Here is a 243,793-nt window from a genome sequence, read left to right as displayed (position 1 = left end):
AAGTAAAATTACCTATCAAACCATTGCTCAAATTTTGAACTTTCACAGTATAATTTCTTTGAAGTTCCAAATGAAAACCACATACTTGGCAACCTTTGTCAGCAACGAACATCAGACATGTTCGCAACCAGTGACTACAAGCAATGAGGTTTTTTGTGAATGGCAGCACTGTAGAGCTTCAACGGCTTTCCTTCGAGCCGTCAACGAACGAACAATTCATTCGAGCTAGCAACGCGTTGTGAACGGTTGTGGTGAAAATTATAGAATTATTTATACGGTTTAATAAATAAAGTCGGCTTGCAGCAAACTTGTGTTAAATAAACCCATGTAAATAATTTTTAATCGAATTTTTTTTTATGTAAATTGAACCAATTTCAGTTTGAATTCAATTCAATTAGCTTTAGATTTTCCACATGTGAAGGGTTGTTGTGTTATTCTTAACAATTTTTGATTTACTTCAATCTATTGAAAATTGTCAAGTACGCCTTGTATCCTTTGTGTGCTTATATGTAAATATAAAGGTGTTGTAACGAGTGGGAGTGTGTATTTGTCTATGCACAGATGGATGCAGTGATGCTGCCATTTGCCGGTGTTTGACGTTGCACGAATAACGAAACCGCCCTTTTTAACTCCCATGTCGCCCAGTTCACAGACGGAAGTTTTTCATAAAGGATATTTTGTATTTTAATTACGATTTCGAACTGCGACAAGTTGATTAAATTTTGTTTTCATAATTATAATTTAAACATTTTAAAGAATAACTGGAATTGGTTCGTTTGAATTTTTGTTTTGTTTGTTTCTTTTTTTTAAACCAATATTCGGTGTAACATGTGAATACTCGTAAAAGTATTAGTTATTTTTGGCACCTTTGTCCTGAAATTTGTTTCAATAGCGTAGAAACATTTCTGCGCAAATGCGTACATATAAACAAGGGGGTAAAGGTAAAACGTGTGTAAAAGGTATAGAATGAGAAGGGTATAATCAGATATTTTCTGTGTCTTGTGTTATTTGTTTTAGTGCAAAATAGTTATCCAAGTATATAAAATAAAACTATAGTAATTGGAAAAAAGTGCAGTAAACAAACTCAAATCCAAATAACAATTTAACACTTCGTGTGTGTGTAATACAAACTACGAAAAAGGATTCAGCCGGCGTACAAAAAGGTATCGGAAAGTGCAAAACAAACGTTTGCAACAAAAGAAACAACAAAGTACATCGCGAGCAAATCAGACTGAAAAGTGTAAGTTATAGTTGTAGAAAAACCGAAAGTTAATTAAAATAAGTAATTTTTTAAAGAAGAAGAGATATAAAAATGTATGAATAATTTGCACTGCTCTGCAGTTAACGCAGATATTCCAAAGTATTTGACAAAAAAATTAAATGTTTGTCTGTGGCTGCAATCCTCTTTTTAACTCTACTTGTGTGTGATCGCAAATATTGTTATTGGTCGCTCACAAAAACATTTGCAGTGAATTACCCCTGCAACCACCGCATTCACCGCACTCATACGTACATATGTATTTATGTATGCTCATAAGTCGCATATTCTCTTCTGATTTTCTTTCCGAGTCGGCTTGTTGATTTTTTGTTTTACTTTTGTTTTTGGTTTAATTTTGCCAACAGCTCAATACATACATACGTTTGTATGCCAGTTTGCATTTTTCAACCGGCTTCCTCACCTTGGCATTGGTGGTGGATTAGCAATTCCGACTGGCTTCTGCTTGTTTGGCTAGTTGTTTAAAGCGTTGCCACCTAGATTATCTGGAATTCTGTATGTTGAAAAAGGGCTTACTGTAGAAAATATGTTATCCAAATGACTCCCAACCAAACGGAGTTTTACTTACAAGCAATATTTACAATATTTTTCACATGCATAAAAGGGGATAAAAAGAAATGAGTGCAACTGTTTCTTAAAAGCTATTTAAGTTGTAATTGTTTGTCAATTGAAGTCTGAAAAGTGCTTCGCCTCCTATAAATTGGCGCTATTGATGGAATGTATGTATGTTTGTATACGGCGAGATGTGACAACTTGATCTACGGTTGGTTCCAGTGCGCGCCGAGCTGTCATATTCAGTTGTCTAACTGCATTCTGTTTACCTACCTGAGGTGTTTTTTTTTTAATAGTTTGTAATCAATTTGCACTTTGCGGTTTCTTGTTTTATTTGCTGGTGATTGTGTGTTGAACCTGTTTTTCATTACATTACTTTTGCGTTGATTTCTTGTTTTCCAATATGCTTTTCCATATTGTCTTCTCAGTGCGTCGATTTTCTTTTAATTAGTCTTGCACAGTTGTTTTTATCGACGCTCCAATTGCAGTGACAATTGACTATTACAGGCTCAGTCACAACTCCAACGGCACGCACAAGCTTACAACTTATTTGTGTGTTTGTTAATTTGATAGCAAACATATTTTAATCAACTGGAATCAATCCAATAAATATACATGCAGGTACTGATTTCTTATAAAAAAAGAAAAAACAAATTATAAATCCTCATGGAATAAAGGCACAACTTACAATATGGTCCTACGAGTAGCACTAATTGATAGAAAGATAATCAATAGATTATCAATTTATTTAAAAGTATTTTTTATTGTAGTATAGCGATGGCGAAAGATAATAAGACCCGTGTTAATGAGTGATTTTTTCTTTGACACATTAGAAGCAATATTAAAATTATTGAAATGAAAATGTAAGAAAAATTTTTTTCTTTTAGAAAATCTACTTTTTACATATTTCAAAGCAAAATCTAGGGGAAAAGTGCTTCTGAGTAGAAACGAAAATTTTTGCGAAAAAAGTTGTTTTTGTTGTGCCACAAAACGTGAACAAAAGAAAGCGTTAAGTTTGTTCATGTCCCAAAAGATAAAATTAAAAGAAAATATTGGGTAAAAGCATGCAGCACTGCATTGAAACCGGGCGAAACAGTTTGCGTGCATCACTTTTCGGCAAAGTATTTCGAGATCGTGCCAGATCTGAAGAGGGCGAAGTTGTCTAGTGATGCTCTTCCGATGCCTGTGGAAATTTTGCATTACTGGAATGAGCCCGAGACGGCCCATCTTTTGGCTGACGTTTCTACGCAAACAGAGTAAATCCTTTTTTTATTTAAAAAGTGTAGTTTTACAATATTTAAACGAATTTTGATTTAGATCATGTACTGATTGTCGTGTACTTCTACCGAAAAAAAAACTGGATAAATTCAAATCCAACGTCAGCCAAATACTTTCTGAGGGCCAGATAAAAAACTTGGAAGACCCAACCAAAGCAATTCATTGGGCTTGGGACGATATAGTACAAGCAATATCCTAAATTCGTACATGGATTAACATACATCGGTCTTCTGAGAATGGGAAAAATATGTTTTTTATGATAAACTTATTTAAGACATAATTTGTTAAAGCTCTTGTGAAGCGTACCGAAATGTTCTAGAAATTGTTAAAATCGAAAAATTAAGTTGAAAATACTAACTTAAGTTGTATTTCTTCGCTTGCCAAACTAAAGGGTTTTCCAATAAGAGGTGTTATTTTGATATTCAAACAAAAATGCTATTTTTTAATATATATGATCGGATGTTTATTTCATTATAAAGAGGAAGGTATGTCGTTAATAGTGGAAAATAACATCAGGCAAATGACCTCCACGACCACGCTTACAGGACAATATCCTTTTCATGAAATTTTCCACAACTGAATTGCAGAGTGGCTGCCCTATGCCCTCGACAGCCTCACGAATTCCATTTTTGAGTTCTTGAATCGACACTGGGCTGTTGGCGTAGACCTTTTCTTTCACGTGGCTCCAAAGAAAAAAAGTGACAAGGTGTTAAATCACAAGATTTTGGTGGCCAATTGTGAACACCTCTTCGAGAGAGACAACACCGTCCGGAAACTTTTCCCGTAAAAGATCAATGGTTTCGTTGCTTGTGTGGCACGCAGCGCCGTCTTGTTGAAAATAAACGTTGTCCAGATCGATACCATCGAATTCTGGCCATAAAAAATCGTTATTCCTGTTATTTGAAAACCCTTTAAATCTCGTACATCGACAAATATCGATGCGTACTTTACACTATTCCATTTCATGAAGCCATTTTGCAGTAAATTTTTGCAATTTTGGACAATTATCTTTCCAATGGTAGTTTCATTTTATATTTCATCTCCTGAATCGTCCTTACATGGTTAGCGAAACGTTTATTTTTAAACGCGCCGAAAAAAAAATCGTCGAAATCGCTGCTTTATCACCATTTGCCGATAATGATTTTTTCAAGCGAAAAGCCACAAAATTTCTGAAATATCTGTAATTCGCGCAAATTCCTAACACTATATGGACCACCCTGTATTATAAAAATGTTAAAAATTAGAAAAATTCGTTATTTTGGCCTTTCATTCATTAATTTGGAAACATTTAAAGAGTTGATGTGTGCCAGACCTGAAATATATACTGGGCTAGCAATTTCTCAAAAAGGTCTGTTTTTAAATCTTGCTTTCCAGTTCGGGATGTGTGAACAGCCACATGCATTGTCTGGCAAAATTTGTCACATTTCATCTGCACGACTGCTTTACGTGCTTGAGCGATTAAATTAACATAATTTGACCATTCATAGTAGGCCTCTTGGACAGATAAACGATTTATATATACTTTCGCTATCCCAGAATATGATCGCTTTGGTTTAGATGCCGCTTTTTCTACTTTGAATATCTTAGGCGGTTTGTCTGCTATTTTATTATTATTTTCCCCAACTCTGGAGATTTCTTCTACCGTAAAAGAAATTTTTCCTATGCGTTTTTTGCTAACCTGAATTTTTTCGGATATTTGACATAAATTTTCTTCTGCATTTTATCCGATCACTACCATTGTTGTTGTTGTGGTTGTTGTGACATCATAACGGTTCCCCATAAATGCTGAAGTGGCGGCATTGGCCGGACATACATCCAGGTCGTACGGTTGTATTGGGTGGTTTTTTAACAGCTTGGGAACTTAATTACACAAAACAGAAATATTGTGGTAATGTTTTTTTTATTATAATTTTCCATAGCATTTATTTTTCGAATATGACATCCGGCATATGTCCATCCCGGCTACGAGTTCCATGGTTTTTTCAATCGGTCCAATAAATAGATTTTTAAGCGCACTGTATGTTGCGCTATCTATCTGGAACCAAATGTCGTCTATGTTTAGTTGATCAATTTTGGAAAAAAAAATTAAGTCAGCATGACTCGATTGCGCTCGCCATTCACCGTAACGCCAGCTCCCTCCTCATTTCGAAAGAAATAAGAACCTATGATGCCGCTAGTGCTCTATTAACTTCGCGAAAATACTTTTTTTTTAATAAATTTCTACATTTTGAAAGCGTTGTTTTGGCGTTAACCGATTCATGAACATAACAAAAATCTCAACACAGTTCGCCATTCGCGCCTGTCCAACCATAGGTATCGATATCGACATTTCTCATGCAGCTAAAAAACAACCTCTATAATGGAGTGTCGGTGGAACGAATTTTCGGTTTCTGCGCGCTTAGTGAGTTTAATATTTTATAAACAAAATAAAAAATCTTTAATATCCATACTTTCTCTTAAAGTCTAAGAGATGATGAGTCATCGCTAAGTACCTAAGGCGGCCAGTGTAGCCGCTCGTATAAAACACAGATATAATTTTAATGTATTTATAAAATTTTCTTATAATTTACCATTCTTAAAATTTCCTCTTCAGCTTTATTCTTTGCTCCACTTTAGCGTATTCGCATATAAAGTATATACATTTGCTTGTATTTACCGGCATTCCGGTGTTTTACTTCTCTCTTGACTCATCGTCATCATCCCTCCTGACTTGTTTGTCCACCTTCGCAATTGTCTGCTTTTGTGTATCTGTTAAATTCGCTCTTTCGCATTGTATTCTGTAAGTTGCTGCTGCTACTCAACGTCAAATTACTACCAGGACCTTTTGTGTGAATTTAGGGCGTGTGCTTTATGGCTTCCCGGTGTTTGTCGACAAGAACTCTTACTAAGTGCTCGTGCAGCAGAGAGTGGCTGCTGCATACTTTCCAATTTACTCCACGTTCTATTTTCCACATTTGAGTGGGGCGAATGCAGTAGGTATGAAGAATAAAAAAAGAGTAATTCGTATTGTCGTCGCTGAGTGATATGCGGTCCCTGTGCATCATTGATGATTTTGTTACGCCAGTGTAGATTTCCTCAAAGCGCCTGTTGGAGGATGTTGATTGCACACACAAACTTACATACATATGTATGTAAAGGTGAAGACTGATATTGAGAGAAAAACAGCAAACTGAAGTAGAAGCACAATAGTTCATACTTGAATAGAATTTGGTATCTCAAAACTTCACAGTAGGGCATTCACAATTAAGTGCAAACAACCCGGCATCAGGGCAACACAAAAGCATTAACCAATGAGACTGAATTTATAGAATAAATGAATGAATGAAATGTTATATGACTAATATTGTATAGCAGAACAGTTGCTGCATAGCAGTGTTTTTAAGCTTTAAGCAATAAATTTCAATAATGCCGAACAATAGTCCCTAGATAACCAGATACGAGTACATTTCGGTTTGAATCATCTAATGCTAACTGCAACGAACGCAAGCAAACATATTTTCACTGAAATAAACCGATTCACACTGCGTACGTTTATTTATCTGTGTGATAAAAATCCACCCCTGATCAAATGGGGTAAATAATAAATATTTGATAAGCAAAAGTCGATTCTGAATTAGCAACATATGCTCAAATTTTGCGCAAATACATACATATATAGGTATGTACGCATGTGCCTGCCTATCGACATATCCATATATTTATCTACACTAATATTATAAAGAGGAAAACTTTGTTTGTTTGGTTGTAATGAATAGGCTCAAAAACTACTGGACCGATTTTAAAAATTCTTTCACCATTCGAAAGCTACATCATCCACGAGTAACATGGATTATATTTTATTTTGGAAATAGGGCTCGAGATATAGGTCAAAACGTGGACCCGGGTAACCTTCGGATGTGTATGTACAATATGGGTATCAAATGGAAGCTGTTAGTGAATTCTTTAGTCCAGAGTATTTTTCATGCCACTCCGTGACTAGGGTCTCGAGATAGAGACCAAAACGTGGACCCTAGAATGTGTTTGTACAATATGGATATCAAATTGAAGCTGTTGGTGAATGCTTTAGTACAGAGTATTTTTCATGCCGCTCCGTGACTGGGGTCTCGAGATATAGGTGAAAACGTGGACCCGGGTAACCTTTGGTTGTGTATGTACAATATGGGTATCAAATGAAAGCTGTTGATAAGTGCTTTAATACGGGGTAATTTTCATACCTATTGATGACTAGGGTCTCGAAATATATGCCAAAACGTGGACCCGCCGTGTCTTTGAACCGAATTAAACCAAACTTACACACATTGTTAAGGGGGTATTGAAGATGGTTTCCGTATAGTTTGGATACGTATTGGTAGATAGGGTCTCGAGATATAGGCCAAAACGTGGACCCGGGTAACCTTCGGATGTGTTTATACAATATGGGTATCAAATGGAAGCTGCTGGTGAATGCTTTAGTTCAGAGTATTTCCATCCGCTCCGTGACTAGGGTCTCGAGATAGAGACCAAAACGTGGACCCTAGAATGTGTTTGTACAATATGGATATCAAATGAAAGCTGTTGATAAGTGCTTTAATACGGGGTAATTTTCATACCTATTGATGACTAGGGTCTCGAAATATATGCCAAAACGTGGACCCGCCGTGTCTTTGAACCGAATTAAACCAAACTTACACACATTGTTAAGTAAGTATTGAAAATGGGTTTCGTAAAGTTTGGTTGTAATTCGGAGCACTGGCAACGGGTACAGCGTTCTTTTGAACCAGACATAATGTCGCTTACTTTTTTAACGCTTGGGGCGGAACTGAACTGTCAAATTGACAGTGTGAGTTACAATGTGTCAATATTTCTTTCTGATTTGGATGCCATAAGGAAAAAACGTAAGTGCAACATGTAAAAATTGTTTGTGAATTTTTTTGGAGTGGATTTTGGAACAGTGAATAATTTCTTACGAAATTTGAGAATTTAATGTGAAATCCGAATGAAATTATGCGTTCGTGGAAAAAAATTTTTTTTTCGTTTTTTTTTTTGAAAAATATAAATGGATAATGGTTAAAAAAGCTCCAATGCTTAATAAAACATATAAATTGAAACGAAAAATTCATGGATGATCAGGAAAAAGGACGATTGTTTCTTAGTTATTCATATGCGTTGATTTGAAATTTAAAAACAATCTTCTTTTTTCCTCATTTTCAATTTATATTTTATATTTACTCAAAAACAAATAGAAAAACAAAAAATATTGTTTATGCCAAAGCGCTTGAATAAAGAATAAAGAAATAAATAATATGAAAACCATATCTTTTCTGTTCTAAACCATATCTATTCTATTTTAGTGTGCCCAGCGAAGGGGGCCGGGTTTGCTAGTCATATATAAAGGGCTTTTAAATAGGGACGTACGCTTGAAGGATAACATTATTTCATCTAATTTTCGTTTAAATGGAAAATAGAAAACAAAAAACTATGGGAGGTAAAGTTCAAGAGATAATTTCAAAATATTTGTTTGGGAAAAAAGAAATCCATTATTTTTGCGTTAACTTTTTGCGCAAATGGTTTAAAACTGTGTTATGGCCGATCTTTAGCTCCTGGGCGATACCACGACTACTAACACACCGGTCAACTTCGATTATTTCTATGATTTTATCGACTCTTCATCATCCAGAATCACCAGAAACACCATTCACAATTTCTGCGACCTGGCTTGCATTTTCGTTTTTCTCAAAGAAAAACTGTAAAATGTACCGCATTTTCTCTTCGTTGACTTGCATTGTTAACACCCTGTAACTCACAACTGAATGGAACGAATTAAAAACAGCGAAATAATTTTTTTAGTGTGAGATGCCACCTTGACAGCGAGCTTTAAATTGTTTGATCGCTATTTTATGAGATATCGATTACTTCAGCCATTTACCGATAAAATAATGGTTTTCTTTTTCCCCATAAGGTAAAAGAAAATCTACATCTGATACGTTTGAAATGGTATTAAATTCAAATATCACTCGAGAAACTGGAGCAAAAGAAAAGTAAAATTTAAAGGTTTAAAAGCGAAACCGGGAAGTTTCTTTTGTACTCGTTGAATTCTAATAGCATGGGCATACAAATTTTATTCCAATTAACAGAGACGTGCTCTTTTGAGTAATTAAATAACACTTTACGTAAGTAGCGATTTTTTAAATCTTACCAAATCTAAGTAAAAGGCTAACGATACTCGTTACGCTATTGGAAGGACATAACCAAAATGGTTTACAAACTAAGTTAGTTAGTCTTACTAAGTAGAAAATTTAAGTATCGCACATTTCGGAGAATATGGTACAATAATCTTAATTCTACAACATATTTGTTTTTATTATTATATATTAGATTTACGCTTGTTTTTTAAAAGGTACTTCAGAGGAAAATACTACTAAATTAAAAATCTCTGCTATAAATCTTACAAGGTAATATGGTTTGAAAACTACTTTTATTAAAAATAAACCTTTTAAGAAAGAAAAGAGTCCAATATGGTAAACGAGAAAAGAGGGAAAAATGAAAAAGAACGAAAGAGTCGAGTGAAAGATTTCGCGTTGAGGTTTAAAATTATTCTTGTGATATAACGACGTCAAAACATCAGATTTTTATCATAATGAAATTCACTAGGAAATTATTAATATTGCTACCAAATTTCAGACTCAGGTTGTAATAATCGTTCCACCCGAAAAGTTCGAATCAATATAATCACTAATTATTATGCTACTGAGTCGGCGAACCGATCGAAATACCAGAGATTGTGTGCCGTACTGTAATTGCTTCCATTTAAAATGATCCAATTTAGTCGATTCTACGCCATTTACGAAAATTCGGAATCTCTCAATCAACATGTGGCAAATTTTGCATAACAATCTTAGCCTACAGCTGCTTTCTTAAGATCCAGTCTTTGATTGGAGTCGGAAAAAGTTACATTTTGACCCTATCGAGACACCCTGTATTATATATAATATATCATGTACTAAATGCATATGGATGGGTATTCGTAGGTCCATTTGACTTTGTGTGGATACACCAATAGCTTTGTTTGAACATTTTTTGTGCTTGGAGTGCAAAATTATACATTTCGCAAATTGGAAACATGGTGGACGATCACTAAAAGTTCTGATTCGAGAAACCAGTTTGATAGTTTTTTGAGGCTTCTTCTTGATTCTAAACTATCTAATAAATTGCCCTTTTCGATTAGCCAATGATGATAGATCACATGGTTTGACCAACCGAAGCAAAATTGTGAGGGTAAATAAGGCTGCCACGTCATTGGGGATTTGGCAGCAGAACTATAACCGCTCATTTCACACATATTTTTGCGCTCGTCCAATCAGACGTTGTTTAGACGGCAACGAAGTAATATCTACATATGAGGGTGCCTGCGTTAATTTATTCTTCAGCAAATCAGCTGATTCCTTCAAATTCGTTGAGAGCCGGTTAACGGTTTGATGTTGACTACACCTTCTGAATTGTTTTCATTATTAAGGATGATAGAGTACCAGGTTTGCTCATCCGAAGTAAAGTTGTGAGAGTAACTTCGGCTGCCACGTCACCGTGAACTCGGCAGGAGAATTCTCCGTCCAATCAGTCGTTGCTCAGACTGCAACGAAGTAGCATGTCTGCTTTGATTTTTTCTCTATATCACCAGCACAATCTCAGTTTTTTCGTAAACTAACCGCTGTAATGACCCCACTTACCTCAGCCAATCAAGTGAGTCCTTTAAAATCACTGAGAGCCAGCTAACGGTGTGATGTTAATCTTTGCAATCTGTACATCGTGGCTGACAGTTTCTGCTGGAACAATTTTTACCATCGATCGAACGCATCTGGTTACAGTTTATGCAAATCAGAAAATTTAATTTAGAGTTTGTTATTCATCGATCAGTCGGGGGCAGCAGAAGGACATACTGCGAAATAAATGGGACCATTATATTCAAAACATTTTTCCAGTTAAATTCGCACTAGGGGATCGGAAACACACTCGCAGCGTGAATAACAGATGTAAAATTTAACATCATGGGGTCAATGTGAGTACTCATAAAACTCAATTTTATGCTACTCAGCTACAAAGATTGGCATTAACTGTAAACTAACCATAAAACCCGCGAAATAAAAAATAAAAAATTATCGTTAGACTTATTAACATGACTAGGAGGAAGCATATAATAATTTCTAAGAGATGCTCATATAATTTAACTTAAAATATGTACATATGTGAGTATCAACCAGTTTTATGAGTTCATTTGCCCACTGCCAAATAACAGCAAAGTTATCGAGCTCACTCGTCATCATTCCATTGGCAGAGTGGACGGGTTACCTTTTCTTTCATTTCATGCTAATAGAAATTACTTCACGATTTGCTTCCGTTTAATTGGCCGGATGTGCTGTTAGCACCCGCCGCCGCCGCCAGGTAGTCAACGCGGCTATTGACGTCTCAAGTCGAAGCGCTCGCCGCTACAAAACACCCGCAAGCCGCATATGTTGATATTTACGCGTAAACCTTTACTTCTATATGTATTTTTATATCCATATATTTTTTGTATTACAATTTTACGTACGTGAAGTATTTTACATACATACATACATACCTATGTGCCGGAGGGTGTGGAGTACAACTTCATCACCAAATGCCACAAAGCGCGGTGTGAGGTCAATGCACGTAGCAAGTGCTCTCATGCAATTTTGTGTTGTTTTATCGCTTTTTGTTTGACGAAAATATTTGTTTTGTAACGATTTGTAAATTCTACTCTTTCTAAGCAGCATTCCGTCAGCTGGGGCACTTAAACGACTTGTCAGCGCTTCCCTACTCACAACCAAAGATATGTACACGTATGTGTGCCTATTCATGCCAAAGGATTAGCCCACATGCAGATTTGTAAACACTCATAAGCTTACATATGTATGTAAATATATATATTTACAGACATATATTTACATGCATACAGTGGCGGTTAAAATAGTACTAGCGCAACGTATTGCTAATTATTGACTATTTATTTTTTCATAGAATGTTTTATTTTTAATTTTTATGTTTTTTTTTGTTTTGTATTATTTATTTTTTTAATTGTTTTAATTTCTATTAGTTTTATTTTATTTTATTTTATTTTTTTTTTATAAAAATATAGGCCATACTACAACCAAATCATATAACTCACAGTTTCGAACTTTGTACAAAAGTTGAAAAAATTTCTCAAATTTTCATCAAAATATCGAATATTTTTGTCAGATTTTTTGAAAAATTCTGAGTATTCAGTTTGGTAGTTCATTCCATTTTAGTATGATAAAGGGTGATTTTTTAGCTATTATCTTTTCAAACAGTTGGCTTAAACAGCTGACACACGTTTCGTGTTTTGTTTCACTGTCAAACATCTTCAGTTTGGTCGTCTTACAAACGAACAACGTTTGCAATTCATTGAATTTTATTATAAAAATGCGTGCTCTGTTAAGAAAGTTTAAAGTCGAAAAATTGTGTTTAGCGACGAAGCTCATTTTTGGATCAATGGGTACGTAAATAAGCAGAATTGTCGATTTTGAAGTGAAGATCAGCCAGAAGAATTGCAAGAGCTACCAATCTATCCAGAAAAGCTCACAGTTTGGTGCGGTTTATGGGCTGGAGGTATCATTGGACCGTACTTCTTCAAAGATGCTGCGAATCGTAACGTAACTATGAATGGTGAGCGCTACGGTGAAATGTTATCCAACTTTTTTTGCCCAGAATGCAAGAACTTGACTTGCATGACATGTGGTTTCAGCAAGACGGTGCCACATGCCACACAGCACGCGTAACAATGGACTTCTTGAGAGGCGAGTTCGGTGAACATTTTATTTCACGTTCGGGACCTGTCAATTGGCCACCCAGATCGGGCGATATAGCACCTTTAGACTATTTTTTGTGGGGCTATGTTAAAGCTCATGTCTATTCAGACAAGCCTGCTTCAATTAACGCATTGAAAGACAACATTAAAGCTTTTATATGTGAGATACTGGCCGAAACATTGGAAAGAGTATGCCAAAATTGGACTAAGCGGATGGACCATTTGAAGCGCAGTCGCGGTCAACATTTGTATGAAATAATCTTCAAACATTAAATTATATGGACTGTACTATCGATTTAAATATTAATTTCATGCATATTTCTGAATTTCACGTGTGTTTTTTTGAAAAACTTTCCCAAAGCTCTTAAAAAATCACCCTTTATTGTGCAAAGCCGCTTTAAGCTTTGATTTTTTGTAGTTTTTGATAATTATTTTCGTGACGGTTTTATGCATTTTCTTCCATTCAAGGAATGCTCGATTGTCTTTTTTTTAATACATTTTGTGATAAATTAAAAACAAAAACATGATTTTAGTGATGGAAATCTTCATTTTTACCTTAATGCGCTCCATTGTTTGTCTGTTTACTGCAGCTGTCTAGTTTATAAGTGCGATTTATGGTTGGCGCAAGAAGCCATTTGGAAAAAATCTTACAAATCTTCCGATAGGGTGATAAATTTTGCACAAAGCAGAAATATTTTTGGAATGTTTTTTTATTATAATCTAGTATATCATTTCATGGCATTTATTTTTTTAATATGCATATGTCCACTACGGCTTACAGTCACATGGCTCACTCGGGCAGTCTCGTTTTTACTACTTTTTTCAATAAGTTTGGCCGTATGGTGGCTTGAATATTGCAATAAATCGATTGTTATGCGCGCTGTTTGGCAAGTTGCGTTGTCTTGTTGGAACTAAATGTTGCCGATGTTTACCTGATTAATTTTTATTTCCAATAGCGCCATTCACCGTAACGGCAGCTCCTTCCTCGTTCTGAAAAAAATAAGTGCAGTTCTGTATGAACTTTGCGAACAGATTAATTTTTGTAAGAGTAAATTTCCATAATTTAGAAACGTTGGAATTTTTAGCGACTTCAAATTTTCAGAAAAAAACTAAAAGATCGTAATTTTGATGCATATAATTTTTTTTTTGTAACTCTACACGAAGTTTACACCCTAAGCTATATAGTATTTTTTTGTAAAAAAACCAAAAAACAAAAAAGGAAACAAAAATAAAAAATAAATACCCAAAACTTGTCAATATGTGGCACTGCTATTATATTTACCATCACTGTATATATATGTACATGTGTACATATATTTATAAAAATACACATGCATATGCAATTACATCTGTGAGAATGTGTTTAAAATGATTGCCCTTGAAATTGTTTTCTTATTGCTCCAACGGCGCTCCACACCACTTCGACGCCTAAAACTCGTAAATCCATGCCATCGTCACTCGCTTCCCTTTGCTTGCTCTCCACCCCCACTTTCCTGATCTCGCTTTTACCGATTTTTAAAATTTCTTTGCCCCAGACATTCTGTGCATTTAAATTTTTCTGCTACGTCTGCAGCATCCAGCAATGAGCTGCTCATCGGAGAGCGGTCTGTTGTCTTGGGGGAGGGGTGTTGTTGGGTTTGCACACATTGTATCCCACATCTTACATCTTGTATCTGGCAATATCTGTTGCCAGCGCTACCATTTGCAGCTTCATTTGTTCCCCACATTGCAGACATTGTCGTCGCTGTTTATTGGTTTGCTTTCTTTGTTTCGTTTCGCGTTTCGCGGAGTTTCGTTGTGGTGTTGCAGCACACAAAAGTTGACATTGGTTTTGGGTTTTGGTTCTCTCGCTCATGCTGTGCGCCCAGTAGGTTGTCCTTTTACATCGGCACGCTGGTTGTTGGTGCTTATATGCGTATGAATGTATTTTATGCTGACGCCTGCCTCCGCCATACTTGACTGTGTGTGCGTGTGTGTGCATGTTAATGCGACTGCGTGTGAAGGGCCCGTGACAGCCGTTTGCCGGTTGTCAACGTCTGTTCGCTGGTTGCCGAGTTGCCGGCTGCTGTTGCTGTTGCTGTTACTGCTGCTTTTGATGTTGTATGGAGTACAACAATCAGCACAACTGAACCAATACAGCGCAGTAGTCGCAGTTACTTTTCGCCATTTTCAGTGCGCTTTTCCAACTTAATTTGCAATGTATTTTATGTGCCTATGCACACGCGTGCATGTGTGTGTATGTATGCACGTACTTATATATTTGGGTTTTACGTATTGCATTTCTAGTTTGTTTTCTCCACGGCTGCAACGTGTGTCTCGCATGTGTCATTCATTTCGCTGACTCCATCCCCTCATTTTATTTATTGCACATATTGTATTTGTTTATGGCATGGCCGATTGTCGACTTTCCACTGACGTTCCTGTCTCACTGACTGGCCGACCGGGCGGGTCGCTGCTTAGTCACTCGGTCGTTTGATCCTGCAGCTTGGTATCGATGTCGTTCCTGAGTCATAGCGCATACATACATACATGCATACATACCTACATATATGTAATATGCATTCATTGCTGTTTCGTCGCATATTTCATCCGCTTATTTTTTGTGATTTTGTTGTTGTTATTTTTGTTGCTATGCTAAGGTTGAGGGCGTGTGATATTGTTCTGCGATTTAATGGACTGCATACATTCCCACATTTTGCCTTGTTAACCTCGCGTTTGTGCCTTCCTGTTCTCAAATGCATACAAATATACATATCAAATATACATTCAAACATAATTGAATAAGCGTGCATACAATTCTGTGTTCCGTTTCCTCAATTTGTCCTGATTTTGCTGTCCAAACACACCCTTCATTAAATATTTATGTGTTTGTATGTTTAGTGATCGAGTTTAATGGAAAATCAATAATACAGAGGTGTTGCTCCGGTAAGACTTTATATACATACATATATAAATACGTACGTAATTACATACATGCACTAAGTTACAAAAAAAAGTGTAAGTTAACTTATACAAAACCTCAAAGTAAGGGATGTCCTATACTATGAGAAATGTCAAAGAAATTTATTTTTGCCCTCTTATAGTAGATAAAAAAATATTATATATTATTTAGATTTGAGCTAAGCTTTTCAAAATAAATGTGTATACAAATTTTTTGCATTGACTTGTTAGCTGTACTAGGTTGTTCCATAAGCTTTTCGCTTCGATAAAAGAGGGTGTTGGTACTAGTCTATATTTTTTTGTTACGTTGGTGCACTGCATATATGAACGTATGTGAAGTTTCAATCCAATCTGTCATTTAATTCTTTGCTTCAAGCCATTTAGTATCGACGTGTCACAGTATTTTCTACAATGGAAAAAATCAAGTAACGTGCAGTGATTGAATTTTTATTTTTGGAAGGTTTAACAACAATGGAAATTTATGAACGAATGTTGAAAGTGGAAAAGAACTTCAGTTAAAAGATGGGTTGCTGAATTTAAACGCTGAATTTTCGCATTAGTTTTTTGGGATGCGAAATGAATTTTGTTTGTGGATTACTTATATATATATATTGGGCCGGGTCGATTTGTGGGGAGGCAAAAAAATCATATTCTAGGGATCAAAATAAGAAACTTTGCCGAAGGAACCATACCTCTAAAACGAATTCTGATGTCCACCAATTTGGGTCGAACTTTTGGTGTCTTTTGTGGGGAGGCAAAAACATCGCCCATTGCTCTGTGAAAATCATATTCTAGGGATCAAAATAAGAAAACTTTGCCGAAGGAACCATACCTCTAAAACGAATTCTGATGTCCCCCAATTTGGATCCCCCCAGCGGTGCAGGGGTTAGAATATGCCCGAGGTAAGGTATGCCTGTCGTAAAAGGCGACTAAAATCTAGGTTTACCAGTGCCTGAGTAGTATGGGTGCTCAACTGGCAGTGTCTTCGGGTACGATGTCTTACCGGAGACCTTAACTTGGTACCACGGGGAACAGGAGCCCTCCGAGTTCGCTCTGACCTGTTCTATGGGAACGGCCCTTCGGGGAGGTTTTCGTGGTGGCTGTGGTTGAGACCTAAAGCGCGGGTAGAGCTTTGGCTCGATATAGAGTTGCAATTAACCGGGTGCCGGGACCCATAGAACGGCAGAGGTATGGATAGGCCTCGAGCCCTACCAAAGTGGTTAGTGTGTCCATGCCACACTGCCAATTGGTATCCTTAAATACTTCGGCCCTTTTGGGGCGCTGATCAACGCATTGTATTGATCCGTGTGCCTTTGGGTACCGTGGGTTGGGGCTGTCGCCAGCAGGCACTCACGTATAGAAACACTGGACGCTGTCCCCCAATTTGGGACGAACTTTTTAGTTTCTTTTCTCATGTAAAGGCCAAAAATGGTGATATTTTGAAATGATTGTATGGGGGGTTCCCCCAGGGGAGCTCCAGGGGGTGTGCCACTGGCCGTCCAAAGTTAGTGCGGGTCGGTCATACATTTGAGCTCGATTAGAGCACTCTAAATGGGTCAAGGTGGGATTTTTCGTTCGAGCTCCTCCTACTATTTGTGGTGAGCGTCTTGATGTTGTTCCACAAATGGAGGGACCTACAGTTTCAAGCCGACTCCGAACGGCAGATATTTTTATGAGGAGCTTCATAACAGCTGTGGAGGCGTATTTTGCAGCCTTTCCAGACTCTCACTTCAGGGATGGAATTCATAAATTGGAATCTCGTTGGAACAAGTGTATTGATGTTCAGGGGGACTATGCAGAATAATAAAGTGCATTTCAAACCATAAAATTGTGTTTTTCTTATCGAACTGCAAAACTTATTGAGCAACCTAATATTTACATAGTATAAAAATAATATAATATCTTTTTTTGTTTGTTTTTTAATTTATTTGTATACCACAAAATTTTAATTTGTTTGTACAATAAATTAAATATTCTACAAGTAAATACAGGGCTGGCGATGGAGAGCTGCAAATATTTACGCAAAATAAAAATAATGCAAAAATTTAATATATTTCTTCATTCAATTTTAAACTTAAAACATAAATCACATTTTCTTCATTGGTATTTTGAATGAATATATAAAAAATTATAATAAAAGATAAAGCATTTGTCGAAATCGTAGCACCTCTATATTTTACCCACTTTTGACTAATTTTCTTTTGCTTGCTTAATGTTCATTAATTTTTGTTTTTATAAAAATTATAGCTTATCTTCTTCTTTATATATAAAAATGAATGTTTGTCTGTATGTCCTCAATGAACTCAACAACTACTGGACCGATTAATATAAAAATTGGTATATACATATATTTATTATTCCACGGAGAAGGCTTGTAGAATATGCTCATTGATGCCACTCGCTACCAGGTAGCGCTGCAGAGTAGCAACTTCTGCCCCGTTCAACCGATTGTCATAAAAATTAGTATGTCCATGTAATTTTACACAGAGGAAACGAATATGACGAATTTGATTGAAGACATATGTTTGACAATCGCTAACAAGGCACTGCACACTGGGCCAGAAGACCCTTTTTTCTTAGGGAAAGGCCATAAAACCGATTAAAACCACGTTTATTATAGTTTTTTAACTCTATGAATGGGAATCTGAAGTCAAAATTAAAAAATTCAAAATAGCGGATCCAAAATGGCGGACATGAATTTTAAAAAATCCGTATTTTTGCTTCAAACTCAGAATCTAGGGGTTTAAAACAATGCACATTACGAATATAATGTCAACTTTGAGAAATTCAAAATGGCGGATCCAAAATGGCGGACATAAAATTTAAAAAATCAGTATTTTTGTTTCAAACTCAGAATCTAGGGGCTTAGAACAAAGAAAATACGTCTAGAATTAGCTGTACTCATACACCCAGGATACACCGCGAGGAAGATTCTAGTACGATTTAGTATCCCAATTTTTTTTTTGTAATTTTTGTAATTTTTAATTTTTTTTTGTAATTTTTAATTTTTTTTGTTGTAATTTTTGTAATTTTTAATTTTTTTAAATTTGACTTAATTTTTGAATCTGATTTATCAATATAATCCAGAGACATTCTACCAGTGCTTGTTTTAACTTTTTGTGGAATGAAATGAAGTGTCATAAATTCTGAATCAAGCCAAACTTTATTCTTTAGAATAAATCTGTCCGTCTTTCTACTTGCTGCATTATATTTATTTACTTTTATATTTTGATTTTAAAGTTTGTAATGCTTTCTGTATCTGTTGCAACGTATTTTCATTTATATCTGTTAAACTTTTATTATGTTTATCCAATATGTATTTAATTGGATCTGCATCTGGTGATTTTAAAATTAAATCAAGAATCTCTTTTTTGTGATTTTCATTTTAATGAGAAAAAAACAAAGCAATTAAAACAGCGTTTTAAAATGCTCTACTCTGGCGGATTTTTCAATTTTGCTCTTGCTCAAGTCAAATTAGGACTCCAAGCTATGACTCTAACTGCGCAACAATCAGAGTCAGAATCATAGTAGAAAAATAATTGCGTCGTAGTTTTACACAGGAGCTCATAGTCACTAAAATAAAATGCGCAGTAGACCAAAAACAGAGATTGAACTTCGTTCGCTCTCGCTCAAAATATAACATCGCGAAATGACTTCGTAGTACTGCAAATAGTCGCTCCGCAGTTTTCGTGTACAAAATAAAAACGGGGGTGGGGGAGCACACTGACCGAACGATCTGCTGAGAGTCTCTCACTCTCTGAGGTACTGGACAGTTCTGGATCTTTCTGGACAAAGTTCAATCTCTGTTTTTGGTCTACTGCGTATTTTATTTTAGTGACTATGAGCTCCTGTGTAAAACTACGACGCAATTATTTTTTTACTATGACTCTGACTGTTGCGCAGTTGCCTGATTCAAAGCGACCTGCAAACAACCTTTTCGATCGTGATTTGCAACGAGAAACACACTATGATTCTGACGAACTGGGGACATTCGTTAGAACAAATCTTCCGCAGTTGATTTCAAAACAACGCATTGCGTTTGACAGAATTATGCGTGCAAACCATACGATCACAAAATAATATTGCACTGGCTATTGCATCATCTGGAATTGCGGCAACTGTTTTGGATGGTGGCCGAACAGCGCATTTAGCATTGAAACTGCCGTTGAATTTGCAAAACACTGAGGCACCAACATGCAGCCTCAGCAAAAACTCTGGAATGAGAAAAGTACTCCAAACGTGTCAAATTATCATATGGGACGAATGTACAATGTCTCACAAGAAAGCATTGGAAGCGCTTGACCGTTCACTGCGCGATTTGAGAGGAAACAGACGGATCTTCGGTGGCGCACTAATTTTGTTGTCTGGTGATTTTCGACAAACACTGCCCATTATACCACGTTCAACACCCGCTGATAAGCTTAATGCATGTCTTAAATCATCAGTTTATGGCGTCATTTACAGAAATTTACTTTGAAAACTAACATGCGTGTACAACTACAACGGGATGCTTCGGCTGGAAATTTTGCAAAACAATTATTGGATACCGGAAATGGGCGAATGGAAATTGATGAATCTACACAATGTATCACCCTGCCAGCAAACTTCTGTAAGATCACAGAAAGCATCGACGAATTGGTGCAAAAAGTTTTCCCAAACATTGCACAAAAATAACAAAAACTATCAGTGGCTCAGTACGCGTGCTATAATAGCAGCCAAAAACATCGATGTCAATATCATCAACTTCACCATTCAGCATGAAATACCCAGTGAAACGACAACATATAAGTCCATCGATACTGTGGAGAATCCAGACGAGGTTGTCAACTATCCAACTGAATTCTTGAATTCGCTTGATTTGCCAGGCATGCCGCCGCACGTTCTTACATTGAAAATTGGCGTACCCATCATTCTTCTTCGAAACATAAATACTCCAGCACTTTGCAACGGAACCAGACTCTCAGTCAAGAAAATGATGAACAATGTTATCGAGGCAACAATATTGACTGGAAAATTCAAAGGTGAAGACGTACTGTTGCCACGTATCCCAATGATCCCGCCAGGTATGCCATTCGAATTCAAACGTTTACAGTTCCCGGTGCGACTCGCTTTCGCAATGACTATTAACAAAGCACAAGGGCAATCGTTACAAGTGTGTGGATTGTTGGAAAACCTTCTGATCTATTCGTTTACGCACCAGATGATAAAACAAGAAATATTGTGTATCCCACAGCACTTCAATAAACATCGATAAATAAACATACGGATGCTCACCATTCTGCAGGCCAATTTAACAAATCTTATATTCAATTAAGCATAAAAAATGAACTCTTACTCCAACTTTCACCGATATGAACTCATTTTATGTAAATATTCCACAAAATTTGAACAGCCCACAAGTGAAAAAGTGATTGCAGCATAAATGCTTAAGCTTAAGGTCATGCTATCAATCTGTAAAGTTTAAAAACTCATTTCCATTTATTGCCGATTTTGCGCTGGTGGCAAAGAGACACTCATTTTTATTTTTTGATACTTTTGCATACATACATAAACAACGTACGTACATTAAACCACAGTCAAAATGTGAACATCGCTTATCCTCTACATAAATGCACCGCATTGCACATGAAGGGGTTAATAGCCTGCAACCGGATTGTGCATATCTACAGTTTAAAAATATACTTACTTACACTTGCAATGCGCCGCTTGTTTTGCCGGCTGCACCAACTCAGTCTGACTGCAATCATGGAATGCCATATCAGACCCTGCACTTGGCAGTGCATAATGGAACAAAAATAAGTAATAACATGGCTGAAAAGTGCGTGAGTGAATATTCTATTCTAAAATGATATAAACTGTGATGTCTTGAAATAAAAAGAGGAAAGAATATATAAATTTACCACTTCACTGTTTGCGGGAAATAATAAAAACGCTGATAACTTACGAAGCGAAGTGCGAACGATATGGTTTATGAGCGAGTTCGACAGGAAGAGCGGGCGTGACGACTGAAATACAAAATCTGAACTCAACGCTAGATTTGAATAAGCCTGGCGCTGTATAAATATTGAAAATGCAACTTTTAACTCTGATAGCACTTTGGCTATGCAATATTTTGTGTGGGGAAACTTTAAAAGGCAAAAACGAATTTCAAAAGAAAGGCATATAAATCTTTTCAATAGAATTTTTTTTCTTTTCAACCACAAATGCAGCCGCAGCCTGCTTATCAAGTTGAAAAGTATTTTACAGACATGCATCGCACTAACTTTCATGAATATAATGGGTGTTTTTTTAGAGGTAGCAATTTTTTTAAGTACAAGGTGAAGTCCAAAATAAACAAGACTTTTGTCATAAAAATGTTTTTGATGGCGCCATCTTTTTAATGAGTTAGTGCGTTGGAAGTTACATCCCTAGCTGACTTCCAATGAAAACTTGGTGACGTTCGGTCCAGTGGAAGCGAAGTTATTGCGTCTAAAGTGTCAGTATGTTTGTGTCATCGGTACAAAAATGAGCTTCGAACAAAGAGCTAATATCAAATTTTGTTTTAAAAATCGGTAAAACGTTTACCTAAACATTTGAATTGACGAAGAAAGTTTATGGCGATGATTGTCTATCTCGAGCCAGAGTTCATGAGTGGTTTACACGTTTCAGAGATGATTGTAAGGACATAAATGCCAATGAACACACGGGCGCCTAAAATCAGGAACCAGCCAAAACTCAATCGAAATTGTGCGCAAATTTATTAAAAATTAACCAAAATCATCGTTGAAATTCATGGAATCGGAGTTGAAGAGAGAAAATACAACTTCCTTTGCAAACATTGTTTCCAACATGAACCTGAAACTAAACGTCAAAATGCCGAATGGAACGCCCCAGACAAGCCACCACCCAAAAAATCGCGTTTGGAGAAGTCAAAAATCAAGGCGATACTCATTTATTTTTACGATTCCAGGGGAATTGTCCACAAGGAGTTCGTGCCAACGAGCCAAACCGTCAATTCAATTCTCTACTTGGCCTTTTGAAGCGTTTGTTGCATGGCATTCATCGAATTCGCCCTGAATACCGCTAAGGAGGGAGCTGGCGCTTATTGCATGATAGTGCACCATCTCATCAATCCACTTTTGTGACTGATTTTTTAACTAGAAATCGCATTTTAACCATCAATCACTCACCGTATTCGCCTGATATGGCTCCCTATGACTTTTATCTATACGGAAAATTATATTTGGCCATGAAAGGAAAATGTTTTGCGTCCGTAGAGGCCATCCAAAAGACTTGTACTGACATCCTGTAGGACATTCCAATCAATGACCTGAAACACTCTTTCGAAAAGCTTTTAGATCGCGCAAAACAGTGTATCGAGGCCAGAGGGGACTATTTTGAATAAATAAACTCGAAATTATCAAAACACAGCTCCTGTCGTTTCTATTTTAGCTCAGTCTTGTTTATTTTGGACTTCACCTTGTATATTGTAAATTAAAAAAAATGTTTGAAATTATCCATATTTTGGTGCGTACAGTCTTTATTAGCTGTTTATGTGAATTTCCCGCATATTTGTGGTGTGGTGTTTTTATACGTTTGCATTTAATTGGTGCGACTTATGGGTCTCACTACTGTCTCTAGAACTTCGATATGCGCAGTAGAATTCACTCGAAATCTGTGAGTAAGGAAGTGTGGTGGGCCGACATGCCCTTTGTTGCTCACAACACCGAAAACTATAACAGTGGCAGGAAGCTTTGTGTGCATGACAACAAACCTATGTAGGATTAGAACATAGCCATGTGTCATATCTGCTGTTGGTCTTTTGGTCTTGGTCAAACTTTTTTTCGTCAGAAAAAAATTATAACATCTCAGGTCAGAAAAAACCAAACGCTTCAGGGTGTTTAATTTTGCTTAGAAGGCATTTTGATGGGATAACTCAATGTTGTCGGGTTTGCACCGACATAAACTTTCTTCTGCATATAACGTAAGATTCCTACCGAATCTATTCATGGATAATTCGATGGATAAGATTCTCAGAAAAAGTAAGCTCTCTCGCGAGAATCATCTTTGATTTTGGAGGGTCATGATCACTTGCACTTGTTAAATAAATTGTGCAGATCGGGCAGTGTCAATATGTTCCTCGTGTCTTTTACGTTTTGCAACAGACTTTGTATCGCCGGCTGATGCTTCCAATTCACGGCGGATCTTATTAACGAAGGGACGAGCGTACTTAAGAAAAATTTAGATTTCTAAATCGGTGGGATTTTCACATGTCGTAAAGATAACTGCATGCCTCTTCATTTCTTAAGTCAAGTTGTAGTCGTCCATGTCTTCTTTCCGAAAAATAGAAAAAGAGAAATAATGGTTTCGTTAAGGTATAGCCTCATATATGCATGTCCTACATATGCAAGATGGCGCAAAATTAATCATCCAATTTGGTTTTTGAACTTCTTGCTTACTAAATCAAAAAATAAACAAAAAATTGTTTTTGGGATGGAAATCTTTATTTTTGCTCCACCTTTTATATTTAAAATTTAATAACTTAAAACTGCATACCAAAAATTTTTGGTATTGGGATGAATAGCTTGTGGAATTGTTCTAAGACATTTTATAAAAAATTCTCTACACTTTAGTAAAAAAATAATGAACGTTCAAAAAAAAAAAAAAAGAAAAATAGTCAAAACTGGTCAAAATGTTGATGTGAGTTTCACTACTGTACAAAGGACCCTCGTTTGAAAGTGCATCCATATTTACTATAAATACCAGCACCACTTCGACTACCTCAATTCGAGGACAAAGGAAACGCCTAATAGTGAACAATTGTAAGTTCCCGTAAGTCTGCAACCTCACATTAGCAATTTCAAAGTTATTGGTTGTTGTTGTAGCAGCATGAACATTCACCATACATATTTGCGGAATGCTGTTGTAGTGACAGTCTTTGGCCGGATATAAATTCGGATCGTTCCGGTAACATAGGTCTTACTGTCGTGGGAACGAAATTTATTGATATTCCTTTTCCCGTCTACACAAACAAATGTTTGCAGTCTTAGCCATCGTTTTCCCATTGCTTCTCTGCTCATTGCGTTGCGCTTGAAAATACTTTCCAGATACTTGAAAAAATTGGCAAGAGTAACGAGTGAATGTTGTTATAATAAGCAGTTCGTTGGTGGGCAATTTGGTTCCAATTTGTATTTGAAAAGGCAATCCACCTATTTTTATACCCCTTACGATCGAGGAGATCGCTTCAGCAAAAAGGGTTGTTAGAATCGTAGTGAGCAATTATTAAAAAGCGAATTGATTAGGGCAGTTTTAAACAAGTCGTATTGTTGAGGTTAATGGAAAAACGCCATATATCTAACTAGATTTGTTGAACTGAACGGAGAGGTTCGCACAAAAAAATATGACTATTAGTTCTCAATGATGGATTTTGAACCCAACTTCAACATTCACCTACGCGACATTCATAAGTGGCTGGGAATTCCATATCCTTGTGTGCGAAGACGAGATTTGGATATTTTTATTTTTTGTTTGGTTTTTTGGGTGGATGAGTTGGGTTCAAAATGCCCTCGCAATTACATCGACCGTCGTCTACTGCGTCAAGTGGTGTGGTCACTAAAACAATCCCTCTTCTCCTTCTGGGGAGACACCTTTCGCAGAACTACTTTCTGTATTACTTCAGGGGGGCCCAGAACGGCATCCATAAAGGAGAAATTTTATTAACCCACGTCTGGGTCCACCATATTTGTAGCCAGCTTTCATACTATAGGCTCGTCTTCTTGTGTCTTTATCTGTGCGGCAATCGCCTTCCTTCTCTTTCTGACGTGTTTTCAGCGTCATCGCTCGGCGCTTCGCAGTATATGCACTTGGGGTCGCTAATTTTGCCCATGCGGTATAGATATCTCAGGAAGTATCCGTGCCCCGAGAGGAAGTGGGTTAAGAAGTAGTTCACTTCCCCAAAGTTCCTTTGGACCCATTTGACTGTTAATGGAATCAGTTTCGCCGTCCATCTGCCACTCGGTTCAGTGTTCCATCGGCTTTGCCACCGGTGCACGGTTTGGCATATCCGTTCGTTCCCGGACCATAAGATCGACGGGTACCTCCCCGCTGATCGCAAAGACTACAGCGCCAGAGATAGATTTGGATATTGGAACGGAGTTTAGTGTCTTGGCTTTATGAAGAAATATTCCAGACCACTCTCTAAGCAAAGTTGGTTCGTATGATGCTCATGACTACCTCGAAGGTCTTTTTATTGTAGATCAACGACCAAAGACCAGTTGGACTAAACTGTAGAAGATAGCATTCACTTCGGCATGCACGAAGAACTACAGGAATACTAATCGCTGGATTCGGAATATCACGTTTCGATTTCTGTAAGACACTTAGAGGTGAGAGAGAGAGAGTGAGACAGAGTCTATTGCCACTTCGAGTGACGTTTGGTCTGGCACATTGTTATGGCTTAAGACTAACTTTTATGGATCTATTCTGTAATATGTATTGTATTTGTAAAATACATATATGTATGCGTGAACTTTCCTCTTATTTCAAAACTTATACTGTGGTATCAAAATGCACTGGTAGTAATAGTCAAAGAACGTTTAAAAAGAAAAAAATACTTGCCTAGGAAATTTCACCACATAACGCCTTTACTGGCGTTTACTGGCATTGATTTGGATTAGATCTTATTGAGTTTTTATGGGCCAGGATTTTTTCCCCTTATCTTTATACGTCCTTTGTAGTTGCAGCTATAGAATAGATTTCGGGTAGTTCGAGTAGGGTCGAGCCTAAAATTTGTATGGTTAGATTGCAGTGGATGCCGTCGAGCTCAGGTTGTATTTACTTATAGGTCTAGGTCAATGATCTTGTGAAACCTTAGCTTCAATAGCTAAGCCTCTTGCTGAACCAACTGGTATATCTGAAGAATTCCTTCAGGTCTTTTAGATCAGTAACTCTGTCCTGATTTGGAACATCTAAGAAATCTTTCTCATATAATATAACATAGGCCGAAATGTGCTTCCATACAAAGCTGGATTGTCAGAGATAAGATAAGTAATTGCTTTTGTCTTCTGGTCATACCTGCAGCTTTTGCGACATCTTCGTGCATATCTTAGGTGCGTATCTCGTTGTTGTTGCTTGTCGTAACAGCGCTTCACATACATTTTTGGGGAATGCTGCTGGAGTGACAGTTCTTGGCCAGATTTAAATCCTGGTCGTTCACGGTTCTGCTTCCTGGTCGCAACGCAGAATCGACTGTCGGGGTAATTATATACGAGTATCTGTGTTCGTTTTCGGCTCGATTTGTGCCAGAATTGCCTTGAGATTCGACAAGTTGGTTTTTTGGTTCCATCCTTCACTAGCGAAAACAAAAACTTTAATTGTTTGTCCAACGCTGTTCTCGTTTGTTGTTCCGTTGTGAAACGAGTTGGAACCCTAGCCGTGAGCTGGTGCGTTGTCGTGATGAAAAAGGGCAATCACTCGACTTCCTCGATTCAAACGAATGCCAAACACAAAGAAATACACCTAACTGGCTGAAACTTGGTAGGCCCTCTTCCAAGAGATTCTACTAGTTAAACATTCCTCAATACATTCCAGTAGTGCCATCTCTCGAACTTTGTACGGACTTTTCAAACGTCCCTCGTATTTGCCATTCTGCATTTTATTTATAGATATAATTTTTAAAATATACTTCTAAACCCATTCATTTTGTTATTCGGCCACATCATCGCTCTTCGTACCCATCGAACAGTTGTGCTTAGGGTATAAGACATTCCTTTCTTTTACTCTTTATTAGACATCATAACTCACTAACAGCAACAGCAGCAGTTTGGGGAGTTTCTGGATTTACGGTAAATGGTTTGCACAACCGTGGTGTTGGTTGCGCTGCGCTTCGATTGCTTGGCTATTTGATCGTTTCGATGGAAAAATGGTGTGTCGATGGTTATGAAAAATAGCCCACCAGGCGCCTGAATGCGCAAATCTTGCACACATACATACATACACATACAATAATAACTATGATTTGCAAATGGCTGATAAATAAATTTATCCACGCTTTCGACTTGATGGCAGCGGCGACGCTCATTGCAAAGCACCGCTAAATTGGCAAATCGGGAGAGAATGTAAATCGTGTCGATTGCATTTATTTTGACCTTATTGTCACGCTCGAGCATCGTTAAATTATATACGGTAAATTTATGTACATACATACATATCTAGAATACAATTTAGTATTGCCAAGAGGGTAGCCACACATACACAGGCCTTTGGTGCGAATTCCACACGAGTGCCGGCACAGAAAACGCAGCGAGTGAACAGCATTCCATCCTGCGGCAATTAAAGCATTAAGGCATTCATTCGAGCAATCAAATTGCTTATTGAAATTGGACTTTTAAATTATAAACAAAGTGCTTAATTGGTTTGGCGCATACACGCACGTACAAAAATATTTACGTGTTGTGCTTCTTTTGCATACATCTTTGATTTACGCTTGGCGCTCCAACTAATAAATACAATACATATGCACATTTGTGTGTATGTTAAGTGTTCAGCTAATTTTGACTGCTGTGGGGTGTCTCCAATCGATGCATCTCCATGGTCCAAACATGCTGAACGCTTGCCATTTGCTGTTGATCGGCCTGCACCTCATTCTCAAATGAAATAAACTGACGTAGCGTCCACGACAGTCGGTTCTACGTTACTGGAACGAATCGCATTCATATCTAGTCAAGGACTTTCGCTTCAGCAGCATTCCCTCAACATTTATGGTGAATGTTTTATGCTAGAAAAAGTATAACTAATAAATTAATATTAGTTTGAGGAAAAAGAAATTCATTATCTTCTTGGTAGATGGCTGTAGTGATCGATATCTCGTAAAGCAATGATCAAACAAATTAAAGTTTGTGCCTGCTATTAAGGTGACATTTCACACTAAAAAAATGCTTCTGCTGGTTTTGTTTGCTAAATTCAGTTGTGAGTTACAGGGTGTTAACAATGGAAGTCAGCAATGAGAAAATTCGGAACATTTTAAAGGATTGCTTTGAAAAGGGCGAGAATGCAACGCGGCCGCTGAAATTATGAATGGTGCTGATACTATAACAGTTAATTACGTGCAATGTTGGTTTTGTCGATTGCGTTCCGATTTGATGTTAATGAAGACGTGGAAAATGTCGATAAAATCACGGAAATAATCGATGTTGACCGGCGTGTCGTAGCATTGCCTAGGAGCTAGAAATCGATCATAAAATAGTTTTACGCAAAAACAATATATTTATTTAATTTCAAAGGGGAAATTGACTGTTCCTCTTTTTTTAGAAATGATTAACTTTTCGGCCTCCGCCAGATCTTTACGTATTAAATATCCGTTCTACTTGAACATTTGAACAGGTTCAGATATGGAATGCGATTTCACATCATCTAGACTATGTTTTTCTGACCAATTAAACTGTGTATTGTAATTTAACTTTTTGGTAATTTACTTCAGAATAATAAATATAAAAGGAAGAGCCGAATCGTACCTTTTCGAAGATGCCGCAGAAACTGCAACTATGAGCAGCAGGAAAACTCAATTACTTATCTTCAACAAACAACATCATACAACATCAACATACATGAATTCGTTATCATTTTCAAATCAATTGCCATTTGATTGTAAAATTGATTTCTTGCCTACAAATATTGTGTCTCTATTCGTTCATGAGCTCCTACACATCGAACTCTCGGTCTATCATAGGCGTATAAGTAGTTAGTGGCCCATTTACATTCTGCCTTCTCAACACATTCTGTCTTTTATCTTTCTTTCATTCAACTAAATATTCAAGAAGTTTTCTCAGCGTATTTTGGATAACATGAAAATTTGAATGACAAGAGCTGCAACGATCATCAACACACTTTCATCATTGACAACTCGCCATAGAAAATCTTGATTAAAGCCTCCACATTTAACGGTTGACCAACATTTTTTCTGTTCTTCTTCTTTCGCTTCTTTTATATTCAAATTGATAAAATATGTATTACAACAAAAAAGAACAACAACTCTAAAACTCATTCTGGTGGATTCTTTCTAAAAATTATGCTCTTGTTTTGAATGCCGTCAAATTTCTTTGATTGATGGAATTAAATTTGCATAAGTTTCTACTTAAGATTTAATTGGTACCGGCGCGCAAAATATTTGGCTTAGTGGCGCACATTTAACAAAGTGTGTGTAAATTGAATTGTAAAATGGCTGTTAATGAGTTTAAGTAAGCGGTGTGAAGGAATGAAATGTTGAAATTATAAATTGAAAGTTTTTAGGCGAGTTAGAAAATGAAAATATCAGTAATTTGCGTGATTACGTAGCGCAATTATACAATAAAAAGTGTTGTTGTTTGTACTTTGTGAGGTAGGCTTGTTTTGAAACTCCCTTAGCTGAATTATGTATGGTGGAGGTGGGAAAAAGGAAGTGGGAAAACGAAGGCCTTTTAGCAAAAAGTACCAAATTTGGCTCACTTTCTTCATGCTAATAATATTGGTGCATAATCATAGTCAAGTTAAATCAGACTCTAAATAAGTTAGAGCTTATTTTACTTGAAAGTGCGCTTTATGTTAATTATAGTCGAGTTAGAGTCGGCTTTTCGCTTAGTCAGTCTTGAGAAAGCTGTCTAATGTTAGTCTGACTACAAAGTTAGTCACTGCAGCTGCTATGAAACCTGGATAATTAAACGAAATCTCAATTTCTGTGTGTCTTCAAAGTGCTTAAATTGTGATTTTAATCAAAGAACTTTAGTGAATATGCACTATTTTAAAGAAATTTAGAAGTACTTCGATATTATAAATGATTTACGATTATTAGGAATGCCGAAATCATATAAAAAACAATTTAATTCGTACGATTTAGAGGAAGAAGACTTCAATAAGAAGAAAGCTTTGTCTTTAATACTTCTTCTAGCATCTAACATTCTACTTCCATTTGTTAAATAATCTAAAGATTTAGAAGTGATTTTTGATAATCGATTTTCATTTAATAGTCACATTAATTTCACCTTACCAAAGTCTATTCTGTCTTAGGCCCTCTTTATACCACGAAATTGCTTTTTTCTGTATTCGTTCGCTCTATGTCAGGTTCGAATACGCCGCGTTTAAAAAAAGGTGTCTCTGCAATTTATACTATGATCCGTAATATTTTCTGATCTGACCACATCTTACAATCACGTTTTCTATTGATCAGCTTGAGTCTTTAGAAAGTCTCGTTTGTTTTCAATTTTGTTAAGGTTGACATTGATTGACCATTTCTGCTTTGAAGTATTAATTTTCTTACAGCTCCCAGAATTCTTCGCAACGCTCTTTCTTTGTATTTAAATAAGTTCAATGCAAATTATGCTCGTTATGCCTCTATTGAAGGTCCTCTTAAGCAAATTCAGCTCGTTTGCTAGCAACCTAGCGCAACAAGTAAATAATTTCAAGTAAACAATGACCTGGGCAATCGCCAAATTGTACGAGGGGTGCCTTTTATATTTCGGGATTAGAGAACAAAAACAAATTTTAATCATCGAAAATCACTTTATTGTTTTTCAAAATGTTCTCCATGAAGATCTATACACTTTTGCATGCGTTTGAACCAATTGTCGAAGCACTTTTGCCACTCTGAATGAGGTACCTCCAAAACATGCATTCTGAATGCCGCAACCGCTTATTCAGGTGTCGAAAAACGTTGACCTCTCAGTTTGTTTTTTACGTACGGGAATAAAAAGAAGTCATTCGGTGCCAAGTCAGGACTATACGGCGGATGTCCCATTAATTCGATGTTTTGGGTGTTCAAAAATGCAGTTGTTTGAGCCGATGTGTGAGAGCTCGCATTGTCCTGGAAGACAACTGGCAAACAAATGGTTGTGTACCACTCAAAATTTACTGTTCTGCGTTGTTCTAGTGGTACGGTTGCGACATGTCCAGTTTTTCCGAAAAAACAGGCGACCATTTGCTTGGAAGTGCTTCGTGCGCGAATAACTTTTGTTGGATTTGGCTCATCTTGAAACACCCATACAGTCGACTGCTGTTTACTTTCGGGCTCATACGCATAAATCCATGATTCATCACCTGTCACGATGTCATAGACGTGTTTCGAAGCCCCGCAATCGTATTTTTTGAGTATTTCCTTCGACCAATCGGCACGAGCCTTTTTTTGAGCGATTGACAAATTGCGTGGGATCCAACGCGAACAAATCTTTTTGACAGTCAAATGTTTATGCAATATTGAATGTATGCTGGTCCCACTAATGCCTAAGATTGTCTCAATCTCACGATAGGTCACATGACGATCTTGCAATATCAGTTCGCGCACAGCATCAATGGTTTTCGGAACAACAACTGATTTTGGACGACCTTCACGAAATTCGTCTTGGAGTGAACTACGACCACGATTGAATTCACCATACCATCGATACACACTGGTCCTTGATGGAGCTTCATTGCCAAAAAATGAATTAAGTTCATCCATGCAATGTTGCTGAGTTAATCCACGTCGAAAGTTGTAAAAAATAATCGCACGAAAATGTTCACGATTTAATTCCATTTTTGGACCGAGATGAATCTTTTAAGTTACTGTAAACAACACAAATAGCGCTGGTATTTCAAAACGTTCTGAGTACGTAAAAGCCAAAAAATGTCAAACTTTCCGATACAGCTGTCAGTTGCCAGATTGCAACACGAGGGTTGCCAAATCCCGACATATAAAAGGCACCCCCCGTAAAAGACTTTTTTTCTAAAATTATAGAAGTTCGCGTATATAGGCTCTTGAGTAAAGCAAGGCACTAAGCAGACTAATATATTATATTTTTAAAATTAAAGCCGGTTTTATTTTTTTAGTATTACTCTCACTAAAGTGCGCTCTGGCTCAGTGCAAGGATTATGCGCCATTTGGGGTTTAAGTGCGAGTTTTTTCAGTGCTGTGTTGGAACTGATCTTAACCCTACAAATGTAAATGTTTAAACTTAGTTTAACTGGAACACAGAGTTCAATTTGCGCTGAAAAACTGGCCCTAAAAGATAGGGATGTGAATCCCGGAATTCTGGGTATTTCGGGATCCCTACCCTTTTTGAATTTCGGAAGTCGTAAGACTAGTCGATACAAATTCTAGGATTGTTGAGTTCAATTTCTTTTACATGAAATACAATTAGTAAAATTTTCAGCGCAAAAATCTCCCTTTTTAAGCATTAAACGTTTGAAAAAAAATGTATTTTTATTAAACAGTCGATCTTGTATTTGTTAGAGAGTTGTGTGTTTAGATTGCGAAAAATACAACAAAAATCAACGACACGCACAACAGTTACTCTGAAGGACAAATTGCAAAGCGCTTTTATCAGCAGTTCGCAAATGTTTTTCAATAAAACGTCGTATGATATGTAAGTAGTTTTGATTAAGGATATTCATAATTTTTAGCGATGTTGGAGGCTTTTACCTCCAGAGAGTATTCCAGTTTCTATAAACAATCCAGCCAACAAGTGTTGAAGCGGAACGGTGTTTCTCATCTGCTGATTTTATATGCAATAAATTTAAATCACACTTTGATCAAAATAAACCATAATTCTCATAAAGAAATTTGCTAACATATTTTATATGCAACAAACTCAATACTTTCATTAATTTCGGGTAAAGAACGTCAATTTATAGTTATACTCGTATGTAAGTGCCACACTCTTGATAAACTGGGTGCTTTTAAATGGAATAAAATGCTCAATATCTCAGCAAAAAAAAAAACAAAAATGTGAAAAATCAACTAGAATTTCGAATCATTTGCAGATTACACTTCGTTATACTTACATTAAATGGGCTATTTAACTGCACACCAATATTTTTCTAAAATCTCTGAATTAAAAGTAGCAAATTTTGTTGTTTTTGTTTGAAATTTGTTAAAGTTTAATGGATTTCGTACAAAGTTGGGAACCTGGAGTTATGTAGTTTTATTGTAGAATTTATTATAATTATTAATGCTTATTGTTGTAGAAAAATAAAATAAAAATTAAATCCTAAAAATTTTTTTTAATTAGCAATTCGTCACGCTTCTATTATTTTGAACTTAGTTGTAAATGCATTCAATTGTTGTTATTAAGAAGTACCTATATGTACAAAAACTATATTATAAAATACTGAAGACTTAAGTTTGTAGGTTTCCATGCTTTTTTTCTGGCTAATAACTAAGATTTCTTTGTTATAATATCTCGATTTAAAATACCGTGAATATTTATTGAATTCCAAATATATACTTCTGCATGTGGTACACTTTTTTAAACAAATTTCGAAACCTTCGGGATAATTCTCGGTTCGCGGAATTGAAAAATAAGATCTCGAACATCTCTGTATCAGTAAAATCTCGAAAAATGACATTCCTACTAAATATGCACTATTTTTTCATTATCTGCAGGTAGGGAATTCGTATAATGAGTGGAAATTGGCTTTTATTACACCAATTTTTGAAAGTGGAGACAAGAATGTTGTGGGTAATAATAGACCTATTTCCAAGCTTTCGACTACGTTTCAGTTGTTTGAATGCATTGTCAAAGATAAGATGTTTTGCGGGATAAAAAGCTTAATTTCTCACAATAAGCACGGCTTTATTCAGGACGATACTGCTTATATGGATTTCTCTGAGACTCGTGACAGAGTTTCGCATTCAGTCCAAGTGAAGAAAATAGCGTGACTTGGCTTCCGTTCCATATTTCTTCGTTAGTTGGATTCCTATCTCTTGACTCGTAGGTATGTGGTCGTCATAGATAATTATCACCTGGAGTCCCCCAAGAAATTATTTTTTTGCGTCACATTCTCCAAGTCTTTTTCTCCTTTAAAAACATCTTATTTTATCACTAATTGTCATCTGAGATCGGACTAATTGTCGACTTTGGACTTAGGACAAAGTTCACTTTTACTAGTCATATTAATTGTATGATTTCTTAAATCTTATGCTTGTAAAGCACAAGAGTACAGCATTACAAGCATTCACCAAACACGAAAATGTCAAAGCACTTCTTTTGGAATGTAATATCACCCTCTTATCACCCCAACGCAGTGCATACTTTTTCAGTTACATAGATTTTTAAGTGTGCGATCTACAGTCGTGTAAATATCTATCTACAATGGCTAAAATTAATATAGTAATTTTATCATAAAGTTTACAAATCACAACTCAAGCCTGCCAGAGGCGCTAGAGCAATTGACTAGGCACCATTTACTGCTCAATCGCAACAAAACAGTCTCAAAAGGTTATGCACTAAATTCATGGCGTGGAGAAAATTTCATTTCTGCAACCTTTCATCCATCATATCTGAGCCAAAAGCCAATCACTTGGCAAACTACTACGCCTAACTGTGACTTGTGAATAGTTGTATACGAGATATATGAAGGTGTGTGTGTTTGTGTTGTATAGTGTGAATGCCTTCACATTTACCCATTGGAGCTGCATCACACGAAATACTCCTGGCAATATTATATGAATGCGTGTATATGTATTTATATGTGTGTATGTATGTATTATATGAGACTATATTATTTTCAATACTGCTGCTTGCACATTTTCCTTTTGCTTCTTCTGCTTTGACACAGTTAAAAAATATAATAAATAACTGCAATGACAACACAAGCAACAACATCGTGATTCCAACTCAACTCCAATGGCAGCCGCAACGCAAATGCAATAATGCCAGCAACGCCGACGAGAAACAGCAGCATCAGCAAGCAAAAGCAATCGCCGCAACCGTACGAATATTGGTGATGTGAATGATGAAAGTACGAGTTCGTCGTCAAGTCAGGCATGTTGAGAAAAATACTTTCTTTCTGACATTAATGCGTGCACCGCGCCATGTCGGGCCGAGCGAGCGAGTTGAGCCAGCAATGGCAAGAGGCCGCTAACGGCACAGCGTACATACCTATATGCATACATATGTATGTATGTGAATATTTGTGTACAAAACGTGTGGCCTCATAAAAAGTTAGAAAAAATAGCAATAGCAGCAGTGGCATGCAACAACCAGCGGCCAACAACGAGATCAAATAAATGGTGCTGCAGCCGCAGAGCAGAGCTAAAGACCGTTGCAATGCGCTGAAAAATCGTATTTGTCAATTGAAAGGTAAGCTAGCTCGCTGATAGTCGTCCATAGAAACTGGAAAATGTGGAAAATGTGCGGTTCGAGTACGCATGCGCTCACTGGAGAATAGCTGGCGACTGCTCATTTATGTGTCGTGTGCCAAACTGGCTATGCTTGTGTGTAATTAAAAGCAGCAGTCAACCAGCTCACCTAGCAACCTGCCAACATACCGATCAACCAAACAACTAACCATCCTACCAACAAAGCAAACAGCCATGCAGCCAGCCAGCACGGTCCGTAATTCTACCAGTTAGTCAGCGCTCAATCAGTTAGTAGAGCAGCAACCGCGGCTAAGCATGTGTTGCGCTTGCTGTTAGTGTTGCTGTCTAATTTCTGCTATCATTTCTTCAAATGCCATTAGATATGTCAAACGGCTGCAATAATTTACATTGACACCTCGCAATGGAAGGTCGCATCATTGAAACACTTGCTTTAGATCCACGTGCTGCTGCTGCGGTAGTTACAAGGTAGGGTTGCTGCCAAAGATCTCAATTATAGACATGGCTTGTCTGCTGCCGATAAAGATGATTGCATCCCACGTTTTTGCTGATTTTCTGTACCTCAAACTTTGTGCGAATTCTCCTCTATGCAGTTGTGAGCTCGTATGGGCCTGCATATGTATGTATGTGTGGATCCACGAACACACATGCGCATGCGCAGCTTCGAATGCGCCTTCAATTCACAATCGACTCACTAACAACTGGTTCACATGCTCGCATTTTAGCGGGAATTATGCGCGTTTTTGCGCTAGATGTGCGACTTTTAATTATGTCTGCTGTTTTAATTAAAGGTATTTGACACTTATTTTTGTAATCAGCGTTGCTGATGGTTTAAAAGTTGCTACGAGGCTAATAAATGATTTTTGAGGCATTTAACTGATATTGAGTTTGTATGTTTGCGTATAATAACCAGACAAAAGGCGCGCAGTTCGACATCCACTGCATTTATTAGCTATCTAGAATGTTTTTTAACAACAATCTGCCTTAGGTGGTGGCATAAAATTGTTGATGCCCCATTTCATGGGTTGACATCAAGTCCTAAAAAAAAGAAGAAATTCCAGAATACGTTTATACTACTCTACTACTATTATTTAATGATTTTGATGTTCGAACGCATCAATACATAAGAGTACAAAGCCTGGTATGTATGTACCAAGGATAATAGATTACTAGGTTTGGCTATCAGCTATGGTAAAAAACCAAATTGAGTGAGCAACTTCGGATGCCACATCACCGGGGATACGACAGCAGAATTCTGCCAGCTCACTTCACACGCATTCACATACAGGCCAATGAGTCAATATAAAGTACCTTCTCCTCGCTTCCGCAGGTACGACAGAAGTCATTTGAGGGCAAACCTATACGTTTCTCATATGTACAACACTGCCCAGTGATAAGATCAACCACCGTACTAATGGAGGGCCGGTTTAGATTGTTGAGGATTAGTTCTGTGTTCATTCCTTTTAGGTCAGATCTGTATAGTTACCTCACAATTGGGCTCCATGACCCACTTAATGGTCGATTGTGTTATGTAGATCGAATTGAGCTTGCTTTAGGATAAAGGGTTGCCCACGTACTGGGGAGAATTAAATGGTTTAAGATCAGTTCCCCTCCTAGTCAGGTCACTCTCGATGGAATTTTCAGGAATGCCCAGGAACCTACACAACGTTCGTAGGGCACCGCTTAGCACGCTCATTTCGAATAGTTCTACGTTCGACTGGCTCTTTGAAAGAGGTATGCACTGTAGAGGTTTCGTGGCAGCTTGACTGACAGAGTAGATAGTGATCGGTTGTGTTGAGACGCACGAGCCCTTGTCCCACAACGCAGTCTCCTATTCTAGCTATTAACTCAGCTTGAAATCCGCTGCTGTAGTCAGGTAGCCCTAAACTTATAATATGTTCAGCTGCAGCACTTCTGAGTGGATGCCACTCCTGACCCTATTATTTAGTCTTGAGCCGTCAGTGAAGATAGCTCTTCGTCTATCTTATCCAACGTTGAGCACAAGAAACATGCTGTTTCCACGGGTTGGGTCCAGAGTGAGAAGAGTGTTAGGTGAGTAGGTTTAGAAGGGTATGTGGGGTTCCTTCACATGCCGAATACACTATATGTTGAGTATGCTGGATCGATTCTGGATAGGTAGGAGTTAAACCTACTACAATATCCAGAACGTAATTGAGTCAGTTTAACGCGGACTCACGATGCAGCTGAAGATCTTCGTCTGCGATAGGTGATGGTTGGACTCCGATGATGGCATTCGGGAGTCGGAAGACCCCCGATGAATATCGTCAATGTATGCTTGTAAACTGTACGATCCAGTAGTTGTAGCCGTGTTGGATTCCGGATCTTGTCAGTACAGTCACAGAGATGTATGCTGACTTCCCTGGCAAGTGCCTGCGGGGGTAGTAGAATTTTACTTCGGTACCAAGTATGATTTAGGGGCCTTGAAAGCAGTCATTTTTTATCTGTTTGTGAATATCACCATTTGGGTTTTTGTGTCATTGGCATTCAGTAAACTCTACCATTCCCGCTCCGTTGACATTCACATTCCTTCTCGCCTCTAAATTTCAATATCATTTTTCCAATTCATGAAGATTATGTTTCTGGAAATAAGGTAAGCCTGTAAGAGATTTTGTATTTGTCTACTAATTTTTACGTTCTTTAATAATCACAGACAGATAAATATCGCATAGATTCGCGAACATTTAAATGCCAATTCAAAAACAGCTTTAACAATGGAACACACAATCTATGTTTTCTTCACTAAATGTGTGCTTAATCGTTTCTGACACAGTGCTGTGGATCGTATGTCGGTAATCTGCCTTACTAACTGCACTCTTATACTCGTATGTAAATATAAGTTCATTTCCATTTTATTAAAATGATTCAAGATTTATAACTTTAACGAAAAAGTTGTTTTGAAAGAGTTTCGAAAGTGAATACTCAACTTTCTAGCTTCAAGCTAGAAACAATATCCTTCCTTTGACAACAACTGGCTGAGCATATCTTAATCCATGACAGTTGACTTACAATTGTTGTACGTATAATCATAGTATAATTTTCACCAGATAAAGGAGATGCGTTATTTTTTTCATGTTGGTTCGATTTCAGCAACACAATTCAATTGAATTTAAGTGATGTCACATAACGAGCTAAATGGCTTCCAATCAACCCACTCCACTGCACTAGTATCCAATGGCACTATGCGCAATTACTTGAATACTCTTAACGATTATTTGCAGCGCTAACGACCATCATTGACTTTAACAGCAACAATTGTAACAACACGAATTCGCAGTTGTTGTTTTGTGTTGCTTCAGAGTCGCGACGACTTCATTTGTCCAACATAGCAGAGACGAAGCATGGCTTTAAAGAAGCGAAAAGTAACATCTTTTTTGCATTAACTGAAAACAACTGAATAATTTCTGCACATTGCCGCTTTTCCAAGCACGAGTGACAACACAAAAGTGGCGAAAATGAAAGGTGATTTGAAAACAAAATTCACCTGTCAACATAGTATGCGAATTTCGAGAAAATTGCGCAAAATAAAGAAGAAAATAAAACAATAGTTACCAATAGAAATATTGCAAAAAGTTGACATTAAAAATGCTTGATATTGCAAAAAGCAGCAACAGAGCTAGTAAACATGTGTACGGACACTATGGCATTATGTGGCATCGTTTCTTTGTTGTCGTTTACTTTTGATCAGCTCAATTTAGATTGGCGCTGTCGACGCCTAATACCACTGAAGACCGCGCAAGCGCTTCGGGGCTGTCAGACAGCTCATTTAGCTACTGTTGTTTCTCGGTTGTTTTCTTTTTTCTTTTATTTTAGAGACAGGCGTCTCAAATTACGGCATAAACAACCGTTCAACGGACGTGCAGTAATTGATCAAATTAAAATGCAGATAGGTATGTAGAATGCATGTGTGCTCGTATATATGTGCGTACAACTCAAATAAATGACAAAGCCTTGTGTTGGCGGCGTCGAGCAGAAAAACGGTATAGTGCAAGAGGACTTGTCAAGCGCACAAAAAGTGGCATAGATCTGATAAACTAAGTAGGATTTGATATAAAATTAACTTTTCTCAATTGGTTGCCTTTACATACAGCTTCGGTCAACTAATTAGCAACACTGTGGTGATGCATTGCCTCCACATGCACGTGTTTTAGTTATCACTCTAAATTCCCCAACTACCTCTCCTAATAAATTCTGTATGGGTAGCTGCTAATTAAATTCAATATATTTTATAAAGATGTTTTAATTTTGCACAATTTTTGCAATAACACACTGGCGCAGTCATTTATATCATCAGGGGGGTTAAAGTTAAAGTTTTATTCAAAGTTTAAATTGTGTAAAAGCCCATCAAAATCTCAGCTAGAACAAATATAGTCCTCGTCTTCAGAAAACTTTAACTTTAAAAATTTAATCGCGCAATTTTTTGTATAAAATATTTAACCCTTTGCTTCTACCTGTATGAGTCTTATTTTTCTCTTTTTTTTACAAGATATTATATTAAAGTTCTTTTAAATTCAGATCAAAGATCAAAAGTCCGAAGATGAACAACTTCTATGAATGAAAGAAATAATTTGAACCTCAATCTACTATCAAAACAAAAAAATGCTATTTTACATCCACGAATGGATATTAACGTTTGAAAATTATTTTTTCCCCTTAACACCAATCCAAAGTGTAAAAAATATATTCTTCCCTGAACACCAACTCGAAAAAAAGGTGTTGAACTTTCTTCTAAAACTTGGTAGAAAAGAAGTTCGGCTGATGGTCGGTGTTATTCAAGACATAACCCATGGGGTCAGCATATGACCACCATTCGTATCATTGAGGACCTCATTTGCCTGTCTTGTTTAGAAGAGCGTATACCACTAAGCATTTTTTCTGTGAGCGTTGGGCCTTTACTAGAGCAAGGATACGAAGTTTGGGTTTCGATGTCATGAGAATGAGTAATATTCACTCTATCAAACTGGAGGATGTTTCCAGATTTTCCAAAGAATCTGGACAATTCTCACAGGACTCTCTCTCTGTCTTTTTTTTTTTTTTTTTTTTTTTTGTCGGGACAACTAGCAAGTGCAGCACTCAGACATTAATTGAGCCCATTGTACTACACTTGGATTCCCTTTTAATTTTCTTTAAATCTACCCGATCTCCGAAGAAATCTGAGTAGATCTTGTGGTGCCAAGGAGCCAAGATGGTCGCTTCTTAACACATCAGTGCCAAAGACCTCAAACCTGATTCGGGCGAAGGCGGGGCAGACACACAGGAAGTGGTCCGCCGTCTCATCCTCCTCTTCACAAGCTGGGCAGAGTACACTGTCTGAGATGCCCAACCTTTCCATGTGCTTTGCCCACAGAAAGTGGCCCGTCATTAGTCCAACCAGCCGTCTGCACTCCCCTCTGCCTAATGACAGAAGGGTTTGCGACAGTCGATCGGACATGACAGGTAACATCAGTTTTGTCCATCTGTAGCCTCTCTCAGCCTGCCAAGCTCGCTTGTGGGTAGTAGTTACCCATTTGCTAACTCTGGCCGTGATGGCCGCAGAGGGGAGTGGCAAAGCGGGCTCTGGGCCAAAGAAGTTGGCTTCAGATCCCATCTTAGCTAAGGAGTCAGAGGTCTCGTTACCCGCGATACCCACGTGTCCCGGGACTCATGTTAGCATCAGGCTGTTATGTCTGCCGACATAGTTCGGCCTGGATTTACAGGACTTCACTACCCCTGATGTGGTTTGAGGGCTGTCTAAGGCCATAAGCGCTGCTTGGCTGTCGCTGCAGACACATATAGATCTCTCTCTCTATCACTTCTCTCCTTTCCTTCTTGACCATCTACCCATTTACTTTTCAAAGCATTGAAGTACAATGGGCTTTTTTAGACCGGTGTTTTAGGAGTTACCATTCTCTGAGTGCAATTTCAATCCTTCTATTGTTCCACAATATAATTTAATGGAGGCTACCTTAATGGGACGATCAAATATTAAGTGAAGTAAAAAGTTCTCGCCTTTTTTCGCTTTATTTCAACGAGGAAATTAAAATAGTTTAGAGTTATCCGATTTAGTTCAAGTATGCGCACTTTTGGTCAATCGTTTTTGTTGATTTTGTATTCAATTTCCCAATTCTGTGATTTGAATTTTGGTAAGACACTTGACTAGTTCAGTTGCACAAGCTTCTCTTGAAGCGAATTATTCGCCACCAAAATATTTCGGTGGTGATTACTTGGTGCTCCGTCTGAACTATTTGGCAGTTGTGATATATTAGAACTTCAGGATTTCTCATGTTTCTGTTTCCTCGTTAAAGATATGTGTGACCTGATGTCTTAATGGAATACTACGTCCTTTCTATTCGCCAGTTGTAGACCTGTTCCAACCTGGACAACAAATCTGGATTACTTTTTTTTTAGCAATGAAGATAAAACATTTTTTAGGCTATCCTAGTGCAGTACCTATAATCGAGGTTCTTCTTGGACCAGCGTTATGCAAATGGTTCTGGTTAATTTTCAGTTCTGTGGCAATGCAGAAAGTGCTCGCATGTCAGTTAAACTTACAATTTCCATGATTTTGTTGACATTTTTGACGATTGGCTTACTAGAACGTGCGTGCAATATTCGATATGCTTAACACATTGAGTGCCATGTCACACGTTATTATACGAAATCTAATACTTTTTGCGGTGCTTACGTTGCGCGAATATTTTTCACATTAGACCTGATCCTCCGCTTCCATGCCATACTGCATGAATATTTTTTTTTATTTCCAGAGGAGGTCAATATTTTCAAACATTTTTAGTTTAATTTTTAATAGCGCTATGATGATTTTTACTGTTCTTGTTCCATCATATATTATCATGTTGTACAAAAACAGGAGCATTTTTAAAAATAGTTACAAAACCCAAAATAAATAATAAATCAGATTGGGATCGCTCAAAAATCATTATATACTACATCGCTTTCTGACAAAAAACCTGTTTGGGTTCTGGTGAAGATTTTCGTCAATCCGTATTTTTTTAAATTTTTTCACATCAAAATTGGATGGTTAATTATGCGGCACCTTGTATTTGGTTTTGACTCAGTGCGGCTACTTTATATTTAAGTACATAAACAAAATGCACATTTGTTTACTCTGAAGTATTTTAAATGAAATAATAACAGAAATACCTATCTTGTTAAAAGAATATGTTAGTCAATGTTCCGTTGCTGATTGCCGATGCTGATTTTTTCTTCTGGAATTATCACAAGGGTCATATATTTAAACGAAATATGAAATAAAGTAGGTGGCCGCGTAAGCCGAATGGGTTGGTGCGAGACTTCTTCTTCTTCTTAATTGGCGCGATAACCGCTAACCAAGCGCGCCAGCCGTTTCTTTCTCATGCTAACCGGCGCCAGTTAGACACACCAAGTGAAGCTAAGTCCTTCTCCTCTCTCTCTTTCTCTACTACCACCAGCTGGTACCGCATCAAATTCTTTCAGAACTGGACCGTTTGTATCCATTCGGACGACATGACCCAGCCAACGTAGCCGCTGGATTTTTATTCGTTGCGCTATGTCTATGTCGTCGTAAAGTTCATACAGCTCAACGTTCCATCGCCTGCGATATTCGCCGTTGCCAACGTGCAAGGGTCCAAAAATGTTGCGCAGAATCTCTCAAACACTCCAAGCGTCGCTTCATCGGATGTTGTCATCGTCCACGCGAAACTACAATATCATTCGGAATTCACAGAGAGAACGTAAGTTCGAATCTTGGTGAATCACCAAAATTAAGAAAAATTATTTTTCTAATAGCGTTCGCCCCTTGGCAGGCAATGGCAAACCTCAGAGAGTATTTCTGCCATGAAAAAGCTCCTCATAAAAATATCTGCCCTTCGGAATCGGCTTGAAACTGTAGGTCCCTCCATTTGTGGAACAACATCAAGACGCACGCCGCATTTTCAATAAAATACTTAGTCCAAGTATTGCAAAGATAAAGATTTTCATTATTCAAATTAATTTTTTTTATTTTTATTTTGTGAAAAAGTAATCCAAAAGCAAAATTGAATGATTAATTTTGCGCCACTTCCTAGTGTGGCCCGATGCATTGTGTACATCGTGAGACATGACTCACTAAAGTTATGTAGCGCAAAACATTTCGAACATTTTACTTCACCTAAACGTCCAGCCTTCGTGCCTTCACAGACTGGTGCACTCGTTTAGAAATACGATGATTCATCGTTGTTGAACTCATTTACATCTCACCTCTTGCCATCTTCATTTAAGTATTTAGAAGTACGTAACTCCACGATTGTTAATTGTTTATTCTTTTATCTTCCATACTTACTATTGTTATTTCAGTAAAGCCATTGTGGATAATCGCTTTGTTACTGTAAATATTATATGAGTGTTTTTGTAGAAAGAAAATCAGCAGTGATCTCCTGCTGCGGTCAGTTTCAAACTACGGAACTTAACTATCTTCGTATAAATTACTGCCATTACTGGCCCAAAACATACATACTCATATATATTAACATAAAAATATATGTAGGTATCTATTTTCTCTGCAAGATGAGTTTACTCGCCGGTGAGTAACCATTTAGGTGGGTAAATATGTATGTATGTATATTAAAAGATATTCAAGCACTGTTATTTCTTTCTGGTCTAACGCTTGTGGCTCACCATTTGGCTTCTTCTATCTATATTCATATGTATGTGTGTGCATACATATATACATACTACATCTTCTTTTAAGTTGTAATTGGGTAACAGAACGAACGAATGGAGAATAAATGAGGCAACATTGATGAAAAATCTAACCGCTTAGAAGCAACAACTTACATATTAAACCGCAAACCACAGTATTTCTATTCGTTAAGACTAGAATTGCAAATATAAGCGGTGTTTGTTGATCCCGAGACTGCGAGATATTTTTAAAGTAATCCCGATCTATCGGAACTCATTTCTTCAATTTCAGTTCAGTAAAAATTTAATGACCTTAAGTTTTTTGCTTTTTGAAATTATTAGTAAATAGCTTTTGAATAATATATATTTACTCCAGAAAAGCACGAATATACATACATGTTTTAAAGTAGGCACTACTTCATAGAAAGGGTCTAAGAAGATTTCTGTACACACATATACACATATGTTCATTAAAACAGGTACCCCCAATGTTCATACGGAAAATACAAGTTGTTTAAATTAATACCAACAGATATTTAATTGTCTGCGGTTTTTATTACATAGATTAATAAAACAAATATAAATAATAATTAAAGAAGGGGTGATTAAAAGAGATACGAAATGAAAATAGTTACGATACAAAAAGATCTTATTGATTTGATTAAAAACACTGTTCAAATTATCGAAGTTTAATCAGTAACCCCTGTGTCCTCCATGATTGTCAATGACTGTTTGCATTCGATTTTGCATAGAATTGATAATCTTGCGGCAGGGTACTGTGTGAATGGAATACTAAGGTTTTTCGATTTTTTGCCATAAATTCTTTTTACTTTTGAATGTTTCCTTCCCGAATTGCTTATTTAAATCTTCACAAAGGTTTTCAATGGGGGTTAGATCGGGTAACTTTAACATTATTTTGTGAAACCCATTCACGTACAAACATCAAGAAGTCCCACCGAAGTGACATACATTCTGTCAAAAAAGTACCGTAAATTGTTCAATAAAACTCAAAATAATTGTTAAATCATTAAAACGTATTTTGTCGCCTTCAAAATAGTCTCCATTTGAAGCAATACACATATGCCAATGATTAGTACAGTCATCAAAGCACCTTTTACAAGCGTTAGAAGAGATCTTCTTCAGCTTCTTTAGCGAATTTTCTTAAATGGCCTCTATCGAAAGCAAAGCGGGGTCCGCGAAGTAGCAACTTAAGTTTTGGGAAAAGGAAAAAGTCACAGAGGGCTAAATCCGGTGAATACGGTGGTTGTTCGAAGATATTTGTTGAGTTTTTGGTCAAAAAAGTGTTCACAATATGAGTCTTGTGAGACGGTGCGTTTCTTTCTACAAATTGGGCCGTTTCCTACGCACATTCTCTCTCAAATGTCGCATAACTTCCAAATAATATTCTTTATTTACCGAATGTACCGAATTTTTTGAAAAAAATTCAACTCTCTTGGAACGAGTCGAGCAGCCACGCGTCTCATGCCCAATTAATGGTGTAAAATGTTGCGAATTAATTCGTGCGACACGCTAAGGTCATGGGTAACCTTCCTCAAACTTAAATGATGGTTTTCCAGCAATATTTCATTGACTTCGTCGAGGTTTTCGTTGAAGACGTTGATGGGCTTCCAGATCGGAGCAAGTCTTCTGTAACTTCTCGGCCCTCTACAAAAGCCTTATACCACTCGTGGACCCGTGTTTTTGATAAAGTACACTCTCCTTAGGCTGTCTCCAACATTTTCAACGATTCGGCTCACGAAATCCCGTTAAAATCACAAAATTTAAGACAAATTATTTCTTCGATATTTTTATCTATAGTGAAAATCGTAGAGCACACCTACGGTTGACTGAACTAATTGAAAATCAAAAACAAGCTAATTGGCAGATCACGCTCAAACTCTTCGACACTATAGAGGACGGTTGAACCAACATTCCAGCAAAGAAAATTTAGACATATGTTTGTGTAACGCGCGTTGTTTAAATGAACAATCCCCGAAATTTTTTTGACAGAATGTATTCTCTTCAGCAAGGTAGTATCACTTCTTAAACTATGCCCTTGTAAGTAAATTTGTAAAATTGATTCGTTATGAGGCAAATAGGTCCTACTCCATACCAAGAGAATCATCCGCAAATCATTACGCCGCCATCATGCTTGACTCTTATTTTTTGAACTGTGGTGAGAACTCTTGTTCTTTAGGTCGTCTGACATTTTGTCCAGCACCATTTTCAAATAAATTTATTTTTATTTCATCATACCAAAGTATGCTATACATTTAGTTTACACCATGTCTTATGCTCATGAGCAAAACTTTTCCTCGCCTTTATATTTGATTCTTTCCTCAGAGGAACTGTACGCGCTATTTTGCCTGGTAGATTCATGTTGTACAATCGACGCCGTGCAGCGTCACAGCGAACGGCTCAAAGAAATCGATCATAATGGCCATAAATGTACAGGATCCGGCACTCGACCAACTTCAGACCGCTCGAGTAGCTGATACACTGGCAGGAATGAAATGACCAAGACATTTCATCCACAGGTGACATGGGTTCCTGGCCATTGCGGCATTGAGAATAAATGCAGGACCGGTGAATTAACGAGACTTAGCACTAAGTTGACTGATGAATACACAGACAATGACACCCAGACACCCCACCCACAGAATCGCCCTACAATTGTGGTCGACTGTCAATGCTAAACGCACAGAATCTTTGCTAAGCCCGAATAAGTACACAGATTTCTATTACAACGCGGCACTGCCTAATTAATAGGCAGACGCGTCCCGAGGATGAGCGTGCAGAGATTTGACTTCTGCAGAAGGAATCTAAGTGAGAAAGTGGAAGAGACGATTTGGCACCTTCTGCAGAATCAGGGATTTTCTAAAATTTTTGAAAAATTCTCACTAGTTTTAGGAGACATAAGAACGAGTTCCCCACGCGACATCACATAGCGCGCAAACACTACAGCCTAACCTAACCTAATCGAATCGGAGCAAGCAAGCTCGACGCTAGTGGCAACGCATTCAAAGTTGAGTCGTCCAACCGTGATCTACACTTGTTACACATAAAGTTGGCGACGAAAACACCCTTGAGATTCAATGTTGCATATACTCTTGAAGTGGCAATGTTGCCCACTCATTCTGCTTTTTGGATGTCCTAATACAATTTTATTAAATTATGTGTAGTATATTTGATTTCTGAGCAAACAAAGCATATCCGATCGTGGGAACGGATCTGATCAGTTTAGTTGCTTATTTTGGATTTTACAACTATTTGTATACGAATATGTCGCATGGTTTTGCACGTCATGGCCCTGTATTACTGAACTGGAATCTTAAAAAGCCTATAAATTGGAGCAACATTTTTGTGTAAATTTAAACCTTTTTAAAAAAATCGGCATATAGTGGTGCTCAAAAACATATTTAATAAGGCTTAATTTGAAACAATCGCTGTCGTACGACGTGGCTCCAATGGGTTCAAGTGAATGTTCTTTCAACAAAATTTTATTCCAAAACTTTTTCAATTTAAGAAAGGAAGAAATTAGTAAATTATCTCGGTACTCATACCAATTAATCCCGTCATTTTCGGTATTTGAAAAAAACACTCATTGAGATCACTAGTTGGGTTTAAAGTCAGCCAACAGCCAACGTGTTGCTCTAACTAGCTTTAGCTCGATATAGGTGCCGCTTTTGCTGCTGGGACTGCTCTTGTTGTTGGCGTTAGGATTGTTGGCAACTATTTGCTATTGTAAGCTGAGCTAGTGTTGCTGTTGTTATTACTTACTGCTCCTGCTGTTGGCGTGTTGCGGTTACTATACCATTTCGCGCTGGCGAGTTTATTATTTCGTACTTCCTTCAACGTCAAAAAGGCATCTCAATATAAGCGCAGTTATAGTTCTCGTTCTATTTTGTTATTATTTTTTATTATTTTTAGTTCTGTTACTTTGTATTGTTTTACTTCGCTTTGTTTAAAATGTATTTTTAGAAATACATACATACAACAACAACAACAGCCGCCACCGCAATTTCTTTAGGCTGTTGATGAGTTCTGATTTAAAGTGCCGGCAGTAGAACGGACATACCTACATATGTACATGCATACACACGCAGATGTGTATATATGTACATATAAAGCAAATTTATATGCACATAGTTGCAGTTAAATGCAATTCTAGTTGCATTTGCTTAGCCGTGTGCTGGCGCTAATAGTAAATATAATCATAATGGTCTAGCCTGGTATAGTGGATGGTGTGGATAAGTGCACTTACATATATTTCGTATGTAGTTGTTGGCATATCTTATTGCTACAGTTGCACGGTTTGCTTGCATCGTTGCTTGTCATAGCGTGCTGCTGCTTGGTTGCACGAATATAATTCAGTTGGCTGAGCTGGCTGGTTTATTGAAAACTGACTGTGCCGGGTGTGCGACATTGGCGCGTCAGTGCATAAATCCAAGCCGTCAAGTCTTGTCCGGTTTGTTTGTTGAATTTTCATTTAAGAAACGTCGAAAAGAGTCGCAGCAACGCGTTAGCTTGGTGAAACTGGTAGGTAACATTACTTAGTAGTGGTAAGCAAAATCGCACAGGAGTGATCAGTGAAACACGGAAATCTTATATTAAAAGATTATTTGTACAATTAGAGAAACACTTTTTTTTTGAAAAGTTTGAAGTTCTATTGTGCAGAAATGATTACACATTTGCATTGTCCAGTGTTGCTAACAAATTTCCGTTTTATTTCTGTGTAGCAGCTTGTGGATTGTAGATGCACCGGGTGCGGGTGCCTTTGGGCGGGAGATGGATACCAATGGACGGTTATCCTATAGTCTTCCAAGCGGAGATCCATGACATAGAAATAGATGGCGTAGAATGCCTACGAAGAGGTATTGCTTGAAAGCGTTTCTATAGTTTATCCAACAGCCTGGCAAGCCAAGGATAATAAATAGACAGACGAGTATTCAGACCACTTTGCAGGCAACTCTATTTGCACAATAGTCTCACTCAAGAACGTCTAAACTCGTTGAAGAATACTTACTGTCCGCAATAACCTTAGACTGAAAAACACCGTCTTGTTGGGCTGGGTACTAGATCATGAAGGTCATGATGGCAACGAACAGGGACATTGCCAAGCAAAATTAGGCGCTACATCAAAACTTCTAAAATCATTTTGTGGGCTTACCAAAACCTACTTAAAGGAAATTATCAACGACTGGGAAAGCATTGCATTCAAACGACACTGGATGGAAAGTCCAAGACAAAGGCAAGCCAAACAATTTAGCCTTCCTTGTAGAGAAGCGTCAGGTTAGGTTAGATACATATATCTGGCTTATCTGAATAGATCTCACATAGAGCACAAGCGTCTGTACTGCTTCCAGTGTAGTTGGATTCGTGTTAAACATAGTTCATGGTACAAATCTTGGAGAGTTTTAATAAGCAGTGTAGACTTTTATTAGCAATATCCTTCAGACATGAAAAGTATCCCGATTCTAGGCAGTTGTAATGAGTTCTACTTAGAGCAGGACAGTGGGGACAAAGGAGGTGTTCTAACGTACCTCTTTCTTCTCCGCATAAGTTACACGCATCGTTCTGGACCAATCCCATTTTAACTGCATGATATGGAGTGAGACAATGTCCCGTGAGTACTTCAACCAATATTTTACTTTCTTTCCTTGCGAGTGAAAAAGTTGAAAGTTCGTAACATTATTTTGGTAATCCTGTGGGAGGTCGAAGCTTCCCATATAGACTGTGTTTTCAAAGCTAGTTCCTCGTCTAGTTCCGTCTTCAAAACTGAGAGTAAGGGATATGTGCTCCACGTATTCATTCTAGTGCCTGGTTTAGCAAGCTCGTCAACTCTCCCAATTTCCTTTATTCACTTGTGCCCTGGTACACAGTAAATTGTGACCTGTTTACTCTCGCAGAGCTCATAGTCATTATGGCCATTATTGCTTTAATAGCAGCCTTACTATCGATGAAGATGTTTGTGCGAGTGGTGAGGAGAGTAATGCTGACTCACCTGCTTTGGTTACAGCATAGATCTTAGCTTGAAATATGCTACAGTGATTAGGAAGCCCGTACAACTTTTGGATATCAAACTGCGGGCAGAAGACAGCCGCTTCTAACTCTTTCCATCATTTTGGATACATCTGAAAACAAATTGTATGCGTGGTGCCAGCCATTCTGTTCTATTATAAAACTAGGCCTCCTGCCAAAGTTTAATCAATAAAAATAAATAATTGGCGCGTACACTTCTGTTAGGTGGTTGGCCGAGCTCCTCCTCCTATTTGTGGTGTGCGTCTTGATGTTGTTCCACAAATGGAGGGACCAACAGTTTCAAGCCGACTCCGAACGGCAGATATTTTTATGAGGAGCTTTTTCATGGCAGAAATACACTCGGAGGTTTGCCATTGCCTGCCGAGGGGCGACCGCTATTAGAAAAATGTTTTTATTAATTTTGCTTTCACCGAGATTTGAACCAACGACCTCTCTGTGAATTCCGAATGGGAATCACGCACCAACCCATTCGGCTACGGCGGCCGCCAAAAGTTTACTTGTGGAATAACGTAGTTCGACCTTTCGTTTATGTCCTGTATGCTAATGTAACCAGCTGTATAAGTTTCGAGCAGCTTAAGGACGTATGCCATCAATCACCGATTTTTGATGATAGTGAAGATAAACACTCTTTTTTATCAAAGGTATTCGAGCATTGATTCAATCATCTTTTGATGTCATCAAGTAATTTTATGAGGTGTACCGAGAGCTTGTTGCATTTAATTGTTCTGCTGAGTTTATGGTAATTATGATAACTCCCAGACACACAGCTCTTAACTCGTAAAATGTACACCGCATGTGTCAGTGGATTAGATTGTTGCTAAAACTAGTTTAATCAGTGGTTTAATCTGATGTGTGAAATACCTTTTGTCGCTATTGTTATTGTATTGTGTAACATAAAGCAATCATCATACATTTTTGTGCAACGCCGCTGATGGGATAGTGTTTGGCAGATATAAATCCAATCGTTCTGGTACTAAGGAATGTTTGCAATGATTTTTTGTTGTTTTTGACTATCCAAAACTTCTTAATCCACATATAGTAACATATGTTATAGTAGGAATCTGAAAGTGTTTGGTAAAGACAACTACAAGTTAGGCACTCATATGGTATGCCAATATAATTTAAGGGGTTAGTGCCAAAGTTTGTACTTTTTTCTAAATTTTACTTTTTATGTTAAAATTTACTTTAGTGATTTAAGCTTTCTACATATGAATATTGACATCAAATTATATTCCGTTGGCGCAACAATTTTAAGAAAAACACGATAGCAGCCTATGCGCCTCTATTCTGGTGGCTGAATTTTTCCTCCTTATATACTCAAGACAGCCTTATTTTACCCTCTTCTGGGGCGTGGAATACCACCGTTGACCCACAAGGGGATCATCCGTCGCCATTTTCATATGACCAAAGACCCTGGTGAAGTAGTACAACCTCGACTTTAAACATGTTAAAGGCGCTCAGAATAACATAGGAAAGAAGAAAGCTGGTCCTCATCCGCCTCCAACGACCATTTTCGCCCTCTGAGCTAACGCTAGACTTGCCGTTGGGCCCATCCATGCTTCTCTTTAGCTACAACTACACACTGCTGTCTGCTCTCGTAGAATACAATATCGCTCAACGCCCGTTGCATTGCACAGGGTGTGTCCGCGCTCCGTCCGTAAGTGCTTCTAGAAGGCAGAGAGTAGGATGCCTATATAATATGTCCTACGGGCGATTGAGGACAGGAAGAAGAGGAAGAATTGACATCAAATACTCATGCCATTATAAAAAACAAAAAAATTAGTTTTTTTGTAACGATAAATTCGACTGGTATGGCTGCCTGAAGTTACCAATATTAAGAAGCGATTGACATGATGTACCATATCAAGGTTGAAGGGTTCGAAAGAAGAAAAAAAGTGATTAGTAAAGAGTATACTTGTCGCTTTGTCATGAACTATCATGCCTAATATCCGAGAAAGAAAAGCATCAAAATGGCAGATTTGCAAATTTTGAAAGGTTTTTTTCTTAAATTAAAAAAAAGATTAAATATTATTTAATAATTATTACCGTAGTGCAGATTGTAAACATTTCAGCCTGATCGCGCCAATTCTGTTTCGAGAAAAACCCGTTTGAAGTTATAATGCAAGTTTTGAGTGTTTGAGGCGCTTACTTTGTTTCGCGTTTTCCAACCTGTACTCGATCTTTTTTTTATCAAAATAAGGTTTTCCGCTCCAATTTTAGAAATTTTTACTATAAGAATTTGTACATCTTCGAAAATCGATTTTTTAATTTTCTTTGGTATTAATTAATTATGTTTATTATTCAAAAGAATAAAAATAATAACAAAGGCCGTTAGGTGTTTGGCCGAGTTCCCTCTCCTTTTTGAGGCGTGCGTCTTGATGTTGTTCCGCAAACGGAATGACTTTATGGTTTTTTATGAGGAGCCTTTTATGGAAGAAATGCAATCAGAGGTTTACCATTGCCTGCCGAGGGGCGGCCGCTATTAGAAACAACTTTTTCTCTCATTTTACTGTTTCATGCATGAGGATTCGAACTCACGTAGTTCGAAACTACGGAGCATGAAATAAATGGTGACAATCTGAAGATTACTCTTACAGATAGTCTTAGCTCTAAAACTAAGAAGACATGAAGAAACAAGCAGTCGTTTGCCTTCAATTACTGAGTCAGTTGGCCTTTTGATTGAACAACACTCTGAAAAAATCTTAAGATTATTATATAGGGCATTATGTTGTAGCGAGTACAATTGGAAATGGTAGATTCCACGCATAGTATTATTTTTCAGTGGCCTATAATAAAATTTAGCTAGCATTGTTTCGACAGAACATTTTAACCCACTAACTTCTACCTGGTGGGTCTTTTTGACCCTCTTTCTAAAGAACTTGCATAAAAGTTAACTAAATAGAGCAGTTAGAAGGTTAAAATATTCCACAAGATATGAGCGGAAAATTTCACTAGTGGTCACTGAAGATAAAAACCTTCTACAGATTAAAATGAGCTAGGCAAGAAAGGTACTACTCTTCAACTGTTCAGTGATAGAGGCACCATTGGGTTATTTATGGATACGAGCAAATTAATAATTGAGAATAACATTACCCAAGAGGCCAATAGGGCATGAAGAGATTAAGGGGTTAGTCTACTTTGTCACTTTAAAATTTTTCAATTTTTTTTTTTTGCATAATTTGAAAGTATATATATCCAGAAATATTGTGTAAAAATTTTAAGAAAATCCGAGCACTCTAACTATTTTTTTTTTACCTGAACATCATTTCGTCTACCTGCGCGTATAGCGCGCATTAAAAACTTTAAACGCGTTTTTCTCAAAACAACGTTTTCAAAATCTAGCTCCACTGTATCTCAAAAACTAATCAACCGATTTTCATAAAATTTGGATCACCTATTCTAGACATAATTTGCACCAAATTGACGCTCGGGGGTTTTGAAATTTTAAATTTTTACTATATATTTTTTTTAAATATGCGAAAAAAAAAACCGTTCTATCAAAAATTTTCCATTTTTATCAGCCATTTTTTTTGTCTTCATTAAAACCTAATATCCGAGGGTCATTTTGTAGCCAGTATCTTACTGAATCTGAAACATTTTGATTTTTTTGTTTCAGACAAGCCGTTCTTGAGTTCTGATGGAGCTGCCTCACCAACCCATGTTTGAGACGTTACGCTTCACTGCTATTTTTTTACTAAAAATACTATAAAATTGAATAAAAAAAAATTTATTTCTGAATTTTTAGACTTTATTTAATAAATCAAACAAATTTTATATTACTATCATTTATAGTTTTCTCAAAAAAAAAATCACGAATATAGCCTTTTTTTCGAGTCTCCAAAGTAGACTGACCCTTTAAGACACAGGCCTAACAGCAGGTTACTATTGCCGCAAATAAACAAGAAAAAGACCAAGGAACTGCTTAGTCTCACAAAAGAGGATATTTCGAAGACCGTGGCTCGTATAACCGGTCATTGGCTATTTGGCAGGCATTCCTTGAGACTAGGAGTTTTTTCTCATGAATATTGTATAGGTTGTAGAGATGAGGAAGAGGAAGAAGCAGTTCAGCACTTCCTTCACTAAGGCTGGACCCTTAGCTAAAATCAGCGCAGGTGGTCTATGTAAATAATTTTTCAATTCTCTTACAGAACTGATTGGCGTGGTGATGGAGCCAATCCTGCCTTTCGTAAGAGCCACAAAATGGTTCCACGAAGAAAAATAAATGAGGTTCCCGTATCGCACAGTGGTATCACAACGGACCTGCAAGGTCTAAGTCCTCTTGAGACTAGCGTTTGCAAGAACTCTCTTTTGTAGGAAATTCTCAGCAGACTGGTGCTTGAAGCTTTAAGCTTTTGAGTTCGACGACAAGTCGTGGTCGCATAAAAAAATGATTGATTTAAAAAGAAAACTATATTTTGACCATACTGCATATCTAATTAAAACTTACTCGTATTTATCTGAACGCCACTGTATGCTTAGGTTCCGAATTCTATGCTATCTGTCCTAATGTCGTCAATGTCGTCGCTGACTAGTTGGTGTGCAACCTCGTAAAAATGATTGTTATTCTTCAGGGTTTTCTTTTTTTTTTAAATGGTGTGCACTACTCGCTACTTTTAAGGTCCTTTGCGTCATTCTACATGACCATGTTGTGTCATAAACAACAACAAGCGCACTGACGCTCCTCTAATTGTAACTTTGTTATCTACTTCTTATTAACTTGTTTTCTACTAATGTCCCTCGTATATTGGGTTTGCTTTAGATGGACTAATTTAATTGTTATAGTTTGCAATTGTGTGTCACATAAATTTCTGCTCATGCACTCATAACTTGCTCCACCCACCTGCCACTTGAAAAGTACGAACAATGGAAGTAGTATTGCCAGCTTTTTATTGCCACTATAAAATTGTGTGAATTAAAACCGCATTTTGTTGGAAAACCTTGAAGATGGGGATACGTGTAAGTATCTCTGGTCACATTACCGGCATCTTACCAAATTGGTCAGCCAAAGTGCATCGGCTGGCAAGCTTAAGCTTTAGCTTCAACTCTTCCATTTATGCATTTACGTAAGTATATACTTATGCACACATATACTCACATACGTATACGTATGTATGTATGTATTTATATATATGTGCTTATATTTTATGCAGGTATGTGTGTGTATCTATGTATATGGAACGACTAAAAAACAGCTAATAGCATCGTCTTCCATGCACACTTGCTTTCAGCAGTCGCAATAAGTATTTCTCGCATTCTCTTGCTTTCTGACAATGACAATTGTCTCTGTGTCTTAACTAATTAGTGTTACATTTTCTCTTTGTTTTATTTTACATTTTTCACTTTTTTATTTCTGCATTACAAATCATTTTTCGAGTTCTGTGTTGGTCTTTAATTATTGGCTACAGTTGCAGCAATGAGGAGCGCCTGTCGTTTGTTATGTTTTGTGATTAGAGGAGATACCATCGCTGTCAGATTTTTTTGTTTAATTGGCATATACACTCTGGCATATACCAACTTATGATATTACTTACAACAGCACATATTTCTAATAAATTTTTTACTACAATAGAATCTTCAAACAATTTGGTAAACTTAGATTCGATTTTCTGAGTTAAAGGCCTATATGTATATAATGAAATAATTTTTAAGTAATTTTTTTTCTTTAGTAGTAACATATAATATATTACTTCAGCACTAGTAGCTATAGATAAAGCGTAGAATAGGTTTTATCCCAACACCGGATTGTTCCGTAAGAGAGTCGAACTGGTATTTTCCTAACAACCTTGCTCTACTCCTAGCTAAGGCTGGACAATTTCGGAGGAACTTCAGTAGTATTCATGAAAAAATACTCCTAGCCTAAAAGAGTGCCTACCTAACAGCCAATGACCAGTGACACAAGCCACGACCTTCGAGATGTTCTCTGTTGTGAGGTTAAGCAATTTGTCACACCTCTGCTTATCTATTTGCGGCCAAATTAGGCTCATATAAGGCTGAACTTGAAGACGGTGCTAATATCATTTAGAGCTGCCAGGCATTCGTGAGCAACCTTTGATCTTAGTATTGCTGTCTCCATTGGCTATCTCCGCCTGGCTGTCCGAGAAGATATTAGTTGTATAGGGTTTTCCAAACAGAGATGTTATTTTGATATTCAAACAAAAATGCTATTTTTTAATATAAATGATCGGATGTTTATTTCATTATAAAGAGGAAGGTATGCCGTTAATAGTGGAAAACACATTTGGCAAATGACCACCACGACCCCGCTTACAGGACAATATCCTTTTCATGAAATTTTCCACAACTGAATTGCAAAGTGGCTGCCCTATGTCCTCGATAGCTTCACGAATTCCGTCTTTGAGGTCTTGAATCGACCCTGGTCCCACGGTCCGGAAACTTTTCCCGTAAAATATCAATGGTTTCGTTGCTTGTGTGTAACTTAGCATCGTCTTGTTGAAAATGAACGTTGTCGAGATCAATACCATCCAATTCCGACCATAAGAAATCATTAATAATCTCTCGATAGCGCAATCCATTCACCAATAACACCTATTATTGGAAAACCCTGTAGTTTTTGTTATGGCGTATGTGTTAAAGCACACAGTTACCTCCTTTATGGCAAGACTTCTGCCTGGTAGACGCTACAGGAGTCCGGAGGCTCGCACCCAATAATTCTAATCCTAATTCTTTTATAAAAACTTCGTAGCCTACTTTATTTTCTAGCTTGGATCCATCCGTGTAAAAGTTTATTTCCCTCTATGGTCTTTAAGTTTACCACTCTCTTCTTGACGGGATGTTAGTCTTGAAGAGCTTGTCGGAGGTGGGTTTAGGGAAAGAGTGGTAGATTTCTTGATTAAAACTACTTATGGTATGTAGTGTAGAAGCCATACTATAAAGACTAAGGGCTGAAGCGGCGCCATGTGTTTAGATTTAGAGCAGGAAACAGCTCGAGCGGTTTAATAGGGGTGGTCCTTAAAGCACCGGTAATGCATAAAAAACAGTTCTTTGGCCTTGTTCAGCTGTTTCATATGGTTTCGTATGGAAGACGGCTTTATTGTATCTAAAATTGTTTAATTCTTATTCCCTTTATCCTCAAACCAGTTTTGGATGAGATCGATCTACATCATGCAAGCCAGCCGTAGATGGGGTATAGAGCCAACCTCACTGAACACAATCTGGACCGACCTTTCACTAAAGCTATATGGTATATGTGGTATCATCACCTTACACTGTCTAAAACGTATGGTGTATGACCTCTATCGCAGTTGCAGAAACGAGGAGATCTAGAGCGTTGAACACTTCTTCTGCCGCTCTGTCTGAACTTGAGCCGAAATTAGTGATTTCACAATCAGAATCCAGGCCAAAGTGGACCTCCCTAAATGATCACGTAGAGTGGCAAACTCCGTAACTTAACCTAACCTGAAATTCCTTTCGTATTTAATTTGCTTTTAAATTTGCTAAAACATAATATGGAATAGATTTCAATTCGAGGACAGAACTTTTGAGCCAAAATTATCAATTCTTTTAATATTCTCCATAATTTCAATTTATATTTTGCATCCTCCATGAGTTGTATCACGAAAAAATTCCGTACCAGATAATTTACTTTTATTGGTTTTTTTTTTCGACGACAATTAGCTTTTGATTACAACGTCAGTGAGAATTTTTATTTAAAAGAAATTTTAGCCACGCTTCTTCTTAATCTCGGCGGATATGCTAAGTGGCGGAGAAACCAGACTCTTGTTGCGTGCCTTTAAAATCAATATTATGAGGATTCAGGACCTTTCGAGAGCACATCATATGATCCGCTTGTGAGACTGAACCAGAACCCGTCAACAAAGATGGCCAGGTAATTCGGTTGTCACTCTGGGAAATGTAAATCAAAAAGATTACCGTCTAAGACAGAATGGCTCTGCCGCCATAAAGACGTTTGCTGATATTTCGCTGGGCAGGTATAGGGTTATTCAAAACATCCGCTTGAACTTTTTGATATTTAGCTTTGCCGCACTACAAGAGTAAATTGATGGTCTTCCTAGCCTTACAGAGTCTACAATTCGTCGTTAAATTCATAAGTTTGGGACAACTGGATCGGTGGCCGTTGAAGCAATCCATATACGACAGAGGACACGCCAGATCGTTGGGGAAACAGTGTGCGAGAAACTCCAATAAAGTCAGCACAGAATAACTTTTTACTGCTAGACGTGGAAGGGAGTCATAACACTCTTTAATAAGTTTGGGTTTAAACGTTCAGTTTAAACCTTTAACGAGGTTTACGCTGGTACAAATTGTGTTTGCTAACAGCTTAGCTTCAAACTCGATGAATCATTTGTCCTCTGGGCTGGGGCGTTTGGCACCTTATTCAAATATGCCCACTCCAATTCGCCTATCCATCTTTGACCCGTCTGTGTACTACTCTGTGCATATCTGTAATATAATATAATAAAATAAATATGTAGGTATCGGTTCAAGTTTCCCGCTCGGTAGTTTGAACTTTGAACCTGCGGCCGAAGAAGATTTCCCTAACCACAAAGCCAGAACTCCTGCACCTTGTCAAGACATGGATCTTCCTAGTCGTTAATATATACCATGCGATTTTGCGATATATTCCACGCGCATGATGGTGACATATGAAATAAATCCAGAACAGTTGAAAATGAGTTGAAAGGAAATTACTTCAGAACCAGTAAAATCTCACTATTTATCATAAATCTTCCCGCAAAAGAGTGTTCAATATAGGGATTACAAGTCTCTTACGCTTCTATTAAATTCGACCTCGAAAATATCGAAAATCAACGCTTACCAAAAGACATTTTTCACACTTTTGAGTTTCCCTCAAACTGCGTGTACTGACAGTCCAACTGCATTTACAAGCTGCACTTTAAAGTAGTTTTATGATCTCACTATTTTACAAAAATCAATGAACTCCAATATTTGCCCGTGTCACTTTCTACTCCCAATCGTTTGCATCGCAGTTCCGCTGAAGCTTATCTGATCAACAAAGTATCTAAAACAAATGCATTGCAGCTTAGGTTCCCAAATGCTTTCGATTCATTGTAGACATCAAGATGTCTGTACGTATGCCTGGATGTGTGTAAATGAATGTGCTTAAGAAACAATGTGAATAGAACGCACAGTGACTAGGCATGGAAGTAATAATATACATGCGTGAATTCACTACTTCATTGTAATGCATTCATTTTAATTGCAAGTACATACATACATTTCTACAATTGTGCCGAAAATAATCGCAGCGCACTATATTGCAAGTTTTGACTATTTATTTAATTTCTTTTATATTGTAAAAATATACAATATATATAACTTAAAGTTTCAAATCGTGTACAGGGTGAGCCATCTTTTATGTTTGTATGTAAACGCTGAATAACTTTGCCAACTTATCGACTTGAACATACATGTTTTCGATACGTCAGTTCAGTACAATTTCAACCATGGATAGCTTTACACCGAAACAAAGCGCTGAAATAGTGGCGCTATACCTACATCGAAAATAGTCGTTCTATTGTTCTAACTCAACGCGCATATCGCAAAAATTATCGCGGCAAACAGGCACCGTCTGACAATACTATTCGTCGTTTGGTGTCGAACTTTTTTGAGCACCGTGCAATAGGAGATCGTCAACATGCCGTTCATCAACGACCAAGACGTTCCAATGAACTTGTTGGAGCAGTGAGAGAGAGCGTTGCTCAGGAGCCAACAGTGTCGTATCGTCGTCGCGCTCAGCATTTTGGCGTGAGTGAAACCACAATGCGGCGCATTTTAAAGGATGATTTAAATTTGTTTCTGTACAAATTGCAATTGACACAAAGAATATTGCCGACAGACTATTCACGTCGCTTGGAATACGGCCAATAAGTCGCTCGAATGGTTAACACTGAACCCAATTTTCGGAAGCAAATTTTAATGACTGACGAGGCACATTTTAACCTCTCTGGTAGCGTGTATAAACAAAATTGCCGCATTTGGGGAACTGAAAATCCACATGAGATCCATGAAACGCCATTGCATAAACGGAAATAACTGTTTGGGCCAGCATTTGCGCCAAAACCATCATTGGACCATATTTTTACCGAGAGAACGAAACGGTCGATGGAAACCGATATCGATGGATGGTGGCTCATTATGTCTGCCCGCAAATGCGTGAGAAAGGTTTAGACGGTTACTGGTTTCAACAAGACGGTGCGCCTTGCCAGTGTCAAAAAGAGAGGACATCAACTGGCCCTCAGATCACCTGACTTCTGAAAACAAATTTGAAATTTTGATGGATTTTTTTTGTAATATTTTACAAAGTTTAAACTATGTCTTTAATAAAAAAAAAACCAAATAAAAACAATTAAATAGTCAATACTTTGCCATATGTCACGCTGCTATTATTATGAACACAGGTGTATATATGTATGTATGTACACACATCAGTGTAATGCTCTTGCCAGCCTATCGCCAATTCGATAACCTCACGATAACTTTTCAAAGCGCTGACATGTTTGTATGTCTAGTCATACATATCGTGCTGTTGCTTATGACTTCTTGCTGTGGCTTCTGACTTCTCGCTGCTGTTTCTGTCTTCTCGCTGCTGCTCTCACTGCTGGTAGAGGAGGACTTGCAGGTATGGTAGTGTGCGTTGAAGATTACTTGCATATTCTTTATAGACAGTAACTTAATTGAATTATACGCTTGGCGTACATTTGAAGTTTACACGATCACCGATCACGTCGTTAATAGTTGCCCGCGTTGCGTATCACACACCTTAATACCTACCTACACACCTTCGTACTTTCGTACTTAGAAATTTATGCATTTGTCGGTGTGGTATTTGCTTTACATTTTATACGCTTTCCCTGCAATGGGTGCCAAAGTTTGTACATTTATACATACACATCCACAGTCACGGCAGCAATGTTAATGGATGGTGGTGGTGGCGGCGGTGTCTCGTTGATGCACTCACACCCGCACCACATATATTTAGAGCCGTAGAAATAGTCAGGACGCTTAAGTTATAAATGTTTTGCCATTAAAAATTATTTATTATTATCATTAATGAAAATTTTCGACAAAGTTTATTCACCGCGAATATTTTTTTTTATTTATCGCTATTTGTAATGCCACAAATATTGCATGGTCAGCTTGGAAAATATGTACGCTTGCTCTCACAATACAAAAATCTTGCAAGTGTGGTGCGGTGAGGTTGCTTTTATTATTTTTTTATTGCTTGAATCGCGTTTGAGATCGACTCTCTTGACTGAATTAAACCGTTTAATGTACTTAGATTTAAATCTTTTCTCGTAAAAATTGATTTTATTGTTTTCTTAAAGAAGTACTTAAACGCTAGTTTTTATAGCTTAAGAAGCTTAAGAAGTGCGGTTTGTATTTCTGGTCATTTGCTTTGCCAAGTGTGTGCAGTAATAATTACAATAATTTCTTCTTTTTTTTGTGTTGAGTTTGGGCGTGTTCCAAGTTATATTTGTTTTAGTTTTTGTTTTGTTGTTGTGCTATGAACTTTTGCTTTCGTTACGCATCTTTCCATATTGCAGTATTGCATGTTTCGTTTATTCTTCTACTTCATTTTGTTTTTTGATTTGATTTCTGCCGCTTTGTCTCGCCAATTTAACAGCCATTAACATTTATTATTCTTTGTCGCCTCACTTAGTATGCGAATCCACACCCAAATGGCATTACATTGGCCACTGACTTATAAGCAGGTATGTATGTAGATACATATTTGTATATGTATGTATGCATACACGTCATTCCTTATTGCTTTAGGTGCTACTGCACACACGTGCAAATTTCTGGTTCCTTTTTAATTTATTTTTGTTACCTGCGCTCACCTCTTGTTTTGTCAGTTTCATATGAAATCGTCGGCTTACTCTACGCTAATATTCATATATTTCATATATTATTATTATTGTACATATGAACAAGGATGAACTGTAGGAAGCCATGTCGCTCGGCCATTAAATTTAGCGTCTTCCATGCAAACAAATGCGCCGGAAATAAATCGCTTGTTTTCTTTTTTTTTTTTTTTGTTTTCATACAGTTGAATTTTGCTTCAGCTCAGCCAATCACAATTCAACTGTGCGTCTGTCCTATTAGTATTAAATTTAGGTGGTTCCACATAAGGTATTTCGCTGCTGATCACTAGAGTGTTATTAGTCTAAAATTTAGTCCTTCCTTCTGTCATTATGAGCATATAAAGATTTGTGGCATAATTTAGAAAACCTAAATGCGAATAGAAAACTTAAATCTGAATGTAAAATTGACTCTGACATGCTTAATTACAGTTTTACTAGCGTCTGCAAAAGCAGTTCAAAATTTTATTAGCCATTTTTATTTAAAAGCAGAGTTTCAATTTGATGGGGAATCGGAATCAGATGATTTGCTATCTGTCATGGGTATCAAGTCGAATGCCATTGGAGAGGATTGTAAATCTTTGAAATTTGTTAAACTTGTGCCACCATTTATGCTAGGTACTCTAACACACAAATTATTAATCGCTGCTTCCCAATTTCATATTCTCCAACTGAGTGTAGAAAGGCTGTCATTATTTCTGTAGCCAAAAATTGCAATGCTACTAGCTCTAGTGCCTATTCGTATATTCACTAATATTTCACCAGCCTTTTCAAAGTTTTGTGAGTCGCTGATGGCAAGGCAAATTTCATCATTTGTTAAGCAATATAATTTATTATCTACCACTGCCCTAAGCATAGCTACTCTACGGCTATAGTTTGACCTATGACTTCTTTGCCTTCTGGATTTCTCTGCGGTATTTTCTTCAGTAAATCATTACCTTTGTTGCTAAAAGTTTCAGCACTTTTTTGGATTTTCTGAAAAATCTATCAAGCTTCCTTTCAAGAAGAACTCAAAAGGAAGTGTTCAAAGCTGACTACGTCTTATTTTGTTGGCTCCGATGTGTCTTTGTTCCCCTTTGTTTAGTCTTTTCATGACTTACATATACATATATTCTCTGTGTGCAAATATTTCAGTGTCCATTGTTATGTTAATGATATTTAATTGTATTTGCCCAGTGGAATTGGTTTACCTGAGGGTTTTTGTTTCAAAATTATTAGCACCTGCCCGCAATTTCACAATGAGGCCGTGATAATTGTCTTGCCCTAAATGCGGCCAAGTCATATCTTCAAATAACAGTTTAGTAAAGAGTATTTCAAAACATGCGCCTGGATGTTGTTTCAAAATAAGAGGTGTAAAAATTTAGATTCTTTCAGCTTTCCGTATTGTTATTAAAAATACGGCTCCTCACAATTATATGTGAAAAATAACGTCATTTAAATGTACACCATTAGCATTTCTATAGGTAAAATCTGCCAAACAGTCGAATCATGAATATCTAATTGTTGAGAAAGCCGATATATCGATGTTGAAGGTTGCCCAGCAATACTTTTAACTACAGCAGCTATATTCTTAGCATAACGTCCAGTTGTTGGTCTGCCCGCCTATCTGCCTTTTTCTATCCACGAAAGAACCAGAACCCTCAACTTTTTTCACCTATCTTTGAAAATAATTTTTCGATATGTTCTTATAAATCGACCATTTTCACAATAGCATGGTAATGGTGATGGTTATACGGGTTAGGCTAAGGCCTTTATGCAATGCGACCAGAATGATCTATTGTGCGTCTCTAAGTGCTTAATTTTAATTATATTATTTAGTATTGGAAGGAATCGAACCAGCTCCTTAGGACAGAGCATTTGTAAGACTTCACCCTCTAGTAGGCGCGAGCTTGGGATTCTGTGTCCCCTGTGACCTAATGCTTCACAAATGGTGATTAAGTGTTCCATGGACTCCTCTTCATCATAGCAAAACCTGCATAAGCTAGTGCTTGATAGTCCTATTGTATTGAAGGGTTTCTTGCATTCAAATTGGCCTGTAATTTCTCCACAGAGTGATCTAAGGCCCTTTTTATCTAGGGTTAAAGCAGATTTTGTTCTGTTAGTATTGAAGTTCAGAGACTTTTTGGAGTGATTAAGGGCATTTGTGCCGCTTCCATATTCCCTAGTTTTTATTTGGATTTATTTTTGTTTTTGTTAAAGCCGAAAAATGGGGTTGGTCCATTAAAAAGCCCTTCCGCCCCTTCTTTGGCATAAAAGTCTGCCTTCTTGTTGCCTTCGTGCCACTCATGTCCATGGTACGTGATGAAGAGTCGCCAGTTTGTTGAATGCATTGTTGTGCTCTATAAGGATTTCTAAATTAAATGTAAAGATATTTAAGGCTCATAGGCTTCATAATAAGTTTCAATAATTTTAGCTCGTTTTCTATCGTGTAAAATTGTACATATGTCTTCTTGACAAATGTCAAATATGACTTAAAAACGGTACCGTCTAGAACTTAAAATGATAATACAGAACCCAAATATTTTCGGAACGAATTTTTTTGTATTAAATTCTAGTAGATCATTTAATAGCATTCATTTTTTGAATATCATATTCGGCATGTGTCCGCCGCGGCTACGAGTTCATACGAACAGTCAAATTTTTGATTTCTTTCTCCCTCAAAAATGCGGCGCAAACGATGGCCATTTGTTAATGTGAATCCTTGCGCGAGTTGCATTTTATACGCACGTGTTCCACGTGATCAAAGGACAAAGGCTAAAAAGTTGAGAACGGCGACGAATTGAAATTTTCGCGTCTTCTTCAACAATACGCTCTGTGAACATCGCGAACAGATTTATTATTATTTTTTTCTCCAAAGTAAATTTTCACAATTTGGAAGCGTTGTTCTGGCGTTAAACGATTGATGATGTCTTTTCCAACCTTATGAGCAGAAATGTCAACACATTTTGCTATTCTCAGCTGTCAAACCAAAGTTATCGATATCGATAGTTCTCATCCAGCTAAAAAAACAAACACCCGATACATGCATACTCATACACTTAAACTTACTATTATTATTTTCAAAATTGTTAGTTTTAAGTCTGCATTATATAAAAAATAATTGATTTGAATTTTGTTTTAAAATTGACTCACAAGTCTTGCAGATACAGCCTAATTTTTTTTAATAAATATTAATAAAATTATGATCATCTGCATATTGCGACTAGGTATGCATTAGTTGTGTTTTTAGTTGCCATTAATTGAGCAAGTGGTCTTGTTTATCCTGTTTAATGCATTCCGTAACTATTAATGTCAAGCTCTGTCCTTGCTTAGAGTAGAATTTCCTGATAGTAACTCTTTAGACTTTATTGCAGCTCTCGCTAAACTTGTTTATATGCACGTTGGTGTGTAAGTGGAGTAAAAGGCCAGCGAATCGTTGGTTTGCAGTGCATTATATGCACTGGAATAGAAGCATTCATTTAAACGTTTGAATTATCAAAATGCTGAAATTTAAAAATTTACACGCGCTTTTATATGAACACACCTTGAGTAATATTTATGTAATGCCACAGAGTTTTCTCCACGCATCGCTTAAATTTAAGCACTGAAATCCTCGCTTAAACTTACACAATTTGTGTAAACCACCTTTCATATAAATTTTGACAGCTGTTTTACGACTACCACAATTACAGTGGATCCTCCGCAAACCGCCTCCAGACGATTTCCTTAAAGGTAATTAGACAACAGGAGGCTCGGTTCGAGTTAAAATCCAACACTGATGGGGTAAATACTTTCGATGCTTCCTCCTCGAAAAAAAGGATAAGGTTATAGGTTTACATGGCTTACGAGACATTTAAGAGTTTAGATGAATACTTGTAATAAAGGGTGTTTTTTTAGAGGTTAGGTTTTCAAGTTGGCACTACTTTTTTCGTAGATGGTCTTTTTGACAGCTGTCACTTGATTTATGCTCAGTTTGGTTTGCCATTTCATAATGAATAGACTTACACCTGAACAACGTTTGCAAATCGTGCAAATTTATTACGAAAATAATGGTTCGGTTCGCACGACGCATCGAAGAAAATTTTGTTCAGCGATGAAGCTCACTTTTGGTTGAATGGGTATGTCAATAAGCAAAATTGTCGCATTTGGAGTGAACATAATCCACAAGACATTGCTGAGACGCCGTTACATCCTCAAAAAGTCACTGTTTGGTGTGCTCTATGGGCAGAGGGAATCATTGGTCCATATTTCTTTAAAAATGAAGCCGGCCATAATGTTACAGTCAATGGAGAGCGCTATAGAGCCATGATTAATGACTTTTTCGTGCCTGAATTGGACGATGCTGATGTGGACGACCTTTGGTTCCAACAAGACGGCGCTACATGCCATACAGCCAACGCAACAATCGATTTATTGAAGGAAACTTTTGGTGAGCGCATTATCTCGCGTCGTGGACCTGTGGCGTGGCCTCCAAGATCGTGCGATATAACACCGCTGGACTATTTCTTGTGGGGCTATGTGAAGTCGCTTGTCTACGCAGATAAGCCCGAGACGATTGACGTCTTGGAAGAGAATATTCGGCGCGTTATTGCTGACATACGGCCCCAATTGCTGCAAAAAGTGGTCGAAAATTGGGCCTCTCGGCTGGAATTTATTCGAGCCAGCCGCGGCGGCCACTTGCCCGAAATCATTTTTAAAACAGAATGGCAAACCCTTATCTTTATAATAAAGCTAAATTCTTGGCCATAACATTAAATTATATACGTTTTATTTCATCTTGAAATATTTTTGCAAAAGAAAATTTTTTTTTATTTTCACATCCAATAGTGAGGTATCGCACAAAGATTTTCCATTCTGATTTTTTTAGTAAACAGCGTATTTTTCTGAGAAAAAATGTATTCCAATTAGGTATAGAATTACCAAGTGCGGCCAAGTCTTCCTCTACTTAAACTTTCATTGGACTCATTCGTACTGTACAACTTAAGTGGAAGGTATTCAATCTATGTTGGGCATAAAATTATGAATGATTTAGTGACACTCGGGGTAAAATTTAATTTGATATAGCGAAATTTATTGGCTCACTGACCATAAACAATATCAGAAGAATGGTCACAATTTCTAGTATCGCATATTTATGGAAAACAGCAAATAGGAGGAGGAGGCGGAACTCGGTCAAACACACAAAAATTATAATAAATAAAATAATAAAAATTATAAGTTTGAAGTATTTCTGGTGTTACGGCATCGATTTACTCGCGAATATTAGTATTCAGAGAGACGAACATTTGAAGTTTATTAGTGCATAGTATACATTTTCTTTTAAATAGCTCCACCGGAAAATAAGCCATTACTGATGTATCGCGCAAGCGAGGAGGATAGTCGAAATGAGATGAGCCCTGTGCGGAGATGAACCACCGATGGAATATTTTCTCGAGTAAATTCATCGCCTTCTGGGCAGAACAGCTTGTTGTGCCATTCTGCCTAAAAAACTGGGTGATCATGGACTTATATAATTTGTTATTATTGTTGTAGCAGCAATAGAATACCCTGTATATATTTGTAAAGCTCTTCCCCATAGAGTTCATTGTTTCATCGCCTGGGATATAGATACGTGAATGCTTATCTGCAAAGTTCATATATCTTCCGTAGAACCTTACTCTCGAACGTTTCCGAAACTCACATAATATACTCGTACAAGTATTCTTACAGTGAAATTAAAAGCATATATGTACTGTTAGTTATTATCTTGAATGCACGCAGGAAATGTGGAATTCCCATCGACCCCACGGTGTCTCAATCCTTTTCTCGTTATATCATATTTAGAAAGAAGATGTGTTGAAGTTAGATATATTTTCCCCCGTAGCCGAATGGGTTGATGCTTGACTACCATTCGGATGTGTAGGAACTTCGGGCACGAAACATCAAATCTTTTTCTAATAGCAATTTAACCATGGATATTTACACGATAACACAACGCGTTAAAATTATTGAAACTTATTATGAAAATGGTAGATCTTTAAGAACAACATATCCAAAAATTCGTGATTCTTTTGGTGGAAATAATCGTCCGAATGGGTCGACAATTCAATGGATGGCAAAAAAAATTTAAGAAACTGGTTCTGTCGAGGATAGAAAAAGGCAGATAGGCGGGCAGACCAAGACGTTCTGTTCAGAATATTGCTGCTGTAGCTCAAAGTGTTGCTGAAAAACCTTTAACAACAAAATCGCGACTTTTTCAACAATTAGGCATTCATTAAATGACTGTTTGGCGGATTTTACCTGTTGACGTGCTAATGGTGTATATTTAAATGATGTAATTTTTCACATTTAATTATTAAGAGTCGTATTTTCAATAAGGATATTGCAACCTGAAGGCATCTAAAGTTGTACAAACCTTATTTTAAAACAACATCTAGGTGTGTCTTTTGAAAGAACTTTTAGTTAAAAGAATTTTTTTGACTGGTGTTTATGATAGAGGTTTTTGATGTACGCACTTGATAACTTGGCACCAATGCTTTCTGGGAATGATCTCTTGATATGCATAAAACTAATCTAAGTTGATTCGCACTTTAAACCGTATTCTCTTTGTCACGGTTCTGTCAGGATTTGTGAAAAAGTGTCTGATAACAGATCAGCTGATTCCATTTTTAGCCCTAATCTCTTGGTTACTGAATTTTTATTTTCGTAAGATACAAACTTTGCTCTTGCCACGGGAAATAAATCAATTGTTTTTTTTTGTTTTTTTTTTTTTTTCTTTTTCTTTTTTTTTAATTTTTTTTTTTAAATCAATAATGATAACAAAATGCATTATTATTACACTCATTTACATACAACGTAACTTAATTGTATTATTTTTCTGCTGAGCTTCATAACTGTAGCTTCAACTGCGCTTTAAGTCATGCCGACTGCATCCGGATTTCATTGTATGCAACTGTGATTATGATAAATTCTCACCTGACTCTTTTATTCATTACATGAATACATACATATGTATGTATGTACATTTGATTTCGATTTGTGCTTCATTTATTAATTTGCCATCAACGTGAAAATTCACTCCACCGCCTTTGACAATTAAATTATATTCGAATTGAAAGTATAAACGCATGGAGTGTAAGCGGAGTAGTTCAACGCGAATTTGTCGCGGCATCTGTGGCGTCACTGTCGCCTGGCTTCCTGTAGCATCGCCTTAGCTGCGGCCGGCCTTCATAGCCTAGCCAGGCGGCATAAAAAATTGATATGCGTATCTCCTGTGCGCACTGCCGCTGTGCTACCACGTTGCATGTTGCCTTTCTAAATTTAGCAGTACATTCTGCAAGCAAGCTGCACGTCAGTCAGCTCTCCATGTATTGCTCGACGTGTTGTTGTTTTATTTTTATATTTTATTGTGCAGTTTATGCGCCTATTTGTTTTATAAAAATGCAAAACGCATTCTGTGGAATAGCAGTGGCTGTTGCGCATCGCATATAAATTTGTAGGTATGTTTGTTAAATGCGAAGCAATTGCTTTAAAATGCGTAATTGACCAAATAAAGCCAAGCAAAGCAATGGCGAATGATGACTACGTCGCGAGGATCGAGGGATCGGTGTGAGCTTGGACGAATGCAATGGTTGCTTAGCTCAGTTGCCTGCCTCAAGTTGTCACTTGAAGACTCGTGCATGTCTACGACATATATTGTATAGCAACAGTAGAATTACGCTGGTTTTGTGTGCTCGCCAACGCCTTCCTCGTAACATTGATCATGACTGTCTCTTCATAGGCGCACCACACATTTGAACACTCGGGCACTTGCAATCGAGTATGCTAGTATTTATATTTATGTTTGAGCATTTTTATGGAATAGCTGGGATTATGATTGATGCATCTAAATATTCAAGCTATTATCTTTGGCAAAAATTGAGCAATTAATTAAGCCATACATTAGCAAACTAAGTACGTCAATGCGTTTACGTTCTTTTAAATTCTCCTAGTAATTACTTCTATTTTCTCGGTGTTTCTCATTGCAGGTACTTCAGCTAAATCCCGCATTTTCCAACACCTTGTAAGTTGCATTAAAGTCGTCATCATTGCTCCCCAACCAGTAAGCAGTACAATGAATGGCCAAAGCTATGAGCTGAACCATACGAACGGTGATATTATATCGCAAAATCAGCAAAAGGGCTGGTGGACAATTGGCCTGATTAATGGCGCACACAGGTATATGACGGCCGAAACTTTCGGTTTCAAGCTGAATGCGAATGGCGCCAGCCTGAAGAAGAAACAATTGTGGACATTGGAGCCATCGAATACCGGCGAAAGTAAGTAATTAGTATTTTAAGGAAAATCACTTTTATACCATGTTAGTCACTCACTTATGGTATACATACGGGAGTATGTGGAAAGAGAGAGACCATTGGTTGGTTTCGTTCAAAAATATCCTTTTTAATATGAAATTCGCGTCATTAGGACGCCAAAGTGCATGAAAGCTTTTATAGATTTTTTTTGCTAATTTTTTCTAGTTAAGTAAATGAATCTACAGCTATATTTGTATAGCAGCAAAACAAGTAATGCAAATAAATATTAATTTAATCCTTCGATATTCAGGGTGGTTCATATAGTGGTTATTTTTTAATCATATGTTATTTTAACAGTAACTCTCTTTCCCGCTGGAAATCTCGGCAGAAAGCCAGTACCGTATATCTGTGAAACCAAATGATTCGCTTTACGCTTGAAAAACTTTGGGGAAAAATTGCAAATTTATTACAAAAATCACTGTTTTGTAGCCTAAAACGTGCGTTTATTCAAAATAGGTTAAAATCATCTTTTCTGATGAAGCGCATTTTCACCTCGGCGGCTATGTTAGGCAAGTCTGGGGATCATAAAACGTGTACATGGTCACCGAGAAGCAAATGCATTCTCAGACAGTAACAGTTTGGTCCAAATTTTGGCGTTGTGGCATCGTTGGCTACGGTCAACGGCGAGTGCTACAGATTCGTGATAAACGATTTTTTATGGCCGGAAGTTGAAGACATGGACTTCAACGACCTTTGGCTCCAGCATGCTGATGTACCACTCCATACAGACCATGTCACAATCGATCTTTTTGCGAGCCAAGTTTTTAATCGTGTTATTAGCCAGTGCAGAGCTGTCAATTGGTCACCTTGGAGTTGCGATTAGACCCTGTTATTCGACTTTTTTTTGTGAGGCACCGTGATAGATCGATGTTATGTGAACAATATAACCGAATAATATAACGAAAAAATTTAATTGTTTAAAAAGAAATCACTTTATGCACCACCCTGTATGGAATATAATTGCATGGAATAAAAAGGAAATTTTTTGCACTTCGACTTTAAAATGGTTTGTGCCTCACAATACCTTATCCGAACTCAGTTACCTCAATTAACCAAAGATGGAGCGGGATTGGGCTGGATTGGGCTGAATGTGTATGGATTATAATACTTATAGGCCTTAGGGAGACTTAAGACATGCTTAAATCGCTTTAGACTCAATAAGGGCTCTGTAGGACCATAATGCGACAAATTTCTTCGTTAACATAACAGTCGAAATCAAATAACGCTTCATTACAAACCTATTTTCTATAAAACCTAAGTTTTGACAACACACAGCACTCACTTTTCACATTGAGACCGTTTCAGTAAATCCCGCTCCTAATCAATCCGATGTGGCGATTGAAATCCGCTGGAGGAAATGGCAATGGATCGGTCACACGCTGAGGAAGAGTCTCGACAACATCACCAAACAAGCTCTACGATGTGAAACCTTCCAACAGACAGGACGAAATGTAGGCAGACTGAAATGGGTGAGGTCTTTGAATAAGATTTGGAATGAACTTAGAGCCCTTGCACAATACCATGTTTGATGGCGAAGAGAAGCTGTCGACGCCTTATGCTCCAACAAGAAATTAGAGGGTCCTATATATATATATATAAATATTGCTACTCCTAGACTATTTTGTTTTACTTCCTTGTCAAAAAATTTAATGGTAAAAAATGCAACATTACAATTTAATGACGTTTTTAGTCGAAACATAGGGCGGATAAAAGTCAAATCGTCAACGATTGTCTATGTATATCCGAGGCTATTCTCCGTTTCTTAGGTAATCCTGTCTAACGGCAGGCTACCAATACTGCGTAACCCCAGTAAGGCCTATTGTAACACATTTACATAGCGAGCCGCTTACTGCAAGTACAGATCCACGGTTAAGACAGCATCTTACATGATGAATCAGACGTGAAAAAAGTTGTTTCTATCGAAGTTTACGTCTTCGACTTCTTTAGTTCACGGGAGATATTTCATTTCTCTCCTACCACCTGTATCTGGGAGATATTCCCCTATCCACCTCCTAAGAACGCACCCTCTAAGGATAACAGACTCCCCGAAGGTACTAGCTTGGAGGGGGCGTTTTAAACCACCCTCCACTTTCCCTACGTACCGCTTTCAGATTAGCATCTGCCTACTTCCCTGAAAGTGTAGATGATTGGAAAAAGGTCGAAGAGCTAAATGGGAGGTGGAAAGCCGGCGAAGGAGCTGAGATTTTTTCGAGGGAGGCACCGAAAAGTTGATCTCTCGCCTCACAAGCTACATCGAAAGGAATGTATGTATGTACACGAATGTAACTATTAATTTTGTGAAGTATTATACATTTTTTGAACGCTTCACAAATTGAGTGCGCTTAATTTCTGGACGTGCCTCGTCCCTTTGTGATGTAGTGAAACTTCAATACTTGACCTGTAAAAGTCTGCAAAGTCTAAAATAATAATAACCGGTAGGTGAACGGTGTGAGGTCTGCACTTATTCTCAGCACATGTTGTTGTTTTAGCTTAACATAAAAGTCGGGCATTGGCCATTAGTGTTAGTGCTATAAACAAGCTAATCGTGATAGACTGAAATCAATTTATCTGGCACCTGCTGTTACTGTAATTATTTTGCGAGTTCTCCTCATTTGTTTTGCAACTTTCACAAGAAATTGATTATTAAAGTGGTTTAATATCAGCTGATAACTAAAAAAAATTAAAAATCTTAAAAGCAAAAGCAATCCCAGGGTTACATTTTCATCGATTCCTCAGGCATATGGAAGTGAGCACGGCAGTTTCGCACCTGCCAATTGATGATCGCCACAATTTTCATAAATTGCAACAGTGTAAAGATATTTAATCGAATTTTTATGGAAGTTATATGCAGCATTGATGGACTCATATGCATGTGTGCGTATGTAAACAAATACTTAAATTTGTTTGTGTCGACGAATCTATGTTTATGCATATACCCCGTAGGGAATTCGCATATTTCCGAACTGATGCGATTCTTATGAATTTAAAACCCAAATTAGTTCACCATAACTCTTATTAGCTTCTTCTAAGTAAATTGTGAATTTTACAAGAGATGTCTTAGAAAGTATGAAAAGTTTCGAAAAAGTGTAAAATTTAACAAATCATTAACATAAGAAAACAAATAGATTAGGAACCCTGAAACCACCCGTCCTCGTAAAAAAGGGGTTGCTGCTGATACTATTTCTGTGTTCGCTATAGTAATGCACTAGTGATTTGTTTTAAGCGTAAAAATCCTTTCTTATCTGACGTCAAAAATGTCTACAAAAATGTTTGCGGGAAGTCATGCTTCGTTATTACCTTTTAAAGAACGTGTCGTATATTGATCAATATTTACGGTAATGACGCTCCTTCAAATGCACCTTCCAAAGTGGCAATTCCGACGTGATAAATATTCGAACATACTCAACACAACAATTATTGGATGAAAACGCATGTCGAACGCTCGATGATATGTCTAAAGAGTTGAATATTGACAGATCAATCGTCTGTAAACGTTTACATGCGATGGGAATGGTCCAGAAAGCAGGTATTTGGGTGCCACATCAATTGAAGGAGAGGAATATCGAGGGACGTTTGGTGACGTGTGAGATGCTTCTTGAACAGCAGAAAAGAAAAGGTTTTCTGCATCGCATCCTTACTGGCGATGAAAATACGTTTATTATGATAACCCTAAGCGTTGAAAATGTTGGAGCGTGCCAGGTGAACCAGGTCCATTGACAACGAAAAAAAATATTCATGCTTCAAAGGTTATGTTGTGCATCTGGCCCTTAAACCATCTGAAACCATCACAAAATCATCTCTTAAAGAAAAGCGGCCGGAATGGGACGGTAGACATGGCAAATTGATTTTGCTCCATGACAACGTCAGGCCACACGTTGGCAAAGCGGTCCGGAAATATTTAGAGGGACTAAATTGGGAAATCTTGCCCCACCCGCCGTATTCCCCAGACATTGCACCTTCGGATTACCATCTGATCAGATCAATGCAGTCAGCTCTTATTTTAGAGTGGTTCACTTCTTACGAGACCATCGCAAACTGGCTCAATGAATGGATGAAGTCAAAAGAACTCAAATTTTTCGTCAGAGAAATCGTATGCTGCCTGAAAGACGGAGTAAAGTTGTAGCTTCCAATGGCACATACTTCACATAATATAATGCTTATTTAATTGTTTAAATAATTCGTAACTTTGGCTAAAAAAGGACGGAAAGTTATTCAATATTAAGAGGAATTGGGTATCGTTAATGGCTAACTATTTATGTCGGGACTCCCAAGACATCGTACAATTTGAAGTCTTTACAAAATATGAAAATATGAATGAGTATTCTATCACTCTGCTCTATCTTTCATGTCATCCATGGGGTAGTTAACTGTCATCTTTTTTTAGAGCGAATTATCATGAATTAAGACTTAGAAGGAAATAAGTCAAAGGCTAAAGAATTTGAGAAGAAAGTCGAATATCTTCAAGCTGTAAAAATTGGAGCATTAATAGCATAATTAATTTTAACTCGTGCCAAACAAAAAAGTTCATTATTCCGAAGGCAGCGTTGAGGAATGTGAAAACTTATGCAATTTGGCAATCAATTATCCTCTTAATACTTGTAATATGAAAGATAAATGGGAGGAAGAGAAAAGTTGCCTTGCAGTTTAAAGATTTTAAGTTGATTAACTTGCATCAGGAACTATACGGTGGGATTAGGTTTCGAAAATTTAGAGCCTGTAGAGCGGAGCGAACAAATTCATTTTGGATGCGCTCACGTCTTTTAATATCGCAATCAAAGTAAGGTCTCCAAATGAGGACCGCACACGCAAGTTTGGATTGAACTAGAGACATATGCAACAGCTTCATTGACATACTTATATACATATGTCATTGGCGCGTACACCCTTTATTGGTTGTTTGGCAAGCAAATGTTTTTATGAGAACCTTTTTTTAAAAAATATACGCGAGAGGTTTTCTATTGCCGGCCGAGCGACGACCGCTACTAGAAGAAACCTTTACCATCATTTGGTGCTTCATGTCCGGCGTATATGGATCACCAAAATCAGAGCTAAACGGCATAGAAAGCTAGAATAACATAGTATTTTGGTGCAAGGAATGATACTTTTGATGTGATTTGAAAATCATTACTTTGATTCAAAAATAACACCCGAGTTGGAGACCTCATTCAAAGGAGAGCTGCCAACAGAATAGGAAGTGGGGGTAGCGGAACGAAAGTTTGAGAAAGAAACATGGAAAATTTTACTTATAGTGAGTTGTAGACAGTTCTTGTAACACCATAAAGTAACGTTGTTAATAATCTTAATGGAATCAGACGGGCTATGAATGGTAGAATAGATTTTTAAGTCTTTCGCATATAAAAGATACAAGTCATTTGTTAAGCATTCACAAATGTCATTCATGAATAATAATAAAAATTAAGGTGCCCAAAATACTACCTTGTAGAACACCAGATGAAGCTTTAAAAAAATATGGGGAAATATTATCCACAACGACTACACAGTTACGAAAAGAAAGACATACACGACTTTATTCAAGATAAAAATTTTTTATAAAAATCCAAACTAACTAGTTTGCCCACCAAACAAGAGTGACTAACTTTATCAAAAGCTTTAGTAGGTATACTTATAGACTGTGTTAACTTGCAGATGATCATTAGGGGCGTGCAAGCCTCAGACAAAAAACAATTGTGGCTGTGAATCTACTATTCATGAAATCACACTATTTGTTGGAAAAAAGTCATATTTAAAAGGGAAATTTATTTAGAAAAGCAACTACCGCCATATCTGCCGTCTTGGTCAACTCACGGGATCAATGCCCAAATGTGCGATAAGGGCGATTTTTTGCTTTTGCTTGTACTTTTCATCTTTTTGCTACTATCCCACCCTGAATACAGATTCAATATGATTGGGGTAATGGTTTGTAAGTGTTGAAATATAATTACTGATGAACCAGAAATGGGACTCATTAGTTCGAAGTTTCCTACAGGGTATGCGAATGTGTGTGTACGAATGCATGTCATTGTATGTGTCTGTATGCGTGCAAAGCTGCCTTTTTAGCGGAAATTGCATAAAGTAAGTTTTCTATCAGCTTTTTTCCTCCACCTGTTGAACGGTGGAAAAACGAGACCTCGGCGTGCCTTCTAAAACTTAGTGTTGCCAATCAGAAATATATATATATGTATATATAATTGGCGCGTACACTCTTTTCGGGTGTTTGGCCGAGCTCCTCCTCTTATTTGTGGTGTGCGTGTCTTGATGTTGTTCCACAAATGGAGGGACCTAGAGTTTCAAACCGACTCCGAACGCCAGATATTTTTATGAGGAGCTTTTTCATGGCAGAAATACACTCGGAGGTTTGCCATTGCCTGCCGAGGGGCGACCGCTATTAGAAAAATGTTTTTATTAATTTTGCTTTCACCGAGATTCGAACCAACGTTCTCTCTGTGAATTCCGAATGGTAATCACGCACCAACCCATTCGGCTACGGCGGCCGCCTATCAGGTGTTTTACCTGAGTAAAAAATCAGCTACGTGCCTTGTGCTCTGATACCGAATTTCAATGTTAAAATTACGATTCACTAAAAATGTCACGGACCTTTTGTTGACGTCCACCTTTTTGACCCAAGATTGAACCCTGAGTGCCCGATTTTCTTGCACGTTTGATATGTACAAAGAGAATTGCCATTGCGGGACACCTCAGAATTGCTCTATATAACACTCTTTAGCCCTGGTATTTTTGCCAAAAAGTTTACATTTTCAGCGCCGCGCTAATGTAACAAGGAGATTTCTTTCTTCGTCCGTTTGCCCTAATACATATGCATACACATACATACATATATATTGAAAGCTTACAACATTAAGCAACTCATGCAGTGACGCTTCTTGTTTGCCAGCACTCATTATTTCTACACTTGCAATGTCATTTTGCACTTGGTTGTCATGCAGCATGGCAAGTTTAGCGGAAAATAGACTAAGCGCCAACATAGAAACATCGGAGCATTTGTTGCAATTGCAGTTGACCGCTTTAGTTAGAGTGTTGACCGAGTTGATTGCTTGGCACTAAAAAATTGTTATTGTTGTTATATTAGACGGCTACTGTTCGTTCATTATTTATAACGTGACTGGGGAGAAAAAGGTGGCAGCCCATAACGGCAACCGTCAGACGTCCAACGCACCGTTTATTGTTTACCGAGTCGTGGCGAAATTGTGGCATGCCACATGGCCGTGGCAGTAGCACAAGAAACAGGTGAGCAGACATAGCACAACAATATGATGTGAAATTATTATTGCAGCTGTGTGCACTCTTATCACACTCCCATTTTTTTACACTACATTTTCAGATTTTTTTATTTCTCTCTACCGTTTAGTTGATGAAGTTTTGTTTATTGCGACCACTGATTTGTTTCGATTGCTTTGCATGGATTTTGTTATTGTTTCATTTGCAGCTATTTAAATATGTATGTGTACATATTTAAGTATGTTTGTATGTAAGCATTGTTAGTTTGAGCAATGCTTGCAAAAAATTAGTTTCCAATTATTAATGTCTGAATGTTGCAACGTTGAAATCGCTTAGAAATCGGGAAATGTTGCCGCATAAATCATTCTGCCACAGCTGCAGTTGCAATGCAAATACTGATACTGCTCCTATTTCTGCGGTTAGCAACAGCAGCAGCTGTAGCAGCAATCGACATAGCGCCGCGAAACGGTATACAATGTTTGTTGTAGCATTTCGAAGTGCTACTAACAAAACCTAACTGTTAACATTTGGCATTAAATTTAGCTAATCTGATTTCTTCGCTTCGAGCGTTGTTGCATTGCCTTTGCCACTCGTCGTTGTGTTGTTGTCAGATAAGCAATCAGTTGAGCTCACTGCATTGAATTACGAACATTGCACATTAAAATCGAACATGCCACAGTAGTTGGAGAGTTGTGGCAGAGTAGTCGTACTGCCACAAGAAACAACTTCAAACGCCGAATTTGTGATAAAGGCGTGCCATTGCTTTTGCTGGCTGATTTCGATGAAACGCCACGCTATTAACCTATCTGACCTATGTTTGTATGTACACATGTATACACTTACATACTTATATGGATGTTATACCAAAGCGTACGTCAATTTGTAAAAAATCAGAAAATCGATAACTAATCCAGACAGGTTTTTTCACAAAAAAATAAAAATAAAAAAGTAGTAAGCAAAAAAATTAAAATAAGAAAAAGTCCAAGTTCGGGTGAAAAGCAGGAGCATTGTATGTCCGTTGGATAAAAGGGGGCGTGTTTTTTCACCAATTTCGCCAATTTTGGAAAATAGATATTTAAAAAAAGCTTTATGCCATTCAGATATCATAATTCACTACCGTCCAGCGGGCAAGAGTATAAAAATCAGCGAAGGGAAATATCGAGTACTTTTGAGAATCGAGTACTACGGCGTAGATTATTTTAATATTTGGGTATTTTTAAAAGGAACCTTTTTTTTAAGCTGGTTTTGGAAGACTCCAATTAAAAAACGAATCAATTGAGCATTATTGACTGCAGAATTGGGTAAATGTACTAAACTCGTTTTAAAATAATGAAATATTGACTTCTTTTGAGTGCTGTAAGTCAGCGCTCAGGGCAAGTATAATACCTATTTGTGGCTTGGAACTGACATCTATAAATTAATATCATGCACTTACACTACATTTTCAATTTAATGACTAATACTGAGTAGTTTTGAGTACTTTTCAATACACTGTGTAGATACTTCTAAAAATCGGGCGCTGTCGATTTATTTGAGAACACTAATGAAAATAGCTTTATACGTAGTGGTGGTAATACAAAAGAATAAAGTCAGTGCTATTTAAAAATGAAAATACTTATACAATCACTGGTCGCCGAATCATGACTGATACTAAAAACTGAAAAAGTTCAATTCTAACCGCCATAAAAATTAAATTATAGTAGTTAGTTTTATTCAAATAGAGAATTATTATTATTTTTTTTTTTGTTGATTGAAAAGTGAAAGTGCAAATTTAAAACAAACTCAACAAATTTTCATTAAAAACTCACACTTTTTGCATTTAGTGTAATAAAGTATATACAAGTAGGTATAAGTTAAAAAATTTGCGTTGATTTTTGACTATTTTTGTTTGTTTTTTCGAGCTTTTTTGTGTGGAGAAAATGCACAAAACCACTATAAAAAAAAAGAATATCAAACATCGCTCATGTTTCATCACATTTCACTAATTCCACTTGTTAACTGTGCTAGTTTTGCTGGTTGGTAAAGGTTTTTAACATACCACTGGGCAAATCGAGTCCGTTTTCGTAAACCATGTTCCGTCATCATAAAATCTGTTCGGTTTCTTACTCTTGTCTAAATATTGATAACATATCCTTAGAAGTCACTGGCTATCAACCTTAACACCAATGCTTTTATAAAGTTGAATGTAAAACCTGCAAGCCTGTTTCCCAACTCGGTCGTGCCGTAGTCATTTCCTAATAAATGTTCGTATAGATGTACCGTTACGTACTCGGGCATCAACGGCCTTCTCTGTAGAAACAGGGTGCACTTTTTTTTGGGTTTTATAATTTGTTTTTTTGACGGCGTTGCGCATTTTTCCTTATAAAAGAGTAACGAATGTACGACATTATTTCATTTCGTGAGGGGAAAAAATTTTCAAAACTAAACTGACTTTTTTGGGCAACTTCAATTTGGAAATGGGTTCTGGTGGCAATGACAATGACAAGCTATACTTTTATAAAAAAAAAATAAACATTTCTAAAAAAAAAACAAAACAGGAAAAAAAGTAGGCAAAACTGGCTAAAGTATTGAGGTGCTATCGTTTTGCAACGGACTTTTCAATTTTTACACATCTTTGCGCATAGACATTTTCGGATTTTTCAAAAATTTATTGTATACCTTTTTGCCACCTTTTTCAAACACTTTGCCAAGAGACCCGTACAGTGGCATTTGTGTATTTGCTTAAGCGGATTAACCATTTGTCTATGAACTGCTTTGACTTTCGCATGTATTTCGCGGCAGTTGGCACACACGCTTTGAGTGAAATAAAAAAAATATACTTATAATACATATGGTATCTGTATGAAAACAACAAAAACAGTAGAAGCGGTCTTTAGTCAACTCCTGGTGGACTTGGCTACACTCTTGTGTGACAGACTGTTTTGCTGTTGCTGTTGGTTCCTTCCAATTTGAGGTTAACTTTCTTTAAATGACTCCAGTTTGCCATTCAACGATATGAAGCTCAATTGCTCTTTCAGAAATTCAGTTCAGAGTCTAGCAAAAATGTCTGCTTTCGTACACAGTTAACACATGGGCTGAAAAGTCCCGGGCCTAACAAAGAAACCACGTTTATTTTTGTTCAAAATTAGGTTTATTCCAGCGCCGCTTTAACATTTCAATACCACTTTTGCAGAAAGATATATCTTTTGCCTCAAACTAGGTCTCAGTTTCAGCGATAACCTCTTCATTCAAGCGAAATTTCTTACCGGCGAGCATTTTTGGAACAACTAGTATTATCTGTAGGCCAAATCTGGCGAATACAGTGGATGTGGGAGAAGGTCGAAATTCAATTCATGTAGTTTTGCCATTCAAGTCATTCACCAACACGTTCTTGTTTTTGGTCGACAGTGAGCAAACGTGGCACGCTATTTGAGCAGAGTTTTCTCATAGTCAAATGCGCATGCAATATAAAACCAACGCTTTTGATAGCTTTACGATGCCAGCTAACTCGCGCATCTTCACTTTTCGATCTTTCAAAACTATTTTGAGGATTTTTTTGATGTTCACTCGTGTTTTCTGTGTCTCATTTGGGCGTCCACTGCGTTGTGCATCATCGGTCTCTCTACGACCTCGTTTGAAGTCAGCAAACTATCGTTTTATTGTTGTTTCTGATGGAGCGGAGTCCCCATAGCACTTTTCAAGTCATTGCTTCGCTTTAACGGTATTTTTCCCCATCAAGAAGCAGTGTAAAATTAAAACACAAAATTTTTTTTGATCAATTGTTTTGAAAATAACAAAAGTAGCGTCACTTTTAGCACAGCAACTCACGAACTAATGAATAGAACATCATGAAATTTTAACAGGTTAGTACAAACTAAAAAAGATGTGAATGCAATAAAACTAGTGCCATTTATGTGTTAGGCCCGAGACTTTTCAGCCCATATATATATACAGGGTGGCTGATGAAAGCCGCTACCAAAAAAAAATTTAATAACTTTTTTTCTTTTTAACTTATCTGTTCCATTTTTGTTTTAATTTGCAGATTGATCTTTAAAATTTATTAAAATGGATAACTGGGACACGCAAACAAGAATTTGGATAGTCCGCCGCTATCACGCACTGGAGTCCGTAGTTTTGGTACAGAGAGAGTACAGGCGGATGTTTGGCGGCGATCCCCCGAGCAGATGGACCATAATGAGACTGGTGAATAATTTTGCTGAGCAAGGAACAGTCGCAAGAAGGCCTTATCATCGAAACCCACCAGTTCGGACGGAGGAAACGATCGCTGCTGTAGCTGCAGCTATACAAAGCAATCCAAGGGTTTCAACAAGAAGCTTATCTGCTCAACTTGGTGTCAGCCGACAGTCTTGCAAACAATAATGCACAAAGATTTAGACTTATTTCCCTACAAAATTCAAATGGTTAACAAACTGAATGCAGCAGACTTGCCGATTCGCTTGGAATTTTGCCAGAAGATCCTGCAAATGGTGGAAGAAGACCAAAACACGTTAAACTGCCTTTTCATGTCTGATGAGGCCCATTTCGATTTAAACGGCAATGTGAACAAACAAAATTGTCGAATATGGAGTACTTCTAACCCACAGATACTCCACGAGACGGAATTGCATCCTCTTCGCGTGACAGTGTGGTGTGCGGTTTCTTCACGCTGTATTGTCGGGCCTTATTTTTTTGAAGAAAATGGTCACACCGTTACGGTTACTGGAGACCGTTATTTGAAAATGCTGAAAGAATTTTTCTATCCAGAACTACGCCGAAAGAGAATTCCTTTCAACTCTGTGTGGTTTCAACAAGATGGGGCAACGTCTCACATAGCCCAGACTGTTATGACAGAGTTGCGACGAAAATTTCCCAATAAACTGATTTCAAGAAACTCCGAATTTCGTTGGCCCCCCAGGTCGCCTGACCTTACTGCACCTGACTTTTTCTTGTGGGGTTTATGTAAACAAGAAGTTTATAAAACAAAGCCAACAAATTTGGATGAACTAAAACAATCCATTCGGGCAACAATTGCGGCTATTCCTGTCGCAACTCTCAAAGCAGCAATGAACAACTTTTTACTAAGATGTCGCACTTGTGTCAACGAGCATGGGGGGCATTTAAATTCAATTATTTTTAAAACTAGTTAAGCTACATTTAATAAAATTTAATGACCTTCAACTTGAAAAAAAAATAAATGAATTCCATACACTAAAAAAAAAGTTATTTGAGTTTCTTAATGTAGCAAAATTCATCAGCCACCCTGTACATATATATATTCCCTTTATATATATACCACCCATCTTATGCCTTCTTTATATACCCTTTTCAACAACCACCTACAAATGTATGCGGACTTAAGAAAGTATTGATTTATAAAAGCTACCATATTCTACGAGTACTAACAACACTGCATATTTTCGTGGAAGCCTTGCGTCGCTTGCAATGATTTTAAAAAATTATTTGCAAAACTATGTGTATGTCGGTTTCTAGCATTGGTATATTTATAATGCGTGTAGGTAGGTATTCTCGATTTAGGCGGGTATTGCTTATGACCACAGAGTTTTCAAACTAATTGGCTGAATGCATATTTGCAATTTGAGCTTTTGCCATGTTCAAGTGTTGTTGAAATCTTTAAGAATTTGCCAATACTCAATATCAGTAATATTACTTACAGACTTTACTGAAAGCACCAAGCATAAACTTCTCTGTGAACTTTACCCACGTAAATATTGAATGTGCAAAAAAGAATTCAAGGGTACTTGTAGATACCCTGCAGGTAAAGTGAGTAATTAAGAAGCAGTGCGAAGCATATGGGAGCTTTCTCCAAGATTTTTGGTGAAATTTGAGAAAATGGCTCTGTACATTGTCATCAATATATATTATTGCGTTTGTAAAAAGTCAGTTGAATCCATTTCCAAAAACCCTCAATAAATTTCTCTACTTTTAATCCACATAATACAAATTTGCTCTTGATATTCATTCAAAGAAACTGGTCTATTTCTACTAAATTTAATTATGCGATTAGTTCGCACTCCTTCTCGTTTTCATATGCAACGCCCGTTATCATCCGCTGACAACTCCTTTTCAAAAGTTCGGTACTATGACGAAAGTGAATGTGAAGTTGAAATCTAATACACTCCGCATCTGATTTAGAGATCAACTCTCAATCAGTGGATCCATAATAAATAGTAGCGTAGCTCGCTGGGAAAAATTATTTAAAAATTCTAATTTTTTAAACACATTCAAATTTGTGAATTTATTATATAAATGATTATTAAATTTACAGCATCAAAATCCGTGGTCTATTAAAAGAAATATTTTCAGTTTTTCAAAATATTATCCTCAGAAGTAAGCACAATTTTGCATTTGCTTGAACCAATTTTCAAAGGAGTGTACGAGTAAACCTCTAAAAAAAATGATGATTCTTGAATCGTTGAAAAACGTTTATCTCGCATTTTATTTTTAAAGTTCGGCAGCGAAAAAAAATCATCAGATGTCAAATCAGGGCTGTAAGGCGGATGAATCGTTAGTTCGATCTCTTGAATGCTCAAAAACTCTCTTTTGTGAGTCGATACGTGAGAGCTGACATTTGCTTGGTAAAGGAAAATTCGACTTCGGTGGTTGATTATTCTTAATTCTCAAAAACTTCCATTTGCCCTGAAGTACTTTTTCCACGAACAGCTTTTATTGGATTAAGCTCGTTTTTGAGCACCAATACTGCCGATTGCTGTTTTGTTACCGCCTCATATACACAGATCTAAGATTCGTCACCTGTTACGATGTCATAAACGTACTTTGAACCACAGCGGTTAAATTTCTTCAACATGTGTGTTTTGACACAAATCGATACGAGTTTTTTAGAGCAATTGTCAAAATATGCGGTATCCAATGATAACAAAACTTTTTGACGACCAAAGATTCATGCAATTTTGAATGTGTGCTGATCCCACTAATGCCCAACGATGCCTCTACCCCCGATATGTCTCGTGACGGTCTACACGAAATTCATCTTGCAATCATCCAGGGCCACGTTGGAACTCGTTATACCAGCGTTTCACAGTGGCAAAGTGCGGTGCTTTAACGTCAGAAGTTGAAGTAAGTTTATCAATGCATCCTGCCTCGAAAATCCACGTCGAAAATCAAAACCAATCATCGCACGAATTAATTCACGAGTTAATTCCATATTTTGGTCTAAATGAATTTTTCAACTCACAATAAAAAGAACAAATAAAACTCGTAAGTGAAAACATATTATATAATATAATATATACATTAAGTTTATGCGAAAAAGGCAACCCTCGAATATCTCTGGCATATTGTGAAGCCTTTTTTAATGTGGTGCCTTTGAGACAGAAGACGATTTTTCGAGATGTTTTAAACAACCAAACATTTAAATTTGGGGGCTCACGCTGTCGTCGTCGTCATACGTTAGGACGGGCATAATGAGAGTCTTATAAAGTGTTCGTTTTGTTCGTCGAAAGAAGAGGACTTTACTACTCAATTGCCTACTTAGTCCAAAGTAGCACTTGTTGTCAACAGAGATTCCCCGGTGGATTTCAAAGCTGACACTATTCGAGGTGTTAATGCTGGTTCCTAGATAAAAGAAGTATCTTACAACCTCGATATCATAACTGTCAACAGTGACGTGGATGCCCATAAGCCAGTGCACAGACTGTTTTGACAGGAGATACTAAGTTTTGTTCTCCATCCACTTTGCTTCTTTATCCAGTTGGGATAAGGCAGAACTAACATCGAGGCAACCCTCGAATATCTTCTGGCCTTTTTTAATGTGGTGCCTTTGAGACAGAAGACGATTTATCTAGATATTTTAAACAACCGAACGTTTAAATTTTTTTTCGTGCGATCACACAACTCTTTTTCCAATCTGGTCGATCTGTTTTTGGTTAGCAAACTTTAGCCTCATTTCGTTATTTCTGGTACTTTTTCTCACCATTAAACAGCCCTCAAACCTGTTCCTAATAGTTCCGCCGGTTATTTGTAAATTGAATATCCTTCTACTCGAAATATTAGCTGACATTTTCTGTGGGGTTGCGATGTCTCGATTTTATCACCGCATGAACTCATTTCATTTTCTCAATATTTTTGTTGGATCATTTCATTAAACTACAAAAAAATAAATAAATAATTAGCACGTACACTTCTGTTAGGTTTCTGGTTCAGTTTCTCCTTCTTACTTGTGGCGTGCGTCTTGATGTTTTCCGCAAATGGAAGGACCTAGTTTTAAGCCAGCTCCGAACGGCAAATGCAGGTTTGCCATTGTCCGCCGGGGGGAGAGCTATTAGAAAACACTTTCACATTTTGCTGTTTCATGTACGAAGTTTCAAACCAACGCACCCCCGAGTGGTGGCCACGCACCCATTCGGCTACGGTGGATATTTCATTATTGCTGCTATTCTTCGTTTCTTTTTTCAGTTCTCCATTTTCTCGAAGAATTTGTATGACTGCTGCTATCCACTAGAATATTTTCTACGCCACGCATTTCGGTTGTGTGCACGAAAAACAAGTATCGTACTACCATACTATATGCTGTTGCGAATCGAATTATTATATTGGGTTGGCAATTAAGTAATTGCGAATGTTTTTTAGAAAATCAAAGACAATTTTTTCATGAAACTAAATATTTTTATTCTGTAATGTATTGTCCATTCTGATCAATGACCTTTTGCCATCTTTCAGGCAGCATCATAATCCCACGTTCATAAAACTTCTGGTTTAGCAAAAAACTCTATCAGTTATGATTTAACATCATCATCATTATTGAAATTTTTACTATTCAAGTAGTAAAGATCGAAACAAAAAGTAATCAGATGGTGCAAGGTCAGGACTATATGGTGGATGTGGCAAAGCATCCCAACCAAGCTCCAATAATTTTTGCCTAGTCGGCAAAGATGTGTGTGGCCTTGCATTGTCATGATGGAATACAATACTTTTTCGATTTGTCAATTCGGGCCGCTTTTCTTCAACTGCATTCTTTAATTCAGTTAGTTGTTCAATGATCGTTCTTTTGATGAATATCAGCTTTTGATGTTGTTTGAGTTGGTTCACCTGACCTGCTCCACGATCTTTTCCGATTATCAAGATTGTTGTAAGCAACCCATTTTTCATCGCCAGTTATCAGTCGTTCTTTAGCAATCACAGCTGTTAATGCGTTGCGTTAAATGCGTTTCTTTCAGTTTGTGAGGAACCCATGCATCGAGTTTTTGAACAAGTTGTTTTAAGTGAGTTTCAAGCTTTCTGCAATCTCAAGTATTGTACTCGTACTGTGAAGATCCGAATCGATTATTGCTTTGATTATGGCGTCATCAACTTCAACTGGTTGATCAAAGCGTTTTTCATCTTTGAGTGAAAAATCACCAGAACGAAATTTGGCAAACCAATTTGGACACTGCCGCTCTTTTAAGGCGTCGTCACCATAAACAGCACATAACTTTTTATGAGCTTGTCATGCGGTTTTCCCTTTGCGGAAATAAAAAAGAAAAAATATGACGAAAATGTTCCTTTTGATTTTTCATTTTTCAACGAACGCCAAACGAAAACTACGCAACCGATTAAAGAACTTTTTTTACTGATTGACAGCTAAATTGCCAACTATCAAATAACAAAATATGTTTTACATTTGTACTACGTCTGCAAACCTAAAAATTCAAATGAAGCTATCTATGAGTGAAATCCGTGACAATACTATATTTATTTTTAGATATGCGATAACTAATGTAATCTATAATTTTTATACTAGTAGACATCTGGGCGATTATTTTTTCTTTTATAAAATGGGTCTAGTGGGCCCGTGTTTAATAATTTGCTCTCACATCGATTTCAATTAATTTTGAGATAAGCACTTAAGGGGTAACAGCACTGTAGAAATTTAAAAAAATTGATTTTTTTTTTATAAGCTTAAAAAATTCTTTGAACCTTTTAAAATAGAGAACAAAAAGTTTTATACGTTACCGAAGTATATTTCATAAATATTTTAAGCTTTTAACCAAGCGTTAGTGACTGCTACCTAACGACTTCTCCAAATTTCCAAACTTTAAACGCGTTTTTCTCAAAACACGTTTTCTGAAATTGGCACGCAGCATAACTCAAACAATTTTAAATATTTTTAATCTGGTTTTTCACTACGTCTGTATAATAACCTTCTTAAGAGAAGAGCGTAGGGGATTTTCGATAGATTAATTTAAACGATTGTTATAATTATTTAAGTGCCGTTTTTTTAGTCCAAAATAGAGTTTTTTCTTTCAAATGCTTGCTAATTCCACAAAAATAAATATTTTTTAAATCTCCTACGTGTTTCTCTAGCTATTCTTATCTAGATTAAGAAAAAAAATGTTTCTTTGTTCCAGATTAAAATTTGCACCCTCTGTGCTGCGTGCCGCGGAGCTCCTTCAAGAGAAACCACATTACAAAAATGTCTCCAATGCCGCCATTTTGTAAAATTTTTCGATCAAACTTTGTAGTTTTGTATTTTAGTATATAAGTAATAACTTCCCAAATCAGAGTGATTGTTTCCCCTTTCCTTCTATACAAAAAAATTCTTTAAAAATCGTGTTTATTTTACGCGTGTATAGTGGTGTTACCCCTTAAGGTATTTTTTGGGAATATTTTTGCAAATATAATATTAAAAAAAAACTAACCAAACAAAACTAATTTAAATGGTGGCTTGTAAAAATACATGTAAAATCAAAAATTGTTTCAATTTTGCTCGAAGCGAATTTCACGTTCAAAAATGAGACAATGAAGTGAAGCAAAAGCAATAATCTCAAAATGTGTCGTTAATTATCGTTAATTACGGTAATGGAATTTACTGTATTAAATTTTAGGCAAAACTGCTAGTCAAATTAATTTTTCAATTTGTTTCTACTATTTCTTTTTCATTACCACATTTGTCGTTAAATTTAGCACCACATATTGCCTACAGGGTACATATTAAGCCATTGACCAGCAGTTGTGCTTAGCGAAACGGTCGATGGAAAATGTTGTTTTTCTTTTCGTTTTTGTTTTCAGTAGACGTTGTCAATTTCTTGGAAGATTTGCAATTGGTAGACGAACATTAAAATATTTTGCTTAACTGTTGTTTAAGCAACATAAATAAATGTGTGCATGAACGATATATTTTTGTTTTTACATACATACATACATATGCACATTTTCTGTTACGTTTTACAACAATTACATGAAGCTCTCAATGGTTTAGTTATTGCTGTGAAAGCAAAATATATATTTACTTAAAATAAGTATGAAAGTATAAGCACGTCCGTCTAAAAGTGTTATTCAAATTGCTTTGAGCACCAATGACCAGATTTTGTTTAGGAATAAAATATAATAAATGGTTGTAAGTAAATAAAAAAATAGTCAATTAACACGCTTGTAACGAAACATTCATGCACACATACAACCACACTAATTAAATTACCTTGCTTGTTGGCCGTTAGTAATTGATTTACCGACCGCTGTCTGTTGGGTATTTAAATACCCATAAAACAATGTTTACGCAAAAATTGAGGTATGAAATTAAAAAAAAAAAAACGTTTTCCAAAATTGCACGTGCTGTTGTAAGAGAAAGCATTGAGAAAATGAAAATGCAGCTTACAATGCGCTTACCATAAAGATAGAGTAGAGTCTTGGTTTGCGCAACTAATTAATGTTAGAGGTTAAATACTGGCAATTATCGGCACGATTTCTAGAAAAGACAAAATTAAAATATATATAGTTGGCATCGTCTATAGCCAAATACTAAAAAAACACCATTTTTAAAATTCTCAAAAGCTTTTAATTAAAACTGAGGTTGTACATATTAGTTTGAGGAAAAAGAAATCCATTATTTTCTCGGTAGACGACTGTAGTGATGGATATCTTGTAAAGCATCGATCAAAGAATTTAAAATTTATTCTCTCACACTAAAAAAATGCTTCTGCTGTTTTTGGTTTGTTCCATTCAGTTGTGAGTTACAGCCATGACCCAGCCAACGTAGCTGCTGTATTTTCTTCACTGCGCTATGTCTATATAATCGTAAAGCTCATACAGCTCATTGTTCCATCTTAGGCAGAATCTTTTTTTCAAATACTCCAATGGACGCCCATTGCTCACCACCTCAGTGAAACCCATTGGGGCTCACGCTGTCGTCGTCGTCATACGTTAGGACGGGCATGATGATAGTCTTATAAAGTGTTCGTTTTGTTCGTCGAGAGAAGAGGACTTTACTACTCAATTGCCTACTTAGTCCAAAGTAGCACTTGTTGACAAGAGAGATTCCCCGGTGGATTTCAAAGCTGACATTATTCGAGGTGTTAATGCTGGTTCCTAGATAAAAGAAGTATCTTACAACCTCGAAATCATAACTGTCAAAAGTGACATGGATGCCGATAAGCCAATGCGCCGACTGTTTGTTTGACGATGGTTTTGACAGGAGATACTAAGTTTTGTCTTCGTTCACCAATAGACCCATTCTCTATGCTTCTTTATCTAGTTTGGATAAGGCAAAACTAACAGTGGATAAGGCAAAACTAACAGTGCGGTTGTTAAAGCCGATGAAATTGCGTTAAGTTATAATAAAACTGAAAATAAAGTTCTAACAAAACCGCAGGTAAAAAGGCGTGATTTGACGATTCCAGAAAAAAAAATGGCGATTTTATTCTCCTTGTACACCACGGCATTTTGAAAATTTCTGAAAGACTTCTGATCTGCTTTGTCCATAATAAACAACTTGGCTTTGTGTTCTCCACGAGCTTTTAAATTTAATTTAAAAACTGAAAAGTTGCAATTAAAAAAATTATAGTCGGAGTACCACGTTATATGTCCAAAGCGTTTTTCGACTTATTGTTGATGTTATGGATATAGACTGTTGTTGTTGTTGTTGTAGCAGTTCTTCAAGCCGTGCCAGTACGCTGTAGTCACCGGCTGTCATCGTCTATCTCATCTAACGATGAGCTCAGGAAACATGCGGTTTCGACGGGTTAGGTCCTAAGGGAGTGGGTGAGTAGGTTTAAAGGGACATGTGGATAGGTGGTTAGTGTCGTGCGATATACCTGCCGGACATATGTTGAATATTTCGGGGTCGTTTATGCAGAAATAGAAGTTTGACCTACTACATTATCCGAAATGTAATGATCTACGTACCGGGCTTTTCCCGATTAAGGGGACTCCCCTAGTAAACTAACCCTATCTAGTGTGCTGACCCTTCATGGATATGACCATATGTAGTGGTTTTAACAATGAAACAATAAAATGAATGCAATCGAAGTTCCCGGGAAGAGTATTTCTACGATATTCTGCAGCAATTTGGCCGCCAAGATCGCCCGATGTAACGCGTTTGGCGCATTTTCTACCTGTCACTCGTTTGCTGATAGAACGTCAGAAATGAAAAACAAAATCAAAAATTCTAGAAAAACGTATTCCAATTTAATTTGCTATGCCTCGTTTAATAAAAGTAAAGACTCATTTGCATCTAATGAGCCAGTGCTAATTGATATCGTCATAAATTTTTTGGACAGCATAAAAGAAGAGCTGGCTGTCATTTCTGCATACTTATCTAAAAAAATCGCATCAAATGAGCAAAATATCGATAGAGGAATACGAGGTGATGAGATAAAACTTAAATGCGGTGCAGCTGCGATGCTGTGGTTTCCATTATTTGTGTTAATACTTAGATACTTTTGGTACTCAGTTTAAATAGGCCGCTATCACACGAATCATTTTTTTCCAAACGATTAAGGCAAACATGCCGTTGTGTACGCTTATTAACAATAAAATCAGCTGGCATTAAGCACACAGCGTAAGCAGCAATTTAAAAATTATGCATTTTTAAGTTACTTGTCATGTAATTTGACCACCCCGCATGCGGCTATAACTAAGCAACAGTGCCTTTAATATAGTACTTATAGTTTTTCCTGTAAATGTTTTTTGGTTTTTTACGCTTTCGGTTGAAATTGTTTTTATGCCAAAAAATTACAAATCATTACCATCAAAATACAATGATAAGTTTTGCATGTAATTACGTGCCTTTCCATTTCGCAATGAAATCGAATTTACAAGCATGGACAGACAGTGTTTCGCGTTGAGCTTCTGCTTTTTATCTCTCGTACCATTTAAGATGCATAATTAGTTAATTGTTAGGTGCTTTCTTTTTTTGGACCAAACGAAAAATCCACTAACGAAACATTTAATTTCCCCATTGTTAATGTTTTTTTATTTTGTTCCATAGCAAGTGTTGCAAATTCGCTGTTATTTCTCTTTCTACTTAATGATGAGACAGCTGTTTTTTTGGTGAAGTTAGCGTTTTTTAAAGTTTTTTGGTTTAGCTTTCTTTTGATTGATTTGTGCCAAATGGAACAGAGTGAGTGGATAAGCAGTGTTATTTGCACAATATTCGTATCTATACAAATGTACACCTGTGTTCGCAATAATAGCAGCGTGACAACGTTTTGACTATTACTTAATTTTTTTGTATGGAAATATGGTTTATACAAGTTGGCGTAAAATTAATGATTTTGTTTTTGAATTACTCAACTAAATAATAAAATAATAATTTTGAGTGATTTTTATTTTGACTTTTACTTAACGTCTTAACACTAAATTTGCGAAAACATTCAATGGTCAATTTCAATGAAATTATCACTTGAGACAGTAAATTGGATAAAGTTGGCAATTCATGTTATACTTTAATTCACGTATGACCAAAATCTGTGAAGCAATAAGCTGGCATTTTCCATGTTTGACAGCCATTTCGTATGTTTTTGTGACGCCTATATTGGCAGCATTTGTGATCATTTTAGTTTTCCAGACTGAATTTCCCTACTCTGCAAAAAAAATTCACCCAGAATCTTAGCGTCCTTCTTTCCGCTTTATTGTATAAATCAAGCAATGATTGTCGAGATTATCAAGTCGACAAATGTCGACATTTTCAATTTCTAGAATGCGATTTATAGCCTATTGAATTTGGTTATAATAAAAATTTCACATAAAAAAATTCTTATCAATCGTTTTAGGGCTGAAAATGCCTAACATAGTCAGTCACACAAAAAGTTATCAGAAAATAATGCGATTTTTTGGCTACTTGAAATTGGCACAATATTATACCAAAATTAAATGAACTGTAAAACTGTACGAGGGTTGCCTTTTATATATTGCGCCCAATAATGAACACACAACAAAATAGTAATGAAAATAAATTTTTTTTTCGCAATATTCTCTTTAGAAGCCAGTATACTTTTGCATTCATTTGAACCAATTTTTAACACATTTTTCCCACTCGGAAGTAGATATCACCAAAACGAGCTGTTTACAGCCTTCAGCAGCTTCTTAGGCGCTAAAAAACGTTCACCTCGCATTTTCTTTTTGATGTTCGGCAACGAAAAAAAAAATCATTAGATGTCAAATCAGGGTTGTAAGGCGGATGATCCATTAGTTCGATCTTTTGAGAACTCAAAAATTCTATTGTGTAAGTCAATACGTCAGGGCTCGTATTTTTTTTGTCGAAGGATGGTCCACCTTCAGTGGTTGGTTTTCCTTAATTCTCCGAAAACAACTGGCAAACAAATGGTTATGCACCACTCAGAATTGACTATTTTAAGTTTCTCTGGTGGTACAGTTGCGACATGACCAGATTTTCCGAAACGAATCCCATGCATAGATCCAAGATTTATCATCTGTTACGAAATCATAGTCGTGCTTTGAATAACCCATTTTTTGGGCCCCTATTGTCAAATTATGCTGGATCCAGCGACGACAATCCTTCTTGAAGACCAAATGTTCCTGCAATATTTAATGTATAATGACTCCACTAATACCGAATGATGTCAATCTCGCGATATGTCAAATTGCGATCTTGCGTTATCAAGTGACACAGCAACATCCATTGTTTCTCGCATGACAACCGTTTTTGGACGGCCTTCATGAAATTCATCCTACAAGTATCGACGGCCGCGTTGGAATTCGTTGTATCAGGGTTTCACAGTGGTTCAGTGTGGTGATTGAACGCCAAAAGTCGGGTTTTGTTGCAGTATGAACTATATTTTTATAAAAAAGAAGTTTGAAACTAAGTCAAAACTTTAACTAACTTAGGTTACAGAAAAACTTACTACAAAGATATTTATTCAAGCTTTAAAATCAGCTCATGCCGAATAAATAAGAGCAAAAATGTGTTCATATGTTTTTCTTCTCAGTTTCATTGAACTCCATAAATACTCCTAACGAAAAGTAGTCGTTACCTCCAGTAACTTAATCCTAACCCTAAACCTATTCTCCTACACTCTTTTGGCTAAAGAATATTTTAAACGCTAGATGGCACTTGCTATATTTTATACCGACGAACCATCCTCGTCGATTCAACTATGTTTTGTTTTTAGCCTCAGACTTTTTCTTATCTTTTTAATCCCTGTATCTCAGTAATCCCTGCGAACCAGTGCGAAATACTGCTCTGCCATACATACATACGAGTATGTCATGCAGTCGTATATTACGTTCAATACGCGGAATTTTTCCTGAGTCGCTGTACGTATTTAACCATAACTCAAAAAAATTATGGAAATCCCATTTTAGAACTTGTAGGTATTACCAATGAATCATGTTAGATTCGAAATGTAATTGTATCGATTGTACTTCACATTGAATTTCCTCAAGAATTGAAAGTGTTTTTTTTTTTCTTTTCGAAATCTTTTCACACTTGATGAAACCCCATTATATACTGGTACAGTTGTGGATAAAAAAGTCAAGGAGGTAGTAAGCTTACATTAAATAATTTTTTAAATAATCTGTTTGGGATTTGTCAACGTAATGTAGTAACAGCGGCGAGCGTTAGCGTATACTAAATTTTAAGAAAATTACCAAAAATGTCAAGAGCCCAACTTTGAGTATTCGGAAAAAATATACTATTCGAGAAATAAGAGAAGAGTTCGCCGTCGAATATTTCTTAATGAATTATGGGAAGTGAAATCCAATTTAGTAGGAAAAAACCTGACTTCCCTTTCAATCGTATTGCTCTCAATTTAATATGGGCCCTTATCACAGAGAGTCTGCCGTAACCCCAAAGTTGATGAAGCGGATAGGACCCTTGAGATACTCTCTCCGTGAAAAGTCAGACTAGAAGTTTCTTTAGCCACTAACGATCTGTTCTCATACATATCGTTTTTGATGACCCTTTGATCAAAATGATCGTCAGGTAAATGTTTGATTGTATTCAAAATTATTTGAGGAATATTAATAGGTCTATGGATAAGTTCGTGCGGTTTTACAACAGATGGCGTAACTTGATTATTATTCCATCGATCCACATTTCCAAACATTCATTGGAGAGCTACTGTCGTAAGGCACAAACGTCAGTATAAGTTTTTTATTTGAAGCGTAAACAACAATATTTTTACCACACTTGAAAATGTCGAATTTCGTGCCAAATAATGTGTTTTTGCGGGGAATTCTTTAATATGAAGAAAAAAGCAGCCGAAAGTCATCGTATCTTGGTGGAAGTTTATGGTGAGCGTGCTCTAGCTGAGCGAACGTGCCAGAAGTGGTTTGCACGCTTTAAAAGTGGTGATTTTGGCCGCGCCGCCAAAGTTCATGGATACCGAATTGGAGGAATTGCTCGATCAAGATCCGGCTCAAACGCAAGAAGAGGTTGCAAAAACTTTGGGAGTTGATCAATCAACCATTTCCAAACGTTTAAAAGCCATGGGAATGATCCGAAATTCAAATTTCGAAAAAAACCGCACGAACTTATTATTAGTGTTATAATTCACGAGTGCAGTCTCAAAGAGTCAATTAAGTAGTCTTTTGAAAATATTTATAATTTTATTATCTACTTTTCATAATGTGTGTTTTATTAACATAATTACTTTTTCTGAGTTCCATTGTAGGAGTAGCTAAAATTTTTTTTTTAATTTTGAAGTACATATGTGTTTTGAATTTGAAATTTGACGCTTCCAAAAGTAATGAACCCATCGGTCATAATTAAATGAAATTCTTTTTTTAACTACTTGAACTACTTAACTAAAATAAAAAGTTGCAACTCCTGTATACCAAGATACGAGGCTTTTGAATGTCGAATTTTACATGAAGCCGGAGACAGGGCTACATATTATCACTGGTTCTTTTCCTGGTCATTATTGATGAAATCCTGAAGTGATTAGATTGATAGTACAGTAAGAACGGTATTTTTGTGGTACCCTATTTCAATGAAGAAGATTTAGATTTTTTCGACGATATAATCAGCGCAGATCAGACATACAAAGCGAACTGAACGACCTTGTAAGGTACTCTAACATTGCTAGAAGCAAAACAAAATATTTGGCAATAAATGCGAATGACGCCTCCTTCAATATTGGAGAGAATAGCATTGACAAAGTGAGCGGCTTTCAATATATTGGAAGCTAATTCACGGCAGATGCGGGATGGAAAAGTGATGTTTTCACAAGGCGGCAGAAAGCAAGAAACACATTTGCTACTCTCCGGCCAGTCTGTTCTTTATGCTTGTTAAACATGGCAGAAACCGTTCAAAGCTGCAAGTGTTCGTAAACCGCAGCCTGAGGTACATCCTGCGCGTAGGTGGCCATACAATTGGATAACGAGCGCCAACTTACACCAGCCATGCCAACAAAAACCACTCGCGCAAGATATCAGAGAGCGCAAGTGGAGGTGGCTCGGCCATACACTACGCAAAGCAGGCACGAATATCAGCAGTCAAGCAATAGACTGGAATTTCCAGCGTCAGCGAAATCGAGGCAGACCTATGGCTCATGGCGCCGTTGCATCGAAAGTGAAATAACGTGGGAGCAAGTAAAAGCAAAAGAGGGCAACAGAATGGAGTGAAAAAATTTAGCTTGGCCTTCCACAGTGGAGCTCGAGGAACTATGATTATGATGATGACGTACATATACGAAGAAGTCGTTTTTTGACCAACAATCGTTTCTTCTGGCTCACAGTGCACCGTTAGCTGCAAAACTTTTAAACTAATTTATAGGTCCACTCCATATTTTTATTTTTATTTTTTTGAAACAATGAAAATACAATTTCAAAAAATATGGCAATCAGAGCAAACCCAAATTCTGAATAAACGCATACATTTCAAATATATATAATTTTAAAGTTATATTAAGAAGCATCGCTCAATGTAATGCGAAGTATAAAATTCGTAAAAAAACAACACGCTATTCAAAAACTTTTGCAAAAATGGGAGTAGTAAAAACTAGCATATTATTTTTCTACTTTTTCTAAAACTAACATAATATTTTTTTATTTTTTAAGTACCTTTTAACCTTTTGCTCTTCCTCGTGATTCGTATCTTTCAACGGCCCTATAGCCACAGCAACGGCAATGCGAATCCATCAATGCAACAGCGGCTGACCTTCCACCTCTCTTTCATTTATTCCCATTTGTTTATGTTGCTTTTATGGTTTTTGACTTGGACGCGGATTTCTTATTTGCTCCGTTCTTTGGACCATTCATATACATAGATGCACACATATGTTTATATGGCTTGTAAAAATGTATGCACATTAGGGATGACAATCTCGAAATTGCGGGAGTCCGGATCAGTGTACCTTTAACCGTCCGTTGGGTACCCGGGTTCTGATCAGGCTGGCTTTTTCGACTTTGGACGTGAATTCAACATAGGACGCTATCAATGTACGTCTCGTCTATTGGCACTTCGTTTAATATTTACAAACAATAAGGAAGATTGCAAAAAGCCCATAAAAGCGATATGACAAAACTTGGAAGCATTGACTTCATCCGTAGTTATTTCATAAGTACTTTGTTACTACGCACATTGAAAGGGGTAGCACTATAACTGTCTTCTGAAGCAATCCTAGGTAGTAAGCTGACCTAGGAGACGACGTGGAGCAGAAGGTCTCTCGAGCACTAAAAGTTTTCTGGCAGTTAAGAGAACCTTTGGGGTCTAAGACCGCCGATAGTACACTGGTTGTACATCACCCTGATTAGACGCATTATTACATAAGACTCTGCAGTCTGGTGGCAGGCTACAATGGTTAATTCCACAGTAAACCCCCCAACCAGGCTAGAGATAAGTGGCGATGCCCTCAATTCCATCTGGAATTTGCAATCTCTAAATCTTCAAATTTGATAGGAAGCGATGAAGACGGTCTCCAGGCTCAAGTTAAATGGAGCCTGGGGAAACGAGGAAAACACTGGCTACTGCCAGTATGCTACCAGTTGTCGGATCGGTGTACACTGTGCTCGATGCCAACGCATAATCGGGCGCCTCATGTTAACTTCGGTAGGAAGTATGATGTTTTGATCCCAAATAGATATCAATGGCTAAGTCGGGAGAACCTGATAACGGGATTTCAGCACACTTTCTACACCGAAAGATCCAAAACCAATGATGGTAGCGGATCTGGATAGTACTTAGACGAAGATACTAAGTACTCCTACCCTACAGGACACATGGCTGAGGTATTCTTAACGGAAGTCTACGTCATTTGAATGTAGCGTACTGCGTAATTAAGAAAAAGGGGAGGAGTAGTAGTATTGGAATTTGAAGTGACAGCCAAGCTGCACTGAGACCCCTTGCTAACCCACACTGCTTTTCGAAATTAGTCGGTGAATGTTGCTAGGTGCCAGGCGAAGGTTATGCAAGCGTACCACTAGGCCCTGAACCCTTTTAGGTTTCAATTCTGCATCAATTCAGCTATGGATTGACAACTTCATGAGGTCTACCCATAGAAGACGGTGGTCTGAATTGGACTCCTGGAGAGCAGACAAGTGCTATGTGAAAGAAGCAAATAAAAAATTAGTGACCTTTCTCTTAAAACTTAGTGCACAACACCTGTGGTCAGCATATGGCTACCAAGGAAATCATTGGCGATCCAATATGCCTATCCTGTCTTGAGAATGAGGACACAGCAGAGCATTTTCTTTGTAGCTGTCCGATGTTTTCTAGAATCAGACCTAGGCTATTGGGTTGCTATGTAGAGAGTATTGGTAAGGTTCATACACTTCCTCTTCCGGAATCTCTTAAGATTCATCAATGAATCCAAACAATTTGCGGAAGAATGACCTCAAACCAATTTTTCTGTCTTACCAGTAATTACAGAATAAAAGTAATAGAAGTTTGCTATAAATACGCAAAGTTTCATTGTTCTGGGAGAAAAGTTGCAAAAGTTACAGCATCATGAAATTCAAAATGGGTGAAATTTCACCCGAACGTCGGATAAGTGCTAAAATTGTCTGCAATCATAAATATGTGTTTTGTAAAATCTGTTTGTCTTAAATTTGATATGGCTTTATCTCATGATATTTTTCAATGTAGTGGCCAAATGGGTTGGTTCGTGAGCACAATTGGGAAGTGCACTTGTTCGAAACCCCGTTTGTGAAATAGCAATTGATAGACAACTTTTTTTCTAAAAGCGCTCACCCCTCGGCAGACAATGGCATACCTCCGAATGTATTTTTGCCATGGAAAAGCTCCTCATAAAAAAAGCCATCTGCTGTTCGTAGGCGGCGCAAAACTATAGGTCCCACATTTGCGGAAAACATCAAAACGCACACCACAAATAGGAAGAGGAGCTCGGCAAAACAACTAAAAGGGCTGTTAAATGGGAGTACTTTAAAAATATCCCCCAATTCCGGGATCAAAATTCCCTACTAATATCAGCATCTCTAATGTACATACCTACTTTCTGCTCTTTACGCGAATGACTTGCAAGCCTTATTATCCGCATATTCTCTTTCGATTTTCTCCCATATTTTGCAACGTTCAATTTGCTTAAGAGCCCAAAGGCCTTTCTATTGTCCGTGCAGCCAAAGTCCGTATTTGTTTCCTTACTTGCAGTAGAAGTAGTGGTTGTTGTTGTAGCTGTTTTTTGTTTTGTTGTTGTTGTTAAATTATCTTATCGCATTATACGTTCATTACTTTCATCGCAATTGCATTTTACGGCTTACGATTCTGTTCGGCGCATGTTTATCCACAGATGGGTGCTTGCAAGTGCAATAAACTATCCCTAGTTTGACTGTGGCCGTTGTAAATCCTGCATTAATTTATGTAAGTGGGAAAGCGTGTCAATTGCAAGTATCAGTCAATGTGCAACTCTCACATTAAAACGTGTGCCACATGTATACATACTTACATACTTGGAAGTATATATACTTACATATGTATGTGCATACATACACATTTACATTATCTCCGCCCGCACAGCAATCAAATGACGGCTGGGTTTCATTCCGAATTGGTACTTGACTTGTGGAGCAAATCTAAAAGGCATTCTTCTCCGTTTATCTCTCTTTTTTATTAATGGTTTGTTTATCCATAGGCCAATTAGCTGGTAAATAGTTTTATCTTTGATTTTATGTATTTGTGTATGTGCACTTATTCCGCTTAAATTGGCATTATTTAATTGAATGTTTAGCTTTTCTACTAAGTAGTTTATATTCGTGTGCTTTAATAGTTGCAATTTTATTCCGGCATAGTTTTGAAGCAATATTGTATTCAATAGTAAATAATAAATAACACTATAGAGCTCCTCACAAGTAAGCTACTTATATTTATGCTAGTGGTCCAATAAATCCCTAAAGATTTAAATACGGAGGAGTTTATTGAGAAAAAAAACACACTTTTTTCAACGTTTCTCTCATTTTTTGATGCCCCTCAAATAGCATTTCGCCTAAAATAGCTTAATCGATGACTTCTTACCTCATACCTGGAACTAGGAAATATATAGTTGCAGGGATCGAAATCTGGAGCATATTTTATATTATATTACTTAGAAATTCTGAGTCTAATTTTATAATTTTTGAATGGCGTATGGCGCAAATTACCACTCCAAAAAACTCGCTCGGATTGCAATTTAACAGCAGATTGAATTTTTTTAAGTTTAATTTATTATGCCAATACAAAATAAATTTCGAGAATTTGTCATTAACACAGCAAAAAAATTTAGTTAGGAACCTTCACAATAGTCTCCCTTTAATTCTACACAACGAATTCAATGTTGATCCCACGATTAAAAGCATCTTTGATAATCTTCCGAATTTGAACCGTCCAGCGCCGTAGCTACAGCTTACTTGATCTTTTGTGCGCAGCCATGATTGAGTTCCCTTGACGTGCTACTTCACCATCACCCTGGTTTTGACAAGTTGAAGATGCGCACAAAAAATGCGTGCCCGCAGTCTAAATTTCAGTGCTGATTGACCCACACTAAAAAAGCATCTTATGCTGCTGGTTACCGGAGGCCTAGTGACAAGCTTCATCCCAGTTTTTGTTGTTGTAGATCAAGCACTGCCAGTACGCTGTAGTCACTGATCGCCATCGTCTATCTCATCTAACGGTAGGCCCATAACATGCTGTTTCGATGGGTTGGGTCAAGAGAGAGAGCGGTATTGGTGAACCTGTTTAGGAGGGCATGTGAATAGATGGTTAGTATAGTGCGGGGTACCTTCGAATGCCGGACATGCACCTATTGAGTATAGAGGAGTCGATAGGAAGAAGTTTAACCTGCTACAATATCCAGAACGTAGATGTGCCAAGGTAACGCGGGTCTCACGAGGCAGCTGAAAGTCTTCATCTGCGATGGGTGGTGGTTGGACTCGGATGACCTTAACAAAAATTTCATCCATTCAGATATTCAGAAAGCAAGTTTGTGCCTAAGCACTGTTATACTCTTGGTTCTCTTTTTCTAAATATAAAAAAGTTTTTTTTTTTGTGCGGACAACTAGCAAGTGCAACACTCAGACACCATTAAGTTCATTGTACTGCACTCGGATTCTCTTTAATTTTCTTAAAATCTATCCCCATCTCTCCACAAGCGGGGCAGAGAACACTGTCTGAGATACCTACCTTTTCCATGTGATTCGCCTACAGAAAGTGGCCCGTCCTCAGTCCAACCAGCTGCCTGTAGTCCCTTCTGCTTAATGACAGGAGGATTTACGACAGTCTGTCGGACATGACAGGTAACATCAGTTTAGTCCATCTGCAGCCTCGCTCAGCCTGCCAAGCTCGCTTATGGGTTGTAGTAACCCATTTGCTAACCGTGGCTTTGATGGCTGCAGAAAGGGAAAGTGTCAGAACGGGCTCCGGGCCAAAGAAATTGGTCCCACATGTCTCGGGCCCCATGTTAGCATCAGGCTACTTTGTCTACCGACATAGTTCAGCCTGGATTTACAGGACTACTACCCCTGAAGTGGTTTATAAATTTGTTATATATAACTTTTTGGGAGAAATTTCCCGAAGGTTTTTTCATGTTTCTGCTGAAAGTAAATTTCATTTTCTAACTTATCGGCATCTGTCCCTCCGTTTCTTCTTCTTGCAGGTATTATATATCTACGATCTCATCTAAATAAATATCTATCGGTCGATACATTCGGCAATGTACTCTGCGAGAGTGATGAACGCGATGCCGGCAGCCGTTTCCAGATTAGCATCAGCGAGGATGGTACTGGCCGTTGGGCATTGAAGAACGAATCACGTGGCTACTTCCTTGGCGGCACACCCGACAAACTTGTCTGTACCGCAAAAACCCCCAGTTCCAGTGAGTTCTGGACAGTACACTTGGCTGCCAGGCCACAAGTGAATTTACGTTCAATTGGACGTAAACGTTTCGCTCATCTATCCGAATCGCAAGATGAGATACACGTCGATGCGAATATCCCATGGGGCGAAGATACTTTATTTACATTGGAATTTCGCGCAGATGAGGGCGGACGCTATGCTTTGCATACATGCAACAACAAGTGAGTAGTGTTACAATTACAAATACTTATTTAATGTTGCTGGTGGTAAACCCACAAAAAGCATGAACGACTCATGAATGCGGTGTTCGCTTGTATTTGCGGCTGTTGATATTTGTTTATTTCAATCCGGTTTACTAACAATTTCTTGATTTTTATTGATAGGTATTTGAATGCTAACGGCAAACTGCAGACTATTTGCACTGAAGATTGTCTTTTCAGCGCTGAATACCATGGCGGACACTTGGCGCTGCGTGACAAGTGAGTTGGACTCACATATGCAATTACGCTGATTGATGATAACTAATGAACTTCGATTTGTTAAATTTCATTTGATAGGCAAAGCCAGTATCTTTCACCAATTGGCTCTAAGGCTGTGCTAAAATCGCGTTCCTCTACTGTGACACGTGATGAACTATTCTCGTTGGAAGATTCCTTGCCGCAAGCATCATTCATAGCTGAGCTGAATTCGCGTTATGTGTCGGTGAAACAAGGGGTCGATGTGACCGCAAATCAGGATGAGGTGGGAGAGAATGAGACATTCCAATTGGAATTTGACTGGTCTGCCCACCGCTGGGCGTTGCGCACGACACAAGACCGTTACTGGTGTCTGTCAACTGGTGGTGGCATACAAGCCACTGGCAATAGACGTTGTGCTGATGCGCTCTTTGAACTGGTCTGGCATGGTGATGGCTCACTATCGTTCCGCGCGAACAATGGCAAATTTTTGGCTACCAAGCGTTCAGGACATTTATTTGCCACATCAGAGAGTATTGAGGAAATAACAAAATTCTACTTTTATTTAATAAATAGGTAAGTAGAGTGACTTACACAGGCAATTTTTTAAGCTGCTACAGCAGCATACTTAGCAATTAATTCATATTTATGCACTTGTTATCGGCATAACAAGGAGAGCGGCCACCAGCTGTTCTTGTAAATCAAAATAAATTACTGGTGTGGTGCGCCATCTATGCGCTATCAAATCAGTAAATATTATCAAACTGCATTATCGACACCAATTAGAATAGGGCTGCCATTTAGATAAAAATGAGTTTACAAAGAACGCCTCCACCAGGCGGTGGAAATACGTCACAAAATCGAGCCACTATAAATGAACTCACCAAAAAATTAGAAAAAATGGAAGAAATGTGTAAAAACCTTTCAAAAGAAATAATCGAGCTAAAAGCTGAAAATTCAAAACTTAAATCCGTCCAATCAAAGGATTTCCAAACGAGTGATATAACACACTTCTCAACTGATGAGGAAGAACTTACTCGCGAAACTGACTGGATTTTGAAGAAGAGACCAGCAAAGAAGAGAAAGGCAGAGTCATCTCCGGAACTTTCTAAAGCAAATGATGAAGACCTCCTGCCGTCTAAACCAACTAAAGGAAACACTCGCCCACCACCTATTATGGTATCTGGAGATTGTAATTACCAACAGTTATATACATTAACAAAAACTGAGTCGAAAGAAAATTTTACGATAAAACTCTTGAATAATGGAATATATAAAGTCAACACCTTTTCAATTGAAGACTATAGAAAATTATCAAAAACTTTTTCCACTAAAAATATTTCCTGGTACAGTTTTGAGAATAAACAAACGCGGCCAATTAAAGTCGTAGTTAAAAAACTACACCATTCCTGTGAAGCCAAAGCAATCATAGAAGATTTAAAAAAACAAGGTCTTAATGCACTAAGTGCTCACAATAAACTAAAATGGAAAACCAAGGAGCCTTTAGATATGTTTCTGTTAACATTCGACTCCATGGAAAATGTAAAAAAGATATACGAAATTAAAACTATTTTAAACTCAGTTGTCTCGATCGAACCTGTAAAATCATCAAATTTGATACCACAATGCAAACTATGTCAATCCTACGGTCATACACAAAACTATTGTGGTAAACAGCCAAGATGTGTTAAGTGTGCAGGAAAACATAAAAGCATTGACTGCAGTAAACCCGAAAAAGAAAAGCCAAAATGCTGCAACTGCGGAGAAGCCCATCCAGCCAGTTATAGAGGGTGTGTAGTACCAAAAGAACTACAAAAAATGCGCAGTCAAAAAGTTGGACAGGAAAAAAAAAAAGAACTTCCAGCTCCCTATACAACGAAATCCAACCAAATTAATGAAGAAAATTCTGAGAAATCAATGGCTTGCAATTATACATTAAAAAAACAGACTCCACAACAACTTACTTACGTACATGTTCTAAAACAAAACACTACTACTACTACTGCTTGCTCTGGCGATGCACTAGCACAGATACTACAGAAACTAAATGAGCAAATGGATTTCAATAAAGCACTGGAAATACGCTTATCTAAACTTGAGATATTCTTATCCGAATCTAACCATGTCTAAAACCCTAAAAATACTTTTATGGAACTCGAATGGACTACTAAAGCACAAAAATGAGTTGGAGATTGTACTCAATTCGGAAAATGTTGATGTCTGTATGATATCTGAAACGCATTTCACAACGCAATCATACATAAAAATTAAAAACTATGAAACCTATCATGTGATTCATCCAAGCAATTGTGCCCGAGGTGGTAGTGCAATAATAATAAAAAGCTGCATCAAGCACTTCGAAGAAGAAAAAGTTTCTGATGATGAGTTCCAAGTTACAGCCGTAACCATTAATGAAGATCAAAACCCCCTTTCGCTTATCGCACTATACAGCCCCCCAAGATACCAGATCAAATGTGAACAATATTATAAACTATTAAAAAGATATAAAAATAGATTCATCATGGGTGGAGACTTTAACGCTAAAAACGTATACTGGGGTTCAAGACTAACTACAACGAAAGGAAGAGAATTACATAAGGCAATGCAACTTGCTGGATGTGATGCGGTCACAACATGCAAACCAACGTACTGGCCAACTGATTCCAAAAAAATGCCTGACCTAATCGATTTCTTCATAGTTAACAAAATATCTCGAAACTTTCTAGAAATTGAAGATAGTGATTATCTAAACTCGGATCACTCACCAATATTTTTGTCTCTCAGCGAGCATATCATTTTTAAAGAACATATGGACAAATTGAGTAACCGATTCACAGATTGGCATTACTTCAAGAAAATTCTACAAAATTGCAAAAATAATGCAGCACAAATAGTTAATGAGGAACAATTAGATAGTGAAGTTCAAAATTTTACGTCCAACGTGCAACTTGCCTCATGGAAAAGTACTCCAGCTATTAAAAAAACCGCAGTCATTACTGAATACCCAAAGGACATCAGAGATCTTATTTCACTAAAGAGAAAACTTCGCAGTAAGTGGCATCAAACACGAGCACCAATAGATAAAACTAGGCTAAACAAAATGACCAAAGACCTCAGTCGGAAAATAAAGAAGTTTAAAAATGATGGGTTTTCTCGTTACTTGCATTCATTGTCCAACGATCGTCGTGTGGATTACTCTTTATGGAAATGCACAAAGTACTTAAAAAGGCCACAAATGCACTGTCCTCCACTCAAGATAAAAGAAGGAAAATGGGCTAATAACAATTCCCAGAAAGCAGAACTATATGCAGATTATCTAGCTGATATTTTTACACCTCATGAGGCAACATCCGAAAGCCTGTCTACATCCGTGCTCCAAGAGTTTGAAGAAATTCCACGAGTCACGAGCGCCGAACTAAAAAGAGAAATTAAAATGCTAAAAAATAAAAAATCTCCTGGTTTCGATATAATCACTGCAGAAATACTCAAGCAGCTTCCCCCTAAAAGCATCCAAATTCTCACTATGCATCTTTTAAGTTTCATTACGTTCCTATTCTCTGGAAAACTGCGGAGGTTATTATGCTCCAAAAACCAGGCAAACCTGGACACGAAGTTTCATCGTATAGACCTATATCACTCCTACCAGTGATCTCAAAGCTGTTTGAAAAGCTTTTGATTAAAAGACTCAATAAAATAATAGAACGAAAAAAAATAATTCCAACACATCAGTTTGGTTTTCGAAGTAAACATTCTACAATCGACCAGGCACACAGGATCACGCACGAAATAGAAAAAGCACTCGAAAATAAAAAAGTATGTTCTGGCGTATTCCTCGATGTGGCAAAGGCATTCGATAAAGTTTGTCACACAGGTTTGCTTTTTAAACTAAAATTAATACTTCCTAAGCAATATTACGAAATCTTGGAGTCGTACTTATCAGATCGCTATTTTCGAGTCAAGCAAGATGGTGCTTATTCAAGTCTTCGACAAATAAATGCAGGTGTACCTCAAGGCAGCGTTCTTGGGCCTCTGCTGTACCTTATCTTTACACATGACCTACCGTCTGATCCTAATTACGTCACAGCAACGTTTGCAGATGACACCGCCTTGATTGCAGTTGGAAAAACTGAAAACGAATCGACAGCCACATTACAAACCGCGTTAAATAAGATCTGCCAGTGGACTAATACATGGAAAATTAAACTGAACAAAACAAAATCTGTACACGTAGTTTTCACAAACACTAAAATACAACATATACCACTATACATAGATGATCAACAAGTCCCATACTCAAACTATGCGAAGTACCTAGGTATGACACTTGACTGCAAACTTCGATGGAAAGAGCATGTCAAGAAAAAGAGGCAAGAATTAGACATCAAACTCAAAAACATGCAATGGCTCATGGGTAGCAGATCAGCTCTCACGATAGAAAACAAGCTGTTAATTTACAAGCAGATACTAAGGCCAGTATGGAGTTATGGGGCGCAGCTATGGGGGTGCGCCAGTCAAAGTACGAAAAACGAAATCCAACACTTCCAAAATAAGGTCCTTAGGTGCATTGTCAAAGCACCATGGTACTGCAGAAGTTCCGACATTGAGCGCGACCTTAAAATAAACTCCGTTAACACTGAAATCGCAAAGATTGCAGTTGCCCACAAAGAAAGACTATTAAACCACATCAATGAAGAAGCACTTAATTTAATTGAAACCAACGGATTAATACGAAGGCTCAGACGCACTAAACCTAGCGATCTCATACCACCATAGAATTGCTTTATGTCATGTAGAGTGTAAATTGTGTAATGTTATCATAATTAAGTTGCTTGTTAGTCATTTGTAAATATTTATGAACTAGTTGCAATAATAAAAAAAAAAAAAAAAAAAAAAAAAAAAAAAAAAAAAACTTATAATTTTTAATATTTATTAATATTTTACATTTATTTTCAGACCCATTCTTGTACTTAAATGCGAACAGGGCTTTGTTGGTTATCGCACGCCTGGCAATCTCAAGCTGGAATGCAATAAAGCCACATATGAAACGATTTTGGTGGAGCGCGCCCAAAAAGGTTTGGTTCACTTGAAGGCACATAGTGGTAAATACTGGCGCATTGATGGCGAAGGCATCTCAGTTGATGCGGACGCGCCAGCTGATGGCTTCTATTTGGAGTTGCGAGAACCGACTAGAATTTGCATAAGGTAAGTGCGATCTATGCTTGCACATTTCTTGATGCAATATATTTTCAATGCAATCTTTTTTAATAATTATAGATCGCAAACTGGCAAATATTTGGGCGCCACGAAAAATGGCGCTTTCAAGTTGCTCGACGATGGCAGCGACTCGGCCACACAGTGGGAATTCTAAGCGGTATTAACGGCTTAATGGGCTGGGTGATTGCTTAATTCATAATCCTGTTAGTATGTAATTTATATGCATACATGCAAAAGTAAATGATAACAAAGAACACACATAACAAGTGTTTGCCAATAATGAACGTGGAAAAGTTTATGTTCACACACGCATAAATACACATACATATATTTAAGTGAACTGACAAAGTGAGTCAAAAAGGAAGAAAAAAGTAAAAGAAAAATTAAAATTAAAATAAAAATAAAATAAAAATCAATAAGAAATAAAATTGATGAATCAAAAGTGGTTAAGATAAATCATAATGAATTAATAAATTAAATACAAAACGCATGCAATTCTTAAATAAAATAAATAAAAAGCGATGAAACTAAATAAAATACAATACACTGCAATTGGCGATTTTAGAAAGCAAACACATGCATACCTAAATGATAAATATAGCATTAAAAGTAATTTGTATGAAAAATGGTAATATGGCCCTTTGAGGGGTACGCTTTTACATACTTGCATACCTACATATACCATATATTCACATCATCATATTTTTATACCGTAACGGAGATGAAAAGAATTATGAAAACCCTAAAATATAAATGCAACTAAACAAATTGCCAACAAAAAACAGGAAACGCACAATTTTTTACACACTTTTTATACAGCAACAAAGTCTAGCTTTTATACCAAGAAAAAAAAATCAACAAAAATTGTCAAATTTGCACTGCCTCGAGGGCAAGTGGAAGTGGTGCGGCGACATACATTCGGCTCAACATACCTATGCATAAAAACTCAGTTCCTCTACTGCTGTAGCTGTAGCTGTCAAACACACAATAACTCTTCAGCTTCAAAATAAAAGGTTTATATTTTATTAATTTTACTTATGCTAAACACATTCAAAATATTCATACCATCTGCCTCTTCAGACCATTTTTCTTTTCTAAATATCTCGTCATTTGTGATTTAATACTCAAACGAAAAAATTTTGAAAATACGTTGATTCACAAATAAGCGCGAATTGTCTGGCATTGGCATCATGACATTTGCAAATTTGCATGGCAGCACAACAGCTAGATGTATATATTTGACAACTGAACTTTAAAATGCCGCGAAGTCAAGCCACTCGCACTTAAATGTAAATTGCGCTGATATGACTTTTAGTATTTGCTCTCCCATTCGACGCACTCCTTTCGATTTGATTAAACAGACTTCGAAAATTTCCAAATCTAGCACTAAAGGAATATTGTGTACATTAAACGGCGGCATTGAAGAAATAGACTGCGATACAACAAAGCTAATGTTGTGGCTTATAAAAATCAAAACCAAAAAAACGGCTCATACTAACGGCCCATTAATCTGAGTTAAACCCATGCGCAATAAATTGTCAATAAAATAAGATTCGGTATAACTATTGCTTAAATTAAAATTCCCTAAGACTCATAATTGATTGTTCCCAATAACATGCTGAAGGGCTAACACATTGTTAACATGTGACTTGTACTTATATATACTCTCATTACTTAAAGGTGGTATATAGGAAACGCAAATATAAAGAAAACACTGCGATCCTCGAATTAACAAAAGTAGTTGGTGCATAATAGTACAGGTCTCCTGCAACTGAATAAGCGATGCCTGACGATTACAGCGAAGTGCAATCAGCTGCCCCCTCTGCTACATTCAATTTTAACAGCATCTCTTTTTTTGCGGAAAATTACGTAAAGGTTCGGATCGCAAAACGCAGCACCGAAAAAGTTTGAGTTAAGCCAAGTCTCAGTTACAACAAAAACGCCATATTCACCATATGAGCGCAGCAGTTGCACGTCGTCGGACTTACTTTTTAAGTCCAACGTTTTCATAATAAATTTGTATGTGCTTGTTAGGACTGGTACGTTCAACTAATTCTGAGGCGGTTGCGAAAAAAAAAAATGAAAACGAATAAATACGCTAACAAACCAATTTTAAGCTCAAGCCGTTTTTCAGAATTATATCCAGATTCGCCGCTTTTTTAACGAGCTTAGAGCTTAAAATATGCTTCGTAGTTCGTTATTCACACCCTATCTAACTCCGCGTGATTGATTTCGCTTACGCTTAATATTTTCACTCTCATCAGAAAACCAAGCAGAATCTGAGCGCAGCGCTGCAGTGTTTGATCGGTGAGAAGTAATAAGCTGCGATGGCAAATTATGGTTGATACATTACATATTTTCGTTACTAGTGCAAGTACCTATATCACTGCAAGCAATTGAAAGACCAGGTAACTCAGAGCTATTGCGAACAAAAGGTAATACAAGAAATGAATCATCTGGCACGACAGTTGACAGTTCTATGTTACTAAAACGACCTGGACCTGACCATACATGCATGGGGAATGTTTATGCTGCTACAACAATAACATGAATCATCTGATTTCACAAGAAACAATTTAATAAATATAATAACAAAAAAACCCCATCCCAGATGGTCTGCTTTCTTTATCTTGAATTAGTGCAATGAAAATCTGTTAAATCAAATCAATCCTCCAAATGAGTTTCACACTTTTAATATTTTTTATGTGTGAGTAGGTATGTATGTGTGTTCGAAATTTATCGTATGTCATCGAAAAGCTCTTTTTCGATTTCACTATTTTATAATCCACGCCTCAACGAATTGCCGCACACCCGCTTGTCTGTCTTATTGTAGTGTGCCGATTAATAAAAATGCCAATTTTGTGAGTCCTTCCGTTGCAAATATTTTTAGAAAACAAAAAACGAAATTCAAGGGAAATGAAATAAATATTATATATAAAAATTAAATGAAATACAGAGTTTGGCAATGAATTTTGAAGCGTTTGAACGTAAAATTGTTTAGATATATTATATATGTATGTATATTATTATTATTATACGCAAAAAATGTCGAAATTCCCAATTTTATTGAGCATGCGTGAATATTTTAAAAGCTTTTTAGCAATTTTAATCAGAAACTCCTCCAATATATGCGTACATATTCCTATTAAAAAATTACAATCTACATTTTATATATCGATTATAAGTAAGTTACATGTAATACATCCAAATGCATACATACAAACGAGTATTGAGGGTATACATACGTATGTATGTATGTAGTATGAAAGGCCAGCCTCGCATTGGCCGCAAAAATAGAAACAAGAAAAAATCTTAAATGAGCGTAAAGCGTAAAAAATATGCGTGAGAGAAAAAGAAAAACAAAAAACAAAGTATGTAGAGAAGGAACAAAATTGTATTATAACTTATAACTGTGGTCAACTGACCTTTATGTACTAGAATCGCAATCAGTTCAGCAGTTGAGTTCCATACGATTTGCAGAAAGCGCTTTCAAAAGGAAGTTTGCAATATTTTTATTTGTGTTTTTTTTACATTTAATATTTTTGTTGGATTATCATAAAATTTTAATTAATATTAGTCCGTTATGCATAAATAAATACCTTATTTAAATTACTGCGCAAATCCTATGATATGTAGACATTATTTTTTTTTTTTGTTTTTTTTTTTTGTAATTTTAAAATAGTGTTTCGTCTTATGTTCACATATTTTATTATAAATAAATTAAATCTTGTTTCTATTTTTTATAAATACATTATATTTTCATAGTCATAATCCAGATTTAAAAAATCGATGCTCTCTTTCCTATACTTAGTTGTGCATGTATGGTACAAGCTTAGTTGCCTATCCATGCCCATTTTGGTTTAAGCCTTTCCGTTATGAATCTCAGTATAATTTTTCAATTGAATAGTTTGTAGTTTCACTGCGTTGTTCATGTCACTCAATTAGATTTTAATATCTGAAATTACATATTTCAGCTCACCTTAATTTCACATTATTTATATCATTGTGTTTGCATTCGCGCAAAATGCTGTGGCAAAGGATGAAACCTAAAATCTATCAACAAATTTATTTATAATAAGAAAGCAGACGATGTGGTTATAAAATACTTAAGAATTAAAGAAAGAGCATATGTGAAACTAAACGCGATATCAATATCAATAAAGGACCCTTATTATATCATGTATTCATAATCTAAAATTATGGTTTTTTACATTTGTATAGGTAATATTAATAACAGTTAGAGAACGACCGAACATCGATTTTTAACGCCGAACCAAACTTCGGTCGATTTTTTAATTTTTTCGAGGGCCCAGTTGATAAGCAAGCCATGACTTTTGAAACAAAAGAGCTACATAAGTTTCAATCACATTACGTTCAGCAAATAACATAAATATATGTACAGCGTAAATGGCAAAACTTAGAAAATTTTAAATGCTTCTAAATAAGTTTATCGTTCTCGCAATACGTGTTGCGTAATTCGTTAGTTTTTTTGCGAAATTGAGAAAAGCGTACGTTGTTTTACGAAATGAGTTCCGCGTAAGAAGAACGATTTGAAGCAGTGTTCCTATGAACACACCCTAAGTTCCAAAAATTTCACATACATCTGCAGAAAAATATTTAAATAAGTCGAAGATGTTCATAAATAAATGGGGCCAACTTTATATATTCGTATAAAATTGGCCCGTACACCCTTTTGGATGTTTGGCCGAGCTCGTCCTCCTATTTGTGGCGTGCCTCAAGCCAACTCCGAACGGCAGATATTTTTCTTATGAAGAGCTTTTTCATGGCAGAAATGCACTCGGATGTTTGACATTGCCCCCCGAGGGAGCAATTCGAACCTACGCTCTCTCTCTGAATTCCGAATGGTAGTCACGCACCAACCCATTCGGCTACGGCGGTCCATGTTTATACTGAAGTTAAAAACGTTGACGACTTCCCCGGACGAGACCCGAAAAAACAAAACCTATCCAAAACAAGATCAGAATATCATTAAGTGTTTTGTGACAAAGTCGAGCGTGAAGCTGAATAAGTTTATAATGAAGAAGAACTCAAATTCCGAAGCAAATTTAAGGGGGGGTAAGGGATAAACGCTAAAAAAAAACACTTTTTTCATGAATTTATTGTAGCGAAACTATTCAAGTCAGTTTATTAAAAGTTGTTGCATATTATAAAGTAACATTTCAAGAATTTTTGATAAAATTTTCATGTAAAAATATTGCAAAATGAGCGAATGAGAGCACATTTCCGTACACGTCTTTTCAAAAATACATTTTGCAGTAGTCAGCATATCTCAGCGTAGAATCATCTTAAATCAAAAAAATCGAATAATTTAGTTAAAGTATGAGTTAAACTTCCCCCCAACGTTTATTTTAACGATTTATTTTTATTTTCAGCCATTTGGTAGTCGTTTGAAGTAAAAAGTGATTTTTGACGAAAAAATGCCGCCATTTTGTAGGTGTAAAACCACCTTAATATAAAAAAAAATGGCGAAAAAAAAACGTTGGAGGGAGGTTTTTTATATGTAAAATATGTGTGCAAAATTTCAAAAGGATCGGTTAAGTAGTTTTCAAATGCCAATGACTACGCACTTTAAAAAAAAGGTTCGAGAAAACCGCGTTTAAAGTTTGTAACGGACTACGCGCGCAACTGCTGCGTCTCGGCAGATGTTTGAGGCGGCTCGGCTTTATGCTCTATAACTTAAAAAGTTTTGCTCGGATTGACTTAAAAATTTAACACGGTATTTTTGAAATGTTTTACTACAATAACATGCAAAAACAAAAATCGATTTTTATCCCTTACCGCAGCTCTCATTTTCGATGTCAACGGTATGTCCAATGTTCATCATTCTCGATGGATTCACACGATCTAGTCTGAAGCGTTGTTTTCTTTAGAATATCATTACCGAAACAGTTTCCGAACATTTCCATGGTTTTCGCACCGTTGAATCCATTTTTAACGCAAAACTTAATATAAACTCGTTGTTGCTAATTTAAATTCTAACTGAAAAATTCGAAATCACGTGCAGAGGTAGATTTACTCGAGACGGCGCAACTTTTATCATAAATATATCAAGCACTGGCGATATAATTTTAATCACAGATGGGGCAACCTAAAAAACAAAACAAAAAAAAAACCAGAACTCAATTCAGTTGGTTGAAAGCAACACCTGGCGGTGATTCCGGAAACTTTTTGATCAAATTGGTATATTTAAAACGTACAAATTTACTTCAGTACAAAAAAGTTTAATTATTTATTCTTATGGCAAAATAATATACAAATTTCAGGTAATTTGCATTTAATTGTGAGTTGCCCTTATTGGCTATTCAAACCTCATCCAAAGAGTTAAATAGTTTTACTAATAAAAAGGAATATATAACATTAGATATGTAACATTAAATAAGCCCTGAACGATATGGGTTTACACATAAATGGGGCAATGATATTCAAACTTCATTGTGTGCTTTACAGTTAGCGCTGATCCAATTTTTACTGCATCGGACTAAGCGCATGCGTATAAACAGGCGTATTCTCACCCCAACCTCGCTTGATGATATGCGGAATCTGCTTTGGCACCATACTGCAAAATTGTGAATACTTTACAAATAGTTCTGTGATTGCTTATTAAATTGATCTTACGTAATACAGTCGATAATCGGGCAAACGGACACACATAGCGTGCAACCAGTGCAGTCATCGGTGACATGTGGTATATGCGTCTCGGCATCGAATTGTATGGCCTGGTAGCCGGAGTCATTGCATGTCATGTAACACTTGCCGCAATTTATGCACATATCCTACAGATAACAAAAAGGAGTTATAGGAATTTTTAATTAAAGCCTACTACGAGAGATATTTATAAACCTTACATCATCAATTAGCGCCACTTTTTGTTGTTTGTTGTCCAATTTTTTGTAAGCACCAATGCGATCCAAAGCGACACCTATTACGTCGTTCACTCTGAGTGCTGGTTTTGTTATGTCGTTCACACGTGTCACAGCAGATTCGGACTTAGCATTCCATAAGGGTCCATTCCGGACTCTTTCTTCATACAGTTTTTCCTCACGCTGTTTCTTGTAAGGTCCAAAGAAGCCTAAGGTCTGTAAAATTAAATTGAATCAATCAACATATATAACTCAATATCCAGTAAGACATTTAGTAGTACAACTCAACATATACCCCTTTACCTTGTTATTCTCATCAGTCAAGTGAGCCACTGGTTTACCCTTCTGGTGTTTTGGTGTTGGTGGTGATTGTCCGTCCCACAATTCGGCACTGTGTGGCGGTGGATTAGCCTTCAGATATAGCAAAGTTTTCAAACTTGTCGTATAGTCTTCGATCAATGTAAAGTCCTGATTTTGCACTGCTGAGCAAACCTGCACCACTGAGGCACCAGCCTGCAGGAACTGCAATGCGACTTCTCCTGAATCAACACCACCAATACCGAGTATAGGAAATCCAGGTAATTTGTTAGCGATTGAAGAAATTGCCTTCAACGCCATGGGACGTGTCGCATTTCCCGATACGCCACCATAAGTAGTACGTTTTTCTACGCCAATCGCTGGCCATGGCGTTGCGTCAGCTTTCAAACTCATCAATCCTTGTACAGTGTTGATGGCTGATACACCTGCGGCACCGCCACGCTGCGCCGCCGCGGCTATGTTCACGATATCCGTGATGTTCGGCGTCAATTTAATAAAGACTGGTATGGTTACAGTTTCACTGACCCATCTTGAAATTTGCTCTACCAGGTCTGGTATCTGACCACATGCCAAGCCCATACCAGACTCACCCATGCCATGTGGGCAAGACAGATTCAATTCGAGCGCATCGGAGCCACATTCCTCAGCCTTGGCAGCCATTTCTTTCCAGTCTTCCTCGATAGCTGCGCACATTATACTCGCAATGACAATCTGTTTGGGGAAGTCCCTCTTGAGTTCACGTATCGAACGGTACCAGTACTCGGCACGTTTTTCCGAAATTAATTCAATATTAAGAAAAGCGCCTTGCTGTGGTCCATAGTTATAGCCTGAAGTAGTGCCACGTACAATACGTGGCGATACATTGGTGACCAGATCCTTATCAAGCCCAAATGTTTTTGTGACTACAAAGCCCCATCCCTGCTCGAAAGCACGTCGGCACATAGCTGAACTGGTTGTAGGTGGAGCGGATGCCAAACCGAATGGGTTGGGGAATTTAAGTGTATGCTTTTCTTTCTTACCAGTTTCTTTGTTGGTGAGCTCATAGTCTAAATTAACTGAGAGGTCAACATTGTCTATGTCGGTAAAGAATAATGGCAACTCAGCTGGCGTCTCTAGCGGCAGGCCTTGCAATTGGCAGTGAATACTCCAAGCGGCAATTTTACCATCGTTGACTGATTCAACTGTTGTATTAGCTTGACCACCTAAGTCACCACCACAGAAGACTTGTGGTATGCTGGTTTGTAGAGTTTTTGGATCCACCTTGGGTAGATTCCAATGATCCAATTCGACTGGTTTAATGGCGTCTATGATTTCTGCGTCATTCAAAATGGAGCCAAAGGCCGATATAATATAATTTGCTTTCAGTGTTGTAGGTTGCTCTTTGTCTACAAATAGTTTGCCATCGTCATCAATTTCTGTGCGGAAGAACTGCATTGCACATATCTAAGGGTAAAAAAAAAACTATTCTTGACTGATGTTATTTGGTAGAATCGTTCACACTCACCTTTTTATCCTTAACGATTACTTTGCTGGGCGCTAGAAAAGGTAGAAATTCGCACCATTCTTCGCGCGCCAATTCCACCTCTTCGGGTACGGCGCGCATGCCGGTTGTGCCACGACGGAAGGTGACAAAGACGCGCTTGGCACCACAACGCCAAGCAGAAGTGGCGCAATCGAAGGCGGTATCACCAGCGCCCAAGACGATTACATTACCTTTTAGCTGCGGTAAGGCTTGGCTAGACTTACATGCGCACAAACCAGGTTTCGAACCAGCTGATACGCTCGGCAAGAAGTTTTTCGATGTATAAAATCCCATTGATTCGTCTAAGTCACGGAAGATCGGATCCACGTTTGGTTCTGGTAAACCGATGCCCAGGAATATGGCGTCATGTCCAGATGAGAGCAGGTGCTGAAATCAAAATGCACATTTTATAAATTATACTCATATTATATATATTCGACCAAACTCACATTAACGGTCAAATCCTTGGTGGACAGACTGCGATTCAACTCAAATTTCACACCCAAATCCTTAACTAATTGAATTTCGAAATTAACAACGTCGACAGGCAAACGATATTGTGGAATCTCGGATGAACTCAAACCGCCTAAATAAGAACGTTTCTCATAAATGGTAATATCCTTATAGCCCAAACGTCCCAGGAAGGTGGCACAAGAAAGTGAGGCGGGACCACCACCCAATAATGCGATTTTCTTTTTTGGTTGCGGCAATGGTTTCACATTGGGCGGCACTAATTGACGAACACCCATCTCCTTGAACATTTCGGTTGCAAATTGCTGCAAACCACCAATGTTGATAGGCCCTTCCTCGGACGCCTGCAAATTGCAACCACCAACGCATAGATCACTTGTTGGACATACCATGCCACAGGTCAAGCCAAGTGGATTGTCAGAGAAAATAGCCTTTGCAGCGCCATAGTAATTTTTATTGGCTATGCTAGTAATGAAGCTCTTGATGTCCAGTTGAGTGGGACATGATTTCTGACAAGGTGCATCGGCGCATTTCAAGCAACGTGCTGCCTCTTTGAGCGCACCACGCTCCGAAAGTGTGGTGTGTTTCACATCATCGAAGTTATTGAGTAGCTTTGAGCAGCCCTAAGAGAGTGGGAGAAAAGGTATTAAAATCAACACCCAAGCCATAAATGCGGAAAACATTTCGAAATACACTTACCGTTGGATTGCGATCGTTGTTACGTTTCCAATGCTTTTTATTAGCCTTCGTTTCAGCAGTTGGTACCGCCGAACACATTGTCTTGACTCGTGGATTCAAAAGCATTAGGCTCTAAAGGAGTTGTTGAGGAAGAGAATATCAGCATAGAATCCAAATACATATGCAATGGGCTTATTATGTAATACCAACCTCGATATCGGGTATCTCCTTGCTAAGTAATGTTGGTGGTGCCATTTCTTCGCTTTGAAAGTAAAATAAAAAAAGGTTAAATTTAGGTAAGTCAAGATTTCACTTCGGGTTTAAAAAAAGTTTTGTTGTGAACGATGCTGTAAGTGGTGAAAATGATTTTTTTTTCTAAATGCCAAAACGACCTTTTTTTCTTTTTAAATTTTACTTTATCCTATCAGTAATCATAAAAATGTTAAAAAAACCGAAGATATTTCATTTAAAAAACTCCATACCAAAATTTTCAGCGTAGACTGAATTTCGAAATTATTAAATTTTAGTGCAGATTTTTTTCAGTTTACTTCTTACTAAACTTAAGAAAGGAAAATAATCTCATCCAAGAACAAGGAGTCCGTGAGCGTGCAGCTCCCACTTGCCCAGCTATGCAATTATGATAACACTAAGTTTATTAAATTTGAGAAGTTCAGGATCAAGCTGGATAGTAAAGTAAGCTGGAATACACCTTCTTTTGAAGGGAAACTCTAAAAGTGTACCCTACACTGGTATACAGAGGTATCGAATATACCAGGACACATACGCGCTGTAATATATGCCCCAAAACAAATCGGTATGTGCCAATGATCAACTTAGACAGAAACTTCTAAAATGCGCGAATCGCCATTCTGAGCGACAGTCAGACGGTATTCAAGGCGTTGTCATCCTGTGAGGTTAAGCCCTCATTAGTCCTTGAGTGCACCGAGAAATTGAATTTACCAGCACAGAGATATAAATAACAGGAAACGAAGGAGAGAATGCATTGGCTAAAGAGGCTGTGCCCTCGTTTTAATAGTGGCTGAGTTCTTCCCTTCTATGGGACTACACACCATCAAGAAAACGCTTAGAAGGAAGAGCTAAGGCTAAGAAACGTGAGCTGGCTAAACGCGGAGAAGGATTTTTTGTAGGAGTTTAATTAAAAGAGGTTCAGGCAACTCATAACCCTCCCTGAAGACATACTAAGAATACTCACAGGTGCCTGCAGATTGCTTAGCCATCTGGCCAGGATTGGAATATGGTCCACTGACTACTGTAGCTTCTGCGACCAGTCCCCGGATACTCCAACACACTTTCTTTACGAAGATGATGATATGCGCGAAAAAGAATGCAATATCTCGCCGGATGCGGCCAGAAGAAAAGCACATCCGTTCAGCCCAATACAATTCAAAGCATCAATAAACCAAATTTCAATAAACCATTATGTTCAAAATCTTGGATCACTTGGCACGAAATCGCTTAAAAGCTACCCAGGAAAATGGTTTTCAAGGCCACGATTTCTGCATGAATACTTATCTACTGCATATGGGCTGGCGGGACGATAAAAAAATAATTATGAAACAAACGAAGGCTAACATATCTATATTTGCGAATTCTGATAGAAGCGGTGCAGAGCTTTCATGTTGGAATATTTGATACTTGAAGTTCAACGCTCGCCTTCTGTAGTAAAGCGAAGTCTTTAAGCATCCAATGATAAGAAAAATATAACTAAGGATCGCTTTTATAAGAGATGAAATCTTTTCACAATGGTAGAAAATATAAACCTTCAGAAAAGCAAGTGAGTATAGTACATCTAGAAAAGAAAAAAAGTCTGTCAAGCCACACACCAGAAATCGAATTAAGAGATCTTTGATCATGAAATGGAAAATTATGAAGAAACTATATGTTTTCAGTTAATAAATACAAATTTTGAAATTATAATTTCAAAGTGCTTAATTTAGATATACTCGTATGTCTACCTCGTAATGTTACTTGCTACCACCTGCAGTGGTATAGTACTTTTGGACGAATAAAAATTCAACCGCAAATCTGTGCTTTGTTATAAAGTCTGCGTCATAAGAGATAAAAATCCTAGATGCCATTCCGGGAAACTTCCATCTCTTTTGAGAACGAATTTTCCAAAGCAATCGCAGAGAGAACCAAATGGGAAGGCAATTGGATTAAAATAAAATAAATTTAGCATACACAGCTACTCGTTATGATAGGTAGTGGGATTCATTCAAATTATGCCGAATTAAACATAATATTTCGTCCTCATTTTAGCGAGTTTCGGCTGAGCAGGCTGCCCGCTTCCAGCTCGTAGTGCCTACTGTTACACCATCTCGAAGACAATTATTCAATGTAAGAGAATTCTGAAGGAGCTGGCTTCGCAATGGTATATTGCTAGTATAAATCCCTTTTCACAAATTATATATTAATGATATCCCTGAGAATTAAACCACAAATTACAAATACAAAGCGTAAGTATCTCACTAGTTTTTTGTAAGTAAACAGGTAAGTAAAGGTAAATAAGAGGAGGTAAATAGCACAAAGGATATAGAGCACTTGTCGGTCTTCCATAGCAATAAATATATATAAATATATATATATTGAGTATGGAAATAAGTTTCCGTCCATTCTTAGCTAAAGTTAGGAAGAGGCGGGTCAAAACATTTTCATCGCCGGCGCGTACGTATTTATTATTATTACGTACAAGCCTGTTACGTACGCAACACAATTTGTGACACAAATACTACATACACCTATACATATTTATGTTTGTGCCTTATCAACTTACAATCATACTTAATAAACATATCCGCTCGGTTGATAAAGCGTAGCTACTTATTTAGTTATTTTGTGCCGAATTTTTCGCTATCTCTTAGAGATTATGGAAATGGCACCAATAAATTCAATGTGCAACAACTGTCAAGTGTTAGGGGCTAAGTATTTATTATTTTTAATTACTTTACCGCCTGTTGGTCAAAATCATAATGGGAATGGTAAAATTACTCAATATCTCTTGCATACTCGGTAAATTATCAAAGTTCAAGCGGACAATTTATAACTTAGTCTCTTTTAACTGCATTTAGCATACTATAAATATTTAAAAGATTGCCAACATCAGTAGTTTAACTGCAGTACTTCCTTCACACGCTCTTTAATGACACATTCAAGGGTTGAGCAGTTCATATTATATATGCCCTTTTAGGTTTTAAAAAGGTTACAATCTAGTGTCATATATCTCTAAAAAGGAAAAACGTGATGCTCTGGCTTTAAATATGCTCCACGATTGCTGAAAAAAAGCTGGCTGGAATTGATACTTGAATTAATTCAGAATTTGAATAGAAAAAAATGTAGTACCTATGTTGGAGATGGGATCTGTGTTGTCAACTCAAGTACTCGAGTAACCAGAAAATAATGATATTTTAGGCGGAATCAACGAGTTCCATAAAGTAAAAGCAAGCTAATGAAATTAAGATCTTGTTGAGCTGCAGGTAATTTTTAAGCAACGTCTAAGGTACTCTATGTCACATTTTACTTTTACGCATTAGTATTCATATTTGTATTTCAGGCTCAGCTGGTCAAAGCCACCTCGGGAAGACTGAAATAGAGTTCTGTGAATAGGTGAAATATTTAAGGGTAACTCTGGATAAGAGACAAAACTGGAGTTCATACTGCACAACGATTACTAATAAACCTACCGGGGCTTTCTATGTATGACAAAGTCTTCTTAGTGAGGTGTGGAGTATCGTATATTAGTTCGAGACTGACTTATAACAAAATGATAAAGCCGGTTATTATATACGCACCACTGGCCGGATGTATAAGTTTTTAAAATACAATAAACCCGAAATAAAGTTTTCAAATAAAAAGTTAAATATTTCCTAGGTATGTAATTAGATGCTCTTCTCTGAATTACATCGTAGATTAATTGCGCCACATTTGTTAAAGGGGATGATTAACCTCTGACAGGAGAACCGGCACCCTCCCCCATTTAAAAAACATTTTATCTGGCACATATTTAATTTTGAAATGGGTAAAAATATGATTAAAATTTGTGTGCTTGTTTATTAGTCTCAATACATACAGGGTCTTTCAAGTTCAAGCTTCTTTTTTAGCACTATTTTATTTTGACAGCTGTCATATTACGATAGCACATTTTTTGACAGATGTTAGATGAGATGCTAGATGTAGAGCCCAAGCTATGTCTAAACATAATCGAAAATTTCACCAAAAAAATCGACATCTGTAAGCGAGCACGCGGGCAACATTTATAAATTGTACTGCACACATCAATAAACAGAAAATTAATTGCAATTCAAAATGTGTGTTTAATATGAGTTTAAAGACGAAACACAAACGTAAAACACCCAGAAATAATCGTGCTTTTGAATTGCACTCCCGATTGGACTTAAAATTTATTTATTCCGCTTATATTCAAACTATTTGCCCATTATTTCTGAAGATAGTGTCACCAATGATGATGTTGGGAAACTTAAGATCAGCGAATTTGTGCAATGGAATTCGGTCGATCGTTCAAAATTTGCAGATAACATTCAAGCAGCCATTTTGACGGGAAAGTCGGTAGGTGAACATTTTTATGTCACTTATTGCTTTGATTGTTACATATATATATAATTGGCGCGTACTCCCTTTTTGGGTGTTTGGCCGAGCTCCTCCTCCTATTTGTGGTGTGCGCCTTGATGTTGTTCCTCAAATGGAGGGACCTACAGTTTCAACCCGACTGCGAACGGCAAATATTTTTTATAAGGAGCTTTTTCATGGCAGAAATACACTCGGAGGTTTGCCATTGCCTGCGAGGGGCGACCTCTATTAGAAAAAACTTTTTCTTAATTTTGGTGTTTCACCGAGATTCTAACCAGTGTTATCTCTCTAAATCCGGAATGGACCGACGCAAAAACCCATTCGGCTACGGCGGCCGTCACATAGAGTTTTGAATTCAAGAGACCCCAGTTTTTCGTTCGTTTAGCTTTTTAATAGATGAGCATCGTTGGAGAGATGTTTTGGTTTTTTTAGATGCTTTTTTATGCGTTTTTGCGGTGCTACGGGAAAAATTTAACCGACAAATTATGTAGTGTAGGATATAGTTATGGTTGAATGCAACTTAAAATTAGGTTTTTTATAGTCTCTGAACCCTCCAGATTTTTATGTTACAAACAATTCCACAGAGACTAATCTATTCATATCTTGACTATTTGTTTAATGATTTCTTTATTTACATATGTCTATATGTAACTGGGAATATGGTGCTATATTACATCCTATATCATATCATCATACAGAAACATATAGTATGTACGAGTACATATCCAATGTGGCCCAAAATTAATCATTCATTATATCCAACTTTGTTTTTGAATAACTTTTTCATTAAATTAAAAAAAATATTTACGACACCATTTGTAAAAAATTCCCTATGGTGATGAATTGTGCGCAACCTTTTGTGTACGCAAACTAACAAAGGAATATTTTCAATTCAAAGATATTTTAAATTTTTTATTTATTTTGTGTATGCTTTAAATTTGCTGCACTCTTTAGCATAAGACCTGCAAAAAGTACACCCGGAATCGGTTATATTTTGCATTTACTCAAATTGTTCCATTTTGTTTCCTTTTACTTGTGTCTTCAGCAGTTGAGTTTTTCGTTTTATTCAAGTTGAATAATTTGCACGTATTTTGCTTGTGTAATTTGTTGGTTTGCAAACAAACAAGCGAAGCAATAACATTTTCAAATCACTTTGTCATTGAAACCACCGAATCGCAAGAAGAAAAAAATTTGCTATTTTAGTGGTATCACCTAGTATGGATACGCCTTGGTTTTAGGCAATGATGGCAGAATACAAGGTATAGCCATCCGAAACAAAATTGTGAGAATACCTCTGGCTGTTACGTAAAAGAGGACTCGGCAGCAGAATTATGTCCGCTCATTTCACACGTATTCACACCCTCGCCCAATCAGGTGTTGTTCAGATAGCAACGAAGTAACACGAGCGAAGGCTATTTTGATTAGCATCGTAAACAAACCACCGCCACAACCCCGCTTATGCCATCCAATCAGTTGATTCCCTCAAAATCTGTGAGAGCCGGATAACTGTCTGACGTTGGCCACACCTCTGCATCGTATTAAGTGTGTTGATTTTTTTGTATATCACCAATACAATATGAGATTTTACCACCTGTATATGTCGTAAACAAACCGCTGTCATAACCCCTGTTAAGGCCTGATTACGGTTGCTTCGTACAACTTCGCATAAATTTTAACTGTCAGATAAAAATCCGTTGAATGCATTTTGCATATGTCTGATTGCACGGAAATTAGCACAACTTACGAAAAATTAACGGTCTATAGAATTTAGATTTTGCTGAAAGTTTTGTTAAGTGACATTTCGAATGCGGTGATACCATTGGCAATATTTTTATAGATTTGCATGCAATTATGAATCATTACGGCGGCCGCCATAGCCGAATAAGTTGGTGTGTGACTACCATTTGGGGGTGCGTAGGTTCGAGTATCCGTACATGAAACAGCAAAATCAAAAAGTTTTTTCTAATGGCGGTCGCCTCTCCGAATGTGTTTCTTCCGTGAAAAAACTCCTCAGCACACTCGGCCAAACACCTAGCAGAAGTGCACGCTCCAATTATTTATTTATTTATTTTATTATATTAATTAATATAAGAAAATTGCAAGTATAATATGATTATTTTTTAAGAAACACCGATTTTTGTATATTTTGTTTGCGAAGGGGAATCAGCCTTAAGTTTTCTAAAGTTCTGCGAAGTTTGCATAATCAGACCTTTAGGCAGCAAATCAGCTGATTGCTTCAAATTCGCAGAGAGCCGATTAACGGGTTGACATTGGCCACATCTTTGTGTTCTGTAAATTACGGCCAACAAATGTACTTTATCATCCGTGGTACGGAGTGTTGTCAGTCAAACGAAGCCGCAAATTTAGGTTAGTAAATGATATAATTTTTCACAGAGCCTAATGCATTTGTTGTTTTTTTAAGATTATATTGTCTTCGGAAATTAAATGGTTTTATTATTTTTTGCAATAAAAACGGATAAGCTAAGAACAATAAAATCCGTATACGTATATGTTTATATGTAGGTATATGTACTTATAGATATACAGGGTGGCTGATGAAAGCCGCTACCAAAAAAAAATTGAATAACTTTTTTTCTTTTTAAGTTATCTGTTCCATTTTTGTTTTAATTTGCAGATTAATCTTTAAAATTTATTAAAATGGATAACTGGGACACGCAAACAAGAATTTGGATAGTCCGTAGTTTTGGTACAGAGAGAGTACAGGCGGATGTTTGGCGGCGATCCCCCGAGCAGATGGACCATAATGAGACTGGTGAATAATTTTGCTGAGCAAGGAACAGTCGCAAGAAGGCCTTATCATCGAAACCCACCAGTTCGGACGGAGGAAACGATCGCTGCTGTAGCTGCAGCTATACAAAGCAATCCAAGGGTTTCAACAAGAAGCTTATCTGCTCAACTTGGTGTCAGCCGACAGTCTTTGCAAACAATAATGCACAAAGATTTAGACTTATTTCCCTACAAAATTCAAATGGTTAACAAACTGAATGCAGCAGACTTGCCGATTCGCTTGGAATTTTGCCAGAAGATCCTGCAAATGGTGGAAGAAGACCAAAACATGTTAAACTGCCTTTTCATGTCTGATGAGGCCCATTTCGATTTAAACGGCAATGTGAACAAACAAAATTGTCGAATATGGAGTACTTCTAACCCACAGATACTCCACGAGACGGAATTGCATCCTCTTCGCGTGACAGTGTGGTGTGCGGTTTCTTCACGCTGTATTGTCGGGCCTTATTTTTTTTGAAGAAAATGGTCACGCCGTTACGGTTACTGGAGACCGTTATTTGAAAATGCTGAAAGAATTTTTCTATCCAGAACTACGCCGAAAGAGAATTCCTTTCAACTCTGTGTGGTTTTAACAAGATGGGGCAACGTCTCACATAGATCAGACTGTTATGACAGAGTTGCGACGAAAATTTCCCAATAAACTGATTTCAAGAAACTCCGAATTTCGTTGGCCCCCCAGGTCGCCTGACCTTACTGCACCTGACTTTTTCTTGTGGGGTTTATGTAAACAAGAAGTTTATAAAACAAAGCCAACAAATTTGGATGAACTAAAACAATCCATTCGGGCAACAATTGCGGCTATTCCTGTCGCAACTCTCAAAGCAGCAATGAACAACTTTTTACTAAGATGCCGCACTTGTGTTAACGAGCATGGGGGGCATTTAAATTCAATTATTTTTAAAACTATAATAATTAGTTAAGCTACATTTAATAAAATTTAATGACCTTCAACTTGAAAAAAAAATAAATGAATTCCATACACTAAAAAAAAAGTTATTTGAGTTTCTTAATGTAGCAAAATTCATCAGCCACCCTGTATTAACAAACTATATATTTATGTGCAGTACGTTTGAATATTGAATTATGAAATAAGTTATAAATGTATCGTATTCTACGAAGAAGTCCCTATATTTACGTGGAACACCCGCATACATCCCTAGAAATGTTTGCTAGCAAGTTTTTGATAAAAATATATTTAATTTATGCGTTAGCTCTATTGCTTATAACTATAGATTTATAAATTCCTTGGCACGCAGCGTACTCAGTTATTTCTGTTTTATTATTCTTTTCAGACTTGTGGATTATGCATATTTAGCTAGCTGCAGTTGGCAAATTTTATGCAAAAACAATCGAATGATAAAACGTTAAATTTGGTAATGCTCGTTAAAGGCTATATATAATACTTAACACTTCGCTCATTTGCTTCAAAGGTGTCATAATCCAAAAGAAAATTTTTTTAGATAAGTTTGATCACAAGCTCTCTTTATTGCTTTCTAAAAAAATCATGGTTATATCTATTAACAATGTCTCACTAGATGAAGTGTGGATTCACCCTTATTTAGGGAAGCATAGTAAATTGCCGTTTTTCTCAACATTTTCGTTTTTCGGATTATGACACTCTTGTGCATATATTCACATCTATGCAACATCCAACAGTAGCATATAAATCGGAATGAAATGCTTATTCTCCTTGATGTTTATCGCAGCATTCAAAGTCTCAATTGCTTTCAAGATGATTAAAGAAGTTTGAAGATGACTAAAGCTCTCATATAAATATTTATTTACATCTAATTATAATATCATTTCCAATATCAACATCTTCTCTTATAAATATTATAATATTAAGTACTCACAGTACAAGCTATTGTGATAAGTTAATTTTCTTAAGTACGCTCTTCAAATAGAACTATTTTTCATTTATTATTTGAATACACATAAAGTTATATTGAACCTAGTTAATGTGCACACAACACATACATACAAGTATATTTTCGTATACATATGTACATGCACAAATAGAACAAATATTTGCCACGCGCGTCAGAGTACAAAAACAAGTATCTATTTGAAAATTTATTGCTGGAGCGCCATTTATGCAGCCAATTTATTTTATTAATTAATGGATGTAGACATGAATGTACGTATGTAGGTATTTACTAAATGTACACATCACATACCAACAACAAATGCTATGTATTTAAAATCTCGAACACGAACGCGATCACAATGATTGGTACACGAAAATAGATCTTGTCACTGCAAACGTCTATGTTCAACTGATCGCAACGAAAGCCAGCTGTTCATATTAGAGGGCTAGCTACGCACCTGCTGCTTATCAGTAAAAAATGCTTCAGCAAAGCATACTCGTATAAAAATGAAAACAAATTCAAATAATACAGAGATAGACACTCAGCTGGGTGAATTGCCGGTGTTGTCAATATGTAATGTACTTGAGTAAGGTTGCCACCACATTTAATTTTATTAAGTATTTGACGGAAATACCAAACATTTCACACCCATATTATGTTATTTTATAAATTTTAAGAAAAATTTTTGCGCGAAGTTGCCACCTTATTTTACTTTATTAATTCTTTGACAACTCTCTTCATCACTTTTGGTTTAAAACTGCTTTTAATACCATTCATTTGATACGCATATTGTTATATTTTATTAATTTGAAGAAATATTTAGCGTAAGGTTGCCACCACATTTTTTAGTAATTATTTGACAACATATTAAAGCTAACTGAAATACCATTTATTTGATTCGCATATTGTTTCATTTTATTAAGTTTAAGAAATATTTTAGCGTAAGGTTGCCACCAAATTTTTGTTTTAATAATTATTTAACAACAGTGTTCGTGATTTTTGCATTAAAGCTGACTGAAGTGCCATTAATTTGATACCCATATTGTTGTATTTTATTAATTTTAACAAATATTTTTACGTGAGGTTCCTACCACTTTTTTGTTTCAATAATTATTTAGCAACTCTGCTCATCGTTTCTGTATTAAAGATGACTGAAATACCATACATTTAACACCCATGTTTCGGTGTTACATTAAATTTGTAAAGTGATTTGAGACGTCCTTCATCGAATTCAGAAGGCTTCCACTGCGGGTCAAAGTCGCCATTTTTGAACTTTGCAAACCATTTCCGTGCTGTAAACTCGCCTATCACACCTTTCTAATATACGTCGCAAATGTCCCGAACTGTTTCGGCAGCTTTTTGAGCTCGATAAAAATCAAAGAAGAGCAGGTGTCGAAAATGTTGATTTTTGCCACCTGGGTATTCCATTTCTAAGCCTCAAAACTAATAAAAAAATTAAATAACTCAAAAATACAATTCATTGGAGAGCAGAAAGAGTTCTATCGAATGAATACTTACCCTTTGCCAAACCGCAAACATTTCGTTGTAAAATAAAAGCAAATATAAAAACGCTATGAACTTATTCTCCAACCCAGTACTTCAATTTAGTCCAACACTACCGTGAGCAGCTGCAGAGGATATGCTCTCAGTTATTACAGCCAAATGCCCTATGAAAACATAGGTTATTGTGGCTATATCCATTCTGCAAAGCTCACAGAATTGTATTATCCAGTATTAAGAGAATATACATCTGATAAGACATAGAGGTATAATAATTTGTTCTGCCTCCGATATGTCAAGGTAGTATCATTTCGTTATTATAAATATTACGGTGTCCCAGTTCTAAACCACAGTAGCTCTGTGCCTTTGTTATAAGTCCATGACGTAGTCCCTGCACTGCTTCTCACGGTCAAAAACCACTAACTACCCAATAATTATGGCAAAACTAGTGGATTGAACTATTTGACAACCCTCCCAGATAGGAAAAAATTCTGACTACAGACACTAACTGGACCTAGTAATTGCCTAGGTTACGAATGTCTGCTAAATAGATTCCTACCCGCACCCTGTAGTTAATTTTGTAACAGTCCGAGAAGACAGATGCTCCGAAAAGACCCATAAGTAGTATCTCTTTGCACTCCTCTTTAGTGGCAAACAAAGTCATAATTAGTATCCGATTTACTTCGAGTATCCGAGACGTTGATGAGTATCTCGAAGACATTCATGCCCATACGCCTACTGTTTTCAACATTCTTTTAGTCTCTAAGCAGCCTGAAAGCATTTTCTTTAATAAATAAGCCTATCGGAGAAATAAGCCTATCAGAGCTACGTTCTCTACCAGACATGATATGAGCACCCCTGTCATTGCAGTGCAGATCGGCCGTTGCAGCCTGCTTATTATTACGGAGATATAGTTCGGTTCAACTGCTTCCAACACAACCAACGAACCCTAAAAAATAAGCTGGCAACGCACTACCTTGTATGCATATAAAGGGTGATCAGATGGGAGGTACTTTTTCCAATAGGGTTTTTTGACAGATCACATGTGACTACTGTCAAATTAAATACATAAAATTTTTTTTCAGTATTCATTGATATCTCATCATGGAAAGACTTACGCCTCAACAACATTTACAAACCGTACAATTGTATTACGAACATCGACGCTCAGACCAATTTATGGTGTACAACGATGAGTCTTATTTTTGGCTTAATGGCTCACATCAATAAGTGTAATTTCCATATTTGGGCTGAAGAACAACCCGAAGTCATTCAAAAATAGCCATTACATTCATTGAAAATACCTGTTTGGTGCGACCTATTGGCTAGAGGAATAATCGGCTCATATTTCTTCAAAGAAGAGACTGGCGCCAATGCAACAGTGAATTGCTAATGACCTTCTGTTGCCGGAAATTGAAGCACGTGGTTCAACCAAGACGGTGCTACTTGCCATGCAACCCGTGAAACAATGAATTTACGGCGTCATCGTTTCGGTAAGCAATTTATCTCTCGTCTCGGATCAGTGGATTGACCACCAAGATCGTGTGGTATCACACCTTTGCGCTTTTATTTGAGAGGGTAAGTAACTCTAAATGTTTTGTGGATAAACCAATCGAATCTGGTAATGAAAGCCATTACTAAAGTTATTCACGAGATAGCGACCGAAGTCATCCAGCGAATCATTCAAAATTGCTGTTTACGGATGGCCGAATCACAACGCAATTGCGCCCAACATTTGAAAGAGATTATGTTTAAAAAATAAATGTCATGAATGATTCTCCCCAAAAATAATAAAGATTCCCAATCAATTTGATACTCTAAATTGATCACCCTTTACAAAGAGGCTACCAAGCCTATTTTCCCCCCGTTAAGGGGGTAGTACGGTATTTTTTTTTTTCATTTTTTTTTTTTTTTTTTGAATTATTCTATAACATCTTAAGATTATTGTGTGAAAGTTTGAAGTGCATTAGAGTAAAATTGACAAAGACACAAAGGATTAAGTATCTACCTCTCCAACCGGATTTCACGCTTCACAAATCTTTAAACGCGTTTTTCTCACACTTGCCTTTTTTACGGTCGGTGTCCACTGTAGATTCATATCTACTGCACCGATTCTTTTCAAATTTGGTTTTTTTGTTTCTTTACTTTATTCACGAGGTAATGACGTCGAGTTTTTTTTTTTTTTAATTTTGTCATATTTTAAAACAACAAAGTTTTCAAGTTTTTTTTATGAAAAATCGGTGTTTTGACTTCAAAGCGCTTTAAAAAATTAAAAAAAAAAAAAAAAAAAAATCATCAACTCATTCAACTCATTTCTTCATAAAAATCAATGAAAATTTCACACAATATTCTTTAAATATGACTTTATAATGAAGTAATTTTAAAATTTTGAATAAATCAACTGTGTCGACAAAAAAAATTTCGAAAAATATGCTTGTTTTACACCGAATTAACCATACTACCCCCTTAAGCGTATTTAATCGCAACGTACATCCACAAATCATCCCTATAAATTCTAATTTAATGAAAATTATAGGAATGGTGTTTTCATTTGTTGTTTGATTATATTTTGAAAGTAATTAATGTGAATGCTGTTTTTACATATTTATATTATAATCTACTAATTATTTATAAGCATAATTAATTGCAAAATTATTCTTTTAAAATAACAACAATGCGAACAAAAAAGTCAGTAAAGCATGATTTCTGGCATAATTCCATTCACTTTGATTTGGAAAGGTTTTGCTAAGTTAGCTGGTACACAAACCAGTCGCCATGTGTAGTGTAACAGGGTGGTGTAAATAAAATAAATTCTAGCAGTTGGGGATTTCGCGACTAATCTTACATAAATTTAGATCTACGGCCATTTCTCTACATAAATAATATTACAATATTATTGAAATAGCTTTTTAATGTTTGATAGAGCCATAGAGACCAACGCAGAAAGCTGGCGACGAATAAATTATCAAAAGGGTAAACGAAAACACTAACCCGAAAAGGTCGTTAGATAGGATTTCTAGTGACACATTCTCTTCGGTATTTGCAGAGGTACTTGAAAAAAGTTTTTGTGTTCGCACCTGTTCTTACGGCCTTCATACTCCTTTGTGATATCTTGACTATCGACCAGCCAATATTGACTGGCCTTGACTATCACCCTATCAATAAATTGACATGAAGCTTCAATTTATTTTATTTATTGAAATCGGCCACTTCTAGTGTGTTTGTGCATCACACATAAGTAGTAGCGGTGACTTATTTGCCATCAATATCAAATATCCTTTAGGCATTCAGAGTTTCCTCAATCTACCGCACTGTCTCTGACGCTGCAGTCTTTGTGAGAAGGGAGATACCCGTCCCGGATGCATGGGACTCCCAAAAGAAACATGTCATCACTAGCGTCGCGGAACGGTGATGCCAAACTATGTTGCGGTGGCAAAGCTGATGGAATACTGAACTGAGTGGCAGATGGACGGCGAAACTTATTCTATCAATTGGCAAATGGGTCCAAAGGAACTTCGGGGAAGTTAACTGCTTCTTAATTCAGTTCCTCTCGGGCCACAGATACTTCCGGAGATAACTATTCCGCATGGAAAAGATAAGCGCTTCCAAGTGAATATCGTGCGAAACGTCGAGTGATGACGCTGAACACACGCTTTTTAGTTGTGACAGACATTATTTTCAACAAGACGGCGCTACGCGCCACACAAGGAACGAAGCCATTGATATTTTACGGGAAAAGTTTCCGAATCGTGTTATCTCTCGAAAAGGTGATCACAATTGGTCACCGAGATCTTGTGATTTAACACCTTGTGACTTTTTTCTTTGGGGCCACGTGAAAGAGAAGGTCTACGCTAACAGCCCAGGGTCTATTCAAGACCTCAGAGATGGAATTCGTGAGGCTATCGAGGACATAGGGCAGCCACTTTGCAATTCGGTTATGGAAAATTTCATGAAAAGGATATTATCCTGTAAGCGTGGTCGTGGTGGTCATTTGCCTGATGTTATTTTCCACTATTAACGGCATACCTTCCTCTTTATAATGGAATAAACATCCGATCATTTATATTAAAAAATAGCATTTTTCTTTGAATATCAATACAACACCTCTTAAAAAAACCCCTATACATCGAGAACGTACTACGAAAAAAAGATAGACCTCGACACAGTGCAACAAAGCGAAGGCGCAGAGAAAAAGACACAAGAAGGCGAGCCTATAGCATGACAGCTGGCTACAAATATGGTGGATCCAGTTGTGGGTGAACAGATTTGGTCCTTTATGGATGCGGTTCTTGGTCCTCTCGAAAGTAGTTCCGGCAAGGGCGTCCCCCAGGAGAGGAAGTGTTATTTTAGTGGCCACACCACTCGACGCAGTAGGCGACGGTCGCTGTAGGGATTTTGAACCCTACCTCACCCACCAAAAAAAAAATTTCAAATATCCGAATGAATTTATAACATACGTCTGCTCATATGAAACCATCTTCGAAAGCTGCTTAAATATGTAGGCAAACTAATTCAGGGCCAGCATAGACATGTATCTGCAGAAACAGAAATTGGAGCAGAATCGTGGACTAAATTCGTTCCCAAAATGCATGCGCAAGCCTATTATTACAAGACAAGATACTGTAGGGAATTGGGAAGGGCCGATACTTGTATGCCCTTTACCTCTACCAGGTTAGTGAAAAAGCGTGAATTCAATTGCCTGAGTCGCTTCTCTTTTTTTATCTTAATAACACTACTGGGCAGGAAAAAAATATTTTGTACAAGTTTTCCCCCAGATTTGAACATGTTAAACGCTTAGGTTGCTTAGGCTTTGGAGGCCCTTCTATCAACTACAATCATGTCAAAAATGATACATTACTGCCTTAATCTTCTTAATATGCTGGGGAACTTCAACACAATATTATTGGAAAGGGTTCCTGGACACGAAGGACACGAGGGAAACGAAATATCGGACCAACTAGCAAAAAAAGGGGTAAACATGCCCCTAATTTGTCCTGAACCTTTCTGTGGACTTACAAAGGGCCACATCAACAAAATTCTCAGGAGGTGGGAAGCGAAGAAGTTCTTTGAACACTGGCGAAAATCTATTGGTCAGCGACAAGCGACCAGACAGAGGAATTTCTGAGATATCACTTAAACAAAATTGGTCTCTCTGAGACCATCATCCGCCGATTCTGTGAAATGGACAATGAAAATTCAGAACACATTCTTTATAAATGACCAATAGTTGACCTCTCGGGTGATCCTTTACCTTCAATTTATAAGTTATTTGTTTACTTTTTTAAAGCGTTCACTTACAAACTAGCGTTCACTATCTAGAGAACAATGGAACATCGCGGAAGCTACAACTTTACTCCATTTTTCAGGCAGCATACGGATTCCTCTCATGAAAAATTCGAGCTCTTTTGATTTGATCCATTCATTGAGCCAGTTTGCGATGCTCTCGAAAGAAGTGAACCACTCTCCAATAAAAGCTGACTGCTTTGATCTGAACAGATGGTAATCCGAAGGTGCAATGTCTGCGGAATACAGCGGGTGGGCCAAGATTTCCCAAATCAGTTCCTCTAAATATTTCTGGACCGATTTATCAACGTGTAGCCTGACGTTGTCATGCAGCAAAATCAGTTTGCCATGTCTACCGTCCCATTCCGGCCGCTTTTCTTTAAGAGCTCGATTCAAGCGCTTTAGCTGCGGTCGGTAATGATCGCCAGTGATGGTTTCAGATGGTTTAAGGAGTTCATAATAGCTAACACCCTTCTGATCCCATCAGATGCACAACATAACCTTTGAAGCATGAATATTTTTTTTCGCTGTCCATGGACCTGGTTCACTCTCTTCAATTGATGTGGCATCCAGTTTCCTGCTTTTTGGATCATTCCCATCGCATGCAAACGTTTACCGACGGTTGATCTGTCAACATTCAACTCTTTAGACATACAAGTATCATCAAAGGTTCTCTGGCTAATAATCAATTTATATTATTTTACTTTAAATATGAAAGTGAGAAAGCTTTCAGTTGAATTTTTGTAATGTGTACATAGGTATTTGAAAATAATAATCGAAATAATAATAATAATGCGATTGCTTTATATTTTAAAATAAAGATTGGATGCTTTCAGGAATCGGGTTATAGTTGTCATCATTTTTTGGTTGTAGTTTGTTAGGAGAGACTTTGGGTCTTGCATGTGCTTAACATTAGATAGAGTATTATTACGGCAATAGGTTTAGGATCTGTTCAAATCTCCGCTCCGGACTAAAACTACAAAGTTAACTATGCACAAAACCCTTATTCGACCAATTTTAATGTATGGATGTGAGGTGCGGACTCTTAAGTATGCTGACTGTGCACAGATTGCCAACATGGAGAAAAAAAAAATTGAGAAAAATGTTTGACCCAATAAGAATGGGACGGTCCATATATGTAGAATCCGGTATAAATAATTCAGAACTAAACGATCTTACTCATAACGAGGTAGCTTCTTCAAGGAAGTGTGATTGGCCCTGTCCATATTTGATGTTTACATCTGACCTGCCATGCAATCAAAACTGCATGACAGCACATTTGCGGATGTTGCAGCAGTACTTTCAATAAGCAAGACTGTAACGAATCGACCTCGCAATTGCAAATCATCATAAACAACATTTACGATTGGACAAAGAAATGATGTATTCGACTTAATGAAGCAAATTCTGTGCATGTACACTTCACATACAACAAAATATGCATAAATGCGACACAAATTCCCTACACAAATACAGCAAAGTACTTAGGCATGACATTGAATGCTAAGCCCAGATGGAGCAAACGCATAAAGAAACAAAAAAAGAAGAAAGAGCTTGAATTTAAAAATATGCGTAAGTAATCACTACCATTACCCGAAACAAGATTTTTCTGTATAAGCAAATATTAAAACCTGTGTGGACTTGCGCCTCTCAGATATGCGGTTGCTCGAGCCAAAACAATATTCAACTAATTCAAAGGTTTCAGAATAAAGTGCTAAGATGTCCTTAGTATATCCGTAGCTCTGATCTCGAACATCAACTTGCTCTTCATTTAGCTCCCGACGCAATAAAGAAGATAGTCAAAGAGAGAAACTGAATAAACACATAAGCACCGAGACCTCGCTTCTTGCTGACACAAATAAATGGAGAAGAAGGCTTAAGCGCAAAAAGGCACAAAACATGGTTAATTACAAAAAAAAACAGTTTATTTATTTCCATAATATTGAGGTAAAGTTTCACAATACTAATTTGTTTAACACAAACTCACTAGAAATTGCTCGTTAGTTCGAAATATTTTGTAACTATTCGCAGTATAGCTTCTTTATGAAATAGTGCGTCAAAGCATCGCCAAAGCTAAATAATTAACCGTACATCAAGATGTTGAGGCTGTTTAGCAAATTTCATATTTAGATACTTCTTTTACTCGTCAAGACCTGCAAGGAAAATATCATCACTTCCCCGGTATTTCTACTCCATTTTTTTTTTTTTTTGTTATGTTGGTACACTCTTCATATGAACGTATGAGAGGTTTCATTTAAATCTGTTAATTCATTCTTTGAGTACATGCCATATAGTGCCGACGTGTCACAATGTTTTCTACACGGGAAAAAATCAAGTATCGTGCAGTGATTGAATTTTTATTTTTGCAAGGCTTAAAAGCAACGGAAATTTATGAAAGAATGTTGAAAGTGTATAAGAACTTCTAGCTATCAATTAATACAGTAGAAAGATGCGTTGCTGAATGTAAACGTGGTGCTAAAAACCTTGAAAACGATCCACGTCAAGGTCGTCCAAAAGCAGCAACAACACCAGAAATCGTAGAAAAATCACAGGAAATCGAATTGGAAAATCGTCAAATTACTGAAAGAGAGAAATATTTTGACTAAAAAAAAAAATTATTGGGTTTCAGACAGCTGTGTGCACAATGGGTGCCGCATTCGCTAACAATGGAAATAAACACACATTCGAATGCGGCTTTCTCAGCAACTTGCAGAGCGTTTTTGAAAGGTTAAAGTGGAATTTGTGCATCAATCCATCAATACGGATGAGACTTGGGTCTATCACTATAATCCGAAACCAAAATAGGAGGCTAGAGGATTGTGTGAACCTGGCTCTTCGGCTCCGGAAAGAGTTCGTGTTCAGAAATCAGCCAAGAAGTTGTTAGCATCAGTTTTCTGTTTTTTGGGATGCGAAAGGAATTTTGTTTGTGGATTAAATGCAAACTGGTAAAATAAAAAAGTTTTAATATTACTGTAACCTTTTAGACCAACTGAAGGAAAAAAATCGTGAAAACAGACGCAGTTTGCAAAAGAAACAAATTTCTTTTCATCAGGACAATGGACCGTGTCACCAGATCATTTTTACAATGGCTAAAATCCATGAGTTAAAGTTGAGATTGTTGGAGCATCCACCGTATTCACCAGACTTCCATCTAATTATTTCCAGACTTAAACAATTCATGCGTGGAAAGCGTTTGCCATCAAATGATGAGGTCATGGAACTGTGGAAGTGTATTTTTTCCTTTTTCCCTTTCCGATTCACATTTCAAGGATGGAATTCATAAGTGTATTGATGTTCAGGGAGACTATACTGAATAATAAAGTTCATTTCAAACCATAAAATTGTGTTTTTCTTATCGAACTGCAAAACTTTTTGAGCAACCTAGTATATAGCGCTTAGTAAAAGTACTTGGGAGTTATCGGCACATCCGTAAAATCAATATAAACACCGCATTTTTTTTATCAATACATATTTTAGTTTATTGTAATAGTTTACGACAAATTTGTAAAATTTACGCTGACAGTATGTACAATAAAATATATAATATACACATAAACTCGAAAATACATACATATGTATATAAAATAATAATTATAACACATTTAAAGAAGCCTAAGAGCTCTGAGGATAATTATTTATCCAAAACGGAAACAAATAAGTGAAAAAATTAAAAAAATAAAATAACTTAAAGCTAATAAAAAAATAACAGCTTTTAAGGAAGAAAACCAAAATGTAGTATAGTTACAAATTGCTTGGAAATTAAGTACTATGTTGAGCCGAGATAAACTGGAGCTCTATATAGTAGAGATAAGCTATTGCATTTTTCATTGAAACAAACTTAAAGAAAAAGTTATCAAAATGATAGGAGCAGAAATTATTTTTCAAAGAAATTGGCTCATTTCCTTGTGCGTTTGTGCGCCTTAGTTGCGCTTCCTCAAAGCCAGACGGGCGTGCGGCAGGCGTCTCGCTTGTTCTTTTGGCTCTTGCTCGGATTCTTCAGCTGCAGCATCATCAGCAGGCGCTGGGGGTTCGGGTTTGCCGGGTTTCGCCAACTTACGACGATTCACTGAGGGAAAGCATACATATGAGGATATTTAATGATATATGATGAAAGTAAGCAAAAATTAAAAAAAAATTTGGAATTTTGGAATTGGACAAATTTGGAAAATTATAAAGCCTTAAGTGCATTAATAAAAAATCTACACTAGTAATAACGGTAAATAATTACTATCAACTACTAAACTGTATAATAGACACTTACGAGCTGGATTGGCAGCCTTGAAGCCTTTCGCTGGTGCTGGCGCGGATTCGGCACCCTCATCACCTTCCTCTTCGTTAGCGTACGCTGGTTTGCTCTTTGGTGTTGGCTTCTCAACAGCTGTGTGTCAAAGTCAATTTTATTGTAAACAGCTACCAACTTTGTTGTTACTTTCTTTATTTGTCATACTTACATCTGTGTTTCTTAGCGTCTTGCTGGCGACGTTTTAGTGAATTCAAGAAGTCATCGTTTGAGCGGAATGGCCTTATGACTGGACCTATCACCTTCTTGGGTGCCTCCGTTGTGGTTGTCGTGCTGCTTGCAGCTGCGCCATCCTCATCACCTTCCTCACCCTCTGGATTTGGATCCTCATCGCCGTAATCGCCTTCATCGTCTTGTGGTGGTGCTGGTGTTGTTGTGGTCTTCGCCGCCTTACCACCGACTGGACGTCGTAGTGCAGGCCGCTTGAGTCCGGTAGATCCCTCTTCCTGCGCGTATGTGATCGAAAGGCAGCAAGCCAATGCAAGAACTGCCAGCAAAAGTGTACTGCAAGAAATAAAAGATTAATTAATACAATTTAATTTTTTATTTGTATATCTTAAGTTTCAATAATTTAAGCATACAATACACAAACACACGTAAGCCAAGGCAAAAGCTAAAGCAAATAAACTGGATTTTGTATGAAACAAGAGAGGGGCCGTTACAATTATTGTGGAATTTTGGTCTGCTGCTGCTGCTTGATTAGCATTTAATGGCTATTAACAAATTTATGAAATAATTTAAACAAGAAGAAGTGAAGGTTCAGTTGTGTTGGTGAAGGACGCAGCAGGCTAGTGATGGTCTAGAGTGAGAAGAAGAATAAGTAAATTACGTATACGCCACGGTGGCAGGGGCGATCTTGTGTTGTGTGTATGTGCTTTAGTTAACGGTCGACCACTAGATTGCTGGAGCGCGTATAACCTGCTGAGCGCCAATTGTTGTTGTTGCTGTTAAGATTTGCTATTTCATTTGCTTGCAGCACTTAGCAACGCCACAAAGCCAAGTCCGAATTTAAATCGTACATACAACAAGTGCTTATGCAAAATAACCAGTTTCAAACTTGGCAAACAACGTCAAACTTACTAGAAGTTGCGATTTTAAAAAGTTAAAACAAAAAAAAAAAACAATATAGGCGAATAACGTTTTCTGGTGTTGTTGCCAGTGTAGCATACAAAAAAACGGCAATTATTTGCATCGAAAAATAATCAAATGCATTTTTACATATGTGCTTCTACATATCTACATATGTGTATAGTAAGTATGTTGTTATTTATGTATATGCGAAGTTCCTCTGACTGTTTCTAGAACTCTCTTCCACACATTTACTGTTATTCTTTGGCCGCTTTTTCCATTCACTTAGTAGCAGTGGCACGTTTATCACCGTTACAACTGTGAATATGGCAAACTCTTCGAATTGCTCGATTTCAAAATGCACCATTAGCTGTAGAAGCGCCAACATCAAAGTCAATGCTAGTACGCAGCTTTTTTTCTTTCGAAAAACGCATTGCTACATGTACTCTATGGTCAGAAAGTACCGGGAATGTTTAAATAAAACAAAACAGAGTTAAATTTCAGGCAAATTTGTTTTTTATATATATATATAATTGGCGCGAACACCCTTTTTGGGTGTTTGGCCGAGCTTCTCCTCCTATTTGTGGTGTGCGTCTTGATGTTGTTCCACCAATTGAGGGACCTACAGTTTCAAGCCGACTCCGAACGGCAGATATTTTTATGAGGAGCTTTTTCGTGGCAGAAATACACTCGGAGGTTTACCATTGCCTGCCAAGGGGCGACCACTATTAGAAAAATCTTTTTGTTAATTTTGGTGCTTCACCGAGATTCGAACGGACGTTATCTCTGTGAATTCCGAATTTGTTTTATCTCTTTCAAAATATGACCCGTCTGAAGCAACACACATGTGCCAACGTTTAACGCAGTCCTCCATGCACCCCTGGTATTTAGAATAGAATTTACTTGGTATTCAGCATCGTTCAAAATCCAAAAATTGTTTGCCCACATTTCCGGCCGTTTGCGACGTAAATCATCTCTCAAACGCTTCAAAACAGATAAATAATTTTCTTTATTGACTGCCTCGCTCAATGGAAGGTACTCATGGTGCACTACGCCTTCGCAATCGAAGAAAACAGTATTCCCGGTCAGTCCGGTACTTTTTGATCATTGGGTACATATATCTTCTGCTCAAATATGAACGAGACATATGGCAAAAATAAATTTTTTGTTTTTTGGTAGGACTGTTATAAGCTTACATGGCGAATTTCAGCGTGATATGTCGCATAGTTTGTTTTCTGTGCTACTGTAAACAAGTCAAGCTCGAGTGTGTTCTTCGAAATTAACGTTGGAAATTCAAGTTGAACAAAGAATTTGTTTGAAATTTTTTTATTCCAACAAAATTTCGGCTTCAGACGCCTTAAAAATGTTGCAGACAACCTATGGGGACTCTGCTCTATCGCTTGCACGTGTTTTCCAGTGGTACAAATCGTTCAAAGAGGGCCGTACATCAACCCAAAAAACCACGCCAAAGTCGCTCAAAAATTAAGGTTATGCTGACTGTTTTTTTCGATTACGAAGGTGTGGTGCACTCGGAGTTCCTTCCGCAAGGCCGATCGGTTAACGCTGAAAATTATTTAGACGTTTTAAAGCGTTTGCGCGAGAACATTCGTCTTAAAAGGAGGGAATTGTGGGACAACAAGTCATGGTTCTTGCATCACGATAATGCACCAGCTCACACAAACTATGTGACATATCACGCTGAAATTCGCCATGTAAGCTTATAACAGTCCTATCAAAAAACAAAAAATTTATTTTTGCCATATGTCATCCGCGGACCGTTTTATTGATACCGTCTCGTTCATATTTGAGCAGAAGATATAATAAGAAGAATAAGAATTAATAATAAGAATTAATAATAAAAAAATAAATGAAAAATAATAAAAGAAGTAAAATAACGGGAATGAAATATAACGATTTACTTCAATTTTTCTGTAACAATTAAAGTTTTTGCACAACTATTTTGACGAAATTGTGTACCCAGAAAAACTTAATTCAGCTGACCAACAATCGCCCTTAATTTTTGTAAAGGTAGAAAAAGTCTGGTCACTTTGCAACAATTTGAGAAAAGAACACGTGGCCCTATGTAGGTATATGCTGAGAAAAGAACAGGAAAATCACAGGAAAACTCTAGGGAAAATTGAGTGTCACATTATAGCTAGAAAAGAAAACACCATTAATCATAAGATAAAGCAAGCGAAAGTGAGAATATTAACCAAGAAATCGTAACATTTTCAATTTATCAGTTGTTGTGCTTCAGTATTGAAATATGACAAGTAAAAAACAATATTTTGTTTGTAATTCATTGAGTATGAGTTTTTTTACGATTATTCAATTTTTTTATTTCGATGTATTTACTTCATATTTACAGTAGTATAAAAAGCCAAATGACCTTTAAAAAGAAATAAACAGTTTTAAAATTTTTAATAAATTTTAGTCAACAAAAAAGCCAAAAATGTTTTTAAATTAATTTCTAATCCATTTCTCTATCTGCCAGGTTTCTGAACAGTCGATTTTGAAACTCCCTATAATTTTTTACAAATAAAAAAAAAACAATTTATGGAGGGTTAGAAACTGCCAGATATAGGGAGTATTTCTACACAATGGGTTTCTATGCACCATCACATAGCAAGAGTCCGCTTGACGGCATCGGCATAAAATAACAGTACCCTCATACCTCGCTATACGGGCGCTCTGTATAAGGCATTTTGATATAACAACCTTTTTCAATTACGAAACTTTTTCAATTTACCGCGTAAAATGTTTCATTATATGGTCAATAACTTGGTGAGAAAGAAGCCGCTTTCAAACGGGCAGCTAATGTAATTATTAAGCGAACGAACACTTGGAGGCAGATCTTCTTTATCTAGGAATTGTTCATCACCAATGTTGGCATCGATCAAAACGATCCCGTCGAAGAACGCTGCAATAAGTTAAGAAGCCAATTCAACACTACAAAACATTGAACAAAGAGGGAAAAAGGAGAGCAAAGCAGACCAACTTGGACGAATATTTAAGTATAATCAGTCAACAATAACTGAGATTGAAGCGAAAAAATTTAATTTGATTAAAACAGCATCCACAAATTTTAACTTTTTTTTGTTAGCTGTGAAATGGTTTATTTTTTTGTAATCTTGTTTGTTGTGTTCGTTTATTTTTAAATAAGCATTTTTAGAGAAATAAAAAGAATAAAATGCCTAATGAACTAAAAATTTTTTTGTTTTATTTTTGTTTTTTTTGCATTACGCTCTTCTTAACGTAGCTCCATATTCCTAAAACAATTAAACGAATTGCATCTTTGTAAACTTAGAAAACGAACTTGTTCGTACCTAACTGCTATTATGCTTTCGAAGACCCATTCGGTGTACGAAATAATAATAATAACAAACTAGTCCGCATAGCGTACGAATCATTTCTGTTTTCGCGCAGAAGTTTTTTAAGCATTGAGAACTGTTCAGCTAAGAAAAAAAATTCATCAGCTGAATAAAAAGTTAGAGGCATCCCATCATAAATCATTTATTGAGAGATAGAGATAGTATTTCTTTCTTAAGGATAAAAAGCTAGTCCTATATATCATAAGTACGGATGGAGAATTATAATCCTGGAAAAGGGATCGTGAGTCATTGTTTGTGAGAGGATGGTAAAGAGCGGGTCCGTAATTGCAAAAGCGCTGGAATGAAAATTAAATCATGGCATGAGAAAGGAATTTGTTTGATCCTGAGAACAGTTTAACTATGAGTTTTATTGCCAGCATTTGGAAAGATTCATACATAGACGTCAATTGTATGGAGACAAATAATATATAGAGTACCAACGAAAATCTCTTCAGAAAAAAAGTAAAAACTATTTTAAAAAGGTTTGAAAAATGATCCCACGTCTTTTTTTAAAGAATTAACATAAGAAAATTGTATACGAATGTGAGATATTTTCGATATCAAAACTGTGAAAAACGTGAATCACTGTTGGGATGTTGGAAAAACATCAATGCTTCGCAAATATCGATGTTTTGCTTTGATGCATCGAAAATTTTCCACTCGACGTATAAATAGTCGATGCATCAATGCATTGGTGTTTTTTGAAAACTCTCATCGCTAGTGCATCATCAATTAATCGTTCAACTAATCATTTACGCGCTCCGTGGCTTATCTGTTAGTATACTGCAGCTGTCTCGTTCACAAGTGTCAAATAAAGTGTGGTTAAATTTTAAAGGCCGATATTGAATGTGAACCACACCTAAACATCAAGTGTTTTCTGCATTTTATTTGATATTTTTTAATTTCAGACTAACTCAATTTGAATCATGGAAAGATGCACAATCAAGCAACGCGTTAAAGTTATTCAGGCTTATTATGAAAACGAGCGATCAAATCAAAATGCATATCGTTCACTTCGTGAAGAAAATCATCTTCAGTGATGAGGCACATTTTCACCTTAGTGGATTCGTCAATAAGCAGAATTGCCGTATTTGGGCGAAGGATAATCCAAGAGTGATTGCCGAAAAACCAATGCACCCACAAAGAGTGACTGTTTGGTGCAGTTTATGGGCCGGCGGCATCATTGGGCCGTATTTTTTCCAAAATGAGGCCGGTCAGGCAGTTACTGTGAATAGTGTTCGCTATCGTGAGATGATAACAAACTTTTTATGACCCGAATTGGGAGATATGGATGGGGATGATATGGGGTTTCAACAAGACGGTGCCACTTGCTAACGAAACAATGGCTCTTTTGCGCGAAAAATTTGATGGCCGAATAATCTCACGTCGCGGCGATGTCAATTGGCCGCCAAGATCATGTGATTTGCCACCGTTGGACTTCTTTCTTGAAACTTAACCACCCTTTATAATTGACTTACAATGGCATCTGCAAAAATTATAAATCTTCCGATAATGTGATTAATTTTGCTCTACATTGTACATTTAATCGCTATTTCAATTTTTCAATTGTGCAAAAAAGGATTAGTGTGTTTGACCACCAAATTCAAATGGCTTCAAAAAGTGTAAGTCGGAGGTTTTTTGGAAAAACTCTTGATTGGAAGTTTGTTATTCCTCTCATTCAAGGAGAATAAATTTCTCAATTGAAGAAATTTCAATTTTTATGTTCATTCCCCACATTTTTCCACATAAAATTAAATTGCGGTTTAAGTTATATAAGTAAAACACAATAGCGAATGAAGTAGCTAACAGGCCGGAAATCAAAAACTTTTCTAAAAAACTTAAAAACTAAGAGACAATTTTTGATGACTTAAATATTTTAATTTTTATGATTTCTATATCTTTACAAGAAAACATTTGACCTGATTCATCGACCCATTAGAAACATAGTTAACTCATTTGTAGTAATTAATTGGAAATTCGTACAAATTTGGTAATGGATGATGACAAAATTAATCATCCAATTTTGTTTTTGAATAACTTTTTTAATAATAGTTTTGTGTAATGAAATCTTTATTTTGACCTTTACGCGCTCCGTTGCTTATCTGTTAGTATACTGCACAACTGTCAAATATAATTGACGTACGACACCATTTTCAATAATTATAGATCTTCCGATAGGATGATTAACTTTGTGCCACCTTGTAACATATTTTGTTGTGCAATAATAGCTGAAAAATTCAATGCGCATCGGTCTATACACTCTGATGTATCGAAAAATAACGATACACGTTTCAATGAATCGAATCAAATAAATAAATCGACGCATTTTACCGGCTGTCATCCGGAAGATGTTTGAAAGGCGTTTTGATTGGCAAAAACGTATTTATTAATTTTAGTATTAGGAGGTTTTACACTGCGACCTCAAAGATCTATTGAGCGCCTGCCATGGGTTCTGAATAGTTAGTAAGTTAGAGATATAAATCAAGCATTATTCTGAAAATGTTATGTTAAAAGGTATGTTAAAATTTTCTAAATTTACACCCTCTTTACTAGCATCACCTTATTTCTTTATATGCTGTACCCGTACAATAGAAATGCCAATTAACCAGTGTTAGCCACTACAATAGCCAACTTTAACGGACACTGATTAATATGCGCCCTAACACTTTTTTCCTACCTCTTTTTATGTGTACTTATACAATGCAATTAAAGCTATTTTACCTCTGATGGTCCACTTCAAATTTATACAAAAGTCACTTCAAATGTAGTTACATATATACATATACATATGTACCTAAATCATTTCAATTCAGGTTAGCAAAATATTCAGCTACCTTTACAATGAAGCCTGTTGTAACTTCAAATAGCTAATAAATAACACATGACTCCTACCACAAGAAAACCAAACTAGATACGAGTATTCCCAGGAAAAATAACAACAGCGCATGCAGTTGACCTCAGGGCCGGCATATTTCGCGACTTGTTTTTTCCCGGACGCAAACACCTTTCCAACACCTTCACTGCTCGTACAAGCCATTACAATCACAAATCACATCACAATGGTAATACATCTCATTTCATTTCAATGGACAACATGAACGTACAAATTGTTGCTTGTTATGGGCGACATACCCACCATTGTCGTTGTTATTGCGATTGATCAAGTTACATAACAAAATCTCATATTGCCGTAGGTAATTCGTTATTCTTCGCCTCAGTGGCACAATTAAATGTTTAGCGTGAAAGAAGCACAAAAGTAGCCGATATAATTGAGTATTTAGTGTCATTTGTATGCGCTGGTGGCAACCGATATTTGGACTCGTCCATTAAAATTAGATTTAGATTGGACAACACTGAAAGAGGATATATACATATATGTGTGTATAGTATGTACGTGTATAATTTCGCTAATTTTTTCTTTGAAAAAACAATTTTTTTGTTATTCTACGCTATTTTGCTTGACATTTCGGCTTTTCAAGCAACCGGTTTGTCAGGTAACACAAAGAAAAAAGGTGCCGCATTCACTCGATCAGCTTTTTATATCTTCAGTTTGCGAGCAAAAAATAAAGAAGTTGCTGAAATTTTAATAGCACCGAGGAGGAGTAAAACAAGTACCCACACACAAAAATATATAGAAAATAAGACAAATTGTTGGTGCAAAAATTTATTGTTTTTTTTTTCTAATGGTAGCTTCAAAGCATGCTGGTATATAGCAAGCGCATATTCTTACAATTTCATAAAAAGATAAATACGAAATAGACATTAAATTGGTTGGTATGTATCATGCATGAAAAGCAGTTACGTTGGCTTTGTTAATACGTACTGCTAATACATATTTACATACATGCATATCTTTGACTATTAGCGCATAGGTACACACATACATGTAAATGACTTATATACTCTTGTCTATGTGAATCTAGCCTTGCTTGCAAATTAACCTGTTATATAATCAGCGTGTCTGCAAAACTATTATTAACGTCATCAGCAGCAAAAAAAAGATAATAAAAAAAAACACAAAAAAATCAGCACTCACTCGCAAACACACACACATTACCAGTTAACACTGCATGTTGTCGAATAAAGTCTGTGTCCATCGGTGCCAGTCAATAGCTTAACCGGCTTAAAGAATATTTTTGTAAAGTTCATGCTGTTTAAGTTAAGCAGACGGCCGGTTGTTGAGAAGGGATGAAGACAACTTTTCTGAATTTCTGCTTGCGCACATATGTACTCGTATATTTTTTAGTATTCTTTTTTAAATAACACACCTGCTTGCAGGTGGCATGAGAATGGCAATTTGCATACGTAGAAGTAGGAAAACTGCGCGAGCCATGAAATTAAAATTGTGATTGGTGACTGCAAGTAAGGGTTCTTACGAAAAGGTTTACGTCGAATCGACTTTGCCAGTATTCAACGCGTAGTTATCTGCAGCCACAAACGACTCCAGCAGAAAAATTTCCGTCGGACTAATATGACTATCTCCTGTGCATAAAATTCGAAACCAAATCGGCCAGATTGCGATTTCTAGAGGACACGCCTCCAATGTTTTAGGTGTGCTTGCATCTAGCAACGCTTTCAATCACTAGCTAGTTGCAGTCAGGCAAACAAAAAAAAACGTGCGTATATCATCACAAGGAAAACTCGGAAAAAATGCAATCCACAGCAGACAGCCAGAAAATTCAACATAAGACGAAGAAGAAATTTTATTTCTACGATCCCGAAAAGCAATTGTTTCGATGAGAAATGCCAGGCGACCCTTTTCACTTCCAGGAGGTGAAGCTACAACTCAAGGTGAAAGTCGATGATACACAAATTCCGACGGTTAACAACCCCAAAATATTGGGAGTCACCTTTGACAGCTTGCTCTCCATCTCAGCGCATACAACCGCTATTGCAACTAAAGTACAGAATCGTAGCAAGGTTCTCAAGTCGCTCGCCGGCAGCACTTGGGACAAAGACAAGGAAATGTTGCTGTCGACTTATAAAGCAATAGGCCGACCGGTTGTAAACTGTGCTGCGCCTGTCTGGTCGCCTGAAACCAGTGATTCGCAATGGATGGAGCTTCAGACCTGCCAAAACACTGCACAGGATGTCTTCTGATGTCACCTAAATGCTTATTGAAAGGCGACACTTCCTCGCCTTGCCGGTGATGGATGTGGCTTTGTAGTTTTTATAAGATTGGCATAGTCTTCCTTTGTTGTATAAAAAATACATCTTATAAGTCTCTTCGACAGTCATGAACACATGGATGCTACCATGAATATGACTGTGTCGGAGTATATTTAATGAAAAGTATTTTTTTCTTGCTTTTATAAGTATTTAGACACCAAATTTAATCGGGGGCCTTAACTTAAGCAGATTTGAGATTGATCTGAAATATTTGTTTTATATTTTTTTATACGTAATCGTACATATATATTCACATATATACATATAATGCGTTCAATGACAAATTTTCGTCACTTTTTTGTTTCTTATTTAACTTTGATAATTTTTTATAAAAATATAGTTCATGTCCCTACAAAACCAAATTAAAACAAAGGTTCAACAAATTTTCATCAAACTTCACACTTTTCAATCATAATTTTTAGAAAAATTTTTTGTACATAATTTTATAGCCCGTAGTATTTTGGTATAATAAAGTGCCAGTATAGCTCAAATGCCGCATTGATTTTTGACATTTTTTTTGCTGGGCGGTTTTGTGCATTTTTTTCAATTAACGAACGCTCGACTTTTTTTATGTGGAGGGAAATACCCAACACCATCTGCCAAAATTTTTTTTCAAAATCCACTTGCATTTTGTTATACCAAAATTTAATAGGCTATGATCTTTTATAATCGATTTTTTTTAATTCTGTGTAGAAAGTATGGAATTTGTTTGAATTCTTTTAAATTTGCACAAAATTTGAAATTTGGATTTATATGGTTTTTGTAGAAGAATGAACTATATTTTCAATAAAAATACTATTAAATAAAGTAAAGTTAAATAAGACACAACTAAATGGTCAAAAATTTTAAATATGTTGCTGTGTTATAGTTATGAAATGCGATGTACATCTGATGATTATGTCTTGCAAATAATTATTAGATTTACAAATTTGCAAAAATTTTAGTTTGTTACGCATAAAATTATATGGTGCACCTCTCTGACAGAAGCTAAGCATAGTAATCAACTTCGAATGTTTTGCTATGATAATGAGTAAAAATGGTTTCCATCTTGGCAAGCTGTTTAGTCTTAGTCTTCAAAAATTGCTTACATGATCGTCAAAATCCACTACCGAATTGGTGAGAGATTTGCGTAGATGGTTTCGTAGAAAATCAACTTCTCTTTGAAGAGAGGCATATTTCGAATGCGAATATCGTTGCATTTCATGCTTAGAGATTTTTTAGAGAAAAAGCAGCTCTTGAACATAAAAATAAATTAAGTTAAAAAAAAATTATATAAAAAATGAATTAAAATGAATTAAATATTAATAAAACTTAATAATTAACTTAAAAATTAAAATTAAGTTAAGTTCAAAGAACCATCCGAATATTGCGTATCATAGGTAATCACCAGGTCTATACCTTTTAAGGGCCTAAAAATGTCTATGCTTTTGAAACTAAAATTTTAATAAAGACGGTTTTAGTGGGTAATCCCTGTAGTTAGCTAGGGGTTAGGAGAATATGTGTTCCTGTGCATCACCATGTGCATTCGCTTCCCAAGCAAATTAGCTAAAATAATGTTTGAATTTAGTTTTTTTTACTATACCAATAATATTTATTGTATTTATTTATTTATTTCGCTTTTTTACTTCAATGGTAAAAATTCCTAATTCTGATAGAAATTTCGCCCTTTGCACGACTCGAGGGAAATTTCGAGCGAGGCCTCACAAATCCTCATTATATGACCCACTAAAACCGTCTTTATAAAAATGTTAATTTCAAAACCTTAGACATTTTTAGGCCCTTAAAAAGTAGTTAGCTAGGGGTTAGGAGAATATGTGTTCCTGTGCATCACCATGTGCCTTTAACCGCTTCAAGTAATCTCTTTAAGAGCTACCTAGCTCAGGCTCGAACTATATTAACAAGTTGGGGTATATTAAAAATATTTATGCCTTTCCAAGCACTGTCCGATTAGTTGCGTTCCAGTAGTTTCGAATGTCGATCGTCTGCTCAGTGATCGACAATTTTTGAATAAAAGTGAAAAAAGGCACCGTATAAGCAAGTCATTAGATTGCACTAGTAATTGTTTGTATACCAACTCATTCTTATATAAAATCACACACACATAGACAAGCACTTGAAGCTTGGTTTAGCATTAGTCACATGATTGAACATCACGAATTGGAAACGTGACTCTTTGCTATGAGGGTGGGCACGGTTACAGCACTTACCGATACGAGCATTAAACATAATTTTTATTGTTTCCTATGCTAAGGATGGTCAGTCAACAATTTTGTGCATGCAATACGTGAGCTTAAACTTTGAAGTTTGCAGTTAAGTGCCAGCAGGAGTTGTACTACTTTTTTCAAATAGAATATTCTATGCATCTAACTATGGGGATTATATGTATGTATTACAAATAAGTAGCTGAACGACTACATAATTAGATACATACACACCAAACTGTTGGTTGAAAGTTGATAGTACAAATGGCGTTGTAAAATTTTAAAAGTTTAGTTATGTAAATTCATAATTGGTAATAAAATCAATGTATGTCAATTCAGTATGTGTGTGTGTGATTACACCTACTTAAACAAATAAAAAGTAAAATTGGGACTTCTAACTGTTCATTGCTACAAGTCATATATGTATATAATTACATGACTATAATTTGCGGCCGTCTCAGTCGTGTGCGTTTGCATATGGCTAATATTTAATTGGTGCCAAGTTCGCTGCATAATGCGTAGATGAACCGTTAAATGACAGAGAGTACTTAATTTTGATAACAATAGGCACTCAGCAGGTAATAGTAAACCTCCAAGTACATTTCTGCTGTGACAAATAGTCTCAGAAGAAACCAGCTGCTGCTTGGGGGCGGATGAGTTAACTATGACAATAGAACCCAGTTAAGTTACTATTTCCTGGGCACGCTTTCTAAAGTTGCTAAGCGATTGTCACCATAAAACAAAAAAAGTAACTCTCTGTGCTGCCTCTTTGGCCTACTGTGCATACATTTCTTTACACAAACCATGTTTTAATTCGTCTAATTCAGCTAATACATGTAAAACACAGACCACCGAATATTGTTCGAAACGATTTGTGCTTGTTGTTGCTGTGGCCGGCAAAATTGTAGTTTGAATGCATAAAAATCGGCATAACTAACACAGGAAAAAGGAACGGAATTTTGATACTCTATATTTGTTTTATTGGTGGAGGTCAAAATCATAAAAAACATACTATAGATGCAGTTTGAAAATTTATAGATTTGTAGCTGATGGCTTAAGTGTGTTAATTCCGGTTGCATAGGTATATGACTCAGCATTCAGCGATTAATAGCCATAAAAAGTGACTATTTACTGCTTTGTAAAAACAGATATAACTAGCCTTAATTGTACTAATAAAAATAACTTAATTCGATCAGCTTATTATCGCTAAAAAATGTGTGCTTCCAGAGAAACGTGGCCCCAATTCATTATTACGAACTTTCAAGGACAACACCATCAACAATTCAGTACAAATTTGTTATGCATCACTTAAGTAATTGCGGTATAGCATTTCAATGCTTATTTTTACGGCATTTAAAAATAAAAACTGTTTCTACTTCGAAAATATTAATTTAATCTATTTTTTGCACTATTATTTAGGTTAACTTATTCACTAACGATTTATATTCAAATGCCGGTTCGCCGCTTAAGTCTTTTGTTATGTGAACGTATGTAAGTATATGTGTTGAAGTGTTGAATAAAGTAATGAAAGTGCCTAAACTGTTTTGACATTTCGGCGCACGTTTTAAAGCAAATTTTACCAGTATAATTCGGAGAAAAAATTTCAAAGTAAACCAAGGAGTGAATAATAGAAAGAGAGCAGATAATGCGGTGGTAAAAAATAAAAATTATCTGTACAAATTGTCATACAGGGCATTTTTTCTTTTAATTATACAGGGTGATTCACATGCTGCTATATTTTTGAATGACATATTAGGCCTCTTCCTTTCGCCAAGCATTAGCAAGTGGCGAATAGATGAAGCAACTAGTATAAATGAACATATCTTGGCAAGGCTGGAATATAACTGCCTTAAATTACATGTGTTTGTAAGATGCTGAGTTATATCATCTTTATGATCTATAGCCATACTCGCCAGCGTCTAATCTTGCTCGATAGCTTGTTGTTGCTTTTGCATGCAAATTTTTCATCAAGTTAAATCAACAACCTAATAAGGTTCCTAAACCGCACAGACTGGATATAGTCCTGCTGTAAATAACTGTTAAACAATTTGGTAACGAGGATGTGGCAACAAAATGGTGCGGAAGCGCTAGTTGGATTCTGGATGAATCACCACTCTAACCAACCAATCGAGCAGAGAGATAGCGAGCGGGGAAGGTGCGAATAGAAGAGATCTACCATTTCCCATTTCACTTATGGAAAAACATTAAGGGCACACCACAAATAGGAGAAGGAGCTCGTTCAAACACGAAATAGGTCGCTTTACGCTTAAACAAAGTTGCCTGTTGCAAACTTATTTCCAAGGTTGTTATAGTTGTTAATTTCCAAAATGTGCCCTTTTTTGAAAAAAAAACAATGCTTGGCCACCCATCACGCTTGTGCACGCAAATTTTTGCGAATAGATCTGCTGAAAAGCATTTCTGATTTTAGTTGTGAGCCTGGTTGAGTCCGAAATTCGTAATTCAAATCAGTAATATCCAATCGTCATCGAGCTCAAAAACGCAGAAAGATCTCAAATTATTCACTTTAAAGGTTAATCAGCTGCTACACTTCGACGTCGATTTTGGTGAAAAAATAGTGCAAATTTTCTAAGGAGGTGCATTTTAAACTCGGTACACGTTAACAAATAAAGTCGCAAACCGGCACGTGATTACGGAGAAGTCAATGCTCCCACAGAGAGTGACAGTAAGTTGCAGAGTGATGGCATGATTGTCTAATTTTTTTTCTAAAACGTTTCTAGAAATTTCGGTGATATACATTTTGAAAAGGACATTTTCGAATAAAAGATGACTCGCAGGTATTAGTAGTGAGAGTAGCAGTTCCCAATTTGTAATTATAGTCAATTATCACTGACATTTCCCAGCGTTGAGAAATAAGAAATTACCATCACACTATGCCTTGTATCTGAGTAAATCATCGTCTTTAGGTTGAATGCACTCAGACACGTTTTCAATGCGACTGCATATCCTAATATCATCTGCATACAGTAGATAACTTACAATAGTTTTACGAAAACGACCGGAATATCATTAACAAATATCAAGCAGAGTGACGGTCCCAGGTGGCTGCCTTGAGGTATAACAGAAGTAGCATCAATCGCATCAGATAGAAAATTTTTTTTGCGGACGAGTTGCGACCTATCGCAAGATAGGATTTTAAGGCTTTCATTAACCACCCACAAAACAAAGCTTGGCTTATATTAACTTAGACGAAGAGTCATATAAAAATACAAATTATAGCAAATATTAAATAAAATAACAGAATATTCTGAGTTGCAAAGAGTACATTGTAGAGCTAACACAAACTAAAAAAATAATATTTACGTGGACAAAAAACTGAGTGTAAAGGTTTTCGCAAGCAAACAGGGTGGAAGTAAAAACTTCATTACCTTACGGCTTAGGTGAATTCTTTTATTATTCTAGGTATATATATTATTATTAATAGAATTTGTGGATCAACATTAAGACTTTGGTCAAACACCTTATACAGGTATATATGTATATACTTTCACCCTGTTTATAAATATATATATATATATATATGACGCTTACAACCTGTATTCGGTGTTTGGCCAAAGTCTAAATATTGATCCACAAATTCTATTAGGATATTTGAGTCTTTTGCATAGGATCAAACGATTTTTTTGTTTTTTTATTTTATGCTAAAATTGTTACAATTCCAACCATTGCAAATATTTAGGAAAGTTCATTTTTCCTGTAGAAGTTCAAGAAATTTAATGGAGATTTTCAATGCGTTGGTTGCGCAAATAAATATTAAGCAAAAAAAAATAAATAAAACTAGATACCTCATTTTTGGCCATATAATAAATTTAGGAGGTGGCATTTACACACATGTTTTTTTTATGGGTTTTCCTAAATCTAAAAATCAACAAAGGTACCAGGCATCAATACCTGCGAACCCCACGCTCTCTAGATTGCCGGGACTCAGTTAGTTTGACGAATTTTGACGGCCTGGGAGCATTATTTTAAAACTGGCGGCTCTGCAGCGGACGTACGCACCCGAATATTTAAGAGACGCGCTGCCTTTAGTATGCTGGGCATGATATGAAAAGGGACTCACATTTCCAGATGCACGAAGTTAGGAATATTCGACGCTAATGTGGAGTCAGTAGTCGTATATATGTGGGAAAATTAAATTAATTAAATAAATAAATAAATAAATAAATAAATATGGAGCATAACATCGTGCGCCCTACAAGCATTGCAATCTTTATTTAACTGTTGTCTTCGTAAGATTATCCGCATATTCTGGCCCACTTCAAATATCTACATAGAAATTCAGCGTTGTAAATGGAAATGGAACAGGAATACGTTGCGTAAACCCAAAGATGACATCACAAGAGCAGGGCTATACCTGAACTCAAAGAAGCCGACACGCTGGAGACGAGCCAACAGGTGGAGGAGAAGCAGAAGCGAAAAACCAGGTTGCTCGTGGAGCCACATTAAATTCTTAGCATTAAATAAACCAAATCATAATTTGTTTATCCGAGGAACCATTGGAATATATTTCAATATATATATATATCTTTCTGTTTCTAAGCAATCACAAAATTGCATAATTTCAAAAATTTCGTGCACCAAAAAATTTGAATTTGCAATGTTGTGACTATGTAAATATCATTTCTCAAACTTTGAAATATTTAAAACAAAACTAATCCTGCATTAACACAGAAAACTCTCGAACCGTAAGTGCAATCGTTCAATGTAGCTGCGAAAAAATGCCGTTGCTGTTGCAGTAATCAATGCGCGCATAGCCAAATACACACACACGAATTTTTACAAATACGCATATAAAAAATATGTGTCTATGTGTGCATACATGTAATCATTTGCTTAACTGCAATTAAATTTGAATTCAACCAACATTAACATATCATTTGCCTACATCTGTCTGCCTGCCTGCCTGCCTGCCTGCTGCCTGCTTAACCCGTTGGCAGCATGTTTGCGCTCTTGGCTTTTGTAAATGTGTGTGTGTGTGCTGAAGCCGTTAATTTAAACGCGTGTTAAATTTGTAATTAAACTAATAATTTGCAATACGAATATAAATAGCTCTAGCACTGCGCTCGCATACAAAGCCGGTTCAGTGACTGCGACTGCAGCTTTTGCCCAAGCGAGTGGACAAAAAATCCACCAGGCAATTAGAAATTACAAGAAAATTATAAGCGTAAAAAAAATACTAAAAATTACAAGTAAATAACGGATTGCAATTGCAATTGAAATAGAAGTGTTCAGTGCGCTGGGAGCTCGTGTCTATTTACTCTGTGCATATTTGCTCCTGTATTCGCGTACGCATGTGTGTGTATGTTCTCTACCAACTGGATTTTACCAGCTAAAGTGTCTTATGCGTGGCTATGCGAAAATTGTTGCAGCTGCTTTGGTTCGGGTTGATTGGTAGTGATGCAGCTGCAGACAATATTGATAGACAAAGCAATGATACCAAACGGCCTTGAAACCATTTCTCCGCAAGAGGTTTTGCAGCGAAATGTGTAAACAAAAGCAACATTCACTCAATAGTAACTGAAAACATTTTATTGATTAATGATTTGCAATAATAAATTGTTAAGAAAATAGTTTACTTATACGACAAAGTATTCAGCACCTTCTTAGTAGAATAAGATGTGCGACCCTTAAAAAAGAGCTTAGAACAGCCAATACATTCACATAAAATTTCGATTGAAAGATTCAAGGAAAATTCAGGAAATGGTTGTTTGGAAACCGAATATCACGGATCCGAGGGATTCAACTTCCAAGGCACTACTGCGCATATCCCGCCGAATTTGAGTTTTTGTCTTGGTTATGTTGGCTTTGAGAGGACCAGTCGATTTTAAGTGATTAGTATCGCGCTGCGACTTTAGAAAACTTGACAAGAAATACATTGGTGGCCAATTTAGGTTCGTTGTTGTTGTTTTAAAAGCGAAAAACATTCCCCATACATTTTTGGTGAATGCCCACTTCAGCATTCTTTGGTTGAATATAAATTCAGGTCATTTCTGTAACATAAAACCGACTGGTATAAGAACGAGCCAATTGAAATCACCCCCTCGAGTGATAGCTACTGCAGGAAATTGCTTGCTAGCCGGGCACTATAGACTTGGTTTTCCCCACGAAACGAGGGTAGGAGTTCCTTTGGTTATCAACAGTTTGCTCTGGTACGGTTGAGAAACATTTTGGGGATAAGAGCACACATTTCTCGTTCGTAATAGACGTCTTAACGGAAAACTCTCTGTAGGGAGTAGATGCGGTCAGACTAAACGTATATTAGTTGCAGACTTCACTGCAGACTATGAGGCGGAGACATTTCATCTACTTTTTTGAAATTATTAAGATTTTAAAATTTAGGTATTTTAACTCTCACTTTTCAACTGCATCTGACTACTATATCAACTATATCTTCTACGTATGCCAGCCCTCTGGGAATTTTTTGTATCAGCGCGCATTTTCTCTTCCATTCTTATCCTTTCTTCCGTCTCTATTTTGAGTTTTGTCTTTATCACTGGTATAACAATTAGCGGTGGTCGCCATAGTTCAATAGCTTTGTGCATGAATACCATTCGGTAGAGCACGGATTTAAACCCATTAGGGGCATGAAACACTAAGTGATATAAAAAACGTTTTTTCTAATAAGGGCAGGCAATGCAAACCTCCGAGTGTATTTCTACTATGAAAAAGCGTATCATAAAAAATCATTTGTTGTTCGGAGGCAGCATAAAATTGAAAATTGGAGAAAGAGCTCAGCCACACCCCCAACAAGTGATGTAAGGGTGTATAACACCAGTGATTCCTATATAACAGTTATGAAAGCTGTGACTATGACTATGATTACAATTATGCCAATGAAAGGAACTGAGACTATAATTTTAAGTAAAACTTTGACTATAACTATTACCATGACTATTAATATGACACTAACCATAACTATGACTATTAAAATGGGTTTGACTATAACTATGTTTGTTTCTGCAGAGGAGATCAAAATCGAAAATCTCAGAAATATCATAAAGGGGCCGTCACACCACTGATATTTAGGGCATGTTCCCACTAACACTACAACATTCCTCCGTATCGATTGATTCCAGCCTGGGACTGTTAAAAGCATTTCGTCAAGGTGAAGCCAAACTATGCCTATGTCTATAACTATGGCCATAACTAAGCCTATAAATAAGTCCATAATAAGTCCATGGCTGTTATATGATTTGGATATTTACAAAGATGTCGTAAGTGTTGTATTGTTGTATGTTGCGAACTTTAAACGGCTAAAAAAATATTTAGAGAGCTCGCAAGTTTATGAATCTTTACACAGTTAAAAAACAGTCGGTTATGGTCTCCCCCTTTGTAAACATTTATTCACTCATTAAAAACTTTAGGACGTAGGACAACAGGACGCTTACGTTAGCTTGTGAATCACCTAAATATATCACATATCTCGTACAACTATAAGGACGTGGTATTAAAAATTCGGTTGCCCTTGAACTTAAAAATTTCTTTACTTGCACACTTATAATTTTAGGCGTTAGTTGCTAGTGCTTGATGGGATTTGTTTATTACAATAAGTAAATTAATTAATAATTCTGGGAATATAATTTTTCAGCTACACATTTAGAAAATAGCTCCATCATAGTATACTCACAATCATTTATATACATGCGCACAAGTATTTCATGGAAATAAAAATAAAAACTTTAGCTATTGAATTTCGACTTTGTATGAAAATTTAATAAAGTGTGCCTGCAAATGTTTTTTCCATCAAAACTCTGGCAAAAACTCATTGGAATTTGATTGCTTCTGCTGCTGCTATTGCTTCTGTTGCATCTGCCTCTGTTTCTTTTGTTGCTAACTACCTACCATCCATAGCTGATGTGTTGTATTGCTTCTGACTTATTTTTATTACTAGCTACATTGTGTTTTTTTAATATGTTTTCTTGTTTTCTGCGCATCTTGTTTGTATATAAATACAATATATAGGTACATATGGTATATATGTATGTGTACATCTTCGATTTTTTCTATGGACTACAACCAGTTTTGCACTTTGCCATTTTAACCATTAAAATTAATTTAAATTGAATAGTAAAGTTCAAATAGACAAATCTTCTTTTTAGTGTCATTCTGTGCATTTATTTCTTTTTTGGGGTTTTTCACAAAATTACCAACTTGATTTCTCATGGGAAACAAGTAAATTTTTGGAAATGAAAAAAAAATCAATAACAAGTTTGTACTGCGACGATGTTACGATTATATTTATATTTATCCTAAGGCTTATAATAATATTATTGATTTTACCATTAGTTATAAGCCATGAAGCAACTAATTTTAAACTATTTATTTAGACTACATATACTTTTTTTATTTAGGTATTTAAAAGAGACGAATATAGTTTGATGGGGTGCAAAACAATCCATATTCGATGCCATCGATTTCAGAAACCTATGAACTTGATGTGTTAAATGCAGTTGGCTCATTTCTTTCAAAAAATTCTTCATTCCCAACTATATTTCAAGTCAACTCGCTTTCAAGTCAACACCTAAAGGGGTCTTCTATCTAACCCGTACAGAAATACTGTGGGCTTAAACAAAATCAGCTCCGCCGCCCACTAGGAAATCCCAATTTTTCTCGCAACTTTAAAATCATTTTCTCAGAAAGTCTAAGAGCAGAAAAGTGTGAATTATGCACTGAGGAAACAATCACTTAACATGTTTGGTAGTTCTGAAATCAAGAGTAGTGTTGGAGCAGGAGGCACGCAATTGTAGAATTACAACACTCTATTAATGAAACAGTAATTTGAAATCTAAAGTGCATGGAATTAACTAAACTAATAAGCAAATAAAATGTTGATGCGAGTTTTAGTACAAGAAAGGAAAGTCGCAGCTGCTTTTGTTTTAGAAGTTTAGCAAAATAAACTAGAGCTCCAGATACTTGTTGGCAACAGTTTACTTGTTTACAAAAAAGTCAAAATAATCAAAAGTATTGTACAAATTATTCGAAAAAGCACGATCTACTTGAGTTCACGCTCGCAAATTTTCGAGTAATGAACATCGAACTGATGGCTTTTCGAAATGTGCGAACAACATCTGGAGTTTTCGTAAAAGCAGACTCCTGATTTACTCTAAAAGATCATTGATGTGTGATAAATATTCATTAATCCTAGGAATGTCGCATAATCGATTATGTGATTTTATCGAGGTAAACACATCTGGTTTTACTATGAAGCCACAATGAAATTTTTAACGATTGTCATACCTAAGAAACCCGTCTCAGATACCTAACCTCGGTTGCTATAGAATATGTAAATAAAGTTAGCTATTATAGATAAAACAATTCATTTGTCAGCAGACCTAGTAAACATTTGAGTACATGTTTCGGATAGATTTTTATATTATACTCAGAAAGACTATACAAATTTTGCACTATAACTTGGCTTATTTGTATCAAAAGTCTTAGTAAGTAAATGAAAGTAGTTTGTCCAATAAAAGCAAGCGAATTTCTATTGGAGATAGGAAACATGAACATGTTATCTTGGGAGGATACCCCCCACTGATTGCATGGATCAATATAATTTAGAATTAAGACTTTGGTCTCTTTTTCAGTTCTTAAAATTTATCCTTGGGGATGAGAACTTATTTTTGAAATATCGAAAGCAATTCATATCTATAGTAATAGTAAGATGATTAAAAATTAATAAAAAAAAAATGTTTTTGAGGTATCCAGTATCCAGAAATTGCAATACCGAAGTATACCATGCAACAAAACGTAACGATATAGAATGTAACTTATTAATACAAACTATTATGTGGTGTAGCAGAAACATACAAGTTAAACTAATTTATAATAACCAAGTACTTGGATGGGTCAGTTACCGAAGACGATTTACGAGAAAGGTATATTTGCATTTAGACGGTCGAAAAATGCATCATTTTTGGGAATTTTTTTCTCAGGTAAAATAACTTCAAACGTTTTGTAATTCATAAAGTACTTTAATAAATGTCTTGACTGTCTACAAAAATTTTCGGAGAAGAAAAAAAACATTTTAAGTATGGAAATATACACCTCGTCCATGGCACCTCATTCTATCTGTGTACATTCTAGCGCTCTGAATTTTTTTCTGAAATAAAAAAACCAAATTTTTTTTAAAACTTTAGGATAATACCTTCGATGTGACATTTTGATTTAAAAAAAAATGTCGAAATTGATATTTTTTACCCAGTTTTATGTTAAAAGTGATTTTTCATGCATAAAAATTGACTTTAAAATTACAAAAAAATATGAAAATCTTTTTTTTTAAAAAAACACTTAATGTCACATTGAAACCCATTTAATTATCTTTAAAATGAGCTATTGTACAGCCTGATTGGTTCAATACAGCGTTCTCAATTGTGTACACAAAATCGAAAAATGATGTTTCGAGAAAAACGCGTTTAAAGTTTTGGATACAGGCGATCAGGCCACCCGTCGCGTCCTGTTAAAAATTTTGTCACTCCTTCAAAAATATAGATATCGACTTGAAATTTTGAAAGTGTATTCTTAAATAGTTGTAAAATAGATTAAAATTATTTCCAAAAAATCGATTTTTTTGACCCGATAAATGAGGGTCCCCCCTTAAGATACTCTGAAACCATGCGAAAACAGATGGTCATTTTCGAGACTGAAATATGTATAATTAATGGAAGATATGCAGGCATTAATATCAGGCAGAATTACCAAAACCGGAAAATTGAAGTCTTATCGAACAACCAAGCGACTATTAGGGTCCTCAGATGCAATTAAGGGGTAACACCACTGTACACGCGTAAAATAAACACGATTTTTAAAGAATTTTTTTGTATAGAAGGAAAGGGGAAACAATCACTCTGATTTGGGAAGTTATTACTTATATACTAAAATACAAAACTACAAAGTTTGATCGAAACATTTTACAAAATGGCGGCATTGGAGACATTTTTGTAATGTGGTTTCTCTTGAAGGAGCTCCGCGGCACGCAGCACAGAGGGTGCAAATTTTAATCTGGAACAAAGAAACATTTTTTTTCTTAATCTAGATAAGAATAGCTAGAGAAACACGTAGAGGATTTAAAAAATATTTATTTTTGTGGAATTAGCAAGCATTTGAAGGAAAAAACTCTATTTTGGACTAAAAAAACGGCACTTAAATAATTATAACAATCGTTTAAATTAATCTATCGAAAATCCCCTACGCTCTTCTCTTAAGAAGGTTATTATACAGACGTAGTGAAAAACCTGATTAAAAATATTTAAAATTGTTTGAGTTATGCTGCGTGCCAATTTCAGAAAACGTGTTTTGAGGAAAACGCGTTTAAAGTTTGGAAATTTGGAGAAGTCGTTAGGTAGCAGTCACTAACGCTTGGTTAAAAGCTTAAAATATTTATGAAATCGACTTCGGTAACGTGTAAAACTTTTTGTTCTGTCTTTTAAAAGGTTCAAAGAATTTTTTAAGCTTATAAAAAAAAATCAATTTTTTCAAATTTCTACAGTGGTGTTACCCCTTAAGTAATATCAAGCTTGTGATGGGGTGCTTGCATTGAAAGAAATGATAAAATCGCTGGAAAGGGAGTACCAACATCCTTTATAGGTATGACCCGCCGTGATAGCAGCAAAAGAATAAGAAGCTCATAGAGGACTCTACTGAGATACTCTACGAGCTATGAAGCTTTTAAAGGATTGTGAGAGTTTTTCTAAGAATATCTTACTCTCATCTACATACTCTGCAAAATTGAGGACGACGAAACTGCAAAACACATATTTGAGCATAACCCTGTAGTGTCACACAAACACAAAAAAATCCTGGGAGAGTACCTAATAACGGGCAGCACAATGATTTCAAAGTACTTAGAGTGCACACTAAAGTTCAGTGCGGGAACAGAGTTAAAATATTTTCACAATTACCGAAATTATCAATAGATAATGGATAAAATTATTAGTTTGTTTTAAATAAAGCCAACAAACTATAAAAAAACTAAAAAAAACAAATTTGTGAATGAAGTGGGCAAAAAAATATGTGGGCATTAGTGTCGGCCGCCGTAGCCGAACGCCGTACATTTGGAAGTTCACAGGTTTGAATCTCTGTGCATAAAACATCAAATGATAGAAAAAAATGTTTTTATTAGAGGTCGCCCTCGGTAGGTAATGATAAGTCCATCCTTAGGATTGAAATCTTTGGGTGATAGTACTAAGATTTATAAGACGCGTAGACTTAATACTGGAGCTATTTTTACACGCTCGCTTTATTTTATATGTGGTATAATATAGGTATTTATATACATTCAAGGTGACGCCAAATTAACCACCCTATCGGAAGATTTATAATTTTTGCAAGTGGGTGCTGTGGGTCAATCATATTTGACACTTTTGAAGTGGATAGCTGCAGTATAAAAATTGACAAGCAATGGATAGCGTAAAGGTCAAAATAAAGACTTCTATCACTCAAAATACTTTTTTTATTTAGTAAACAAGTTATTCAAAAACATAATCGGAAGAATTATTTTGTGCCACATTATATTAGGGCGAGTTAATGTTCCTACCGACATCTTTCCAAGCAAACTCGTATCTTACATGAAATTCTATGAAAACAAGTACATAACATCATAGCTCTAAAGTCACTTCCCAGAATCCCCAAAATTTTAAAAGCAGCCATTTTTAATTAATACGAGGCTAGTTATATATTTTTTTTTAAACAAACTTGAGATTTAGGGGGTTTTGATATGAAGAGTTTATTTTTTATGTATATTTTTATTTAGAGAACATGCATACATACATACTAGTCGCGAATATTTTTCCTTATTTGGCCCAATTTAAATTGGTTCCAATTTGTGCCCTGTGTGTTAATATAGTTTTACAAATGGAAGGACTTGCATTATTACCTATGTCACCTTTGCCTTGGAATAGATTGATTTTGTGAGAAGCGTCTTGATTTTAAACTACTAGCAAAGAAACCTTTTCATGTTCACAGTGTGTGTCCAGCCTAGTACCTACGAAATGGGAGTCACCCACTTTGGCTAGGGCGAACGCAAAATATATTTCAATAAAAAATACTTGGCAAGAAATCTTGAAAAATATGCCCAACCAGATTTTAAAGACAACTATTTATTGACAACTAAAATTATTATTTGATTTTAAAATTTTTTAGCTCAAAGTGGCAGATAAGGAAATAAAAATTTTGCTACAAAATAGCATTAAATTTGCGCAAAACTTCCTATGAGAGCAAAAAACATTTAGAAAATTAAAAACACAACACTCAGAAGTTATTATATTTCAATCTATTCAATATAATTTTTCTGTGTGCTTTTCTAAACGGAGTAACTGAATATATGTCCTTTATAGCACAGCAAAAATATCATAAACACATGCCTGCAATTGCACACATATTCAATATTAAAGCCAGACACTAATTGCAAATCAAAAGACTTAAGGCACGAACTCGTGTGCAGTTCAACCTAAATACTTTGCGTGCTTCCATTTCCGACAGCTTTGTTTTGCACAACTTATTATTATTCTATTTCTCTGTTTTGTTTTTTATTTTTGAGGAACTTAGACATGATTTATACTTTAACGCAAGTTCACTGCACTTTTTTTAGTTCCAAATATTGCAAAATGTCTATAATCTAAATTGTTCCGCCCGTTGGAAAAATAATATCAATAAAAAAAAATAGTAATACCATTGCAGAAGGAATAACACTCACATGTTGAAGAGTTTCATATTAGTTTGTTGTTGTTTGTTGTGTATGTGGTGTTTTAACGGTAATTAAAAAGCGTTAATAGCAGATTTTTTCCAATCGAGCGAACGCGGAATTACACAAAGTCTATTACTTTCGAGTTTTAGTTAAGGTTTTTTCTTCTTTTTCAACAAATCGGTTAGGCTGCGTGTTGCAGCTTATAGATTGAAAATATAACAAGCGTTTATAGGCGTTTAATTTGATGGCTGGTTGATTAGTTTATTTTATGATTTCGCCACCGTACTTGAGCGCTGAGCTGGAGTTGAGCGTGTGAGGCCACAATCACTTCTTAACAACGACTGTTTGGCATTTTAAATTCACTAGACTCAAGAAAACAATTTTGAATTGAACTGCTGACGGCACAGCGACGGACGTTGACGGTGACGATGACGATGGCTGCCTAGCTGGCTGGCTGACTGGCTGGTTGGCTGACTGTAGCTATTGCTCTGGCTCTCGCTATGGTGCTTGCTGGCGTTGTCAGTGCTGAAGGCGCAGTCGCTGGTTGTACTAATGGGTTAGGTTATGAGAGTATGTGCATATGTACAAATGGCTGTGTTTGTGTCAGCGGTGGTACTGAGGTGTTGGTGCATATTGATTTGAAGCTAAGTAGTTGCAGAGTGTGTTCATTAATTTGCAGAGCTTGCTTTACTATACATACCCTATACACATACATATGTACAAATATATTCCTACAAATACTTATTTGTGCACATTCGTGTATGTATATATGTACGCTTACTTGCATACTATTTATGCACACATGCGTGCATGTATTGGTTTTTTAGTTGCTTTGAGCGCTACGAATACATATGTTCGTGTGTGTATGTATATTCGGGTTGTGGGACACATGTATAACAGGTATGGGTACCCCATACACGTTGCCAGTATTACTGTGACGTTAACACCATACAAATCTTGTTGTTGCTGTAGAAGATTTTAATGTTTTTATTGGTATTGTGAGTGACTGGTTGCAATGGCGTAAAGCCAGAAATTTTTCTAGCCATAAAAGTTGAAAACTATTCTATGTATTTGCTCACCACACTTCAGTTGTGCTGAATTAAGCTATTAAAAATGGCTTGAAAATCGAGAATTCCTAAATACTATAAGTGCATATGTACATATTTGCATAAGAGGAATAAACATCGATATTTGCAATAATCAATTTGGATTATTTTTTCAATTTTCATATGAATTGTGTTTTGATTAATTTAAGCAAATCACAAAAAGGAGGATCATCACATTGTTTTAAAGTCAAAATTTCGCACACATCCATATGCACATATTTTTATTTACAGTTATTTTGTACTGTACCGGAAATATTAATAATTTTGCAGATATTCTGCCTTGAAATCGTTAAGTTAGCAAATATTTTCAATATTTATTTAAACAAATCAAATTCAATTTGTTTAACTGCGCTTATTTTGAGTAAATGACTATACAAGTATATAGTATAAATCCTAGTAATAATCAATTATTAGCTTAAAAATTACCAATGAGGCTGAGGCCTTGCGCTGGTGCCTGGTAATTGATTGCCTCCTTATATCGCTTCATAGCACTTGTATCTACGCCAAGCCCCATGCAGTTCATGTGATCTGTCTTGTGGAGGCCAGCTCTTACAGTTATTTATGGGTAGGCGCAAGCAGCAGAGAATATGATTTACACTTGGGGTAGTGGGCATTGCCTACCCGCGAACCAAGCTAGTTAATTAATTAACTCTTCAAATAAAAGTTCAAGGCCGTAAAATATCATTATTACCTTAAGTTCATAAGGTAGCACCCTTAAAGAGTCCCTTGTTACCCTTTCTTAAACCCTGCGCTGTCTGGTGAAATTTTTTCTTTGCCGTTTGTCTTTACTTGCACTAATTCATTCGGGTACCTTCTGTTATGGGAATGCACAATTACTGGCGTATGTAGATAATATTGCTATCAAAAGCCTCAAGCCGTTCATTCTGCCTTTTTTAAGCTGAATAAAACAGAAGCTGAGATAGTACTCGCCACTGTGGAGTACCCCTGTGGACCTTTTTTGGTTATGTTAATATTACCCATATTAGCTTCGATGAACCTGGTTTCTAAACCAATTACTAATGCAATTGTCTACCACTAAGTTTATCATCCCATTGGATGGCATCTGTACTAACATTGTTAAAGGCGCCTTATTTATCCAAGAATGCCACCATGGTATAATTTTTTTTCTCTAGAGAGCCCTCTATTGTTCGGATTACCTCGTGTCTCCATAGGGTACGCATGATGTTCAGTTGATATACCGAAGCTCTCTAAAGAGCTTCTGAGGTGTAGTATATCCAAAAGTCTTTCAAAGGTTTTTATCAGGAAAGATGAAAGACTTATTGGCCTAAAGTCATTCGCTGATTCATGTCCCCTCCTACCAATTTTTGGTATGAAAATTGCCTCTAGCCAGGGTAGAGTACAGTCCAGAATTTCCTGTAACATCTTTGGAATGATTCCATCTGGCCCTAGAATTTTAGAATGTGAAAAATATTTGATTGCCCATAAAATTTTCTCCTTGGTAATTATCTCAATTGCAAGAAGGTGTAAATTATATTGGCTCCGCCTGATATTTTCCCTCCCACTGTCGTGGACGCTGCAACTCGGAAAATGCGTGTTTAGCAGAAGTTCTAGCGAGCCATTGAATGACCTTTGGAAAAAATACGGCTAAGCCTAGCAGAAACTCTGAAGGATTCGATTGGCAACAAAATTCCCTCCAGCTCTCTTTCTTGGCAACCCTAATTGCCTTCTTGTACTATCTCCGATTTTCTCGGTACAGTACCCAATTTCCTGTCGATATGCTGAGGTTAAACGTTGATCCAGATTTTGCTCTTAGTTTTAAGAGCTCACTGCTTCACCAGGGAGGGTGACTTTTTCTGCTAAATTTTATGGGACAGGCCGTTTTATAGGCTCTACTAAATGCCTTCTCTAGTGTTATAACCCTACTCTCAAGGTTTTCCGTGAGAGTGATTTGGTGGTTCGGAATCTCTCCTATCCTGTTACTTACTTTTATTGGAGACCCTCTTATTGTCTACCCTTATTGAGCTATTTTCAAAGAGTAAAGTAACATGAATCACTTCCTCCCATCCTCTGATGTACTCCGTACTAGGAAAGGTGAAAATGGGAGTGTTACCCCTGTTACATACCGGTAAGTTAGTATTGATAATGAAATCATAAAAAGACTCACCTCGGTCATTTGTTTCACAGCTTCCCCATAAGCGTCTACGTCGGTTCCGATTAGCAGGATTTTGTTTTTGATCCCTTCAAGCACAAGCCTCCAAGTCTACTCGGGCGATGCTGGCCGATCGTGTGCCATATATGTAGATTGAAGCAAGTGTGATGCTGACACCGTCAGCGCCTTCCACCTCAACAGCAGTCACATCCTGTAAACTATAAGATGGGATAAAAAATGTTTTTAAATGTTTTTTAGCTACAATACATGAACTGGAATTACATTGAAATCGCTTATAGCGCAGATTGTAGTTTTTTCCGAGAACCGAGAAGTTTCAGTGCTCCGCACCCAACGTTCCTGAATTGAGGCGATGTCAACGTTGTTCTCCCCTAGAAGAACGCTTAGTTTGTCCGTTGCAGTCTGTGAATGCTGCAAATTAATTTGGACAACCTTTAAAACTATTTATTATTGGTTTCTTTTCCCAAAACTTTTCCGAGCGCGCCTTGAAGCGAGAGACGGCAGGATAAAGTGATCGTTCAACTTTTTAAGCGAGACCCTTCTTTGTGACTACGCCAAGCTCGATCAGTTCTTCATAAAAAGGGAATAGATGTTAGTATCAACACCATCGAATGCCGACTGAAGGAGCGAACATATCCCATCGCCCCTCATCATCAAAACCACTGCTCTCAGAAAAACACATTGAGAAACAACAAAACAAGAAAATGGTATCACAGTGTTGAGCTGACCTTCCCACTCCCCAAACGTCAACCTCATTGAAAATGTGTGGGCAACTATGAAAACGCATCTTGCCGGAAGGCTAGTCCATGATTTAAAGCAACTCGTGCGTCAAGTTCGTAAAATCTATTCCTGTTTGTCGACGAGCTACGCAGAAAAGCTGGTTCAAAGCATAAAGAAGATGTCAGGCTATACTCGACAACGATGACGTATTGAGTACACGGCGTATTGAGTAATTGCGACTCGTAATTTTGTACATACTTTCATGTAAAAAAATTTGAAATATATATCTTTTATACTTCATGAATAATCGCGGTCCCTTTTTTCTGACACCGACTGTATATATACATATATATATAATTGGTGCTTACACCCTTTTTGGATGTTTGGCCAAGCTCCCGCTCTTATTTGTGGTGTGCGTCTTGTTTCACAAATAGAGCGACCTACAGTTTTCAGCCGATTCCAAACGGCAAATGGTTTTTTATTAGGAGCTTTTAAATTAGAGTATTTACTATATTATTAATCACCCCATCGGAAGATGTATAATTTTTGCCAATGGTACAGTTTCCGGAATAACCGCCAGGTGACGCTCTAAGTCAACTGATTGAGTTCAGTTGTTTTTTTGTTAGGTTGCCACATCTGAGATTAATATTCCCGCCAGTTTTTTATCGCTCTTGCTTGACGTTTGTAAAACTTACAAACTTACTTAATCTACCTCTGTACATATTTTCGATTACGATTCACGAATGCCTAATTGTTGAGAATGTCGAGATATCGATGTTGAAGGTTGTTCGGCAACATTTTGCCCCACAGCAGCAACATTCTCGACAGAACGTCCGATTCAACTGTCTGCCACCCTTTTTCCAACCCCGGCAGAACCAGCTTCTTGAAATTTATTGCCAACCTCTGTATCGTGTGAGTACCCCTAGTTAAAATTGTGCATCTGTCTGCTTGACAAATTTCACAGATGGCATACAAAAATTGTCGTCTAGGAATTATTCACTACTGACATCTTGGCGTCACTTCTAAAAGACAATTTATAAGCGTTCGCATTATTATATTGTGCCCTAAAATTTCCGATATTTTTGTTATCTTTGATCAAACCTGCAACTTTTTATGTGAAGTTCTAATGCAGTAAGCAATAAAAATAACCAAGCACATACATTAGGGCGGGTCGATTTAAAAATCGCTCATTGCTCTGTGAAAATCGTATTCTAGGGATCAAAATAAGAAACTTTGCCGAAGGAACCATACCTCTAAAACGAATTCTGATGTCCCCCAATTTGGTTCGAACGAAAAATCCCACTTTGACCCATTTAGAGTGCTCCAATCGAGTCCAAATGTATGACCGACCCGCACTAACTTTGGACGGCCGATCCACCCATGCCAGTGGCACACCCCCTGGAACTCCCCTGGGGGTTCCCCATACAATCATTTTAAAATATCACCATTTTTGGCCTTTACATGAGAAAAGAAACTAAAAAGTTCGACCCAAATTGGGGGACATCAGAATTCGTTTTAGAGGTATGGTTCCTTCGGCAAAGTTTCTTATTTTGATCCCTAGAATATGATTTTCACAGAGCAATGGGCGATTTTTTTGGCTCCCCACAAATCGACCCGGCCTAACATACATACCTAAATTGTTATACATATACATATGTATGTATGTAAATTATACTACCTCGACCTACCGCTATGCCAGCATCAGTGGAAAACAACTGCAAGCGCCAATAATTTTCTTGTTTTTTTAGTTTCTTTATACCTAAACCCCCGACTTTTTGGTACTGTTGCTGAAATATCTGTCTTCAGAAAAAATATGTTGAGTCGTCATTGTAGTAGTGAGAGCATACACGCATGCATGTGAATGCTAGCAATACCAAATTGTACGCAGGGTGCGCCTTTACAATACTTGCGCCACACTCGCAGATCATTTGACATCTTCGGCTTGTCTGTCTGCCTGCTTATCTACATTGACGTTTTCATCAAGTCAAGAAGCCAAGCTACAGGAGGTCGATAGCTTGCTATGTTTTTGGTGTTGTTATCCATTGCATTTATTTATTAATTAAGAATTGCATTGAACTATTGATTGACTGGTTGATAATAAAAATATTTTCTTACAAATAAACATAACTGATTTATAGCCACTCATCAAGGCGTTTGTGGACCATTAATTTGCCGTTGAATCTCCACACAACGAGGTGTTGGACATTGTTAAATTCATTGTGCGAAAAAAAACTCAAGGTCATATGTAAATTTTTATAAAATCACCCTATCATCCATTCATTGCTCATACCTATACACACACGACAATGAAGTTGTACCTATTTAGTGTCGAAGAAAGAGGTGTAACAAATATCGAATTAAAATGCAGATTGTAAACATATTTTTAATTAACTGGTTTTTTTTTCTTTCTTATAAACTAAAACATGCAAGCCTCTAATGATATTGCGCTATTGCGTGAGACCCATCAGGTTTATTTTGGGTTATATATTATTGTTTTTCTGCTTTTCAATTTAAAACCACGTGAATATTCACTTATCAACGAAAAAATCAAAAAATACTCAAGATACAGAGCTGCTTGAATAGTTTAACGTACCAACTGGATATTCAAATCAGGTTGACAACCTAAATAGTCACCCCATTAACATAATTTCTACATCCTTCTCGATATATACTTGTAGTATATATGTGCATCTATACCTCCACACAATGAACACACACTTTCACGACTCAATCACAGTGTGCCTGCCTTTATGCCATCACTAGGCCGGTCCGAGCACTGCAACACATATTTGACGATTGGGAATAAAGTAAGCCACTATTGTGGTAGTAATGGTGCTGACCTTGAAACAAATGTACATCAGCAGCAGAGTAAGAAAAAAACATCCACATTTACATATTTACGCATAAAAATCCACACTTGCATAATATTACTACACACACACATACATACGCATACAAATATCACAACGTAGAAGGTATTTCTAGTTGACTTTTGGCTTTTAACATCGCAGTAGGCAGGCCACGTACCACACATACACATATGTACAAGTGTACAAAACTTCACGAGTATGCCTCTGCGGTAGTTTCAATATTTAATCCACTTTATATTCAATTCATCTCGATTTTTTTTTCGGTAATCACCCAACAGATTAGGCAAAATTAATACAACTATCCAACGCAATAAAAACCGTAATAAAAATCACTGTAACTTGAAAGGGAGAGCTGCTCTCCGCTGTCGCCTTTAATTATCTTTATTTATGGATATACATTTGTACATATATATGCAAACTAGGGTGGCAGTGTTTTAGCATAACAAAAACAACAACATATTGCTCTTAATTTATTAATCAAGAAATATTCTAAATGTTAATCAGTTCAATCTCTATAACTTGTCTTCGTATGGGAATTTGCATGCGCGAATTGCTGTAGCATTGGAAAGATTGATTCCTGAAATATAATTAACAAATAAAAGTGTAAGATATTTAAACAAACTAAGATGTTTATTAACAAACGAACTTTGGCAGTGTTAGAGAATATCATTATATCGGGTGTTTTTAGCTGCATGAGAACTGTCGGGATCAATAAATATGGTTGACAACTGAAAATGGCAAACTGTGTTGACATTTCTGTTCATAAGATTGGACAAGACATCATTAGTCGCTTAACGCCAGAACAACGTTCCCAAATTGTGGAAATTTACTTTGACAAAAAAACATCGCTTCGTGATGTTCATAGAGCACTGGCGGCATCATAGGTCCTTATTTCTTTCGAAGTGAGATAGAAGCTGCCGTTACTGTGAATGGCGAACACTATCGAACATGCTGACTGAATTTTTGTTTCTAAAAGTTTTTTTCAGCCAAACAACGACAACATTTGGTACCACCAAGATGGCGCAACTTGCTATAAAGCGCGCTTAAGGGGTTAGGTGGGTTTGAAAATTTCAAAAAATCGAATTTTGTTTTTTTGTCTCATTAAATAGTACAGTATGTTTAAAATACTCGCCTAAAATTTTAAGTCAATCCGAGTAAAATTCTAAGAGATAGACCCTTCAGAAGTTCCGCCCATTAGGCCACGTCAGTTGTGCGCTTCGCTCGTATACGTGTTTATCTCAAAACTCGATTTTTTAAGTCGGTGGACACGATATCTCGAAAAGTTATGAAGCGATTTAGTTCAAATTGTGTACAAATCTTTGAAATAACATTATCTAGTTATTGAACGAAGGATTTTTTTTTTGTTAATTACAACAATTTTTTTTTAGCCAATGTATGTCGAAAATTTCACTAAAAAATGTGTTTTTTGGTTCAAAGCCTGTCATAAATTCAAATTTTGATTTTTTTTCCTTCGTACAACAACGAGATTTATCCATGTACTAACGAAATCCGTTTGGTTTTCTGATTTTAGATGAACCAATAATGAGCTATGCTGTCCACGGCAAGAGCATTTTTTTTTTGAGACGTCAAGGAAGATGAGGTACCAACGGCTGAGTTTTCGAAATTTTTAAAAATACAAATTTCACAAAATACTCTTTATATATGTATCTTAGATACAGTGAATTGCTTAAATAAAATATATGATTTTATATACTAAAAAAAAATAGTCAAAATCTTCTTTTTTTCAACCTCTGAAACCCACCTAACCCCTTAACAATCGCGCAATATTCAAGCCACCATTGCCGCGGTCAGATTTTTTGGAAAAAATAGTCAAAAATTGGACTGATATAACTCGTTGAATGAACCATGCAACTCGTGACCGCAGGGGACAAATGCCCGATGTCATATTCAAAAAATAAATGCCATGAAAAAAATCCATTCTAACAATACTTCTGTTTCGTATTATCATTTAAAATTCTCAAGCTCTTAAAGAAATATCCGATATAAGTAATATAAAATATTTAAACCCCTTTTTTGAGTGCTCGATATCAATGAAACATGCACCAATTTGAAGAAAATAACTTCTTTTATTGCAGAAATGTTAGCTCCAGTATAAAGGGGCATGGCATCGAACGTATTGACCAAAATGCGATAACCGATATATATCTAAAACCAATTAAGCTGGCGAGATGATACTTGGCACGATTGCTTAAATTGTATTAATAAACAAATATGTATTGTAAATTGCATATAATAAAATAAATGAGTCAACGGAAATTTTAAAATCGAAAAACAATATCGTTACGGATCGCTGCAAAGCCATGACAAAAAAAATTCAAATATTTTATCACATTGTATAGTTCTAGCTATAGTAAGAATAGTAATAGATCGAATTTTCGAGCACGGGCTGTGCTAGTCAGAATAAATATAAGTAAATTGACTCGCCTCAGAATATATTCAAAATACTATTTAAGCGAAAAAAATTTTAATTTAATATGTTTCTAAAATAAGTCAGCAATTATACAAGATGGCGCCAAATTAATCATCGAATCTCGTTTTTGAATAACTTTTTTATTTTGATCTTTAAGCCTTTGCTTGTCTGTTCGTATACTGCAGCTGTCTAGTTCACAAGTGGCAAACATGAGTGACAAAATACTAAATCGTCCGAAAGGGTGATTAATTTGCGCCAGCTTGTAAAATAAAAAATCATAGAAACATATTTATGTGAAATTTGTGGCGCCTTCTATTCGACATGCGTTGGTGAGTGGTGAATAGATGAATCAACGTGCATAAATAAACATACATTGGCAGCAGTGCACAAAGCTTTAGACCTGTTAAAATACTGCTTTCAGGACAATCACGTCATACCTCTTGGTGTCTCCCCTGCAACATCTACACCGCGAGTCCTCCATGCTTCCGGTTAAGGAATCACAGTAAGATGCTCAGCAAGAAATTCCTGCTGGGTTGTCACTGTAGGAATAAGGAGTCAGGCGCGTCAGGAGACATCTCTTCGACTATTCTGACGAGATCCAGGACCAATCACGACTACAAGTACTGGATCGGATAGTGTACAAACAGACATTAAACAGCATTCATCGGGAGTCTCTTACCATCAAGTTCCTGACCTCCAAATGCCGTAATCGTAGACGAAGAACGGCAACTGCCTCGTGAGATACGCGTAATTTTGGCTCAATTACGTTCTTGATATTCATGTTAAACTCCTATTTATCCAGAATCCATTCTGTTATACTCAATATGTGGCATGTCCGGCATATGAAAGTACCCCGTAGGATACAAATCCCCTATTCATACGCCGTCTTAAATCCACTCATCTAACCCTCCTCTTCTTCTGTACCCAACCCGTGGAGAGAGCATGTTTTCTAGACCCATCGTTAGATGAGTTGAACGATTACGATCGGTGACCACACCGCACTGGCAGGGCGGCTGGCTTAATTAACTTCTACAACAACAACAACAGCTGATAAAAGTTACATTTGTTGGGTAGCACTTAAAGAGTATTAGTAAGACCGCGTCCATACAGTTAAACATTTGCTGCTTCAACTATTTACTTCTAATGCTCGTGCTCTGTCAACACCCTTTGTGTTTTCGTTCTTCTCAATGTGACTGCAGACTAAAAACTAAACAATCGCTCTATTTTATTTTTCGTCATTTACACTAAATTCGGGTAATTTTTGCTTAATTGAAATTTATCTCACTTACTTTACCTTTATATAAACATAGCAAAGGCAAATATTTGTATTTGGTAAGAAAGACTGACTTCCTTAAAAATAAATTCTGTCAATGATTGTTCATTTAAAAAGCGCGCGTTGCACATTTGTCGAATTTTTTTTTTTGCTGGAATGTTGGTGCAACTATCCTCTATAGTGTCCACGGACCAATTTGTGGAAAGAAAACTCATGGAACTCAAGAACTCAAGGTTCATATTGTGAAAACTTTTTTGACCAAAAACTCGACGACAAATATCACTAAACAACCACCGTATTCACCGGATTTAGCCCTCTGTGACTTTTTCCTTTTCCCAAAACTTAAACTGCCACTCCGCGGACGCCGCTTTGAGTCGATAGAGACCATTAAAGAGAATTCGCTGGAAGAAGATCTCTTCAAACGCGTTTAAAAGGGGTTTTGATGACTGGATAACTGGAATGGGAATATGTACATTGCCTCGAATGGAGCCTGTTTTAAAGGCGACAAAAGAAATTTTGATGATTAAACAATTATTTTTCGTCTTATTGAATTATTCGCGGTACTTTTTTGACAGAATGTATATTATATAATATATAATATTATTTCCAGACACATTTCACAAAATAAAAATCCCCAGAAGCCGCAAAATTAGCATAAGAGCCTAATTTCGCTTGGTTTCTTTAATATTTTCATTAAAAAAGTTTTTAGAAACATACAAGAAAATACTCATAAACTTAAGCTGCTATGAATTTTAATTCGTTGTTATATGTGTACATACGGAAATATTCTACACATATATATTATATACATATATGTTATATACATATATAAATATTTAGTTTCTTTAATTACTTATTCTTCATCAGACTTTTTACATATTTCGTCAACTTGTTTACAAATGAAATGGAACTGCTCTCTAACTCGAATTTGAACTCGATAATTAAAACTTTTCGGGTATAATATATTATTTACTGCTAAAACTTGCGGTTCAATAAAAAATAATGCTGATTAAAGCCCCAGGATATTTGTGACTGACTGCATTCGGTTGGTGCGGTTGGTTAACATAAAATCACAAGTAATATAACAATTTTTCTAATAGTGGTCACCTAACGTCAAGTTGTCGCAAACCTCCTAGTGCATTCACGCCTTGAGAAAGATTCTCTAAAAAAAATAACTATCAGCCATTATGAGGTTTTTAGCCAAATAACTCTAGAACTCATATTTCCATGCATGTGAATGTATCGTAGAGAATTAAGTATTTACGCGCATACTTTTCTAAGAGCTCTGCTGAGTTTCGATCAGCTTTAAAACACTTAAGGTGTAGCCTCACCATAATCACCGAAAAACTTTTCCTCTTTGAAGAACTATTTTGGGAGTAGAAAAAATTGGGGTTTCTTTATATGTTACCTCATACATGATCCAATAAAAACACCTCTCTTAAATATCTTCTGCCGTTCGGGGGCGGCGTAAGACTGTAGATCCCTCTATTTGGGGAACAGCAACAATGCACATTACAAATTGGTAGGCTTACTGTTACAAAAAGATCAGGAACAATAAACAATATTTCATAATCTATCTAATATATATAGTCGGGGTGCCCCTTCCTTAGAAGAAATCGGATTTCTGCGAGCCTGACGAAATAATTGGTACGACGAGAAATATTATACTGCTATCGGGTGCAATACGAACCATGCGGGATCGCTACCGGGAATTGAGAGAAGTAGAGAAACGTATTATCAGAATTAAAGAAATAAGAGGACGTGAATTAAAGAAATACGTGTGTGCGAAGAACTTGAGATACTGGTCGATAGGAAAAACGTCCGAAAATTCCACCAGAAAGCTTGTCGGCTTTTGGAAGGTTCCAAGACCGGGGCGTTTTCCTGTAAGAACAAAAACGGCGATCTGATGACTGACGTCCAGAACATACTTAAATTATGGAGGGAGTACTTTTCGAACTCGCTGAATACTGGCAAATATGAAGATCGTGATCCCCCAATCGCTAACGACGCTATTCAGATGCGAATAGCAATAACGCAGAACAACAAAGTCGCGGGTGCCCACGAACTGCAAACTGAGGTATTCAAATATGGCGAGGAGCTGTTAATTTACATGCATCAGTTGCTATGCAAAATTTGTCGATTGGAATTTAAGTGAGCTCTGCTCAATCCACAAGAAGAGTAATCCTGCAATTTGTGGCAACTACCGCGAAATTTACGTATTGCGTGAAAGACTGAAACACACCATCTTTTCGCCTATTTTAAAACGAGCTGCCTATATGCCGAGATGTATGAATTTGTTATCCTTGCAAAACTAATACAGCACGACGACTTTGTTCAATACCAGCAGAAAAGGAAAGTTCCCTCTGAGCCATTTAATACCAAACCTGATTTCAGACAGAATGACTCCCCGTCGCGAGACTTTTTTAGCCCAGAAAAGATTGAGCGAGCCGCAGAACTTAACCTATTAGGTACAATTTATTATAAGATATGTACGTATTTTGACATCATCGATCTTAACAATCACGTTTTTAGTTCCGGTGGTGAACGAGGAGAAGACGAAGTATCTCCTGTCATCAAACAAACAGTTGACGAATGGAACTAGCATTAACATCGATAATAATGTCTGCCTTGAAATTCAGCAGAAAATCTCTCTTCCCAACAAATGCTACTGTGGACCAAGGACACAACTCGACGAATAAAACTAGCAATTTATAAGACTTTCATCATGCATCGTCTATTGTTTCAGGGAAACTTGGACGATGACAACATCCGATGAGGCGTCCTTTGATATGTTTGATTTTGAGAAAGATTCTTCGCACGTGGCGAAGGCGATGGAATAGTAAGCTGTATGAGCTTAACGGAGGCACAAACATAGTGCAACGAATAAAGATCCTGGAATTCCGCTGGCTAGGTCATGTCGTCTGATTGGATAAAAACGCTTCGGCTCTGAAAATATTCGATGCTAGCTGGTGGTAGCAGAGGAAGAGGAAGATCTCCTCTGCGTTGGAAAGATAAGGTGAAGAAGGACTTGGCTTTACTTGGTTAGCAAGTGAAAGAAACGACTTGTACGCTTTCAATCAAAAAGAAGCTGAATACATAAAAAGAAATGTTTATCTTTCCTCGAATCGGAGGAGAATATTTATTTAATGCATTTCTTTCTTGTATGAAAGCTTTCCATAAGAGAAAACGTTACTTTTATGGTCAGCTTTAAGGGGGGGGTAGGGTCACAAAATCGAAATTTTTTTTCTTCACTCATCTTATAGTAAATCATTTCAAGAATGTTGTGTCAAAATTTTAAGTGGATCGGAGCAGAACTCTCAAAGTTATAGCCTTTGTAGGCACTCTACCTCGAATGCGGAGCATCGATAGATGCTTGGCAATTCCCAAGGGCTCGGCTGTCGGCGTCATTTTTTCAAACGCGTTTTTCCCGAAACGACTTCTTAAAAGTCGGTGCCAATCACAACTCCGAAACTATTCAACCGATTCTTTTCAAATTTGGCACACGTTTTCTAAATCAAAAATACCTCCCCCCCCCCCCCCCCCCCCACTGTTTTATTTTTTATTTTTTTTTTTTAAGGGTGTTTTTCACTTACAAATATGGCCAAAAATGCTCGTTTTACGTTTTTTTGCCACCAAAACTACAAAAATGAAAAAAAAAAACAATTTTATTAATGGGGGGGGGGGAGCATTACGTCATACTTTAACTGAAACATTCGACTTTTTTAGTTTCAGATGATTCTACGACGAATGCCGATTGGTACCGCAGAGCACCTCTCGAAAAACATATCTCCAAAAAAACTCTGTCATGGGCTTATTTGTCAATATTTTATTATTAATATTTTTTAAAAACTTATTGAAAAGATGTACAATAACATGCAACTGATTTTATTAAAGTATCTTAAGCCATATTTCTGTAAAAAATTCAAAAAAAAGTGTTTTTTTTTAGCGCTAAACCCTACCACCCCCTTAAAAACAACGACAAAAACACCACGAATATATAAGTTTTGACTACTTACTTACCATATTGATCCAAGTTTTGAACTTTGTTTAAGATTCATAAAAAATCGACAAACTGATCCTTCATCCGAAAAAAATTATAGAATGCAGTTTTAGAGCCCATGAAATTTTATTATAATAAAAAGCAAGTTTAAAGTAATATAGTTCAGAACTCTTGTTGGCTTTTATTTTTTTTCTTTTTTCACCTGACGATGTTGCGCAAAAACTATACGAATGAAATGTAGAGCTCCTCAAGACTAGAACAGAATAGTATTCAAACGAATGTGCTTATTTACATTATAATAAAAAAAGCTACTTCGACGGAGGATAGGATTTTTTTGTATATTACCGTATATATGTATTATCATACTATCATTATCAGCTTTAAATATACGGATGGGCTTTTGCAACTTTTTTTCAGCTCAGTCCAATGTCAAGTGTACGTAGTTTTCCTTCCTAGTCTACTTTGGTTAGGTTAAGTTATGCTGCAACTGTCTAGTTCACAATTTGAAGCCATTTGCAAAATTAATTTTGCTGCCACCTTGTATTGAAAGATATATATTTAAATGCGATATTGCTATACAAACTACTAAATTTTCTTTCCCTCTCTCTCCCTTAGCTTCACAGTCTGTGGTGGACCATAGCTTCCTCAACAATCCTCCTCCAATTCAGTCTCCCGCTTGCCTCATTTCTCCAATTACGAACATTCATCGGTTTTAAGTCTGCTTTTACGTCATCAAGTCATCTCTTTCTTAGTCGGCTTCTCTTTCTTCCTCCAATTGGACCCAAAGTAAACACCCTTTTTTGGATTCTTTCGCATTCTTATGATGTGGCCAATCCATCTAATCCGCTGCGCTTTAAAAAAACGTGTTACATTTTCACCACCAATAAGGTTTTCAATTTGCATTCCAGATTTCAGCACCATATGTGAGAACCGGACGTATCAAAGTTTTATACATCTTGATTTTCTGCATTCGTGATAAAACCTTTGATCTGAACAATTTTATATTTGCATTGTACGTCTTATTAGCAAATTAATTATTTCATCTATTGCAATTTATGTGTCTTTACTCGCTGATAGAACGGACCCTAAGTATTTAAATTTTCTTTCCATTGCGTTAAAACGAAGATACGCAATCCTCATTCTGATATTTTTGCAGTTCTTGCGATTTCTAGTAACGATGCAAAGGTCGTCGTGTGAGGGCAACAATATTCTAAAATCGATTAAATCACATGCCATTTTTTTGTGATTATCCAGATAAATGCGAAAAAATGTGTAAGTATTTTTCAAAACCAATTTATAATAAAATGTTCCAAAACGAGTCCAGTTTTTTCATTAGTCCCACTCTCTGGTATGTACAGGGTGTCCGGTGGCAGAACTAGGTTTTAAATCTAAAATTTCTCACTAGCCACTGAAGGTATGAGCGGGAAGGGGACATCTTTAGCTTCGTTATTCGTGCTGGCTATATAGTCAACATGTCGCAGTGGACGGGTGAAAAGCGTGCCTTCGCAATCGAAGCATTTTTCAAGGCAAGTTATTTCAAGGCAAATATTGAACTTGTTTGCACGATAATCCGCGTCAGTCCATGCGCAAGAGAGCGGCTGCCCTGGAACTTCCGAAAACTATTGTACATGAAAGATTAAGGAAGGATCTTAGATTTCACCACGTCAAAAATAAAATTGTGGATGCATTTAAGATTATCGATTACAATTTGTACAAATTTCTGCGAGACAATATTGGAGCAATTTCGTACGATAAACACTAACTTTCGGAGTGATGAAGTCCATTTTCATTTAAATGGGAGTGTAAATAAGAAAAATTGCCGTTATTGGTCACCTAAAGGGCATAACCCACTATTGAAACATCAACAGCCACATCACATTCCCAAATTGACGGTTGATGTGAATTTTCAAGCAGTGCAATAGTTGGATTTTTTTTTTTTGAAAATCGCTGAAGGCAAGCAATTCCTGCAGACGATGTCTCTTATCGTCGCAGATTGCATGATTATTTTCTGTTAATAATGAGAACACATCCTTCCTTCCGACACACAGGGTTTCAGCAAGATGGTGCTACACCACACACGGCCGAAAAGACCACGGCAATACTGGTTGATTTCTTCCCTTACAAACAGTTTCATTGACATATCTCGGGCATTTTACTATGGGGGTATCTCAAAAGGAAGGTCTATGAAAGAAACGCAGTGCCCATCTCAGCAATGAAGGAAAATATGGTAACGCGGTTAATGCCATTCCGATATCACTTCTCGTGGGAGTGACGCAGAGTAGCGAGGCCATGATTGTTTCCGACGTAACATTCAACATTTAGAGAAAATAATAAATAAAAATAGAATTCGTGCTTATCTTCTATATCTTTAGTAATTTTTTTATCATTAAAAGTTATTTTTTAATTCAACTTCTATTTCTTAATTCTGCCACCGAGCACTCTGTAGTAGAGGAACTACCCACACGACGTGAACGCGAACTGCTGGACCTAGTGCTGACTGTTTGTTTGATGGATGCAGAATGTATGTATTTTGTGGTTCCAACGGTATGGTGCAACAGCTTATTTTATTGGGTCTCACTTTTGTTGAACGAATTGTGATAATAATTGAAATGAGATAAATCGCTTGCCAATGGGTCGTCTAAGTCGGTCAAGCAATTCGACTCTTTTGTCAAAAGGAGTAATTTGCGAAATAAGGCCTGCAATTGCTACAAAAGATGAACCGATCGGATTGGCTTCAGTGAGCTAGGTCAGGCGGCCATAATCTTAAAATTATATATAAACACTAATTGTCCCGGACACCACCGTAGCCGAATGGCTTGTTGCGTGACTATCATTTTGAGCTACGCAGGTTCGAATCTCCGTGCATAAAACAGCCAATGGTAGAACAATTTTTTTTAACAGATCGACGGGCAACGGTAAAACTCCGAGTGTATTTCTGCCATAAAAAAGCTCTTCATAACAAATATCTGCCGTTCGGAATCGGCTTAACCCCTTAGCCTACACGATATCTACCAATTGCGCGAGCTATAATACGCAAGAAATTCGTTCGCGCGCCGTGCCATTCAACTGTTCAGCCGTGTACCCGAACTGGCGCAAAGTGTATACTTTTCGTAACATATATATTTCAATGCAACGAAAGGAATTGTGAAATAATAAACAATGTTTAGGTACAAATAGTAATTTTAAGATGTCTAGGAAGTAATCATAATCAATTGATCACAAAGTCTTTACCACGAGTCAGACTCGTTGTTTTCGCTTATGGCACAAATTCTTTACCACGAGTCAGACTCGTGGCTATAGGCTAAAGGGTTAAAACTGTAGGTCCTCCCATTTGTGGAACAACACACGCCACAAATACGAGGAGGAGCTCGGCCGAACACCAAAAAAGGGTACAATACCTCATAAAGGTGATTAGCAATAGGATTAGCGATCAGGATGGGCTCTTCCGCGATAATACCTGGTCGTGAATAAATCGTGCGATAAGTGTAAGCAAAAATTTGGTAATTAAAAAGGCCCAACATATTGGCTGTTTCATAAAAATGTTTGCAAAAAATCTATGCCTCTAAAAAAACAAAGCGTACAACCCAGCAATCAAATGAAAAGTACCATTACTAATTTATTACAAAATCGTACGTAGTTTATTGCACTCCTAAATTGTATACATTTTCATATAAACGTTCGTTCTAACTAAGTTAATACAATAAAAAATAACGTCTAATTACAAATACGGTATTGCAAAAGTTTCAAGTTTATAACTTCATACATCCAGTATAATGTATCTACTAATACGCTTTTAAGTAGTTTTAATAATATGCAAATATGTATGTAATTAAGGCGTTTCGCTTACCAGTTGTGTTCGTTTACAAACTAGAGTATTCCCTTAAGTACTCGTAAATATACGTATACGTATTTGTATGTACATAATAAGTTCTTATAACAAAGCATAATGCTTACTTGTGTAATTAATTACTAAAATAGTTGATATGCTCACAGCTGCTATGACTTTTAAATTAACTCTACATGCGTAAGGATTTATTACTGATTTAAATATACATAGTTTACAATATATTTATATAGTTTATAGTTTAAGTATATCGTCATTTGATCAAATCAAGAGAGCGAGTAAAAGTATGAAAAAATATATAACACCGAGCGAGTAAAAGCATAAAAAACTATATAACACCGAGCGAAACGAGAATTTATTCAAGAAAAATTTCATATGCGCGCGAAATATTAGATTTTGCATACTCTTTTTTTTGTTTTTTGTGGGACAGACTAGCAAATACAGCAGTCAGACACAATTAAGTCCATTGTACTGCACTCGGGTTCCCGTAAGGAGTTGCCTGATCTCCCATTAGGCGCTTCCCAGGTGGTGGATAGGGAAGCCCTGGTATCACACGAGTGGCATTCCCTGACACTCGTGTAATGACTCAAAGTTGGCTTAGAATCAGGGTGCCATCCGCGCGCCGCATATTCAGTTATTTTCGCATTCATTTCAAATTTTGAAGGACTTTCCAGTTATAGAGGACTAAATTTCCAAAAAATTGGTTCACATACTCTTTCTCACTCTATGACATTAATATGGATGTCAAACGAAAGAGGATATATTCAGGAATAACTTCTTTAGTGTTTGCTTATCTTGAGAGATATTCCAACTACAGCCAACCAAGAAAGTTCTAGGATTAGCGTACAAAAATGGGAATGCAAGTAAAAGTAAAATTAGAAATAGAATAGTTGGAGGTTTGCACTTAAACTTATAGGTTTTTTGCTCATGAAACAAGTAAAAGTAAGTGCAAAGTATTTTTGTTTTTGTGATTAATTCTTTTTATCAAGTTTATGGACCAACAGGTCCATAAGAGGATAAAGTCCATTTCTTCGGCAGATAACCATTCCAAATCCGAGTCCCAATCCTAAATAATTTGGTTCATTCATTCATTAAATTCTTCATGTTCTCGCCGGTAAAAAACATAACAGGTATATATCGGGTGTTTTTTAAGAGCTTGAGAACTTAAAATGATAATATGAGCAGAAATATTGTTGGAATGAATTTTTTATTATAATCTGGTAGATAATTCCATGGCATTTATTTTTTTAATATAATACCTTGCATATGTTCGCTGCGGCTACGAGTTACATCCATACAACGAGTTAAATGAGCCCAATTTTTGACTACTTATTCCAACAAATCTGACCGCTTCTTCCTCACTTCGAAAGAAATAATAGAATAGTTTCATATTAACTTGCCAAACCTTACTGAACAGAAATTTCAACACAGTTTGCCATTCTCAGCTCTGAAACCGTAATTACTGATATCGATAATTCTCATTCAGTTAAAAGACAACCGATTTTCTATTATATTATATTTATCCTAAATCTTCCAGTGACTGACAACACAAAGGGAAGTGGAAAAGATAACACGGAAGCGCGAAAAATGTTATAGCCACCAGTCAGTGGTTTAATAAACATAAAAAAAAATTGAATAAATTTTTATCAAATGCCAGCTAATTGTTTATGTGTGTGTATAAAAGTCCCTAATATTTAGCTCAATTAGGCTCAAAACTAATTGATTTTTTTTGTTCTATACCTGTACTTTTTTTCGTTGATAGGAGTTAATAATAATTAATATCATAGAGTGAGTCAATTGAAATATATATATTTTTTTAATTTAGTCCTTTGATACTTAAATTATGAAATTGGTGAGAAAGATTGAGCATGCAGTATCACTATGATATATAAGGTCCATAGTTTTACGTGCATATGAAATTTTTCCTGAAAAACAAGAATAGTAGATACATTTTTGTCCCAGAATTTAGTCAAAATAGGTATATTTATCAAAACCCTTCAATCGGTAGACTTACATATATGTATTTGAAATTCACTGTTGTTGGTGTCATTCTAACAGCCTAAAACATTTCCCATACATTTTTTGCTACAACTGAGCAAGTGGCCATTCTTGGCGGAATATATGTAATGCGAGTCGTTCCAGTTACGTAGCACTAACTGTCAAAGGAAATGCATTGCAGTCAGTGTGCCAGACAAAAGCCATGCCTCCATATTGAATAGGGCGGATATTGAACATAGAACTCAGAAGTCACTCGAACCACCTTTGGCTACAACTTTGATATTCACTTCGCCGATCAAGACGTTCGACAATACGGTAGGTAAAGTTCCAGCCTGCAGCACGCGTGTGTATATTATATTATATTTACTTGAAGAGTTTCGGCGTGTTTTCACCCCTATCATATCTCCGTTACCATTTCACATAAAGATATCCGATTTTCTATATAAATGCATATAATATAATTGCTCTAATTAACTGTGAGAAAACATTTAAGAAAGTTATATCAATTCTTATATTCTATGGTACTTCATTTTCGCTCAGTTAAGTACTGATTGTTGGACTGTGGCGGACTTCGTGTGCGAGTAGACGTTTAAGAAGATTTTAGGAGACAAGTAAAGGAAAAAATCTTCTCTCTTACTGTGTAACTACTTTTTAATTATTTTTTATAATAATCAATAGACACCTCGAAAAGAGAAAAAAGAGTGAAACAGCAAAGTTATGCTCGAGGAAAAGAAGAGGAACTTTTAATTGAACACTAATATGTAACAAGGTGCGATAACCCAAATCACACGTTAGGAAATCGATATAGAAACTAGAACATTTTTAGTTTGTTCACAGAATAAATCTAAAATTAAAAAAGATGTGAAAATTTGGGTATCAAAAAAGAGGAAAGTACATTTTTTGTTCTGTCACATACAGAAATATGGGTATCAAATGAAAGAACGATTTTTTTCGTTGTCATTCTGTAGTAAAACACCTCAAGAATATCCTTTAACGTTTGTTATCCTAGACGTTTTTCATTCAAATCCAAAAATCAAAAATCGTTACGTATTTTAGAGATAAAAAGGTTGTGTTGGGATTTATTTGGTACAAAAATTTGAACAGAACTTGATCTAATATGAGAAGTTAGAGGCCGAGAATTTCGGAGAGGTATTTGGCAATTATTTTACAAGATTGTTTTTAGGAGAGATAGATGTAGCTGGGAATTTGAATTTTCTTCTAAGGGGAAACTATATGAAAATTTCACTGAGGGAAGCTTAGGGATATTCAAACTTCGGTACAAAAATTTCGACGAATCCTGCAATCTCACTCGACCCCAGAGTATAGAAGTTTTTGTGGAAATTATTAAACTAACGAGAGTGCGAAAAAAGGGTTTTAATAAAAGAATTATTGAGTCGAGAGCAAATATGCAAGGGTTCTTTGAGCAAAATTTGGCCTTTGGTTTGATACAATGCTTATGGCATCGAGGCGAAGCATACAGTGCCTCTGGATTCTCTGAGCTTATACTGAGGCTCAGAGAAACGAATATTCTAGTCTCAGGCATACTTATATATGAATTCTTAGCACTTTAAAGAGTGCGTTTGAAAGCCAGTTCATCCATCATATGGAACTCAAGTTAGCTCTTTATTAATAGCTCGATTCAATATAATCTATAGAGTTAATTTCAAGAATTCTGAAGATAAGCACACAAGAGTGAACTTTTCATGAGCATTTTACTTAGGTAACATTGAATAAACTCCGAAATTATAAAATTTTGTATTAATTTTTTTTTCAAGCCGAAAAACAAGCAAATTTTTTAAAGAATTGATGACAATGTCAAAAGCACTTGGCCCCCTTGGCATTGAATTGCGCACCAACCTCTGAGTCTAAATTTCTAAAGACTCCTATGAAAGCTAGTAAACGATCGTTTTGTCTACAAAAGATCAATACTCTGATCCAGAAACCTTTTTAGAAGATTTAAGCTTTTCTCGCTGACGGCGCCAAGACAGAAAATTTTTTCATCTAAAGGAAAACTGAAAACTCGCTAACGACTCGCAACTATCAATCCATTTGCTTTTCAAACGGAATCGACACGCAGAACAGATCTGATACCAAAAATAAAGTATTAAAAATTTAATATTTAGCACCCGAAAGTGCGCTCACTTCGTTCTTGCACACTCTCTGAATTGAACTAAATGTGTGCGAAAAAAACGAACCTTGAAATTAGCAAATGAGTAAGTTAGTGACTAAATAAACTTGAAATTGCTTATTCGTAACATTATTCCGAAATTATCATTAATTCGTCTTTCTTTCTTTCATACTTTTAATAAAATTTTGGCATTCTAAGCTTATTTTACACAGAGTTCGAACCTTGTTATTATTCGGATCGAATTCGTCTTGGTATTGCTTTTTGATCGATTCGATTGTATTTTTCAAGCTATCATTAATATAATTCATAAATGTTTAAAGTACTTTACTTTAATTTTTTGCATTCGCAATTTGATTGTTTTGTTGCTTTTTGATTTTCTTCGCTTTAAACGTTTTTATTATAAATGCATTATATTATTTATATTGCTTATCGGCTAATTAGGAATGTTGTTTCAAACTATTATATAAAGTGGTTAGTCATAAGCTTTTTATTTATTTATACACTTTTTTATTGTAATTTTTTAAGTATTTATGTACAGCTATTATCACAATAATAGCGCGGCATATTGCAAAGTTTTACCATTTATTTATTTTGTATTTAATTTCTTTTCTTTCTTCTGTTTTATAAAAATATAGTAAGACAAAAACAAAATCCTTATAGCTCAATGTTTCAAACTATGTTAAAAAAGTTAAAAAAAAAACATAAAATTTTAAATTGTTTAGTCAGAATTTTTAGGGTATGCAGTTTTGTAGCCTATGGTATAGTATTGTGCTTGTTTAAAGTGGCTCGAAATTCGTTTTGACTTTTTCATAAATTCCTACGCTCTACCGACTGCTCAAAGTTTTTTGCATATGGAAAAAATGCAAGAAATGCCGCCAGCAAAATTTCTGAACTATTATACTTTAACCCTCCGTTGGTCACCCGGGTCTGGGCACACTTTTTCGACTTTGGCCATGGATTTAACATATTTCTATTATAGCTAACGACTTGAGCTTCCATGTAGCTTGCTAAAATTTAATTTTCTATCGATTTGTGGATATAACTTTTTAAAAAGGATCCCCGAACAGGACGAAAAAGGACCAGACCCGAGTGACCAACCGAAGGTTTTCAACAAGGTGTCTACGGAAGGTTAAACTTATACTTTATTATCTAAATTATTTACTCAAAATTTTACTTAAAAACTTGAATTAATAAGTTTGAAATGTTAATGAAAATTGGTCGAGTTTTTTCAAAATTGGTTGGTTTTTGGTGTAGTAAAAACTCCATTTTTATATAAAAAGAAGAAATAATAATAATAATTAGCCAAAACTTTGCAATACGTCGCGTTGCTATCATTGTGAACTCAGTTGTATGCATTGTATAATATACATATAAATTTGTATGTTACGCAAATTTATCAATACATGGAACTCAATATAAACAACAAATTTTTATCCTTAAGTGTGCAAATTCAAATTCACTTATTTTTCCTAGTATGCAAATTTTATTTGGGCATATTTTGAGAAATTTTTGAAATTTTTTTACTACAAATATCTTAAATTCATACGCCTATATTGGATAATAAAATTGACAGCTCTATTCAGCATCGGTAAAATCATTTCTATTTCCACTGTTCCTTAACTGCAGCTACACTTAAATTTAATTAATAATCACTTTTAAATGCCTAAATTCATATAGAAATTCAGTTTGATCAAAGCTTGGAAACTATGTACATATTTTTCCCAACGAAGTTAGGCCAGAGAATGTTAATTTAATTTGCCATTAACATTCTCTGGTATTACAAATGTAAGCATTTTTTTACAAGATACTTTCAGGCGCTGCCAGAGCCTTAATTGTATAAACAAAAGAGATATCATTACATACAAGCCGATAGTCTCTGTTGCTAGTTACCATGATTTTGTGATAACTATTTTTAAATATATTTCAAGTAAATAAATAAATAAAAATCATAAAATAAATTGCGTGTGATTGAATTTTAATACAGAGAATTTGTGGAGCATTTCGGATTTACTTTTGCGGTATTTTTAGCGTATATATAAGTATATGCAACTACGTATACATATTTTATGTAATGAATACAGCCAACACTCCCATTTTCTAGAAACAACAAATGCAAAAAATGAAACTACAAGGTGGTGCAAAATTAATCACCCTATCGGAAGATTTATAAATTTTACAAATGGCGTCGTACGTCAATCATATTTCACACTTGTGACGTAGACAGCTTCTATATTCAGACAAACAGTGGAGCGCTTGTCTCATCATCAAAATAATTTTTTTGTTGAGTAAAACAGATGTTCAAAAACAAAATTGGATGATTAATTTTGCGCCACATTGTATACAAATGCAACCGGCAGATGACATTTTTACATAAAACAGACACACAGCTCTTTTGACTAGCTGCTGTCTACAAATGCGAAATGTAAACAAAAAATCAGCTATTTCATATTAACTATAATTTTGTGATGGCAGCGTTTGATATTTCTGAAACATAATAGGGCGTTTAACGGCAGTTAAAGGTCTTGGTGGAAATAGACTATAATTTCATTCCAGTACGATGAAATGTTATTAACAGATTTTATATTATATAATACAGTTCCAAATACAAATATAATATTTACAAATATTAAAAATCATTTTTACTTAGTAAATCTTTTAAATTCCTCTACTTGGCACAAACTACTCTCTCTTACAAACTATAGCAGTACAAGGGTCGATCAAAAAGTGCCAGCATTTTTTGTAATTTTTCTCAGTGATGTTGAACTCTATAAATTTTTTTAACGTTACTGACATTTCTTTAATCGCTTCTAAAATACGACATGTCAAAGCTTTCAAAATAGGTTTCTTTGTCATTTTTTTCTCCTGAATTATGCTTTTATATTGTGTGGCAAAAAGAATTCGTATGTTCGAATGAGTATGATGGATGTAGCACCAATTCTTAACGTAGTTTGAGCAATTTAGTCGCAATCCTAATAAGAATTTTCTGGTCACCGTCAATTTCTTACCGAATCTGTCCTATACGTCTTGAGTCGTACTTCTTTCTTTTTTTATCACTCCTTTTGAATTCCAATAATTCGTCGCCGTTTCCTTTCCAGCCGATACAACAACCTTTACCTTTCGGTTGAAGGTGCTTATCCACTTGGAACCCTGTCTCCTTAAATTTTTAATTCAATTGGTTTAGTACAACTGGGTAGTTATGCCGGAAGTAATACTTGTAGTACTTTATTTTGAGGAATTATTCAAGTTGATCACTTATTAACAGTACAAAAATTCGTTGTTTTATCGCTAAAAAACCTACTTTGATTATTCCTTTCGAATTCTTAAAAGTTGTCCTCATCGAAGCCCGGTCTCTTTAACTTTTTTATAATTCTCGAAGAGAATGTGTAGATAATTTCTTTTGAATCTTAAAAAATCGTCCGCATTTCATTGCCGGCGGATGCAAGCATTCTTGCTTTTTTCGTAGCACTGTCGTTTGATCTCCGTCATAGAGTAATGTATCTAGGTCTCTTTAACTCTAATGACACAACGCAAGGTCATACGAAAATCGTTTAAAGTAGTCCAAATTCAAAGGAGTTAGCCATTTTCGAAAGTTTGCTCGCCATGAAACTCGCATCGGATCGGCACACTTTTCACAATCAACTCATCGTTTGAAATATTTATACCGCCTTTGCTACTTCATGTCCTTTAGTTTGGCGAAAATCATCCCTCTGAATCATTTCTGTCATAGACCTTTTCCGTTATGTCTTTGACAATCACATCTGTCCACAGTCCTGCCTTAAGTGGTCTGAAGCATGAAACATTTTTATTTAAATAAAAAACGGACTGCTCTCTTTTCATTTAACGCATGAATTAGTTTGAAAGACCTTCGACAGATAAAAGTAGACGACGGTAATGCCAATATCCCTCATCAACGGCCACCTGTCATTGCGCATGTGTACTTATTGATCGACCCTCGTATACTATATTTTCAATATAACTACATATTACATAACTAAGTACAAAAACTTAAACATTGCCATTATAGACTAACAGATCCAACAGCCTAAAACAAGTGCACCGAAGGTCTTATAACTAAAAGTAATCTGTCTAATGTGCGCAAACTTAGTTAAGTATTTTAGCGAGTTGTTTGTGGTTATTATTTTTCGCTTAAACTATTTCGCTTAAACTATTTTTTTTTTTTTTTTTTTTGTAATTTTAGTAATTAAAAGTTCATATTCACTGCGTATTCTAATCGTAGCGTGTAGCTGAACGAAACCTTTTTATGAAACTGTTACGCAGGCGATTTGATAGTCTTATTAATTGTTGTTGTCGTTGTTGCTGCCGCTGCTGTTGCTCCAATTTGCTAAGCCATTCAATCAGTAATTTTATTTGTTATTGTAAAATATTGGTGGTTGCGATTTTTGGTGTTGCAATGACAAAGGTTTTGGTGGTGGTGTAGGCGGCGAAGATTGTCGTTGTGATTGTTGCGATGTTGTTGATGATTGCCATTTCAGTCGACTTTAAAATATACACAGGAATGGAAAAATATATAAGTAAAACAGTTTATGAGTAGAGTTATGTACAAGTATAATACTTTGATGAAAAATTTTAATATTTTTGTTTGAAGAGGTAGCGAATGAAACGAAACGGACACAAACTAGAATAAAAAAATTTTACAAGCCAAGAGGTTATTCACAAAGCGCTGCGTTACATTTTTAATTATGAAATTTTATAAAGTTTTTTATAAATGCAGGTTGAGTAACTGTTATTGATGAGTAAATCATATTTTAATATTATATTTACAATTAATAATTCTAACTAGCATAAATGACTATTTTTATTATAATTATTAATTTTTTTTGCCATAATTACCATTTCAATCACAGCTAATATTTTTTGGTATTCCATAAAAATATCAAAAGCACAAACAAAATATCAATTGAGAGAAATCTAAGACCGAGGTACACTAAGTTCGCAAACAAACAGAAAAACAATCGGGAAATAAAAATAAAATTAAGTAATGCGATAATTGCCTTTTATAGATTGCGCCAAGTAATGAAAACACAATAAAATAATAATGAAAATCGGTTTATTATTTTGCAAAACATTCTCCTTGAAAGTCAATATATTTCTGCATTCGCTCGAACTAATTTTCAAAGCACTTTTGCCACTCAGAAGTGGATACCTCCAAAACGAGCTGTTTAACCTTTAAGTGCCTACAATGTCTTCAAGCATTGAAAAACGTTGACTTCGCATTGTACAATCTGTGTCAGAAGAAAATAACCGGTTTTTTTCTTGTAACTTCAAGATATATAATATATCGTGCTGCTTTTTGCTGCATAATAGTCCCACTCAAGGGGTACGACGTAAGTGCTAACTCAGGTTAGTGTCGTTCGAAACTTTCCCGTAAGCGCCACCAAACAGAAATGAGTGAAAAGTACGCGAATCGTTTCGAGGCGGTATTTTTTTGCACGCATTCGAAAAGGCCGAAATTATTTTACGCCGCGGCTGCAAGAGTGATTAAAAAATCAAAAAAGTTTGTTGTGATGTAGGATCAGTGGTATAAGGTGTATAAAAATGTTGATGGCTTTTCCGAGCGCAGCTCGAAGCGAGTGATGACAAAAAAGCAGGATAAAGTGATCGTTCAACTTTTTAAGCGAGGCCCTTTTTTGTGACTACGCCAAGCTCGATCAGTTCTTGCTAAAAAGGGAATAGATGTGAGCATCAACACCATCGAACGTCGACTGAAGGAGGCGAATATATCCTTCCGTTCCACATCATCAAAACCACTGCTCTCAGAAAAACACATTGAGAAACCAAACAAGAAAATGGTATCACACACTGGACTGGTCTTCCCAGTCCCCAGACGTCAACCTCATTGAAAATATGTGGGCAACTATGAAAATGCATCTTGCCGGAAGGCCAGTCCATGATTTAAAGCAACTCGTGCGTCAAAATCCCAAAATCTGGTCCTCTTTGTCGACGAGCTACGCAGAAAAGCTGCTTCAAAGCATGCCGATGGAGACTACACGGCTTATTGAGTAATTGCGACTCGTAGTTTTCTACATACTTCATGTAAAAAAAATTTTAAATATATATCTTTTGTACTTCATGAATTATCGCGGTTCCTTTTTTCTGACACAAACTGTATGTATTTTTAATGTTCGCGAACAAAAAAAATTAATTCAATCTTCTGAGTGCTCAAAAACTTTCTTGGGTAAGCCGATACGTGAGAGCTCGCATTGGCTCGATGAAGGATGGTTCATATTCGGTGGTTTATTTTCCTTAACTCTCCGAAAACTTCTGGCAAACAAATGGTTATTACCACGAAAAATTGATTGTTTTAAGTTTATCTGGTGGTACATTTGCGACATGATCAGATTTTTCGAGAAAAACCAGTGACCCTTTGCTTTGAGGTGCTACTTCCGCGAACAACTTTTGTTGGATTAAGCGCTTCTTGCAACACCCATATTACCGATTATATATAGGTTTCTTAATTCCGAATCCATACGCTATGTTAGCCTTTGCCCGGTGTAATTGTACACATTTGTCAGGTCCTTACATTCTCAAAAAGTTGCCTGTAGCATTTGTTAAGGTCCGTATAGAATACGCTGTTTTTATATAGCGCCTCTTCCAAGCAACTCACATAAAAAAATAGTTAAGGGTATACGAGTACAAAAAGTTGTTATAAAATTTGTTTGGCATTCGACTTTTCCCGCAATTTTTGATGCGCATTTAGATGATGTCTACAAACGGAGTAATCTATAGTTTCATGCTGGCTCCGAACGGCAGACGGTTTTTATAAGTTTTTTCAGAAAATCACTCAGAGGATGGTCATTGCTTGCTGAGCGGTTACGGCTGTTATAAGAAAACTTGTTCTATAATTGGAAACCTTATATTTACAGTAAGGATCAAATCTGGAAAGAACCGGCAGTATCATTCCTTCATAATTTTTAAAAGCAAAGCAGGTAAGTCCATGCAGTGACAAAGTTTTCTCGTTTTTTTTTTTTTTGTTTCGCCACGTCAATACAAATCGCCTAAGTGCGTAGTGCAGCTGAAATCATAATTTTATCGGGGTGCATTCATCAACGAATTACATTTATCATAGCAAGAATCAACCAGATCAATTCAGCCACCGAAACTACAGCGTGTAAATAATGCCTATTGCACCTTTTTTAAAATAACGAAAATAATAGCTTTATTTCGGTAATAGGACGGCTTCATTCAGTATTTTGTTCCAAATTTTTAGCCATACATTTCTGAAACTATCCAAAGTTCCCAAGTTTCCTAAGCGTATGAATCCAATTGCTAAAATCGAATAGGTTTAAGTCTGGAGAACATGGCGACATTTTTCTTTGATATGAAACTTGAAAACTTTTCGCAACATTAATTTTGTACAGTTTTGGTTTTGTGTGCCCTTCGTCTTCCTCAATTATCAAAGAGTGGAGAGCTCCGAATGAACCAAGACTAAAAAACCACGTCGTTTTCAGTCGAAAAAGAAAGCCGTGCTCATGATTTTAATGGACTACAACGAATTTTTACCAGAATGCCCAACAGTTAATAAAAACTATTATATATTTGATCGTTTTGAGATGTTTACATGAAGCAATTCGTCACAAAAGAAAGGATTTGTGGGAAAACAACCTGTGGATTTTGCATAATGATAACGCACCGTCGCACACTGCCATCATTATCCGTGAAGTTTTGACCAAGAATGAAACGAATACTATCCAATTCACCTGATATGACTTCTGCGATTTTTTTATTTTTGATCAAGTCAAATAACCACTACGGGGAACGCGTTTTAGCAGCCGAAAGTAGGTAAAGGAACGGCTCTGACGGCTATACCGAAAATAGAGTTTCTAGAACTAGCCGTGTTTCGAGAGCTGGATCAAACGCTGGCATAACACGATAATATCACTTTTGAGGAATATTCTTGTATTTTGAATTTTCAAAATATATTGCGGGAACTTTTTGACCAAGGTGTAATTCTCTAAAAATGTGCAATTGGCATTTGGGACAGTAGCATATAAAGTCGCATATGCCAAATGAATACAATTTCAATATCGCTATAGGATGTTTGCTTGAAACTCTGGATACTCGTTGCACCGATGTAGCCCACTTTATTTAGAAATGTTGAGAATGGCAATCAGCGAAGAGCCGTGCAGAATGCTATTTTGAAAAACCGCTTCTGTAATTAATTAGGGGTTTTTTATCTTCTTTCTCGTTTTTTCTCGGAAGCACGTTACTCAAAATGGTTGGCATTGCTCTGTAGATAATTTATCAAAATTTAACATAGTATCTTGTATTACTTGTTTCAAACAAAAATTACGGTTCCTATTACGCCTCCCATGAATGAGTGTTCTGGAAAACTTGCCTTACGTGCCATGTACCAGTAGCCTTTGTAAATTTTGTGATATGTTAAAAGTTCTACGTCTAATAGTTTCGTCAGAAAAAAAAATTCGTTACTGTCTATTTTACATGCCGTTTTACCCCTTACTTCATACCTTGCCTTACCTTCTATAGATTATGTTAAAAAAGCTCTGGTCAAACATATCTGTCCTACAGAATTTCTTATCATCACTGCCCTAACATCACCTGTCATTTCTTAGTTTGACAACTCAATTTTCAATTCACCATTTTGAAAATAAAATGTTAAGACAGTTAATTACTCACATGAGGAAACGTGACAAAGTCAAAACAAAAATTTGACAGATGTTAAGACACATTCCGTAGAAAGGGTAGATGTAGGGTTTAATACTCAATAAAATGGCATAGGTTTGTTTTCAGTTTTATATGAATCATTTTACGATAAACCTCAAAACAAGAAGTTGTAGATAAAAGCAAATTCTTTATTATACATATATGTATGATTGACGCTTACACCCTTTTTGAGTGTTTGGCTGAGGTCCACCTCTCATTTATGGCATACGTCTTGAAGTTCTTCCACAAATGGAGAGACCTACAATTTTAAGCCGACTCCGAAGTGCAGTTTTTATGATGAGCTTCTTCATGGCAGAAATACAATCGGAGGTTTGCCATTCATTCATAATATATTAAATATATCAAATATTTTATAAAGATCGTCAGATAATATTTTTTACATATACATCAGAAATTAAATGCATTTTACAGCGCCTTGTGAGTAGCTCTTTTCAATGAAATGACTGATAAAAACATTCACAACTAACAAGAAATTAAATTCATATACATATGTATATACTATATTTGTACGTTAGGGTGCATCACCCTATCATAAAAAACAATCAGTACTGTTCTCAATCCACTCATTGATGCAAAAAAAACAGGCTTTTTATAAAAAAAAATTGGTTTTTAAAAATATAATAAATAAATAAAGCACCTCAGTTTGTATAGGAATTTAAGTTAAAAGGCATGCATAAAAATGTTTTAAATTTTATAAATATAAGCAAATCAATGAATAGATAATTGCGATATAATATGCCCAAAATTGGGACGTGAACGGGTTAATTTTCCAATGTGGTAGTAAAAAGGGTGAGAAAATACCTTTCCAATGATACCTCAGAAGTCTAAAGCGTTCAATTTTTGTCTGAGCTATTCAAGCTTTCCTTAAGCCTATATTCCAGAAAAAGTCAAAAATAGCATCAAAAATCTCATTAATCTATGCAGATCATTTAAGCTTAAGTTCTGATGTGATTTTTTTGGGAAACAGTTGTTTCAAAAACTGATTTTATTTATGAGAAACTCGATTTTTGCAAGTATTTTCAAATTGGTTCAGCTCTTGTAAATCTTAAGGAGTTTTCTTTTCCCGCATTAATGTCGCATTCAGTCCGCCCTGCGTCAGCGCCACCGAATTTTCGTTTTCTTTTATCAAACTGCTATACTCGCACCAGGCATTTATTACCCCCCACAAGAAGTGAAGTTTACCGTAGTTCAACTGATTTTTGTTTATACGTGTGCTCAAGTTCGACCAAAAAATGTAAGTAAATCGTTTTATTTCACTATATTCAATATATGTACATACATCTATATCGGACATGTAATGGAAATCTCGCGATTAATTTTCGAAATCGCACGAATTAGCTTAAGGTGTGATGTAATTGGCGTGATTTGAATAAAGTTCGAAGTTAAATCCGAAACAGCTGATTGTCAGACAACAGAATTTTTTTTTTTTAATTTTGAATTGAGGATTTCTTTCTTTAGATTTTTCAGAACCTGTGTAAGTGCATATACAAAACTGCCTTCTCAATATTAACGTACGCCATTTTTTGCAGCTTTGTTTAACGATATTAAACCTCAAATAAAGTCGTCGTCCATGCCTGTAGGGCTAAAATTAGCAACCACGTTGAGATTCCTTACGAAATGAGAATCCCAACAATCCATCGGAAAGGATTCCCATATTGCATTTTATAGGACGATGGCTCTTTTTTAAAAGAAATGTTAAATATCCCAGAGCGTGGGATACAATATGAATATCGGCAGTCTACTTTACATTTATACAACAAATTTAGGATGCCTAAAGTTACTGAAGTTCGAATTTTATCGAATGGCTTTTATACTGCAGTGTACTCTCTCTTGTGCGGACACTTAAGAGACTGAAAAATTTGTGCGCTTATGAGAAAAATATAAAAATAATAATATGACATGGGAGGGTTAACGTGTTATCGGCGGGTTACCCACTCAAGAGAAATTTTTTTTTAAATTCTTAAGAATTTGTGGTACTGAAAAAAAGGCCACTTATGGGAGGTGTCCGCTCTCTTGTGAAATATGAAATGTGGTATAATTTTTCGAGAAAAGAAAACAATATTAATATAATAAATAGAATAAATATATAAAAATAAATAAATAAATAGGTATATATATACATATATATGTATAATAATTCCAATGGAAAACCGCTACTTTTTTTGGTGAGTCATCCCAATGTACATACAGTGTGCAACTGAAAAAAACGAAACTAAGCATTTAATATTTTTACAAAGTATTTTTTTATTTTTTCACATTTTTGTTTTTTCTTTTTATATAATTTTAAATTAACTGAAAAAAATATGTACGCATGTGTGAAATATGAACTTATAAAGAACCAAAGTTTGCATTATAATTTTTTTGTTTTGCAAATTTCATAGAAGAAAGAAACAAAAATATTCCGTATAAATGTATAAAAAAATTCTAAGCAAGGCGAATAACGCAACAGCAAATTAGATTTTCAAAATAGGCAACGTGCTTCAAAGCAAAATAAATAATATACATTCCAGATTTGTATTGAAAACAGGCATAATTAAGTTTTTAAAGATCATTTTTAAGCCAAAGAGAAAGGCAAAATATATTATTGACGGTCATGTGATGATTATTATATGTTTGTATATGTAAATATTTATTTCATTAACAGCAACTTACTATACATTGCCTTGTTGTACTATTTGCTGTTGGCAGTAATGCTTTGGGTAGCTGCTTGGCGTTAGTCTGGGATCACTTAGCTGCTTCAATTTGTTTCAAAGGTCAGTACTATTGAACTTTACCGTTTCAATTTTTTTATTATTATTTTTTTTTTCAGAATGTTTTGTTAGGTTTATCGTATTGCTTTCAAGTATTGAATAATGCATTTACTAAAACAAAAACAAAAAATAAAGTACTATTTGCTGGAATTCAGTTTAATTTTATCGCTTAGAAGTACGAATTTTAAGATTTTACAACTTTTTAATAATTTTTGTTTTTTGTTTTTTTTTTTTTTGTAATATAGTTTTGTAGTTTTGACTTTACCCTTAGTTACATTAATCTTTGTTAATACACGATTTAGCAACTTAAATTAAGCAAGAAATAATAAATTTAAATAAATTACATGTAATGTAACTAAATCTTAACAACTTATTCCCAAAATGCGCTCTCGAATATGTACGCTTGTATGTATATAATACTTATTCGAATGTATGTATTTTATTTTTGTAATTATTAATATTATAAGTAACATTAGTATGGAATCATCGAATATTCTCCTCAGTTTAAATGTATGGAATATATTAATGGAAAACCTAACTTCGTTTAGGCAAATATACACAAAATGTGGAAAATGGGCCTTGCAAAATCGAGCGGAAAGATATGTTGACACATACATACATACATATATGCATGATTGGAATTGATATAATACTTGAATTTTATTGAAGAAACCCAATCAGTTATTATTAAGCCTTCTTTGGAAGTGGTAATAAATAAAAGTACTTATATTTTTTAAATGTAAAAGCTAGCAAGTACTGTACATTCGACAACTATTTGCGGTTCAAACAACTTGTTTGTCAGTTATGTTAAAATTAAGCGGCTATGAAAAATTTTGCTCCACTACGCGCCAATAATACTCGACTCAAAGTTAAAGCATACAAATAATGCGAAAATTACAAAGTTCTATCATATAAAAAATGCGGTGCAGCAGTGGGGCTCATGCTGCCAAGTCTTCATCTCCAAAAAAAAATCGCTATTTTCGATTCAAAAACAAAACTCATTATTTTGGACTGAGGCGGTGTCCCAACTTATTTGGCAACTTTTTGAATTGTAAGTCCAGCGAAACTAATTTTAGTGTATTACAACTGGATACAACTTTTCTAGTGACGTAATCCACGTAGTTATTGCGTTAAGGGATGGGAAAATGTCGGTCAAATATAATGCAAGATGAGTAGGAACAAACAAAGATTTTTGCTTTTAATTTCATCATAAAAATCCATAAGTTAAATGTTGTAAAATATTTTTCAATATACAGTGAAACCTCGATATAATATAACAAATCTGAATTGATAGTTTCGATCATAAGATGTAATTGAAAATTATCAATCACTTGCGTTGATTCTTGACAACGGTTGAATTTCCCCTTTTTAAGTATAACTTATTTGGTCTACGATCAAAGCAAAACTGTGACTGTAGCACCTGTAAATCCATAATTCGCTATGTTATAACTATCTATTGATAACTGCATTGTTGTTGTGGTTGATAAAACGTTCCCGTGGCAGACATATACATAGTAGCAATACTACGAGCGAATATCAGATGCGTGCCATTTACTCAACATCTCGACGCTCAATTATTCATTTTATAACAATTGTCAAATTTGATTGAATGCGATGGCAAGGAATCGGTCAATGATATAAAGGTATGCACTTCGGAACTACAGCCTCCAGTTACAGTTGCTGCATTTTCCGAAATACAAATCGAAAGCTACGAAGTAGCTCAATTGAATTTTTGTTTGATTTCTGTGATTTTTCCCGCCAACAATTTAATCAACTGTTCGCAAATCCTTCAAAATGTTGCATGGGTTTTGCGTTTATGTATTTTTTTATTTTTCTCTTTGAGAGCGAATTCTCGAAATTAAGTTACATGAACAGACCTATTGCCATGTTATGCCATCGTCATTTTGAAAATTTCTTCAAGTAAGCTAGTACCAGATAACGTTAATGTATAGAGAAGTCTCAATGACAGGATCGTAAGGAATTTCGAGGGGTACTCGTTTCGCAAAGACTAATCACCGCAGACACATTTCTCACCAAAAGTTATTGTATTTATATAAATATTTTACTAAAGCCTATATTTTAAAAAAGTCTAATTAAGAAAAGAAAAAATGGGCACGTCCAAAGTAAAAATTTAGTACGGAGTCTGGGTATTTGAAAAACAGCGTAGTACCCATAAAAAATGCGAATGTTTTAAAGAATACTTGCGCGCAGCTAGAAAAAAAATGGTCTGGTATGATATATCGAAATTTAAAATGTCGAAACCAAAAACATCGAAAAAAAAATTGGAAAGCATTAGTTAGTAGTTAGTTTTTTAATTTCGAAAAAAACTTGGGAATTTTATTTTGACAGATAAATAAAATTATTATAATATATCTTCTTGTTTTGAATTTGTTGGAAAAAATTTCAAAAATTAGTTAGAAAACCAAGGTCGAATAAAAAATGTCAAAAAACGTCGCAAATTTTTCACATTCTTCATTACATTATTTCGACAGATAAATAAAATTATTATATTTTCTTGTTTTGAATTTGTTGAAAAAAAATTTGGTAAACCAAGGTCGAATAAAAAAATGTCAAAAAATATCGCGAATATACAGCATCCATGCATTATTTCGATAGATTGATTAAATGATATCCTTTTGGCGGCCGCCGTAGCCGAATGGGATGGTGCGTGACTACCATTCGGAATTCAGAGAGAGAACGTCGGTTCGAATCTCGATGAAAGATCAAAATTAAGAAAAAGTTTTTTCTAATAGCGGTCACCCCTCGAGTGTATTTCTGCCATGAAAAAGCTCCTCAGAAAAATATCTGCCGTTCGGAGTCGGCTTGAAACTGTAAGTCCCTCCATTTGTGGAACAACATCAAGACGCACACCACAAATAGGCGGAGGAGCTCGGCCAAACACCCAAAAAGGGTGTACGCGTCAATTATATATATAATATATAAAAAAAAGTATACTGACCACTTTTGACAAATGTCCTGCAGCTCCTATTCTTTAATTAGCTTTCAACGCACGCTTTAACCTCTTCCAGTTTTTGTGGAGGCACTACATAATTTTTGCACTATTCGTAATAATGAAACTCACTTTTTCCACAACGCAACTGAATTTTTGGATCATTTTTTGTCTATGACACAAACACTAATATTTAGATTTACTGCATTGGTTTGTGTGTCATCACATGTAGTAAACACAATACTATAATACTTTTACTATGGTATTGTTACTAGATGTCTGTTACGGGTATAACGGTTTGTTTGCGATTATTATGAATTTATTTTACACCTAGTGGTTTTAAAACAAAATTTTCGCTACAATTCGCTCAACATTTTTTCCACTACCTCTATGGGTAATTTTTGTATGAAAACACAGAAATTGCGTTTTTAAGGGCTCAGCACCTATACGTTTTACAGATTTTTTCATTATATCGAGATTTTACGTGTGCTCATATTTGCATTTGTATATCCCGCTGCAATCTGTCATAATCTCTATCATATATTTTAAAAGTTTGCGGTAAAAATAAATACATTTTTGATTATTTCTGATAAGTTTTGTTTTGTGCTAAAAAAATCATAATTATTATTTGGTCTTAGCTTCTCGATCAAAAATAATTATCATGTTTTTATATTTTTCACTTCAATTTTCCTTTGTTAAGAATTAAAATATATATTATTTCAATTAATTTTTTGTTCTTTTTGCTAACGGATAATATTATATTTAATTTTACTTTTTTTTGTTTTTTTTTATTCACGAATGCTTTTTTTACTTTTATTTTTTCTCTCCAGAATAATTTTTATTTTCAGAGTTTTATTTAATTTCTCTTAACATAAAGCTCAAAATTTCATACCCCCCCAATAAAGTGCTCCTGGGAAAAACAAATTCCAATTTTATTTAAAATTTTAAGTCTAAAGGTAAGGTCACGGACATTTGCTTTTTAACGGAACGATAGGAATATATATAAGGGTGAGCTTGTTTTTGAGCTCTTATTGGTTATTCGCTAAATGGTGCTGGGATTGTCGTCCTATTGGAAATTTATGATTTTTGCAAATGGCGTTTACGTCAATCGTATTTGGCACGTTTGTGAACTAAATAGCCGGAGTATACAAACAGACATTCAACGGAGCGCGTGAAGGTTAAAACACAGATTTCCTGTACTCAAAATATTTTTTTTATTTAGTAAAATAAGTTACTCAAAAATAAAATTGGACGATTATTTTGCACCACCTTAGCTTAAGACTTGAACAGAGCAATGCTTTGCCACACTGGCTTAATATACGCACATGCCGCTACTTAGTAAGGGTAAGAAGAAGTTTGTTATAGCTTTATTAAATGACTACGAATATCCTCACAACAACGAATATCCTCAAACTTCACATATATCGTGATATAATTCTGTTCAATTTAAGCTTAAGGGCAGTTGGATTTTACCGCCGGTGTGATCACTTAAATTTGAAAAATTTGTTTCAAATTAGATGTGCGCAGTAAAACTGGACTCCCGACTTTGATGCCTATTCGTGCTCTTGACCCGAAGAGCAGCTAAAATTGTCGCTAGCATGGGTATTTTGTAATGATCTTAGTGAAATTTAGCACACTTGACTTCAATCAGGCTTTGAACTGAATACTTTAAATACTAAACTTATTTTTCGTTCTGATTTTGGAGAAATTTGGCACACCTGACTTTCAACATTGCTGATCCATTTGTGTTTTAATTGATAAAAGTTAAAATCTTTTACTTGCAAAACATCAGCTGGTATTAAAAGAAAACAACTGAAACGTTCATAAATTTTGAGTAAAGAAATCAAAATGGAATAATAACGCGATTATTCTTCTTCATCTATTATTCTTCAAACTCAAACTCATATTTTCCTTATGTATTATTCTAACTTCAAACTCAAATGTTGATCATTAGTACAACACGCCTCGATTTTTTTAATATGTCAAAGGTTCCAAAAATAAAAAAAGTATCACATGTAAAGTCGATTTCGGAGAGTTTCTTATTGTATTGCTTTAGTAAAATTTAACAATAATCATTTTTGCGGAGCATTTTAAATTTGAACCCCCATAAAAACAATCTGAGACGTGCTGGATTATAATTTTGTTATAAGACAGCGGTCTACTCATAATGCACTTTCAGAATTACACGAGAACAGAAAGGGGATGTTCTATAAATGCTATTGAATTAATATTTTTGAACGAGCAAATAAAAATTAGCAGCAATGTTGATTAAAAAGTTGTATCACAAAATAGTGGTGACTTTTTCTTTTTTGTTTTTAATTTACAAATATTATCAACTCTAGACACGATTTTTAGACCTCCTCATTTCTTCCGTTCTAATTGTTTTTGGCTGCATGTCAAATAGTAGTTTTTTATTATTCCCAACTGCGTTGGAAATAAGGATTTTAAATACTACCACAAAGGTTTGAAATTTAAAGCAAAGTGTATAAAGCCATGATAAATATAATTTTAATCAAAGTTTCTTAAACAAAGTGGTATAAGTATTTGACAACCTGAAAAAAAACTTTGTTCATTTATGTACATTAACCCGTTTGCGTTTTTTGTAACTGAGGCACCAAAAGCCACTTGCTTTACATATATATGTATGTATATTAGCACTGTAAAATAGAGACAAGCAGTCTATTCACTCTCAACTTTATAATTATTTCATATTTATTTTACTAGTAATATGAATGTATTCACAAACATTAGTTCGGCAAGAAAAAAATGTATTTGGTTAATTATTTTATTTTTCATTTTAAAATGTAACTATTTTTCAATTTCAATCACAGCGAATCTATTAAAGGTGATATCAGTAAGCCAGCTGATTAGTTTTTGCTTTAGGCGCCTGTTATTCGCCACTTCTCTGCTCGCTAGCTCTGGGCTCCGCTCACTTAACGAAAAATTTGCATGAGAAAGCAACAACAAATGTATAGAGCAAGATTCGCGACTAGCGATACAAAAAACCGGTATAACTCATTATTTTCAATGCTGCCAACTCTCTTTCAAAAGAATTTCATTAGACCGCGATGACGATTTTTGTTGCTTTAGCAAAGCAAATTCTCTTTTGATGTTGTCCGTCGTGCTCATATACCTTGCAGTTTTGGGTTTATAATCTAAAGACAAAAGCGACATTGGAAAGGACGAGAACACGAACGGTGCTGGCAGAACACGAGCGTCACAATTGACGAGTTGGAGCAACAAATGTTTACCTCTATGAACGCGGTCTATTAATACTCATTAAATGCTTCCAAACAAATGTAATTTTGGGCAGCTCTTTTCAAGTGTTACCACGTATGTTTATTTGTACCAATGGCTTCATCTATTCGCCAATTCTTAACTTTTGGCGTATCGAAGAGGTCTTTTCTTTAGCTGTGTACAGGAGGATGTCAGTACAAAATGAACTATCGTTGTACGTTTTTAGCTCCAACTGCAAGTCGGCTGTTCAACTTAGTTCGTCTTTTTCTTCATCTTTTCTACTTTCTTTAGTCATGGCATTCTAATGTACAAAACGTTATTGTTGATCTAGTGCCATCAACTTTAATGAATGCGCCTTGTAGGCGTACACAGAAAAATTAAATGTCATATACTTATTTCACTTTGTTTAATACACTCGATTCTAACCTTTTTAACCGATTTTAACTATTTTTCAAAAACGGAAAATACGTTTTTTGACGCTCAAAAGGGAATATCACTTTGCTTTTATGAAGTATCTGTCAATGTTAGATGCTTTGTTAATGCTTTTTCCAACGTTTAGCCAAAAGCAAAATCTAAATTTATTATTTAGGTTTTAAAAAAATTGGTACTAATTTGTAAAAGTTATTGGTTTTTTATTTTTATTTGTATGCGATAGTGGGCAATTGTTTTCATATAATCTTCACATTTTTTTCTAAATATTTTTCATACCTTTTTAGCATACGCTCTCACAGCTATAGTCGTCTCTAAACGTTTTAGTTACAAAAGCGGATTACTTAAAATCTAATTTCATTTATGTATTTAGTTACGAAATATTAGTTCAATAAAGTAGTAATAATAATAAATGTGTAAAAATTAAGCTTACATAAACACTGACATATGTGTATATATACTTCGTTTTCGTTCTTCATATGTATATAAAGTTAGCATACAGGAAGAATGTAATGGTAATTTGGCGGAAAAGGTGATATGACGCGCTAAACAAACAAGTACTTTGTCTCAAGACATTAGCAGTAACAAAATTAAATTAAATTGATATGAAGAGATATATGTATGTATGTAACAGCGCGCAGTTGGAATAGTTTTTCCTGCTTCTTCTTCTTCTCCTTCTCCTTCTTTCTATATACACAATACGCATTTCGATAACAGCAAACATATAACAGCATATTACCAATGAAATTATCAGTAAATGAGCGTGTGTTCCTGTGTGTGTTTTAAACTAGTGATAACTAATATATATATATGTGTATATATATCGAGATATGCAAACATTTTGTTAATGATACGTTCGTTCACTCATTCATTCATTTTTATTTTTATTTTTTTTTTATATTGCTTTTATTTTTACTTTTTTATTTTTTATTTTATTATTTTATTTTTTCTTTAATTTGCATATATCAGTATGTGCGCGCACGCATTTCTCCACGTAACACGATTTTGCTGATAATTAATCTTTATTTTAATATATAGTAAATATGTGTATGTATATTTGTCTTCTTTTTTCTTGCGTTTTCGTGCGGATCACTGTTTCAATGATGAATTAGCTGGTAGCGTAGCTGATCTTTGTACGTTAACTGCGTATGGCTTGTAAGCAGAACGAGTCGATTGGCTGCTCCCTCACGTCAAGATGCATTTAAATACAAGCGTACGAATGAGCAGAGGTCAAATGAGCGCAAGATACATACATATGTATGCAGGTAGTATATATATATATATGTATAATAGCATTGTATTAATGATGGTTGTTGATGGCATTCATGATGGCAATATTTGATACGATTGTTGATTATTTTTGTTTTGGTTTTGTTTGGCATAGCATTGATTGTTGATTTTGTGTTAGGAAATACGGGAGACACGGATTTGCGGGTAGCGAGCAAGCGCATGTGTTGTATTGCAATTGCATTTACCAATAGTGTTTGCCAATATTCACATGGAACGTATTAACGTATAACACACAGATAAAAAGAAGAAAAAGAAATTGAAATATATGATTTTAGAATTAACAATAAATGAGATACATATGTATGTTATACGAGTATGTTATATGTATGTATGTGTGTTGAAAGTGTAAGTACAAAACATTAAATTAAATATTTCAACAGGCATTAAAATAGATATAAATATATATAGTATGTATATATGTATGTGTAAGGCATGAATATTTAGATATAAAAGCAAGAAACATTATTATACATAATTTGTAATAAAAAAATACACCAAAAAGTAATAAATGCCTGCAAGCTCACCTTGGTGATATTTTGCTGCCGTCACCGCCGCCACTGTTATTGTTCGATGAAGAGTTTGCTTTGTAGCCGAACTTCTGTATGCGCTTGGAGAGGCGCGTCACCCACAGATGCTGCTCGTCGGGTGTGCCGGCCAGCAGCAGCATTTCTTTGGCAGTATGCGGGTCGTGATGCAGCTTGCACGGCACCAACGGGTCGTTATTGTCTACATGCTCCTTATGAATTTTATTGCGGCAACTAAAAACAAGAAATTTTAAACAGACAAAAAAGTATTGCAATAATTATAATTTTTCGAAACTTCAATCAAGAAGGTTTTCATGATGCGTGCTGAGATTTTGTGACATAGTAATTTTTGAAATTTTGGATGGCGGCCGCCGTAGCCGAATGGGTTGGTGCGTGACTACCGTTCAGAAGACATAGGTTCGAATTTCCGGAAAACACCAAAATTAAGAAAAAGTTGTTTCTAATAGCGGTCGCCCCTCGGCAGGCAATGGCAAAACCTCCGAGTGTATTTCTGCCATGAAAAAGCTCCTAATAAAAAATATTTGCCGTTCAGAGTCGGCTTAAAGCTGTAAGGTAGTCCATTTGTGGTAATAAAGTGTGTGGCTGATAAATTACCAACATCATAGGGTACTCGGCAGCCGAATTCTTCCCGCGCATTTCACACGTATTCTCTTGTTCGTCCAATCAGTCAATGTTCAGACGGCAACGAAGCAACATGAGCGATTACTCTGTTGCTTTTTTCGTATATCACCAACACAATCTCGGCGACGTCAGCCAATCAGCTGATTCTTTCAAATTCGCTGAGAGCCACTTAACCGTCTGACCTAGGCCACGCCTTCTGAATTCTTTTCACCATGGAGGGTATCGATAAATCAGTACGTTTACACACATTTACTATATAAATGGTCTATAGAAGAAATTCCCCAGTTACTAAGCCCGACCACTTCAGTAGCATATACCCGCATTTCATGGGAAGACCTATTATATGAAATCCTCAACAAGCTTATGACTAACACAGGTCGACTAAATTTCCGTTTTTTTTTTTTATGCAAAACTATTTACCTATTTACTTTTGTGCTCTGAATACGAATCCGAGGACCAAACGTCCCATTACTTCAAAGTTTTGAGAAAAGTGAAAACACATACTTTTGTATTTTGAGCCCGCTATCTTAGATCCGACATTTTGAATTTTGAAAAATTTACATCGCTGATTACAAAGACCTGAAATTCCCCTTCCGTTTAACTAAATTTAATAATTGAAAGTTCGACCACTGGGCCTTAAAAGGTGTATCCCATTTTATTCAAAACTATTTATTTATTTTTTCCCAACTTGCATATCTGGCTATGTTGAGTAGAGGTTGCAGAGTCTAGCACGTCAAGTAGGGGTAAAAACCCATAAAAACTTATTTTTGCTTTTTTACATCACGTGATGAGCTCCTTTGGAGGACAGAATCGTACTTAGAGTAAAAATATACATCGAAATCAAAATACAAACAAATCGTAGGCCTGTGTAAGCCCTTGGCCGAATATAAATCCGAGTCATTCCGGCAACGTAGAATCGACTGTCGGGAGCACGCAGTTATACTACTTTTTCAAATCGATAATGTTAAATGATATTGCAACAACAAGACAAAAATGAGTTTCTTCATCAAATGTCGTCGTTCATGCCTCAAAACCGTAGGTCCATTTAAGGTATTAATTGAGTTAGTTTGAGTAGCCAATTAGGCGATTGTTTGCAGCTCACTCAAATTTACTTACCGCTTGCATTCATACGCCGCTGGCGGCTTGAACATGTGCCACAATGGTTTCGGACAGACCTCGCAAGCAGTTGGCATATGATACGTTATATGCACGAATTCATGACCTATGAAGAAATTAAAAATATATTTTACTAAAAATACTTGGAAACATATCAAATTACATATAACGTACCTTTATACATGATAGTACTAGGCCGTTCATCCGCCAACAACTGACTAATATCCAATTGATTTTGTTCGTCCGGTCGGCGCGCTTCACCCTCGCCAGCATACAACAGCTGGAAGATACGTGGTATCTCTTTGGCGTCGGCGCGTATCACATCACCTTGCGTTACGGAACGCACATGAAATACTTTGCTACATATGCAACATAAAGCAAAAATAATTAGTTAAAATAAACAATTTAATATTTAGATTATTTGAGTAAGTTCCGAAGCACAACCTTAAATCTAATATAAGCACAGGATCGATTGTATTCTGTTTGTCGATTTCGGTATTGTAAAAAATTATTTTGCGCGATGACACAATCACATATTGTCGCTTCCAACCGTGACGGCGTATATTCTGCTTATTTGGCACACTTAACCAACCCTCAAATACCGAATCCTAAAAAGCGAGTAATTTTAATTAATAATTATAATATTCCCTAATAATGTTTAATGATTTTGAACTCACAAGTACCTGAGTATCCTCAGGATCGTTGTCGGCTGATGATAACGAGGCGGTTTCATTAAGCTTCGACTGCAATTGTTCGATTTCTGTGGCTTTGCAGTCGATTTCCATTTGGAGCTTTTGCTTGATCTACACGGCAAAGAGATTAATTTTGATAATATTGAATTTTAACATAATATAAATAAATTAATTTTAATAGGTTTGTGCCTACTCACATGGCTATCTTCGATGATTTGACTTTGTACATCCTGAAGTTTGAGCGATAGCTGATTGTACTTTTCACGCTCTTGCGAGAGCTCTTGTTGTAGCCGTCGCATTTCCTTCTCCTTTTTACGCAGTTCGGCGGATGAGCGCGCTTTGCCTTTTTGTTCTGTAAACGTAATGCAAATAATTCGAGTTTTTAGATATTTTTATCGTTTTTTCGCTTTTATAATTTTTAAATCGCCTGATGACCAACTCACTTTGGAGGTCCGTGTCTCGTCGATTCATCACCTCCGTCAGTTTGTTTACTGCGACCTGCTTCAGCAGCATTTCGGTTTGTAGTTTCTCCTTTAGCTTTGCGAGCTCTTCGTCCTTTGTAGCCCTCAATTGCGACATTTCATCCTGAAGTTTCTTATGTTGCTGCAACAGTTCGTCGGCTTCGGCATTCTTTTGATTCAACTTTTTCACATATTCCGTTTCAGTTTCCTTGGCGGCTGCAAGTGCCGATTCCTTCGCTGCTAGCTCGTTGCGATACTTCGTCATGAAGTCCTTCAACTCGAATTCCTTGATTGTCTTCTCTTTCTCTAGATCAGCTACCGTTTCTTCGGCTATTGAACGCGCCAACGCTTCGGAGTCTGCGCGCGCCACTGCCACTTGTACCTGATGCTTCAACGAGGTGCGTTCCTCCTTCAGGTCTTGTATTTCACGGCAACGCTCCGATATCTCTTCGCGATGCTCGTTTGCCTGTGTTTTATAGAGGCGTGAGAAATACTGTTCGGCTTCCAATTGATCTTGATATTCGCGCTTCATGAGAATTTCCTTATTTAAGGTGTTTTTGATTTGAGCAATCTCTTCTTCGAATTTGCGCTTCGTCTCACGCAAAGAGCTGACCTCCTTTTGCAGCTGATTTTCACGCGATTTCAGATGTGCAACTTCTGAACTTTGTAAGCTTAACTCGGATAACAAGGAATTCTTTTTGCTGTGTTCCTGCTCGATCTGGGACTGCAGTGCCATTACTTTCTCAGATTCTTGGCGACATTCTCCTTCAAGCTTTTGTAGGCGCTGCTGTATTTGGCGATAGTCCACCGACAACATACTTAATTGGCGTTCTTTTTCTTGCGAGTTTTGATCGGCCTTGATACGTGCCGATTTCTCTTCGTTCAACTTGGTCTGCAGAGCTTTTACCTAACATTTAAAGAAATAAAAATATATTAATAAAATGTTTTAGAATATTGTTCACTCACCTCTTGTAGATTCGCCTCTTCACGGCTAAGCATGCGCGACTTCTCAGTTTCTTGATGTGCTTTCACTTCCTGCTGATATCGTCCCTGCATGGCTTTAAATTCAAAGTCTAGACTAGCATTCGCCTTTTCTAAATCGGAGATCTTTTCTGTCAGCACACGATTATCCTCATGCGACTGCTGCTCCCGCTGCGCCATGCGCTCCAAATCATTCGACATAGTTTGTAATTTATTCTCAGACTCCTTTACCAGCTCTTTCAATTGCGAGCGCGCATTTTTCTCTTGGGCCAGCAATGCTTGTGTTTCGGCTACTTCTTGCTGCAAAGCGTCCTTTTGCGACTGTAGCGTGGCAATCAATGCCTGTAACTGCGCTAATTTACCCTCCAGCTCTTGCTGTATCAAACCCAATTCGGCAACTTGTTTCTTGAGCTTTTGCACATGCTCATTCTCATTCTTGAAGTTATCCTCCATTTCCTTCAGCTGCTTCTCCAGCGTTACAATCTTCTCATTGTGATGCTGATTATTGTTCATTTCACGCGTACGTATCTTTTGCTCGTTATCCAGATTACGCTGGGTTTCGGCGAGCAGTGCTTCAGTCTTTTTGCGTTGCTCAATCTCCTGCTCGACTTTTTGCATGGCCACTTTATAATTGTGCTGCCGCAAAGCCAAGTCCTTTTCGTACTCTGAGGCGATACGTTGCAGTTCAGCTTCACGTTTCGTGATCAGTTCGATTTGCTGACGCAAAGCTTTATCTTGTTTCTCCAGCGTTTCGGAATGATTTCTTTCACGTTCGAGCAAAGCTTCCAGACGTTTAATTTCGTTTGAATTGGATGGGCGGTGGCGATGACTGTGATTTGCCATTGCATTTGCCGACTCCTTTGCCTCTGCGTCAACAGTATCGTTGCTGAGTAACTGGTAGTCGCCTGTGTAGTAGAAATAAATATTAATTGCAGTGTACAGAAATGTTATATGATGCAAATATCTGACCCGTATACGTAAATCCAATGAATGGCAAATGATTGCCATCGAACGATTTCGGTACGGGAAACACCTCCTCCGGCGACTCATCGCGCTCAATATCCTCGAAATTGCGTGTATCATCATCCGACGACAACTCCGGCACAACCGGTGGCACGCTATCTCGTATATTGTCAAACGTCCATGTGTCATTTGAGAAAAACGGATGCGCTTTAATTTCATCGATGCCATGACGACCTAAACGCTGAGTGCGATCGGTGAGAAAGGCACGCATCAATGATTTGGCACTCTCACTTATCTCCACCTCGGCGGGGAAGCTCAACGAATTCTTGTGATCCATAATTTTGCCGTAAGTGCCCACGAGTGAGTCGGCGTAGAATGGGGTATCGCCCACAAGCATTTCATACAAAAAGATGCCAACTGACCACCAATCACACTCACGACCGTACTCGTTGTCCACACCCTGCGACTGCAAAACTTCGGGACTAATATAATCCGGTGTGCCGACAGCATTGCTCGACACCACCAAGCCATTGGGGCCCATTCGCATACAGGTGCCAAAATCAGCCAATTTCAAGTGACCATGCCGATCCAGCAACATATTATCGGGTTTCACATCGCGATGCACAAACCCCATGTTGTGTATTGTGTCCAGAGCGAGTACAACCTCCATTGTATAGAAGATAGCCCATTTCTCCGGTATCTCGTACATGGACATGAGCGAGACAATATCCCCACCAGGCATATAATCCATCACCATGTACAAATATTTGGCATCCTGAAATGCGAAATGTAGCTGCACTATCCAGTCTGAGTTGGCATGCGCCATAATGTGACGTTCCTCCCAGAAGAAAGCGGAATCGGGTCGCTTCATCATTTCAAATTTGGAAAGCCGCTTCATGGCATATACTTGTCGCGAAGACTTGTGCCGTACCAGTTGCACCTCACCAAAAGCACCGGCGCCGATCAGTTTGATAAAATCAAAATCATCGACATTCATGCGCAGCTGGCAAATCTGTTTCGTCACCGGTTTATCTGTAATTAAGCAAAAAATGCAGAGCAACTGAATAAGTCCTGCATGTGTTGTGTGTATGTGTGGCAACTTACATTTGGTGGCATACTGTTCGATATTCTTTAGACGCTTCAATGATTCATGATCACAATCATTAACTAATGCAGTCACTGTGTCCAGAAGGCAGTCGATATTGCAAATACTGTGCGGGTCACGCATCTCACGCTCCAATAGTTGGGCGCTGAAAGTAAGAAAAATATATGTAAGTGCAAAAATGTAAATCTTGTTTAAAAAAAGTTTTGTGGTTTGTGCAGTAAATGTTCCAAAGTTCATCTGATCCAGTTAGAAAGTACCGGACACCTCACAGGCGCGTAATTTGGGCAAGCGGATAAAGTAGCCCAGATAAAAAAATTTTAATGAATTGAATTCTAAGTATTTGTATTATCACAAAAATAATTTTTTATGACATAAACAATGGTGATTCAACAAGTTGCCGTAAATGAAACAATGAGTGTTCATATGGATGAAATAACTCATTGGAATTACCCGTAAACATAATTAAACTTTAAAACTATAGTGAGACTAATGAAAGTTACCTGGGAACGAAATATTTATCTTGTGCAAGTATTTTTAAAAATGTAAGAATGGCTTTATTAGAAAGAGGGAAATTGGCATTGTTTACAAGGTGGAGCAAAATTTAACACCCTTTCGGCAAATTTATAGTTTTTGCAAATGGAGTCGTACGTCAATCATATAGCGCGTAAAGGTCAAAATAAAGATGTCCATCATTCAAATAAGACGACCTCTTGTCAACTCAATTTCCTACTGTCCAACTAAAGACTTATGAATTTATATACAATTGGCGCGTACATCCGTTGTTGGGTATTTGGCCGAGCTCCACCTCCAATTCGTGGAGTGAATTGTTGCTGTTCCACGCTCTTTTACCCCGCTTCCCAACGCCAGATAGTTTTTTTATGAGAAGCTTTTTCATGGCAGAAATACAATCCGAGGATTGCCGAGAGGCCACTGCTATTATACAATTAAAAAAATAGGATTGCGAACCTTCTAACGAATGGTACTCACACACAAACCATTCGGATACGATTGTCGCTTTAATTTATATTAATATTCATCCTGAGAAGTTTTGATTGTCTCTGGGTTATACGCATAAAAACTCTTTTAGGAAAAAATCTAACAAAACAGTCTAACGGAATGAAATCGCAGTTCCAAGAAGACTGATAATACATTAACCCAATTTAGAGCGGAAAAGATCAATTGTTGTAAGACATTGTGCGCAATCTTGCTGCACCCAAAAATCGTTCAACTTTATCTGTTCAATTTCGGTTCACAAAAAATTGGAAATCATGACTTTGCAATCGAGCTTCAGCAATCGCAATATACGTAAAATCCATTAATCTAAAAACTACACAAATCTGTCACTCTCTGTGGGAGAGCTTTTCGACCAGTTACCGAATCTCCACATTGATATTCCTAATCGAGACATCTCGGGGAACGACTTAATTACCTACGCTTATTTGCCGGAGCAGCTTCTTCTACCTAGAAATTGGGCCGGATATCCGTGAATTGTCCGGTGGTGAATAGTAGCCACGATCACCCTACGAAACTCTACGCTTTCATTTTCCAGTCTGATTGATTTTGCGAACGCCAGTGTAAGTGTATTTTACTCTTTGCTGTGCAGTTCTTTGGATTGATAGATTTATTGGAGATTTGCACTTCGACCTCATGGTCTTTTGTGTCCGAGTAGTTCTTTAGCCGTATGGGATTGTGTAGTGTACTTGTTGATATGAGGAGCATTTTACTTAGCATCTTGTGGCCAGACTCCTGGCCCTCTTCAATTTTATTTTAGAAAATTTTGCTCAGTTTTCAGTAAAAACATTAAGTTTGGTAAAGAAAACATAGGGTTTAGTTTCAGTAACGAAGTACCTTCTGACAACAAACAAAAATTTCTCAAGTTATGGATAGATATCAGCATTTGAAGTTCTATATTCCAAATTGTGAAGGACTTTGTCTACTTGAAGCATCAATTCTTGAAGACCTACTATCAACTACGTATGTCTACTTTAAGTAAAACTCTTGCCAACAGGTGACCCTTTGAGCCTTGGTTTCAGCCTAAATTGACAAACGAATGTAGAGCTGAATAAGAAAAAGAAAAAAATATGGTCACGGTTATTCACCTGAACCCAATGGAATAGTATAGATGTATATTTATTAGAAAATATTTATTTCAAATTTCATCCGTCAGTTGAAGTTACAAAAACACTAATATATGATGATAATGCTGAATCGAACCGCATATTTACATACATATAGGGGTTTTCAGTAAGAGCGTTTCAACTTTTGAACTTTTTTGAATAAAACACAAACGGTTTGACTTTTTTAACTAATTTTTTTTTACTATTGAGTTTGAACATATACATTTAAGTATGAAATTCGATTTCTTTTGCATGACCACCGCGTGCACGTTTTACGAAGTCCAATCGTTGAACCCAATTTTCGACCACTCTTTTGCATAAATCGGCCGAAATTCCAGCAATTTCGCGTTCAATATTGGCTCTGAGCTCACAAATCGTCGCCGGCTTGTTACTGTAGACCAATGACTTCACATAACCCCAAAACGGGACGGCTTGTTAAATGGACCGTAAAATGGCCGTAATGCTCTTAAAGTAGCAGCAACAGAACGATTATTTTCATAAAAAATTTGCACGATTTGCAATCGTTGCTCAAGTGTGTAGTGTTCCATGATGAAATGTATACTAATGAAGTTTACAAATGACAAGCGAAAAATAAAAAATATTGCGTCGTTCGCCCTCCCTATCGGAAAAAAGTTGAAGCGCACCAATTGAAAACCCCTATACATCATATGTATGTACAGCTATGGGCAGAGAAATAGCGCATACAAATTGTTATTTCTTAGAAGATTCGTACACATTTGTATGAAAATGTCATGTTCTAAACCACTTCTCTCTAATTTCGGACAATAACTTTTTAACTTAACTTTTATTTTTGCCACGATTCAGTCGAAATGCATATTATTGCATTGGACAACGAAATAGCGCAGTTCTATTTCAATCATTAGTTAAGATGGTTAAAGCCAATTTTTTTCGCAAATTCTTGTTTTGTTTCCAATTTTTGGAACTCCTTATAATTGAAGATACTGGACTCTGAACTATTTTGGCTTTTTTTTTTGTTTTGAAAACAATTTGTGCAAAAATAACTGTTTTTCAAGGTCAGCCAGTAAAAATGAACATCATTACTATTTTTTGTGGAGAAGTGCGCTATTTCCCTGTCCATAGCTGCTAACTAATTAAAGTAAAGTATTTCGGAAAACCTTACAAAATATGCAAAACTTTTATAAACTTCAATTAATTACTTACAAGTACCTCTCGCTACCACAACGCCATTAAATAAATATTAGCATACATACATACATATGTACAGCAGATAAACAATATTTAAAAAAAAGTGTAAACATTGGCAGACACAATGCAATGAAAGTGTAGCTGAGTGAACGAGAGAACGAACGTACGAGGGAACGGTGAGTACCGAGAATTCGTTAGTTGTACAAGAACTAAATAGGAAGAAAGCCGGAAGAATTCAGTGATAAAGAGAAAAGAGAACAGCGGCCATATCGGGATAAACAATGAATCATTTTTATTTCGTAGCGCAATTCATAAAAAAACTTATGCAGTACACAGAAGAAACTTTCCTTGGCAGATCTTTTTTATAGACGTCGTTAATTGTTGTTTACTGTATTGAATTAAGCGGGGAAGTGTTTGTAACCTATGTCTGCATGCATGTATGTATGTATATACATACATAGATATCTGTTTATGCGGTGTGTGGCAATTCCTTTTTTAAGTGACCACTAATTTGAGGTGTGCTTTAAGGAATTTGAGAAGCAGCAGAAACATCACTTTTTTTAATAGAATTTTTAATTTTCATGTTTTTAGAAGGACAACCGTCAATTGGTTTGAATGAATGTAAATAAATTCTCAATAGTAAAAATAAAAATTATTAAAGAACAGTTACACGAAATATGACGTATGCAAAAACTAGGCCAACCGGAAACAATTTTAATTTTAGACCTCCGTCAATAATATCGATTACACAAAGTTGTAAGCTTCTTGCAACACTATAATGTATGTAATTACTAATACAGGTTGCCCCATATAATGTGTGTTTTTTTTTTTTTAAATATATCTGTTATTTTGACGGTAACAGATCCCGCTGGAATTCTTGTCATAAAGTCAGTATCTTATATCCGCAAAATGAAATGACTTGCTTTATGGTCAGAAATATTGCCCAAATAGGGCGTTTATTTTAAAGAGGAAGTCAAAATGATCTTTTCTGAAGAAGCGGCTATGTTATTAAGCAAAACTGCCACATCCGGGAACCGAAAAACCCGCGAATAGCCAATACATCCTCAGAGAGTGACAATTTTGGAGCGGTGGCATTATAGACCCATTTTTCTTTGAAAATACTGCTGGAAATGACATTTCGGTTAACATTGAGCGGTGGTATGATAAATGATTTTTTTTTTGTTTTGCCGGAAATTAAAGACATGGACTTGTACGATCTTTGCTTTCAGCAGGAGGACGCATCATGCCAGGTAGCTCATCAATTGATATTTTTGCGCGCCAAGTTCGGTAATCAGCCGTCTCGGTGATGCCAAGTGAGCACTTCAGAGCTGTAATTTAAGGCCATTCGACTTTTTTTGTGAGGTGCCATGAAAAACCGATGTTATGTGAATAATCAATTAAGGATTCAGATTTTTAGGCCGAATATCGAGTTAGATATTTGTGAGATAGCGCCAGAAATTATCAACAAGGTCTTGGAAAGCTGGTTTAACAGAATGCGCTACTGTGAGCCACCCAACGCAATCATATTCCATAAATAATTGGAATGTTTGCTCCTTGAAATAAACCAACAATATACGAAATATTTATTTTTATTCATTTTTTTTTTAATTTTCAAAAATAAACCACTATATGGACCACCTAGCATGTCTACTTTTGTGCCTTCAAACTACAAGAATTGGTTCTTTGCTTCTCTTTGAAAGAAACTAGTGCAGAAACACTTTGACGGTAAGACGATTAGGATTGAAGGTTGAAAACCGAAGTACTCTAGAGAACCATTTTTTGTATGCTTATTTATAGTGTTGAATCTAAGCCGATGGTACGGAGAAAGGTTAACCGAATGAAGTATCTACGAGTCTCCCATTTTATATTTTTTACGATGAGTACTACATACAGCAGTTGAAATATGTATATTCTTTTCTTAATTTCAAATTATATATATATTTTATATATGCAGAAACGTGACAGATATAGCAGGTCTATAATATATGAATGATAACTGATATTTTCCAAATGTTCTCACGTCGATTCTTTATTTTCGCGAAATGATCTAATGCACAATTGCGACTCTAACTCGATAAATTTGCGTCGAACATTTTAAAAGCCTCAATTATTTATTATTATAATTGGCGCGTACACCCTTTCTGGGTGTTTGGCCGAGCTCCTCCGCCTATTTGTGGTGTGCGTCTTGATATTGTTCCACAATTGGAGGGACCTACAGTTTCAAGCCGACTCCGAACGGCAGATATTTTTATGAGGAGCTTTTTCATAGCAGAAATACAATCGGAGGTTTGCCATTGCCTGCCGAGGGGCGACCGCTATTAGAAAAATGTTTTTCTTAATTTTGGTGTTTCACCGAGATTCGAACCTACATACGTTCTCTCTGTGAATTCCGAATGGTAGTCACGCACCAACCCATTCAGAAACTATAAATCCATCTGAGAGACCGAGAAATGTGAATGTGTGAAAATAGTCGGAATAGTAGGAAGGTTAAATATTTCTAAACTTCATGCGACAACTTGTAGTATACATGCATATATATTAACCGCTCACAACAGCATTGATGATAAGTATGCAAATATGTATGTATGTGTATACAATAAGACACTACCCAAGATGCCATGCCACACTCTCGTACCACCTCCGTACCCCATAACCTCCATATAATAAAACTTTTTTGACATGCACACACATTCAAGCGAAATTTACTTAAACAAGAAAAAATTTCGCCTATGAATATCACTTCCGGCAATGTCAACGTAAGCGTCAACGGAAAGCAAACAAAAGCCAATAATAAAAGTAGAACAAGAACAGCCAGACAGACAGTCATTCGGTTTGCCACCACCAAAGCATAATAAACTGTTGCATTTCGTAGATTTTTATACACACAACTATATGTAAATTATGTGAGTACAGTTACGGATATATTAATAAATCCGTAGAAGTAGTAAACTTGCATTTAAAGAGTTAAAGGGTATTTCGAAAGACGCACCTAGATGTTATAAAATAAAACATGTACAAAGTAAATTATTTTAGGTTGCACTATTTTTATTCAAAATTATATGTGAAAAATGACATCTTTTAAATGTCCACCATGAGTACGTCTACAGGTAAAATCCTGTTGAGAACGTCGAGATATCGACGTTGAATGTTGTTCAGCAACACTTTGCGCTACAGCATCAATATTCTCAACAGAACGTCCAGTTTTTGGTCTGCCAGTGCCTTTTACTATCCTCGACAGAACCGATTTCTTGAAATTTTTTAACCAACTTTTGAATTGTCGATTTAAGTGCGGAACAGAATTGCAGCGTGACAGCGGATAACGGGTTGACGGGTGGTGATCAGCTGATCCACTTACTTCGGAAAATTCGGTCGGTTAAACACAATTGTGACGGCCTGGTTACAAAAACTTAATTTTGTAGTGAAATCTTTTAATTTGCTATATTTCTGAAGTAACTCATTGAAGTTCATTGTTACAAAAAAACAACTTCTTTCTAAATTATTGATATAATAAATGGCAGGGTTTTTTGTGCAAATCTCGAATATTATTTGTTGATTATTTGCCTGCTGTGGCTTGGAAATAAACAAATTGTCATCAAGTAATCAGAAAAGCAACGCTGAGTCTTCAAAATAGAAATAAAGCTAATTATTTTGGCGCCGTGAAATTAAACGTTGGCAAAAAATCCGTCCCCGCCGCAATGCTGTGCATTTTCATGCTATTAAATTGTTCTAATTTTGATAGCGGACAACGGGTTGACGGGTACATTTTATATACTTTTAATAGAATTTTTAAGTATTCTTTTTGAAGTCACAAACTGCATAGGCTTTGTAAAAATGGTTGCCCAAATATAGTGAAACTGAAATATACCGAATTTTAAGAAAATTTCCTCAAGTTGCAAGGAGAAAATTCTGGTTTTACACATAACGAAAAACGAAATTATATTTTTTTAAGGACGATTGGTGTATGGAATGCTCAATTATAGATTCATCTTAAAATACTCGACTATATCCAAACTAATTGAGTGTATTTTGTGTGACAAATTGTCTTTTGCAATCAAATCATACATCAGTATTAGATTGTTTAGGTTTTCACTTCTTAGAATTGATTAAAACGTGTTTAACGTATAGATGTTCTGTGGGAACTATTGATGATTACTTCAGGTGTTCCCCAGGGGAGCATTTAGGACCTCCATTATTTGTCCTTTTTATCAATGCCATTAGCAATTGTTTCACTTTTTCAAATTATTTGCTTCATGCCGACGATCTGAAGGTTTCTAGAATTGTCAAGTCTTCAAAAGTCCTTCCCTACCTGACCTTTCCAACGCAAAGTAGGCCTTCCTTTTCATTTGTTACCACCAGCTAGTGTATCGAATATTTTCAGAGCTGGAACATTCGCATTCAATCTGACGATATGACCTAGCCGCTGGAGCTTTATTCGCTACTAAAGTCTATGTCACCTCACTATTCCATAGTCTACTATATTCATCGTCGCCAATGTGTCTATTGCAGCATCTTTCTTTTCGAAGTCTCAAAGGCACGCCTCTTCGAATGCTGTTATAGTTCAAATTTCTGCGCAATAGGGCGAGCATGATGAGCAACTTTACTACTCAATTGCCGTATTAGTCCAAAATAGCTGTTGTTGGCAAGAAAGATGCTCCGTTGGATTCCAAAGCATTGTTATCGGTGCTAATGCTGGTTCCTAAATATATGAAGTCTCTTAATACTTATAGTCTGAAATTATAACTGTTAACAGCGACTCAGATGTAAGGGCGCGAGTGCGCTAACTGCTTGTTTGATGACAGGTGGTACTTCGTTCACGATCAAACCCAGCTTCGAAAAGACAGAACCAACGGCGTGGTTGTTAAGGCGAATGATGTCAATATCATCGGCATACATCAGCAATTGCAAGCAATAAATGGTGCATAAGCGATTAAGTTCTGCGGCTCACACGATCCTCTCCAACATCAGGTTAAAGAAGTCAAACGACAGCTCCAGGAATTCCTTCCCAATTCAGACGTAGTTGCTGGCATTGCTCAACGTCATTAGTGTATCATTTACTTATGATAGGCCTCTTTTCGCTACTACTCTGCTCGGCTTACTTGACGAAAAATTTGCATGTGAAAGCAAAAACAAAGTTATTGAGCAAAATTTATTGCTAGCGGGTATGGTTATACTTCATAAAACTGGTATAACTCACTATTTTACAAACAAATGTAATTTTAGGCAGTTCTATTCCAGCGCTGCCAAGATATGTTTATTTATACCTGCTTCATCTATTCGCCAATTCCTAACGCTTGGCGAAAAGAAGAGGCGTAATACAATATTATATAATTACCGGTCTGAGTCTTTGAAATATTTACTTTCTTTAACGGGAAAACTTGAAAAATAAAATTTGTAAGCAACGTAACGATTTATAGAATACCTCGGCAAATATACCGCGTTTTCTAATTCAGTAAGACAGCTCATAACACTGTGCGACAATTTTGGGGTCATCAAAATCAAACCACACCGGACCTTTTTTTTCTGAAAATATACCTATTCAATAGCAAAACCCTCGCTGGGTTTTTAAAAGTTAGCTCGATTTTTTTTTTATTGCGTTTTGAAGTTTTCTATTTTCATGAGATTTTGGAGTTTTACCTGTACGCTAAATTTGACTTATAAATCGACCTTTGTTTGATTTAATCGATTTATTTTGTCATAGCTTGATGCAGAAATTTCGTACATGTACAAATAAACTTATTTTAAGAAGAACCTATATCTCAATACGCAATTTTGAATACCAAAATTTCGAAAAATTGTATGTTTTTACCATTTTTTACTGTAATTATGAAAATAATTAAATTTGCTCACTATTTCTTCTAGCAAAAATGTTGCAAAATGTACTAAAAAAGTCATTTATAAGATAAAAATATAAAACTGAACTTTAAGTTTGTTATTTTCTAAAAAAATAAATTTTTAACAAGATTTTTCTTCATAAAAATAATTTTTTTATACTCTGCTTTAAATTTTTTTTAAATATCTAAAAACTCTGTAGGTAAAAATATTAAATAGATTAAGTAAAAAGAATATAGACTTGAATTCTTATAATTTTTTTTTTTTATTAAAATAAAGAATTTTTACGTACTAAAACCTTAGAGACGAGCTCTTTTCGACAATGATTGAATTTCAACATCATCATTATCAGAGTAATCAGATTCATCAGTAAAGAATTCCATGCCTGTCTCTTCTTCTTCTACCTCATATTCTTTTTCCTCCTGGTTACTCCATTTTCTTTCATTTTCTTCCTGGTCGTATTGAAAAATATTTGCACAACTATAACAATTTTTTGAATCATGTTCTTCTGGATTGTGCCATAGCATTGTCATTCCAAAAGGCATTCTGCTTTGTTTTTTGTGCAACCAATTAACTAAACCAACATAACAAGCTCTACACACTATGTTTGGCGCCCAAGGTACATTCAAAATAACTTCACGATCAAAATATTGTCTGTATTCACTCGCTGGTGTGAAACGCCCACAACAATAGCAGAAAACGTTAATATTTGCAGGACAATTGTACATTTTTTATTTTCTTAATTCATAAAAAATTCACGTAAATGAAATTAGTAAATTCAAATATGTTAACAAAAACCGTATTGTTCACAAAATATTTAGCGCGTCAAATGTGTTTTAGGAGTTGTTATGCACGAACCTGATCTCGCAAGACTGCTGCGATCTTAGAACAGGTAAAATCGTTGGGAACAAATTTTGGAATTTCTAAAACAAACATTTCCTGATAAGACAGACTACAACCTTCTTTATACTTTTTATTTTGGAATGTGTGCTAGCCACTTTTCTATGTACTTAACAGGCTAAAAGTCTTGTGAGACCAATCTTGCTTTTCACTACTCACGATCACATTTTGTTACATCCAATATTCATTGGAAAACCGTATCTGGAAAAAATACTAGCAAAAATAGAAAAATCTGAAAATGTGTATAATGGGTGGTTACGTATAAAATTATTTTCATAATTACAGTAAAAAAGGGTAAAAACATACAATTTTTCGAAATTTTGGTATTCAAAATTGCGTATTGAGATATAGGTTCTTCTCAAAATAAGTTTATTTGTACATGTACGAAATTTCTGCATCAAGCTATGACAAAATAAATCGATTAAATCAAACAAAGGTCGATTTATAAGTCAAATTTAGCGTACAGGTAAAACTCCAAAATCTCATGAAAATAGAAAACTTCAAAACGCAATAAAAAAAAAAATCGAGCTAACTTTTAAAAACCCAGCGAGGGTTTTGCTATTAAATAGGTATATTTTCAGAAAAAAAAGGTCCGGTGCGGTTTGATTTTTGATGTCGCACTGTGTAACCTATAACCTAAACTTAGCCAAACTTGCCAAAGAACATGCGCACAGCAATTTTTTTGTATTCAGATTTTTATATCCCCAACTGTATAACAATAACTTTGGTTGGCGATGACAGCAAAAAAGTGTTGCTCATCAACTCTTCACAGCTGATAGTATTGTATGTGCGTACAGCCAGTACTTTGCTTTGATTTCCCGCAATTGTATTACAAGATGGCAATTTCTTAGCAGACTTTCAAGAAAACAAAAACTGACTTCTGGGGTTAGTAGCACGAAATTAACGTGAATGATTTATTATGCGCAGACACACATACATGGTGTATAGATTCATATAAGTATTTAAATATTTACATATAGCCTGCACAGAAAGTAACTAGTACTGCACTGGGTCGCTTCTGGTGGAGTTATAACTACAGTAGTTCAGTATGACTAGTAACATCTCAGTTAAAGTCATTTTTAATTTATGAAGGGTGTTTTTCACAATTTCTCTCGATTAAGATATCTGACAAGATTAGCTGTTCAAGTAAGCACATGTTTTGACTACTTCTGTCCCGTTGCGATCTGTTCTGTACTAATTGATCAGCGAAGCAATACGAACTTAACCTCGTATTCGAAGAAGACATTTTTATTTTAGTAGTGAGTGTGACCGAAGATCTAAATTTGTCAACACTACCTGGAAGATCTTTGCCAACACTCAGTGAAGATATTGAAAAAATTTGGTCATCGAAGGTTTGAAAATCAATTGTTCTAAATAAAACCAATATATACCTATATATATATAATTGGCGCGTACACCCTTTTTGGGTGTTTGGCCGAGCTCCTCCTCCTATTTGATGTTGTTCCACAAATGGAGGGACCTACAGTTTCAAGCCGACTCCGAACGGCAGATATTTTTTTATGAGGAGCTTTTTCATGGCAGAAATACACTCGGAGGTTTGCCATTGCCTGCCGAGGGGCGACCGCTATTAGAAACAACTTTTTCTTAATTTTTTGATCTTTCACCGAGATTCGAACCGACGCTCTCTCTATGAATTCCGAATGGTAGTCACGCACCAACCCATTCGGCCACGGCGGCCGCCCGATATTTTCTAAAAAAAGAAACAAGTAAATAAGCTAAATTACCGTATTTGAAATGAAAGCAATTTGCAGAAGACTATCGAGAACCCATTGCATGTCGGGTAGGCATATGAATTAATTTTTGTATACAATATGCAAACGTTTGCTCATTTTATTAATTTATTTGTGTCTTTTGTTTTTTTAGTTATACTCGTACACCTCTCACGCAAACCAGTTTGCTCAATTTCAATGCTAATAGTGTAATGTAACCCGAAGGGTATATAATGGATCATATGGAAACTAGTCGAAAATAGAAATCATAGCTAACGACATTGCCATGTGAAATAAAAAGCTATGAGTGAAAGAAAATATTTCATAAGAATTAAGACGGACTAGTGCCATACCAAAATGAACTAGTGATCAGCTGGTGTCCAAACAGTCCAATTTACTATATGTTATAAACACATAGAATCAAGTATGCCTGCTGACGCGTCCGACACATTTTCCAACAAATTTAATATTTTCAGTAATATTTGTCAAGTGCGAATGAATATGCGACTAGCATTTGAAAATGTGCCAAAAATCGGCTGCTGCAATCATTTTCAGCTGACACTCGTTGTTTTCCCATTTAGTTCATTTTTGTTGCTGGAAATTTTCACAAATCGCTTATTGTGAAATGAAAATTTAGTAGGTTAAATGTACTGTTCTTTGATGTTTTCTCGATTCTCTGGTTTTGTTATTTATGTATTTGTCGTCAGCTAAAATATGGTTGTGTGTAAAAATTCTTTTTTTCTCAATTTGCAAATATAAAAATTTTAGTTGCTGTTTTTAAGATGTTGAAAAATAGGTAGACGAGCGAGGAGTCGTGATGTAATACGTTAATGGCGCATATGTTTTAGAACACTCTGACATACCTATGTATGTACCTGACTTTCTCTAAAGAAATTTTGGGTGAGTGATCTAATAGAAGAATATTAAGATTAGCAATGGACATAAATATAAAATGTCATATTAACCCGTTTAGACCCAGATGCATCAATTGTGCTGAGCATATGGCAGACCAAATTAACCCTGCATGCCCACCGTGATTTTTTGTACGTTGTTACCAATGTTAGTCGATTCGACTAACATACTCAAAATATCGATGCTGCAGAACTACCTATGCTCATAATTTTTAAAAGTTACTGAAAAATTAAATTATTATTCCTTTCTTTATTCAAAAGTAAAACAACATTTTCAATTGTTTCTGTTTTTCATTTATTTTTATTATTATCACATTTTGTTACTCTTCAGTCTTAGATATCTTACTTAGGGTTACAAAAAAAAAAAAAATTAAAAATTAAAAAACCTTAAAATTAAAAAACATTTCACTGCCGATATAAAGTTAAAGAATTATTTTATATTATTTAAGCATAAAAAGAGTTCAAAATAAAAGTTTTGTACATTAGGCACAAGTCTCAACTTTTAGCTTGAAAGCTTAACATTTATTTATTGCTCAACACATGATGTTGAGAAAAAATTAAAAATAAATTAAAAAGAACATAAAAAGTAACAAGGCTTCCTGCCGTTATAAAGTTTAAGTAATTTCATTAAATATAAAGTTGATAAAAAATGTTAATTGTACATTAAAGTTTTGCACAATAGGCACAAATCTCGACCTTGTGCTCACCACATACATACATGTTTCATGCATTTTGAGCATACACTCTTCGTCATTCGGTGTTTTTGTAAGGACAGATAGAACAAATTTTTCATTTGTTTTTCTTTTTTGAGGGTACATTCTTAACACTTGCCTCCTCAACTGGCAGGGATAAAATATCTCGGATATTCTGCTGTAATTCCGAGTGCAGATTAGGATTCTTTAGGCGTTCTGCCATGTGCGGTTTAACTAGATCTGAATGAAGTTTTTTCATGAATTCCCGACGTGAAAGAGGTTTCGTTTTCGCGCTTAATGCGTTATGAACATACCTATATAACATAACTATTAACAAACGCGATATTAAGTATGCCATAGAACATGCACATTCGCCATCTCTTCGTTTTCCTTGAGCACGACATAACACTACACATTTGATCAAGAGAGGTCAAATGATTGTCTTTCATAACAGCGCTCAATATTAAGATACCAATCAGTGCTTCAAGTTCTGTTTTGTTCACCGGATTTTCAGTTGGAAAATCTCCATTCCTTTTTTCAATTTCGATGTTTGTGTAATGAACTATAATACTTAAAATTTCATCAGTGATAAATAATTTAAACACTTCAGCGCAATCCGTAACATTCTTTGCTGCTCCTGTTGGACCTTTATCATGATGCACTATGTTAATTGCATACCGACGCCGTTTTCCTTTAGTTGTCGCCCATTTATATTTATTTTTACCACGCAAAAATCTTTTGGAAAATGGTATTATATTATCCTGCGGCGCCTGAGGTGGTGGTTCTTCATTCCAGTCCTCCGAATTGTCCGAAGAATCATCCTCCGAAGAATTCATACCCTCTTCTAGTAAATTCGTTTCGAATTCGCTTTCGGAAATACTGAAATCCTCTTCATCCTCATCCGACATAGCCAAAATTTTTTCAATTTCTTCCTCACATATTTTAGTCGGCCTCATTTTCAATGCTAAAAAAGTTGCACTAAGCCCAATGTTAGTCGTTTCGACTACGCAGTTTCTACAAATACATACATACCACTTAAGCCAGCCAAACAACAAGTCCCTACTGATCAGGAGCACCTTTGCAACTGAATAAACTTTCTCAACGTTAAAAATGAAATTGATACAATGAGAGAAAAAGAAATTACAAATGTAAAAAGCAGTGATGTTAGTCGAAATGACTAACAGTGGGCATGCAGGGTTAACAAGACAATTATAGTTTAGGTTTATAAAAATATCTTATTGACCACGAATTCTAAAAGTTTCACAAGTTCTTGAGTCATGGGACTGAAAGAGTTAAGGAAATAGACAGTAAATTGACAATAGTTAGTCCGATCTAGTACTCTTGAACTGCAGTCTAGCCCTTTTGTGCGTGGTTTTTTTGTGTGCGCTTTTTTTGAGATTTTTTAATGGGCTTTTTTGTGTGACAATTTGTGTATACGCTTTCTTTGGACGATTTTTCTTTTGTAGGGTGTATGAAAATCTTATATTTATATCAGTTATTTGACAATTCTAATAGTTGCTGTTGTTCCAGTAGCATACACCCAACTGTCGTGGTAACGATATAAAATAGGTGGACAAATCTGTGGAGGTAATTCGTCTTTGATCGGATATAAATCCAGATCGTGTAATATGTAGCAGGCGTCCATTGAATCTGCCGCGTTATGAGCTACTAATAATGAGTGACTGAACCTCGGCAGCGCAAATATTCACTTTGTGAACGAAGTTTCCTTTTCCCCACTCTGAGTGCACTTATAATATTCTTATCCATTTAAAAATTAAAAAGTAATTCGTATCCTAATCACAATTCTAAAATTTAAATTGGCAATCGACAATTTAGAATTTGGTGCGTTAAAATCACATAACGTTGAAATCAGGCTGTTCTTGCATCTACGTAATTGATTATATTGAATTTCAGAGTGAGTATAAATCAAACGCTATCTTAATTTGGATTGGTCACAGTCGAAAATAGAATTTAAATTAGCTCAAAATTTCGCACCGAGTTATAAAAACTGGCAAAAATTAAGTATATATTATAATATCTTATAAAATAGTCGAATATGCAAATATTATTTTTTTTTGTTCGAAACGCTCAAAAAAACATACGAAATCGTTAAATCAATTACAATTTCCTCGCATGCCACTCAAACGTGGTTGAAACAACTCGTCGTTGAATGTTAGCAAATCAAAGTAAAATGTTGCAAGCGTTAAAGAGAGCAAAAATGTATACACCGAAGTATATTTGGGCATAACAACAACAATAATGTCTTGAAAAAAGGGTGTGTTTGTAAATTAAAAGATGAAATGAAACTAAAGGCGAAAATTTGCTTACTAACTTCTTTACATAATTTTTGCGTATAAATAATAGAAATGTTGTTATAAAATAAAAATATGACAAAAAAAAAACAAAAAAAATGCCATAAAAAGAACGAAACAATACAGCAAAGCCAAAATTCTGTCATATAGAGTGACACAAAAATAAATAATTTATCAATAACTTCTCGTAAGGTGTGATTTCATCACCGCCAATCGCCGATCATACACTCGTAATAAAAGTAAAAAAATAATGTTGTTGTAATGTTGTTGCCACTGTGCAAATACTTATATTGAATTGAAATGAAGTGTAGTGAATTGTTGAGATGTGATGTTGTTGTACTGCATGTATGTTCATTGCCAGGACAGTTATCAGTGAGAAAACATGCGCAAACACGAGGCATTAAAAGGTAAGGCGTACACACATATGTACATACATATGAGCGCACAAACAAATAAAAGAACAACGTAACTAATAGTAAATAGAGACGCCAATTGAAATTGAACAAATTTCAAAAGCATGAAAAAAATTGAGAATGAATGGGAGGGGGAAAAAATCGTTAAAATCTATCATTTTTGGTGCTGCTGATGGCGATAAATTGGCGACAGCCATAGGTGACAATAACAACATCACCAAAAACATGACGAAATCACTGTGAAAAATAGAAAATAGAGAAATAGAACTAGCTGCAAAAAAATTAAATAAAGACTTTATGAAATACTCATAACTATAATTGCTACGTACAAACGATCGACGCAGTGAGCAATTGAAATATGAAAAAAGACATTTGGAGAATAACGACATTATTATTTGTAAGAAAATAAAAAAAGGTAAGCAAAAGTATGTGCACACAGTGGTGGAAAAAATTATAGCAACGCCACATTCTTTTATATAATTTGTTAAGCAGGAAAAACCAATTTTCATATGCACCCAATAAGCGATTATATTCTATTTAGAGGGTACAAATTTTTCATAAGTTGTATGCAATTTTGATACACAAGAACAGTATGGCTCCATAATAAAGTTGATATTCAGCGAGACATACTCAGATAGATATTATATAATATATATGTATTTAAAATGATTTTTCCAATGCAAATTATAGCGATTTACTGTAAAAATATTATACTGTAATACTGTAAAGCTTAAACATTTTTCATTTCGCGTAACACAACCAGAGCTAGCATATTTTTTGTCTAACTAAAATCTTCCTTACTTCTCAAAATAACATTAACTTAATAATTCCTCTCTAAGTCAATATAAACCTGTTTTCTTGCTAAACATATGGAATAATTCAAATTCAAATTCACCCACAAATACTAACGAATACACATACAAATATTGTATAAATAAAGAGTTTTTCTTTATAGCAAAAAAAAAATTTTAATATTTTTAATTTGTCACTCTCTCTCAGTATGAATTCGTTTCTTGTGATTATCTTGGTTATTATCTTAACCCATATAAAATAGATCCACAACCATAGTAGTCGGCTGATTTATTTATGTAGATCATTATTACTTCTCGCCTTTCAATGAAGTGAAAAGCGAGAGCTTATGGCGCCCGCCATATGGGAATGGGTTGGTGCGTAACTACTAATTGGTAGGGCTCGGTTTGAAACCTACAATGGAGATGAAACACGAAAATAATAGAAAAGGGTTTTTCTAATAGCGGCCGTCCCTAGACAGACAGTGAAAGAGAAACCTTTGTCATAAGAAATCATCTGTCGCCTGGAGGCGCTTAAAACTGTAGGTCCATTTCCTGAAGAATTCCAAGACGCACACCATAAATTGGAGGAGGAATTCTACCAAACATCTAACGAAGGTGTACGCTCTAATTACACATACATATATGGTCATTAAAATAGGCACGCTGCCTTTATCTATCGATTTCCTTGCACCGCACGGAAAATTGAAAGCTTTTACTGAAATTTCGCTTTTTTTTACAAAAGGCATCACTGCTTCATTGTGACTTTAAATGACCCGATTCGATTATTTTCGTAAAATGTAATTTTGCGCGGTCACTAAAATAGGTACTTTGGGATAAATGTTGCATTTTAACTAATTATGTGAAAAATATGTAATGTAACGTAATGTGGCCCAGAGGGTATGAAAGAATGGTATAACATACTTTGGAGCAATGAAACAAAAATATATATTATTTATTTGGAAATGATACTGGGTGAAATGTTAGACATCATAAAAGGCAAGAGTTCTCACTACGATGTACAAAAAAAAACACTCAAGCACGGTGGAGGCAACGTAATGATTTGTGGATGCTTCTCTTGGTATGGAGGAGGACCTGTTAATCTCATAACCAATAAAGTGGACAAATTTATTTACAAGGACATACTTCAAGAAATGCTGCTACCATTTGTTGAGGTGAATATGCCATTTCGGTGGTTTTTATGTAGATAATGACCCAAAAACACTTCTCAATATTAGTCCGTGAATAGTTGTTATAAAATAATGTTAAAATTATGGATTGGCCAAACCAGTCACCCTTCCTAAGCACCATTGAAAAAGTTTGGAGAGATTTAAAGAAGCGAATTAGTAAAGAAACATTCAAATATAAGATGGATTTATGGCGCAAAATTATGATACTCCAAAGAATTTATTTATGGTATTCCACTCCCGTAGAAACTAGCCTTAGGAACGAAGACAAGAGTACATAATGTGCTAAATAGCTAGAGCACAGGACATATTGAAAATTTGTTTGTTTCTTATTTAATTTCAACAATTTTCTTATGGAAAAAGAATTAATTTTGCTACACAAGCCATTTAAATCCAAAATTTAAAAAAAGCTCAACAAAACAATATACGAGGGGGTTCAATAAGTATCCCTGTTAGAAATGAAGACACCATTTTTTCAAATTTATTTTTTTTTTCAACATAGTCTCCTTTTTTAACCCCTCAAAAAATAGGATTTGTCAAACTCTCCAAAATACGACTCTGTGTCGGCGATGACTCAATCGTTTTAACTAAATTTTTTTCCCGTGAGCCATTGTGAGCCATTTCTTCATGTTAGGGAACAAGAAAAAGTCACAGGGAGCCAGATCGGGTGAATACGGGGGATGTGGCAGCAATTTATAACGCAATTCATGCAATTTGGCGGCGGCAACTCCGGATGAAAGTGCTAATGCGTTATCGTGGCGAAACAGCACCTTCTTTTTCACCAAATGCGTCCGTTAATTTTTTGTGAAAGCGGTCCAATAACTCACTGTAGTATTTTCCAGTAATCGTTCTTCCTTTTTTTTTAAATTCATGAGGATGACGTCGTTCGAATCCCAAAAATCCGGCCGATGGGACTGTCTCCGCCGTCTTTGGAGCAGATTCACCGGGAGAAATCCATTGTTTTTATTGTTGCTTTATTTCTATTGCTAACTCAACGCAAAAATTCCTTCGGATCTCGCTTAAATTGCTCCAAGCACTGCTTCGAAATTAACAGCCGCATCCGCTTGTTGTCGCTTGTGAGCAATCGCAGCACCCATCAGACCGACAATTTTTTCATCGCCAACTTATCTGGTAAAATATTAATTGCCGTTCAGGTCGGCAGACCTGTTACTTCGCACACTTTCGTTCGTCGACTTTTTGAATGATTTCCTCGGTACCCACGTCTACCGAGCATCCTGATCGCTCTTCATCAAAAACGGATGTTCGCCCACGTTTAATATCGTTCAGCCAGTATCTAATTGTGGACATAGATGGTGAAGCGTCCCCATAAACAGCATCCAACTTTGCCGTTATCTCCTCAAATTTTTCCCATCCAAAAACAAAAAGGGAATTACCGAACGATACTGATATTTTTCCATCTTAGCGAAAATCACGAAACACGTCTTACTCGAACCGCTGTGAAATCCAAATTAACCTATCAGTCTGAAATTTATTTTGCCGTCGTTATATAGATGAGAGCTCATGATGCTAAGACCAACTTCCCTCAGGAACGCACTCTGTCATCAAACACGGGCACTTATTGAACCGCCCTCGTAAACAAAAAATATCGAGCATTCGTATATAAAACAAAAGCCAGTGCTTTCGAGTTCATAGAAGAGGTGCAATGAAATGCTGCATATACTGCAGCAAATTAAAAAAAAAAAAAACAAGTACAACAAAACAAAGTAGTCATATCCACACTGTTTAATTTACTATTGTTCAAAATTTCCACTCTCAGTTTCGTTGAAAGTGATAACTCCCGCATGACTAGGGTGTGCCAATTGATAATTCAAGCCCAAATTTGAAAATTATCTCAAGGCCGCAATTAAAATGCCAATGTGGCTCGCGTATAAAATGCATGCAAAACATTCCAACAAATATATACACTTTTATACACTTATAGTGTACTCGTATGTACATATATTTTCAAATATTTTGTCGTTCCAGAAAAGCGCAAATAATTTATTGGTTTTATCCGAAAATAGCAACAAGAAAATTACCGCTCGTAATGGCTGGCGTTGGCAAACATTATTATTATTATTATTGCTCGCGAAAAGTATTCAGCAGCAGCACCAGCCAGCACATAGGCATTTGATTTTCCGTTTATTGTTTTTTTTTAAATGGTTTTGTTTGTGTTTTTACTTATTTCAAGCACACAATGATTATTTTGTGTGCGGCATTTTAATCACGCAAATGTAGTTAATTATTCGTTTGTTTTCAGTACGATGGATAAATAAATGAACGCCTCAGCGCCACACAGCGCCCAACGTGTCTCTTGGCTGGACCTGATTTAGGGCGAATATGAGGCGCGTGCTTTAGCAGTTGTTGCTTTTTTTTGCTTTGTTTTGTTTCTTTTTCACGAAACTTTTGCCGCGTATACACCATTACACGCGATCACGCAGTGGTTTGCATAATTTTATATTTATATTTATATTTTACTTTTAATTAATTTCAATTTGAACGACTTTGCACGCACGTACAACCGCGAAACGCACAAAATCGGGCAGCAGTTTTCGTTTTTCGTATTTCACCATTCTATGACTATGGACCGACTAAGAAGTGTGAGTAATGAAAGTGTGTCGTTAAAACACTTGAAATTAATATGGACTTTGATTATCATTATTTTCGTGCACTACCGGTAAGTAAAGAAAGCCGCGCGCGCATGCCCAAATTCGTTAGCTACGATCGATCTGTCGATCGACCAACAGACCGATCAGCAACCGATCGAACGTTCAACACTTGAAACAATATAATGACTTAGTGAGGTCCACAAGCATTTTGCTGCATATTCGAGCCGCCAAAAGATACCTATCTCAGTATTTGCGCTCACCCAACGTCAAAGAGCGCAAATTTGTCAATTGCTTGCGTAGCTTCTAATTTTTACAACCATAGCATTTTTAAATTTTTGGATTTTTTTATTTATTTTTTTTGTTGTTTTAATACACTTTTGCTATGACTGAGACGAGGATTATTTTCTTGTTTTCTTTTGCTTTGCAATAACGAAAATGGCGAAATTTATTAAAAGGCAAAGAGTGTCGCGAACGCAATCGCATTGCAAACGCCGCGCGTTTCGTTGGAGCGCATTTTTCGCGCTTATTTTTCTGATCGTTGCATTTTTGTTACATTTGTTGTTTTTTTTCTTTTTGCTTTGGGTGCCAAGTGTCGGCTATCAATGGCCGGTAGTCGCGGTGGTGGCCATTGCCCAACAGCGTTTGATTGGTCCCGCTGCTCATTTGCGCTCACACGCTTGTCACCAAACGCACAGGTTCATGCTGTTGACTGGCCGCAACCACAGCGGCATAGAGTGCTACGTCAGTCCAATGCCTGTCCAAAGTAGTAGCTCGCGTCAGCAACTTTTGCCTTTGATTTTGATTTGTGTTTATTTTATAAATTTGGTTTTTATTTTGGTTTTTGAGAATTTGTTCGGCAACATTTGGTACAAATTTTTTAAAAATGCATTTTCGATGTACAATAGCTCTTTTGGTAGGTGCGACGTCCAAAGTTAAGTGTATGTTCAGGTGAATGTGTGTGTGTGCGTGTGTGTGTCAGTTACAATGTATGCAATTAGCTGATGCGCGCGCTATTCGCGCTTTAATGGACTTTTATACCAACGTAGCGAAATATGGAAAGAATAAAATGTTGAAAAAGTTACAAAAATCGCCAAACGCTGCAACAGGTATATGTTATATACGCGTGTGCACTCCATTTGTGGTTAGGGTTTCCATATCATTTTTTATAAGCAAGCTTGCATGCATACATACATACCTCTAGATTTGGACTAATTAACTCGTAGTTAGCCAATGGTGATGAGTTACAAAGCCGTGGGGGCTGTATTTCGGAACATAGAGATAAATATGTACTATATGAGTATATACTCGAATATGTAGATGTATATTTTGATATGTAGCTATATTCCTAACAATATTATTGAAAAGCTTCAGTTATTCCTACTTTCCATATAAGAGTTGAACATAGTATTAAAAGAAAAAAAATTAAATAAAAAACTTCAATATTCATTCTCATTTCAAAGAATAACATTTGGAATCCTCTACATATGAATTTCTTTTTAAGATTCTTGCGATTCTGCGATTGGGCCATTCTGAGGACCAATGGACTCTAAACTGTTAATGGTAGTTCCTTGGAAAAACGGCAATTTTACAGGGCGGTACATATTTTTGTTTTTGTTTTAATCATATGTTATTTTGACAGTGGCAGCTCTTTCCCACTGGAAACCTTGACAGAAAGTCAGTGATATATATCCCGTCAGTGTCAGTGTCGTTCTACCAGCTTCTGAAGAAACAATAGTCGGACCGTTCGCCGATGACACTGCCGTACTCATAATTGACTCCTACCCCCATGTGGCCTACCAAAAACTCCAATAAGGACTTGATAAAATAAATCATTGAGTGAAAGAGTGGCGCAATGAGCCAAACGAGTCAAAATCTTCCTAAATCACTTTTACACTAAATCGAAAAACTTGCCCACTCGTTAAGCTCAATAATAATAATCATCCCCTAAGCTAACGTCACAAAATATCTCGGCACGCATCTTTATAGCAAACTTACATGGAAAACCCATATGTTCAGCAAACGGAAGGTTCTAGAAATAAAACTCAGAAGTCTATATTGGTTACTACATTGAAATTTTCTTGTTTCTCTCGAAAGTAAGCTCTTACTTACTCAGCCTACACTTTATCTTCAAACCGATATGGACATATGGGTTTCAACTCTAGGTCACCGCAGCAAAATCCAGCATAGAAGTACTTCAAATATTCCAATCGAAGCCCCTCTTAATGATCTCAAAGTACCCACAATAATTGAACAAATAAGGAAATATGCCACATCATGCAAAACACGACTCCAATCGCACTCAAACAAAAGTAATTGCAAATCCCATAACCTTCACCAGACTCAAGAGAAAGAATTAAATAGTTTTAAGTAAAAATATTGCTTAATGTTTAAAAAGAAATGAATGAAAAAAAATAATATCTCCGTGACACGAAATAAATCCCTTTACCTTGAACGTTTGTAAATATTGCAATTTTTTTTCCAATGTCACAGTTGTGTAACCCAAACAGTGCCCTTATCGAAAATATGTTGAAACCGTTTATTCTGATAAAGCGCATTTTCATTTCGGCGGCTATATTACTAAGCAAAATACTAAGAAAAAGCAATGGACCCTTAGAGATTTTGGAGCATTCGTGCGTCTGCCCTAATAGATATTTTTGCGCAACAAGCTCGGTAATCAAGTTATCAGCCGTTTTAACGATGTGAAATGAGCACCCCGGAGCTGCGACTTGACGCCATTCGACATTTTTGTGGGCTACCGCGCATCACCAATGTTTGCGAACAAATTAATGAACGATTCAGGCCCTTACGGAGATTATGGAGCAAGACACCCGTGAGATAGAGCCAGAAACCCTCACCAAAGTGTTGGAAGACTGAGCTAACAGGTTACGCTAATGCGAATCCAGTTGAGCTAGTCACATGAATGAAACCTTGTCCCATGATTTTTTGGATTTTTACTCTTTCAAATAAACTAATCATTTATCGACTTATACTTTTTCATGGTTTCATTAAATCAGATTTGTACGAAACACATAATGGGCATAGGTTCCTAAAACTATGATTTTCGTAATAAAGCTGAGTATTTATAGTTACTGCGCTGGACTAAGTCCTTCTAGGAAGAAATACGAAGATATACTGAACAAAACAGCTTTGACAATTCCTCTGCTAGAGGAGTCCAGACATATTTTTAGCGGTATTCCAAGCCTGCCTTAACGAAGACGCTTCGCCACAGAGGTGCAAGATGCAAACCCTTGCGCTTTTATTGTACCCAAGGGAAATAAAAAGCCTGGTGAACCCGAGTCTTGCCGACCGATATGCTTACTGGGTACAATGTGAAAAATTCTTGAGAGAATTATTTGCAACAGTGTATCATTTTCCGCAGAAGATAAAGGTATTTTATCCACATACCAGTTCGGCTTCAGGAAATCCCACTCAACAGTGGATGCCATCAAATACGTGGGGAATTAGCAACAGAAGCCATTGAGTGCGAGCGATGGTGTGACGGGGAAAAACAATACTGCGCCGTGGTAACTCTGATGTTAAAACCCCTTTTAACACAGCTAGCTAGCAGCGTATACTAGAAGGACTCATAAAAGTAAGGGCGCTTAATTATATTACCAGAACAATTGGGAGCTATCTTTCAGTCCGTAAACTGAGGCTTGGAACCGACAAAGACATTGAGGAGTACAATGTAACAGTAGGGGTCCCGCAAGGATCAATTTTAGGGCCGCTACTATTGAAGCTTATATTTAACGGTGTTCTAAGACTGGATATGCCTCTTAGAACCAAATCATTGGAAGAGAATCTGTTCGCATATAACCCATATTCAAAATGATCCAAGACGTGAGGAGTTCTTAGGCGTCAACAATAACTGAAAACCTTTGAGCTAACCAGCCTCGTTGAGGATATACCTTTTTGGCAGTTCCGCAGAGAGAGTGATAGATTGTGGAGAGATGTTTAGTACGTAGGTGTAGCTGTGAGGCTATAAGTAGTACATATTGATATGGCGGTAAAGCGGTACTCATTACAGTTTCCTCTGCACTGGCGTCATCCCAAAAACAAAACTGTTCTGCTAGAGCAAACATCTTTACCTATTGAATGGGCCGTGCTAGCGCAACATTTGTTTTTAGACCGCCTCCTACCAGGTGAATATCACTTTCATTTACGAAAACCAATGCACATAAGACCACGGGAATAATAAATGAGTCACCCTCAATTTTCGGTCACAGCACTGCCACCAATTTCGCGTCCTAGAAAAAGATCGCTGCCTACGAGAATTCAACCAAAATCCCAAGTATGCCGATCAGCGGCACCGCCAAAAGCATAGATTAGGACCGAAATGGCCAACAACCCAGCTATTCGGTTGTTATAAAGGGTATTCGCAACATTGTTGTAAAAAACAGAATCAGCGAAGGCTTCAGTTGTTGATGAAGGTTCCCACTGTAGTAGAAAGCTATCACACGTCCACAAGGTCGTAATGATAAGGGACACTGACGAAAGAAACTCTAGACAGGCCGACTGGGAAAAATATGGGTACATATGGTATTTAGTATAGGGTTTTTCAGTAAGAGCGCTTCAACTTTTGAACTTTTTTGAATAAAACACAAACGGTTTGACTTTTTTAACTAATTTTTTTAAATCGGCCGAAATTCCAGCAATTTCGCGTTCAATATTGGCTCTGAGCTCACAAATCGTCGCCGGCTTGTTACTGTAGACCAATTACTTCACATAACCCCAAAACGGGACGGCTTGTTAAATGGACCGTAAAATGGCCGTAATGCTCTTAAAGTACCAGCAACAGAACGATTATTTTCATAAAAAATTTGCACGATTTGCAATCGTTGCTCAAGTGTGTAGCGTTCCATGATGATATGTATACTAATGAAGTTTACAAATGACAAGCGAAAAATAAAAAACATTGCGTCGTTCGCCCTTCCTATCGGAAAAAGTTGAAACGCACCTATTGAATAACCCTTTATAAATCAACCTAGTTGGTAAACAAGGTAAAGTGAATAGACTGAGTGACATAATTATACAAAGCCAAGAGGGAAATCCAATACCTCTAGAGGGTTCCATGAGATGGTGCCGTTCCGCATCTAACAAAATAGTTCAAAACAGATTTGGGTGACCGATTTAGATAATATTTTGACAAATCCCGACTGGGTTTCATGTGGTGGGCAGTGTGTAATTTTGATGTAAAAGTGCCAGAAAATAAACGGTCAAGAGAAACGTCTTTTAAGAACAATCTGTATCTGGGTTTAGCTGTGAGCAGAGTTGTATTTTTTCCATTTTTGTATTTCTTTTTGGCATTTAATTACTACTTTAGATATTTTATATACGCTATTATTGCCAGTATGTTTAGTGACAACATTTAAAGGGCGAGCCCTCATGAAGATATTAATTGCACTATATTGGTGAATGTACATATTTTCGGGCGGTACACGAGTTTCGGGAACTCATCATATCCTCATAGAAGGCATACCAATCGATGACTAGGCAACTATCTGCCTTCGAAGTCGTGCAACGTGAATGTTTGCAACAAATAAAGAATAGTTTTTAGCTCTCCCGCCGCCGTAGCCGAATGGGTTGGTGCGTGACTACCATGCGGAATTCAGAGAGAACGTAGGTTCGAATCTCGGTGAAACACCAAAATTAAGAAAAACATTTTTCTGAAATCTCCCAATTGAAGCCGGTTAATCCAACTAGTATGTTCCCCTATTTGAATTAACCTATTAATATTTATTTCGGTTAACAAGATTAAATTGAAGTAGGTATAATAAATTACCTTAATTCACGGCAATCATTAACCGATGCTTTTGGTTAATTTAATTAAAACTAATCCTAAACGGTAAACTAAAAAACTGTTTGCTCAACTATGCCAGTCATGGCTTTTTTGGCAGCACCTCACTAGTCATATGTATGTAATATATTCACACTTGCCTATTATCGCACTTATTTATACATATGTAAGCATGTATGTACATATTCCGTATGCATCCATTTCGGCTTAAGTGCAAATTTTGGCATTGCAATGCGCAAATGAAGTAATTTTACTAAGCCAACAATTTTCTCACGAATTAAGAATATAAATAAGTTTCCTTCTAGGAATAAATTCTAAATGAGATTAAATGTAATTACGCAGGAAGATATTGAACACAAACTAAATGGGCGTTAAATAACTTTTTCAATAAACAGTTTGGCTGTAAAAAAACTAGAAGTTATTTACATAAATATATCCTTTAGCAGGCATACGTTCTAGAGGCATTAGTGAACGCATAACTCTCAAAATTCAATAGGACTTATCTTTATATATAATAATATAAAATGAGATCCCCAATACTGAGGTTCATCTATCGTATGTTTAGTACACCTACTTGACCTCTGCCTTATGCGCTGTGAGGCGAAATGGAAAACATACCAGTTGAATAATCTGCCGTCGATTGAGAGGTTTCAACTCTCAATGAGCTTCTGCCAGCAAATATTGTACTACAACGAAGCGACTCAGATTTATATCCGGCCAACGACTGTCGGTCCAGTAGCATTCTCCAAACACTTGGGGTGGATGCTTACACTGCTGCAACAACAACGAAGCTGACTAGCTATGTAAAGTATGTGCACGGAAGAAACTGGTGCTGCATAAAAGTACGTTCACTAGGGCGGGTCGATTTAAAAATCGCTCATTGCTCTGTAAAAATCGTATTCTAGGGATCAAAATAAGAAACTTTGCCGAAGAAACCATACCTCTGAAACGAATTCTGATGTCTCCCAATTTAAAAATATCACCATTTTTGGCCTTTACATGAAAAAATCAGCTAAATGGCTATGTTTTTTCTTTATTTTTATTTTTTGATAATAATAATATATTTATTATTTATTTATAATAATATAATATCTATTTTTTCTCTTAAGAAATTTATTTAGTCAGAACATATGTAAATGAAAAAAATAATTTAAGTGAGTTATAGAAAAGAAACTAAAAAGTTCGACCCAAATTGGGGGACATCAGAATTCGTTTTAGAGGTATGGTTCCTTCGGCAAAGTTTCTTATTTTGATCCCTAGAATATGATTTTCACAGAGCAATGGGCGATTTTTTTGCCTCCCCACAAATCGACCCGGCCTAACGTTCACATATAAAGGGTTTTCCAATAACAGGTGTTGCAGGTGAATGGATTGCGCTTTTAAGAGATGATTAACGATTTTTTATGGCCGGAATTGGATGGTATTGATCTAGACAACGCTTATTTTCAACAACACGGCGCTACGTGCCACACAAGCAACGAAACCATTGATCTTTTACGGGAAAAGTTTCCGGACCGTGTTGTCTCTCTCGAAGAGATCTTGTGATTTAGCACCTTGTGACGTTTTTCTTTGGGGCCACGTGAAAGAGAAGGTCGGTCTAAGCCAACAGCCAAGTGTCGATTCAAGACCTCAAAGATGGAATTCGCGAGGCTATCGAGGACATAGGGCAGCCACTTTGCAATTCGGTTATGGATATTATCCTGTAAGCATGGTCGTGGTGATCATTTGCCTGATGTTATTTTCCACTATTAACGGCATACCTTCCTCTTTTTATTGAAATAGACATCCGATCATTTATATTATATTAAAAAAAGCATTTTTCAAAATAACACCTCTGATTGGAAAACCCTTTACATTCATTACCAATAACCCACAAAATTAATCTACCTGTTCACATATGACAGATTACCTCCAAAACTGACAATCAGCTGTCAATACTGTTGTGAAAGGTTTTTCTTCATAGAAATTATTTTGGTGGAATATTTCGGTGTTTTTGGTTTGTTTCATTATTATTAACTTTAGCTAATTAAGAAGGAGAAGGAATACCTAATTTAATCGCGCAATTGGCTGTTAATAACAAACAGTTGGAGGAAATCCGTAAGCGACATTTACTGAGGTTGCAAAAAATTATGGCAGCAATACGCATGGGAAATTCTATATTACATTTTATAATAAGTAATAAGAGGACAAAACGTTTATGGACACAAGGTTTTTCTGTAAAATGAATCCATAATTAATAATATTTAACAGGCATTTTATTATAATTATGTCTACAAGCCTTTTTTCTTTGCCGGCATCCATTTCATTTAGTTTTTACTTTGATGTTTCTCCTTACATTCGTAATAATAATTATCGATAACACAGGGTTGTATGTCGAAAAGTATGGTTATTATCTAGGATTATTTTATAATCTCAGATTTTGGGAGAGAAATTTTGTATGGGAAATCTCGCTTTTTAATGACGGATTGGGAGTTAAGCACGAAAAAGTAGATCATCTACTTACGTTCACATGTATTATTAGCAAGAGTAGCTCAGTTAATCATAACAGTACAATTGAACTCAATGCGCATTTAAAAAAGCTTAGAATAATTTCGATAAGCACAGTTTGGTGCTTAAAAAATACAACGATAGTTTAATTTAAAAAAAGCATGCCGGTGGCAGAAAGAAGATTTCCGTCTCAAGTTAGGAGAAAAAAAGTATTAGCCGTTTTCAAGCGAAATCAAGGATTTTCAGTAAGAGATGTCAGCAAAAGTGTGAGCATCTTATCATCATATCGCTCATTTATGTACTTCAATAGAGTCATATTAAAAAATACATTTTTTAGCCAAGTACGCAAAAATGACCACAAGCTCTTCTTTTATGCTGTGACAGTATCTCATTAGATGAAAATATGGCTTTGCTCTTATTTAGGGAAGCTTAGTAATTTGAAAACTTAAAAAAAAATTTTTTTTTTTTGAGTTATGACGCAATTGCAATAAATGAGCGATATGCAAAACAGGTACGCAAATCGGCAGAACTACATTCGTATAGGAAAAATGCAGCTGCCAATCGCAACGATAAGCTACATTTTTTGCCGTAATCACATTGGAAATTGCAGCACAATCTTACACATAAATTTGGTTGGGTTGTATGAATAGCAAATCATACGTAACATCTTAATAAATCGCACGAAAATTTTTGCTAGTTAATTCTATCCTTGGGCGAGATGAATTTTTTAGCTCTATCAAAAAAGAATAAATAAAGCTCATAAGTGAAAACATAAAATTATGCTAAAAAACACCAAACTCTTCGATAAAAATATCGAATTGCAGCTCATCAAAGTAGTGTCGCAAAGACGCAAAATAAAAAAGGTAACCCTCGTATTTCCCATGAATTAAAACTTTGGAATAATATTTTCATAAAAAATTCCATAAAATAGCACACTCAAAAGTTTTCTAAAAATTCTGATTAAAAAATTTGAAACTTCAATGAATTTTTCTGAATTTCGCACAAAGTTGGGAACTTTGATTCATATGATTTTTGTTAAAGAATTACCTGTATTTGTATTGAAAATCAGTTAAAATTGTATTCAAGAAATTAATATCCAAAATTTATAATCACAGAAGTTCTGTCTGTTTTTTTGCCGTCGGCTGTATGTATATGTATGTACTGAATGCAATGTTTGCAAATATCTCGGATGCCTAGCAGTTAACTTTTTTTAAATTTCGACATACAAGGTACAGAATTATGGTGCCAAGTTAATTAATCAAGTGCAACAAGTTTGAATGATTTTCTTTTTTGTTAATTAACTAACACAAAAAGTATAAAAATAATCATTAAGCCACTGTGATTGGGTTAAACTACTTGTATATCATATTCCGTCCACAAAGCTAAGCCACATAAGTAGATTCTATATTTTAAATATATTCCAATTAAAGTTTCATTATTAATCGCAGCGGCACCTTCTGAGTTAAGCTTTTGGGATTCCCTTTTCCCGGCCCTAAATTAACAAAAATTGAAGATAAAATTTTTTTGGGTTAACAAATTTAGAATTTTTCCTAATAACTTGAAAGTGTATGAATATTAATAAAAATGTTGAAATATTATTAATAAGTACAAGTAGAAGACATATAAATATTATTTAAACAAGCTGTGGAATTTCCCCTTGAAATGAATCTAAACGAAAGCTACTGTTGCACATGTTTTTTTGTTTTGTATACAAAATAAATATAATGCATATTCATATTGAAAGTAAAATATGCACCTTAAATCTCTTGATCTGCTTAAATATTAGTGGTGCAGAAGAGCAAGAGATTCTATGAAAGAACGAGAAAATTATAAACGGAAATATGTTCATGTACTCGCACTTTAAATATATACCTATATACGTAAATATGTACGCAACAGTGGAATGAAAATCGTTCAAGATGTTCAAATAAAAATATATTAGTTAAACTCCAAACATATTTCGCGTAATTTATTTTCACCAAAAACGACTACGACTGAGAACTCCATTAAAATATTATTAAAAAATAAGCCTCATAATCGAATTTATAATTCAATCAAAAAATGTTCCACATGTATGTAAACACTTAAGACACCAATTAGCTAACACCCAAAGGTCAAATTACCGCCAGCAGTTTCCTCGTTGTTAACAAAAAGTCAGCTTATACACACATATGTATACACACATAACTATAGGAGAGGGTGGGTGTTTGGCCGAGCTCCTTTGGCGCGTGCGTCTTGATGTTTTTCCACAAATGGAGGGGCCTACAGTTTTAAGCCGAGGAGCTTATGAGGAAATTTTTCATGACAGAAATACACTCGGAGGTTTGCCATTGCCTGCGGAGGGGCGACCGCTAATATGTAGAAAAACTTTTTATTCATTTTGTTGTTTCACCAAAGTTCGAACTTACGTTCTCACTGCATTCCGAATGGTAGTCACACACCAACCCACACAGCTTACGTGGACTATATCTAGGCATCTTTGCCTCAGGACTTGGATCTACTACCGTATAACAAACGAGATCACAGCTGATGACAAAGACAACGTCGTTTTATCGCTGACTGGACTTCGATAGAGGACCGCAAAAATACG

The 243,793-nt window shown here is 36.3% G+C and overlaps 4 protein-coding genes across 12 annotated transcripts; 1 reads left to right on the top strand and 3 right to left on the bottom strand.

Annotated features, from left to right (window-relative positions):
- Positions 1-227: 227 nt before the first annotated feature.
- On the top strand, positions 228-110,767 carry LOC129237110 (protein singed). Of its 6 annotated transcripts, none has more exons than XR_008581742.1 (9): positions 228-327; positions 1,018-1,240; positions 70,493-70,783; positions 102,313-102,733; positions 102,896-102,991; positions 103,070-103,543; positions 107,921-108,169; positions 108,242-109,194; positions 110,446-110,767. XR_008581742.1 is itself a non-coding variant. In XM_054871541.1 (8 exons), exons 3-8 carry the CDS (start codon positions 70,579-70,581, stop codon positions 108,333-108,335), a joined length of 1,539 nt encoding a protein of 512 aa, XP_054727516.1. In that variant the 5' UTR covers positions 228-327; positions 1,018-1,240; positions 70,493-70,578; the 3' UTR covers positions 108,336-110,767. The 6 variants fall into 6 exon arrangements, 4 of the variants coding, with proteins under 4 accessions (XP_054727516.1, XP_054727517.1, XP_054727519.1 ...); XR_008581743.1 differs by having other exon boundaries at positions 108,242-110,555; positions 110,590-110,767; XM_054871541.1 differs by having other exon boundaries at positions 108,242-110,767.
- A 3,635-nt stretch (positions 110,768-114,402) lies between these two features.
- Positions 114,403-127,760, bottom strand: LOC129238464 (dihydropyrimidine dehydrogenase [NADP(+)]). Its single transcript, XM_054873490.1, has 9 exons — positions 127,642-127,760; positions 118,262-118,308; positions 118,073-118,183; positions 117,352-117,996; positions 116,885-117,289; positions 115,366-116,823; positions 115,048-115,278; positions 114,818-114,975; positions 114,403-114,758 (listed from the first exon to the last, which is right to left on the bottom strand). The coding sequence occupies exons 2-9, from the start codon at positions 118,304-118,306 to the stop codon at positions 114,668-114,670; spliced, it is 3,144 nt and encodes a 1,047-aa protein (XP_054729465.1). The 5' UTR covers positions 118,307-118,308; positions 127,642-127,760; the 3' UTR covers positions 114,403-114,667.
- A 9,932-nt stretch (positions 127,761-137,692) lies between these two features.
- Positions 137,693-164,323, bottom strand: LOC129239426 (uncharacterized). The gene is made up of 4 exons (XM_054874896.1): positions 163,933-164,323; positions 138,567-138,919; positions 138,377-138,493; positions 137,693-138,181 (listed from the first exon to the last, which is right to left on the bottom strand). The coding sequence occupies exons 1-4, from the start codon at positions 163,947-163,949 to the stop codon at positions 138,036-138,038; spliced, it is 633 nt and encodes a 210-aa protein (XP_054730871.1). The 5' UTR covers positions 163,950-164,323; the 3' UTR covers positions 137,693-138,035.
- A 26,326-nt stretch (positions 164,324-190,649) lies between these two features.
- On the bottom strand, positions 190,650-233,092 carry LOC129239599 (rho-associated protein kinase 1). 4 transcript variants are annotated; one of them, XM_054875216.1, is made up of 12 exons: positions 232,350-233,092; positions 212,264-212,409; positions 211,166-212,191; positions 210,182-211,101; positions 209,198-210,122; positions 208,952-209,106; positions 208,740-208,865; positions 208,507-208,670; positions 208,237-208,421; positions 208,063-208,168; positions 206,305-206,538; positions 190,650-190,918 (listed from the first exon to the last, which is right to left on the bottom strand). In XM_054875216.1, the coding sequence occupies exons 1-12, from the start codon at positions 232,376-232,378 to the stop codon at positions 190,786-190,788; spliced, it is 4,149 nt and encodes a 1,382-aa protein (XP_054731191.1). In that variant the 5' UTR covers positions 232,379-233,092; the 3' UTR covers positions 190,650-190,785. The 4 variants fall into 4 exon arrangements, with proteins under 4 accessions (XP_054731191.1, XP_054731192.1, XP_054731193.1 ...); XM_054875217.1 differs by having other exon boundaries at positions 208,746-208,865; XM_054875218.1 differs by lacking the exon at positions 190,650-190,918 and adding an exon at positions 204,673-205,667 and having other exon boundaries at positions 232,350-233,091.
- Between the last annotated feature and the right edge of the window lie 10,701 nt (positions 233,093-243,793).

Source organism: Anastrepha obliqua, chromosome 2 (assembly GCF_027943255.1).
Source record: "Anastrepha obliqua isolate idAnaObli1 chromosome 2, idAnaObli1_1.0, whole genome shotgun sequence".
Lineage (NCBI taxonomy): Eukaryota > Metazoa > Arthropoda > Insecta > Diptera > Tephritidae > Anastrepha > Anastrepha obliqua.
This window is presented reverse-complemented; position numbering and strand designations above follow the sequence as displayed.

Coding starts and splice junctions, on each gene's coding strand:
- LOC129239426 (XM_054874896.1), bottom strand. Junction 138,494..138,566: donor AGACGCTAAGAAACACAGAT/GTAAGTATGACA, acceptor TTTGACACACAG/CTGTTGAGAAGCCAACACCA. Junction 138,182..138,376: donor CAAGGCTGCCAATCCAGCTC/GTAAGTGTCTAT, acceptor GCTTTCCCTCAG/TGAATCGTCGTAAGTTGGCG.
- LOC129238464 (XM_054873490.1), bottom strand. CDS start 118,306: ATGGCACCACCAACATTACTTAGCAAGGAGATACCCGATATCGAG. Junction 117,997..118,072: donor ACAACGATCGCAATCCAACG/GTAAGTGTATTT, acceptor CCACTCTCTTAG/GGCTGCTCAAAGCTACTCAA. Junction 114,759..114,817: donor CCGATTATCGACTGTATTAC/GTAAGATCAATT, acceptor ACAATTTTGCAG/TATGGTGCCAAAGCAGATTC.
- LOC129237110 (XM_054871541.1), top strand. CDS start 70,579: ATGAATGGCCAAAGCTATGAGCTGAACCATACGAACGGTGATATTATA. Junction 102,992..103,069: donor CACTTGGCGCTGCGTGACAA/GTGAGTTGGACT, acceptor TTCATTTGATAG/GCAAAGCCAGTATCTTTCAC. Junction 103,544..107,920: donor TACTTTTATTTAATAAATAG/GTAAGTAGAGTG, acceptor ATTTATTTTCAG/ACCCATTCTTGTACTTAAAT.
- LOC129239599 (XM_054875216.1), bottom strand. CDS start 232,378: ATGTTTGCCAACGCCAGCCATTACGAGCG. Junction 209,107..209,197: donor ACGAGACACGGACCTCCAAA/GTGAGTTGGTCA, acceptor TTACGTTTACAG/AACAAAAAGGCAAAGCGCGC. Junction 208,866..208,951: donor AAATCATCGAAGATAGCCAT/GTGAGTAGGCAC, acceptor TTTGCCGTGTAG/ATCAAGCAAAAGCTCCAAAT.